We start from the raw sequence: 288,358 nt of genomic DNA on the forward strand, positions 1-288,358 counted from the left end.
AATACAAGAAATGCATGCCAGGAATTTTACCTACATGAATTTTAATATGTGAGGAATGCATGTACTTAAAATGCTGTGTACTGTACTGTTTATCATTTGGTTCATCTTAACATCATCAATTTTTCAGGAACTTCCAGCAGATGGCACCAATAAATACTGTCATGGGACTCAATTGGAAATTGGTTGATATATTTCAACATGAACTTAAAAAAAAAAAAGGAAGATAAATAAAACTTTAATTCAACTGATAATAATAATTTGCACCTGTTTGGCATTTTTCAGTTAACAAAGTGCTTTTATATCCTTGTCTCAATTCTGTCTCAAATTATGTCAACATATTGAGAAAATTTTATTATGTACTTTAGATTTTTGTTGACATGTCATTAAGTCACAGTAGCAGGACAATTTATGCCAGTTAATGACTCTATTATTAGTTTATATTTATGATACACACCAATCTTTCAAAGATCAAAATTTTCTTTGGAACGTTTAGGCATGATCCTATACATGAGAACTGAACAGTAACTCAGACTACTAATAATTTAGTGAACTGTTTCCCTGGCTTATTAAACTGTAATGATTCCTTTCATTTATATGGTGTACTGTGAATACAAAGCACTTGCTGAAATGTAGATCCTCTGATTCTTGCAACAGCCATATGATGTGGACCCAACAAATATTACTTTGTGGGTGAAGAGACAGTAGTTGTCTTCCTCTCCTTCTTTCCCATTCCTCATGCCTCTTCCTGGGCCTCACTGCTGCCCTTCCCAGCTTGATTAGCTCAGGCTTAATATGTCATAAATCCAGTGATGCATGAATTGCAATTAACATTAGCTTCACTTAGAAAATTTCAAGGAAATACTTAGAAAGGTTAAAACTCAATATTTAAGGATATGCCACTATTTGGAAAAAAATAGGAAATAAAACATGAGCCAAACAGCCCTTAGCCTATGAGTAATCACTCTTATAACTTAAGATGTGTATTAGCTCAGGCTGCCATAACTAAATACCATAGACTAGGTGGCTTAAACAGCAAAAGTTCATATCTCACAGTCTGGAGGCTGGGAAGTCCAATATCAAGGTGCTCGCTGATTCAGTTTCTTGTTAGAACTGTCTTCCTGTTCTAACTAGGTGGCTTAAACAGCAAAAGTTCATATCTCACAGTCTGGAGGCTGGGAAGTCCAATATCAAGGTGCTGGCTGATTCAGTTTCTTGTTAGAACTGTCTTCCTGGCTTGCAGACAGCCACCTTCTCACTGTGTGTTCACATGGCCTTTTCTCAGTCCATGTGCTTGGAGAGGGAGAGGAAGAGGGAGAGGGAGGGGGAGAGGGAGGGGGAGAGGGAGGGGGAGGGAGGGGGAGGGGAAGGGGAAAGGGAGAGGGAGCTCTCTCAGGTTTCCTTTTATAAGTCACAAGGGCACTAATCTCATCATGAAGGCCCCACCCTCGTGAACTCACTTAACCTTATTTACTTCCCAAAGGCCACATCTCCAAATACAATCCCATTGGGGGTTAGGGCTTCAACATATGAATTTGGGGCTGATACAAACATTCACTCTATAACAAGATGTTACTGACTTTAAGACTGACAGTTGCTGATTTGGAATCAACAGATTTTCCCCCATCATTTTCCCTTGTCCCTTTAATACTCAGTTGCTTTCTTCCCAGTGAGCATGTTTTGCAGAGGATGCCTCTGATTGTTTTGGAAATGGACCATTTTCCCTTTCACACGATAACAAGCCAAGAGCCTAAAGACACCTGACAGAAAACACAGCCCCCAGGGGAGCACTATCTGTTCAGTACTTTGAAGTCACACAATTAATACATAGTGCATACCCAAGATCTGGAGTATTGCTGAGTATTTATTGATTTAAGTATAAAGCACATACTCAAGGCAAGGCTCATCACAGTTCAGCAAATTGTCTCACTGGTGTTACAAATTCCAGGAGAACTAAACCGCTCACTCAGGAAGACTTTACGGTGCCATAAATGAGGTAGAACCAGCTGTTTATCATGTTGCGTAATCTTACACACCCTCTCCGCCTTGTTATTCAAAGCAATTTGGAGCCAGACAGACCTCGGTTCAAATCCTAACTCTGAAACTTAGTCCTTATGTGGCTTTTATAAACTCTTTGAGTCCCACTTTCTACAAATGTAAAATGGAGGTAATTATCTACCTCATGGACATTCGAAAGATGAGATGAGCTAGCACATGCCAAGTGTTCAGCAGAATGCCTAGCCAAGTAGCAAAGGTTTAATAAATATTTCAAGTTGTTTTACACTATTTTCCTTTTTCTCCTTCAATATTGAGTTTCCTCTATGTCCCAGATATTATATGCCAAGTATAAGTGGTGAACAAAGCAGATGTCCCCTTTCCCAACAGAGTTTAAAGGCTAATGGGAAAGAGAGACACTAAAGATGTAAAACAAGTGTCAATTACAAATTGTGATTAGGATGCTGAGAGGAAAGAACCTGGTGCCCTGGGAGAAGAGCACAGAGGCCAACTGAGGTCAAGCAGACAAAGAAGCTTTTCTGAGCAGGAGCCAGTGAAGCCTAAAAGACTAGGAGGAACCACCTGGAAGAAAGGGAGGGAGCAGTCTGGGGGAAGGTTCTGAAATGGGAAAAAGCTTGACATGCTCAAGTATCTGAAAGATGGGCAGTGTGGATGCAGCATATGAAGGAGGGAGGAGATGGCTGAGAGTGAAGAGTGAGGCCAGGGACAGAAGCAGGAAAGCCTTGTGGTGTAAGAGTGAGGGAGAAGACGGTGAGGAGGGAAGGGAAGGATAGCTGAGATTTACCGGGCACTTGCTATGTGCCAGCACAGTTCCAAGAGTTTTACATTTATGAACTTACAAAAACCTGTAGACAGGGGGTCTGCTATTATGGGCCATGGAAAGGAGTTTGCTTTTATTTTGAGTGCAATGAGAAACCACTGAGAGATTTTAAGCGGGAGAGATACGATCAGTTTTAAATTTTGCAAAGCCCCTGCTGCTGTGTTGAGGAAGGATCAGAGATGTGCAAGGGTAGAAACAAGTCATTACATATCCAGCCACCCTTTTGCTCTTCCCCCATAACTCGACAAATTCTTGTACATAAAGTGCTTTCCAATGAATGTATAAATTTATTATGGGAAGTTTATTGCAAGTGCAGCAGGAGAGACAAGCAGAAGTAAAAATGTAACAACTGCAACATATGATTGTTTTATACCTTGTATACAGCCTTGTGGGTGAAAAGTTTCTATTGAGATAAGAAGTCACGTTTTGAGAGGGTAAAAAAAGGATGATGCTGATTCTTTGGTCTCCTAAGAATGGGACCTTACAGAATAGTAATCAGGTTTACATAAAGAGGGTCAATTGCACTTCTTTTGCAAGTCAGAAAAGATTTTTTTAAATGAGTCAAAGCTGGCCGTATAAGGTGCCTACAATGGCATGAGAATCAGCCTAGTGACATGTACAGTACTTCCGGGATCTAATGTACAGCATGGTGCCTATGGTTGACAATATTGTATTATATACTTGAAAGTTGCTCTGAGGATAGATCTTAAATGTTTTCACCACACCCACACAAAATGGTAATTATGTGAAGTGAGGGAGGTGTTAACTAACCTTATTGTGGTAATCATTTTGCAATATATATACGTGTATCAAGTTATCACTGTTGTACACCTTAAATATACACAATGTTATATGTCAATTATATCTCAATAAAGCTGGAAAATAAAATAAATTTTTTAAATAGATAAATAATAAAAAGAAAAAAAAAAGTGTGGTACTTCCCCAAGTGTGTCAATGCCACCGCTGATGGATGGGGCTATCAGGGTGCTGACCAACTTGCTGAGTCTTAGCAGAAGTGCTCCTTCATCAGGAGAAATATTAACTTTAATATCTAACACTGGTTCCTTACACATGCATATTCCAATTTAAAGAATTTAATGGGCATGTCTGAGTTAAAACCAAGGACTGACTACATTGAGATTTCATGGTTTACTTTCCTCCCTCCATGCTTGATTTAGCAAATTAGTGACCTTAGAATTGAGAGTATGTCTGCCATCTCTTTTCTACCTTACGTAGTGAATTAATTTTTTAAGGCTTAAATAAAAGTTCAAAAGGAATGGTTTTGAAGTTGATTTCTTTGAAGATATGTGAGAATTTGAAGACTCCTTTCTTCTAGATTGTGTTTAAACCTCTTAGTACGGCAGGACCTGGGTCTCTGGTTCTAGCAATCTTCGCAAGGCTCAGGTGATTTTACTGTGTCTAGTGTTTCGATTTGTAATCTTTTACGGTGAGATATAGTACTGGGGGAGACAAGTTAGACCACAGAAAGATCACCATGAGTTTAAAGCCTGTTTATTTCCATCTGTTAGAGAATCAGATTTTGCTTTTGTTGTATATAGAGTTAGAGCCAGGCTTATTGTTCTGAGAGGAGGAGGATGTCATTTCTCTGCTGACTGCAGTAATTGTTCAGGAATGTATTGATATGGTTTTCTATAGCTGAATTTATAAGTGTTTTGCTTGTAAATGGCAGAGGTGTACAAGGGCATCTTTGCCTAGACAGGCCTTTGCACCCATGGGAAATCTCTGCTTTTCTTTCTCTCCTGGTCCCTGAGTTGTGCACAAACTCCTTTCCCCCTTCCTTTACCATTTCTTAAGCCCTGTGATCCAATGTCCTGGGATTTATCAGTCAGGATTTAGTTACAGATAACAGAACACTCTTTCACTGGTTTTAGCAGAAAGGGATTTACTATAAAAAATTAGGTTCTTATAGAACTTCTGGAAGGGCTGGAGGGGCAGGGTCTAGGCTAAGCCCCCCAGGGATGAGCTCTAGTTCAGAGCTGACTTGGCCAAGGAATTGCTGTAAAGCAAGAGGAGAAAAAGTTAAGCTCTTGGTCAAAGCTTTTCCCATGAATTTGTCATTGATTAAATATATGGATCAACATCATTGCTTTATTATGGTAACGTTGGGGAGAAAACTGACCTATCTCTTAGGTAGTACAACATGGTCCATAGACCTGTAGCATCAGATCCCTGGGAGCTTGCCACAAATGCAAAATCTTGGGCCTCCACCCCCATCCCTACTGAGTTAGAAGCTCTGGGGTAGCCCAAGAATCTTGCTTAACAAGTCCTCCAGGTGATTCTGATGCAAGGGTGACCCACTGTCCTGGTTTCCCTGGGACTACTGAAAGGATTTTTGGGACACAGGACTTGTATTGCTAAAACTTGAAGAGCCCTGGGCAAGCCAGGACAAACTGGTCACCTCAGATGCAGCTCAGATTTGGGAACTACATCTTAGGCCATCTATGGAGCCACCTGTAGGCAGGGAATGGGGAGGGTGTTTGTGAGTCATAGATATGAGGCACAATATTACTGAAGCAACGTGACAGCGAAATTCTGCTCTCTCAAAATAACTTCAGTTGAAACAGCAAAACGTTCATTTGTCACTCCTCTTCAGACACAATTGAAGAAAGAAGGTGTCAAAATTCTGAGCTGAATGATTTCCGAGGGTGAGATCTGACAAACTGAGAACGTGTGTGTTGCAGATAAGTTTTCTCAAGTCATACACTCAGCTATATACATTCCTTTTCCTATAACTGAGCTTAATTTTCATCTCAGGTCCCCATTCTGCCTGATGGCAGACTGTAATCCTTGCCTTTCTGAAGAAAACTTAGTCAAATCAGAGTTTTCTCATTCAAAGCAGGTGGTTTTTTTGCAGTCAGTTCATGGTTTTCCCCACCACCCCCCATTCTCTGGATTAGGTATAAATTACGGGGAGCATTCAAAGAGCCACAGTGTTGAAGGAGGGGGAGGCATCTGCCCCTGCTGGCATCTATAGAGATGTACCTCATCCCTGCAGGAAATTTCTAGGACATCTGGGTTCTCCATGTGGTCTCTGGTGGTTGGTCCAGGAAGTTCACCCTGCATCCCTCTCATCTCAATCTCAAAGCATCTTCAGGCCTGTGGGCCTCTCTCGGCTGTTCCTCCCCTCATCACCCAGTCCAAAGGATGCTTATCTCATCTGGGGTGAGAAAATTTGCTCTTGTATAACCCTATTCTCGATATTTACGGTTTCAACTTTACACCCTGAGCTCTTCAGGAATGTGGCAGAGATTGCTATTTGCAACGTTATATTCATTCTCCCTTTCTACTTCCCTAACACAGTATTGATTTTATTTAGATCAGTTTTGTGCCCTACAAAAGATTATATTTTCTAGGCTCCCTTGCAGCTAAGCATGGCCATGTGACTAAATTATGGCAAATGAAATGTAAGTCTAAGTGTTGTGTGGGACTTCTAAAATGGCCATGTAAGTGAGTTGACTCAATGGGAAGGGATACTCTTTGCCTTTCGCTAGTTCCTATTTCTTCAGATGTGGATATAATGGTTGGAGCTCTAGCAACCATCTTGTACCAGGAGGTAATCTTGCAACTGCAAGGAACAAGGACTAGGAGGGAACTGAAATATAGAGAAAGTCTGAGGATCTGATGACAATACCAGCTTTACACTACCAGACTGTTTTCATAAGAAAGAAATAAACTTCTATATTTACTATATTTACGCCTTTTCCATTTTTGTTTTTATTTTTCTGTTTTCTGTTTCATGCAGCTTAACTAACTCTAACAGTTGATCTGGGGCTTGTCAGTTTGCCCCTTCGATGAGTGGCACAGATCACCAACCTCATGAATAACTGCAGCTCCTCTGTGTTGACGAATGTAGCAAATATTCTATTCCTTCTTAAAGAAGTAATGGTGATTCAACCATGGTTAACTAAATTCAGTTTCCTGAAATAGATATGTATCACAGGGCATGTCTATCATTCTTAATTTTATTTTTCTGCAAGGTTGTGATGAATTTGGTTACCTAAGTTGATGGAATGGATGTTGATATAGCTCTGGAATCTAGAGAAATAGAATTAATTCCAATAAATATTCAGTTTGTATTAGAACATAGTAAAATAAAAGTAAAGATATTTATGTTTCATCTCCAAGATTATATTCCCCCTTTGGAGGTCTACTCCCCTTCTTTTTTTAGATATTTATACGACCTAACTTCAAGTTTTACAGTATCAATTTACATGAATTAACTTGATTCTTTGATCATGCACCAGCAGCACGACCATGTAGACAAGGAGGCCGTGTGACATTTTTTCAGGACAGTCTTGATTTTTGTTTAATTATTTTATACTCCACCCCATTCCACAAAGAATACAACACCACTCACAAGAGCATACACAATACTACCAATAAAATTCAAATACAGAATCGGGACCAAGGAAAATCAAGATCAGAACAAAGAAAACTTAAACATATAAAACCCAGGAATCTGAGCCAGCAATTGTCCCATTTGTCTTTGAGCTTCCGGAAAGCCAAAGCAAAAGAGAAGGCACAGTAAGTCACATAATTCTCATTATTAGAGAAAAGGAAGCAGACAACTTCCTCAGGAGGTGCATATTTTGTCCTGGAACCAAATTCTCAGAGAAATTTATCTTTTTATTTATTTATTTATTTATTGACTGTGTTGGGTCTTCATTGCTGCGCGCGGGCTTTCTCTAGTTGTGGCGAGCAGGGGTTACTCTTCATTGCAGCGTGAGAGCTTCTCATTTTGGTGGCTTCTCTTGTTGTGGAGCACAGGTTCTAGGCATTCAGGCTTCAGTACTTGTGGCATGTGGGCTTCAGTAGTTGTGGCTTGAGGGCTCTAGAGCACAGGCTCAGTAGTTGTGGCGCGCGGGCTTAGTTGCTCTGCGGCATGTGGGATCTTCCCAGACCAGGGCTCGAACCCGTGTCCCCTGCATCGGCAGGTTGATTCTTAACCACTGCGCCACCAGGGAAGCCCTGAGAAATTTATCTTCTGGGACTTTATAAGGGGCCCCAAGTTGCATGGTGGACAAAATCCTCAACAATATTCACAAAGTAGCAAATTGTTTGTGACTCATTTTGTTTTACTTTAAAACAAAGCTGAGGAAATAACAGTTAAAATTCTGTGAATGACCTCTCAAATTGATATTCTAGGGAACAATGTTCTGAGAATATTAGTATGAGTGTAACTTTAAAAAAAATGTGTTCCACGCTCAAATAAGTTTAGGAACCACTGAGTTAATCAAAGTCAAGCAGATTTCTTTGTTGCAGGATTTCTCACAAGCTTTGAGGTGTAGATGTGCATTGTGGTTCTCAAAAAAAAAAAAAAAGGACTACACAGTGCAGTGGCTCTTATTTTACCACGGAAGCTTTTCTTCTGAGATTCACCTAAGAATAATCCCCAAGTTCTGTGACACATAGTTTGGAAAGGATGAGCCATGGTAAACTGATAGAGATACAATGATGCGAGGGTAGGGCAGCTGCTTTTGTGATTAAGAGCATGTGCATTGGTGTTGGGTAGATTTGGGTACAGATCCTGTCTCTGATACCTACTGGTTGCATGACTTTGAAAAAGTTACCCAAACTCACTGAGTTTTAGTTTCCCATTTATAAAATGAAGTGCATTAATTAGAGATATGTTTGGCTACAGGAACAAAAAAATCTGTCAGAGTTACTGGGGATTTATTTTTCTGATATAAAAAGTCCAGGATTGGTCCATCCAAGAGCCAATGAAGCTATTAATGAATGTTGTCTTGCTCCAGGTTCACTCTGTCTTTCTGGTTTGACATCCTTAGCATGAAGGCCTCTGTCTTCATGCTTATTGCCTCATGGTTGCAAAATGGCTGCTGTACCCTCATTCTCAAACCAGCATTTCAGTCACGAAAGAGGAAAGGGATGTAAATTACTTTTGAGTAGCCATTCCACAGGGTCAGCCATAGGGAAATAATAAGAGACTCTCCATCAAAGAATTATTTTGAGAATTAAATGAGATAATGAGTATAGAGTGCTTACATAGTGCCTGGAACTAGTTAGTGCTCAAAAAACATCAGTTATTAATATTAATATATAACTTTGGATTCAGTGTGATACAACTCTAGCAATTAGAGTTCTGAGAAGACTGAAGAACACATTCTTCAGCCAGTGACCAGGGACCATCTCTTTTCTCAGTGGGGCTTAATTAGAAGCAAAAGATCAGACTGACACTATCTCTTCTTATAAGGCTCTGGAATACTGGCAGGTAGAGATGCTGTCTGAGAGCAGGTACTCTAGGAACTAGACAAGCAGGAGGAAAGCTGGCATCCTATTGTACAAACAAGGAACCTACCAGGACTCTCCTTGAGAGGAGACCCATCCATCTTTAAATAGAGGCACGCTATGGGGTTCCTAGGTCAGAATTTGATTAGGAAGCAATTTTGATGACAAAGCTTGGTCAAGTCCAATAAATATCTATAGCACAGTACGTAGTCAGGATGATTTGGGGACGTCTCAGTTCTAAATGTTCTGTCCCATTGTCAGACCATGGATATAATGATGAATCCTAACTTTTGGGTCACAAAATAAAGTAACTGTATATAGAGATAACATTTTGAAATATTAACTAACAAATACGTATTGAGCATTTACCATGAATCCAATATTGTCTCATGGTCATGGGGAACTGATTAACACTTTTTGGAGCCATTTTGGGAAATATTGGGATAAATATAGTACATATTAGGAGAAATTCATTGGCAATTAGAGGGAAAAGAAAGAAAAGTATTACAAAAATAGCTTAACTTGGGGCTAAACATTGTCATAGGTAATGAAATTCAGGCTAGTATGGTGATGAGGAGGAAGAGGGTGATGACATTGATCATAGCTGAGGCTTAATGAGCACCTATTATGTGCCAGACACTATTCTAAGCGCTTTGCAGACCATATGTCATCAATTCTAAATATGCAATTTTTCTCATATTTTTAACATCAATGGCTCACTTGGAGTTTCCAGCACCAGCATTTCATCTTCACATCAAATGTATGATGTGGATTTGCACTATTATTATTCTCATCCCATGGAGGCAGAAACAGGCTTAGCATGATAGCGACATAACTGGTAACTGGGGAGCTGGGATTTGAATAGACATCCATCCTCCTCCTGAGCCCAAGCCCTTAGACCGTACTCTATGACATAAAATATATACTTTTATGTGCATAGCTTTCATAAGACAATTTTAACCTCTTTCTCTTAAAAAATACAAATCAGGGATTTATTTCTCATGAAATGAACATTGCTCCTCTGAGAGACACAGTCTGGACTAAATAACCCATGTTCCCTTCATCTACGTGATTTTTCTTCATCGTAGTACCTAATAACTATAGCCTTTAAAAAGGGGGAGGGAAAGCAATGCAACGATGAGTCATCCCCTGTGCTAGGCTGGCTCCTCATTCTTCGGTGCTGAGAGGAAAAAGATCTGACCCAGAATCACCAACATGTTTGACTCTCAGATCAAAAAAAAAAAAAAAAAAAAAAGACAAAAGGATGGGAGAGGAAAGATGTGACAGCAATATAAGCAGAAGAGTCAAAAGGAGTAGCTGGTCAGGAGGAGAAACTTAGTTGGGGGAGAGGCTGAGCTCTGTTTGGCGAACTTTATTCTCTCCTGCCCTCTCTCACCAGCTTAGATTTCAACATTGTCTGGAGGGTTTATCAGGTGGTACCATCAGAAAGATTCTCTTTCCTGCTCTGATCATTTCTGCTCCCTAATTTCCTCTCAGGAGAAGCTAAATCTCCTTCAAAATGAACATAATACTTCATTAACATAAAAAATTGAGCATTAACATAAAAAAAATTTGAAGACAATAATAAATCACCGACTGTAATCACTTCCCTCAGCTCCTGTCACCAAAGAAGAAAATGTCTAGAAGATCATTGGTCTAGGAATAAGGTGATCAACTTGTCCTGGGCTGCCTGGGACTATCATGGTTCTAGCATTGAAAGTCCCACATCCTGGAATCCTTCAGTGTCACCCAATCCAGGAATTACACTTGGATTCTAATCCTGATTCTGTTGTTGATTAGCTGTGAAAATTTGGGACAAAGCTTTGCTGAGCATAGTTTTCTATGAAACTAAAATGAGGGGAAGGGACCGCCCTGGTGGCACAGTGGTTAAGAATCCGCCTGCCAATGCAGGGGACACAGGTTCAATCCTTGGTCTGGGAAGATCCCACATGCTGCAGAGCAACTAAGCCCGTGCACCACAACTACTGAGCCTGTGCTCTAGAGCCTGCGAGGCACAACTACTGAGCCCGCATGCCACAACTACTGAAGTCCGTGCTCTGCAACAAGAGAAGCCACCGCAATGAGAAGCCCACACACTGCAATGAAGAGTATCCCCCGCTCGCCACAACTAGAGAAAGCCAGTGCGAAACGAAGAACCAATGCAGCCAAAAAAAAAAAGAAAAAACAGACTGTCAGATTAGATTGAATTTGATTAAATAAGTGAATTTTAATATTAAGTGTGAAAAGGTATAAAACTAGACTTTGGTTTTTTTCTCTAAGTTTTCTTTGAAATGTTAATTTGCTTTTAATAACAGATTGTGAAGTTTCTTTACCAGTGACTTTCTGCACTTGCCTTTGAAATCGTTTACTGTCACTTTGGTTAAGTGAATAAATATTTTTAAAAAAATGAGGGGAAGGGCTTATCTTTGCAGATTATCTCCCAAGGTGAGCTTATCCAGTTTAAATGCCATGTATTGCCAACACAATATTGTGATCTATAACAATAAATACATATTTGATCTTCATCCCCATTCCTGGCCCAGAGCTCCATAAAACCCTCAAAATTTCCTAAGTGATGAGAGCAATAAAGCTGTCTTTTTTTATGATAATGAGATGACTTGGACCACTCCTAAGGATGGGAGCTGGTTGCCAGAGGAACCAACCACGTGATTAGAGGGAGGGGCTTTCAGTCTCACCCCTAGATCTACTGTGAAGGGAGAGGGGCTGGAGATTGAGTTCACTCACCAATGGCCAATGATTTTAATCAATCATGCCCGTGTGATGAAGCTTCCATAAAAACCCAAAGGATGGGGTTCAGAGAGCTTCTGGGTAGGTGAACACATGGAGGTTTGGGGGGAGCAGCAAGCTTGGAAAGGGCGTGGAAACTCCAAGCCCTTTCCCCTTACCTTGCCCTATGCGTCTCTTCAATCTGGCTGTTCCTGAATTATATATATCCTTTTATAATAAACCAGTAATCCAGTGACTAAAATGTTTCTCTGAGTTCTGTGAGCTGTTCTAGCAAATTAATTGAACCCAAGGAGGGGGTGTTGGTAACCTCTGATCTACAGCAGATCTGTTAAAAGCACAGGTGACAACCTGGACTTGTGGTTGGCCTCTGAAGTGGTGAAGACACTATCTCCAAGTAGATAGTGTCAGAATTGAGTTGAATTGTAGGACACCCGGCTGGCGTGGGAGAATTGCTTGGTGGTGTGAAAAAAAAACCCCACACGTTGGAGCCAATTACTCCAAAATTTGTATCTCTAGGCCTGACCAAGCTCTCCTACCCACAAGCCACAGACCTGAACATCCAGCTGCCTTTCTGACAATATCAACTCGATGTCTAATAAGCATTGAACACTTCAGTCCCCAAACAAACTCTTCATTTCTCTCCCAAACATGTTCTTCCCTCTATCTTCTCTTTCTCAGTAAATGATACCATCAACCAGTCAATTGCCCTAACCCCAAATCTAAGAATCATCTTTGATTTCCTCACTTGTTCTCTGGCCCAATTCTAGGCCCAAAATCAAATTTTGAGGGCTTAACCTCTAAAGTGGATCCAAATCCATCTACTTCTCAAATCAGTAACCAGAGGGACCTTTAAAAAATAACACACACACACACCCCACCAGTTCCTTGCTACAGCCCATGAGGCTTTGCCAAACCAGCCTCGGCCTTGCTGTCCCATCTCACCTCCCTCCCTCAGCTCAAGCCACCTGGCCTTTCCCAATCCTCAACCACACTCAGAGCCTTTGCACTTGTCCTTGGCTTTGCCTGGACTCCTCTTTGCCCTGATCTCCATGCAGCTGGCTCCCTCTTGTCACTCTGATATCAGATCAAACGTTCCGTCAGTAGAGAGGCCCGCTCTGACCACGCATCCTGTACTGGGACAGATTCTGCCTGGGGAGTGAGAGCTGGGTTGGAGCCCTTTGGACTCCTGCTCAAGAGGACAGCTTGGGAGGGTGATGGGCTGCAACAGAGGGAGTCTATGGAGTGGACCCCTGGAACCAGAGGCAGAGTGGGGAACGGCAGCCACCCAGCCCCCAGCCCAGGAGTGGCAGTTAGAGAGGCCCAGCAAGGGAGTTTATGAGGACACAGAAAAGTTCTCAGGCAAAAACAACAACAAGGAAACAAATAAGAATTTACAGTGTCAGAAGACCCTGACAACTAAAGCAAGCTTTTAACTGTCAAGTAAGAACTCTCGATTCCTTTCCCCTTATTATTTGGCAAATTCTGGAATAGGGGAGTGAGCAGGGAAGTGATGTGAGCTGATCAGAACCCCTCCCCTACAGCAGGTTGGCCACTTCCTGCAGGCCCTAGCAAGGGGGAAGGTAAGGAGAAATCTCTGAGTGCAGGCTGACTTGTTGATACCTTTGTAGGACTTGCCATTCTGATTTCTGAATTGAGATCAAGTTTACAATCTTCAGTGACTATAGGGCTTTCTCTTACCTAAGAGCGCTCAGAAAAGTCTTAGGACTGCTGGAAGTGGCAGGAGAAAACCTTCCCATTTAGGATACATTTTAAAGGAATGCCATATTGTAATCATGTCCCAGGAGCTGTGCTACCCACTGTGCTGCTTACAATGACAAGCAGCCCAGCCTGGAGCTGAGCCTGGGTCTGTCTGTCTCCCAGGCCCTTGACCTGAGGCTGTTAAATGTGATCAAGCCTTCAATAGTAAATGTAGGGTTACCAGAGTTTCACCCACTCTATCTGCTTTGTCCAGAGGCATTCCCATGTTTTAACCTTGAGGCAAAATGAAACGCAGAGGACTATGTACCCGGTGAAGGAACAAGATAAAATCCCAGAAAAACAATTAAATGAAGTGGAGATAGGCAACCTTCCATAAAAAGAATTCAGAATAATGAGAGTGAAGATGATCCAGGACCTCGGAAAAAGAATGGAGGCAAAGATCGAGAAGATGCAAGAAATGTTTAATAAAGATCTAGAAGAATTAAAGAACAAACACCTAGAAGAATTAAAGAACAAACAGAGATGAACAATACAATAACTGAAATGAAAAATACACTAGAAGGAATACACTAGAAGGAATCAGTAGCAGAATAACTGAGGCAGAAGAACGGATAAGTGAGCTGGAAGACAGAATGGTGGAATTCACTGCAACAGAACAGACTAAAGAAAAAAGAATGAAAAGAAATGAAGACAGCCTAAGAGACCTCTGGGTTAAACATTAAACACACCAACATTCGCATTATAGGAGTCCCAGAAGGAGAAGAGAGAGAGAAAGGACTGGAGAAAATATTTGAAGAGATTAGAGTCGAAAACTTCCCTAACATGGGAAAGGAAATAGACACCCAAGTCCAGGAAGTGCAGAGAGTCCCGGCAGGACAAACCCAAGGAGAAACATACCAAGACACATAGTAATCAAATTGACAATTAAAGACAAATAAAAATTATTAAAAGCAACAAGGAAAAAATGACAAATAACATACACGGGAACTCCCATAAGGTTAACAGCAGATTTCTGCTGTTTTCTCAGCAGAAACTCTACAAGCCAGAAGGGAGTGGCATGATATATTTAAAGTGATGAAAGGGAAGAACCTATAACCAAGATTACTCAACCCAGAAAGGATCTCATTCAGATTCGATAGAGCAATCAAAAGCTTTACAGACAAACAAAATCTAAGAGAATGCAGCATCACCAAACCAGCTCTACAACAAATGCTAAAGGAACTTCTCTAAGTGGGAAACACAAGAGAAGAAAAGGACCTACAAAAGCAAACCCCAAACAATTAAGAAAATGGGAATAGGAACATACATATCAATAATCACCTTAAATGTGAATGGATTAAATGCTCCAACCAAAAGACACAGGCTCGCTGAATGGATACAAAAACAAGACCCGTATATATGCTGTCTACAAGAGACCCACTTCAGACCTAGGGACAAATACAGACTGAAAGTGAGGGGATGGAAAAAGATATTCCATGCAAATGGAAATCAAAAGAAAGCTGGAATAGCAATACTCATTTCAGATAAAATAGACTTTAAACTAAAGAATGTTACAAGAGACAAGGAAGGACACTACATAATGATCAAGGGATCAATCCAAGAAGAAGACATAACAATTATAAATATATACGCATACAACATAGGAGCACCTCAATACGTAAGGCAAATGCTAACAGGTATAAAAGAGGAAATCGACAGTAACAGAGTAATAGCGGGGGACTTTAACTCCCCACATACACCAATGGACAGATTATCCAGACAGAAAATTAATAAGAAAATATAAGCTTAAATGACACAATATACCAGATAGATTTAATTGATATTTATAGGACATTCCATCTGAAAACAGCAGATTACACTTTCTTCCCGAGTGCACATGGAACATTTTCCAGAATAGATCACATCTTGGGTCACAAATCAAGCCTCAGTAAATTTAAGAAAATTGAAATCATATCAAGCATCTTTTCTGACCACAGCGCTATGAGATCAGAAATGAATTACAGGGGAAAAAACGTAAAAAACACAAACACATGGAGGCTAAACAATACATTACTGAATAACCAAGAGATCACTGAAGAAATCAAAGAGGAAATAAAAAAATACCTAGAGACAAATGACAATGAAAATACGATGATCCAAAACCTATGGGATGCAGCAAAACAGTTCTCAGAGGGAAGTTTATAGCAATACAATCCTACCTCAAGAAACAAGAAAAATCTCAAATAAACAATCTAACCTTACACCTAAAGGAACTAGAGAAAGAAGAACAAACAAAACCCAAAGTTAGTAGAAGGAAAGAAATCATAAAGATCATAGCAGAAATAAATGAAATAGAAACAAAACAATAGCAAAGATCAATAAAACTAAAAGTGGGTTCTTTGAGAAGATAAACAAAATTGATAAACCTTTAGCCAGACTCATCAAGAAAAAGAGGGAGAGGACTCAAATCAATAAAATTAGAAATGAAAAAGTAGAAGTTACAATGGACTCTGCCGACATACAAAGCATCATAAGAGACTACTACAAGCAACTCTATGCCAATAAAATGTACAACCTGGAAGATATGGAAAAATTATTAGAAAGGTATAACCTTCCAAGACTGAACCAGGAAGAAATAGAAAACATGAACAGAGCAATCACAAGTAATGAAATTGAAACTGTGATTAAAAATCTTCCAACAAACAAAAGTCCAGGACCAGATGGCTTCACAGGTGAATTCTATCAAACATTTAGAGAAGAGCTAACACCCATCCTTCTCAAACTCTTCCAAAAAACTGCGGAGGAAGGAACACTCCCAAACACATTCTACGAGGCTACCATCACCCTGATACCCAAACCAGACAAAGATAACAGACAAAGACACTACAAAAAAAGAAAATTACAGACCAATATCACTGATGAATATAGATGCAAAAATCCTCAACAAAATACTAGCAAGCAGAATCCAACAACATATTAAAAGGATCATACACCATGACCAAGTGGGATTTATCCCAGGAATGCAAGGATTCTTCAGTATATGTAAATCAATCAATGGGATACACCATTTTAACTGAAGAATAAAAACCATATAATCATCTCAATAGATGCAGAAAATCTTTTGACAAAATTCAACACCCAGTTATGATAAAGACTCTCCAAAAAGTGGGCATAGAGGGAACCTACCTCAACATAATACAGGCCATATACGACAAACCCACAGCAAACATCATTCTCAATGGTGAAAAACTGAAAGCATTTCCTCTAAGATCAGCAATGAGACAAGGATGTCCACTCTTGCCACTATTATTCAACATAGTTTTGGAAGTCCTAGCCACAGCAGTCAGACAAGAAAAAGAAATAAAAGGAATACAAATTGGAAAAGAAGTAAAACTGTCAGTGATTGCAGATGACATGATACTATACATAGATAATCCTAAAAATACCACCAGAAAACTACTAAAGCTAAGCAGTGAATCTGGTAAAGCTGCAGGATACAAAATTAATGTACAGAAATCTCTTGCATTCCTATACACTAACAACGAAAGATCAGAAAGAGATATTAAGGAAACAATCCCATTCACCATTGGAACAAAAAGAATAAAATACCTAGGAATAAACCAACTGAAGGAGGTAAAAGACCTGTATTCAGAAAACTATAAGACACTGATGAAAGAAATCAAAGCTGACACAAACAGATTGAGAGATATACCATGTTGTTGGTTTGGAAGAATCAATATTGTGAAAATGAGTATACTACCCAAAGCAATCTACAGATTCAGTGCAATCCCTATCAAATTACCAATGGCATTTTTTACAGAACTAGAACAAAAGGTCTTAAAATTTGTATGGAGACACAAAAGATCCCGAATAGTCAAAGCAATCTTGAGGGAAAACAATGGAGCTGGAGCAATCAGACTCCCTGACTTCAGACTATACTACAAAGCTACAGTAATCAAGACAATATGGTACTGGCACAAAAACAGAAACATAGATCAATGGAACAAGATAGAAAGCCCAGAGATAAACCCACGCACCTATGGTCAACTAATCTATGACAAAGGAGGCAAGGATACACAATGGAGAAAAGACAGTCTCTTCAATAAGTGGTGCTGGGAAAACTGGACAGCTACATGTAAAAGAATGAAATTAGAACACTCCCTAACACCATACACAAAAATAAACTCACAATGGATTAAAGACCTAAATGTAACGCCAAACACCATAAAACTCTTTGAGGAAAACATAGGAAGAACACTATTTGACATAAACCACAGCAAGATCTTTTTTGACCCACCTCCTAGAGTAATGGAAGTAAAAACAAAAATAAACAAATGGGAACTAATGAAACTTAAAAGCTTTTGCACAGCAAAGGAAACCATAAACCAGACGAAAAGACAACCCTCAGAATGGGAGAAAATATTTGCAAACGAATCAATGGACAAAGGATTAATCTCCAAAATGTATAAACAGCCCATGTAGCTCAATATTAAAAAAACAAACAACCCAATCCAAAAATGGGCAGAAGATCTAAACAGACATTTCTCCAAAAAGACACACAGATGGCCAAGAGGCACATGAAAAGCTTCTCAACATCACTAATTATTAGAGAAAATCAAGTAAAAACTGCAATGAAGTATCACCTCACACCGGTTAGAATAGGCATCATCAGAAAATCTACAAACAATAAATGCTGGAGAGGGTGTGGAGAAAAGGGAACCCTCTTGCACTGTTGGTGGGAATGTAAATTGATATAGCCGCTATGGAGAACAGTGTGCAGGTTCCTTAAAAAACTAAAAATAGAATTACCATATGACCCAGCAATCCCACTACTGGGCATATACCCAGAGAAAACCATAATTCCAAAAGACACATGCACCCCAATATTAATTGCAGCACTATTTACAATAGCCAGGTTGTGGAAGCAACCTAAATGCCCATCGACAGACAAATGTATAAAAAAGATTTGGTACATATATAGAATGGAATATTAGCCATAAAAAGGAACGAAATTGGGTCATTTGTAGAGATGTGGATGGACCTAGAGACTGTCATACAGAGTGAAGTAAGTCAGAAAGAGAAAAACTAATATGTATATTAACGCATATATGTGGAATCTAGAAAAATGGTACAGATGAACCGGTTTGCAGGGCAGAAATAGAGACACAGATGTAGAGAACAAACGTATGGACACCAAGGGGGGAAAGCAGTGGTGGTGGTGGTGGTGGTGGTGTGATGAACTGGGAGATTGGGATTGACATATATATGCTAATACGTATAAAATCGATAACTAATAAGTACCTGCTGTATAAAAAAATAAAATTCAAAAAAAAAGCCTTGATTTTGCTCAAGAAGTAGTAGGTGAACTGTCCCTATTCTTCTTTTAGAGTTCTCAAAGGTGTTTTAGAAGGATCTTTTCTTTTAAAGGATTAATTTCCTGTGCTCGTTCAAATATGAATATACATATTTAGTTGAATCTTTCCTGGTTGTGACAGCCAGGGAGAAAGCTGGGATGTCTTAAGGACAGAACCAAACAGGTCTGCACAGGATCTGCAGGGGTGTTGCCAGCTTCGTCCAGTATGCTGGAATGGGGCATTCTGTCTTCCTAGAGAACAGCATCGCATATTTGATGCCAGCGGCTGGACATTATTAGTGCCAAGGAAAACTGTGGAAACCCCAAATCCATGGCTGTACCACTCCTCACACGGGACTCCTTTACATCTAAAATCATGTCTCACTTGCTAGTTACCAATCTGGGGACGACTACCCTCTGGAGAACTTACCAATGAAAGCTCAGACAAGTTTAAAGGGACAGCATAAAGTTTCCAGAACCCAAAACTAAGCAAGCTTTCTTCCTCTGCATTATCCTGGGTCAGTTCTTCTGCCCAGAGTAAAGCACAGGCTCCTTAGGAAGATTTCTTGAAGATGGTTGCTGTCTTCATCTCATGATGCCCAAGGTACATTTTGTATTGGATAAGAAGTACTTATCTTGGGCTTCCCTGGTGGCGCAGTGGTTGAGAATCTGCCTGCCAGTGCAGGGGACACGGGTTCGAGCCCTGGTCTGGGAAGATCCCACATGCTGCGGAGCAACTAGGCCCATGAGCCACAACTACTGAGCCTGCGCATCTGGAGCCTGTGCTCCGTAATGAGAGGCCACGACGCACCACGCATCATGAAGAGTGGCCCCCGCTTGCCACAACTAGAGAAAGCCCTCGCACAGAAACGAAGACCCAACACAGCCAAAAATAAAAAAAAATAAAAAAGAAGTATTTACTTGGGAAAAAGGTACATTTATGGTGCATGAGAAGAAACAAAGTACTTAAGTAAGGAGCCAGCTCTCTGGTACATTTACCTTTAAGAGCTGAATTTTATATGTCAGGCCTTGCCCATGTCCTAGAATTTTCAGGGCTGGATGACAGTTCAACAATAATAAACAACCTTGTGTTTATCCTCATATGCTGGGCACTGTGCTAAGAGCTTTACATGTATCAATACATCCTTACTAAATCCTCCTGCTATCACTGAGACAGGCTGGGACCTGAAACATGGGACCTGGGACCATTTGCTGCAGTGCTTGCACCTGAACAAACATCTGCTGGAGCAACAAAATACAGAGAAACTATAAGGGACTAAAAATAACTGCGGTGCATGCTCAGTTGGGACAAATTATGAACAACAAGATACAAAAAGACCAAAGACTTGACTGCCACTTCTGAGGAGCTGGGAGCAAAAGCAGGGGACTGTGTATGCACCCTGCACACAGCACCACCAAGGAGGGCGTGGGCAGACCACCTAAGCTGCCTCTCCTGCCGACCAACCAATCAGCCCCCATCCTCACCCCATTTAAGGGACGAGCTCGCGCCCCCCCCCCACCGCCCCCACTTCAGGGAGGAAGCAGGGGAACCTGCTACTTGTTCTGGCTCCACCCTGCTGACGCAGGAGCCCCAGTAAAGCCTTGCCTGAATTTCTTGTCTGGTCTCTTGTCAATTTCTATTGTTTAAGGAGGCCAAGAACCCTGGTCAGTAACACCATGAGATACTCTTAGCTTCATTTTATAAACAGGCAAACAGGAACATGAAGAGCTTAAATGACTTACCCAAGGCCATAAACCTAGTCAGCGGTGAAAACAGGATCCAAACCCAGGGAGTCTGATTTAAGACCCTCTCAGAGAGTTTTGGAGACACTAATTCTGTGATCTGCTAAGGCACTGGTTCTAAATCCTAAATGCGCATTTGAACCCTCTTGGGAGTTTTGAAACGTCTTAATATACAGGTTGCACCCTAGACCAATTAAATCAGAATCTCTGGGGGAGGGAACAGGCCTGAATAGTCGTTAAAGCTTCCCAGGTGATTCCAATGTGCAGCCATGTTGCCAACCGTCAGTGCTAAGCAATCATAATTCTTTTCCACCTGCTAATTGTTTTTTTCCACTAGAAACTAATTCTATTCCATTTCATCCCTTTCTATAAGTCACAATGCTGCCCTTTCTCCTGGGGGACCCAGCTAGCCCAGGCCTTCATCTTCCTATTCTAGAACAAAGAGGAAGGAGGGATTACTATGATAGATCTATAATACTTAGGTTTGCAATACGTTTTAGAAAGACCCCCAAATTTACTAGTATTACCTTCAGAGGAATTTTAATATTGTGGCACAACCAAAAGATGGCTACTGCCTTTGCTGCTGTTAAGAAAAAAGTTTAAAAGAAACAATGATGAAATTTCACAGATTTGTATCCAGGGTGCTGTCATTGATCCTGGCATTAACACGGACAACTTGGTGGTGCTGAGACACCAGTGCTATAAAAAGAGCTGTGAAGTCACTTGCCATCCATCATGACAGGAAGAAGATTAACACATTCTAGGTACTTACTCATGGTGCAGTGGCCAGAGCAGGGGTTTTCCCAGACAGGCAGACATAGGTTCAAATCCCAGCTCTGCCCTTTAGTAGCTGCATAGCCTTTGACCTTCTAGTCTCCATTCCTTTTATCTGTAAAGGGGGGCTAACAAGGCTCATGTGGCGGGACAGCTTTATTGATTACAAGTCGTGTGTGTGACACACCAAGCACTGTACCTGGCACAGGGCCGTGATTATTATTACGTGGCACACAGTATGTTATCTACATGTGTTATCTCACTTAATCCTCACAACACACTCTCAGAAAGATGCTATTATTTCCCCTGAGAGGCTCCACCATTTGCCCCAGGGCACAAAGCTGTTAGATGCCAGGTTAGGATTTGTCTCCTGCACCTGAAGCCTGTCTTCTCTGCTTTTCCTGGCTGGCTGGCTGCAGCCCCTTGTTTCAGAGGCCATCCCATGGTTGATTTACCTATTAGAACAGAGGGAGACTTTCTCTGGATAATAAAATTTAAAAAGCGAACAAATTCAGCCACCTCCCTGGCACACGGCGATGTTATGAAAACGGCTATTTGGATCAGAAAGGGCAATATTATTTACCCCTTTTCCTTTTAACATGAAGTCCTACCTGGAGAAGGTCTAGTTAAGAAATTAAAACTGCAATGCTCGCTCTGGCAATACGTGCCCAGACTTAGCTCTCTGCTGGGTTGCAATCTGGGTGATCCATTGTCTGATAATGTCAGGACCGTTTCACTGTTCCATATTCCCAAGAGAATTAAGTATACATCCCTTCTGATGCTGGCTTTTATGGTCTTCCATCAGGGATGGTTTTAAGGAACAATTTGAAGTAATTTAAGGAGAATTAAATATTGCTGAAGTAGTTTAGGAACTTACAGCAAGGCAGGTTGGTAAACATGGCCCAGCTGAGAGAGCCACCCACCCTGTCAAAAAACCCAAACAAGTTTTTTCACTTCGTCTTATACTATCTTACCAAGAACTCTGTTGATCAAAAAAAAAAAAAAAAACTTAGGAATCACATTGGTTTGTCCCTTCTCTTCATTTCCTACAACCATGAGCAAATCTTAATGTTTCTATTTCCAAAATGTACTCAGCACCCATCCACTTCTACCCATCTTCACAACCATTATTCTGTTCTTTATATCTCTCCCCAGGGCTGCTGCAGTGGCCTCCTAAATGGTCCCTGCTTCCATTCCTGCCTCCCTCCAATCCATTCTCCTGTTAACATTATTTTTCAGCATTCATCACCACCTTAAATTATCGTAATAATTTCTTTCTTTATGTCGTTATTGTCTGTTTTCTCCACTAGAACACCAGCTCCACGAGGGCAGGGTACAAGTCTATTTTATTCCTCACCATATCCCACGTTCTGACACATTAAACTTCTTGGTAAATATGTATGGAGTAAGTGAAAGGGGAAGTGAATATAGAATGTTAACCATTAAATCATGTTTGTAGTTTGCCTACACATAAAATTCTCCTGAGATTGACTTTCCAGAATGTGGAATGGGGTAAAAGGACCTTCTATATTTTGATGACTCCTAAAAAGAACATGAAAACAATATATTGGGAACACAGTTTGGAGCAGGGGTTGCAAACACAAATGTCTCAGGGCTCCAGCAGGTAACAAATGGGAAGGCTGCCGTGTGCCGGCCACAGTGAGTGGTGGGGGCCCTCATGAGCTGGAGACCCCCAACTTCAGCTAACACAACCTTATCAGCTCTGGCTTACTGTATGTGAGTGATGACAAGGGCCCAAGGATGAAAGATCTTCCAAGTTTTCAAAAGAAGATAAAGTTTGTATATTAATTCGAATTAGGTTTGGCTGTGAGTAATGACCTGAAAAACAGCTTAAATGAGGTAGAAGTATATTTCTCTCTCACAAAAAGAGGTCTGGGGTGTATGGTCCTGGGCTCATGGAGACTCAGTGGAATCAGGGATCCGGGCTTCTTCTAACTTGTTGCTCAGCGTGGCATGTCTTCCATTCCCAAGGTTACCTCATGATCCTGGGGACTGCTGTGACTCCAGCCATTACCTCCTCATTCCAGGAAGCAGGAGGGAAAAAGGGGAAGAAAGGGCCTGATCATTCTTTTATAAGGAGACTTCCTGGAATCTTCCAAGCGTCATTCATTTCATTGGCCAGAACTTAATAATGTAGCTACTCCTAACTTTAAAGGAAGCTAGAAAGTATAATCTTTATTCTAAATGGGCAGGAGGAAGAGGAGAATAGATACTGGAGTTCTAAACCAGGCGTCTCTGCCAGAGCTGACTTTTCTGTGACATTCTCAAGCTTTAACACCGTTAACAGCCAAACAAAGCACACCTGCCATCTGGTTCAGCAGGGCTGACAGTTTTGTGAACCCTACTTAGGGGAGCAAATAAGGATGGGATACATTTCTGTGGCATGTGAGGCAGCCAGTGAGCAGGGCTGGTGAGGGTCGTAAACAGCAGGGCTTAGACAGGGAGTGGAAGCCGCAGCGTGTTCAGATGGCCTGGGAGGTGGGGGTCGGGTGGGATCACTGGGGGCGGGGGGTGACAGCCGGGAAAGGATGAGGAGGTACAGCCCTTCACTTGGGCACCCAGAGAGGGCTCGGGTGTTGGCAGAAGTGGCTGCCCTGGCTTCCGTCTCTTAGCAGCTCTTCTGAGGGGGGCAATTTCAATCTCCTCTGAATCCTAAAGTCTCTCCTCTTTCTGACCTTCACGGAAGATGCCTCTCACACTAGGTCAGGGTCACCATCTCTGGAGGGAGAAGGGAGCCTGGCCAAACCCAAATGCCCCAGGAGCTCACCAGCCCTCTCTTGTCACTGTTGTCACCCTCTTAGATTCGTGCCCAGCTTAATCTCAGCTCCGTGGCAATTCCCCTCCAAATGAATCTCCCAGCCACGCCAGACCTTCCTGCTGGGAAAGGCCTCATATTATACAGTAGAAAAAGCACTGGATGTGCCAGCAAACTTCCCTCACTTGAATCCCTGCTCCGCCACTTACTGGATGCGTGGACCATAAATACTTTTTAAACTGTAAATGGGGGCTAATTGTGTTCCCCTTACCTATTTCACAAGGCTTTTTGGAGGATTCACTTAAAAGCCCTTTGTTTGAAAGAAACAAAAAATCTAACCAGCTCTACACACAAATTTAACATTCCAGTAAAGATTCTCTGTAACTGTCCGTGTGTTTGAAATTGATGACTTTACTGACACAAACTTTGCAATAGAAAGTGTTATGCTAATAGGACGGTAAGAATCGCTTCCTGTATCATACACACATGAAAAAGTTGCCAGATGAATTTCCAGTAACACGGTTTAACTTCTGGTCTTGGTGAAATCCAGATTGTTCTGGAGAGGGGAGGATCATATATGCCCTTCATTCTCCTCTCCTCCAGAAGTGAGAAACTGTTTCTATATAAGACAGAGACACCCTCTCAAGTTGATAAATTCCAAACAAGGAGCTGCAGTTAAGTGATGCAAAAACAAAGTTGCAAAGAGGAACGAGGTTAGCTAGTGACTGGTGAAGAAACACTCTGCACAAAAACACAGTGCAGGTGCCCTGGGACAGCAAGCCCTTGGACTTGCAGGATCAATGCCAAACTTTGGCAGTGGGTGGCTCCTGCTGAATCATACCAGAGGGGTCATGGAAGTCACAGGTTTTGCTTTATTATTATATTTAAAAGTTTCGGAACATGAAGTTCCCTAAAAGCCCTTTCTCAAAGAATCACAAAATGACAAAGGTTTGGGAAAGTGTAGTTTTGTGCACAGTAAAGGCCTGGACAGTGATTAGGAGAATGCCCATATCTGGAGTTTAGGACAGAAACCTATCCTGGCTATAAAATTAAAATTACACTGCAGAGCAATTCACACCATACACTATACCCCAGCGTCTAAGCCAGGCCCCTAGTTATTAAGTTCACCGTCAAATTCAGGATATACAACCGTGACTGGCCAGACTCCAGATCTCTCAGCACCTGCACGGTGCCTGACACAGGGTTGGCATTTAATGTTTACTGAATAAATACACAATCCATGGAAGGAAGGAAGGAAGGAAGGAGGGAAGGAAGGAAGGGACGGACATTGCCCACTTGTGTTTGAGGAATAACAGAGTTGGCAGGTAAAGAGGCCAAGTATCTGAATTTTTAAACTTCTCCGGACTATGATAGATAAATACACACCATCAGACTACCTATTTCTGCTAAACATGGAGTTTATTGGTATCATTCGGTACAACTTTAGTCCTACCTTTCCTAATTCCAGGCATGTTGACAGTCCTTGAAAAATCACGCTACATTACTTCGGAGGAAAATACTTCCACCTTAACATGTTTAAAGAAATGCTAGAAAATTTTATTCCTACCAATTTTGTTTTTTTTACTGCCTCAGCTACAGATTTCTAACACAGTGCATGTGGATCTAATGTCCATGTGAACGCACACCAACTAGTTACTGACTTTTTAAAGCAATTCCTTTGCAGATACCAAATGACACAGTCCTGGGCTGTGCAGAGAGGCCAAAGGGAAGCCAACATGTTCCAGATTTTCTCCCTCTTGTGAGCCTGGTCTTTGATTAACAACTGCAAATGGCCTTATTGGTGAGAAAAAACACTCAAGAACACAAGCAAAGGGAAGTGGAAAGCTGGAAAAATGCAATGTCTGCTGAACCCTGAGGGCTCCGAGGTGACCACTACCGTGATACTATGGTTCAGAGGCTGACGTGGACCCTGGCCTGGGGGGATGCTGAAAGCAGATGAGAGAGAAATGGGTGTGACTGTATTACAGAGGCCCTCCCTGGGACATACCATGGGTGTTGGTGGGGTTAGTTTGTGTGAAATTGGATCTGAATCCACCTCATCCTGAGCTAAGGAAACAAGGGTAACAGAGAGTTTTCCTGTTTCTTGATTCCTCATACATGTGGGTTTAGAGTTGGGTGAAAGCCAACGTTTAAGTGAACACAGTAAGCTTTGAGATGGTGGTATTTCAAAAAGGAAGAATGAAAGAATAAGCTTGCCTGAAACAGTGCGCACGACCATGGCCAGGAGAGCTCAGAACCGACTGTGCCTCTTTCAGCCAGGAACCTACCCCTTCTACTTTTCTGTTTCCTAAACTGGCCCGTGCTTTTGCTCGCCACTTTTCCATCAGACCACACTGCAGCAGTTGCAAGGGGCAAACTGAACATACATTTGCAGTTTATTACCCTATGGGAGTACTCTGCCAATACATTTACGTGATAAATAGGAGGCTGAGAACGTCCCAACAGGCTAAGACAGTCTCCCAAGGCACTCAGCAGCGTTCCCACACAGCAAGGGCTACCCACGTCTTCAAGGTTCCGTGATGGGGTCCAGGATGTGAAGGGCACCAAAGAAGTCCCTCTGCCCTTCAACTGGCTGAACACTCTGCTAGTTGACGCAGTTCTTTGTGATTCTTCGACTTCTGTCCACCTGTCGGATGCTGTCTGCGACGTTAATGGTGACTTCTTTTCCAGACGTCCGCTTAGTGTCTCTTTTAGCCTGTTAAAAAGTTTAAACACAGTGAATTGAGTTACTAGGAAATATCCAAAGGTCATGACATTTGCATTAACCTCTTGAAATTGTTACACACACACACACACACACACACACAGATGCAGGAAGAACGACCCACAAGGACACATGCACATATACTCCTTTTCATAGGCTGCTCTGTTGAATCTCTAATACCAACCTAGAGCAGAGCTTGGCATAGAAATGCTCGGTAAAGCACCGTTGAATGAATGGATGAATGAATTGGCAAAGGTCCATCAAAGGGCAATGTGATTCCATATATATGAGTCAGTATACGGTATTTGTTTTTCTCTTTCTGACGTACTTAACTCTGTATGACAGACTCTAGGTCCATCCACCTCACTACAAATAACTCAATTTCGTTTCTTTTTATGGCTAAGTAATATTCCATTGTATATATGTGCCACATCTTCTTTATCAGGAATAAAGAGGTAGACATAGAAAACGGACTTGAGGACATGGGGTGGGAGGGCGAAGCTGCGGTGAAGTGAGAGTAGCATCGACATATATACACTATGGAATGCAGAATAGATAGCTAGTGGGAAGCAGCCACATAGCACAGGGAGATCAGCTTGGTGCTTTGTGACCACCTAGAGGGGTGGGAGAGGGAGGGTGGGAGGGAGGCTCAAGAGGGAGGGGATATGGGGACATGTGTATGCATACGGTTGGTTCGCTTTGTTGTGCAACAGAAACTAACACAGTATTGTGAAGCAATTATACTCCAATAAAAATCTATTTTAAAAAAGGGCAATGTGAGAGGTTTCACAGCTGGCTTTGGTAGAGCAGCTAAGGGTTTGAGCTTTGGAGTCAGACAGACTTTGGTTTGAACACTGACTATATAATTTCACTGTGGGCAAGTTTTTTCTAACCTCTCTAACCCTTAGATGAGTTTCCTCATCCATAAGATGGAGGATAATAATAGTACCTAACGCATAATGTTATTATAAGGATTACTTAAGGTAATGAATGTAAGGTACTTAGCACAATGCCTGTCATTAACTAAAAATGAGGGGAAAAAAAGACTTGACAAGTATAATAAGTAAAAAGCAGGATATATTATCCATTTCTTTTTTTCAATTTTTTTACTGAATGAAAGATTCTTTAAATTCCATGGTGCCTTGCAATTTTCAGAAGTTTCACATACATGATTTCATGTAATCCCATAATAACCCATTTTTCCCCCAATCTTATATTGCCCCTCCCTCCTTACCTCTCCCCACTGGTAACCGCTAGTTTGTTCTCTGAATCTGTAGATTATCCACTTATAAGTGAGGAAAGTCCAGAATCTATATTAAATACTAAAGTATTGACTAAATTGCAGGTTCTTCAAGCATATGTGCACAATTCTCCCTTTCCCCCTCAAGAGAAGACAGCTGGACCACTGGGGGGTCATTCTGTGCCCGTTCCATTCAGTGATGTGTGCTTGGAGTGAGCCCGAGACTGGCCTCACGAGTTGTCTCCGTCGGGGATGGACAGAGATGTGTGCCCCCAACCCCACTCCAGGAAGGCCCTCTGCCCAGCTGCAGGGGGTGCAGCAGGCAAATAGCCTCCAACTGTCCCTTCAGGGCGGCCTCAGCTACAGAGAAACCCCTCACCCAGGGCCTTCCCTTCCTAGGTGGCCCAATGCAGGGGTATAAACGCCTGGCCATCTGACCCAAAGCAGGACAGCTCTGACCTGCCATTTAACTTCAGAGCTTCCCATGGGGTGGGGTCAGCCGCGGCTGTGAGCGGGCCTGCATTGTGGCTCCACTTCTCCCTCTGCCCGCTCCTGCTTCTGGCCCTCCCTCCCGCAGTGTTGACAGGGCACTTCCCAAAGAACATCTCATATAATGACATCTCAGAGTCAGCCTCCTGGAAAACAGTCAGTCTCAGATCTGCGGGAGCATCTCCCACAGCGTGAGCATCTCCCCATTCTGGATATGAGTCTAGTGTTGATAGATGCAGATTTTTCATACAACGTGGTCCCTGCACATAAGCCAAGTATCAATACTTCATCTGCAGTGCATCCCAAGAAATGGTGGTCTATCACACCACTGGAGAAAAATAAATTGCTCTGTTGTATTTGTTAGCAAATGATATGCAGGTTTTTAACAGGGCACATGTATCCTGTGTAGTAGCCGCTGCTGATGCCCCTTTCAGATTCCGTGTACTTGGCTGGTGCATCCAACCCTCAGCTGCTTTGTGTTTTGGCCGCTAATCACTCAGAGCTGCACCCTTCTTTTGAGACTTGCCCTCATCTGATCAGAGTCACCTCATCCAGAAATACCAAAGAGGTTATACCCTAATTTCCAGAGACAGCCTAAAGCCAATGCCTGATTATTGGGAATATAAAAGCTGGTCCTTTTGCCTCAAGGGGGTATAAATCTATGATGCCATTCATGCTCTGGAGTTCCCTTTGGGATCAGGCTGAGGCTACACTACAGCTGTTCAGTTGAGCTCACATATTTGCTGAACTCTGCCCTACCCTGTTTCCCACTACCTTAAGGGTTTCTTTCACCTGAGACTATGCTTTCACTCACTTACTTGCACAAGAATCCTCATCGCAGGCTCTGCTTCCAGGGACCCTGACCTAAGATAATACTCTATGGGTAATTTGAGGGATGTTTAAGGATCATTTTGACTATATGCAACTTTAGCCTTCTCCATTGATTTCATGAGATACGATTTCATTGCTTTCCTCTTCAAGTTCCCAGTGCCTAGCACAGTCTGAGACCTAAGAGGCCCTCCATTTAACTTTGGTTGAATAAATGGATGAATGAACGAATAAACACCATGCATTTCTTTTTTTTTTTTTTTTTTTTTTTTTTTTGCGGTACGCGGGCCTCTCACTGCTGTGGCCTCTCCCGTTGCGGAGCACAGGCTCCGGACGCGCAGGCTCAGCGGCCATGGCTCACGGGCGCAGCCGCTCCGCGGCATGTGGGATCTTCCCGGACTGGGGCACGAACCCGTGTCCCCTGCATCGGCAGGCGGACTCTCAACCACTGCGCCACCAGGGAAGCCCTAGGGACTCTTTTTAAGAGAAGGTCAGATTTCAAATGTAAAATTAAATGGAGCTCTGAGGCTTGAGGTTATTAGCTTCATGGTAAATCTGCCTCTGCCTTCCAGTGAAAACACACAAGGCCTATTGTTTTAAACTATCCTGTTTCCCAATCCACATACCATGTCTGGAACACCAAAGCTCTCAAAAATTTTACATTCTATTGCTTCCGAAAGCCCACCTCTTCTATAAAATCTTTTCTACTGAACAGCAGAAACAGTGATATTTCTTTAATTCCAGTTTCTCTAAAATTTAATTCCATATTTTCCTCCACTTATCACCCTACAACACATACTTATCCCATTTGTTTTAAGTCCATTTTAGAAAATGACATATAGTCATGAGCAGCCCATGATGCACAATTAGGTATAAAGTTGGCTTTGCATATCAAAGGACATTAGTTATTATCTTTATCATTACATTTGAGGCAGAAGCCCTTTTCTAGGTGCAAAAAGATTTAGGGAAATACAATTTCTAGTATTTGACTTAATATAGCTGATTGGCTAGAAAAAGGGACAAAATATTAAATATTAAAGATGACCAGATGGAAGGTAGTGAAGCCACTAAAAACAAAACCAGGGCTTCCCTGATGGCGCAGTGGTTGAGAGTCCGCCTGCCGATGCAGGGGACACGGGTTCGTGCCCTGGTCTGGGAAGATCCCACATGCCGCGGAGCGGCTGGGCCTGTGAGCCATGGCCGCTGAGCCTGCGCGTCCAGAGTCTGTGCTCCGCAACGGGAGAGGCCACAACAGTGAGAGGCCCGCGTACTGAAAAAAAAAAAAAAAAAAAAAATCAGAAGTCAATGCTGTCTAAGGACTTAGTCTTAACGCTCAGCTCCTCCAGGCCTGAACCGGCACTCGGGCCTAGCAGTGACTTTTATGGGTTTATTTCCTCCTAAAAGCAGAGAACTCACAAAGTCCCACAACCAATTTTGTTTCCAAAAGAAAACGGTGGCAATTATGAGGCTAATTCCACCTGATTTCCATTTCGGGTGTTATTGCCTAAAAGCTTCGAGGACTGGGACATGGAATAGAGACACAGAGGCCTTATTTGAAATGAGCCAAGTTGAGGGCAGCATTCCCCTCAAACCAGTGGGCAGTAAGAGAGCTTTCCAGAATGGAAATGTAAACTTTCTAAACTGCATAACTGCTTTTCTTTAGAGTTATTGGCAAAATTTCACAAAAAGTTATTAAAGATTCTACACAGAAAGTGCTCTGCTCTAAGTTTCAGTCTGCCTTCATAAGCTTAAAAATTCAAGCAAACATTCAATAGTTGGATGATTCTTAATTTTTCAGCCTGTTTAAGAATCAAAGGCTACAAAATAGTCATTCCCAGAACAGCCACAGAATATGTATGGTTTGCATCTCAAGTATAGTGGGGCAATCTCTTAAATCTGTGTAGCAAAAGCCTGACAATGGAGATGTTCAGAGGACAAGCTTCGGGGCCAGGCAGACCCGGATTTGGCACGAGGCTTTGCCATTAGTTAGCTGCATGAGACATTGCTTTAACCTCTGAATCTCAGTTTCCTTATCCAAAAGCGGGGATAATGCCTACTTCTTAGTGGGTTTTTTTGTTTGTTTGTTTTGGGGGGGGAGAGAATTAAGCATGTCACTTAGCATTAACAGGGTGATCAACTTCTTCTGGCTTGCCCAAGACTGTCCCGTTTTCAAACGGAAAGTCCCACATTCCAGGAACCACCTCAGGCCCCTGCAAACCAGGACAGTTAGTCGCCCCAATTATATAGCTTTTGACATTAATTCTATTCGCAAAATAATGTCAGTCAAACATACCAAATTTAAATCAAAAACTTTCTTGTTCTACTGAAACCATGACTATTGCTACGACTACTTCTAAATACCAATAATAGTAATAACTCTACAAGATCCACATTTGGATAAAGAACAAACTGGAGTTCTGTATTCTAATGATGGGCACAGAAGGTTCCAAGCCATAAACAAATCCACTTTCAAATAATTACACTGTATTTAATTTGGCAAATTAAGCAATCAGAACAACAATGCATTGACTTGAAAACGTTTTATAAAAGAGAAACTTCCGAGTCTGAGACCTCAGAGAGGCGCCCACCCTTTTTAAAGCAGCATGATTATCTAGGAGGTTGGTAGTTGCTGAAATCTAGTCACAGCTTGGAAACCTCAGATTTGAAGCCCAAATGAGAGGGACAAAGATGAATGTGAAAGAGAACCACAATGCCAGATAGTTTCTCTAGAAGTTCCAAGAAAGAAGTTGCTTTGCCCTCCTCTGAGAAAAGAGCTATATAGATACGTGGAACAATTACACCATTTGTACCTCTGGGACTATGGCATTTTGTATGACATAGATATTTTCCCCTCTGATGTGGTTTTTAGCCAGCCAAACCTTTTAATTTAACAGCCAACCCTCTTTATTCAATGACAGGAAAAGAAAACGTGTCCCTATTGCAATTACTGGCTTAAAAAAAATCTTATACTTCCCAACTCAATGCTGAGAGAAGCCTATTTAGTACCTTTTCCTTTTGCAGCTGTCTGCTAATTTCACTTCTAAAATTCTTGTTTTGGGCTTCCCTGGTGGCGCAGTGGTTGAGAGTCCACCTGCCGATGCAGGGGACACGGGTTCGTGCCCCGGTCCGGGAAGATCCCACATGCCGCGGAGCGGCTGGGCCCGTGAGCCATGGCCGCTGAGCCTGTGCGTCCGGAGCCTGTGCTCCGCAACGGGAGAGGCCACAACAGTGAGAGGCCCGCGTACTGCAAATAAAATAAAATAAAATAAAATAAAATGCTTGTTTTGTGAGTTTTATCACCATTAATTTTTGTTAATGGGCCACACTCTTGTTTCTCACCTGGTTTTACAGCTTTTCTATTCTTCCCTTGCCTCATTTTAACTTCCGCAGGTTTAGAATCATAGATTTTAGTCCTCTTGATACTGCCTCTTTAATTAAAAGTCATTTATTAGCTGTCATTTCTCAAAGGTAACCAGATTGACTGTGATAACTTCCTGGCAGATGGACGTGTTTCTCTTGGGGTTTAGAAGTCAACCACCCAGCTCATTCTCGTGGAAGGAGGCCCGGACCCAAGAGGGCAGCTAAGTCAGCTCACCTTTTCTCATTTTCTCCCAAATGGAAAGAGCAATGTTCTCTGCTTTAATTTGACTGCACAAATATACCTAACACACGGCTGCACCAGCCTTTTCACAGTTCCTTTTACACAATGAAGAAAAAAGGCTTACTGAGTTCATGATTTATCAGACACCAATTTTCTGCATAACTAGTATTTTTTAATTATAGAAATGATACATAATTATGGTAAAAGAAATCCAAAGAGTAGAGAAAAAGCACAGTGAGAAGTAACACTTGTTCCCATGCTCTGGCCACACTGTGTTTTCACCAGAGGTAATCACAGCCAGTCATTTCCTAGGGAGTGTTGCAGGGATTTTCTAAGCAGACACAGTACGGGGCCGCCTTATTCTCTCTCCCGGTATTCTGTACTTTCTTCTTGGCCTTTAACCAGACTTTGGATTATATATTTATTTGCTTGTTTACTTGCTTATTTCTACATCTTCATCAGATTAAAACTTCAAGGAGGGAGGGACCCAGTCTGTTGCGTTCACCACAGTGCCCTCAGCATCTAACTTAGTGCTCATCACATAATAGACCTCTGACAAATAATTTGATGAAGAACATGTGTGTGAAGATTCATCTTCAGAAAGAAAGAGAAAAAAATCCTGGGGAATAGAACCTGTCTGCATTGCCCTGCCTAAACGTTCTAGAACTTTCCTAGGATTTCAATCATGCTCGTGATTGATTGTTCCTTGCACCATCCCTGAGACACGGCCAGGAATGTAGTTGTGTTCACTCTTCCCGAGGAGGCAACTGAAGTCACTCAGTCTAAAGCAATTTGCTTGAGGCCAATGTCAACAGAGGTGGTGAGTTGAACTAAAGATTGTGGGAGGCTGGACGTGGGCTGTGGGCCTCACACCCAGCCTCCCACAACTGCCAGTGCTCACACTAAATTCTCCACCATTTTGCTTCAGGAAATGAGAAGGAAGATCATGAGGTTTAGAGGCAGACAGACCTGGGATTGAACTCCAGCACAGCCAAGTCACTACTCCCTCTGCCACGCTGGCCAAACACTTCATCTTCCCGAGCCGGTTTTCCCAGCTGGGGAGTGATGCTACTTACCACTCAGAGCTGTGAGGGTTAAAGAGGATGCCATCTATATAGGGTGTCTGGCTCACAGCAGACACTCTTGACAATGTTAGTTCCTTCCTCTCTGCCTTCCTAAAAGATTAAAGCCTGAGCCTTGTCAGCTGCAACTCGAGACATTTTTCTTCTTTTCAGTCAAGTCCCATTAAAAGGAGACACACAATAACAGACTCCGAGCTGTCCCCAAATTCCATGAATTTATTTGCTGCTGCTTTATTGGTATTAATGAGAGGTCATTCAGGAAACATCTGATCTTAGCAACTCCACCAAGGGCCAGGATGCTAGCCTCCAGAGGCAGGGATCAGACTATGCCTCAGGCAAAACCGTCAAGAACTTCCCAAACCTCAAGCAAATCCTGTGCAGACCACAGCCACTTGTACTAATTCAGGCTAACTCAGTCTAGGGGTTTTTATTTATCAGGTATCGGATGCCAAAGGGAGTTGTTGCTTCCCAACTTAAACCTCAGATAGATCAAATACTAGGAAGGCAGTAGAACCTGCTTTAGAAGAGCAGTTGGGCTCCAACAGAACAGTCATCAATCTGCATTGCCCTGCCTAAACATTCTAGAACTTTCCTAGGATTTCAATCATGCTCGTGATTGATTGTTCCTTGCACCATCCCTGAGACATGGCCAGGAATGTAGTTGTGTTCACTTTTCCCGAGGAGGCAACTGAAGTCACTTAGGCTAAAGCAATTTGCTTGAGGCCAGTGTCAACAGAGGTGCTGAGTTGAACTAAAGATGGTGGGAGGCTGGACGTGGGAAGGGGGTGAGTGGGGAGTGGAGCCGTGGGAAATTTTTCTAATCTTTTTTTTTTGGCTGCGTCCAGTCTTAGTTGTGGCACGCAGGAATCTTCATTGAGGCCTGTAGGATCTTTCGCTGTGACACATGGGCTCTTCGCTGCAGTGCACGGGCTTCTCTCTAGTTGTGGCGCCCGGGCTCCAGGGTGCGTGGGCTCAATAGTCTGTGGCACTCAGGCACTCTAGTTGAGGTGCGAGCTCAGTAGTTGTGGCGTGCGGGCTTAGTTGCCCCGGGGCATGTGGGATCTTAGTTCCCTGACCAGGGATCGAACCCGCAGGTGGATTCTTAACCACTGGACCACCAGGGAAGTCCCAGTTTTTCTAATCTTAATGAAGTCCTAGGCCGACCTCATTCAAGCAACAATCAGTGAGTACACACTAGGTGCATACCCCTGAAGCAGGCTCAGGGGGCAAGGGAAGAATACAAAGAAGAAGAAGGTCTCTGCCCTGAGAGTCTTCTAATCGAATTGGTTTTTCTGCAGACCCTCAGGTGAATACTGAGTTTTGCAATTCTTCGTCTACATAAGGTAACAGCTGATATATAGATGCATTGTGGAAATCACCACACACCACACACACACACACACACACACACACACACACACACATCCCTATGCTGCTACATTGCTTCCTTTTCCCAGGCTTAAACTAGAATATGCACCAAAGTGTCCTTCTAAGAGGTTTCCCTCTCTGGTTGTCCTCAATGGTTTCTTTTTTTCACTCTCCTTTTAACGTCATGTTTTTGTTCCTCTAGGAGAGACTCATATTTACTTTCCAAACTCTCCTCACGGATCTCGTATTACCACCAACCAGGAGAAATTCTGGGCTGGTCCCATCCTCCTTTCTGGATTAGGCCTCCCTCTTTGGTCACATCCACGTCTCTGAGGCTTCACCTACCTTTCCTGGACCGCACCAAGACTTGCTGACAGACACTGGAGGGGGGGCGGGGGAGGGGTGGGCAGGAAGCGCAGAAGGATGAGGCTACTTAGCTGAGAATCAGTCCAGGCATCAGCTAATCTCTTTGGCAAGGTCCGGACACTTTGCCAAGAATAATAAAGCAACTAAAAGAGATGCAACTTCTGAAGACGTGAAGGCTCACTGGGAGGCCAGCCACAGACTCAGAGCTTCGTCTGCCCCGAGCTACATCCACCACCCACTTTTCTACCTTAGCTGAATACTCGAGGCTATACCTCTGGAGGAGAAATACAAGAGTCCTAAGCCTGAAGAAACGGCACATTCACGTTGGAGAGTAAATGTCTGGAGGCAGCCCAGAGTTCCTGAGGAATTAATTAGCAGGAGAGAACAAGCAGCTACAGAGCTTCCCCTTGCTTGTTTGTTGAGCTCAGGGAAGGCGGGGGGGGGGGGGGGGGGGGGGGGGGGGGGGGGGGGGGGGGGGGAGACATTCGATGATTTATCAGGTGCTGTACAGTCAGAAAGGTCCCAAGTGACTGGAGCAAATCAAGGTTTACTAGAGAAAGAGCGCCCCACTGAGGCAGTTCAAATTTGTGAGACATCATTTTTGCCACAATCTTTCTGCCAGTTAGCACCTATCAACGCTGGGCATGAGACAGGGGCCAGAGGAAATTGAAAGAAGATGTAGTTTGTTTGATGAGACAGAGAGTGGAGAAGGGCTCCGAACGCTGCTGCTCCCAGCTGCTCCCAGGCATCAGCAAAGCCAGTTGCCCCTCGTGGCCCTTTGGAAAGTGCTCTGAACTGTGGACCACATCTATGTTAAATCGAGTAGCTTCTATCCCCTTCCAGGGGCCTTCTCTTTCCTTCGCAGCACCATTTCAAATCTATCTTCATTTATTCTGTATTATCTGCCTCCCCAGGCTCAGCGCCATTAAAATTGGCAGCTGCTGGCTTTGCAGGAGCAAAGGGTGTGTACTGAGAAGACTGCAGAAAACAGGGAGACTAAGCACGGTGGAACCAGATGACAGCATCAAAAAGGACAGACAGAGACATCTGGATTCCGAGGAAGTAGCACCACATTGCTCAACTCCAAAGGCAGCACCTGCATTGCAGGCTGTGACTGCCCTGTGCACACAGTGCAAGGGAGTGGTAGAAGCTGCTTCCTGAAGTTGCACAACAGAGGCCTGAATAGAAGACCCTACAGGGTCCCCGTGGTTTCACTGAGCACCTACTATGCACAACATCCTGAGCTGGGCACATGTTCCAGAACCTGGGAGAGTTCAAGGCACATCCCGCTGCTATATCACGTGCCCCTTCGTCCCAACCCTAGTCCACCACTTTCACCTGGCTAGCCCTCCCCCTTCCTTCTCCTGCTCTCAGATATGGCTTCTCTTCCCCCAGAAAGCTTTCTCTGACATCCAGGTTGGGTTTATTCATTCAATCCCTTGACAGACTTTTGTTGCTCCCCTGCTAAGTGCCAGGCGCTGTACTGAGCACACAAGAGATGCCCCTCCTGGGGGTTCCCTCAGCATCACATGACCCCCTGTATAACAGCACTTACCACACTGTGTTATAATAGTGTATCCACTGCTATGTCTCTTCTACTAGACTGTGAACTCCTTGAGACCAAGGACTCTATTTTATTAAATCGCGCCTTTCTAGAACATCAAAAAAGAAAAAAAAAATTGGCAACTGCTTCAGAGCAAAGGGCATGTGTGCCTGTTCCACTCTTGGATCCTTGGCATCAGAACAGTGCCTGGCACCCAGATGGCACTCAGTGGACGAACATTAGATGAAGGAATCCAAAGAGTGCTTATAGGACCTGATGAGGAAATCTTCCAGGCCCAGTGACTGGACAAACTTGGTCTATAAATCTGAACGGGGGCTTCCCTGGTGGCGCGGTGGTTGAGAGTCCGCCTGCCGATGCAGGGGACACGGGTTCGTGCCCCGGTCCGGGAGGATCCCACATGCCGCGGAGCGGCTGGGCCCGTGAGCCATGGCCGCTGAGCCTGCGCATTCGGAGCCTGTGCTCCGCAATGGGAGAGGCCACAACAGTGAGAGGCCCGCATACCGCAAAAAAAAAAAAAAAAAAAAAATCGGAACGGGAACACTGTGTAGACACGTGCATGAGGATGCATGCTTTATGAACGGGTTCTTCTGGAGAAGGAAAGCTTTTAAAAAAGTGCCCAAGAACCATCAGCCAGTGGCCCGATGATGTCCAGGGGAACGCGGTGAGGTGCTAATAGTTCATCCTGGGGGGAGCAAAGGCGGACCAGAAGAGGTGAGCCAGACGCTGCCTGAGCCAGGCACAGAAAACGCAGGAAGCTCTAGCCTGGAGTATGAAACAAGCTAGGAAGAGACAGTATGTCAAAGGCCCTGGACGGAATAGGAAGAAAATTATTTTCCTTAGGCAGATTCTAGGCAGCTGAGATCTGTGTTGGTACGAGATAGCTCTGCTGACAGAAGCTTCAATCAGAGGTTGACTTGTCTTGTAAGCTGACACCTTAAGTAGAAACCTTTGCCTTTGAGGAAGTTAGGATGCCTGGTGGCTGGTGAGGTCTCAGGACAGGAAGACCCCTGATGCATTTCAGCAATTGTCTGAATGCTTAAAACTGAAGCTATCCGCTCCCTGATCTTATTTTGGAAATACTTACAACACAGCATTGTTCACTGAATCGTGAAAACAAAATTTCACATTTGGTTTTGTGACCAGCTTATCAGTGTGGCATCTGCCCCCTGGTGCTGTGTTGGTGAGGTGCGTGGTCCTCACTCCCCTGCGACACAGTTTTCACTGTGGCTGGAGTCCGAGGCGGGCTGGCTCCACCCGGCCCCATTTTAACTACCACACAAGCTCCCAGAGTGCACGCCTGTGTGGTGTGCAGAGAGCTTTCCTGAGCCGCCTGAGTCTCCATTCTTATCTGTGAACTGGAGACAACAATATCACACTGTAGAGTCATTGTGAGGATCAAGTGAGATAATACAAGGAAGTGCTTAGCACCCCCGGCGGCACCTAGAAGGCTGCTCTCACGGGCCTAAGAAAGACAGGACTAAGCACGACTTACTGGCCTTAAATTCTTATGGTCCGTAACTGGAACTTATCTGCTGCCCGTCAGCATGTAAAGTGGTATAACCACTTTGGAAAACTGTGTCAGTATCTATTAAAGCCAAATATATCCCCATCCTATGAGCCAGGAATTCTACTCCTGGGTATATATATATATTCCCCAGAGAAGTGAATGTCCACCTAAGGGTACAAGAATGTTAACAGCTATATTGTTCACAATAGCCCCAAACTGGAAACAACCCAAATGTCCTTCAAGTAGAAGGGTTAAATTGTGGTATATTCATTTAATGAAATATACATAGCAATGAAAATGAGGAAATTTTTGCAACTCACAACAACATGCATGATTCTCACTAGCATAATGTTGAACAAAAGAAGCCGGACACAAAAGAGCAAATACTGTATGATGCCATCTATAAAAGTCAAAAATAAACAAAAGTGATCTGTGATGCTAGATGTCAGGACAGTGGTTATATTGTTGGGGTGTGGACAGTGACTGGCACATCCCAGTCACCGTGGTGAGGGGCACACAGGGGATTTCTGGAGTAGTGATACTGTTCTGTGTCTCCATATGGAAGATGGCTACACAGGTGTGTCACCTTATTAAAATTCATTGGACTTATGACAGGCTTGTACATTTTTCTATATATATGTTATAAGTGGTAGATTGCACTATTGCCCCTAATCCTTTGCTGTCTCTCTACTGGGGACAGAGCACACTGCCTTGTCCTACTGATGTTGGGTTTGGCCAATAGGGGGTTAGATGGTATGGTGTGAGCAGAGACATGAAATGCGTTTGCCCTCTTGGGCTATCTGCCATAGCCATGATAATATACCTCAGAGAGCTGCTGCTCTTTTAGCCTGATTCACAGAATAAAATACACAGAACAGACTGAGCTAGACCTGGAGCCTGGAGCCTGAAGTCAGGCCTAGCCATTCAAATTGTGGCTGATTGTGAGGAGAAAAAGATGGTTGTTTTAAGCCACTGAATGTTGATTTGCTTTGTCATGCAGCATTATTGTGGCATTAGCTGACTAATACATTATTCTCTGACAAAAAAAGTACTTTAAGATCTCTACGCTCCACTTTTCTAATAGTCACCTGTTTCAATTTAAAGTTACCAACACTCATCTCTAGCACTTATATGACCTATTCATGTCATCAATCAAGTGCATCTCAGTTTCCTTGTCTTTGAAATGGGATGACGCTTACTTTACATGCTCTTGGGAGGATTCAATGAGCCACTAGAACTAAAAGCACTTTGTAAATTGCAGAACACAACTTGAAAGTGATGGATGACGGAAGTGAGGTTGGAAAGCAAGCATGTGACAGGCAAAGCCACTTCCTCCCATTCATGGAACATCTTGGCTCGAAAGGTGAGGGCACAGTGTGGGGAGGAGGTTAGGGTACAAAAGTCAGGGCCTGCCCTAGAGCAATGACCAAGCTTCTGAGCATAGTTCTGTGGGGCCCAGACTGCCTTGGGAGATGGCAATGATGCTTGGGCCTCTAGAAGGCCAGCTTATGCACAGACAAAGCAGGCAATACAGGACACCAGGAAGGCCACTGCTGCCCTCAGATCTACCCCCCACCCATGACCTCCTACATGTCTGAAGAGCCACCATCAGTGTTTCCTTTAATTGGCTTGTGGTGCTGGGTGCCTTACTGCCTTTCTCACAGCACCTCTCAGTTCACAAAGAACAGGCCCATCTGTTCTCTCATCTTGGTACTATTTCCATTGTGTGGATAAAGAACCTGAGACTCTGGGAGACTGAGTGATTCCTGCAAAGCTACTTACTTAATTGAATTTGCAACAGGTTTTCTGACCAAAGATTAGAAAGGGAACTCACTGATGTGGGCAAGAATTCCACCATTAGATAACCCAGCTGGATCCTCGAAAACAGACGGCGCTGGCCTGAGGGACAGGACCAGTAAGTTTTGACAGGGGAGAGGGGAAAAATGGATTTGGAGTATTGGGTAAGTAGTGGACTTTGAAGGTGGGAGCTAGAGGGGATGGGGAAGATGAGGGAGGAACGGCAGACGGCTGCGCTGGTCTGCTAAGGAGCGGTCGGGACAGCAGGAGAGAAAAGAAAGAATCAGACAGGATGCCAGGTAGGTCCAGGGACTCCGTAGCCCTGCCTCATCTCCAACAGCAATAGTGTGGGGTGATGCTGTCACCACATTCTGCAACAAGAACCCCCCTTGCAGACCCTCCCACTGCCCACCTGGTTGGAGGGTGTGAGGTAGAACACCAGGCTTGTCTCCCACCACGCTGGTCTTCTTCCCTGCCAACCCCTGCGATGGCCGACTGCCTGGCCTGAGACTAGTTCCCGTAGCCAGTAGAGACCTCACTATCAAGATGCTGAGAGCTGCGACAGCAAAGGAGGTCCTTGAACAAAGCTGTATTTAAACAAACACACACTTCCTTTAGAGCGCTAATAACAAGGACCCATTTCCGCTGATTCAACAAAACACAGCAACCCTCAAGGCAGGGGGTGGGAGGGGGAGCCTTGCTATTTTCTTTGCAACAATTTTCACACGGGTGGGTGGAGAATTTCCTTTGGCAAGGTGAGCTGTCACCGCTCCTTCCCTGGGTGCTGTCTCAGCTTGGCTCTGCCCTGAAGCAACCTTCTCCCCCTGTCTCCGGTCCCAAGTCTGTTCTGTGGCTGCGACCTACCTCTGTGGTCCGGAGGCCATTCTGTTTCTGGGTCAGGGGGCCTGAGCTGAGGCCCTGGGGATTTGGGCACTGGGTCCCACAGCTCATCTTCTTCTCTGGGTTGGATATTCCACTTGGGGCTGTCGATCGGGGCACACTGTTGGAGGACATGCCATCTTCCAGCCCACCTGGGGGAGGGAAGCAGAGGATGCGACTAGAGTCTTGCACATAGCAGTTACTGAAAACAATCTCCAAGAGTGTGGAAAAAAAGACAGCCAAAAACAAGAAAAAAAAGTCAAGCAGAAATCCCACCATGCAGAGCTACCATTTTCTATAAGAACATGTGTGGTGTTTTTTTTTTTTTTACAAAAATGAGACTTTAAAATAATTTTGTAACCTGAAATTTCTACTTAATACATCAATGACATTTTTCTATACCCTTAAATATTCTGTCATATTATTTTTCACATACTTACTCTGTCATTGTATGGATGTGTCACCATTTATTTAATTAAACCCCTCTAATTGGATATCTGTTTTCACTTTTTCATATCAAATGTTACTATGATGAAACTCCTTGGGGTTAAAGCTTTATTCTTAATTACTTCCTTAGGATAAATTCCTAGAGGTGGGTTACTGGTTTGAAGTTTATATATCGTTTTTTACATAATTCCACCTCAAGGTATTGGACTGAGCATGTGTTCCTTCCATGAAATGCCAAGAAATGATAGAATGAAGTTTAAATATAGCCTAATTGAAAAGCAAGAGGAGGGAATTCCCTGGCAGTCCAGTGGTTAGGACTCTGCATTTACAATGCCAAGGGCATGGGTTCAACCCCTGGTCTGGTCAAGGAACTGAGATCCCACAAGCCACGTGGCATGGCCAAAAAAAAAACAAAAACAAGCAAGAGGAGGACTACAGAGAGAAATTCATGGATAAAGAGTATCTGATTGAAAAGATAAAACGCGGTCCAGGGAGCGTGAGGGCGAGTGCCAAGTGGGAGACGAGAAGCCAGTAGAGGCTCTGTCATGGCCACAGGGAGGCCAAGGGCAGCCAGGTAGGTCAGTCATTCTATTTCTCCACCAGCTGAGGCCAGACGGCAATGATGGAGCAGTCTGTGAGGGTAGGACATTGTGATATAAAAAGAAATACATATTTGGTCTTTGTCCCCAGTTCCTGGCATAGAGTTCCTAAAACTCTTGCCATTTCCTGAGTAACAGGGGTGACAGCAGCATATTTTGTTACAACATTTGGTATTTGCTCGCACTTCGTGACACAGAGCTCCCAAATTCCTTGGAATTTCATGAGTGATAGGACACAGAGGAGCCCTATTTGTTATAACAAGGCAGCTCCTGGTGGGCCCTAGATAGCTTCAGATGGGGGCTGGTTGCCAGGAAGACCTAACCTTGATTAGGAGCTTGGAACTTTCAGCCCCACCTCCTAACCTCTGGGGAGGGGAGAGGGGCTGCAGATTGAGTTAGTAACTGACGATGCCTCACGAAGAAACCTCCATAAAAATCCCTAAGTGACAACGTTTGGGGGAGCTTCCAGGTTGGTGAAAGCATATATGTGCTGGGAAGGTGGCACACGCCAACTCCATGAAGTCAGAAGCTTGTCAGAAGCTCCTGCACTTGGAACTCTTTTGGAGGTCTTGTACCTCTTTATCTGGCTGTTCATTTGTATCAGTTATAATATCTTTTACAATAATCTGGTATACATAAGTAAAGTGTTCCTGAGTTCTGTGAGTCATTCTAGCATATTACTGAACCTGAGGAGGGGGTATGAGAACCCTGATTTATAGCCAGCTGGTCGAAGTACAGGTGGCAGCCTGGGACTTGCAACTGGTGTCTGAAGTGGAGGAGAGGCAGTCTTGGGGGACTGGGCCCTTAACCTGTGGGTCTGTGCTAACCCCAGAGAGTGTCAGAATTGAATTGAGTAGTAGGACACCCAGTTGGTGTCTGGAGAGTTGGAGAATTGGTTGATTTGGGGGATAAAAACCCACACATTTGGTGTCAGAAGTATAGTTGAGTAGAAACAGCACAGAGAGGGCCTTGGCTCAGAGAGAAGGGCAGTGCTCTCAGGGGCTAGTGACACCTGAGAGAAAGAGAAAAGTCATGCCAAGAAGGCTTGCTGTCTGAAAACAGTACCAGTAGAGTAAGCCAATAGTTGTTTCCATCCTTGCCTTCCAAGCTGGCTTCTTAAAGAGATGCAGCTGATGTTGTAACAGGAAATTTCAGTGACAGAAATTAGTACAAAAATAAGAATATACAAACAGTTGGAGAAGGTCAACACCAAAAAAGAGAGACAACAGACTCTATAATGGAGACCTCAAAGGAAATGGAATTAATACAGAATGTAGCACAGAATTTTAAGTAAGTGTATTTAATCTGCTCAGAAAAATAAGGGAAGATAATATGAGGACAAGAGTGACCAAAAAGGTTCAATCAGAAATATTTGGAATAATAGTTTCGGCTTTTTAAAAATTTATTTAGTTTTGGCTGTGTTGGGTCTTCGTTGCTGCGCGTGGGCTTTCTCTAGCTGCGGGGAGCGGGGGCTACTCTTCATTGTGGTGTGTGGGCTTCTCATTGCGGTGGCTTCTCTTGTTGCAGAGCACGGGCTCTAGGTGCGCAGGCTTCAGTAGTTGTGGCTCACGGGCTCTAGAGCACAGGCTCAGTAGTTGTGGCGCACGGGCTTAGTTGCTCCGCAGCATGTGGGATCTTCCCGGACCAGGGATTGAACCCGTGTCCCCTGTATCGGCAGGCAGATTCTTAACCACTGCGCCACCAGGGAAGCCCCTGAAATAATAGTTTTAACTGTTGAAATGAAGTTTAAAAACTCAATAGAGAAGCTGAATAGCAGGACAGGCACAGTTAAAGAGCAATTTGGTGAACTGGAAGAGCAAGCCAAGGAACTCTCCTGGAAGGGGTAAGTGAACGTATGAAAAACACATTAAGAAACACAGAATAGGGCTTCCCTGGTGGCGCAGTGGTTGAGAGTCTGCCTGCCGATGCAGGGGACACGGATTCGTGCACCGGTCTGGGAGGATCCCACATGCCACAGAGCGGCTGGGCCCGTAAGCCATGGCCTCTGAGCCTGCGCGTCCAGAGCCTGTGCTCCGCGACGGGAAAGGCCACAACAGTGAGAGGCCTGCGTACCTCAAAAAAAAAAAAAAAAAAAAAGAAAGAAACACAGGATAGAAATCCAGAAATTACAACCTTAATCTAAGAGGAGTTCCAGAAAGAAGGAACAGAAAAAAATTGAGCAGAAGCAATTTGAGCAGAAGAAATAATACTAAGTATTTCTCAGAACTGAAGAAAGACATGAAAGCCCAAATTGAAATAGCCTACCAAGGGAATGTAAATTGGTGCGGCCATTATGAAAAATCGTACAGCGGTTCCTCAAAAAACTAAAAATAGAGTTGCCATGTGATCCAGCAATCCCAATCTTGGGTATATACCCAGACAAAACTATAATTCAAAAATATACATGCACTCATGTTCACAGTGGCACTATTTATAATAGCCAAGACATGGAAACAACCTAAACGTCCATCGACAGATGAATAAAGAAGATGTGACATATATATATACAGTGGGATGTCACTCAGCCATAAAAAAAGAATGAAATAATGGCAACATGGATGGACCTAGAGATTATCATACTTAGTGAAGTCAGAAAGAGAAAGACAAATATCGTACGATATCACTTATATGTGAAATCTAAAATACCCCACAAGTGACCATATCTATGAAACAGAAACCGACTCACAGACATAGAGAACAGTCATGTGGTTGCCAAGGGGGAGGAGAGGTGTGGGAGGGAAGGATTGGGAGTTTGGGATTAGCAGATGCAAACTAGTATATATAGAATGGATAAACAACAAGGTCCTACTCTATAGCACAGGGAACTATATTAAACATCCTGTGATAAACCATAATGGAAACGAATATGAAAAAGAATAGATATGTATAACTGAGTCATTTTGCTGTACAGCAGAAATTAACACAACATTGTAAATCAACTATACTTCAATAAAATTTTAAAAATGTATATGAAATAGCCTACCAAGCACTTGGCAGGACAAATAAAAAGAAAAACGCAACCCAGAGAGATCTTAGTGAAATTTCAGAATGTCATTGATAACAAAAGTTTCAGAAGAGGGAAAAAAATCAAGAATGAGATTGACATCAGGCTTTTCATCAGCAACTAACAGATGTAAGGGAAGTATGCAACAATGTCTTCAAGATTTCAAAAGATATACACATTTTAAAGTCTTTTGCAATTCACTGCCAGATTTATCTCTATAAGTCTTTCTCCAATCACCCTATTGCCCTTCTGCTAACAGTATATGAAATGGCAATGTTCCCAAAACCCTCACAAACACTGAACGTTTTCTTGCTTCTTATCTTTGCCAATTTAAGAGGCAAAATAAATTATCTCATCGCTTTGGTTTATACTTCTTAATTTACTAGAGATATTTACGTGCCTGTTGGCTAATTGCGTGTATGTGTTTTATAATTGTCAAGTCATTTGCCTATCTTACTTTTGGGGTGATAGCCTAGGTTTGCTTTCAACGAAACTTAAAGAAAACAAACAAAATCCTTTCCCAGAGTGTTGAGAAATTATTTGCCATGAGGCAGGCACAGTGTATCTGATATACTAAGGGAGGAAGGAGCAGAACTAATGAGGCAGCAGTCCCAACGCAGCTGAGGGGGTAATGATCCAAAGGACACACATGTCCACGTGTCACCCACCTGCTCTGCAAAGTGCAGGCTCTCGACCATGGCCATGGGATAGAAGTCAGAATTCAAAGCATTGTAAGTCACAATAGAAGATGCCTGGTCCAAAGTTTCCTGACTGGCATGCACTGTGATTAAGTTCCAGATGTGCAGAGAAATGGATTCCTTCAGCTGGGCTCGCCCCAAATCTTTGTGCCCCTCTTCCTCCACCAGCTGGAAGCCTGCCCCCCTTCTCTTCCCATCCTCCCACCATCCTGTATCAAGAGTGCCTCAAATGCATGTGCATAGACACCCCAGTACACATACTCAATCTCCATCCCCACTGCTCCTGCAAACAGCTGTCCCTTGGCCTAGGGGAGTGCAAACCCAGAGAATGAATCAGGTGAAGAGGCCCATGAAGACCCTGGAAGCAGGTTTGGTGTGATTTGGGCTGGTAATTCCAGGGTCCTGGCACCCACAGAAGAGTCTAAAACAGAGCTTTGGGACTTCCCTAGTGGTCCAGTGGTTAGGACTCAGCGCTTTCACTGCTGTGGGCCCCGGTTCAGTCGCTGCTCTGGGAACTAAGACCCCACAAGCCATGCAGCATGGCATGCATAGATAGATAGATAGATAGATAGATAGATAGATAGATAGATAGATAAATATAAATAAAATACAGCTTCTCATTTTGGTCCAGGCAAACTGTTGTTACTGGTCTGCTGTGGGATAAGTATAAAAACTGAACACAAGCATTTGGAAATATCTATGGCCATCTGACACTGGAACACCCAAGATTGAACTTGTCTGATCGAAGAGGGTATAAGACCAGTACCAGTGCTGTAAAACTCACATGGTGAGTCACAAGTGCTGTGAGCTGTGTATTAATCACGCTCATAGGATCACATATTTGTCTGCGATGGACTGGGGGAAAAAAGGCAACTGGTCCTGAAGGAGGGATGGAGGCTTTTGTAGGTATGATCCCTTGGCCCCTGGATAATCTGCCCCGTATGGAAGGGGGTGGTGGGCAGAAAGGGGGTCTCTAAAGCACAAGACCAAGGCAGGTACCTTGCTTACCTAAGTGTAGGGTGCTTCCTGCCCTTGGGGCTGCTGAGTGGAATTCAACATTGGCCAGTATTGCCTTGACTGTTTACCGCAAGGGGCCATATGGATGTTACCATTTTCTCTGTGGGTCATAACTTGGTACCTGGATTGAGGGCAGGTAAGAGGCCCTCCTGAGCCATCCACTGAATGCACCATGGTGCTTCCAGCTTGCGTCCAGATGACCCCCACTTTGTCCCACCCTAAGACACTTCAAGATACAAACCTGACCCCAGTCCTCCCCTTGCCCATGGCCAGGCCCCTAAGGGGGTTAGAGGACATGGAACACAGCTCCCTTCCCCCTTCCCCCACAAGGTAACCCAGCTGTTGACCCAGGAGGAAGGTGGCAAGGCAGGAAGAGGAGGCTGAGGGCACCAGGGGCCAAGAGCAGACAGTGGAGAACACATCGAGGGAAGCAGAGAGGCGACAGGAAGTGGGACCAGGCATGATTTAGAGCTCCAAGCCCCTGGCACACGTGCCATCGTTCCATAGTATTTCACATACAAAACACAAATTCAAAGACAAAATTATTAAGAATTTCAAGATGGCGACTGCAGAGCATTAAACCCTAAGCACAGGCCCCTTCTGAACCCGGCAGGCCCTGTGGGGCTGCACTGGTTGCACACCCACGAAGCCAGTCCTGACAACACTTAAAAGAGATCAAGGCAGAGCTGCTGCGGCTGAAGTACAAATAAGCAGTCCTTCCCTCTAAGCAGCCCAGTTATTCCCTGGGCATCTCTACTGAGCCCCAGGGCTTCTAGAAACACCGCTGGAAAGTCACTCATTTGGTCTAGTGTTTTCAGTTTTCATTGGTAACTGAACAAAAGTTAGAACGCTGTTTCATTTTGTTTTTAATATTAATTTTTATTGGAGTATAGCTGTTTTACAATGTTGTGTTAGTTTCTGCTGTACAGCAAAGTGAATCAACCACACGTATACATATATCCCCTTTTTTGGACTTCCTTCCCATTTAGGTCACCACAGAGCACTGAGTAGAGTTCCCTGTGCTGTACAGTAGGTTCTCATTAGTTACCTATTTTATACACAGTAGTGTATATATGTCAATCCCCATCTCCCAATTCATCCCACCCTCCCTCCCCACCTTGGTATCCATACATTTGTCCTCTACGCCTGTGTCTCTATTTCTGCTTGGCAAATAAAGAACTTTGGTTTCTTAATCCCCAATCTAGGGACTTCGTCATTGATTAAATGGGAAGAACAATGCCTACTTCACGGGCTGTTTTAAGGATTAAACAAGACAATATATATTAAGGTTCTAACGTGTTTGGCACATACATTGTACTTATTATTACTTATGGTCCAACACCAGCTGCCTTGTCTCCTCATGGCATCTCGCTCCATTAGCCATATTAGTTACATTCTTGATTTATGAGTCACACAAACAGGCCCTGTGAAGTGCTAAAAGACTGGCCCACTGAGGCTGATACACAAGCAGGAAAGCTCTGACCATAAGCAGGGAGACAGGGCCAGGCTTGGGGCTGGCACTGCCAGCGAGCAGGCTCATCTGCTCAGTGTGGTCAAGGGTTCGCTGCAGGGGGTCAGGAATATGGGGTCATTTACTGTTACTTCTGCCTGCAATAAATCAGCTGGTTTTGCTGCATGGATTTAATTTGACTTGTATTTTCTAGTTCCAAAAATAATAAACTCAATATTAGAAAACCTGTAAACTACAGAAGCGCACAAAGGAAAAATAATTTTTACCTCACCATGCAGAGATAACAAGGAGGCGATGTCCTTCTGACAGATGCTACTGGTGCCCCCGCCAAGGTTCACTCACCCGACCCCTGCACGCATCCCCCGGCTGTGGTGGATGCTGGTGGCTGATAGCTCATGCCTGCCCTCTTCTCCTAAGGCTTGTCCTTGGCCAAAGGAGGCCCCCTCACGGGCAGAGGCTTGGCTGACTATGTCAGGTACAGCCCATGGCTGATAAGTGTCTAAAAGTGTGTAGGTGGGATAGGTGGGGGAGAGGTGTGTGTACAACAGCCCAGCCCCCTTGCCCCTGAGCAGGACAATTTCTACAAAGCAACTTTTCTCCAGAGCAACTCAGGGGATCAGGCCAGGGCTAGACTGATCCTGAAACTGCATCTTTGCCCAGCTCCCGCCCCTGGCCCATCCTGCTTCCCTTGTTCCCTCCCTCACACGGTTCTCCTCCAAGGAGCATCTCTAGGAGTCACTCACATAAAATCCCCATGTCGGGCTCTGCTTCTAGAGAACCAAACCTAAGACAGCATATATACCCTGCGTGCTGGATATGTTCCGTCTGCCCCTCTACACTCACCCTCCCCTCCCCTTCACCCTGCTCCAGGTCCCAGAACACTGACTTGAAAGCACCATATTAACAGGCTCCCTTGCCCACTGGCTTCTAGTTGGGTTTGCCAATGGGCGTCGCTAGCTACTGAGGTGGAGGCTCTTCAGCAGCATTCTGAGGTCGGGTCTTTATTTTTGTAGCTCCCTCCCGGCAGGGTTTCCACCGGTGCACCGTGTCCTCTATACACTCCTCCACCAGAAAAGGGCAGAGAACCAAGAAAATCCAGGGAGGTTGTGCCATTAGGAGGTTCCTGAAGACTTCAAGGAGAGCTCATAGGAGTGGTGGGAAGAGAGAACAGATGGTAAGTTGCTGAGTAGGGGGGTACAGATGCTGTATCAGTCAGAGTACATAGCTGCAAGCAACAAAAATTGACACCGGTGAATTAAAGTAGAAAAGTGACTCATGTGAATGATCTGAGGTGCTCAAAGAACATCTGGAAGGGCTAGAGGTTGAGACACAGAGGCTATCAATCAAGGAACAATGTCCCAAATCCTTCTGTGGACCTTGTCCCACCAACCCCTGGACCCTGGCAACTCACCTCAGGATTGCTGCCACACTTAATACTGAAACACTGTTGTTGCTTTTCTGAAATTCAAGTTTAATTGGGTGTCCTGAATTTTATCTGGCAACTCTACTGGGTGCCAAGTGCCCCAGACTGGGGGGACATTGTTGTGACAGTTGCATTGTACTAGACACCGATCTCCATCTGCATCTCTACTCCACACCACCCCTCTCATGCCTAGTGCGTGGAGGAGCGACCCTTATTTTATAGGAGAGAAAAACCGAAGTTTAACTCAGGTTACGTATATTTCCAAAGTTTGTGGTCTTAGTAAGTATTCACATTTCCTTTGAGGAAAAACTCCCAAGCAGGCAGTTCTCAAATTTTAGTGTGCATGAGAGCCACCTGAAGTGTCTTTTAAAATACAGATCCTTACATCTAATCCCCAGAACTCCTGATTCAGTAGGGGCCCAGGAACATGCATTTTAACAAGTTCTTTCCATCCTTCCTCACCTCCAGTGATTCTGAAGCAGGGAATTCTAAAGACTACACTTTTAGGCTCCTGACATAGAGATCAACACTCCTACTGGTTTTGAAGGTTGCCTGAAAAATGTCCATCTCTATTTCTCTCCACAGTGGTAGTAAATTGAGGGACATTTGTGTGCCCCTAGGGTATGTCTTTTTTGGACACCCTTCACAAAATGTTCATTCCACCCAGAAGACAAGCCAAATCACTGACTTTGCCAAAAGATGGCAAACAGCTGTGTCCAAAGCTTGATGACAAATTGCAGCCAAGGACTTCTTGCCAGTTTCTTGCTATTTTGGAAATGGAGCTGGGAGAGGGGCAGAACATAGAAGTTAAGGATGATAGCCAGAAGCCATGTCGGGAGCAGGACAAGGGGCAATTCCTCCTTAGCCCTCAGTGAAGGTGATCACAGATTTCAAAGTCACTGAAACCACCTGCAAGTCATTCCCTCAGTGATCAAAATCCAAAGTATAAGTCATTAGCAGTCTGTTTGGGAAGAATCTCCTACTGTCACATCAGATAAAATTCTGGCTCATCAAACACTATCTGGGCTCAGGCTCAGAACACATAGGTGATGGTAATTCTGTGTGAACTGAGTTATAAATTAAATAAACTGCAACTACCCAGCCACTTACCGAGAATCTGTTTCCTCATTTTTCAAAATGAACTAGAATAGGAAGGTGCCTGTCATTTCTTCAATCTGATGGGTAATTTTTGAACATACATAATGTGTAAGAGGCTTATACGAAACTTTTTGTATGGCTAGTATAAGAAAACCCTTAAAAATGGTGAGCAACCCTTACATTTACTGTCAATTGATTTTGGGCAAGGGTGCAATTCAATGGGGAAAGAACTTTTTTTTCAAGTGTGTAGGATAACTGAATATCTACACGCAAAAGATTGAAATTGGAACCCCACCTCGCAATATATACAAAAGTTAACCCAAAGTGGATCAAAGAATTGCCAAACGTAATTGCTTAAACTATTAAACACTTAAAAGAAAACATAGGCATAAATTTTCACGGCCTTGGATTACACAGTGGTTGCTTAAAAATGACCCCAAGAGCACAAGCAACAAGAACAAAAAGTAGACAAATTGCAGATCATCAAAATCTTAAAACTTTTGTACTCCAGAGGACACCATGAGTAAAGTGAGATGACAGTTCACAGAACAGGAGAACAATTTTTGAAATTATGTATCTGGTAAGGGATTCTTACTCCCCAAAACCCATACAACTCAACAATAAAAAGACAAATAACCCAATTAAAACATAGGCAAAGGAGGTGAACAGACATTTCTCCAAAAAAGATATGCAAATAGTTAATAAGCACATGAAAATATGTTCAACAGCACTAGCTATCTGGAAGATACAAATCAAAATCACAATGAGGTATCACTTCACAACCACTGGAATGGCTACAAAAAAGACAATAAGTATTCACGAAGACGTGGAGAAGTTGGAACCCTCATACACTGCTGGTGGGAATGTAAAATGGTGCAGTCACTTTAGAAATCAGCCTGGCAGATCCTTCAAGGATTAGACATAGATATCATACGACCCTGAAATGCCACTCCTAAGTATATACCCAAGAGAAATGAAAACATACGTCCACGCAAAGACGTGCACATGAATGTTCATAGCAGCATTATTCATAACAGACAAAAAGTTGAAATACCCTAAATACCCACCAATTGATGGATGGATAAATAAAATAGGTATATACCTACAGCAGACTATTATTTGGCAGCAAACAAAATGAAATACTGATACATGCTGCAACATTGGTAAACCTTGAAAACATTATACTAAGTGAAAGAAGCCAGTTACAGAAGGCCACATATGGTATGATTCCATTTACATGAAACGTTCAGAAAGAGGCAAATCTATAGACAGAAACGTAAATTAGTGGTTGCCTGGAGCTGGGGTGGTTGGGTGGCGGGGATGAGGAGTGACTGTTAATAGACACAGGATTTCTTTTTAAGGTGATGAAAATGACCTAAAATTGTGGGGATGGTTTCAGAGCTCTGAGACTATACGAAAAACCACATAATCGTACACTTGAAATAGGTCAATTGTATGGTACATGAATTACAGCTCAATGAAGCTGTAATTTAAAAAATGGTGAGCAACACATTTTGGAATGTTATACTGTTTAGAGAGAATGAAGCACATTTGGATTTGAACAGCAATAGTCAGGGAGAGGGCTTCCCTGGTGGCGCAGTGGTTGAGAGTCCGCCTGCCGATGCAGGGGACACGGGTTCGTGCCCCGGTCCGGGAAGATCCCACATGCCGCGGAGCGGCTGGGGCCATGAGCCATGGCTGCTGAGCCTGTGCGTCCGGAGCCTGTGCTCCACAACGGGAGAGGCCACAACAGTGAGAGGCCTACATACCGCAAAAAAAAAAAAAAAAAAAAAAAGGCAGGGAGAGGGATTGACCAGTGATTTCAAGTCTATACGGACACCTGCAGTACTAGCCTCACAGTCCCCAAAGGTCATGGGGTCCTGACTAGGAGGGCACTGGAGATGAATCACCAGCCTGTCACATCTGCCCCTGGCCGTGGGGCTTGGTGGTGGAAATGGTTCCGCCACCGTGGTACCCAGCAGCGTGCAAGAAAGATGCCTGCTGACAGCAACAGCTGGAATGGAAAGGACCACGAGAAGGAAGGAAAGTCCCATCTGTCCTTGGTGAAATCAGGCCTGAATTCTTCTCTCCCCAAAGAGACACCCAGGAGACAGCAAACAAGCTAGAGAACTGGGAGGCAGCCCAAAAGGAAAACTCAAAACCTCATTTTTCTTCTCCCTACTGATGCCCTTACAACCTGTCAGTCTTACCCTTCCCTCTCTCTTTGATCCCTCAGTGGCACCTCCCTTCCTTGCGGCTTCCACCTCTGCTCTGAGATCATTACAGAGCAGATTCTCCAGGGTGGGTGAGGGCCATATCTCTGCGTTAATTACCATGCAGCTGTCTCAACTCTGTAATGAAAATTCAGTTCTCCCGCCCATCAAAGATATTACTTTTCTCTTCTGACTTACCTCACTCTGTATGACAGACTCTAGGTCCGTGTATGTATGGCTGATTCACTTTGTTATAAAGCAGAAACTAACACACCATTGTAAAGCAATTATACTCCAATAAAGATGTTAAAAAAAAAAAAAAGATCTTGTTTCTAAGGTAGGCAATACTGCTATGTCCATAACAATACCTTATGCTTTTCTGAAGCCTTCCCCCCAAATTGCTCAAAACACGTCTCTGATGTCCTTCCCTGTCCTCTTTGTCTTTCCTTGAATAACTCTTTTTTTTTTTTTTTTTTGGTGGCTATAAGTTTACAGGTTATTTTTGTTTGTATTAAAGAAATATTTTTTAATTGAAGTATAGTTGAAGTACAATATTATAAAAGTTACAGGTATATTGAATCTTAGACTTTAAAAATGTCTACCTTGTGTTTTAGTTTGCTAGGGCTGCCACAACACAGTACCACAGGCTGCGTGGTTTAAACAACAGAAATTTATTTTCTCACAGCTCTGGAGGCTAGAAGTCCTAGATCAAGGTGTCAACAAGGCTGGTTTCTTCTTTTTTTTTTTTAACATCTTTATTGGAGTATATGCTTCACAATGTTGTGTCAGTTTCTGCTTTATAACAAAGTGAATCAGCTATACATATACATATATACCCATATCCCCTCCCTCTTGTGTCTGCCTCCCACCCTTCCTATCCTACCCCTCTAGGTGGTCACAAAGCACTGAGCTGATCTCCCTGTGCTATGCGGCTGCTTCCCACTAGCTATCTATTTTACATTTAGAAGTGTATATATGTCCATGCCGCTCTCTCACTTCGTCCCAGCTTCCCCTTCCCCCTCCTCACGTCCTCAATTCCGTTTTCTACATCTGCGTCTTTATTCCTATCCTGCCCCTAGGTTCTTCAGAACCTTTTTTTTTTTTTCCAGATTCCATATATATGTGTTAGCATATGGTATTTGTTTTTCTCTTTCTGACTTACTCCGTATGACAGACGCTAGGTCCATCCACCTCACTACAAATAACTCAATTTCGTTCCTTTTTAAGGGCTGGTTTCTTCTTAGCTCTCTCTCCTCGGCTTGTAGATGGCTGTCTTCTCCCTGTGTCACCCCTTTGTCTATCTGTATCCTAATCACCGATTCTTAGAAGGACACCAGTCATACTGGATTAGGACCCATCCAAATGACCTAATTTTAACTTAATTACTTCTTTAAAAGGTCTATCTCCAAATCTAATCACATTCTGAGGGTACTGGTTGTTACATCAATATCCCAATTTTGAGGGGACACAGTTCAGCCTGTAACACCTTGCTTTTCCTTTTATAAAATAATGTTTCTATTTTGCTGATATAAGAAATAGGTGTTTCATGTAGAAAACTTGACTATATTGGTAAGAAAAATATAAGAAAATGAAAATTATTCATAATCCCACCAACCAGGGATAGCTGTTAGTTGACGTTTTCCCTACTATGTCCTCAAACATTTTTCACTGCATTGACACACATCATTTTTAAGAAATGAGATTATACCCTAAGCCTGTTCCATTTTCCCCCTTATCTATCACACCATTTCTACTCAGGCTCATTCCTCCTTCATCTGCTTCTTCCTCTTCATAGATCACTTATTCTTCTATCATCCGTCTCTCAATTATCCCAACATTTGAAAAATATTTATTCAGTGCCTACTATGTGCCAGGCGCTATGCTGGGTGCTGGGCTTATACCTGTGACTGATAGTCCAGTAGGGCTGCAGTTTCTCAGCTCAATCCTCCCCCCACCCACCTTCCTTTTCCTCCTGCCTCTCCCGGTCTCTTCTAAGTCCCCGAGTTCCACACCAGAAAGGATCCCGAGGATGGAGGGAAAGATTGAATTCTCATTGATGGGAGAAGGAAGACAAGAATTTGAACTGGTGTTGACACAATTCTCTGTGAGAGATGGAGGGTGAGGCAAGGCAGAGGACGCTTAGAAGACAATAAATCAGATCCATCATGTATCTGACTCTGCCTTCCTCATCCACGTGGCCCAGTCTGGAGCCCACCTTCTTACTCAGGCTGAAACTTCCTCTCCAAGGAACTGTTCAGCTGAGCAACCACAGGCACCTTGACAAGCGGTGTCCTTCCCATGGAACACTCTCTCAGGGAGATGCACCGATGCCTCAGGATAAGGTCCCACGACTCGGGTGGGAGGAGGACACTCCTCCAGTGGCTGGGGCAGTCCTTGGCCACAGCCCTGCCCCTCGAGATCCCATTTCTTGGTAAGTAAGCTTGAATGGGGAGGCTTACTTTGATCTTTTTTTCTTAGCTCATTTCCTTATGTGTCCAGACAGGCATCCTGCTTGTGGCCTGGCTTCTTTCCACAAAGTCTGCAGATCTAATCAGTCAGGGATTTAAAAACACCTGGGGGGCTTACACCTCACACTGCTCCAAAAGTGGCTGGCTCCATGTGAGTCTTCATGGCCTGCCCTAGACTCTTGCTTAGTCAGTGAAACTTGTCCTCAGGGAAAAAGTCTTCCAATGCAATTCTCTTTTTGCCTTGGTTCAATCACTTTTGGGGTGGTTAGCCCTTTAAGGAAGTGGCAGCTGGTTTCCTGTTTTTTGTTTTAAACTCCTTGACATTTTCTAAGTTTAGTACAACCAGCTTCTTCAGCAGGCTCTTTCCAGGCCAGCTGTAGCTGGTACTAAATTGTTCTCTTAGGTGGACATTAGAAATTTCGTGGTAAAGCCTTATTAGATGTAAGAAGTATATTTGGGTCAATCAGAATTAGGAGATTTAGGTCAATTGAATTGAAATTTTAATCTTGAACATTTAAAATCATCCAAAGAAATCTATCAGTCCTCTAGCATCTCTGAGTGCCTCCCCTGTGCCTACTAGCACTGGGCTGTCCTTAGGGGATATAAAAGACTTGCCTGCCTGGATCTTTCCTGCTTCTGTAATTTAATTGGAAATTTAATAGCTTATTTAAGAATTACTGGAAAATAAAGCCATGCAAACTTTAAATAACAAGGTATCATTTCTTACCCATCAGAGTGGCAAAAGTTAAGAAGTCTGATAATATTAAATGTTGAAAGGGTGTCAGTGAATGAGTTCTCTCATATATTTATTACTGGTGGGAGGGCAAACGGAACTATATATTTTGGAGGACAATTGGTAGAATCTACGCAAGTGTAAAATGTGTGCACATCATGACTCAGCAATTTCAGTCGTCAGTATCTACTGTAGAAAACCACTTACCAGAGGCCTGTCAAGGATGTTCTTTACACCCCCATAACAGTGAAAAATGGAATCAACGTAGCCATTCATCAGTTGGATAATTACTAAATTAACTGTGTTTTATCTATACTGTGGAATTCTATACAATAATTTAAAAGTATACAGATTTATGCAGATAGAAGTCCAGTATATAATAATGAATGGAATAAAGCAAGTAGAGGATAAATATGTACAAATGACAGCTTTTGCGTAGGAAAGAAAAAACTATATTACATACTATGTTATTGTTATTTTTTTGCATAATGATACATACACACATATAGATGTGTATAAATATATCTATCTATATGTATATATGTGTGTGTGTGTGTGTGTGGTGTATATACACCCAACAAACTGATAACAATGTTTGTCTCTAGGGAAAAGACAGGGGACCAAGATCAGAGGGTGGTTATGGGGACTTATCTATTACAGTTCTACTTTTTAAATATATTACTTGTGAAATAAAAATGATTTTTAAAAAAACAGAGCTAGGTCATATTCTGTCTTTTCTCCTTGGTAACGGCTTTGGACCCACCCAGAATATTTGGCTATTTGGCTATCTGTTTATTTATTGGCTGTGCTGCTCAGCTTGCAGGATCTCAGTTCCCCCACCAGGGCCTGAACCTGGGCCACGGCAGTGAAAGCATCGAATCCTAACCACTAGACCACCAGGGAGCTCCCAGAATATTTGGCTATTTAATTTTTAGTTGTTAGATTACATTTAATCATCAAATATGCTATCAAAAATGGTAATCAAATATAACGACGCCCAAGAACAAGGACGATACACCAGAATTACTGCATTGCTATTAGCCTATTCTATAAAGGCAGTTCAACCACTTAAAAATCAAGGGGTGAGGGACTTCCCTGGTGGTCCAGTGTTTAAGAATCCACCTTCTAATGCAGGGGATGCGGGTTCAGTCCCTGGTTGGGGAACTAAGATCCTACATGCTGCGGGGCAATTAAGCCCACGCTCTAAAGCCGGCGAGCGGCAACAAAGTTCCCACGTGCCACAACTAAGACCTGACGCAGCCAAATAAATAAATTTTTAAAAATATTAAATAAATAAAATCAAGGGATGAGATGTCTGACTCTCTGTGGGGCAGTCAGACAGTTCACTGAGGCACCCTAACAGTAAATGTGGATAGAGCAAATTATAGTTGTTGGTAAGAACCTGGGGATTACTCATGTGACTGAGTTCAGATGTGGTTAGTCCTCACAGGAGAGAGGATTCTTGAGCAGTGTTTAAAAGGAAAGACTGGGCGGTTTGGGCATGAAGGGTAATAGAAGAAATGAAACGAAATTCACATTTGTGGGCTCCCGATAAGTGCCAGCCCCATGCTCAGAGCTAAAGATATAAAGATAGGGCTTCCCTGGTGGCGCAGTGGTTGGGAGTCCGCCTGCCGATGCAGGGGACGCAGGTTCGTGCCCCGGTCCGGGAAGATCCCACATGCCGCGGAGCGGCTGGGCCCGTGAGCCATGGCTGCTGAGCCTGCACGTCCGGAGCCTGTGCTCCGCAACGGGAGAGGACACAACAGTGAGAGGCCTGCGTACCGCAAAAAAAAAAAAAAAGATATAAAGATGGAAAGACTCCTGAAATAACTGATAGCTCTTAAGAGCATAGGTCTGGAATTTGATTCCCAACTCTACTGTCACACCAAGCTTCAGAGGACGTGTTATGATCCTCCCCCCATACTTTTTTTTTTTCCAGAAGAGGAAACTGAAGTTCAAGGAGGTTAAGTAACCTGCTTGAGGTCAATACCAGGCTTCTACCCAATGTCAGTCAGACTCTAGAACCTTTGCTTTCACATGCATTTGTGTTTACTCACATCATTAAAAAAAATCTACAACGAATCATATTCTCCCTTTTCAGGGCTAGGCAATAACAAGGAGATGTATGGTGCCATCGAAATAAATGAAAGGCTTTTGGTTTGTTGTTTTATAGATAATCCACAGCTCAGAGAGGTCTTACTCCTCCAGGGTGGAGCAGGTCTTTGGAATACTTCAGAATCCAAGTAACTTGCCAGCAGCATCAAGGTCACAGTGAAGCACAGACAGCCGGGAGATGAGTACATTTAATGAAACTACATTTGTGCATTTTCTACCCGTCGGACCCCTGATACTGTCCTCCTGCCAGGTGCTCAGCCCGCTGGTCCCCCATGGAAAATTCAGCGTCTATTCCCTAACACTCATTTTCTACACTCAGCACCTCCCGTTTCAGGGATGCAGCCAGTTGGCCTTGGACAATATCTATTCCAGGTGGGAACATGACTACTTGCTTGGGGATGGAAAATAATTCCAGGGACGCTCACAAAGCCAGGGGGTTTCCGGCATCTGGTGATCCAAGCAAGAGGACAGAGAGAAGCAGCCAAACGAGGAGGAGAAGGGCTGGTGGCCTGTGGACTCCATTCCTCCCAGGCAGCCAGAACAATCTCTTAGAACCACGAATCTAATCCTGGCCGATCCCTCCACTGACTTCTCACCGCCTTCAGGCGAAAGACCCCAATCCCGACACGCCCACAAGGCTCTTGGTGGGTTCTCCTGCCTCCTTGGGCTTCACAGGTTCATGTCTGCTACGCTCCTGCCCTGTTGTGTGCAAAAGGTGCCTCACCCCCTACACACGCTCCCCTTCTACTCACAATGCTCTTCCCTCGGCCTGGCTGATTCTGTCTCAACCTGAGCGTCACTTCCTCGGGGGGCCTTCCCAGACTCCTCCCTCACACTGACTTGGGTTCCCCTGTTTCCCTCCCAAAGCACCCTGTACGTCTTTGAAGCATTCATCACTGTTGGGATTTTTTGTTCCAGACCTGCCTGCCCCACTAGTGTGGTTGCTCCACCAAGCCAAGGACCATGCCTGCCTTGTTCATGACCAGATCTGGCATGCATTAGGCATTCGAGAAGTGTCTGTTGGAAGAGTGGCGAACCACTGAGCAGGTTGCCAGAGCTCGTATCATCACTCAGGAAGAGGCTGCCATAGAGACCTCTGTGTATTCAGTGTTTTCTCCCTTGATGTACCGAACAGCCGGAATTCCAAAGGAAGCAAGTGCAAACGTGCAACATGCCAGCAGTTCCAATGACTGTGGAGGTGTCAGGGAGTAGAGGAAAGAGCTCACATAAACAGTATCATCAGCCCCCAGGAGAGACGTGTCAGATGCCGCCAGCCACTCACCCCACACTCCTCTTCAGGTTACTGTGACTCCCAGGGGCTCCCAAGGCTGCCGTCTTTCCAGGATTTGGGGCTGCGTGCAAACCCGAAGGCAGTACTGTAGGTCTCCCCAGATTCCATTTGCCCTTTGGGGGCTCGTGCTGCAGGAAGGAGGGATGGCTTCCCCTTATCATGAATGTCACAGCCCTCTGGCAAAAGCAGTTCTCCCACAACGTCACCCCAGTAAGGTCACCCTGTACCCACCTACAGGAAGGGCTGGTGACCAGACTGGGCAATGCTGCCTGGGGGCTGGTGACGGTACAGGCAAGAGGTGAGTCACACAGGCCCTTCCTTTCCCCTCTCTACAGATGGCTGCCTCACTGCTGGGAAGGGGAGTTTTGATGGTGGGGCCTGGGAAAGGTGCCAAGGGCCTGACCCCTGGGCCTTTTGAGTCCAGGCAGGAAGGTCTACAGGGCCAGCTTTGTACAGAAGAAGAAGAACCCCCCAGCCTCCAAAGTGCTCCCTCTTTTCCACCAATACTTGAAATTCCTTACCCAGGGGACAGTATCTTTTATACTATGATTAGTGCTAAGGTTTAAATTTTAGTTCCAGGAGAGAGAGCATGGTAACTTAAATTCACCTCTCTCCACCTCTCCTAATCTTTTAAAAGCAGAGAGGACTCTTGCATGCTAGAATGATCTCATGGCTTGCTTCTGAGTTGAAGAATCCAGGTAATTAATGGGTAGAAAGGAAATCAAAGAACAAGGAGACATTAAGTTGATTTACTTATTAGGGTCTAGGTGGAGAAGGAGCAAGAAACAGAAAAGCCATGTCAGGGACAGAAAGAGGAAGGAGAGAGATTTACGGAGAAGGGAGCCACTGCCTGGTTTGTAAAAAATGTCTGGGTCAGAGGATTTCAAAGAGGTTTTGTTGGGCTTCCCTGGTGGCGTAGTGGTTGAGAGTCCGCCTGCCGATGCAGGGGACACGGGTTCGTGCCCCGGTCCGGGAGGATCCCACATGCCGCAGAGCGGCTGGGCCCGTGAGCCATGGCCGCTGAGCCTGCGCGTCCGGAGCCTGTGCTCCGCAACGGGAGAGGCCACAACAATAAGAGGCCCGCATACCCCCCGCCAAAAAAAAAGAGGTTTTGTTGTGCATCAAAAGTAAACTCCTTCCAAAATCCTGCCATTTGTGACAACATGGATGAACCTGGAGGGCATTTTGCTTAGTGAAATAAGCCAGACAGAGAAAGACAAATACTGCATGGTATCACTTATATGCGGAATCTTAACAATAATAACAAAAAGTTAAACTCATGGAAATAGAGAGTAGAAAAGTGGTTACCAGGGGCTGAAGATGGGGGAAATAGGGAGAGGTTGGTAAAAGGGTACAAACTTTCAGCTATAAGATGAATAAGGTCTGAGGATCTAATGTATAACATGGTGACTGTTATAATCACCATATAATACTATATGGGCGGGTGATAGTATTATAGTGGGTGATAATACCATATTGTATAATTGAAATTTGCTGAGAGTAGAACTTAAGTGATGGGTATGTGTTAATTAATTCGATGGGGGAAAATTCTTTCACAATGTACGCATGTATCAAGTCATGTTGTACACTTTTAATATCTTACAGAGTTATTTGTCAATTAAACCTCGACAAAGCTGAAAAAAATTTTAAAAGCTCCTTCTTTTGGGATACTTTTCTTGTAAGATAGAGCAGGACTTGAATTGCTTGTTTTCCCTTCATTCCATATCTCTGAATCTGCCTCCATTTTGAGACTGAACTTCTTGGGGCCCTAAGTGGCTGTGAGCTGAATGACTTAAGTTCATAGTCATTCAGCAAGCGTCACTGGTGGCCTGCTGGCTGTACGTCCAGGACACGCGTGCTACAGTGGGGCAGCATTGGAGCCAGGCAGGCCTGGGTTCAAATCTCAGCTCTGCCCCTTACAAGCTGTGTGGCCTTTCCAAAGTGACTTAACAATAACGTTCACCTCTTTTTCCTTTTTTGGCCTACCAAGTATCAAACTCTCTGCTATAACTATTTCCATTTACAGACTAGGACACTGCCTCGGAGAAGCCACGAAATTTGCTCAAAGACGAACAGCCTGCCAATGGCAGAACCAAGACTCAATACTCAGATCTGTGTGACTCCAAAGACATCTTGTTCCCATCTTCTGTTTCTGTCATTGCCCCACTACTTAGCATCACTAAGCCTCAATTTCCTTGGGTAAAGGATGAGAATTATGATATCTGCATCAAAGATTGGTGATCAAAGGGAAAAAGGGTAGGCGAGCCTGGCTCTGGGCCTGGCACACAATCAGGGTTGATTCCTCAACTTCCCACCCCCAGGCACAACAAGAGCTGATATCAGATCTTTTCTTAAGAATAAAGGGATGTGGGGGTACTAGGTGGGTGAAAGAAAATGGAGAAAAGAGATGGGGAAAAAGAGTATTATCAAAGATCAACTGTGGCAATTCTACAACTTTGTCCCAGAACCAGTCAGGGCACAGCAACTCCTAAAGGGTGTAGGACCCAGAGACTACAGGGCCCCAGGGAGCCCATCAAGAGGTCAGAAGGTTGAGCTAATGCAGGAGCCCCAGATTACAGAGCTGGCTGGTACATTAGGGTCTCTTTACTATATGTTATCAGAGGGCTGATATGTGACACATGTGACAGGGATAAAAGATAAAACACAGTATCCACAAGCCCTCACTGGGCCTCACCTTCTTTAGAAGGACAGATCATTTGGTGCGTGGCCAGCTATGGGCCTTTGTTGTGCTGAAGAGAAATGCACAGAGCCAGAGAAAACAGGCCATGGACCAGCAGTTCATGAATATTTAGTGCACTTTTCCGACGTGCCAGGCTCTGCTCTAGGGCTGGGATGCAGCAGTGAAGGAGGGAGAGAGTCAGTCCTTGCCCTTTGGTGGAGATATTCAGGATGCAGGCAAGAAAGATGTCCAAGAGGTACTGTTGGTGGCAAAGTACAAAAATAGGCCAAAGGGAGGCAGAGGCCAAATCATGGGTGGTCATAGGTACCTTGTCAAGGAGTTTGGACAGTGTCCTGTGGGCAATGGCAGCCTGAGAACAGTGTGGAGGATCCAGTTGAAGGGCTTGAGCCTGGAGGCAGGGAGTCCAACAAGGAGGGCCTTGCCTTTGGGGCTCTGCCCCCTTCTGGAGACTCCCTTAGCCCTCTGAATGCATTTTTAAGGTGATTATCTTCCCAGCTGGAGTCACCAAATTGGAAACCACTCTCAGAAGGCCGCGACTGGTAATTATGCCACTTCAGAAAGATGCCTTTTGCCGAAATACACACCTGACAAGTGCAACTGAACATTTAGAAAGAAAGGGGCAGAAAAGGAAAACAATAGTAAATTAATTAGGATAATCAACTGTAACCACAGTCTAGATGAAAAGGTTTTCAGTAACAATTTCAAAAGGACACAGCCAGAATGGACAGGATTAAGCTTCACAAGCCATTTTCTACAGCTCACTGTGAACGTTTAAGTAGTTGGTGAGATCTAAAATCCCTCTGTAGCAGTCACATAAGACAGATACCGTGAGATTTCTATCAGAAGCAGAAATAAAAACTCCAGTGGGGCTGCTTTGATTTTGTATTTCTAAAATGCACTAATTGGCCCTTATATCCCCAGTTCCTGTCTCTGATCTTTCCCTGGATAGTTTTAAAAGCAGGTTTAAGCTTAATTTTTTCTTCTTTGAAGTCAGGTTCAAGCTTCCCACCCTCAACAAGTTCCTGCAAGGTTCCAGGAGTAGGTGCAGTTGGCTTTGCTGTAAATCATATTACCGTTCTCGATATTTACAGAAGGAGGTGGCTCTTCCAATGGAAGGGTTTGGCCCACGTTATCTGTAAAGTCAGTAACCTGCTTGTGTGACCTGATTCCATCCCAAATGCACGGATTCCATTTTGAAACAGGTTCTGCTGAGTTTGGTATAATAGAACCAAGGGATGTGAAGCCTGAGAAAAATCAAAATCCCTTCTAGGGATTTTCTTCATTGTAAAACAATAGCAAAACGGATTTTTCTCCAAGTTTCCCGAAGTATCTGGATCAGACCTCAGGAACATACCAGAAGGTAGGTAGCCCTGTGGGAAAACTTCATGAGCCCAAGGCCATGCAGGGACTTAGACAGATGCAGTCCTGGGACTGGCATACTCAGGCCACTACTGACCCCTGGCTCTGCTGTTGCTGTCCAAAAAAATCAGCACATGGCGGCTGACACTTCACTGAGAAGATGGCTACTCTAAAAATCCTTTCCAGGGTGGAGCCTGTGCAGGGTGGCAGGGCGCCAAGGCCTGAGCCGTGGGACCCGATCGAAGGCGGCGCCGAGGCTGCTGGGGCCCAGCGGGCCGCCCTAGCCGCTGCCACGGGCATCAAATTTTTAGAAGTTATCAAACCTTTCTGTGCAGTTCTAACCAGAAATTCAGAAACCTGGAAGGAAAATCCAGTTTAGAGAGAAGGTACTATAGACTGCTATAATCTTCTTACTATGTTGTCAGATGCCACTATTTGGAATCATGTCATCAGATTCTGCAGATCCTTTCTTCTGGATGAGAGTTATTCTTGCATCCAACAGAGGAATTTTAATGGAACTGGGTATCTCCCCAATTGTAACATCTGGTTTGATTATGCAGTTGTTAGCAGAAGCCAAAATCACTGACGTTGGAGATACACACAATGATAGAGCCCTATTCCATGGAGCCCAGACACATGAGCATCAACACAATTAAAGAGCACTTTCCAAATTTGAGAAAAAAACAAAAAAAAATCTTTTCCCCGCTCTGTTGTAATATATTCCTCTCTCAGAGACTACATCCATCTTCACCTTCAATTTCAACTTCATCTTCAACTGAGTTAAACTTCAATTTAACTCACATCCGATATCCAACCCTCTGCTGCTATCAGTTCACCTCAACCAGTACCTGCTGAACCCAATACATGCCAGACACTTCACCAGACTCTGGTGCCTCACAGAGACACAGTTACAGTCTTCACCCAACAGGTACTCACACTGAGTGAGAAAGTCAGATATACAAATCACTGCAGTCCTTATATATCAAGTCATCCTCGTGCTCCAGTCTCAGAATGACATCAGACTGAAGGAAACCACGTTCAACACTCCTAAATTATTAGAAAATAATCTAAATCCTTTACTTGCTTTCCTTAGAGATAAACAAAAGGAGTTCCAGTCATAATCCACTGCAACACTTTATAATATCCCTAGATCCATACTGAATTAGTAATCTGGAAAACCAAATTATGGGCATAGTGGAAATAGGAGGAAAAGTTCAATGACATGGAAGATGATGGATTAAAGAGGATGAGACTGGAGGAAGGAAACTTGGTTAGGCCTATTACACTCTCTGGAGCCAGGAGGGGATGAAGACTTCAACTCAAACAGTGGGGTGGGGAGTGGGTTGAACAGGATGGATTCAAAAGATAGTTAGGGGAAACGAGAGGGTGAGATTCAGGAGGAGATGCCCACGGTCCTGCAGAACGAGCTGCAGTCCAACTTTTCTACATGGAAGTCCCTCAGGTCACGTTAGACTTGGCGTATGCAAAGGGAGCTCACCATATTACCTTCAATCCAGTTCCCTTCCTGACTCTCTCATGTATGTCAGTTATGCCATGAATTTTCTATTCTAGCCTCTGGTCTTAAAAGCTTGTTATTACCTTTCTCTTTTTCTTCTTCCCTACAATCAAGTCTGAAACTAAGCTTTGTCATTTCTTTCTTTTATGCATCTTCCCCAATAGCTCTTTACTCTCCTTTTGCTCCCATTGGAGAGGTCCGGCTCACCTCTCCTCTAGATTACTGCAATAGTTGGCAGCTGGCCTCCTTGATTCCAGTCTCTCTCCACTGTCCAGAACATCTAAATCATGACAGAAAGACGAATCTTCCCAAAGCCTGGCTTTCCTCCTCATACCATATTGCCGCCCTGAATCAGATCCAAACACCTCTGCCCCGCTCTAAAGAGCTCCATTGTGTGGGCTCACTGTCATTACACAGCTTGGTTCTAACTACATACCTTACCCTCCAGGTAGGCTGGCGCCCTCATATTCCCCAGAAGTGCCAGGCTCACGCCCACCTCGGTAACACTGCTCGGTAACACTGCTCAGGGTGATCTCTTCCCTGCAGGGCTCTCCTTCCCTCCTTCACCTTTCCAACCTGGTGAGGGACGACACGGACCAGTGCTTGCTCAACAACATCCACACCTGTCATCAACATCCCCCAGGTCAGCACTAAATGGTTCCTTGTTTATTCCAAGTGCCAAGGTATTCTCTCCCTAGTTAGGATGTTCATCCCCTAGGGAACAAAGTCTGTCACTTTGCCCAGCTACTTCTGCTAACCTAAGAAGAAAAAAGATCTCAAGGGAGCTTTGGCATTTTAGTTTTTGCTCTCATTTTAAGAAAAAAACACTATGCTTTTCTTAAATAAAGCATGGGAAATATAACAATAATTTTGGAACAAATTTGCACACAATTTGTTCTCTAATTCATTTTTAATTATTAAATTACATATTTTATTTAAAATGAAACTATAACATAGGTTTAAGTCTTATAACCTCTTAGAAAACATGAATATCACCATCTCTACAAACTATAGTGGATATAGTCCATTTTTTTTCCTTCATCAGAATTTTTAATGGTCCCAAAAAGAATCAGAAGGGAGTTTCTATTTATAGAGAGCTATTACATGTCAGGTACTGACTAGTTGCTTTCTTTTAAGCCTTCCTACTATACTGAGACAGGTACAAAGGCATTTTTTTCTTTAAAATTGACTTTTATTTAAAAGATATGCTTAAAAATAGCACTTGGGTATGAAGTTGAAGAAATGCAGTTTAAAGTCTAATGGAAATTAAAAGTACTTCAATTGCCACATTTTAAAAAAATTAATTAATTTCTTTCTTTTTGGCTGCATTGGGTCTTTGTTGCTGCGTGCAGGCTCTCTCCAGTTGCGGTGAGCAGGGGCCACTCCCCGCCGCGGTGCACAGGCCTCTCACTGCAGTGGCCTCTCCTGCTGTGGAGCATGGGCCTCAGTAGTTGTGGCACGCAGGCTCAGTAGTTGTGGCGCATGGGCTTAGCTGCTCCGCGGCATGTGGGATCTTCCCAGACCAGGGCTCGAACCCGTGTCCCCTGCATTGGCAGGCAGACTCCCAACCACTGCATCACCAGGGAAGCCCCAATTGCCACATTTTGACTTTCAAAGAAAATAATGAAACATTGTTTTAGAAAGTTGCCTAACAAAATAAAGATGTGAGATTTCACAAGAAATTTTAAGAAAAAAATTTTCTAAGCATGAATAAATTAAGATATAGAAAAATATAAGTGTTCATCACAGTTGAATACATTGTGGCATATTATCAAGCAAATATCAAACAAAGTGTTTATACATTTCATGTATTGAATGGTTGAGGCAGGGGAGGGTGTGTCAAATGAGGGGACTCTATAAAGAGTATAACTGGAGGAACATGCAGGCAATATTTCCTTTCCATCAGAGGTTCCTTTAAACTCCCTGCACCTTCCCAGAACCCATGCTCCCCACACCGTGCAGTCCAGTTTGCTTAAGCATAAAATTATCAGTCCTTTCTCATTTTAAAATGATATATTCTTCATTAGAGATTCTCCCCCTGATCTCCATAGTAATCCCACAGCCCCTTTGATAGAACCTAAGATTCTAAACCACTGCAGTCAGCTTGTCCCCCAGGGCTACAGTATCTTTTTCCCAGTAACCTCACCCTCCCACCTTCTGACTGGGTCATCTGAGTTGGAGCATGTGACCAAGGGCAAAGCCAATCAACACTCTGCATTCTCAGGGACCATGGGATTGGCTCAGGGGTATCACATAACCCAAGCCAGAAACTCTCAGGACCTCTGCAGGAGCTAATGGAGGAAGCTCTCTTTCCCACTAGACTTGAATCTGGGAGCTTTGAGGTGGGGCTGTGGCAGTGCAAGGGAAGACCCTTTCTGAGAATGGAGCCCACACAGAATAAGGGGCTTGAGAGACGGAGAGGAAGACATGGGGTCCCTGACATCATGTAAGCCTTGAACCCAGTCTCACCGCAAGGCAGTCCTACACCTGGCCTTTCTGTTACCTGAGCCAATTCCCATCCCTTTTTTGCTTACAGTTTTCTCTTGGTGGATATTGATCTGTTTGTTTATTACTTGCCACCAAAAGAATCCTAACTGACTCACGGTGTAGATCTTCAATAGCACTCATCCAAGTTCTGTTCTGAGTTGACTGGACATCAACTCACAAAAGATGCTCTCAAGTTCGCGCTTAAGCTGGGACCGGCACTGGAGTTCAGACATGTCAGGACCAACTGGTGGGAGCTAGCAGCATATTTGCATTAGCCTCCCCAAAATAACTCACCCTAAGGGAAGAGGAGCCAGGCCCAGCAGGCCTCACCCAGTATGGAGAAGAGCCAAGCCTCAAGGTCGGAGGGGAGGAGCAATTTTAAAGAGGATCAGCCTTTAGCCCTGAGATCTGTCTTCTGTCCACAACCTGACCCAAGGGAGCATAAGCAAAAACTCAGAAAGCTGCTTGTCAAAACTTTGTCTAAGTCATAGGGCACAAACAACACCACTGGGGGACCCCGCTAAGATTACAGCATAACACAGAAATGGGAGAGAAGTCTTCTTTCCTACTTGATAATATAACTCTGCTCATTCTGGACATCCCGGGCCTAAAGCAGGGTTTCTCAGCCTCAGCGCTATTGACATTTGGGGATGGATAATTCTTCGCTGGGGTGACTGTCCTGAGCATTGCAGGAGGTTTGGCAGCACCCTGGCCTCTACCCACTAGATGCCTACAGCACCACCCCCGAGTTGTGACAACCCAAAATATCTCCAGACCTTGCCAAATGTCCCCTAGGGGGCAAAACTGCCTAATTGAGAACCTCTTCTTTAGAGTCTTAGTGGTTGTGGCCATAACTAAGAGGGGACTTCAGTGCCCACTGGAAGTGGCGGTGATGCCCAGTTGCAAAAATAAAGGTACTTGGAAGATACGCCAGTGCCCGGGATATGGGTGTGGGGAGTGAGGACAGCAAATGAGGGGGCAGTTTCTAAAACAGAAAGTAAAAAAAAAATCCCCAAAAGCAAAAACAGGACCCCAGGCTAGCAGAACAGCAGCTGGCCAGTCCCACCTTGGGGACACCCTGAAATACTTTGGGAGACTGCAAAGGGCTAGGGGACCGAGAGAACAAGTAAGCAGTGGTGAGAAACAGTGAAACAGGCTTTTTGTTTTTCCTGTGAGCTCCTCTGTACCCAGAGGCCAGTGAGACCTGAGGATCTTTGGATTAAACCTGGAAAATCCCATAACTTTGAACCATACCAAATAGTTTTGGCTCAAGATTACCCACTACTATTCTCTCGGTCACAAGTCAATTTACCCACAACCAAAGGGGAATAAACACCAGACTCTATTTCTGGGGTGTGGACATTCCGGTATGTGCACTGGCAGAGAGAACGCAAGAAGGTGTTTCCTAGGCAAATTTAATCAAGAGTCTCCAGGGCAGCAGGAAGATTAGCTTGGGTGAAGAGGAGGCATTGAGACAGAAAACAATCCCTGGGCAATGGAAGTGGAGCTTGGTGACAAGAAGCAAGGCCCCTTGGAATTTTCAAAAGGAACCAGATTCAATGACTCACCACATTTTCCTTGGCCTCTTATGTCTGATGCTGAGGTGCTATAGAGTCATGGGAACTGGCTTTACTGTCAGACAGAGCTGGAGTCCAAGCCCTTCAACATCACCTATTTGTTAAATGATCTTGAGCAAGTTACTTCTCTAAGTGTCAGTTTCCTCATCTAATAACGCAGCTAGAGCAGGCCTGACACTAGGGCAGGTGCCTTACGACATGCTAGCTGACTTTCCCCAAAGGGAAGCAGGAGGTGACTCCTGGACATTCCTTCAGTGGACAGTGATCACTGGGTGCTGTTACTTGATGGACGCTGTGGGGGAATCACAGGCCAATGAGGCTTGGTCCCTGCCCTGAAGGGGCTTGACATCTCATTCTTCAATCCCACTGAACAAACATTTAAATTATGTGCAAGTATAGAGCTGGGCATGTGGGCTACAGTGAGTGCTAACACAAGACCCTGGCAACAAGCAGAGGAAAGAAAAGAGGACTCATATAAAAAGGAAATGGAGGGTGGGCCCCACACTCCAGGCATGTAGTAAGTGGGGAAGGAGACAAAGTAGTGAACCCAAGCTTCCCACAAGTGTCCACTCCCATGGTGCCTTGTATTTCAAGTTCAAAGCCGTTTACACACTTGTGACTATTTTATTAATGACTTGGCTACTGTTTGTCTCCAGTGTTAGAGAATACGCCCCATGAGGACAGGGACTGTGTCTAACTTGCTCTACACTATACTCTTAGCACCAGCACTTAGAAGATACTAAGAAATAGTGTACATCTAGATATGATACTATGCATAGAAAATCCTTAAAAAGCCCCTGGAAAACTACTACAGCTCATCAATGAATTCAGTAAAGTTGCAGAATACAAAATTAATACACAAAAATCTGTTGCTATACACTAACAATGAACTATCAGAAAGAGAAATTAAGGAAACAATCCCATTCACCATCACATCAAAAAGAATAAAATACCTAGAAATAAACCTACCTAAGAAGGTAAAAGACCTGTACTCAAAAAACTATAAGACAATGATGAAAGAAATTGAAAATGACACAAACAAATGGAAAGATACACCATGTTCTTGGATTAGAAGAATTAATATTGTTAAAATAACCATACTACCCCAGGCAATCTACAGATTCAATACAATCCCTATCAAAGTACCAATAGCATTTTTAACAGAACTAGAACAAATAATTTTAAAATTTGAATGGAAACACAAAACATGAATAGCCAAAACAATCTTGAGAAAGAACAAACCTGGAAGAATCACACTCCCAGACCTCAAACTATACTACAAAGCTACAGTAATCAAAACACTATGGTACTTAAAACTCCTAGAAGAGAACATAGGCAAAACATTCTTTGACATAAATCATACCAATGTTTTCTTAGGTCAGTCTCCCAAAGCAATAGAAATAAAAGCAAAAATAAACAAATGGGACCTAATCAAACGTATAAGCTTTTGCATAGCGAAGGAAGCCAAAAACAAAAGGAAAAGACAACCTATGGACTGGGAGAAAAGATTTGCAAACAATGCGACCAACAAGGGCTTAATTTCTAAAACATACAAACAATTCATACAACTCAATAACAAAAGAACCCAAATAACCCAATCGAAAAATGGGCAGAGGGGCTTCCCTCGTGGTGCAGTGGTTAAGAATCCGTCTGCCAATGCAGGGGACACGGGTTTGACCCTTGGTCCGGGAAGATCCAACATGCCCCGGAGCAACTAAGCCCATGTGCCAGAACTACTGAGCCTGCAGTCTAGAGCCCGTGAGCCACGACTACTGAGCCCATGCACCTAGAGGCTGTGCTCCACAACAAGAGAAGCCACCACAATGAGAAGCCTGCGTACCGCAACAAAGAGTAGCCCCCGCTCACTGCAACTAGAGAAAGCCCACAGGCAGCAACAAAGACCCAATGCAGCCAAAAATAAATAAATAAATGGGGAAATAAAAGAAAAGAAAAATGGGAAGAAGACCTAAATAGACATTTCTCCAAAGAAGATGGCCATCTCCAAAGATGGCCGATTGGCACATGAAAATATGCTCATCATTGGTAATTATTAGAGAAATGCAAATCAAAACTACAATGAGGTACCACCTCACGTGGGTCAGAATGGCCATCATTAAAAAGTCTACAAATAACAAATGTTGGAGAAAAGGGAAGCCTCTTACACTTTGGTGGGAATGTAAATTAGTGCATCTATGATGGAAAACAGTATGGAGGTTCCTCAAAAAATTAAAAACAGAGTTGCCAGATGATCCAGCAATCCTGGTCCTGGGCATATACCCAGACAAAACTATAATTTGAAAAGATACATTCACCCCTATGTTCATAGCAGCACTATTTACAATAGCCAAGACATGGAAACAACTTAAATGTTCACTGACAGATGAATGGCTAAAAAAGATGCAGTATGGTAATCCCCTGGAGGTCCAGTGGTTAGGGCTCCATGCTTCCACTGCAGGGGCCACGGGTTCGATCCCTGGTTAGGGACCTAAGATCCCACAAGACACATAGTGCAGCCAGAAAAAATAAAAAGAAGAAGATGGGGCATGCATATATTATATATATATATATATATATATATATATATATATATATACACATACACACACACACACACAATGGAACATTAGCCATAAAAATTGAAATAATGCCATTTGCAGTAATATGGGTGGATATAGAGATTATCATACTTAGTGAAGTAAGTCAGAAAGAGAAAGGCAAATACCATATGATATCACCTATATGTGGAATCTAAAATATGACACAAATGAACATATCTATGAAACAGAAACAGACTCAAAGACATAGAGGACAAACTTGTGCTTGCCAAGGGGGAGGGGTGGTGGGGAAGGGAAGAACTGGGAGCTTGGGACTAGCAGATAGATGCAAACTAGTATGTATAGGATGGATAAACAACAAGGCCCTACTGTATAGCACAGGGAACTATATTCAATATCCTGTGACAAAAAATAATGGAAAAGACTATGAAAAAGAATATATATATATATATATATAACTGAATCACTTTGCTGTACAGCAGAAATTAACACAACATTGTAAATCAACTATACTCCAATAAAAATTTTTTTAAGAAGTATGGTACTGGCACAAAAACAGTCACACAGATCAATGGAACAGGACAGAGAGCCCAGAAATAAACCCACACACTTATGGTCAATTAATCTCTGACAAAGGAGGCAAGAATATACAATGGAGAAAAGACAGTCTCTTCAATAAGTGGTGCTGCGAAAACTGGACAGCTACATGTAAAAGTATGAAATTATTATAGAACATTCCCTAACACCATATACAAAAACAGTCTCAAAATGGATTAAAGACCTAAATATAAGACCCGAAACCATAAAACTCCTAGAGAAAAACATAGGCAGAACACTGACATAAATCATAGCAATATTTTTCTGGATCTGTCTCCTAAAGCAAAGGAAATAAAAGCAAAATAAACAAATGGGACCTTATTAACCTTAAAAGCTTTTGCAAAGCAAAGGAAATCATCGACAGAATGAAAAGACAACCTATTGAATGGGAGAAAATATTTGCAAATGATATGACCCATAAGGGGTTAATATCCAAAATGTATAAACAGCTTACACAATTCAACATCAAAAAACCAAAGTCCTCAACTGAAAAATGGACAGAAGACCTGAACAGACATTTTTCCAAAGAGGAAATGCAGATGGTCAACAGGCATATGAAAAGATGGTCGACATCACTAATCGACAGGGAAATGCAAATCCAAACCACAAAGAGGTATCACTTCACACTTGACAGAATGGCTATCACCAAAAAGAACACAAATAACAAATGTTGGCAAGGAGGTGGAGAAAAGGAAACCATCGTACACTGCTGGTGGGAATGTAAATTGGTGTAGCCACTGTGGAAAACAGTATGGAGGTTTCTCAAAAAACTAAAAATAGGACTTCCCTGATGGCGTAGTGGTTAAGAATCTGCCTGCCAATGCAGGGGACACGGGTTCAAGCCCTGGTCTGGGAATATCCCACATGCCACGGAGGAACGAACCCCGTGAGCCACAACTACTGAGCCCACGTGCCTAGAGCCTGTGCTCCGCAACAAGAGAAGCCACCGCAATGAGAAGCCTGTGCACCACGACGAAGAGTAGCCCCCGCTCGCGGCAACTAGAGAAAAGCCTGCATGCAGCAACAACGACCCAATGCAGCCAAAAATAAAATAAATAATTTTCTTAAACCACCAAAAAAAATTAAAAATAAAAATAGAACTATGATATGACCCAGCAATTCCACTCCTGGGTATATATCTGAAAAAAACAAAAACACTAATTTGAAAAGATACATGCACCCCAATGTTCATAGCTGCATTTACAACTGCCAAGATATGGAAGCAACCTAAGTGTCCATCAACAGATGAATGGATAAAGATGTGGTATATATATACAATGCAATACTACTCAGCCACAAAAAAGAATGAAATCTTTCCATGTGCAGCAACATGAATGGACTTGGAGGGCATCATGCTAGGTGAAATAAATCAGAGGAGAGAGAAAGACAAATAACATATGATATCACTTATATGTGGAATCTAAAGAATACAACAAGCTAGTAAATATAACAAAAAAGAAACAGACACAGAGATATAGAAAACAAACTAGCGGTTATCAGTGGGGAGAAGAAAGTGGGGAGAGGTAATAAATATAAGGGATTAAGAGGTACTGTTATATATAAAATAAGCTACAAAGACATACTGTTCAATACAGGGAATATAGCCAATATTTTATAATAACTATAAATGGAGTGTAACCTTTAAAAATTGTGAATCACTATGTTGTATACCTGGAACATATAATATTGTACATCAACTATACTTCAATTAAAACCAAAAGGAAATAGTGTACATCTTGAATTCCAAACAGCACATTTTTGTTTCTGATATTAGAGTATATTTTTAAACTGATGCCACACTTTATCCTCTCAGTGTTTTCCCCTCTTAAAAGCTGTTAAGCTGATCTCACAACCTGCAGAGTTCTTAGAATTGCAGAAAGGTGTTTCCTAGCTAACTGAACAATGCAAGCAGGGAGCGGTAAACTGCTCCAATCTCCTCTCCTCCCTTCAGAGGTGAGGGATGGGTTTCCATTCCAGTTCTAGTGCCCCCCAAAATTCAGCGATTGAGATGCTCCACCATTCAACCATTTCTAAGAGAGACATTGTTTCCCACAGGTGTATTTGGGAAGGAGAAACAAACACACACAAATTTAAGGCAGGTGCACCTAATAAAATAGACCTCTAGGTAAGCACATATGGTACCTTTGGAATTGCAATACCAAGCTATTGCTTGGAGGTTAAGATGTGCTCCATGGAAACGCAGCTGACCTTCAAGAACAGAGTCCCGGCACTGGAAGGATGCACACCTGGCTCTTGGTAAAAGGCACACTGGTTTCTGTTTTCCCAGATCACGTATGAGGCAGTAATGCAGGCCAGCTGGGTCGAGAAGCCCTGGCATAAACTAAAGTATAATGCTTTATTGGGGGAAAAGGTAGTCTCTTAAGTAAATGATGCTGGGAAAACTGGATATCCACATGCAAAAGAATGAAACTGGACCCGTCTTATACCACTCACAAAAATTCGAAATGGATTAAAGCCTTCAGTGTAAGACCTAAAATTGTAAAACTCCTAGAAGAAAATACAGAAGGAAAGCTCCTTGACACGCGTCTTAGTGAGGGTTTTTTGCATTTGACAGCAAAAGCACAAGCAGTCAAAGCAAAAATAAAGAAGTGAGACTACATCAAGCTAAAATTCTTCTGCACAGTGACGGAAACCATCAGCAGAGTGAAAAGGCAACCTACAGAATGAGAGAAGATATTTGCAAATCACGTATCTGACAAGGGGTTAATATCTAAAATATGTAAGGAATTCACATAACTCAATAGAAAAAACAAACAACCCAATTTGAAAACGGGCAGAAGATCTAAATAGACATTTTTCCAAAAAAGATATACAAGTGGCCAACAGGTAAATGAAAAGGTGCTCAATGTCACTAATTATCAGGGAAATGCAAATCAAAACCACAATGAGATATCACCTCATACCTGTTAGAATGGCCATTATTTAAGAAAAAGAGAGAAATAAGTGTTGGCGAGGATGGAGAAAAAGGGAACACACGTGCACTGTTGGTGGGAATATAAATTGGTACAGCCATTATGGAAAACAGTATGGACGTTCCTCAAAAAAATTAAAACTAGAACTTCCATATTATCTAACAATTCCACTTATGGGTATATTTGAAGGAAATTAAATCACTATCTTCAAGAGATATCTGCACCCCCTGTACATTGAAGCATTATTCACAATAGCCAAGATATGGAATTGGTGGATGAACGGATAAAGAAAATATAGTACGTACATATACATACATAATGGAATATTATCCAGCCATAGAAAGAAAATATTCCTACCATTTGTGACAACATGTATGAGTCTTGAGGGCGTTATGCTAAAGGAAATAAGTCAGACAGAGAAAGACAAATACTGTATGATCTCATTTACATGAGGAATCTTTAAAAAACTGAACTCATAGAAACAGAGAGTAGATGGGTGGTTGTCATGGGTGGGCGTGGGGAGTGAATGTGGTCAAACTTCCAGTTTTAAGATGAATAAGTTCTGAGGATTTAATGTACTGACACATCTTAATGACTATAGTTAACAATACTGGATTATATACTTGAGAGTTGCTAACAGAGCAGACCATAAACGTTCTCACCACAAAAAAAAAAAAGGTAACTATACGACGTGATGGATGTGTTAACTTACCTTATTGTGGTAATCACTTTGCAATATTCATATATCAAATCATCATGTTGTACACCTTAAACTTACATGCTATATGTAAAGTTTATGTTATATGTCACTTATATCTCAATAAAGCTGGAAAAAAATAAAGTATGCTTCATTAGTACCATGGAGGTTAAACCCTTATGTTCAAAAGTACCCTTCGGATGTGGATTTTTTCACAAATGCATTAGAAAGGATTAGTATACTTACTATAGTTAAACTTATTACATTTATTAGTATACTTACTCAGTACAATGAGTTGAATTGTATCCCCCCCCAAAATTCATATATTCAAGTCCTAATCCCCAGGACCTCAGAATGTGACCTTATTTGGAGGTTGTTGTAGATGTAATTAGTTAACTTACTTAAGATGAGGTAATTGTCCTAATCCATGATAACTGATGTCCTTATAAAAAGGAGAAATTTGGATACAAACACACATAGGGAGAAACCATATAAAGGCAGAAGTGAAGCTGATGCTTCTACAAGCCAAGGAACCCTAAAGATTGCCAGCAAACTACCAGGAGCTGAGAGGCATGGAACAGGTTCCCCCTCACAGCCCATAGAAGGAACCACCCTGCCGACACCGTGATCTTGGACTTCTAGCCCCCAGAATAGGGAGAGAATACATTCCTGTTGTTTTAAGCCATCCCATCTGTGGTACGTGGTTGCAGCAGCCCTAGAAAACTAACACACTTAGTATCAAAGAGAAAGGACTAGCAGAAATCAGAGCTGGTGACAGGTGACTGGATCCTTTCTCGAATGGCCCTGCTTGGGGGAGGAAAGATACACAGTATCAACAGACTCCAGTTTACAAACTCCCCAGATCACTCACTGAGGTGTCTTTGGTCACAAGTTTCATCATTTAACTTTGAGGCCCGGGACAGAGCCCCACGTGTTACTCTCAAGCACCAGTGTCTTTTTTTTTTTTTTCCCTAGGAAGGAATTAAGCTCACACAGGAACAAGGAAAGGTATTTATAAACTTCAGATTTTGATAAATTAAGTGTACATGTTACAACTTTAGGATAACCAGTAGAATAGAAAAGAGATTGCGAAAATTCCAAACTAGAATGGGGGAAAACATCAGAAAGGAGAAAAACAACAACAATCCAGAAGCTGAAAACAGAGGGAAAAAAATAGAAAAGTTGGGAGAAGAAAATCTGAAGAATTTCCTTGGTCCATTTCTCAGCAGAAGTAGGAGGCCCTATGCTCCCCTGAGAGGAAGGGGCCAGTGATGGGAACAGGGGTCTGCAGGGCGGTGAAGGTTTGGAGGGTCAATGAAAGGAATGAGAGACGAGGCCAATCAAGATTGAGTTAAATGGTCGACTTGCAGTAATCAGGGCCTGGCTGAGGATTAAAATCACGGTTTTGCAGGACAGCCAATTAGCTATAAAAGACCAAATCAGGCAGAAAGTTGCTTGGTGAGTACAGAACAGAGCACAAAGAATGAGAAGCTTCTGAGGCTATTCCAGCCAGGCTTTGGAGTGGTGAAGCCCAGGACAGGAAGATTGCTCTACTCTCTGTCATGACACTTGTGCCCTCCCTTTACAGAGGGCTGGATAAAAAACTGAGACATTCTTATGACACAGATCCTGCTTTGATCAGACTCCAAAGGTAGCCCTACGTCAGGCAAGTTATAAATCAACAAAGTAAATGACAGCCCTCTGTGCTCTAGTCCAGATAGGTCTCCCGAGCCTGCCCCCACCATGGCCTTCTGTTGTCTGCAGTCGAATAGTCACCAATTCTCTTTGGATGAGTCACCGCTTCTGGTTGCCCCTCTCATCTACGTTAAGTTGATTCTCCTTGGCTTCAAGTTCAGAGGTGACTTCTTACTGTGTTTTTGTCCATCAACCCCACATATACTTACATTTTGAAGCCTCTGGGCCTGTATGAGAGGAGCAAAGGGTAGCAGAAGGCAGCATGGACTGGAGGACATACAGACTGAATTCCACAGTCACCAGCTGTGTGACTAAACCTCTGTGAGCCAGCATTTTCTCACTTGTAAATTAGGGCTTGAATGTTGACAGGTTAAATGAGATACTTTATAAAGCACCTACTTTACTGTCTGACACACAAAAGACACTCAATGAATGGCAGATCTCAAGGTTTCGAGCACAACTCTGACTGGGGACATGGTGTGGCAGGCAGAAATAATGCCACTCCACACACAACACAAATGTCTGCTCCTAACCCCCAGAACCTGTGACTGTATTAGGTTACATGGCAAAGAGGAATTAAGGTTGCAGATGTAATTAAGGTTGCTAATTCCAATTAAGGTTGCTATTTTAAGCTGACTTTAAAATAGATTATCCTGGATTATCCAGTGTAATCACAAGAGTCCTTAAAAGTAGAAGAGGGAGGCAGAAGAATAAGACTCAAAGGGTGACCTGGCTACAAAAGGAAGGCATGGAGAGATGCGATTTCGCTCGTTGGCTTTGTGGAGGAAGAGGCCATAAACCAAGAAGTGTGAGCAGCCTCTAGAAGCCAGACAGAGCAAGGAAATGAATTCTCCCCTAGAGCATCCAGAAAGGAAAGCAGCCCTGCTGACACCTTAGCCCAGTGAGACCGCATCAGGCTTCAAGCCTACAGACTGGAAGGTAATAAATCGTGTTGGTTAAGCCACTACATTTGTGGTAATTTGTTACAACAGCAACAGGAAACTAATATTACCTGGCATCATGGAAGTTTTCCCCTCCTGCTTTCAGGGACCACACATTGGAATTCGGTTAGTACCTAACAGTGCTCTGCAAACTTAGGTATTCCAACGACACAACCATGACTTCTATGCCTGGGACCAACTTGGGTAATTATACACCTAGGTTAGTGGGGCAGTATGCAGCAGGGGTGATAGGGCTTGGTAGGTGCAGTACTCACCCCAAGCTCTGTGTTGGAAAAGTACTGACCACTGCTAGTGATTCTGTGGCAGCTGTACTGAAGCCTAAATGGTCCACCTACTGCAGGGACCTCCTGACACCTGGGGCAGGGTGGCTCTCCCACTGATCCCTATTTTCTAGTTTACTTCTCTCCGGACCCTGTAGTGAGTCACGAGGAAGGACAGAAGATCTTGAAGGATGCTGAAGTTGGAAGCCTCTTCCTTGAACTGCTACTGTGGTGAGGTTGACGCCCTGCATCTAAAATATCTTGGAAGCAGACCCTGTGCCAGCCAGGCCTGGATTCTGCCAAGATGTTTTGGAGGTTAGCATTCAAACCCCCGTTCCAGAGGCCGTATCTTCCCCGTGGCCAAGCGCATGAGCCCTGGTGCAGGCAGCCTGGAAGACCCGGATTCAGGTTCCCATGCAGTCAGCTCCCTAAGGACCGATGACGACTAGTAACAACGAGCCACTGGCACTTCTGGGTTCTGAACACGGTGCGGTTGCTTCCTCTGCCTTGCGCTCCACTGTCTTCCGTTCTCCATCTTGGAACTGTGTTCCTCCCACTAGCCCACTCTGTCCTACCTTTGCCCTTATCTCTTAGCTATAAATCTGCTCCTTTCTCTCGCTTGTTCTTCACAGCTCCCCAATTCCGCATCCCCCTCTCTTATCATTCTCTCCTGGGCTGCCAGGAATCCCAGGACCTGGCCTGGGCCTCGCATTCTCTCTGGCCAAGAGCAACAACTCAGGGCTCCAGCAGTGGGTACAGCCACCCCTCCTTGATCAGGAACTGGGAATTCTAGTCCTCATTACACATGCCTAAGCCCTGAGACCCTAAGGCCACCATGACCCTCGACTACCCCCATCCACCTCAGTACCATTTCCAGCACATCAGCCCATAACTGATGCTCACAGAGTTGTAATGACTCCACAGTGACTGGCTCAAATCCATTTTGGAACAAGAGAGAGCTTAACTGAATGCACTCTGCCAGGAACTAGCTGTCTGCCTTTAGAGAAGCCATCTCCACTCACAGCTGGCAAATGAGGAGGTTGGACCAGACCTAGGGAATGTCTGAGGCGCCTGTTCTGCTAAAAGTCTGTGACTCTTGGTAGAGCTCATTGTGCTTCTGTCCAGCACAGTGACCCTGTAATTGGTAGTTTTATTTGTGAAGAACAATTACCCAAAAGCTGGAAGAGATGATAAATGTCATCTCTGCTAGGAACACTTCCTAACAAGGTCACCTAAAGGTCTTCAGGCTCCATGGACCCTGACAGTCTAATACCATGGTTCTTAACCAAGATGACGTTACCCGCTAAAGACATCTGGAGACGTTTCCGTTGTCAGCTGGGGGGCAGCTACTGGCATCTAGTGGGTAGAGGTCAGGGATGCTGCTAAACGTCCTACAATACACCGGACAGCCTCCCACAAGGAAGAATTTTCCAGGCCCAAAATGTCAATAGTGTTGAGGTTGAGAAACCCTGTTCTAGAGTATGCAACTTTGTTCGCACATTTGGTCATGACCCAAATATTTTATAATTCTGGGAACTGATAATGTGTTTCTTTTCACTTGCTAGAGAGGATAACCCCAAAGACAATTTTTTTTTCTTTTTTGCTCCATAGGATATAACGAGTTTTATATTTAATTTAGTAACTTTATTTCAGCTTCCTTCTTTCCACCGCCTATTAAAAAGAAAAAAAGTGTCTCATATTTTTTTCTGAACTATATTTTGTTTTTAAATTAAACTTTTTATTTGTGTAGATTCACATACAGTTGTAAGAAATAATGCAGAGAGCTCTGTGTGTCCTTTACCAGTTTCACACAGAACTATATACAGGATCCCACCCAGGGTGCTGACATGGGTACAATCCATCCATCTTACTCAGATTTCCCCAGCTGTTCTTGTATTCACTTGTGCATCTGTATTTAGTCTCATCCAGTTTCACACATATGTAGGTTCATGTAGCCATCACCACAGTCAAGATACAGAACAGTTTCATCACCACAAGGATCCCTGTTGCCCTTTTAATAACCACACCCGCATATTCTCTTTTGACCTGGCTTTATCATCCTGCTGTGACCCTTATTAATGAGTTAAAGAGTGACACCTGCTCACTATTTGTATGAGAATTAAGGTTTTAACATTTTGAGAAATACACTTTGACATATTCCTTTGCCAGTACAAAATCACCCTACTAAGTAGCAGCTCCAGGCTGAGCTCTGATGACAGTGGTAGACCAGATGGTTCCTAATTTCTCCACCATTGAGTATACTAATGGAAACCATCACTCTATGTGCCAGGAACACAGAATGACCATAAGAAAGCTACTTCTCTTCTCTGTGATTCAGTTTCTTCTTCTGAAAAATGGGAACAACAATAGCTCCTATTTCAAAAAGTTCATGGAGAATTCAACAAGTTAATACATACAAAGCGCTTGGAATATTGTGTGGCACATAATAAATTCTCAATAAATTTCAGTTACGGTATGTTCTCTCATTTAATACCCACAACTACCCTACTAGGTAAGTGCTCTTATTATCCCAGGACAACAGATAAGAAAACCAGGGCTCAGAAAGTTCAAGTAACTTTCCCAGAGTCTTAATCTAGTAAGAGAGAAAGTCAGGATTAGAACTCTGGACTCCGTGACTCCAAGTATCACCTTTGCCCTACTCACTGTGTGGGAATATTAGGCAGCTGTACGCAGAGTAAAAACCAGAAACTCAGGTTCCAGAGGGACACAGGTTGTTGAGGAGGTGGGGAATTTTGCATGGGATAGGTGGCTATCAAAAGAAACTGAAATTCTCAGATCCAAATATCCCCACCATCTTATTTCTAGAGTTTGAGGACTATCCATCTGAACAACAGAAACCCAAAGGAAAACCTTTGTAAAATGAGTAAAAGAATATTTTGTCTAAACTTTCTTCCCACACAAGGCTTGGAAACACATGGGGAAAAGAAACCAGTACTTATCAGCTCAAACTCATTCAAGCCTAGCAAAGGGACAGTAGTCAGGAGAAAGGGAGGACAGGGTCCCAGAGCCGCCATGCTCAAAAAGCAAAAGTTTTTGATCCACAGTTCTTCCTTTGAAATACTGATTGACAATGAGGCATAATGAAAAACTTCCTGGATCATGACTTAAGCAAGATAAAACCCCAGCCAATTGGTAGCCTAGGAATTGAAAGCCCACAGTCGGAAAAGACTGGAAGGAAACCAATCATAGGCAGAGATTGAACCATCCTCACCAGCCCCTCCCATCTCAACTTCTTTGGAGCTGAGACAGCACAGGGCAGAGGTTCCCAATGCTGGGTCACAGGGATGAGACCCCCAGTGTGCTGCACGATGAGAAAAATGAGTAACTGAAGAGGGTAAAACAGTCTGCCACATTCTGACCAGCTCTGTCCTGTATAATTGCATGAAGTGGGGAAGCCTCCTTCAGCAGTGGTTCCCATATTTTTAAAATGATCTGAAAAAATTGGGGGAATCATGGCCAGACTGCTAGCTGCCATCTAATGTTAATCCTTTGCTTTTGCCTTAGTAACAGAATCTTGGTTTTTAGCTTGGCATGTTGCCACTCAGCTAAAAGACTTTTCCCAGCTTCCCTTGCAGCTAGATGTGGCCATGTGACTAAGTTCTGGCCAATAAGATATAAGTGATATAGGATACTACCAGGAAGTTTCCTTAAAGGAAGGAGGCAGGTCCTTCTCCTTTCTCTTCCCCATCTTTTTTTTTTTTTTTGCAGTACGCAGGCCTCTCACCTCTATGGCCTCTCCTGCCGCGGGGCACAGGCTCCGGAGGTGCAGGCCCAGTGGCCATGGCTCACGGGCCCAGCCACTCCGCGGCATGTGGGATCCTCCCGGACTGGGGCACAAACCTGTGTCCCCTGCATCGGCAGGCAGACTCCCAACCACTGCGCCACCAGGGAATCCTCTCTTCCCCTATCTTGATATCTGGAATGTGAATGTTATGCCTGGACCGTAAGTTTAAAGGCCACCTGGGCATGGCGAGGCAGTAAGCTCATGGCAGAGCAGTGAGCTAGAGGAAGCCTGGGTTCCTGAGGACTTAAGAGCTGCCATACTGGCCCTGGAGGGAAATAAACATTCATCTTGTTTTAAATCACTACTTTTCAGGTTTCTTCTTCACAATTAAACCTAAGCCTAATTGATGCAGGAAACAAAACAGGGCTTTGGACTTTTTACTTTGCTAAATAAAGCTTGAAAAAATCAAACTACTATATACCATCACACTAAGAAATATCAGAATAAAGAACTGTCTTTTCAATTGACTAATTTTTTCATTCACTCAATAAACAGTGAACATTTACTCTGTGGCAGACACTGTACTAGGGGCTAAGGATACAGCAGTGACCATATGAAGAAGACATGGCCCCTACCCTTGCAGGGCTAACACTTCAGTGACACTGAAAATCTCACTAAACTGGCTCTGTTTCTCGTTTTGCTGCAAGCCAATGATAACTTGGTCAGGACTGATACTGGTCCATACGCCATATTTGGGAACCACTGCCCAGGTGGGTTATGGTAAAGTCTGCAAATTCAAGTACATATTAAGCATTGCCTATAGCCTGAAAAAATGCTATGTCTCACATGTTAACTACTGTTTTCCAAATGTAGGTGAACTCAAAAAAGGAAATTCATTTAAAAGCATTACTGAATTCATAATAGCTTTTTGTCAATTGGGGGGGGCAATTTTTCTCAATTTTAAAAAAATTAATTAATTAATTTTATTTATTTATTTTTATTATTTTTGGCCGCATTGGGTCTTCATTGCTGCATGCGGGCTTTCTCTTGTTGTGGTGAGCAGGGGCTACTCTTCGTTGCGGTGCACGGGCTTCTCATTGCGGTGGCTTCTCTTGTTGCAGAGCATGGGCTCTAGGTGTGCGGGCTTCAGTAGTTGTGGCACACAGGCTCGACAGTTGTGGCTCGTGGGCTCTAGAGCACAGGCTCAGTAGTTGTGGCACATGGGCTTAGTTGCTCCGCGGCATGTGAGATCTTCCCGGACCAGGGCTCGAACCTGTGTCCCCTGCATTGGCTGGCGGATTCTTAACCACAGCGCCGCCAGGGAAGTCCCCAGACAATTATTTTAAAGGCAGTCTAGAAAAGTCTGCTGGAACTATACACTGTCCCATGCAGATGCAGAAGCAGACAAGGACAGGGGCAGGGGTTAGAACAGGGGCAGAAGCAGAGCAGAAGTCCAAAGAGAGTAAGGACAGCAAAAATGGATTTAAAGGAAAGCCTAGTCGTTTACACTTAAACGAATCCTGGAGTAACAATTCCAAGATAAAGCAGCTGCAGCAAAGTTGAGGCAGAACCCAAACTGGGGTGCTACATAATGACAATCTGACAGTGTTCAAGAAAAGTTAAGACATATACATGAAACTTCCAGATAACAAATGGTGTAGAGAACAAATTCCTGTTTCAGGGAAAATCACCTTCCATTTCTCAAAGCACATTTCATTTCTAAGAACACTAAGTTACATAACAGTATTCATCTGTGTTAGTTTCTGGGGGCTGCCGTTAACAAAGTACCACAAACTGGGTGGCTTAAAATAACAGAAATTTATTTTCTCACAGTTCTGGAGGCTGGAAGTCTGAAATGACGATGTTGGCAGAGTTGGTTCTTTCTGGAGGCGCTGAGAGAGAGAGTCTGTTCTATGCCTTTCTCCGGCTTCTGGTGGCTGTTGGAAATTCTTGGCGTTCCTTGGTTGGTAAATGCATCAGTCCAACCTCTGCCTCTGTCTTCACATGGTGTTCTCTTTGTGTCTGTGTCCAAATTTCCTTCTTATAAAGACATTAGTCATTGGATTAGGGTTTACCTTAATCCAGTATAACATCATCTTAACTTGACTACACCTGCAAAGACTCTATGACCCCCCCCCCCATAAGATCAAATTCAGAGGTTAGGGTCAGTGGGCGGGGAGGGGGGCGGGCAGCGGTTAGGACTTGAACATATCTTTCCGGGAGACACAATTCTATCCACTACCTCATCCGATACAAAACCGCCAGAACCATCAAATCCCTTTTCTCTACTATAACCAAGGTTTTATTTTTTTTTTAAGCAGGCTCATTGAACTCCAATTTTTAAATGGAAAGTTTTATAACTGCAATTGCAGTTAGCTCTATTCTACTCCCAAGTCCCACTAAAACAAATGTAAGGGATTTTTTTAATGGAATAAACCCACAAGGACAAAGAGAAGAGGAGAGAAAACATAATACAAAATTTTGGAAGCTGGAAAGGACATGAGCATGTGGTTACTGGCTTAGCCGTCTAAGAAAGATGAATCCTAAACAGAAGATGGGAAAGCTGAGAAGCATGAACATGGTTCATATCCTTTAATTAGAGACAGGAATTAGAGACAATGGAGACTTTTGGAAGTGGGAGAGAAGGAATTTGTGGGAAATCAGCTTAAGAAGCAGTTAGAATCCCAGGTGCTCTCCCCAACATAGTAGATCTGAATGACTGACCCTCCTCCACCCTGAAGGAGGTTGTAGTGTTATTTTCTGGTGAAAATTTCTGGACTGAGGATCACTTAGAACAATGGTGGTCAGGGCCATTAAACTGAAAATAGGGCGCATAAGACACCAGACTTCTTCCCCAACTCAAACAGGCAGATACCCTCCATGCAGGAAATTGGAAGAATCTGCCCAGTGGAATCTGATCACTCCCTCCTTTCAAAAAGGCCTAAAAATACAAACATCAAGAGTTCCTCAATGGAATGACCCAGCCAGATACTCCACAGTGAAAAGGACAGACTTCAAGCCCCAACTTTGTGCATGGAGCTTCCAAAATCTTAGTGGTCTCTCCTTATATATGAGCAAACAGCCAAGGGCTGAAAACTTCCAAATGAACAACAGGCAGAGAAACAAACAAGGGAAAAATAAACGGGAAGAAACGAAGACTGTAGGGGAAACAACCTAATTAAAATCATCACCAAAAAGCTACTGCATGTAAAAACTGAGAATGGATGCGACAAAAAAGGAACATTCAGAAAACCGAGAGGTTTTAGAAATTAAAAGTAAGGTAGGAAAAATGAAAATTCCACAGAAAAGTAGGAAGATAATGTTGAGGAAGTCTCCCAAAAAGTAGAGCAAAAAACCAAAGAGAATCTTCTAATTTCATTCTTTCACATGTAGCTGTCCAGTTTTCCCGGCACCACTTATTGAAGAGACTGTCTTTTCTCCATTGTATATTTTTACCTCCTTTGTCATAAATTAATTGACCATAAGTGCGTGGGTTTATTTCTGGGCTTCCTATCCTGTTCCATTGATCTATGCGTCTGTTTTTGTCCTCTAACACCATAAACAAAATAGACTCAAAATGGATTAAAGACCTAAATGTAAGACCGGATACTATAAAACTCCTAGAGAAAAACATAGGCAGAACATTCTTTGACATAAATAGCAGCAATATTTTTTTGGGTCCGTCTCCTAAAGTAAAGGAAATAAAAGCAAAAGTAAACAAACGGGACCTAATTAAACTTAAACGCTTTTGCACAGCAAAGGAAACCACTGACAAAAAGAAAAGACAGCCTACTAAAGGGGAGAAAATTTTTGCATATGATATGACTGAGAGGGATTACTTTCCAAAATACACAAACAGGTCATACAGCTCAATATAAAAAACACCCGGTTAAAAATGGGCAGAAGACCTGAAAGGATATTTTTCCAAAGAGGAAATGTGATGGTAAACAGGCATATGAAAAGATTCTCAGCATCATTAATCATCAGGGAAATATAAATTAAAACCACAATGAGATATCTCTTCTACACCTGTCAGAATGCCTATCATCAAAAATAACACAAATGACAAACGTTGGCAACGATCTGGGGAAAAGGAAACCACCGTACACTGTTGGTGGGAATGTCAATTGGTGCAGCCACTGTGGAAAACTGTATGGAGGTTTCTCAAAAAACTAAAAATAGACCTACCATATGACCCAGCAATTCCACTCCTGGGTATATATCTGAAAAAAACAAAAACACTAGTTCAAAAAGATACATGCACCCCAACTTTCATAGCAGCACTATTTACAATAGCTAAGACACAGAAGCAACCTAAGTGTCCATCGACAGATGAATGGATAAAGAAGCTGTGTTTTATATATATATATATATATATATATATATATATATATATATATATATACAATGGAATGCTACTCAGCCGTAAAAAAGAATGAAATTTTGCCATTTGCAGCAACAGGAATAGACTTGGAGGGCATCATTCTGAGTGAAATAAGTCAGACAGAGAAAGACAAATATTGTATGATATCACTTATATGTGGAATCTAAAAATTACAACTAGCTAGTAAATATAACAGAAAAGAAACAGACTCACAGATATAGAGAACAAACTAGTAGTTACCACTGGGGGTGGAATATCAGGTTGGGGGAATGGGAGGTACAAACTACTGGATGTAAGATAGGCTGCAAGGATGTATTGTGCAACATGGGTAATTTAGTCAATATTTTGTAATGACTGTATCCTTTAAAAATGGTATAAGAAATTTAAAAAACCCAATGGAAAAATAAAACAAAACAGAAAAACCCCAAAGAGATGTAAACTAGGAAAGAAAAGATAAGAAAAATAGAGGACCAGTCTACAAGAAAAAAATAACTTGAGAAAATGTTTCCATAACTGAAAGCTCTTAGGTTCCAGATTTTTTAAAAAGTCTTGCAGGAGGGAGGAAAGAGTATGCAGGGGGATGTGGGCAGGGTGGGGAGCGTAGGGATGGGGGAGGACGCCAAATTTCATACAAATGATCACAAATCAGAATGACATCAGATTTCTCAACAGCAACTTCGGAACCTAAGGAATGTGATTTCCATCCTAGACTTTTATATCCAGCCAAGCTATCAATTAAATAGAGAAGGCATAAAGAGATGTTTGAAATGCAAGGTCTCAAAAAACATTACCTCCCTGTAAATCAACTATACTTCAATAAAAATAAATCAATTAATTAAAAAACAAAAAGTTACCTCCCACACAGGAAGGTACTTGAAGATGTTTTGGGCCAAAATAAAAGAACCAACCAAGAAAGAAGACACAGGACCCAGGAATTCAACACAAAAGAGAGGCCAAGGGGATCCTCAGATTAATGGCGAAGGCAGATTCTGAACCAAGAGCTGTGCCACTCGCCTGGAGAGCAGCTAGCCCAGGACTGCAGCAGGTCAGAAAGCTCCAAGGGCAATTTCTTCAAAAAGAAAAAAACTGAAAGAATTCCTAATGTGCTTGAACATGTTGAAAGGAGATCTGCACAACCGGAGGACAGTTTAATGTGAATTAGTGATGAGTTCAAATTAAAAAAAAAAAAATTCTTAGTGCAGAAAAAAAAAAAAAATTCTGTGAAAGGAAAAGTAATCACAGTATATTACATGGTTCAGCTGTAAACAGTGTTAACAAAATGTACCAGTAGAAACAGTGAACACTGATCTAACCAAACTATGTACAACTATATCGGGAGTGGTGCAGGTGGGGGTGAAAGAGAGAAATCCTCACCTTCCATGTGGATAATTAACAGATCAGGCCTTAAACTGAAACATCAAGACAAGATCTGCATATTATTTAGAGACAAGTAAATACCAAGAGAATCAGCTGAAAGAGGTGAAAATAATGTCCCCTTGGGAATTGAAAAACTAGGAAGTTGTAACAGGGGGTTGTTGATTTTCATAACAAGCCTTACAGAAATGATTGACTCTGAACTATGCGCATGGATAACTGAAAAATATTTTTAAAACGTAATTGGATCAAGTTACTCTCCTGGTCATAACAATTCCAAGGCTTCTCACTGCTGTTCGGGTGACATCTCAGATCCTTATTACGGCGGACAGGGTTCTGTGTGATCCAGCCCTGCCTACTCCTCTCACTCACTGCTCTGAAGATGCTCCAACTGCGCTGCACTGGCTGGAGGCCTGACACAGGCCTTTGCACATGCTGTTCCTTTCGCTAAAAACGTTCCCATGTCAACCCAAACCTGGTGAATCCCAAGCCCTCTTCAGTTTTTGTTTTTGTTTTTTTTTAAAGGGCGTATGTGGTTTTGTTTTTAAAGAAGATGTTGGGGGTAGGCGTTTATTAATTAATTAATTTATTTTTGCTGTGTTGGGTCTTCATTTCTGCGTGAGGGCTTTCTCCAGTTGTGGCAAGCAGGGGCCACTCTTCATGGCGGTGCGCGGGCCCCTCACTATCGCGGTCTCTGTTGTTGCGGAGCACAGGCTCCAGACGCGCAGGCTCAGCGGCCATGGCCCACGGGCCCAGTTGCTCCGCGGCACGTGGGATTCTCCCAGACCAGGGCTCGAACCCGTGTCCCCTGCACTAGCAGGCAGACTCTCAACCACTGCCCCACCAGGGAAGCCCCCTCTTCAGTTTTTAACACAAACATCGATATCTCAGAGGAGTCTTAGCCGACCCTTAGATTGGGTTACATTTCTGAGTTTTATTTTCCCATAGTACCTGGCTTCTCCTGTAGCACTTACAATGCTTGTAATTCATTAGCTGTGTGAATCAGTTAATCTACCTCTTCTTCTACCTGTGTTTTCCAATACAACAGCCACTAGCTACAATGAGCTATGTAAATTTAAATTGACATTAAAGAATATAAAAAATTCAGCTGCACTAGCCCCATTCCAAATGACCCATAGCTGTCGCTAATGTATCGGACAATGCAGACATAGAACCTTCCATCATCACAGGAAGTTCTACTGGACAGAGTTGCTCTGACTGTAAACTCCACAAGGGCTCTTCATAGATCTATCCTGAGTGCTTAGGACCATGTCTTGCACTTCGTCAGGGCTCCCTAAATAACTGCTGAATAAATTAATTCATTCATTTTTTAGGGTAAAAAGTAGGGACACTTCGATGACTAGGAGGATGTCAATAATTGGTTCGCCTTAGTCTCAAGCCCTTCAGTAATGTCTATTTCTATATCATCCCAATAGCAAAACCTGCACCAAAGAAAATTAAAACTTAGGTAACAAAATAAATAAATATTTATGACATCATTTGAGGCATAATTGTGGAGTCAAGGGATTCATAGGGGCAAAAGGATTACATTTCATCCAGAACTAGATTCTCAATTTGTCTTATGAACCAACCATTCGAATTAACCTGTAAGACATGTATTTTCAAAGTCCATTTGGATGTAAGCATCCTAATGTATCTGTGACTGTAGTAAGCTAAGTCACTTTGGGCATTGTGGAGTATAAATCCACTTTAGATGCTGTATTCAGCATTACACACACAGAAAGAGATTAAATAGATATGATTTTCTCTTAAGAGGATTATTACCAGGCTTTCAAAGGTGCCCAAGCACCTCATTAATGGTTAATGTGTTTATTGGGTTTGAACAAATTCAACAAACCAGAGACACATTCAAATATATTTATCTGAATAAACCACTCTGGAGATTTTAAAACTAAAATTGGATCTTTCTGGATAACAATAAATCACTAGCTCCCTCTCCCCAACCTGCTGGCAATGGGAGAACCTGCTTGCCAAGTGTCCTGCCCATATTCCAAAACATGGAATCTGTTTTCAGGTGCTCCCCTGCGACAACATCTTCATTTCAAGCCCTGATTCAAGGAGGTCCCTGGCAACAAAGAAAGTATCCCTGAGGCCTGAAAAAAGCAGTCTGGGAAAGCAGGGCTCTCTCTTCAGTGATGAATATGTAGTTTCTACCTCCTTTTTTATCTGCCTCCCTCGCCTCTTGTTCTCTCACTCTCTGAACAAAAACAACCACGGGGTAGCCCTGAGCGTTTCAGGAGCAGAGACTGGTGGAAACAAGTGCTTCTGTAATTACAGAAGCAAGTGGATTCTAAGAACCAAGCATGACACGGAGTGGCAGAAGTTTAAATTCTGGGTCCCTAAAGGCACTTGTGAAAAGATGACCTCCTCTCCCAAGATATATCTGTGTCCTGTACCCACAATGTGTGTCGTTTCAGGGAAAAAACAATGGCGGCCCTACTCGGACAACAGTTAGATCTAGCACCTCTGAAGCTGAAATTGTATAACCTAGAGGAGGGAAGGGCACGGGGAGGAGCACAGGGGAACAAAGGCACAGCCGTCATGAACGATGGCTGGCGTTTACCGAGCACTACTGAGAGCTGAGTCTTTGACATATATTACAGCACTCGATCCTCCCCATGACATTCTGGGGGTGCGCTGTATCATTTTTCTTAAGTGGCATAAAGAAAGTAAGTGCTGTGTGGCCTCATCTGCAAAGTGGGTGTAATCTGACCTCGCAGGGTTGCTACAAACATCCAGTGAGTTTTGTTATGTGGTTAGAGCAGTATCTGGCCCAAAGTAAGTAAAATACACACGTATTTGTTATACAAAAACAAGTAGGGACTTCCCTGGCAGACCAGCGGTTAGGACTCTGTGCTTCCACTGATGGGAGCCCGGGTTCGATCCCTGGTTGGGGAACTAAGATCCCGCAAGCCGCAAAGCACGGCCAAAACAAAAAAAGTAAATCCCTATTTTACAGATCACAGATTTTAAAAATGCTTTCTAGTTTGGGTCCTGTGGCTGACAAGCTGTGGGACTTCAGGCAAGGCCCTTAAGCTCGCAGGTCTTGATTATCTCATAAAGACCTCAGGACTTGTGCTTAACGATTACGTGGATCCCTTTCAGCTCTAAGCTTTTTCTGATGAGTACAATTTTTTTTTTAACATCTTTATTGGAGTATAATTGCTTTACAATGGTGTGTTAGTTTCTTCTTTATAACAAAGTGAATCAGTTATACATATACATATGTTCCCATATCTCTTCCCTCTTGCGTCTCCCTCCCTCCCACCCTCCCTATCCCACCCCTCCAGGCGGTCACAAAGCACCGTACAATTTCTTTGTAACTTTTCCTTCACCTTACTCCCCTGTCCTCATGATCTAGTGGTCTTAACAGATGCGGAGATGGGGAGTATGGAAAGGCACGGGGACGTTTTGGGTTGTCTTGATGATGAGAACCATACTGCAATTTGGTGGCAGGGTTAATGGTTATGACTGCACGCAGCAGCCCCACCCCAAACGCCAATGGCTTCCCTATGGAAAACCCAACCAACCTCAGAATGTTGGTAGAAATCTTGATGCAATTCATAGAAAAGCAAAGGGAAGTTTTTCTGTCAAAGCAATGGAACCACATGGCCGTGCAGCCACTCAGCCATATGGCAAAGTGGCTGGCCAGCCATGCAGCTGTGCAAATTGTGGCCGGCTAGCTATGCTTCCATATACTCATGCAGCTAAACAACTGCACAGCCATGCGATTATGCAGTTACGTGGTCATGTAGCAAAGCAGTCATGAGGTCACTGCAGCACACAGTTATGTGACCGTACAACCACACAGCTAAATGCCCGTGGAGCCGTGCCCGAAACCCCACTGTGTTACAGCCAAGCAACAGCCCAACATCTTCTTCGAATGCAAGAGAGAATAACAAACTGGTGTTTGCCTATCTTGTCAATCTCAGAAAACATTAATGGAGCTCCTATTTCTCAGACAATGAGCAGGACAAAATTTCTGCCCCCAGGAAGCCCTCATTCCTGCAGAAGGACGGACCTGTGCACATGCACCCAAGGCTGACCAGAGAGCAGTGGAAATAATGATTAGAAGAAAAAGAAGAAAAATAGGGAAGTAGGGAAACAGAGATTGGTTCTACCTGGGGAGAACCTAGGGCGGTTAGGAGGTTTTGCAGAGAGCGTGGCTTTGGAGTTGGATTTGTGCGATGAGCAAATGTGAAGGTAAAATGTTCCATCTGAGCAAGCAAGACTAAAGACATAAAGAAGAAAGGAAAGGGCAGGCCTAGGAAGCAGTGAGGGTCAAGAGTGTGGAGATGGTAGGGATAGAAGGTTCAAGCCAGAGGCCCAAGGGCCTAGAAGGCCGTGCTGAAAATTTTCATCATTTGTCCAGTGGGAAACAGGGCTCATGAAACATTTGGGGGTCTGAGTGACAGGATCACATCCATGCTCCAGAAAGATCCTGGCAGGAGTGTGAGGAATGACTGAAGAAAGGAAAGGTCAGAAGTAAACGAGAGGCTCAGACCCTCCATGGGAGTAATCCCAGCCCTGCTCGCACTGCCCCGGGAACGAAGTCCACACTCCTGCCCGTCACCCACAAGGTGCTACTACATATTCCATCCCTACACATATCCTCTCCTACTATCCCCCTCTCTCAGTTCCCTCCAATCACTGTGGCCTCATTCTGTGCCTCCATCACATCAAGCTCATTCCAGCCTCAGGGGCTTTGCACTTGCTGGTGGCTGTCCAGGAGCACGCTGGCCCCTAATGTTCACAAGGCCAGCTCTGCTTTTCACTCACAGTCTAACTCACGTACCACTTCCTCAAAGAGGCCTACTCCGACCACACAATCTGTTAGCCTTCACCCTATCCCAAGCTCCATCTATTTCATTACCTTGGTTTTTTTCATGGTGCTTACAAATATCTGAAATTACTTTGGTGATTTACTTCTCTGCCCATCACCATTACACCCAACCTGAATGTAAGCTCCAAAAGCAGAGCCTTGTCTGTCTCGTTCACTGCTACAATATCTAAAACAGTGCCTCCTACCGCCCAAGTGGGTGCTGAAGAATATTCGTGGAAAGGAAGGAAGGAAGGGAGAAAAGAAGGTTGTTCACTGGCTGAGAAATCTAAAAACTTCAGCTGAGCCTGTGGTTAAGGGAGAGACAAGTATGGGGCAACGAGAGAGGAGGGGGATGCCTGCCTCACCATCAGGATGCCCCACATGCAGGAAGGTCGATGGGAGGCTGTTCAAAGGTGAGCATTAAGGAGGCCCTGAGCTAAGGCACTCGTCCTGGGGCCTGAAGACAGCTATTCATTCCAAGAGACATTTCAGACACAGTCTGTGGGATTTAGTGCCACATCAGATGTGCAGAAAAAGAGAGAGAATGATGGGAGTAAAACGAAAATAACTTTGAAGACTTGCACCCAATCAGAGGATGACTGTGGTAAACTGAGAGGGAATGTACAGTAGGAGGGGCAGGTGTGTGGAAGAAGAGGTGAACTTGGTTTTGGGAAAACTGAATTTGAGGCACCTGGTTGGCAGCAGCCAGAGGTCTTTCGAGCAGTTGGAAATGTGATGATTCCCCAGCAGTGAGCATGCTGAATGAGGAAAGGGAGCCAGGACAGGGCATGAAGAGCCACATACCCACGGGAGTGGTGTGAGGGGAAACCAGGAAAGAGGAGCCCGAAAGGGAGAATGAGGCAGAGAAGATGCAATCAGAGGTAGAAGGGAAACTCACCAGTGGCGGGGGCGGGAAAACTCAGGGAGAAGGTTGATTTCCAAAGTGGGGAGGAGGGTGTGGGCAGAGGAGATTAGCCAGACCAAGACAGCGCTGAAAGCTGCAGAGAGGCCAAGGGCAATGAGCGCTGACTCTGCATTTACAATATCGCTCTTTGGGAGAAGAGCTTCAGTGGATTCGTAGGCACAGAAATCTCCTGTAACGCCATCTACTGTGGGTGCAGGAACCTGGACCCATCTGCGTCACCCCTGTGAGACTTGGGGAAAAAGGGAACTGATGAAAATGCTAATTCGCACGAGGCTTGCTGCACCATAGTGCTCAAGTCCTTTGTTTCTGACCCAGGAGTTTCATGTCTTAACCAGCTTCCAAGACACTGTCACAGGCCAACTTGTCAGGTAAAATCTCAGACCCTTAATAGTTCTTAAAACTGCCATGCTCTTCTAAGAACCCTGCTGTTCTTTCATCAAGGGATGGTGTCTAATTCCCTCCCTTTGAATCTGGGCAGGTTTGTGACTCACTTGTAAGCAAATGAAGGCAGGAGAAATGATACCACGTGACTTCCAAGGCTAGGTCACGAGAGGTAATACAGCTTCTGCCTTTTCAGCTGGGACATGTGCTGGAGCTCGGAGTAGTTATGTAAACAGTCTGACTGCTCCGAGGTCACCATGCTGTGAGGAAGCCTAAACTAGCTCATGCAGAAAGACCATATGGAGAAGCCGTGGGACCGTACTCATAAGGAAAGATGCCCAGCCAGCCCCAGCTGCTCCACCTGAGAGCAAAAACCCAACAATTTCATTCACCAAATAACTTTAGGGACTTTTTGCTCTTCAAAATATCTCAGTCATCCTCAAAGGATGAAGATTCCCAACTACTGAATATGGTCAAAAGAAGAGGCCTAGAGATGTAAACAGATTGTATACACCTAGGAAAAAGGCAATTTGCCCATAATCATATGAAAAGACAGTGACCTCACTCACAGTGATGCACATTAAAACTAACTGACAGGGCTTCCCTGGTGGCGCAGTGGTTGAGAGTTCGCCTGCCGATGCAGGGGACACGGGTTCGTGCCCCGGTCCAGGAAGATGCCACATGCTGCGGAGCAGCTGGGCCCATGAGCCATGGCCGCTGAGCCTGCGCATCCGGAGCCTATGCTGCGTGGTGGGAGGGGCCACAGCAGTGAGAGGCCCGCATACCACAAAAATAAATAAATAAATAAGAAAAGCCCTACAAGTGAACATTTTGAATTGATAATATCAATACAAATATATCATCTCTTTAAAAAAGAAAATAACTCCTAGCTCTGTCCTCTGAAAAGGTCTATAAACAACAACCAACCCAATAGCAATGAGCACCCCAGGTGCCCAGGCTGTAGTCTCTAAATATCATATTTCAATTAAAGGAACCAGGACTCCTTAGAGAAATGGTTAATTCCAAGTCTAGCACAGGAAAAATACAACGAGTCTAGAAAAAACATCATACCAGAAAGCAAGGACTATCAAAGACTACTGGAGTTGTGTAAAAAGGAATCAAACCAAGGGCCTCACATTAGTCAAAAATGGAACAGTTTAGGCACACACAAATAATAATAAGTGCAATGAATTAAAACTTATCAAATAGAGGGGAGACCTTCAAGATGGCAGAGGAGTAAGACGTGGAGATCACCTTCCTCCCCACAAATACATCAAAAATACATCTACATGTAGAACAACTCCTACAGACCACCTACTGAACACTGGCAGAAGACCTCAGACTTCTCAAAAGGCAAGAAAATCCCGCAAGAAAATCCCCACGTACCTGGGTAGGGCAAAAGAAAAAGAAAAAACAAAGACAAAAGAATAGGGACGGGACCTGCACCTCTGGGAGGGAGCTGTAAAGGAGGTAAGGTTTCCACACACTAGGAAGCCCCTAGTGTGGAGGGGCTGGTGGAGATGGGGGATGGGAAGGGGGGAAGCTTTGGAGCCACAGAGGAGAGCGCAGCAACAGGGTTGCAGAGGGCAAAGCAGAGAGATTCCCGCACAGAGGATCGGTGCCAACCAGCACTCACCAGCCTGAGAGGCTTGTCTGCTCACCTGCCAGGGCAGGTGGGGGCTGGGAGCTGAGGCTCAGGTTTCAGAGGTCAGATCCCAGGGAGAGGAGTGGGGTTGGCTGCATGAACACAGCCTGAAGGGGACTAGTGTGCCACAGCTAGCCAGGAGGGAGTCCAGGAAAAGCTCTGGACCTGCCTAAGAGGCAAGAGACCATTGCTTCAGGGTGCTCGAGGAGAGGGGATTCCTTCCCTGTCTGCCCACAGAAGGCAGAGCACCGCCTAAACGAGCTCCAGAGATGGGCACGAGCCATGGCTATCAGCTCGGACACCAGAGATGGGCATGAAATGCTAACACTGCTGCTGCAGCCACCAAGAATCCTGTGTGCAAGCACAGGTCACTTATCCACACACTGCCCCCCCGCCCCCATGCTGGGAGCCTGTGGAGCCCACCACTGCCAGGGTCCCATGGTCCAGGGACAACTTCCCCAACAGAACACACGGCGCGCCTCAGGTTATTGCAACCGTCACCCTGGCCTCTGCTGCCGCAGGCTCGCCCCGCATTCCGTAGCCCTCCCTTCCCACAGCCTAAATGAGCCACAGGCCCCTAATCAGCGGCTCCTTTAACCCCGTCCTGTCTGAGGGAAGAACAGATGCCCTCCGGCGACCTACACGCAGAGGCGGGGCCAAAACCAAAGCTGAACCCCAGGAGCTGTGCGAACAAAGAAGAGAAAGGGAAATCTCTCCCAGCAGCCTCAGGAGCAGCGGATTAAATCCCCACAATCAACTTGCTGTACCTGCATGTGTGGAATACCTGAATAGACAACGAATCATCCCAAAATTGAGGTGGTGGACTTTGGGAGCAACTGTAGACTTGGGGTTTGCTGTCTGCGACTGACTTGTTTCTTATTTTTATGTTTATTTTAGTATAGTTTTTAGCGCTTGTTATCATTGGTGGATTTGTTTATTGGTTTAGTTGCTCTCTTTTTTTTCTTTTTCTTTTACATTTTTTATTTTAATAATTTTTAAATTTTAATTATTTTATTTTATAAATTTTTTTTTCTCCCTTTTCTTCTGAGCCATGTGACTGACAGGGTCTTGGTGCTCTGGTTGGTGTCAGGCCTGAGCCTCTGAGGTGGGACAGCTGAGCTCAGGACACTGGACCACCAGAGACCTCCCAGCCCCAGGCAACATCAATCAGCGAGAGCTCTCCCAGAGATCTCCATCTCAACACTAAGACCCAGCTTCACCCAACAGCCACCAAGCTTCAGTGCTGGAAGCTCCATGCCAAACAACTAGCAAGACATGAACACAACCCCACCTGTTAGCAGAGAGGCTGCCTAAAATCATAAGTTCACAGACACCCCAAAACACACCACCGGACGCAGCCCTATCCACTAGAAGGACAAGATCCAGCCCCACCCACCAGAACACAGGCACCAGTCCCCTCCACCAGGAAGCCTACACAAGTAGACACCAAAAACAAAGGGAACTACAAACCTGCAGCCTGTGAAAAGGAGACCCCAAACACAGTAAGTTAAGAAAAATGGGAAGACAGAGAGATATGCAGCAGATGAAGGAGCAAGGTAAAAACCCACCAGACCAAACAAATGAAGAGGAAACAGGCAGTCCACCTGAAAGAATTCAGAGTAATGATAGCAAAGATGATCCAAAATCTTGGAAACAGAATGGAGAAAATACAAGAAATGTTTAACAAGAACCTAGAAGAACTAAAGAGCAAACAAACAATGATGAACAACACGATAAATGAAATTAAAAATTCTCTAGGGGGAATCAATAGCAGAATAACTGAGGCAGAAGAATGGGTAAGTGACCTGGAAGGTAAAATAGTGGAAATAACTACTGCAGAGCAGAATAAAGAAAAAAGAATGAAAAGAATTGAGGACAGTCTCAGAGACCTCTGGGACAACATTAAACACACCAACATTCGAATTATAGGGGTCCTAGAAGAAGAAGAGAAAAAGAAAGGGTCTGAGAAAATATTTGAAGAGATTATAGTTGAAAACTTCCCTAACACGGGAAAGGAAATAGTCAATCAAGTCCAGGAAGCGCAGAGAGTCCCATACAGGATAAATCCAAGGAGAAACACATTAAGACACATATTAATCAAACTATCAAAAATTAAAAACAAAGAAAAAATATCAAAAGCAGCAAGGGAAAAGCAACAAATAACATACAAGGGAATCCCCAAAGGGTTAACAGCTGATCTTCCACCAGAAACTCTACAAGCCAGAAGGGAGTGGCACGACATATTTAAAGTGATGAAAGGGAAGAACCTACAACCAAGATTACTCTACCCAGTAAGGATCTCATTCAGATTCAATGGAGAAATTAAAACCTTTACAGACAAGGAAAAGTGAGAATTCAGCACCACCAAACCAGCTTTACAACAAATGCTAAAGGAATTTCTCTAGGCAGGAAACACAAGAGAAGGAAAGAACCTACAAAAACAAATCCAAAACAATTAAGAAAATGGTAATAGGAAGATATATACAGATAATTACCTTAAATGTAAATGGATTAAATGCTCCAACCAAAAGACATAGACTGGCTGAATGGATACAAAAAGAAGACCCATATGTATGCTGTCTACAAGAGACCCACTTCAGACCTAGGGACACATACAGACTGAAAGTGAGGGGATGGAAAAAGATATTCTATGCAAATGGAAATCAAAAGAAAGCTACAGTAGCAATACTCATATCAGACAAAATAGGCTTTAAAAAAAAGACTGTTACAAGAGACAAAGAAGGACACTACATAATGTTCAAGGGATCAATCCAAGAAGAAGATGTAACACTTGTAAATATTTATGCACCCAACATAGGAGCACCTCAAAACATAAGGCAAATGCTAACATCCATGAAAGGGGAAATCGACAGTAGCACAATAATAGTAGGGGACTTTAACACCCCACTTTCACCAATGGACAGATCATCCAAAATGAAAATAAATAAGGAAACAAAAGCTTTAAATGATACATTAAACAAGACGGACTAATTGATATTTATAGGCCATCCCATCCAAACACAACAGAATACACCTTCTTCTCAAGTGCTCATGGAACATTCTCCAGGACAGATCATATCTTGGGTCACAAATCAAGCCCTGGTAAATTTAAGAAACTTTAAATCATATCAGGTATCTTTTCCGACCACAATGCTATGAGACTAGATATCAATTACAGGAAAAAATCTCTAAAAAATACAAACACATGGAGGCTAAACAACACACTATTAAATAACCAAGAGATCACTGAAGAAATCAAAGAGGAAGTCAAAATATACCTAGAGACAAATGACAATGAAAACACAATGGCCCAAAACCTATGGGACACAGCAAAAGCAGTTCTAAGAGGGAAGTTTATAGCAATACAATCCTACCTCAAGAAACATCTCAAATAAACAACCTAACTTTACACCTAAAGCAATTAGAGAAGGAAGAACAAAAAAAAAATACACCGAAGTTAGCAGAAGGAAAGAAATCATAAAGATCAGATCAGAAATAACTGAAAAAGAAATGAAGAAAACAATAGCAAAGATCAATAAAACTAAAAGCTGGTTCTTTGAGAAGGTAAAAAACTGATAAACCACTAGCCAGACTCATCAAGAAAAAAAGGGAGAAGACTCAAATCAACAGAATTAGAAATGAAAAAGGAGAAGTAACAAGTGACACTGTAGAAATACAAGGAATCATGAGGGATTACTACAAGCAACTATATGCCAATAAAATGGGCGACCTGGAAGAAATGGACAAATTCTTAGAAAAGCACAACCTTCCAAGACTGAACCAGGAAGAAATAGAAAATATAAACAGACCAATTACAAGCACTAAAATTGAAACTGTGATTAAAAATCTTCCAACAGGGCTTCCCTGGTGGCACAGTGGTTGAGAGTCCACCTGCCAATGCAGGGGACATGGGTTTGTGCCCCGGTCCGGGAAGATCCCACATGCCGCAGAGTGGCTAGGCCCGTGAGCCATGGCCACTGAGCCTGCGCATCCAGAGCCTGTGCTCCGCAACGAGAGAGACCGCAACAGTGAGAGGCCCGCGTACCACAAAAAAAAAAAAAAAAAAAAAAAATCTTCCAACAAAAAAAGCCCAGGACCAGGTGGCTTCACAGGCAAATTCTATGAAACATTTAGAGAAGAGCTAACACCTAGCCTTCTCAAACTCTTCCAAAATATAGCAGAGGGGGAACACTCCCAAACTTATTCTACGAGACCACCATCACTCTGATACCAAAACCAGACAAAGCTGTCACAAAGAGAGAAAACTACAGGCCAATATCACTGATGAACATAGATGCAAAAATCCTCAACAAAATACTAGCAAACAGGGCTTCCCTGGTGGCACAGTGGTTGAGAGCCCGCCTGCCGATGCAGGGGACACGGGTTCGTGCCCCGGTCTGGGAAGATCCCACATGCCGCGGAGCGGCTGGGCTCATAAGCCATGGCTGCTGAGCCTGAGCGCCCAGAGCCTGTGCTCCACAATGGGAGAGGCCACAACAGTGAGAGGCCCGCGTACCGCAAAAAAAAAAAAAAAAAAAATTACGAGCAAACAGAATCCAACAGCACATTAAAAGGATCATACACCATGATAAAGTAGGATTTATCCCAGGAATGCAAGGATTCTTCAATGTATGCAAATCAATCAACGTGATATACCATATTAACAAATTGAAGGAGAAAAACCATATGATCACCTCAATAGATGCGGAGAAAGCTTTTGACAAAATTCAACACCAATTTATGATAAAAACCCTGCAGAAAGTAGGCATAGAGGGAACTTTCCTCAACATAATAAAGGCCATATATGACAAACCCACAGCCAACATTCCTCAATGATGAAAAACTGAAACCATTTCCACTAAGATCAGGAACAAGACAAGGTTGCCCACTCTCACCACTCTTATTCAACATAGTTTTGGAAGTTTTAGCCACAGCAATCAGAGAAGAAAAAGAAATAAAAGGAGTCCAAATTGGAAATGAGGTAAAGCTGTCACTGTTTGCAGATGACATGATACTATACATAGAGAATCCTAAAGATGCTACCAGAAAACTACTAGAGCTAATCAATGAATTTGGTAGAGTAGCAGGATACAAAATTAATACACAGAAATCTCTTGTATTCCTATACACTAATGATGAAACTTCTGAAAGTGAAATTAAGAAAACACTCCCATTTACCACTGCAGCAAAAAGAATAAAATATCTAGGAATAAACCTACCTAAGGAGACAAAAGACCTGTATGCAGAAAATTATAAGACACTGATGAAAGAAATTAAAGATGATACAAATAGATGGAGAGATATACCATGTTCTCGGATTGGAAGAATCAACATTGTGAAAATGACTCTACTACCCAAAGCAATCTACAGATTCAATGCAATCCCTATCAAACTACCACTGGCATTTTTCACAGAACTAGAACAAAAAATTTCACAATTTGTATGGTAACATAAAAGACCCTGAAGAGCCAAAGCAATCTTGAGAACGAAAAACGGAGCTGGAGGAATCAGGCTCCCTGACTTCAGACTATACTACAAAGCTACAGTAATCAAGACAGTATGGTATTGGCACAAACACAGAAAGATAGATCAATGGAACAGGATAGAAAGCCCAGGGATAAACCCATGCACATATGGTCACCTTATCTTTGATAAAGGAGGCAAGAACATACAGTGGAGAAAAGACAGCCTCTTCAATAAGTGGTGCTGGGAAAACTGGACAGCTACATGTAAAAGAATGAAATTAGAACACTCCCTAACATCATACACAAAAATAAACTCAAAATGGATTAAAGACCTAAATGTAAGGCCAGACACCATCAAACTCTTAGAGGAAAACATAGGCAGAACACTCTATGACATAAATCACAGCAAGATCCTTTTTGACCCACCTCCTAGAGAAATGGAAATCAAAACAAAAATAAACAAATAGGACCTAATGAAACTTAAAAGCTTTTGCACAACAAAGGAAACCATAAACAAGACGAAAAGACAACCCTCAGAATGGGAGAAAGTATTTGCAAATGAAGCAACTGACAAAGGATTAATCTCCAAAACATACAAGCAACTCATGCAGCTCAATATCAAAAAAACAAACAGCCACTCATTTATGTATCTCTTCCTATGGCTGCTTTGGTGCTAAAAACAGCAAAGTTGAGTAGTTGCAACAGAGGTCAGTGGCCCACGTAGCCTGAAATATTTACCATCCGGGCCTTGAGAGCTTGTTAGAAATGCAGAATCTTGGCTCCACCACAGACAGAGGGAATGCCTCTCAGTGTTGACCTAAAGAAGCTGTTAAAGATGCAGGAGTTCCGGCCCCACCCATCTACCATATTTGAAGCCCCAGGTTTGGGGTGCAGGCTTTATTTTAGGTTCCCCAAGAGAACCTGATGTGCAGCTCTTGGGCAAGGTACCTCACCTCCCTGACTTCCCCCAATCTGTAAAATGGGGGTAACGAATTAGATACTGAATACGCAAGTCCTGGCACATGCTGGGCACTCAGTTAACAGAAGCCACGCTCACGAGGCAGTGGCTATGTTCCTTAGTGTTGGCACACACATCACTTATCTCCCCAGCAAGCAAATCTGAACCTGACTGCTAAGAAGACAGTCCTTGAAAAGTGACTCTCGGACGTAACAATTTATGGACGCCTCGTTGTCAAACACAACTGTTGTTTATGGAGGTGTTTAAACCTGAATCGTCCCTCCTGTGAAGGGCGCTGGCCATCACCACTTCCCTTGTAACTGCTGCTGTGCTGTGCCCTGTTGTTATGGCGACCAGTTTCCCAAACAGCCCTGCTATTTTCTACAAATCCTTTTGGTTTCCCCGTGCCCTAAAGTCCACCAGACCTGGAGACAATAGCAGGGTGATTTTTTTTAAACTTTCATAGGAAATACTGTCAACTCTTTAAATTAGACAATTGGCTGTCTGCTGCTTCTCCAGCAGAAGCCCCCAGCCCGGGCATCAGAGCGACCCTGCACAGTGAACCTGCACAAATGCTCCCACTAATTGGAAACAGGTACCACAGAGGATCAGCTGGCACATCAGTTTCTGGCTGGCATTAACTTTGCAAGAAAATGAAGCGGAAAACAAGGAAACGTTCACCACGCGTCGCATGTACACAGCACAGAGTCTGATGTCAAAAGACCATTTAAAAAGATTTCAGTTTGGGCTATTACTGCAGTATTTCTGAGATTAGTTCAATATTGGCACATGTAACTTTTTCAGCAAATATTCACCTTTATGAATTCACTTGACACATGGGAAAGCTAAAAACACACAATTATTATTATTATATATTATTATTACAGCAAAACCTTAATACTAGTAATTATGTTGTCTTGGTTTCTGGCAGACCTACGCCTCTCCCCTCTCTACTTCCTTTTCTCCTTTCCCCTGACTCCTGCTACTCTTCTCTCCTCTGACATGGTCTTCGGATGAAAGGTACATGCACCTGCCTGCAGCCTACCCAATATCTGTTCTCCCCGTTTTTTCTTTGCAAAAGGACCCATTACTTTTAGGGGGTCATGAGCGCAGCTAAAAGTCTTGATTTCCTAGGCTCTTGAGGCCTGTGATAGCCATGTGACACGGTTCTGGCCAGTGTGACATGCAAGCAAAGTTTACTGGATTCTGGGAAAGCTATTGTTTTACAGATTAAAAAGAAAACTTAGGTGGAATGCTTGTTTCTACCTTTCCCCCTTCTTCCTATCTAAAATAAGATGCCACAGCAACTTGCAACTATGAGGATGAAATCCACACAACAAGGATGGCAAAACAATAAGCTCAAAGAGCCTGGGTCCTTGATAGCGGCCTTGAGCAGCGTGGCTACCAATCTCCAGACTTTTTGTTAAGTGCAGAAAAAATACGGAACCACCTGTGATGGCCTCATCTATTGTTACAACAAGGAGCAACCTCATCAGTGGGCCTAGAATCCAAACAGGCAGATCTGAGGACAGAGGATGGCTAAAGATGTTTTAAAATGCTGAGGTGGCAAGAAGGATATACAATAGGTGATTGGAGGAAAAGATGGGAGAATTCACAGAAAGTCTTCCATTTTTTTAGCATTCAGAGGGCAAGAACAGAATAATATCGGGAGTATTACATGGGGACTAAGACAGCACATTAATAAGGAACTAACAGAACTGCCGAGAACTGGTAAGGACACTGAGGTTCTAGGCATGAATCACTACTGGATGCAATGGCCAACACTCACGACTTTCAACAGCAATGCCAAGCAATTCAGAAACAGAGGAGGGGTGGCCCCGGGTTCGCAATTGGCGAGACTGAAGAGGCGGGGGATCCTGGGTGCCAGGATGGGCAGCACTGAAACACTATGCCCTTATTCTGCTTTATTACCTTTAAGGAAGAGGAACCAGTGAAGAAGATAATGGAAAAGAAATACCACAATGCTGGTCTTAGTAAATGTGAGATATAAGCAGCCATGTCGAAGGAACATCATCAGCGACAGCAACAGTGGGGATCCAGGGGAGGATCTGCAGGAAGAGCTCGCGCAAGAGGTGGGGACCAGCACAGTGGTTATGGGAAAGTATCCAGGTGAGGTGGTCATCAAAATAGCTGCAAACCATACTAAATTGTTCCATTTGCAACTTAGCCCCAACAGGTGGTGAAGCAGTATTTTCCAAATTGAAGATTCACTTAAAGGTGGCCCCTGCCACCTGCTGATAGCAGTTCAAACTAAATTTTTTGTATCAAGTCCCCGAACTGGAAGTATGATGTTGGGTCCCTCTGGAGTTTAATTCTGAGTTCTCATTGAAATAAATTTGCTTTCATTGCTTTATTTCTTAATTGCTATGCTTCAGAATCAATTTGTGTTTTATGCCCCGCCCTCCCCAGTATTGTAGAGCAAGTCTTGTGTTAAAAGCCCAGGGTGACCGTGTCATGATATAGTAGGGTCTTACTGGTTTTTTAATAAATCCTTTTGTATAAAAAGAAGAAAGAGGGCTTCCCTGGTGGCGCAGTGGTTGAGAGTCTGCCTGCTGGTGCAGGGGACGTGGGTTCGTGCCCCGGTCCGGGAAGATCCCATGTGCCGCGGAGCGGCTGGGCCTGTGAGCCATGGCCGCTGAGCCTGCACGTCCGGAGCCTGTGCTCCTCAACAGGAGAGGCCACAACAGTGAGAGGCCCGCGTACCGCAAAAAACAAACAAACAAACAAAAAGAAGAAAGAAACACTATGCCCTTCATATTTGTGAGTACATGAATTCTGCAATGACTCCCATCTTACAATGTGGAAACTGAAACCCAGAAAAGCTAAGAAACTTGCTCAAGGTCACACAGCTGGTAAATGTCTGTTGTTCACGTCTAATTCCTTAACCACTGAACTATACTATCTCCACGCAAAATAACAAGGAAGTTGTTGATGTTGATGATGATGATGATGATGAAGAGAAAAGTTAGGACATGGTCACATGAGAAGGAGATTGTAAACAGAGGTCAGATCTGGCTGAGTGGTCCCTCCCGTAGGTGTGGCTGTCTGACAGCTGTGGGTGCAGTGGCTTGGAGGAAAAGGTCTAGAGGCTCTGGGTTGGACTTCCAGGCTGAAGGGCATCTAGCTAGGAGCCGCTGACTCAGCCTTGCCCAAATGCCCATTAAAATGCCTATGAAGACAGAAAAAAACCAAGACTCACAACATTACCCAAAGTAAGGACTAATGGACAACCTAATCCTGGAATCTGGGAAAAATTGGCACTATTCGTAAAGCAGATAGAGCTAGATTAAGGAAAATCTACGCAGGCTTCTGGCTTTGCTTCATTACACAGAAGCCACATGGCAAGATGTAGGCAGACACTCCATATCTATTCTGTCTGACACAGAGACCCAGAGCTGCAGTGTATGGAGTTGTAGCAACCCCAACGCTGGGCAGCCAACCTGCACGACCTCATGGGCATTTGTGACTCAGACAGAGAGCTGGTACACGTACACACGCACACACACACACACACGCACACACACACACACACACACCCCATGTTTCTACACCCATAAAGCCACTCTAAACCCCAGCAAACAGCTAGGCAGAATATAAAACAGCATCCTCAGCCCGAGCCAATTGTGGGGGATGGAAGGGAGGTGAAAGGGGGAGGTGGAGGGGTTACACACAATGGACTCACACTACACACTAGCCTAGTATATAACTTACCTGAATTCAACTACGTTTGCTTAGTACTGAAAGAAAACAGGGAGAAAAATCCCTTCGCTGATCCACGGTCTTTGGCCCCTGCTCTTCCCGCATTCAAACTAGACTTTGGCTGCCACGACCTCTAAATATTTTCCTCAACACAAAGAAACAAAAAAGTTATTTTTCTTGGCCTTTGAGCTTCCAAGCAATTTGAGGGATATTTTTCCCATGCCCCCTCAAACTTTAAACATAAACCCTACAGAAGATACAATGTGCACCATATACACCTAGATGCAGGACCTTAAGGACAAAACCTAAATGTTACAGAGGCGTTATTTCCTTCTGTGTGCTTCTCTGCACTTTCTAGATTTTCTTGAGGAGCACCCATTTCATTTGAAACCAGAAAAAAATCTCACTCTGCCCAAAGACTATTCCATCTTTAACAAGCCCATCAGGTTGAGTGGGATGCAGGTGATTTTCTGAGCAGCCCCGGCAGCCCTACTTGGGGACACTCAGCACAGGCAGGGGGTGTCATTGGTGTCACAGAGCTGCACGTGTCTCTTCAAAGACTCCTGTCCTCATCCTTGAGAACGCTGGCAGGAGGCTCCCACTCCAAGTGGCTCATATTTTCAAAAAAGCCAAACCAGATGGGGTGGAGGAGGGCCCTAAATTTGTGCTTAGTTGTTAGTACTGCCCTGCATTTAGAAACTAGAGAACTGGATTCTGAGCTGGGTGCTTCCACTTCCTGGATGGGTGACCCCGCTCAATCTCTTTTATTACTAGTATTGTTATTTTTTAAATTTTATCGTAGTTGATTTACAGTGTTGTGTTTAAACCGCTCAATCTCTTAATCTCACTGAACCTCGTTTCCTCATCTGGTAGATGGTGATAGCAATGATTTCTGAGGTTATTTTAGAGAGTTATGTAAGCTAACATCCCAAGAGAAAAATTCTCACCTATAGGAGATGCTCAATAAATGCTATTTGAATATAAATGACAAGGAAAGAGACCCAATCTCTGAAGGAAGTGTGAGGTAGTGACCACAGAAATCCTCTCTCTTATTATTTCCAAATGTTCAGTGTCTGTGCTCATAAATACATGTTTATTAGTCTTCTGTAGCTGCTGTAACAAAGTACCACAAACCAGTTGGCTTAACAGAAGTGTATCGTCTCACAGTTCCGGAGGCTAGAAGTCTGAGATCAAGGTGCTGGTGGGGTTGGTTCCTTCTGAGGGCTGTGAGGGAGAATCTGTTTCATGCCTCTCCTGTAGCTTCTGCTGCTTAACTGGCCATCTTTGGCCTTCCTTGGCCGTTCAATCTCTGCGTTCATCTTCACATGGCATTGTCCCTGAGTGTCTGTCTGTGTGTTCACATTTCCCTTTTCATATGGACACCAGTCACATTAGATTAGAGCCCACTGTAGTGACCTCATTTTAACTTGATTACCTCTGTAAGTACCCTATCTCCAAAAAACGTCACATTCTAGAAAAGAACATAGGCAAAACGTTCTCTGACATAAATCATACCAGTGCTTTCTTAGGTCAGTCTCCCAAGGCAACAGAAATAAAAACAAAAATAAACAAATGGTCCTTATCAAACTTATAAGCTTTTGCTTATATAAAATGAAAGGTTTTGCATAAACAAAATGAAAAAACAACCTATGGACTGGGAAAAAATATTTGCAAACAATGAGACCCGCAAGGGCATAATTTCCAAAATATACAAAGAGCTTATACAACTCAATAACAAAAAAGCAAACAACCCAATAAAAAAAATGGGCAAAAGACCTAACTAGACATTTCTCCAAAGAAGACGTACAGATGGCCAATAGACATGTGAAAAGGTGCTCATCATCACTAATTATTAGAGAAATGCAAATCAAAACCACCAGTGATGTACCTACCACCTCACACCCGTCAGAACGGCCATCATTAAAAAGTCTACAAATAACAAACGCTGGAGAGGTTATGGAGAAAAGGGAACCCTCTTGCACTGTTGGTGGGAATGTAAATTGGTGCAGCCTCTATGGAGAACAGTATGGAGGTTCCTTAGAAAACTAAAAATAGAGTTGCCATATGATCCAGCAATCTCACTCCTGGGCATATATTCAAAAACTCTAATTTGAAAAGATACATGCACCCCCATGTTCATAGCAGCACTATTTACAATAGCCAAGACATGGAAACAACCTAAATGTCCATCAACAGACGAATAAAGAGAGAAGGTGTGGCACATATATACAATGGAATACTACTCAGCTGTAAAAAAGAGTGAAATAATGCCACTTGCAGCAACATGGATGAACCTAGAGATTATCATACCAAGTGAAGTAAGTCAGAAGGAGAACGGCAAATACCATATGATATCACTTATATGTGGAATCTAAAATGTGACACAGATTAATTTATTTACAAAACTGAAACAGACTCATAGACATAGAAAAGAAACTTATGGTTACCAAAGGGGAAAGAAGGTGGGGGAAGGATAAATTAGGAGTTTGAGATTAGCAGATACAAACTACTATATATAAAATAAACAACAAGGTCCTACTGTATAGCACAGGGAACTATATTCAATATCTTGTAATAAACCACAATGGAAAAGAATATGAAAAATAATATGCATATATATGTATAACTGAATCACTTTGCTATATACCAGAAACTAATACATTGCTATATAACATTGTAAATTGAATTCAATAAAAATAAAACAAAAACCAAAAAATGTCACATTCTGGAGGTTAGGACTTCGACATATACACTTGGTGGGACACAGTTTAGCCCACAGCAACATTCTGAAAGAGCTTTATCTCCGGCGAGAAGGAGGCAGTTGGGCGGGGGGCAGAGTGGGAGGGGAGCACGTGAGGAAGTGAACTCTGCTGGTGGCTGAGCTGGAAGGGGCTGGACCACAATGTGGCTCAGGGTTCACCCACCCAGTCCCCTCTACAGATGGAAGCAAAGGTGGCATGGGGACCAGCCAGAGAGCCTCTGTAAGAGTCCTAGCAGGGTCAAACAGTCTTCTGAGAGGGGCTAGAGGCCATGGGCCTGACACAGAAGGGCTCCTGGGATGAAAGCCCAGACACCATGGGTAAGGAACAACAGGCTCAGACTCCCAGCTTCACTCAAGGACAGAATGGTCTTATCTGCGGGAAGGGGCTGAGGGTCACAGGTGCACAGATCCCAGGGTGAAGGCAGGACCTCCAGGGGTTGGGGGACTGCTGAGTGCAAGAAAAGACTCCCTGCTGATTGAGAGGGGACTCTCTTCCTCGCATTGGGGCCCAAGCCTGGAGCCTTAAATTCATTTCTGATCAGAGCCAGAATAGCTTTATCTAGTGTCCAATGAAGACACGGTTCACTGGACTAATGTCCAAGACAAAATCATCTAAGATAGGACTCAGGAAAGAGGGTACAAGACAGACAGACAAAACTCACTTGCCTAGCTGGATCATTCATCCACCTAGGTACTTTTACAGTCATTCAACATACATGTGGTAGGTACCAGGCATGCAAATGCCAATCACGCAGTCCGCAACCTGGCAGAGCTCACAGGCTACCCCGAGACACAGACGGGAACAAGCCCGGCAGTGCAGTATGACCCCTGCTCTCACTGGGCTGGACAAAGCACCTGGAGAGCCTGGGGCAGGACGGGTGACTACTCAAGAGACCAGGGCCATGAGAGGTGAGACTTCCTAGATGTTGATGAACTGCCCGGGTTTGCTGCCACCTGTTTCTTGAAGTGATTTTTGCAAAACCACCCTTATAACAAAGGGGCTTGTGTTTGGCAAAAGGGGTGTAGAGAGGTGGGGATGTTTTCTTACTATACAACCCATCAGATAGACAAGAACCTGAAAAGGACGAGCAGATGGAACTTTTGAGGAAAGAAAACATTATCTCTGGGCACTGCAGGAAGAACGAAATGGACACAGAAGTTTTAGGAGATGTATTCATTCAAGAGAGATTGCTTGAGGTCCTACTATAGCCAGGCCCAGCATTAGGCACAGGACTACAATGGCCAGTGGAAAGACACCTTACCTAACTAACGGAGCAAGTCATTCCCACGGGGGAAGACCTTAGTCAGTAATTGTTAGAATATCTTGTCATAACCTATAATGGAAAAGAATCTGAAAATTATATATATATATATATATATATATATATATATATATATATATAAAATCACTTTGCTGTACACTTAAAACTAACACAACATTGTAAATTAATAAATTAACTATACTTCAATTTAAAAAATTGTTTGAAAATATAACCAAGTGGTAACAGGTATATAGAGAGAGCTGGGGGAAGCAGGGAGGCTCATCCACCAGGAAGCCCCTGGTGGGTTCTGCATAGGTGCCTTCACTCAAGGAGGGAATCAGGGTAACCGGCTGTGCAAGTCTGCAGGAGCAGTCCTGCTTCCTTCTGCAGGGAAGCCTCCTGCAGGGGTCTGTACACACTGGCCCCTCCCCAGGCAAAATGAACTACTCAGTCCTCTGCACTCCCCCAGCACCCTTCCTTCATGCTGTTCCAGTGTGCATCATGCTGACCTGAAGTGTGTCCACCTGTGTCCCCTGTACTATTAAGTTCTTCAGGTCGAGGAACATATCTCACTCATCTTTGTGCCAGCGGTATATTGAATAAACAAATGAGCAAATAAATGTCCTTTATCTTTAGACTTCCAACAGAGGGCAACGAAGACCTAGACTATTGTCTTCATGGCACTACCCAAATGAGTCAAGGTCAGTAAGTTTAAACATGAAACTGAAACCAACACGATTAGTTTTAACAAGAAGAATTGTAAAAATCCCAAATTTGGGATATGGAAATCAATAGTACAAATGTAGGATTCATTAGGGAAAAAAATTCACTCATTCCACAAACATTTATTGAGTGTCACCTATATTCTAGACACTGTTCCAGGTGCTGGGTATGTAGAGTGAAAACCAGACGATGTCACTGATGTCATAGAACTTAAATGTGACCAGAAAGAAAGATCTAAGGGTTTTAACTAATTGCAAGCTTCATGTGAGTCATCAAGGTAATATGGCAACAACAACAGCAGGAAAACAAACAAATCCTAACCTGGTTTTACCTGCATCGGGAAAGGGTCAGTGTCCACATCATAACAGACCTCATATTTCCTTCTGCTCTTCAGCTGACGTCAGCAGCATAGGTCCCTTGTATCAAGAGGGACTTTGACAAACCAAACGGTGCCTTTGTAGAAATATGGTCAGTCCCACAGAAGTCTGAGAAATGACTGAAGGAATTGCATGTGTTTGGCCTGGCGGACCAACAGTGAGAGAAAATACAACAGCAATCTTCAAATGTTGAAGGAACGATCTATGTGAGACCAGGTGGAAATTACAAGGCAGCAGGAAGAGTTTCTTGCAAGGGAAACTGCTCCACAAAGGTATGGGTAGACCTCCATCCCTAGGGAAGAGATATCCCTTCCTCAGAGATGCTGCGGAAGAAAACTGTGCTGAGACCAGACTAGACTGCCAAGAGACCACACTAGACTTTGAGTTCCGTCCACTGTCAAATCAAGAATTCTATAGTTGATCCCCCCATTCATCAGGAGGGCAGGATTTAGGAGTGCGGGCTTTGGATTCAGAAAAAGCTGGATTCGAGTCTTGGATCGGGAAAAGTTACTGCACACTCTAAGCCTCATTCCCTCACTTGCAAAAGAAGGATAGCATAGTTCTACCTCATCCCCCCTCGTGAGGATTAAGAGAGATGATTTACATAAAGTGCCACTAAGTATAGTGCCTGGCCCTTGGTAAGATATCAATAAATGTTAGCTAATGGTAATACTAAGTGCTCTTCATTTCACCTGACATATTTCAATTGATTTAGATAAATCATTTTGCTGTGAGTCTAATTCTGCAATCTTCCATCTTGCATTCACTAAAGCACTTATTATAGCAATTTAAAACTATAAAGTAGAAGCATTTTAGAGAAATTTGAAATGTTTTATTCTCTAGAGACATTAGAAAAATACTAACAGTAGAAAAGGGGAGGGACCTGCCAATGCAGGGGACACAGGTTTGACCCCTGGTCTGGGAAGATCCCACATGCTGTGGAGCAACTAAGCCTGTACGCCACAACTACTGAGCCCACGTGCCACAACTACTGAAGCCCACGCACCTAGAGCCCGTGCTCCACAACAAGAGAAGCCACCGCAAGGAGAAGCCCACGCACCACAACGAAGAGTAGCCCCCGCTTGCAACTAGAGAAAGCCCGCGCGCATCAACAAAGACCCAACCCAATGAAGCCAAAAAGAAAAAATCTATAGACTATCTAAAATAGTCTATGTCCTATACTAGGTTTAAAAAAAAAAGAAAGAAAAGGGGATCTTTAAGGATGTAATTTAAGGGACTCGTGATTAAACTGAGGTGAAGCTAGGAAGTTATTCACGTATGGAATGGCTGAGCTAGGCTGGGGCAGAGCAACCTCAGAGACCCCCTTTCTCCATAGGAGACCTCCATCAGACCACAGAGGTAAAAATCAATCCAGTAAACTGATGTTATGAGAACTAAATCACACCAGACCAATTTAATTTCCTCCTGTGACAGAGAGACAGGCTTCGATGACACAGAGAAGCAATGGATATCAGATACTGCGGCTTCAGTTAGGTCTTTAATTCCAGCCTACATAATAGCTAAATCTAAAAATCGAATTCTGCTGGGAAGTGGAGGTGATCCCCAAACACAGAGATCAAAGGCTCAGGATCATGTAAGGATCCTGTAAGTAAGGAGAAGAAGGAAAGAAACTCTCTCCTTTGTGGAACTGGCAGAAAAACATGCCTCCTTCCTGCGGTTAAATGCAGAATTCATTCAACAAATACTGAACACCTGTCATGTGACGTGACCTCAATCTGGACTGGACTAAGAGAAATAGAAATGAGGTTTACAAGCAGATGTGCTTAAATAGGGCTTTTTGGTAGATATGGGTGTGGAGTTGAGGTTGAGGGGTGGTGGCGCTACAGAAGAAATGGCATCTTTGAGCTGGGCCAGGGGTTTCAATGGGGTAGGGCAAAGCTGGGGGCACTTGTTAAAGAAAAGCTGTGGGCTCAGAAAGACACTTGGAGGAATCTAGGTTAAACTCATTCAAGTGGGAAAACATCGGCAGCAAGGGATGCAAGGCAGAGCAAAGGGGGAGGGAATCTAGGAAGAGCTGACAGGGGAGGGGAGGGTTAAACGGAGAGCCTACGCATTCAAGAAAATCCCAGCTGGGGGCTCCACAGTGTAACTGGCTAAGCACAAGATATAAAGATGCATTAGTCCACTCCCTGCCCTCAGAGCTCCTGAGGTTGGGAGGGCTAGAAGAAAAGTGGCTTCAATTTGCTACTAAAGGAGAGTGACCAGGGGCCCAGTCTTGAGGACTGAGGAAGCTGGGGGTAAGAACTGTGAAAGGACTGGGAGGCTGTGCAGTGCAGACAGGGCAACTTAACTGAATCCCATCTGCCTTCAACAGATGACCTTCAGAGAGCCTCTCCAGCTCTAGAGTTCTAGTCATGAAGGCCTTAGTGATGATTTTACAACCTGAATTTCCCTAAATCCAGCTTTTCCTTTTGTCCCCCCATCAGAAAAGAGTTGATGGAAACAGGAAAAAGTGGCATTCTGGCTTCTCATCACCACACAGTCACTGCGGGCCAGTGGGTGCCCCCCAGAAGACTGGAACTGAATTCACAGGTGGTGCACTGGCAGCAGGTGGGTGAGGCTGGGGGAGCAGGAGGGAAGAAAAAAATAAAGGATGCTGGCTAATCTCGCAGGGTGGCTGAAACCCAGGAGAACGGTCGCTTTCTCCAATGACCCACTCTGACCAAAGATGACAAGTTGCTAGTCTGGAAAATCCACAAGAATCAAGAAGACATTTTTTCTAAAGGCTCTAAAGGGAATGCCAGTGGATTTCCAGGGACAGCTTGAGTCCATCTTGATCTTCAGAAATGTTCCTCTCCTCTGAGGCTGATGGAAATTTCTAGGGAATTGAAATGATCCTGCCCATCTAAGTGTCTTGCCAATTTCAGGGCACTGTTCTGAGACTGGAGCCGAACCCTTCCTGTGAATGACTCAGGTCTTCAGGACCACTTGCCTGGCAGGGCTGTCCCATGTTTGGTAGGGTACCACGAATGAGCATGCTTGTCCCGGACCCCACCTGTTGCGGGAACCAGATCTCATGATGCATGATGGGACATGACTCAGGATGGCAGAGTAATAAATGAATAAGCATTGGAAACAAATAAATATGTACATATTTAGTCATCCCATAATAACTCTCTCACACTCATACACATGTACACACATACACTATATACTTCCAGTCACCAAGGCAACCATTCCCTGAAGCTGTACTTTGTTCTTTTCCATGTTAGATGTTTTTAACCTTATTTCCTTGGAGTGCAGCTCTGGTCTTTTTGAGTGTCTCCTGAGAGGTACCATACCTCCTCAGGAAATGTTGTTACATCTAACATTTACCAGGTCTATTTTGAAGGCTCATGTCTTATCCTCATTCTGACACTGAATTCAGCCAACACCATTTGAAAGCCCACTGAAAGCAGCAGCAATACGAAATAACCATTTTGATTGCTACTGTGAGTCAGAAAAATTAGAGACAAATGAAGTATTATGCCTTGCACAATTTTCACTGACGGTTCTCGCTTAAAAAAAAAAAATCACAAAGTTCATGTGAAAAAGGACCCAGCTTGGTCCTAAAAGATGGAGACAGAGTCTCAGGATTAAAGTGACAGCTCTTATTCAGGAGGCAGGAATTTAGGACTACTGATGTGTTAGGAGTAGTTGACATTTCTCTCCTCCTCCTTATAATATATGCTATTCTTCAAATTAACCTCATTTTCTATTTTACATTTCAATATTTAAAAATGCCAGCAACATAAAGGGAAATAGTTAAAACATTCTTATACAAATATTGATCTGGCTTCTGACAACATCCATGTAATAAGCAGTGAGGTTTTTTCCATTTAACGTCACTAACAAGTTTATGATTAAAGGTCAGTCTGTGGCAACAGTCTGTTTTCATCTCTACGTTACAATTATTACTGTCTGCTTTAAAAGAAAAAACAAAATGTGATTTGTGACAGGTCCAGAAGGTTCTTTGCATATCCTTCTATCAGATTTCTGCCAGAATGGTAAGAGTAATTTATAGTCGTAATCCGCTTTCATGCCCTGCCTCATATAAAGCATCGAGGCACCGTGGGGTAGAGAGGAAGTCCTTGCTATGAAACAACTGCCTGAAAAGTAAGCTGAAGTGCAGAACTAGTGATGGGGCGGCCGTTGTTTATTTTGCCCTGAACTAGGATTCTGGTTTTCAAAACTCGAGACACGGGAGAAAAGGGGGAAGCCACGAGGAAGAAACCACCCAGGTAATCTGGACCAGTCTATAAATCAAGGGAGAGAGTGCCCAGGCGGCCAGAGGAGGAAACGGGCCAAAATCCAGCGGAGGCGAGTCCAAGCGGGCGAGAAGCCTGGGTGGGCGGCGGGATAGGTGTGCGAGCCGCGCGGGCTGTCCTCCCACCCAACCCGGCCCCGGCCAATGAGCAGGCACGGGCGGAGGCCAAGAGGTGCGGGGTTTCCGCGAGGCCCAGGGGATTAGCTCAGCCTTTTGTAGGGGTCTCTGGTTGGCCCTGCTCCCTGGGCCTGGGTCGGTCAGTCTGTCAGCAGACAGGTGCTGTCTGTTTCCCGCCTCCCCGCTCCTCCCCCGGCCCCAACACCACCAACACCATTCCGCACAGAATTCTCTGGGGGACTGGGCTGCCCCGGCGCCCCGCGTCCCTCCCGCTTCCCCCTCCCGTGCCCAGCCTCCCAGCGCTGGGGGTCTGCGGGAGCCAGGCGCACTCACCTGCGTGCAGGCCGCCCGCCTCGGGGCCGCTGTCCGGGGTGGCGTTGCTGGGCGACGCGTCCGAGTCGGTGTAGGTGAGCCATGTGGACTCCGTCTCGCGAGTCCAGCTCTCGTAGTAGCGGGGCTCGATGGCATCCGCCCGGCTTCCGCCGCAGCCCATCCTCCTGCGCTGCTGGCGCGCCCAGCGGCCGCTCGGTTCGCGGTTCTAGGGCGGCTCAGCCCCGGCGGCGCAGCCCCGGCCGGCGAGGAAGAGGCGGCGGCGGCGGCGGCGGCGGGGTCGGCATCGCGTCCCTCGACCCGCCTGCCCGCCCGCGCCGCAGCCAGGCGCCCAACTCCCGCGGCGCCAGTCGCCCCCTCCGCCGCGCCGGCTCCCAGCGCGCCCCTCCTCTCCTCCTCCTCCAAGGCCCTCCCCTTCCCCACCTCTCCTCCCCCACCTCCCCTCGCCCTTGCTGCCCTACCCCCAACCCCGTGCCAAGTCAAACGCTTCCCCGCATGCTCCCTCGGTGCGCCCCAGCCGGACGTGGGACGCAAGAGCGGCGGCCTGAGAATAGGAGGAGGGCGGTATGGGAGTGGGTGGATTCCGCGAGGGGTTCAGCCTCGCCGGCTAGGGTTACTCCTTTATTTTTCCGTCTCTCCCAACCTCCCTCCCTCCCTCCCTCCCTTCCTTCCTTTCTTCCTTCCACCTTCGTTCCATTCATCCATCCTGGGGGCTTTGGAAGGTACCCCAAGCTTTCTGGCCACTTGTTCAAAACCAGTGGAGCTGGTGACAGCCCAGAAACAGGGGAGAAACTATTGCTACGAAGAATTAAGGAGCAGTCAGACCCCCTGCCTGTCCTAGTTGGTCTGAGGAGCAGAGAGTAGGGCCTATAATTTCTGAGAGAGCTGGGCTGGACTCTCTGTCACTAACACCCTTTCCAGTTCTGTGACTTCGAACTTTGTTCTCAGGAATCGCAGGGCAGCCGGAACACTCTCTCTGGATGGGGCTGGAAGGTGTGGCAGGCTTCCCTCCAAACCCACTGAGAGCCTTGATATTCCAGGTGCACACTCAGCTCTGCGTGCTCCATGTGCGCACACTTAGAGCTCAGACTTGGGTAAGCCAAAGAATTTGCCTGTCCCAAAGGAGCCAGGACACGTGGTAAAAGAAGGAAACTGCCTTAAAGAGACAGCTAAGAAAGAAGGGTTGAAAGAATAAATCCTCAATGACGAGGCTCTGTCAGAATGCCATAGTGTTGAGTAAGTATTGTTTTCATTCATTCAAGATTATATATACACTTTTAATTGAAATATATTTGATGTACAATACTGTGTTAGTTTCAGGTGTACTACATAGTATTTGACATTAGTATCCATTATGAAATGATCACCATGATAATTCTAGTAACATCTGTCCCCGTAAAGTTATTACAATATTATTGACCATATTCCTTATTCTGTATATTACATCCTCGTGGCTTATTTATTATATAACTGAAAGTTTGTACCTCTTTATCCCCTTCACCTATCTCACCCACCTTCCCACCTTCCTCCCCTCTGGCAACCATTCTTTTGTTCTCTGTACCTATGAGTCTGTTTTCAGCTTGTTTTGTTTGTTTGGTTTGGTTTTTAGATTCCATATGTAAGTGATATCATACAGTATTTGTCTTTCTCTGTCTGACTTATTTCACTTATCACAATACTCTCTAGATCCATCCAGGTTGTTGCAAATGGCAAGGTTTCATTTCTTTTTTAATGGCTGAGTAATATTCCATTGTCTATATACCACATCTTCTTTACCCATTTATCTGTTGATGGACACTTACGTTGCTTCCATATCTTGGGTATTGTAAATAATGCTGCAACGAACACCGGGGTGCATATATCTTTTCAAATGAGTAGTTTTGTTTTCTTCTGGTAAATAACCAGAAGTAAAATTGCTGGATTATATAGTAGTTCTACTTTTAATTTTTTGAGGAAACTCCATACTGTTTTCCATAGTGGCTATACCAACTTACATTCCCACCAACAGTTCCTGAGGGTTCCCTTTTCTCCACATCCTCACCAACACTTGTTATTTGTTGTCTTTCTGATGATAGCTATTCTGGCAGATATGAGGTGGTATCATTGTGGGTTTGATTTGCATTTCCCTGATGATTAGTGACGTTGCGCATCTTTTCATATGCCTGTTGGCCATCTGTTTGCCTTCTTTGGAAAAATGTCTATTCAGATCCTCTGCCTATTTTTAAATTTTTCAATTTTTTTTGATGTTAAGTTGTATGAGTCCTCTGCATATCGTGGATATTGGAATTGTTTGCAAATGTCTTCTCCTGTTCAGTAGATTGCCTTTTTATTTTGTTGGTAGTTTCCTTTGCTGTGCAAAAGCTTTTTAATTTCATGTAGTCCCATTTGTTTATTTTTGCTTTTTTTTCCCTTGCTGAGGAGACAGATCCAAAAAAATATTGCTAAGACCAATGTCAAAGAGCATACTGCCTATGTTTTCTTCTAGGAGTTTTATGGTTTCGGGTCTTACATTTAAGTCTTTAATTCATTTCGAGTTTAGTTTTGTATATGGTTTGAGAAAGTAGTCCAGTTTCATTCTTTTGCATCCAGCTGTCCAGTTTTCCCAACACTATTTATTGAAGAAACTGTCTTTTCCCCATTTTCTGTTCCTGGCTTCTTTGTCATAGATTAATTGACCATATAAGCATGGGTTTATTTCTGGGCTCTCTAGTCTGTTCCACTGATCTATGGGTCTGCTTTGTGTCAGTACCATACGGTTTTGATTACTGTAGCTTTGTAGTATAGTTTGAAATCAGGGAGCATGATACTTCCAGCTTTGTTCTTTCTCAAGATTGTTTTGGCTATTGGGGTCTTTTGTGTTTCCATACAAATTTTAGAATTATTTGTTCTAGCTCTGTGAAAAATGCCATTGGTATTTTGATAGGGATTGCATTGAATCTGTAGATTGCCTTGCAGAGTACGGTCATTTTAACAATACTAATTCTTTCAAACCATGAGTGCAGTATATCTTTCCATTTATTTGTGTCATCTTCAATTTCTTTCATCAATGTCTAGTTTTCCAAGTCTTCTACCTCTTTGATTAGAATCATTCCTAAGTATTTTGTTCTTTTTGATACAATTGTAAATGGGATTATTTTCCTTATTTCTCTTTCTGAAAGTTCATTTTTAGTGAATAGAAGTACAACAGATTTCTGTATATTAATTTTGTATCCTGCAACTTTACTGAATTCATTTATTAGTTCTAATAGTTTTTTGGTGGGGTCTTTAGGATTTTCTATATATATTATCATACCATCTGCAAACAGTGACAATTTTACTTCTTCCTTTCCAATTTGGATTCCTTTTATTTCTTTTTCTTATCTGATTGCTGTGGCTAGGACTTCCACTGCTGTGTTGAATAAAAGTGGTGAGAATGGGCATCCTTGTCTTGTTCCTGATCTTAGAGGAAACGCTTTCAACTTTTCACCACTGAGTATGATACTAGCTGTGGGTTTGTCATATATGGCCTTTATTATGTTGAGGTATGTTCCCTCATTCAACATATATTTACTAAATACCTATTATGGCAAAACACTGCTAGTAGATATAATACCCATCTAATACATTTTGTTTATTACCAATCGTATATATACTGTAATGTGTACTGTTATTATATCTTATAAAGTATACAGAATATAGGTATAGTATTCATTATATCCTATATAATGGATAGAATGTAGACTAGGTTACATGGTCTATAGCACTCAGTATGTAGCATCTAGTAGGTAGGCTAAGTCCAGGGCATTCCTGGCACATAGTAGGAATGAGTAATGTGGACTAAAGAAGATCTAGTTTAGCACAGAGCTGTTAGACGTCCCTCCGGCAGGTACTAATCAGGATCCATAATGCAGAAGTGAGCAAAGACTCACTGAGCCAAGATCAGGGGCTCCTCCTCCTCACGCTGAGCCCAGAGCCTGCCAAACCCCAGGGCCCAGGCTGGCCATTCCTCTGCAGGCTTTGCTTCTCCTTTTAAGACGCCCCAGCAGGTCTTCTCAACCTTGTTTCAGCTGCCAGAGCATTGTGAGCAAAGGAAATGAGATGAGCATGAGAGGAGTTGCAGGAGTAGTCTGGGCCAGCCCAGGCATGGAAAGGACTATAGAAAGGGATTTAGACTTCATCCTAAAAGCAATGGGAAACACTGGTAAGCTTGAAGCCACGCACTGCCAGCATCAGATCTGCTTTAGTGAACTGTCACTCTGGAGGTAGGTGGAGAACGGGTGGCAGAGAGGCCAGACTGGGTCCTGGGAGAGCATTAGGAGGCTCGCAGAGAGAGATGATGATGTGGGAGGATGCGAAGAGTTGGGTGGATAGCATTGCCAGTTACTGAGAAGAGGAATCCTAGAGGCAAACTAGTATTGTTATCTGCATGGAGAGGTCTGGAAATGGCAGGTAGATGAGGAATACTGTTTTGGTTGAATTTGCAATGCCTCTGAGACATGAGTTCACATAGGTAAAGCACTTAGCTTAGTTGCCAGAATATAGTACAAGTGGCTTTATAAGTGCTAGTTCTCCTTATCACATGGCTCTAAGTCTACAACTCAGGAGAGAGGTCTCAGCTAGAAACTTAATTTAGGAGATATCAGCATATGAAATATACCTGAATAGCTTGGCCAAATAGCTTGGCCTTCCCTGTTCTTGTTTTCTAGTGTTCAACCTCCCCAGCTCCTGCCTCCCGCCCCCAACCCCTTGCAGCTCAATCTCTCCTGTCCCCTGTCTTGCTCCCTTTCTTATGAGGAGCAACTTACCTCTGTCCCAGCATCTGACTCCTCGTTTGATATTTCAACCACAGCTTAACACTTTCTTCAGGCGTATCAAAGACTTGAAGGGCGAAGATATTGTCCACATTCAGCTTTGAAAGATCCTCCATTACCAGGCAGTGGAGGATCATAAATAACAATCATTTTTTCTTGTCACATATTCAGATTCTAAATAAGGTATCTAACATATGTACCAATTGGGAATAGGGCCAATTGACATTTTGCCAGTGACCGGAGACAGGAATGGAAAACTGCGTAAACCGGCATCATGTTTCTGATCGATTCCAGCGATGTTTCAGTGCCCATGTGGATTAACACCCCAGGAAGGTACTCTGCCAACCCAGCTTCCTGAGGCTCTGGGAGGAGGCTAAGCTGGAGTGGTGAGTGTGAAAAGAGGCGGGAATGGGGATCATCAGAGTCAGATTAGGGAGCAGGTGCAGTGAAATTGTGATCTCGTTGACTTTGAGCTGCCCAGGTGACATGTGTAGGAAGATGTCAAGTTGGCAGCTAGATAAATACAAAGCTGGAGTCCAGAAGAGAGGTCCAGGCTGGGACCATAGGAGTCAGTGAGATCCTAGGGAGGTAGCATGGGAAGACAAGTCTGGTAGTGAGCACGGAGGATGTTCAACATTTGGAGGGTGAGTGAAGGGAAAGAGCCAGCAAAGGCCATAGAGGGGAAATCGTAGAGGAGCGTGGCACGTCAACGATCTTGAGAGAGGAGAGAGTTCTGACTGTGCATCTACAAAAGGCAGATCGCATCACACGGAGACCGAGAAGCGGACCGTGGGATCTAACATCAGGGAGGTCAAGTTCAGTGGAATGTTGGCAGTGGATGCCAAATTGAAGTGGGTTCAAGAGTAAAGGAGAGGCGAGGGATGAGACAGCAATGTAGCAGCTGGAGGGAAAGTCCACATTAGAATTCTTTTTTTAATTGAAGAAACTAGAGCGTGTTTAGGGCTAGAGGAGGAGGTGAGGATACTGAAACCTGGGGGTAGGAGGGGGAGAGCCACAGAAGTGCGATGGGATTGCCCCCGTGGGAGGAGGGCACCTCTATCTGCACTATTGTAACAGGAGTGCAGGAGGAGGGCTGGGAGGATTTCAGATTTGGAACTAGGATGTTGAGGGTTCTCCAAAGGGATGGGGTTTATCTTCTCTGTGAAGTAAGAAGCAAGGTTAGCCACTGAGAGTGGGTGGAGGAGGATTTCAGAGACTGAGAAAAATAGAGAAGGATTCCATCATTATTACAGAGACTGGAAGACTGAGCTGTAGGTTTTGGGGGGCAGTCCTCAGCCCAGTTGAGGCTGCTGACTGTGGAGATTCCTCAGCAGAGTTCAGCTACCCGGGTGCAAGTTCCAGATGAGTGAGGGTTCAGCCAAGCCTGGGAAGAGGTAATGTGCAAAGACAGAGGGACCAGGAAGTGACTGAAATAGTGGCACATGGAACCCACTGTGTGGGAGGGAGCTGATGGGGGAGGAGGACGAGGTGAGGCTCCATGGCGGCCAAGAAGCTTCTACTGTAGGGCCCTTAGGTAGCCGGTTGGGAGAAGAGGGGGTTGATGGTAGAGACAGCAGCAGCAGGACTTTGAAACCTCATGTAGAAGGACCCCTAAAAAGTGCTGAGATCAGACAACTGCCCATTCAAAACCTGTGGACAGGCTAAGGGGCCTGAGTAAAAGTATAAATGGAAACCCTCATACCATATATCTACTTTTTAAAGGTTTATAAACCAAGTTAGCACACTTAGGAAAAATATGTTCTATCCTCTTATCTCGACAAGTTATCTTCATAACGACCTGAAAGGCCAGGTTCTAAAGTAGAATTTTCGGAGTCTTTGAAGTTCTGCGCCGAACATGGCAGAGCAGGCCAAGCTGACCCAGTCTGTGACTCCTCTCCCTGCCCCCAAGTCAGTCCTGCTCTGCAAGAGTCCTTGTGGACACACGTCGCTGTAAACCCACAAGTCCACGTTCCATCTACACTCTCCTCCTACAGATCGCTGCCTTTGGCCACCCGCTGGCTGAGGAGTCTGTGGCTGGGGGATGCAATCTGCCCTCAAGGGGCTTGCTTCCAATGCAGGCTCTGGAAGTAGGGTCAGGGCCTTTGGGGCAGGGAATTGCAAGGTCCCGGATACCCAGAAGGGAGGTTAGAAGGAGCTGGGGCCCAGACTCCAGGTGGAGGCAGCCCATGGCCCCTGGATTCCTGGCCCCTAGAGAAAACCAGAGTAGGGCCTCTAGAACAGGGGCCTGGAGCAGGGCTCCCTCTTGCCAGGTACTGTCCACTGATGTGAATGGAATTGCAAACACTTCCAGAAAACAGGAGATAGTTGTAAAGTTCTCGGATTAAGTGTGGTCACCGATTGCACACACATTTCTGAACATCTACCATGTATATTTTAAGCTTCTCAAGGACAAGGATGTTGTCTCATTTAGCTTGGAATCCTTAAGAAAGATTAATTCAATGCCTTCATGTAGTCAATGCTCATCAAATATTTGCTTAATGAATGAATGACAAGAGGCAGTATGAGGATGTGGTTAAGAATATATATTCTAGAGCCCAACTGTCTGAGTGTGGAGCTTGACGCTGCCACTTACCAACTGGATAGCCTTGGACAAGTTACTATCACCTATGCCTCAGTTTTCTCATCTGTAAATGGGGATAATGAATTGTGTGAGTAGGTGTAAAGGCTTGGAAGAGTGCCTGGCACATAGAAAGCACTCATCAATGTTACCTATCACTGCACTTTGGGGGAAAGGAGAAACAATGGCATCTCTCTCCCTTACAGAGGAAATGTCCGAAATTATGTGTTTTCACGTGAGATAATGTCTGTGAATTTGCTTAGCACACAGCAAAAGTTTGGTAAATGGTAGCCTTTTTTTCTTTTCCTTCCTTCACTTTATGATGTTACTACTATCAACCTTCCTAAAAACAAAATTTCTTACCACCATCCCTACCAAATCATTATCGCAGAGGAACAGTCTATTTTTTTCATGGAATCTCTTCTGGCTATTATGTAGTGCCATAAATTCAGAGAAATTTTGAACCCAGAAAAACCTAGAGATCAGCTGATCCAGTCCTTCGATTTTACCAACTAGGAAATCATAGCTCAGAAAGGTTTGTGGAATCACCCAGAGTCACAGAAGAAGGTGCTGTCTCTGGTAGAGCTGAAGTTTCAATAGGGGCTTGGAGCCTCTGCTTGGCTCTGTGCTCCTTTAATTACGACTCTCTAGCTGGTACTGAATTTTCTCCCAAAACTTTCAGAATAAGTGTAATAAATTAAATGTAATATATAAAGTGTAATAAATTATGTTAAACCATCTGTTCAGAATCTAGAACTCGACTGGCATGGATTAGTCATCTTTTTCCATCAAGTTGAAAAACAAACAAAAGAATGAATTATTTTAAAGTGGGGATGGCTGCAACTTTGGAAAGCCTTAGCCAAAGTCATCCAGGGCAATGAAGTCGATTATGCCTTTCAAAACTATTGCTGAATGCAGTATCTCACACCTGTCAGAATGGCCATCGTCAAAAAATCTACAAACAATAAATGCTGGAGAGGGTGTGGAGAAAAGGGAACCCTCATACACTGTTGGTGGGAATGTAAATTGATACAGCCACTATGGAGAACAGTATGGAGGTTCCTTAAAAAACTAAAAATAGAACTACCATACGACCCAGCAATCCCACTACTGGGCATATACCCTGAGAAAACCGTAATTCAAAGAGTCATGTACCACAATGTTCATTGCAGCTCTATTTACAATAGCTAGGACTTGGAAGCAACCTAAGTGTCCATTGACAGATGAATGGATAAAGAAGATGTGGCAATATATACAATGGAATATTACTCAGCCATAAAAAGAAATGAAATTGAGTTATTTGTAGTGAGGTAGATGGACCTAGAGTCTGTCATACAGAGTGAAGTAAGTCAGAAAGAGAAAAACAAATACCGTATGCTAACACATATATATGGAATCTAAAATAATTGTCATGAAGAACCTAGGGGCAGGACAGGAATAAAGACGCAGACCTACTAGAGAATGGACTTGAGGACACAGGGACGGGGAAGAGGAAGCTGGGACGAAGTGAGAGAGTGGCATGGACATATATACACTACCAAATGTAAAATAGATAGCTAGTGGGAAGCAGTCGCATAGCACAGGGAGATCAGCTCGGTGCTTTGTGACCAGCTAGAAGGGTGGGATAGGGAGGGTGGGAGGGAGGGAGACGCAAGAGGGAAGAGATATGGGGATATATGTATATGTATAACTGATTCACTTTGTTATAAAGCAGAAACTAACACACCATTGTAAAGCAATTATACTCCAATAAAGATGTTAAAAAAAAATAAAACAGGGATACAAGCTAATATTAAAAATATAAATGTAGACTTAGATTATAGAAGATGGGAAAATATATAATAATAATTAATAATGTATTTAAGTCCTTCATTTAAAGAGAAGGCTTTTCAGATTGGATTAACAAACAAATAATATTGGACTACATACTTTTATGAAATACTCACTAATGCCAGGTGTACAGAAAGTTTTTTTAAAAATAAGTATTAGCCACGATATGCCAGATAGATAATGGTCAATATATTAAAATTTAAAAAATACCTGAATATGTGGCAAAAAACATTGTATGGCGTACAGGCTTTTTTTTTTTTTTTTTTTTTTTTAAGGAGGAGACAGTACAAAATAAAACTTACACACCTTAAAAAAAAAAAAACTATTGCTGAGTAGTATTTGTTACGTGATGGGATTCTCAAAATAACATATCTGAGACTTTAACACCCCTTGTGGTGGGTACCACCCCTGACTCATTTCTATGGAAACTGGAGCACTGGGCTTGGCTCTGCCCAAACTTTGGTGAGCCAGGGAAAGGAGACCTTGGGTGAGGCGGTCAGGGTTCAGAACAGAAGCTCCACAGGACCCCAAACCTGCCATCAGGATCAGTCATCTGAAAATGAGTAAAGATAGATTCACCGCCTTATAAGTTTCAATTTTCCAAGTGAAAAAAAGTAATACAGAGGAAGAGCAATAGCAGCAATAGTTCTGGCCTCCAGGGCGGACCCCAGGTAAGTCTCTTTAGGCCTGAATGCCAGCCCTCAGCAAGGACTCCACTGCTCCAGATTCAGCAGAGCAAACCAGAACTGCAGCCCCTACCCTCCCTCTGGAGGACGTTAAAGCAGCTTCCACTGAGCACCCCTCCTAGTCCCCAGTCTTGGCTAGCTGACAGGTCCTCATTATTCTACAAACTGTAATTTTTGTCGTGAAGGAAGAGCTTGAGGTTAGCGCCCCAAACGACAAAATCTGATACCATTCTCTGCATCTGGGTAAAAAAAGTCAGCAAGTGCCAGTTGACGTGGGCCCATTCATGCATCTCTCGCCTTTGAAGAATGACTCCATGCCCCGGGGGAAATGTACGATGCACCTGGACTTCAGGTGATGCAGACAGATGGGGTAAACGTGACAACCAGGGTGGAAACAGGAAAGGGAAACTGAAATATCAATATTAAAATGGCAAAAGGGGAAATGGGTTTTTGACTTGGTTGAGGAGGTTAGAAAATGTGAAAAAGGGAATTTTGGAAAACAAAAGTAATTAAATATGATACCACAAAACATTTATATAGGAAATGAAATTTAAATGTGAAATGAAACACTAAATTCTCCCTCCACTCATCTTTAAACCAAATAATTCTCATGAGAAGAGAGGTCTGCTCCTTTGGGTTAATTCTAAAGAAATTCAGCAAGTTCTTTCAGTAACTTCAAAATCTGTCTCAGTGCCTGAATCAGTGTCCCGTGGCACTTTATCATACCCCGAATAAAAACCCGGGACAAAGCAGTTGCGGGTATTTCCGAGTTTCTGATTTCATTATGCTTCCTTTCTGTGTAGCACTGCTCATTAGTAAGATGTAAGGAATAACCAATTTGTTCTTTCACAAAGGAATATGAGCCACATTCTACTGGAAATGGCCTGGAGAGGAAAATCTGGTGATGATGAGGTGGACGGGTGAGTTTTTTAATTGTCAGAACAAATTCAAATTGTAGATTGTGATAGTTGGAAAAGAGGGGTACTGAATTAGAGGTGAGAATAGATCCAGAAAGGCATAGTCACACAGAACTACTTCCAAAGAGAATTCTGAAAACCCAGAGAAGGTCTTGATAAAATACCCACATAGCATTACATATTCTTAAGAACCTTTAGAGTCATCATGATCTATGTCTTCTAACATTGTACTGGCTGAATTAATAATATCGTCCTCTGCACTTCCGGGGCTTGCATTTCTAAGGCAAAGCTCAAAGATGTGAAACAGAATGTTCTCCTCACCTCTGACCGTGGCCTGGAAAATGGAGGCAACTTGTTTCTTGGGGCTCTTGAAGGTTCTCAGAAATGTTCACGTAGCACAGAGTAGGCTAGATAATTGAGATTCTTTCTCTGAAAGAAAAGAAAGCACTTTCAGACCATTTTTGTTTGCTGTTTGCTTAATCATATCACAGTTAACCTGGACTTCTGATCACTAAAGAGAGGTGGTGTGTCTTATTCATTTCCCTTTGCAAAGAGTTGCTTGCCTCTACAGGCAGAGCAAATAAAAATGAGTCCCAGGCAAGTGAAAAAATTGATTTTCATACTTATTACACTTCTCCTTCAGGCGAGGCAGACCGTTAACTAGACCTAAGTATAAAGTTAGATCACACCACAGCAGAGCTCAGGGCAGCAGATGGCAACTTTTATTCATCATTTCCCAGGTGAGGGGAAAAGGACCACAGTCATTTACACTGTCAATGCCATTTCGGTGGTGGCTGTTGTGGTTGATGCCTTCATCAGATAAGGAATAGACCTAGAAGAGACGGGGTGAGACCCTGGAAAGTCAGGCCATCTCTCAATCCTGTCCCCATAAAATTAATGTAGAAATGAGGCTCAGTTTGCTTTCTGCTAGTCTTCAGTCGGCAGAAAAGTAATTGCCTTACCCTAAATGAAAAACATGACTTCCTGATTATAGTAAATAGGGGAAGGAAAAAAAAGAGCAGGACAGACAATCAGGTCTTTCATTTGTAATAATCCAGTGAAAGCACTGCCTCGGCAGAGAGCTGGCAGCTCAGGAGCTGATGAAAAGAAGCCGAGAGAGCCCATGGGGCATTTTGAAGGCAGAATTTGTCCAGATGCATGAAGCTCCCGGTGCGCTGTCCGTTAGGGAGGTTCACCTGACTCTGCCTGTGCTGGGGGGTAGGTAAACCAAGGATTTAGAATGTTTTGTGCATTTTCCCCCTCAAACAAACCTGTGTTCAAATTTTGGCTCTGACACTTACTAACTGTGAGGCCACAAGCATGTTTCTGTGCCTTGGTCTCATTTATGACATGGAAATAAGCATGGTACCTGCCTCACAGTGTTGTTGGCAAGAGGGCACGGTGCTTGGAAAGTTCTGAACACAAGTCCTAACACATAGCAAGTCTTCAAAAGATGGCAGCTATGATTTTAATCCTTAAAAATGTTTTATTCTTGTCACTGTTCCTCCTTGACTGACTGTGACAGCCGGGTCTTCTTTCTGTCCAGTTTTTGACATTGCTGGGCTGCCTGGACCTGCTCTCTCACAGTGTCCTTAAAGCCCTGGCATCCTCAGAGCAAGACAAAGAGTGGGGACAAGCTAAGTTAACCCCCAGTGGGACTCCGAAAGTACAGAGGCCCCTCTCCCTTTCTTGGTGTCTCCACTTCTGGCCAGACAGGCAGAGAGCTCATAGACAGGTACCAGTTTCTGCCCAGAGGCAGCTGCCTTTTGCACCCAGAGGTGACCATGGAAACTGACCGGGCCTACTGGCTGGTGTCCATCCCCACAAGAACACCTTTCTGATAGACGGTGGATCAGATGGCCCTTGGCTGCACACAGACGGCTTCCAGGCTGGAACAGGTATACTCGGGGGAACAGCAGTCCTTCACCCAGCTCCTGTGACTAATGATAGCCAACATTTACAGAGAACTTATATGTCCTAGTCTTTGTATAATAAGCACTTTGAACATGGATTAGCTCATTTACTCTTCACAGCAATGTTAAGAGGTAGGTGCCATTAAAAGCCCCATTGTCACGATGAGAACACTGAGACCTAGGGGGGCTAAGTGTCTTATCCAATGTCAACCATAACACCAAAGCCAAGAGTTAAACCCAGGTCTTTATGACCAAAGTCCATGCACTCATTGATCACAAGGCTGATCTCCCACTTGAGAGCTGTTCACCTGGGCTGGCGACCTGCAAACATCTAAGTAGCTGCGTATGTCATGGCTCCAGGGTGGAGAGCCTGCAAGGTCTTCTCCAAGGGCAACCCCACTGCGGGAAAGCTACGTGTGTTCTCCTACTGTTCACAGGAGAAAAATGAAGATTAAAAAGGCCGTGGGAGAAATTTTCCAGTTCCAAGCAGTGTCTATGCTGTGAGTAATCCTATCTAGGATTGAGAAAAATAGAACAGTTACTGGAAATAGGGTGAAAAATACTCCTTCCACAGTTTAGAACTCCCTCATAAACAACCATGAGACCAAATCCAGGAACAAGCCACAAATATGAGAGCGACAATTTGATTTTGTTTATTATCTGTGTTGCATAGGGTGTGATCCTGGCAGCGCTGGGGAGAAATAAGCTAGCAAAACATTACGTGTGGGCTGGTAGAATGTTTGAATTATCTGCATTAATTGATTTTACCTCCTGCTAGATTCTTTCATAAGGCTGAATGAATTGATGTGAATTTCAGGTTCTCAGCTACCAGCAAGCAACTCACTTCCGAATCTCAGAGAATTGCTGCTATCACACAGGCCAGAGAGCAGGTGTTTTCACTCTTAAAGCATCTCAAATAAGAATAGAACTTCAGGATTTTTTTAGGTGCGTTTACTAATAAGCCCCATACAGAAAGAACAGTGTATTTCTTTTGGTCCCTCCAGCATGTATGCAGATATTTTAGGGGGGAAAGGCAGGGCCTGGAGTGATTACAGAGTTTTTGAAAAGCAGGTGATTGTGGTGGGGAACAGTGTAAAGCTAAATTGTTCAAATATATCTAAATCTATCTAGACATAGGCTTGGGTGGCTCTATTTGCTTGAGAGGCTGAGAAGCCTCTTGGGAGGACGATTTGGGGAAAGCAAGCTGGCTCAAAGAGCAAGGTCTTTGCTATCAGAAAGAGGGATGGTTCCTACTGCGTCCCAGTGCTGTTATTAAAAGTCACCTCTTGCCCTCCTCATGCCCCTGGTCTCCCAAACTCCCCTCCTCTGTGAACTTGTGTCCAAATCCTATAGAAAGGAGGAGGCTGTAAGCAAAACTAGACAATAGTTTCACTCAAAAGATGTTTGCTGTTAGGGCATAGAGTTCCCTCCCTTGCACTCAACCAACCAGATGAAACATATACAAAAATAAGAGAGATATGTGCTTTGGCACCTCTAGGGCTCCAATGTCCTGGCAGGAGACTTGGTACCCAGAAGAAGTAGATGCACCCAGAGAAATAACAGGTGCCCAGTAGAAAAACCATGGTGTCTGCTGTAGACCATGGTAAGAAGTTTGGATTTTGTTTTAAGAGCAATGCAAAGTATTTTTATCAGAAGAGAGAATAACCTTTGGTTTTTAAAAGATCACCTGTGTGGAGGACAGATTTTAGACAGCCAAGAGAAAAAGTAGGGAGACCAGTTTGGACATTTTTGCAAGAGTCAAGGCAAGAGATGACAGTCGCTTATAGACTAACGTGGTAGCAATGAGGATGGAGAAAATGGATCAATTTGAGACACATTACGGAGGAAGAGTCAAGAAAGCTGGCTGATGCTTTGGATGTCGGGATAAGGAAGAGGGAGAAAACAAGAACGACTCTGATTTCTGCTTGCATATTTGGGTAGATGTGGGAGACTATAACAGGAAAGAAACTTTGTATTCTATTACAAGTTAATCACTAAAGGGATGTTGCCTATGAACTTAAATTATACTTAATAGCCCATCTCTAGGAACCCTGCCTCCCAGATAATGAGCATTAAGCTAAAATACCTTTGTTTAGCTCACAGGAAACACTCTGGCCAGTCCTACCAGGAATGGCTGCATGAAGGAAGAAATTAATACATCCCCTCCGGAGTCTGGCTGGAACCAGGACTTTACTCCCTCCCCTTTTAGTGTGAAAGAAGCCTGAATTCTAACTCGGGGAAGATGGTTCTTTGGGATATTAGTCTACCATCTTCTTGGTCTGCTGGCTTTCCAAATAAAGTCGCTATTCCTTGCCCCAACAGCTCATCTCTCAATTTATTGGCCTGTCATGCAATGAGCAGTATGAGCTTGAACTTGGTAACAAGACTTGATGAGGAATAAATTTAGAGAAAAATATCAGGAATTCTGCTTTGCAAATCAACAAAATTATCAATGTAAAAGGAGACATTAGGGACTTCCCTGGTGGTCCAATGGTTAAGGCTCCATGCTCCCAATGCAGGGGACCTGGGTTCGATCCCTGGTCGGGGAACTAGATCCTACATGCTGCAAAACTAAAATATCCCACATGCTGCAACTAAAGATCCCGCACGCTGCAACTAAGACCCGAGCAGCCAAATAAATAAATATTTAAAAATAAATAAATAAAAATAAAAGGAGACATGACAACTGACATCACAGAAAAACAAAGGATCATATGAATAACTATATATCAACAAACTGGATGATCTAGAAGAATTGGAAAAATTCTTAGAACTATACAACCTACCAAAACTGAGGAAGAAATAGAAAATCTGAATAGACCAATTACTAGTAAATAGATTGAATCAGTAATCAAAAATCTCCCAGTGAAGGAGTTCCATTTTGGCTCCTTTGAACTTAAACATGCTTGGGAGATAAATAGGCAACTGGATAGAGAAGATGGCAAGTCAAAGGAAGGTGGGTGTCGGAGCCAAGAACAAAAGTGAGAGATTCCCTGAGTGTAGAAGGGAGAAGAGAGGATGCCCTGGGATCAAACCTTGAAGAAACCACTCTGTAGAGGATGGGTAGAGGAAAAGGAACTTGAGAAGAAAGTTGAGAAGAGGAGGGCAGAGAGGGGGAGGAAAACCAAACAGGTGTGGTGTCCCAGAAGCCGAGAGAAGAAAACCTGCAGCACACGGCAAGTGATACTCAAATATTTCTTCTCTGGATATCTCCATGTGGCAATGACCAGCTTGGGGTTGCTGAAGTGAAAGTTCGTGTCTGAGGACCTTCAGTTTCTGGACTAAATCTCTCTCATCTCTCTGGGCGGGAAGCGCCTCATCTTCCACGGAGCCCTCACTGGGCAGTGGCGGCAGCTGGCTGGGCTCCTTTAGTTGGCAGTGGTGGTTCATGATGTGGTGTAACCGTGGCTCTGTAAACTGAGTTGTTTGGTTATCATGATCTACAAGATATATTCTCCCGGAAACTGTACTCTGGACTTCCCAACCGAGTGGCAGTGGTCCAAGTTCATCACAGTTCACGCTGTTGAGGTCTCTGGGTATCCTGGGGTCGTGCTGTGTGCTAACTCCAGTCTGCGTGTGCAGGAAGTAAGAGAGTATTCAGGGGTTTTTGTTTTTTGTTTTTTGTTTCTTGCGGTACGCAGGCCTCTCACTGCTGAGGCCTCTCCCGTTGCGGAGCACAGGCTCCGGACGCGCAGGCTCAGCGGCCATGGCTCACGGGCCCAGCCGCTCCGCGGCATGTGGGATCTTCCCAGACCGGGGCACGAACCCGCGTCCCCTGCATCGGCAGATGTACTCTCAACCACTGCGCCACCTGGGAAGCCCTGTTTGTGGATTTTTCGATGATGGCTATTCTGACTGGTGTGAGGTGATACCTCATTGTAGTTTGTTTGCATTTCTCTAATGATTAGTGATGTTGAGCATCTTTTCTTGTCTTTGTTGGCAATCTGTGTATCTTCTTTGGAGAAATGTCTATTTAGGTCTTCTGCCCATTTTTGGATTGGGTTGTTTGTTTTTTTGATATAGAGATGCATGAGCTGCTTGTATATTTTAGAGATTAATCCTTTCTTAGTTGCTTTGTTTTCAAATATTTTCTCCCATTCTGAGGGTTGTCTTTTCGTCTTGTTTACGGTTCCCTTTGCTGTGCAAAAGCTTTTAAGTTTCATTAGGTCCCATTTGTTTATTTTTGTTTTTATTTCCATTTCTCTAGGAGGTGGGTCAAAAAGGATCTTGCTGTGATTTATGTCAGAGTGTTCTTCCTATGCTTTCCTCTAAGAGTTTTATAGTGTCTGGCATTACATTTAGGTCTTCAGTCCATTTTGAGTTTATTTTTGTGTATGGTGTTAGGGAGTGTTCTAATATCATTCTTTTACATGTAGCTGTACAGTTTTCCCAGTACCAATTATTGAAGAGGCGGTATTTCCTCCATTGTATACTGTTGCCTCCTTTATCAAAGATAAGGTGACTGTATGTGTGTGGGTTTATCCCTGGGCTTCTATCCTGTTCAGTTGATCTATATTTCTGTTTTTCTGCTGGTACCATACTGCCTTGATTACTTACTGTAGTTTTGTAATATAGTCTGAAGTCCAGGAGCCTGATTCCTCCAGCTCCATTTTTCTTTCTCAAGATTGCTTTGGCTATTCAGGGTCCTCTGTGTTTCCATACAAATTGTGAAATTTTTTGTTCTAGTTCTGTGAAAAATGCCATTGGTAGTTTGATAGGGATTGCATTGAATCTGTAGATTGCTTTGGGTAGTAGATTCATTTTCACAATGTTGATTCTTCCAGTCCAAGAACGTGGTATATCTCTCCATCTGTTTGTATCATCTTTAATTTTGTTCATCAGCATCTTATAGTTTTCTGCTTACAGGTCTTTTGTCTCCTTAGGTAGATTTATTCCTAGGTATTTTTTTATTTTTGTTGCAATGGTAAATGGGAGTGTTCCTTAATTTCTCCTTCAGATTTTTCGTCATTAGTGTACAGGAATGCAAGAGATTTCTGTGCATTAATTTTGTATCCTGCTACTCTACCAAATTCATTGATTAGCTCCAGTAGTTTTCTGGTAGCATCTTTAGGATTCTTTATGTATAGTATCATGTCATCTGCAAACAGTGACAGCTTTACATCTTCGTTTCCAATTTGGATTCCTTTTATTTCTTTTTCTTCTCTGATTGCTGTGGCTAAAACTTCCAAAATTATGTTGAATAATAGTGGTGAGAGTGGACAACCTTGTCTTCTTCCTGATCTTAGAGGAAATGGTTTCAGTTTTTCACCACTGAGAACAATGTTGGCTCTGGGTTTGTCATATATGGCCTTTATTATGTTGAGGTAGGTTCCCTCTGTGCCCACTTTCTGGAGAGTTTTTGTCATAAATGGATGTTGAATTTTGTCAAAAGCTTTTTCTGCATCTATTGAGATTATCATATGGTTTTTATCCTTCATTTTCTTAATATGGTGTATCAAATTGATTGATTTGCATATATTGAAGAATCCTTGCATTCCTGGGATAAACCCCACTTGATCATGGTGTATGATACTTTAAATGTGCTGTTGGATTCTGTTTGCTAGTATTTTGTTAAGGATTTTTGCATCTATGTTCATCAGAAATATTGACCTGTAGTTTTCTTTTCTTGTAGTATCTTTGTCTGGTTTTGGTATCAGGGTGATGGTGGCCATGTTCTTGGATTGGAAGAATCAATATTGTGAAAATGACGGTACTACCCAAAGCAATCTACAGATTCAATCAGAACTAGAACAAAAAAATCTTAAAATTTGTATGGAGACACAAAAGACCCCAAATAGCCAAAGCAGTCTTGAGGGCAAAAAATGGAGCTGGAGGAATCAGACTCCCTGACTTCAGACTACACTACAAAGCTACAGTAATCAAGACAATATGGTACTGGCACAACAACAGAAATATAGATCAATGGAACAGGATAGAAAGCCGAGAGATAAACCCACGCACATATGGTCAACTAATCTATGACAAAGGAGGCAATTGAATACAGTGGAGAAAAGACAGTCTCTTCAGTAAGTGGTGCTGGGAAAACTGGACAGCTACATGTAAAAGAATGAAATTAGAACACTCCCTAACACCATACACAAAAGTAAACTCAAAATGGATTAGAGACCTAAATGTGAGACTGGACACTATAAAACTCTTAGTGGAAAACACAGGAAGAACACTCTTTGACATAAATCACAGCAAGATATTTTTTGATCCACCTCCTAGAGTAATGGAAATAAAAACAAAAATAAACAAATGGGACCTAGTGACACTTAAAAGCTTTTACAAAGCAAAGGAAACTACAAGCAAGATGAAAAGACAACCCTCAGAATGGGAGAAAATATTTGCAAATGAATCACTGGACAAAGGATTAATCTCCAAAATATATAAACAGCTCATGCAGCTCAATATTAAAAAAAACAAACAACTCAATCCAAAAATGGGCAGAAGACCTAAATAGAGATTTCTCCAAAGAAAACATACAGAAAGCCAAGAAGCACATGAAAAGCTGCTCAATATCACCAATTATTAGAGAAATGAAAATCAAAACTACAATAAGGTATCACCTCACGCCAGTTAGAATGGGCATCATCAGAAAATCTACAAACAGCAAATGCTGGAGAGGGTGTGGAGAAAAGGGAACCCTCTTGCACTGTTGGTGGGAATGTAAATTGATACAGCCACTATGGAGAACAGGATGGAGGTTCTTTAAAAAACTAAAAGTAGGGGCTTCCCTGATGGCGCAGTGGTTGAGAGTCCGCCTGCCAATGCAGGGGACACAGGTTCGTGCCCCGGTCTGGGAAGATCCCACATGCCGCAGAGCAGCTGGGCCCATGAGCCGTGGCTGCTGAGCCTGCGCATCTGGAGCCTGTGCTCCGCAACGGGAGAGGCCACAACAGTGAGAGGCCGTGTACTGCTAAAAATAAAATAAAATAAAGATAAAAATAAATAAAACACTAAAAGTAGAATTACCATATCACCCAGCAATCCCACTACTGGGCATATACCCAGAGAAAACCATAATTCAAAAAGACACATGCACCCCAATGTTCATTGCAGCACTATTTACAATACGCAGGTCATGGAAGCAACCTAAATGCCCATCAACAGATGAATGGATAAAGAAGATGTGGTACATATATACAATGGAATATTACTCAGCCATAAAAAGGAATGAAATTGGGTCATTTGTAGCGACGTGGATGAATCTAGAGATTGTCATACAGAGTGAAGTTAGTCAGAAAGAGAAAAACAAATATCGTATGGGGCTTCCCTGGTGGCGCAGTAGTTGAGAGTCCGCCTGCCACTGCAGGAGACACGGGTTCATGCCCCGGTCCAGGAAGATCCCACATGCCGCAGAGCGGCTAGGCCCGTGAGCCATGGCTGCTGAGCCTGCACGTCCCGAGCCTGTGCTCCGCAACAGGAGAGGCCACAACAGTGAGAGGCCCGCGTACTGCAAAAACAAAACAAAACAAATATTGTATATTAACGCATATATGTGAAACCTAGAAAAATGGTACAGATGAACCGGTTTGCAGGGCAGAAATTGAGACACAGATGTAGAGAACAAACATATGGAAACCAAGGGGGGGAAAGTGGCGGGTGGGGGGTGTGGTGGTGTGATGAATTGGGAGATTGGGATTGGCATATATACACTAATATGTATAAAATGTATAACTAATAAGAACCTGCTGTATAAAATAATAAATTAATTAAAATTTTAAAAAATTAGAAAAATAAAAGATTCATTAGGAAAAATAAAAATATAAAAGAATCAACAACAATGAATCAACGAGGTAAAACAGAATCCCAAACTAAAAGAGGTAAAAAAAAAAAAAAAAGCCTTGGCTATGGGGGCGGAGTTTAGGTGGGGGGGTGGAACTTTGGCAGGTGCGGGGGGGTGGGGTGGGGGGGTTGGGGGGGGACCTAGGCGGGTGGGGAGTGATGTTTGAGTGTGGGGCGGGGCCTAGGCGGGCAACGTTCAAGCGTGGGGCGGGGCCTCTGCTTAGGACCTGCGCAGAAGGGGGCAGGCAGCACGTGGAAAGGAGGGCCTCCGGAATGTGGGGTTCCCGAGTTTGGAGGTAGGGCCCTGAGTGAGGGTGTTTGGGTGGGGTTTAGGCCCATCTCGTTGGAGGGGGTCTCCGAGTGTAGAGGTGGGGCCCTGGGTGGGGTTTAGGGGCGGGGCTCGGGCTCTGCACGGCAAGAGGGAGGCTCCGAGGGCAGAGGATTAGGCCCAGGAGCCCAACAGGCTTCTCCGTGCCTAAGTGGACAGGGAAAGCACTGGCCTCGTTCCCTTCTGTTTCTTCGTACTCCTCCCCCACCGTCTCCGCCAGGGTCTCCCCCGTCGCCACTGGACCCCTAACCGTGGGTGGGTCCCGCTGGGTACAGGAACTCCTCCCCTCCCCCAGCCGCCCCTCAGGGGTACCGGTCCCGGAGGTCCAGCCTTTACTTTTGCTCCCCCTTCCCTCCCTCCCACTCCCTCAGGACCCGCGCGGCTGGACCTCCTCGGTGGGCTGAGGATCACGCCCGGGATCTCAGCAGGTTCCTGGGGGCCCAAGTGGGCAAGGGAAACCTGGCCACACTCCCTTTTGATCCTCTGTCCTCCCAGTGGTTCCCCAATTTCCCCCTTCGGGCGAGGGATCCCTTCCCCTCCCCCAGCCGCCCTTCAGGGGTGCCAGTCCCGTCCCGCCTCCACTTCTCCCCCTTCACTCCCCCATGCCCCATGTCCTACCCAGTCGCTGGGGGGTTCTTCCTGTCCCCTTAGGTGTCCGTGGTCCCCCACCGGTGCCTGGTAGGTGCCCTAGTTTTGAGGAGACGCGAATTCCGCGTCCTCCTAGTACGCCATCTTGACTGCGCCCCTCCAGAAGTTTTTGAGAGTAAATCCTGAGTTCTCATCACAAGGAAAAATGTTTTTTCTATTTCTTAAATGTTGTATCTATATGAGATGATGGATGTTCACTAAACTCATTGTGATAATCGTTTCATGATGTATGTAAGTCAAATCATTATGCTGTACACCTTAAACGTATACAGTGCTGTGTGTCAATTACATCTCAATAAAATTGGAAGAAAAAAATTCTGAAGAAGTTATTTTTGTCTAGATTTTTAAAATTCCCAACAATCGATTAAATGTTAGAATAAAGGCAGTTTCACTTGCACGCTCTCGAAATTTTACCTTTCATACACTCTTCTCAAGAAGGAGAAAACAAAAACAGGAAAGATGAAGAGTTTGAATTCAGGCCCCAAGAAAAAGATGAAGAGAATCCGTAGGATGAAGGGAAGGGACCTCCCAGGAGACAGTGCTCCACCAGGTCTGAAGGGTGGACTGGAAAAGATCTAAACTGGCAAAGGTCTGAAGGCTCTGGAAGAGATTTCTTCAAGAGGATAGAATTGAGAGCAAAATCTAAACATTTTGAGGGGAGAGTTAAAGAACGACAGTTTGAAGTGAAACTGCTGATAAGTACATAGAAAACTAAACGAAGAAAGTTATTCCTAAGGAAAATGAAAAGTTGTATAAGAAAAAGTAATCTAGACTTACTACATGGCTCCGTTTTCAATATCACCATGTAATCGATAAACACTGATTATCAAACTAAACAGAATTATGATGTAACTATATGGGCAGGGTCCACGTGTGTGCTGTGGGAAGAGAAAAGAATGGAGTTAAAGTCTCGTCTTCTCTAAGGGAAGGTCAGTAGATACTGCTTAAAACTGAGGGATCAAGAAGTAGCAAAATACTAGCATTTTTTGAAAAACCCATTTTTTTTGCTGTGCTGGACTCCTGGTCACACTTCAGTGACTGCAGTGCACAAGATAATGTGGTTGAAGATGATGGGAAGTGGGGGGCCATAATAATTACTAATGTTATAATAGTTTAATGTAGACCGTGTTCATTGGGAATTTAGAAGTGCTTAAAGAATCCCTGAGGTGGGCTGTCGGGAGACTCTTTGCAGGCGGGACCAAGGAGGGGCTGGGAGAAGAACTCACTCTTAAGGAAGAGAGAGTCAGGCATAAGCTGGGTCCAAAGACACTGAGCCCATTTCACATAGAAGAGTTGATCTGGGTACAGCAGAGGCTGATTCTAATTTACCAGGGCCAGTCTCCAATGGCCCTTATTCTAGAGAGTACTGGAAAAACAAAAGAGCAAAAATGCAAACAAAAGTGCCGCTTTGAAGTTTTGTAGCTTAAGAAGCATGGGACAGGCTAAGAGGAAAATGGAAAATCCCTGTGAGGAAATTGGCAATGACACCAATAGCCAGCCAAAGTTGAATGGCTACTATGTGCCCAGCAGGGTGGAGTGTTACGACAGTCCTATCTGGCAGGCACTACTGTTATTATTTTACAGATGAGAAAACCGAGTTCAGAGAGGTTGAATAATTTGTTCAGTATCACACAGCAATAAATTATGGAGCCAAACTCAAACCCAGGACGGCTCGACTTCATAGGCCATATCCTTAAATTTCTTTTCTGATATGATTAAGTAGGTGATTTAATTTCATGCGTTAAAGATTTAGAAGAGTTATTAGAATTATTACGCTGAGAATTCCTTCTCTCACCACTACCACCAGTCACCCAGCTCCCCTCCTCATAGACAACCAATGTCATTAGATGATGTGTGATATTCCCAAGATAGTTTATGGATTTCACTTTGCTATATAAGCAATAGATTATACATACTGTTCTGAACCTCACACTTTTCCCTTGGGAACATGTCCTGTGGACCCGTCCATGGCGGTACGTAAAGAACTTCCTTGCTCTGTTTCCAGCTGCAGGGTTGACTGCTGTGTGGAGGCACCATGGCTCTGTTTACAGTCTGCAGCAATAGACAACCACGTTTCCATTCGTGGAGTAGCCAACCAGCCAATGCACTTTATTCTGAGCAAATTCCACTCCCTCAGGACGGATCTTGAGGCTCTCCCGTGACAGTTAGGCTCCTTTAGCTGCAAGACACATCAGCACTCTCAGGTCGCCTTGACCCGTGGGGATTTATTGTAAAGACACTAGCAAGAAAGGAAACGGAAACAGCTGGAGAAGCAGGAGGCAGAGCAGCCCCGCCCAGCACCCTTGCCCCCTCTGCTGGGAGGTGCGCCAGGAGCTACCCTTCCTCTGCCGCTAAGGCTCCCAGCCCTCGGCATCATTGGGCTCCCTCTGGTGCACCTGGGTCCAGACCTCCACATGGGAGAGGTCAGGGTCTCCAGCGCCTGGCCCCCGGGCAGGCTCGGGGAGCTGCTGGCCAGTCAGCTGCCCCGGGAGCACAGCGCACCCCCTATCCCCCCCAGGTGTAGCCAGGCTGACGGGGTCAAGTGGGAGAGCATGAGTAGCCAGTGCATAAGGATCCATTTCCTCAGAATGAGCTTGGGACCCCTTGCTCAGAGCAAAAGAGACTCCTTGGTGGCACCCCCTGCCTGGGAATCCCAGAAGTGCTCAGGAGGAATTTGCGTGGGCTGCAAGTCCTGTTGAGCGAGTGAGGCCAGAGTCACAGAGTCCCTCTTGAGGTTACCTCATTTTGAGACCCAGGCTGATTCAGTCTATGGGGAAAAAACTGATCACATGGAACCACTTATCAGGCTTTCTAGCTTAAAAAACAATTTGACGAACCTTAACTCACCAAAGTCTCCTGAGGTAGGCATTATCGGTAGCGTTCCCATTTTACAGATAAGAAAACTGAGGCTTAGAGAGGTTGCCCGAGATTGCACAGCCAGTAAACGAGACAGAGCTGAGACTCCAACCCAGGTCTTCTGACTCCAGTTTCCCTCCTTCTGATTCCTCATCAAGACAAGCCTTTTTGTCAGCTCCCCTTCCCTCCTGCTCACCTGCTGAATGTCGACACTCCCACGGTTCTCTCTCAGGCCTTCCATTTCTCCCCTTTCTCCATATGCTTTCAGATTATTCTCATTTACTTCCTTCCCTTGGTCTAATTCCAAAAGCTTGATGGCCCCCGGTTTCTCTCTCCAGCCCAGACCTTTCTCCTGAGTTCCATACCTTTATATCTACTATCCTACCAGACACCCACACGTGGCTGCCCAAGTTACCTCCAGTGCAGTGTTTCTAAAATGAAACTCACTGTCTTTCTCTTTCAATGGCTCCTCCTTCTGTGTTCGCTGTCTCAGGAGCAGTAGCTTCTACTTCTGAAGCATCGACCATGTGCCAGTCACTTTATACTGCCAAGATAGTATCATCCCACTTCACAGGTGAAGAAACCAAGGCTGAAAGGTCTGAGCTTACTTGCACAAACTATAATACGAAGTAGTTGACAGAGCCAGGATGCAAACTGAGCTCTATTCTGCATTGCTCCCACTGGGCTAGGCTGTCAGGTAACTGTAGGGCCACAGCTGTTCACTCTGTTAAACAAGCCAGAAGTCATGGGTCATCTTCCCACCTGCCCCAACCCCAGCTTCTCACCCTCACAGCTGCTCCAGAGCCAAGTCCATCCCCAGTTCTACGTCCTAAATATTTCTCAGGTTGTCATGCCTTCCCTCCATTCCTCCATGACCAATCCACTCCCGTAAGTCAACCCCTAAATGATTTCTCCCCCATTACTGAAATAGCTTGCTAGTTTGTCTAGCTAGTAACTAGTTTGTTTAGCTAGTAACTAGTTTGTCTCTACCAACACCCCCCACTTCAAATCCCGTCTCCCTGAGAATGGGTTTCCTAAAATACACCTGATTATTGCCCCTAAGAGCCTCCAAAGTCTTCCTATTACCTTGAGGATGAAAACCCAACTCCCTGTTCCTGCCACGGCCTGTCCATTCAGGGTCTCTGCAACTGCCCATGGCATCATTAATAGAAATGGCTTTATCTTTTGGAGGTTTCCACTAAGCCAATATGCATACACCCTCATCACACATTGCACTGAACCCAGCCATCTATACTGTATTCCAATGAACTACAGAATAATGCTGCGTGAGAGCCATTTGTATACAAAACAGAGAAAGGCTGAAATGTGCAGGAACTATTGACAAGTCTACAATAATCTATCCTGCTATTATTTGCAATAGTGTGTTTATGTTGTCTTGGGTACCATGTAATTTGGTTTTATGACAGTGTAGCCAATTAGACCCAGGATGGCAGGATGTGAGTGTTGCTGAATGATTTATCCACACCTCAGGGAGAAGTACACTTCATAAACTATCCACAACTGTTCAAGAGAGAGCATGATTTGTGCTCTGCAGGCAAAGCATTCTGTTGTATGCACACTAACATATTAAAGGCTCAGAAAAACCCAGCAATGGAGAAAGTAGAGCAATTTTGTTCTCAGGAATTTTGTTCACAGTTTTCTCTCTGCACATCTATCTAGTAATATCTCCTGAAAGCATTTTCCCTCCACAGATGTTTGGGGGAAGCACTGGAATGGAATGCAGACACCCTCAAGGCTTCTGGAATTTCACCTACTCTGATGTCAGGATGCAAGTGCAGACCTGCCAGTCTCTGCAAGCAACAGCTCTGGTTAACTCCTGCTGGTCCTTCAAGGTTTGGTTCGGGTGTCACTTCCTCCTAGAAGCCATCAGACACACACACACACACATTTGTGACGTGTAATCATACGTGATCCCATAACGCCACTCCCTCATAACACTTCTCTGTATTTTCTATTGGTTGATAGAAAATTCAGCTCAGACTAGAACCTGAGGAGAACATACAGGCTCAGGCATCCTGACTGCAGCAGCCTCTACCTCAACCTCTTGGGTTCAAGTTCAGCAGGAAAGCAGGCTCCCTCAGCGGGCCCACCTCTTCAGTCACGTGTCCACTCACTGTGTGTGTGGGGGGGGGAAATTAGTTCAGGATTGTTAATACCTGTGGCCTGGACCACAGGTGCCACCTCTGAAGTTGAGAGGAAGCAGCCTCTCAGGTATGGGATGGCTTCCAAGAGAAAAGGTGGAGAAGGGAGGATATGAGATGGCCCTGGACTACCAGTGCACAGCCCAGAGCAAACACAGCCAGAGTTCTGTTTACTTACCGATCTCCCCTGGCTGAACTCCGGGAAGGTGGTCCAGGTCTCAACTCCATATCCAGCCCCGGCACCTTACCTGGCATACGTTGTTTGGAAAGAATGATAAAATGGGGACACAAAATGTTCAAAACAAGACCCCTACCTTGAAGGAGTTTATGGTCTAGTCCAAGAGTTAGTATTCGTACAGTAAAAATCAATGAACTGTGACAGGATGACAGGATATAAGTGCCAAATGAGTAATTGGGGTATTGTCAGACAGAGGACAGAGGAAGGGGACCACAGAAACCTGCCGCCAAAGCCCTACTCTCACTAGCCCCCAGGCCTCAGTAGGAGATTCAGGCAAGCTACCCCCGCAGGGGCCTGCATCCAGGTGGCTGGCTTGCCCCTGCAGAACTCCTGGGAATGGGGTTTTCCAACCTCAGTCTTTGAAATTCTTGGCTTTGAAATCTGAAACCCTAGGCCTCTCCTATTGCTAACTCAAGATTCAACCTAAATAAAATTAATGAAAGAGAACAATGGTTTCTAGCACCCCGTATTTAATAATTGTTTAAAACATGTCCCTATGTGAATATGTGTTTAGACACAATAAAGAGAGTGGGCTCTGTTGATCCTTTTATTCCCAGGAAAGGAGGTTCTAAGGTTAATTTATCTAACTAGAAGCTCTTTGTTAAGAGAGGAAAATTCAGTATGGTATGAACAGAAAAACATCTTGATTCTGACCACTGCTTCTTTAAGCAACTGCTGTCAAGTTGTTCTTCCCTCTCCCTGGATAAATTCCAAGAAAAGTCCCATAGATTTTCCAGTCATTCTATTTATTAATGAATAGTCTCCTTTTTCGAGTATTGGAAGTCCAGTTCAGTCTACCTCAAAGCGATAACCCCACATCCAGTTTACAATTCAGGCCTGACTCAGGCTAAGAAACTCAAAATAAAGGAGGAGGAACATGGAGGACTTCTCCCCAGTTCCTCACCTTGCTCAAATCCTCTTCTGATCCCTCCAGACTTGGAGCAGAGAAGGGGGACAGGGAATGCCAGGAGACTGCTTGATCAGCGCGGGTGTCTGGAACCAGTGCCTGGGTATGTCCTGCCCAGACGCTTACTCGTTCCCATGGGGAGCTTCTGCAGATCCCCCGGAGATCCCGCTGTGAGGACGCACTGCACACAGGTGCTGCTCCTCAAGCTGCCCACGTACAATGGCTCCCAGCCCTGGCTTCTGCCACCCACCCCACCCTGAGTCACTCTGCTGGGGTCACCTTGCCTTGCAGATGGTCCTTTGGGGCAGAGTCCCTTTCAAGGCAACTCAGCACAGCTCTCTTCTGAGGGTCCCCCCGCCGCCATGGAAACTCCCTCCTGAGCCCTGCGGTCCTGTGTGCAGCTCACTGCAGCGCACCCCTTTCCTCAGCCCGCCACCCTAGGCCACTCCAACCAGTCTCTGTATCAGTGGCTCAAGTATCAGTCCCTTTGTCCCTCCAACTCTGGAGGGTACCTGTCGAGCTCTCTGTGGGCGTTTCGAAGCCTCTGAGTTTCACTAGGCTTCTTGTGGGGACCGGGGGGTGTGAGGGGAGAAGCACCTGCCCCCCCATTCCTGCACAGCTCTCACTCTGGAGAACTCCTCCCTGCCTGTCTCTTGCTGGGTCCCCCAGCCTCATCTTACTTAGTCTCCAGGCAGGTGATGGGCTAGCGGTTTCCACACTGATCTCATAATCTCTTAGTGAGGCCTAGATATGCAGCATCCTATTTTCTTTTCCTTTGGGGGGTCTCTGCTGAAACTCTGAACCAGCAGGACTAGTTAGTTGCATCTGACACCCTGGTGCAGGATTCACAGCAGGCTTTCAAACACTTCTGCTGCTCCTCGCTAGCACCCCAAGAGATGGACAGGCCAAGCTCGTCATGAACATCCTCGCGTGTTACAGATGAGGAAAGTGGAAATGTGAGTTACACAGCTACAAGCAGAGGGAGCGGGAGGCTGAACCCAGCTCCTGTGACTCAATCTGCATGCTCTCTCCATGGCAAGAGGCCAGCGTGTGGGGCTGGAAGGATCCCCCAGTGGCCACCTGGGGGCAGCCCACAGCCCAGGCAGGGGGGGACTATGGAGGCCCTCTCCTCACTCATCACCTCCAGCCACGTCGGCCTTCTGACCTTTCTCCAGACACACCAAGTTCTTTCTCCTGCTAGGGCTCCTGTATTAGCTTCCTAGGGCTACCGGAGCAAAGTACCACAAACTGGATGCTAAAACAACCGAAATGTATTCTCATGGCTCTGGAGGCTAGAAGTCAGAAATTAGGTGCTGGCAGGATTGGTTTGTTCTGATGCTCTGAGGCTGAACCTGTTGCGTGCCTCCCTCCTCTCCAGTGATGGCCAGAAATCCTTGGTGTTCCTTGGTTTGTAGATGCATCACTCAAATCTCTGCTCCGTTACTTTCTTCCCCCACACCCTCATGCAAGCCCACACTTAAGACAGATGGAAATCTGATGAATGTACAAAGGCCTCTAAAAATCTCTCTAGGCCCCCAATCTGATGATCTGCCGGCTCCATGATGTCTGTTTTGAAACACTGAATTACAATTCAGGCCCATCTTTCTCTGCCTGACCCTTAATTGAGGGTGGTAACCCGGTCAGAGAAGGGCGATGTCCCTGCCTTCGCCTAGCGGGAGCGATGGCTCATGTGACGGAGAGAGAGGCGTGTTTTCTCTCTACATTAAGTAAACACCAACAAGAGTTAGGTGATCTTCCTACCCCCTGCACTGCCTTGTTCAGAGGAAGGATTTGACTTAACCAAATACAAAACCTGACAGGTGTTTCTCCCAAATGAAATCAGTGGGGAGGAGCTGAAGTGACTTTTCTTTTTATTTAAAGAAATGTAATATTTAAAGAGAGAGTTCTATTGCCCCTCCTTGGGGAAGGGAGCCCTTAATTTTCCCATCAACTCTGACACGTGTGAATCACAGCCCTTTCCTTCCTATAAAAGCATCATGATTCCTCACCAGCCCTGCTAGCTGTGGGCTGCGCTTTATTCTTCTGACAGGGCAGGCTTTCCCACAGAGAAGAACGCTGGGAACACACCACTCCCAGCTGCGTGTTATTACGAGCCAGGCCCCTGTTTACTTCTCAGAGATCGCGGATGGACCAGGATAACCTTAACGCCCGTTTGAGCTTGTGACGTATTCAGAGGGCTCTGCAGAAGGGCTATGCTCCCATCTTCATACGAACCAGGTCACCTGGGATGAGAAAGCAAACTGCATTTTTTTATTTCAAATTTTGTGCGTGAAGAAAAACAGGATTAGTTCTTGAATTAACTTTACTGAAGTATACATTATATACAATTAACTACACCCATTTTATGTATACAGGTTGTTTTGATAAATGGATACACCTGTGCAACCTCCATCCTAATCAAGACGTAGAACATCTCCACCATTCCCCAAAGTTCCCACGTGCCCATCTGCAGTCAGTCTCAGCCACTTCCACCCCAGGAAACCACGGAGCTGCTTTCTATCACCATAGATTAGTTGGCTTCTTATAGAATTGCATCTAAGTGGAATCACGTAGTATATACTCTTTTGTGTCTGGCTTCTCTAGCTCAGTATAATGTTTTTGAGACTCACTAAGGGTTTTGCATGTATCAACCATTTATTTATTCTAATGGCTGAGTAGTGTTCCACAGTATGGACAGATCACAATTGTCTTATCTACACACCTGTTGATAGGTGTTTGGGTTCTTTCCACGTTTGGCTATCGTGAATAAAACTGCTATGAACATGAATGTACAAGTCATTCTGTGGAAATATGCACTCATTTCTCTCACACACCTACTTAGAAGTGGATCAAACTGCTTTTCTAAAATTCATCAAATGTGATGAAGCAGACCATGATGAGGAATTTGGGGGAAATCTGAACATTGTAAGTGATTTATAAAAGAAATTATAATAGTGTAATACAGTGAAAATCCAAATAATGTGGGCTCCTGTAGGATGGGTGATATGGCAGCAGGTACGAGAGTCCTGGAGTCCAGGAATTTAACAGTCCCTTGTTTTTCTCCAGGCTGCATGAGCTTGGACAAGTCCCTTACTCTCAGGAACCATCACAAAATGAATATCTGATCCTTCTCTAAGCTTTAAGATCATCTATTGGAAAATGCTGGATCCTTTGAGAGAACTTTAGCTATAAAAAGCCAAGGTGGCGTACACTGTACTTACAAATATGGACTTAATGCAGGAGGTCAGGCACAGAACAGACACATGGTGGGTACTATTGCGAAAATATAACTAAAAACAAAATCTTCTCCCAACCCAGAAATTCTCTCCACAAAGTAGTGGAGAACAAAATCCGTTTTGTTATTGAACAAGCATTAAACCAGAAGCTGATGCACGGCACAGGCAATCCACCACGGATTACAGAGGCAGACAGAAATCTCACCCTTTTAGAGAGCCACACAGATACAACCCATGACATACATGTTCTCAGGATAAACCATCACTGGTCCTCAAGTCAGAGGACTTGACAGCACCATTGGTCATACTCAGTTCATCCTAACTTTACGTGGTAATTGGGGTGACCAGTTAGTTAGCTAACTGACTTTATCCAGAGGAAAAACAAACTTCTCCTCCTTCCTGACAGGAGGTTGTTTTGCAATTTAGAGGGGGGGGCGCCTGGCCTCCCACCTAAGCTGGAAGACAGGGGCCATCTCCCTTGGTGTTTGCGTTTCAAAGAGGTGCCCGAGGAAGCCATCCCTGGGTCATAAAAGGGACAAAATGCCCATCTAGTCTTTAAAAGGATTTATATCTCTCTCAAAGAAGGAAGAAAGTACTTACAATGACAAGCTTTCTGAAGGAAAGGGAAATCTCTTCCTTTATTTTCAACAGGGAAGATGGAACCCCTTGTTTTTCATTTGCTTTTGTCCTGACAGTACACAGTCAATGTTCCTTAGTCATGCATCTCCCAATCTGGGGCCTCAGGGTTTGGAGTGAGCCACCCCAAGGCTTCTACCCCTGCAACCCGACCCACACAACAGCCTCCGTGCTTAGTGTTCTCTTCCGATCTCACCTTTTCCATCTCTAACTCATTTTTATTCATGAGCTCTCTTCTCCTAAGAAACCACCCTCCTTTTTCCTCCCACTGCTAGCCCAAGGGTCCCTGCAATCCTTCTGAAGCCCCAGAAAAATCCCTGATCGGCCCCTCACCTCCGGAGGCCCCCGGGGGTCAAGGGGGACATAAGCGTCGTAGGGACCCAGGGGCCAGGCACTGTTTCGGTTCCATGAGTCAATCTCTGTGCTGGTCGCAGAGAAGCTCACTAGCTCCAAACCCGGCCATGACCTGCACACCCTCTTTCCTGAGCTGACTCCCCTATTGTTCTGTCTGAAAAGAGACATCTGTGAGCTGCCTGATCCAATTATGGCAGTTGCTTTCTCTCTAAAATGCCACCAATTTCTAAATGGTTTTAACTGAAATTGGGTGGCTTCCCTTTCTAATTAACTCAAGTGGCCTCTTCGCTGACGGTGACGGCTAAAATTACACCCCACTTCACTCTGAAAGGACTGTCCAAATCTGGGGAATGTGCAAGGTGACCTTTTTATCACCCCTTGTTTATCTGGGCTTGGTTGTGGGGAAGAGAAGGAAGGACACTGCTGGGCAGATGTGTAGTTTTACCCCCTTGGCTGCGAGGGCTGCACTGTGACCTACATGCGTAGTTCCATGCATTTCTGGCCCGCAGAGACTAGCCGACTCGGTGGGTGCAGAGCCAGAGAGTTTGTGTTTGATGGTGTGTGACACTGCGGGAAGAGGAAGACGGTTGATACTGTCATTATTTAAAATCACTTCCACCCACTGGGCTGAGTCACTAGAACGTCACTGCCTGGGATTTTGCATCAGTCTCAAAAATATACCTCTGCAGAGCTTTCCACGCTCAGAAGCATGCCCGTTCCCTCATTCAGGCCCCCTCAAAAGGAAGCCGCGTGGATCTCACGCACAGCTACTCCCTGTCAAGTGCCTCAACTCTCCCTCTGCATCTTCCTGACGACAGTGATGCTGCATGTCTGTGCACACTTGACGTGCCAACCTGAGCTCTGAGGGAGGTGGTGCTATCCCCCTACTCCCACACGCAAGAAAACGAAGATTCCAGGAGCCAGAGAGCAGCCGGGGCTGGAATCCGGGTTCCCTGCCTCCTGGTCTGATCCTGAACCAATAAGAGAGGTAAAGGGAACTTTGGGTCTGAAAACATGGACCCTCCGCGCAACACACACACACACACAAAACAGACCTGCAATGGCCAAATGAAAAGAAACAAAAATCCACTTCGCTGAAAGGATTGAACACTTGACATTTAGTTTCAGATTTCAAAACAAATGAGACCATTTCCTGTTTTTCTTTCTACCCCCACAGTATGATAAATATTCTCTCCCTCCAAGCCCAGAACAAGAGCCTTCCTATAAAGGCTTGGCTGGTTTCCAGGATACTTGTGACTATTCACAAGGAAAAGAAGGATTTCCCAGCAGTAAGTTCTAGTGGTTCAAAGAAAGCAAGCTTGGGGAGAGCCCTGTGTGACTTTGGGCAGTTGACCATGACTCTGTCTCTGGTTACCTACAGTTATTATTATCCCAGGGTTGTTATGAGGATTAAATGAGATAATGAATGTAAAGCACTTAGTACAGACACTTATTAAACCTTCTATAAGTGTTGATGATAATGATATTATAAATTTTCAATAATTATCTCATGCTACATATCTGACAGATACTAGATACTGTGAATAACGGCTCTGGTCTTACTTTTTCTGAGCACCTTCTATAATGACAGCCCTTTAAGATATCCTTTGTAAAAGATATTTAAGCATGTATCTTAAACTCTACTTCCAATAACGCTACCAAAACAAATCTCCTACAATGCAAACATTTATGTTTGTCCTATGGGTAACTGGAGCCCCCTACTGTCAGGGGAGCCCTAACTACCTGGTTTTGGGTTTTTTTCCCATTCAATTCTCAGTGAAACTCCTAGGAACCTTCTAGGAGTCCTGGAAAGGCTCAGGAGGATTGGTTAACCATGACAACACATCCCACACTGCTAAGACCATGAGAAAACCAGCCCTCTCCATAGTAACAGGGCATGCTCTCCAAGAGTGCGGTTAAGTTGGGATTTCTTGATGCTTCTTGAGTACTCTAGAGCTTCCCCCCCAGATAGAAGCCTCCATCCTCCTCATCTCCTCCCAAAGAGCTGAGCCCCCTCTTGCTGCCCTTCTGTACCTGAGGTGTCTTGGGGGCTCTTTGCTGCATGGATACCAACCAGAACTACCCGTGGCAGACACCTCATTGTCCCCACTCTGCCCTGCTCTGAGGAAGGGATGGAGCCTGGGAGCCTCCCTCCACCTCCTACCCTTTAGAACAGCCGTCCCCAACCTTTTTGGCACCAGGGACCAGTTTCGTGAAAGACAATTTTTCTACGGACTGGGGCGGTGGGGGGGGGGGATGGTTTGGGGATGATTCAAGCGCATTACATTTATTGTGCACTTTATTTCTATTATTATTACATTTCAATATATAATGAAATAATTATACAACTCACCATAATGCAGGAATCAGCGGGAGCCCTGAGCTCGTCTGTACTTGCCACTCACTGATAGGGTTTTGATATGAGTCTGCAAGCAATTGATTTATTACGGTCTCTATGCAGTCAAGCCTCTCTGCTAATGATAATCTGTATTTGCAGCCGCTCCCCAGTGCCAGCATCACTGCTTCAGCTCCACCTCAGATCATCAGGCATTAGATTCTCATAAGGAGTTTGCAACCTAGATCCCTCGCATGTGCAGTTCACAGTGGGGTTCTCGTACCTATGAGAATCTAAATGCCAGGACTTCCCTGGTGGCGCAGTGGATAAGATTCCACATTCCCAATGCAGGGGACCCGGGTTTGATCCCTGGTCAGGGAACTAGATCCCACATGCATGCCACAACTAAGGGTTCACATGCCACAACTAAGGAGCCCGCGAGCTGCAACTAAGGAGCCTGCCTGCCACAACTAAGACCCGGCTCAACCAAATAAATAATGTTTAAGAAAAAAAAGAATCTAATGCCGCTGATGGGGAGCGGCTGTAAATACAGTTAAAGCTTTCCTCAATCGCCCACTGCTCACCTCCTGCTGTGCGGCCCTATTTCTATCAGGCCACCGAGCAGCACCGGTCTGTGGTCTGGGGCTTGGGGACCCGTGCTTTAGAAAGTGAGGTCTAAAATCGGCAGTGGAGGGATCCAGTCACGTGACATTGGCAAGGGCTGGAGTAGAGACGTGCCATCTGCACAAAATTCAGACCAGCACTCCCACTGCTGATGAGTGGCTACTCAAATGAAATGTCCAGGTCCACCTGTTTGGTCATCTGAGAACTATAATAATAACATAACAACAGACAGACAGACGTATACAGCACTCTGTGCCAGGCGTGGTTCCAAGCACATTACGTGTATTAAGTCCTCCGTCTTCTCCTCAGGCCCCAGGATGGGGAGAGTGTGAATTCCTTCCAGGTCCTGGGGTAAGGAGGCACGGCAGGTAAAAGGAGGAAGGAAATGAGCGAGCTTTCTCTTTTCTGGAACATCTGCGGACTTGGAACCCCTCCCTACCTGCTCTGAGATGTTCTGGCTTGACAGCAATTCAGCCGATCTTGTACTTCAGAAATGCAGCATCTCCACGTATTTTCCCCCTGCAATGCCTGGTGCCCGTCCCAGCACCATCACCAGACCACCAGGTGGCCCCGAGGTTGCGCTTGCCTTCTCTGAGTCTCAGTTTCCCAGGTCATCGTCAGCGCCCTAACCTAAGCAGCTACCTCCATGTCCTCCGGCCTCAGAAGAATGAAAGACCCTCTATCCACAAGGGAAGGTCCAAAATGGACCCCTGAGCTGCAAAGTAGATAATATTTTGAGTCCTTTCAACATTGCCCAAGGAAAAAAAACAAACAAACCCATGAGTTTTTTCCAGAGTCAGAATTTTTTCTTTTGCTTTGTATCTCCTACAGCTAACAGTGACCAACACACAGTTGCCACTCAGCAAATGTCTACCCTGGAAATGAATGAATGATATATTTGTCCCACTGAGCACACTCGGAACTCCATTCAAGACTACCAGGGTTCAGTGCGTAGTTGATGAGGAGCTGGTGGTGGGCATTTCTAACCAGAACACAGTACCAATACGTGAGGGCAGAGATTGTGGAAAAGAAATACGTTGAGATTGTGGAATTATAAGATCCCTTGTTCACCTGCCAAAAACAGTTTGAGGGCAGACGTGTTGATGATGAGGGCAGAAACAGGCTGTCCTTTAGAAGCCCTGTCATTTCAAGGATTTCCCACCAGGTCAAAATTTCAGAGAGATTCCTTAAGGGGTCAATAAATGGATGCTGGGAGAAGAAATGAAGCTCTCTCTAGCTGCTCTCAGTGCTGTCAAACCTACAGGATTCCCCAGAATGAGCCCCCAGCTGACACCAACATGCCCAAGAGAAAGACCCACGGAGATAAAATGCGAAGGGAGAGATGAACAGGTTGAGAGCTAAATCTGCTCCTGTGAAAGGTGGAGAGAAAAGTTACCCAAAGGGAAACTCATGGAGATCGTGGAGACGCCTTATGAACGCATAGAGGGTTGAGGGCACTGAAGAGGCCAAGCAGAGAGGTGCGCTTTTAAAATAACCGATAACTGTATGTCGTTTTGATTAAATATTATTATTTTACCGCGTTTTTTCAAATGCAAATTTCGGTTTCCTGTGTTTTGCAACAGCAAAAAAATATTCACTGTCATATATTCAATGTTACTGTAGCCTTTGAGGAAGAGGAAATGTACCAGAAGCTGAGTTCAGATGAATCCAAAGAAAATCCCATTGCCCAGCATCTGTGGCAATGCCTTTTGAATTTTCAAGATTTTCCGGAAATCCATACACATCGGGTGCTTGACGGGCAGGCAGTTAGCTTTAAAAGCAGGCTTCTGCTTCGCTGTCTACCATAGATAGCATCAAATAAGCCAAGAGGCAGGTTGGGACCCCCTACAATCAATTCTACTGGACACAGCATTAGCCAGTCGGGCTTCTGGAAGGGCATCAATGAAAAGGCATTTTTCTAAGCTCCCCTGGTCCAAAGCAGGGCCTTCCCCAGTCTGGCTCCCCACTAGCTCTGGGAACTGCTCTCCTTCTAGTTTGCCCGTTACTCATTCCATTCCAGCCACACTGACATAAACTGTATTTATCCATGCCCAGCGATCTCCTGCCTCAGGGATATTTGCACTTGCTGTTCCCTCTGCTGGGATGCTCCCACCCCATGTATCTGTATGGCTCCCTCCTTCATCTCCCTTGTTCAAATCTCTCACTTTCTCAGGAACCCTGATATCCCATTTATAACTACACCCTTCCCCCCACATCTCCAGCTTTCTGTCTCCATTGCACTTGTCATCTTCTTACATTCTCTGTTTTACTTGATTTGTTGGTTGTCTGTCTTCCCCTTCTAGAAAGTAAAGTCCTTAAGGGCAGGGATTTCTTTCTGCTTTGTACACTGCTATAACCCTAGCACCTAGATCCTGGCACACAGTAGGCTCTGAAAATATTTCTTAAATGGATGAAGCAAATGAAGAGTACTTATTGGATTTGAAAGTGACTTTACCTTTTTCACAGATCACAAAGGGGCAAAGCTTAAAAAAATTTAAATGTTATTTGTGATTTTTTACCCATGTCCTTCTTGAAATATTAATATTATGAATGTTTACCACAAGCTTCTCTAAAAAGGCTACAGTTTTAAAAATGGATACAAGGTTTAAAATAGTAAATGATACTGTTTTCTTTCCTTCTTCTTCTATCTGCCTCATCCTCTCCACCATCACCATCACCTTCCCCCACCCCACCCCTGCCCTCCACTACAACATATACATCCTCTTGGATGTTTCCCCACTTAAGCATCTAGACTATTTTGTAAATTGAAAAATACCATGATGGAAGGAGAAAAAAAAAAGAGTCTGTTTTTAGTTTTAAAAGCCTAGGCCCTGAGAAAATTCAGAGCACAGAAAAATCATGAGTATGGGCCAGATATTTATACCCTCAGACTAGAAAAAGATTGTCCAGGCTACTGGGGGCAGAGACTAGGAGGACAACAGGAATGAGGGGGGAAATGGAGAGGTCAGCAGAGCCCGAGACAAGGGGCCCTTATACATGAAACGGTCTCTGGCTGAGGAGCTAAGTCAACATCCTCAGCCTCCATCCACCCTTTTGGTTGCAAGCAACATATCTGTCTAAAGATAGCTTAACAGTGAAGACACTTAGTCATCTTATATGAAGTGGTTTTTTTTCTGCCTGCGCCGCATGACATGTGGGGTCTTAGTTCCCTGACTAGGGATCGAACCCGCATCCCCTGCAGTGGAAGTGCAGAGTCTTAACCACTGGACTGCCGAGGAAGTACCTGAAGTCTTAAGAAAGAATTCTTAAGGTTGGTTTGGCAGCTTAATGTCATCAAGGACCCAGGCTCGCTCTTCTGCTATCTCAGAGGATTGGGGTTTTTCTTAGGATTGTCAACTCGTGGAGGCAATATGGCTGCCATGGCTCCAGGCATTACATCCTCATATAACTGCATCCAAAGAAGAATGAAAGGAGATGGGAGAGAAGAGTTCTTCTTGTGCATATTTCTTTAGCAGGGAGGAAAATCTTTCCTAGACACTTTTCAGCAGTCTTCTCTTTACATTTTATTGATGAGGACTGGGTCACCTACCCTCCCCAAGCTGCAGTGGAGGCTGGGAATGTCTGGCATATTCAGTCTCCATTGTAGGAGGTGAGTTCTTCCAACAGGGTATGAAGGGAAAAGGAATTTGAACAACTCTATGGAGAGACAACCAACAATGTAAGCCACAACCTCCCTGATACCAGGTTGTCTGTCATCCACTAGCCATCCTCCACCCCACCATTAGACAGGGGGCACCTGTCTGTGTCCAAGACTTGGTCCTTTTCTCACTTACACTTTAATGTCCCAGGACAGGCATAAAGCCTCTTCAAGGAGAGGAGGTCCCTAGACACTTGTCAAGGTGATGGAATTGGAGGAGGGAAATGTTCCACATTTGTATCTGGAGGCTAATGGGAGTACTTGCTCAGGATTCAACTCCTTGCTACCCCTCCAAGCCAGGACACAAAGGCCTCCCCAGCCCAGATCACACTAGAACATGGAAGGCTCTTAGCCACTTCAGGCCCTGCTATCAGAATGATCACTAGCAAAATACCATGAGAAGAGTGAATCCAAAATTGAATGCTTTTATTTTGCAACTGGTAGTTTATACCTTTTAATCTCCCTCACCTATTTCTCCTCCCCCCTCCCTCCTCCCCTCTGGCAACCACCTGTTTTCTGTATCTATGACTCTGTTTACATTTTGTTTTTTTTGTTTTGTTTTGTTTTGCGGTACGCGGGCCTCTCACTGTTGTGGCCTCTCCCGTTGCGAAGCACAGGCTCCGGACGCGCAGGCTCAGCGGCCACAGCTCACGGGCCTAGCCGCTCCGCGGCATGTGGGATCTTCCCAGACCGGGGCACGAACCCATGTCCCCTGCATCGGCAGGTGGACTCTTAACCACTGTGCCACCAGGGAAGCCCTTGTTATGTTTTTTGATTCGTTTCGTTTTTTAGATTCCACATGTAAGTGAAATCATACAGTATTTATTTTTCTCTGTCTGACTTATTTCAGTTAGGTCCATCCACCTTATCACAAATGGCAACACTGCATTCTTCTTATGGCGGAGGTGAGGCCAACAACTTGTGGTCTAACAAGCCCTCTGAGTGATTCTGATGCACAACCAAGTGTGAGAACCACTGAAGGAAGGGTTGGGCAGAAAATGGAGGAAAGCAGTGCAAGAAAAGAGAAGAAATGATAGTTTCTGGAGGAAGAAGTGGTCAACGGTGACAAATGCAATGGAGTCAAGCAGAGCAGAAACTACATCTGATGAAACAGGATGCTCTCAATGACTTTGCCAGGAATAGTTTTTCCATGGATGGGAAAACTGAGGGTTTATCTGGAATTTAAAAAAAAGGGGGGCAGTAAAAGGAAAAGGAGAGATCAATAGTAGCTGTAGAGGGACACAGAGTCAAGGGAGAGTTTTTAGGATGAAAGAACAGAATTATGCTTATATAATACCAAGGGGAAAAATAAACAAGAAAGAAGCAAACATTACAGGAGCAAAGTGCCAGATGCCTGTGACTGGACAGTAAGATCAAGCAGAGTGTTACATGTAGCGGGAGCAGGGAAATACTGGTTGGAACAGGACATACCTTTCCAGAAATGGGCAGAGAGAAGGCAGAGAGAAGTCCGGAGGTGTTGGAAAAGCGACGGTGTTTAGCGCTTGGCATGATGCCTCGCACCCAGCACGCTCTCAGGACTAACAAGTCCAATCACTTCAAATTACAGTTAAGTCCCCTACATACGAACCTTCAAGCTGCGACTTTCAAAGATGCGAACGTGTGTTCACATGTCCAGTCACGAAAGTTAGTTCACGTGTCTGACGTACACTGTCACGTGTGTGCATCCTCTACAAGTGGTTGTGCTTTTGTGTACTTTATTGTACAGTACTGTAGAGAATACAGTAGTACAGTACCTATTTCAAGCCCAGGATGTCCAGAAGCAAGTGTAAAAGCAACAGTGATGTAGCTGGTACTTTTCAAGGTATTGTTCTGTAAGAGTAAAAATGTTATCTCTATTTTTTGTTTGTTTTTTATGTATTATTTGTGTGAAAAGCATTAAAAACCTATTACAGTACAGTACTATACAGCCGATTGTGTTAGCTGGGTACCTAGGCTAACTTTGTTGGACTTATGAACAAACTGGACTTATGAACATGCTTTGGAACAGAACTCGTTTGTATGTAGGGCTTACTGTAAACCCGGTTTGACCGCTCAGTGGCTGTGTGGCCTTAGGCAAAGCAACTGACCTCTGAGTCTCAGTTTCTCCCATCTGTGAAAGAAGAGACCAGATCTTAAGCAGAGATCAAAGGGGCAGGAGTTGGGAAGGGGCCTTGAAAAATAGGAAGATTTGGGGCTTCCCTGGTGGCGCAGTGGTTGAGAGTCCACCTGCCGATGCAGGGGACACGGGTTCGTTCCCCAGTCCGGGAAGATCCCACGTGCCGCGGAGCAGCTAGGCCCGTGAACCATGGCCGCTGAGCCTGCGCGTCTGGAGCCTTTGCTCTGCAACGGGAGAGGCCACAACAGTGAGAGGCCCGTGTACCGCAAAAAAAAAAGAAAAGAAAAATAGGAAGATTTGGAACAATTCCTATGAGGAATGGGAGACAGAGACCAGTAAAAAAAAGCATGTACAAAACATGGGAAAGGGTACATACCAGGTTGTAAAACCAGAGTGGTTGTAAAACTTAAAAATAATGTTCCAGCTCTGGACTGAGATTCTAGTCCTTATTTTGGTTCAACTTCTGTACATATCTAACAACAAATAACCCCAAGCCCAGGACTGTGTGGTTACTGGGTAAGGAAGAGCTGCTTATAATGGATTAATTTTATGTATCATCTTGACTGGACCACTGGGTGCCCAGATAGTTGGTCAAACATTATTCTGAGTGTTTCTCTGAGGGTGTATTTGGGTGAGATTAATACTTAAATGGGTGGACCTGAATAAAGCAGACTGCTCTCCCTAATGTGGATGGGCCTCATCCAATCAGCTGAAGGCCTGAATAACACAAAAGGCTCACCTCCTACAAGTAAGAGAGAATTCTCCTGCCTCACGGCCTTTGAGCTGGGACATCAGCTCTTCCTCATTCTACAGCAGCTAATGGCCTTCGTACTCAAACTAGGACATCAGCTCTGGAGATCTGGGACTTTCCACCCTCCATAACTGTGTGAGCCAATTCATTATAATAAATCTCTTCACAGAGTATCTATGTGAGTATCCTATTGGTTCTGTTTCTCTGGAGAATCCCAACTACTCCATTGCCTCACTGCATGATTTTACCATTCATCCGCCTCAGCTTCAGAGAGGATCTGAAATGGCCGCTTAGCATCATGAAGTTTCAGGCAAGTAAGCCTTTCAACTTGCAAACTGCAGTCCTTACAGAAGAATAAAGCAGGTTCATTGGAAAGGGGTGCTGAAACGGAGAAAAAAGGAAGACGAAATAAAAAACAGAAGAATCGGGCTTCCCTAGTGGCGCAGTGGTTGAGAATCTGCCTGCTAATGCAGGGGACACGGGTTCGAGCCCTGGTCTGGGAGGATCCCACATGCCACGGAGCAACTAGGCCCGTGAGCCACAGCTACTGAGCCTGCGCGTCTGGAGCCTGTGCTCTGCAACAAGAGAGGCCGTGATAGTGAGAGGCCGGCGCACCGCAATGAAGAGCGGCCCCCGCTTGCCACAACTAGAGAAAGCCCTCGCACAGAAACGAAGACCCAACACAGCAAAAAAATAATAATAATTAACTCCTAAAAAAAACAAAACATAAGAATCACCAAGGTGAAACAGTCAAAAGGGATCCAGAATGTTAAAAGATTGTGACCAAACAAAATAAGGCATGAAAGACAAGCAAAGGCATCAAAGAAGGAAAAAAAAAAAAGGAAAAAAGAAGTCTAATAAACGTTACTGTGGCCTTACAATTTCAATGTGGGATTTGAGGAGTTGTGGGAGACTGACTGAACAGGAGAGTTAACTTTCCCAGACAGGAGGAACTGAAGCTGTGTGCCCGAGTGTAAAGATAAGACCTTTCCAAATCATTTATTTCAGAAAAGAAATTCTGACACGAGGGGCAAGCAGCCCATTAAAATCTGTAAAGCTTTGTGGAAAACTTGACACTTCCTTTCAACTTGAGTACTTAATTAGACAGGCCCCATTCCAGAACTAACACTAGCACTTCTCAAGCAATCAATTCATATATCCCAATGGTCACACCTCTCCAAAGTTACAGTACTGCTCCTGAAAGAATGTCAGGAATTCGATAACAGCTGAGCCAAATGAATACCTTAACTGACTTAAGAGGCAGAGGGCAAGAGAGAAGTGAGAGTAGCAACAATCTATATGATAGATTTATCTAATAAATTAATGAGCGGTGATCATAGCTTCTTGTCTCCCAGCAAAAGGCCGTAACAGCTTGAAGCAAAAGGACAACTTTCCCCCGTCATGAATGTGGAAATGAGCCATACAGACATACTGGGGAAATGAGAAGAAAACCAGAGGGCCTTCCACTCCCCTCAAGACCCCTGTTGCCATCTATTGGCTACTGTCAAAGGGCTGCGGAGTGTGCTCCTTATGTATCAAACAGGATTTAAACTGCCAACTAACTTTATAAACATGTGATGACTAGGAGTTTGAAGAAATCAGGGCAGCTGTGAGAGACGTTAGTCATAAAGTTTACAAATTACTAAATTCTGCCTGGATCTTCGTGGACTTTTGCAGGAGAGCACCGAGTCTCTTTGCAGAGCACTCTTAAAGAGTGACGGGGTGGACAGCTTTGGGGTGCACACTCTGGCATACTTGCTGGCATAGAATGTTCTCAATAAATGCACGCACTGGATGAACCCAGTGCTGACGATGACTGCCAAACCCCATGTAAGAAATGGAGGTCACAAACACATGCGTAAGAACACTGCTGGGAGGTTCTTGAAAAATATAATTCAGAGCCCACAGCGGGTTCCCTCTGTTATTAGAACCAAATCTAAGTTCTCCACCATGGTCTGTAAGACCCTTCCTGGCTTAAAATGGTGGAATGACCCTCACTCGCTAAGCTATTGGTCAGAAGCTGCACTGACCTTCTGCTACTCAAACCCTCTGAGCTAGTTCCCTGTAGAGGCCTTTGCACCTGCTGTTTCTTCAGCCTGGGATAGTCTTTCCCTAGCTCTTCGGGTGCCTGGCGTCTTCTAGGGCAGGTCACCACCCCATCCAAAGCAGCTCTCCTCACCCCCTCCCAGCCCAGGTCACTATCACCTCACAAGGTCAGAGGTGAGAGATCATACTTGTTTATGATGGGTTTATTGCCTTTCCACCAGAGCAGGTCAGAGCAGGTCAGCTCCAGGCGGGGAGGGTCCTTCTCATTCAACCTCTTTGCCCCAGCCATGTATTCACACCTAATAAACATTCTGCCTTCAAGGAACTTGTAATGTGTGCCCTCAGTGAATGGTTGCCGAGTGAATGAATGAACTAAGGATGATCTTATCTAGAGGAGTTGTCAGTGACTTATATACTAAGCCAAGAGAGAGAGATCATCAGATCAGTCAAGTCTCACACAGTCTACCTTCTCCTCAGAGACTGCTAGGAAGGAGTGCTGACTGTGGTCCTGACAACCGGTGATATCAGAGTTCCCTGAAACAGATGTGCGACAGCCCCGGAAATGGAGGTGGGGTCTGCTGCCTCTGCAGCTAAGTGCAACTGAGATGATGAGTGGAACAAAGGAAAGCACAAAAAATAAAGACACTGACCTCAGAATAAATAGCAAGAGTACTGAAAGGAATAAAAACCTGAAGTGCAAAACTCCACATCTTTCATTAAGCGGAATTCAAAGTAAGTTTTTTAAACTACATTGATATAAACACATGAGCAGACAATTCAAAGAATTTGTAGAAAATTTAAGAAATCTTGGCAGGTTTTTTAAATTGAGAAATAATACCTATATCATAAAATGCACCTTTTTAAAATGTATAATTCAGTGGGTTTTGGTATATTCACAAAGCTATGCAACCATCACCATTATCTAATCCAAAAAAGAAACCCAAACAAAGAAACCCTATACCCAATAGCAGACAGTCCCAAACCCCTCCCTAACCCTAAACCCTAACCCCTCCCTCTCCCTCGTCCTTGCCAACCATCAATCTTTCTGTACCTTTGGCTTTGCCTATTCCTGACATTTCATATAAATGGAATCATAAAATATATGACCTTTTGTGTCTGCCTTCTTTCATTTAGGATAATGTTTTCAAGTTTCATCCATGTTATGGCTTTTTGTTCCTTTTTATGGCTGAGTAATATTCCATTGGGTGGATATACCACTATTTGTTTATCCACTCATCCATCATAAGTTGAGGGACACTTGGGTTGTGTCCACTTTCTGGCTGTTATAAATAATGCTGCTATGGACCTTCGTGTACAGGTTTTTGTGAGGATGTATATTTTCAGTGCTCTGGGGATTGTACCTTGGAGTAGAATTGCCAGTCACATGATCCTGGTGGGTTTTTAATGGGGGAATTTGCTTCAAAATAGATGTAGCAGGCTTCCCTGGTGGCGCAGTGGTTAAGAATCCACCTGCCAATGCAAAGGACACGGGTTCAAGCCCTTATCTGGGAAGATCCCACGTGCCACGGAGCAACTAAGCCCATGCACCACAACTACTGAGCCTGCGCTCTAGAGCTCACAAGGCACAACTACTGAGCCCGCGTGCCACAACTACTGAAGCCTGTGCGCCTAGAGCCCGTGCTCGGCAACAAGAGAAGCCACAATGAGAAGCCCACGCACTGCGACGAAGAGTAGCCCCCGTGTACCACAACTAGAGAAAGCCCGCACGCAGCAACAAAGACCCAAGACAGCCAAAAATAAATAAATAAAATAAAATAAAATTTAAAAAACATAAAAAAGGAGCAATGTACTTTAAAAATAAATAGACGTAGCTAAAGAGAAACTGATTTCAATTCATATTAGAAGAAACAAAAAGGAAACAAACATCAAATACTATTTTTTTTAAAAAAAGGATAATACTAACAATAAAAAGAGCAGTTAACATGTTGCCATGCGCCCTCCTCTGTGCCATGTATCTCGCTAGGAAACTGGTACATACCATGAGGTTTAATCCTCACAATAATCCTACAGTGTTATAATTATCTCTCTCCTACAGATGAAGAAATGGGTTCAGACCCCAGGATGTCAGGCTCCCCAAGATCACGCAAGAAGGGAGCACAGATCTGAACGTGGCAGGTGTGTCTGGCTCCGAGGGGCCAGCAGAGACAGCAGACCACTGGAACATTCCTCACCAGCACCCATGGTCTAAATTCCCCATCAAAGAGACTCGGGTCAAATTAAAAAAACAAACATTAAACAATATTCTGCTTTTGGAAAACACGTAGAGAAGCTAAATTAAGAAGAAGGAAAACATCCAATTTGCACAAAGGGACATTATTCTGTGGGTTTGTGAGCTCTTCAGGTCTGTGAGCGGTGAGTGGACATTCCTCTGGCAGTGGTGCTCAGGTGGACTGAGGGTGAGCAGGGCTGGGGACAAGGCCAGTTAGGAGGCTGTCAAAGCAGGCTGGGGAAAGGGAGGGCTGGGAGTGGAGGAGGAAGAGAAACTTCGAGAATGCTGGAGTGCCTGGATGCAAAGGATGAGAGAGACAAGGAGCAGAGAGCAGAGGTGTGCGCACGAGGCTGGGGCAGGGAGGAGCTTGGCTCTGGGTGTCACCCCTACCTCCTGCGGCCAGCGGTCCTGCCACTGGGCTCAAGAATGAGTCAAGATCCTTGCCAACACATCACTGATGAAAACCACCCACGTACAGGGTGCCCTCCCGTTCGTACACAACTTGCCTCTTTCCAAGGCTGCTCTGTAAAGTGCTAGACTTCTCGCTGGAGACCTGAACTGTTCACTATTTTATGAACCTCTTAAATTCCTAAAAGAGTCAATAGAGACAGAAAGTGTCATTCAAGAACATGTACTGATCGTCCCCTTGAAGTCTCCCTGCAGAGTGTGGCATGGTGACTGCCCTGAACACAATGAACGCTAAGAGAGCACTGACTGACAGAAGAAATTACATTCCCATTAGCGCCACACAGCTGTGTTTTCAATTCCGCTGATTCAATATTTCCCATCAGAAACAGCTTGTGGTGTTTCAATATTGCAACTGGTTTACCCTCGTGCACATAAAGGCACAAAGTATATGTAGTTGTCTTTTGTGATCAAAGAGAAAGCTGTCTGTGCAGCAATCTGAGGCCCATCAACAATGATTCAGAAAGCAATCCTTTCCTCGCCTGGGAAATTAAATCTGGCAATCAAAGTGAAAAGAAGCTAGGCTGGCTCTGCCAGTTAAGAAACAAAGAGAGCCAAAGGATATGCGGCATACTGGAAACTCAAGGGCAGAACAGTTCATTACTCCAATGTGTCCAACCAGACACGCGCTGTCCAGTGTGGTAACCACTAAGCCACCTGTAGCTATCCACGTTAATCAATGTTAAGTAAGATTAAAAATGCAACCCCTTACTCACACCGGCCACATTTCAAGTGATCTATGGCCACGTGTGACAGAGGCTACACGGGGCGGCAGAGATACAGACTATCCATCACCATAGAAAAATCTGACAGTGCTGAGCCAGACCAGCCATGTGGTCAGATCTGAAAAAAACATGGCTCTATTCTGCACCCACTGACTGATATTATAGGTTGACTTTTCTGGACAGATATCCTTAAGTATGTTTTCAGACTCTGGATTTGACAGATCAGTAAAATACTTTTTCTCATTTGGGGTCGCCAAGTTAACATTTTGTCAAGTAAGGCTGCCACCAGATTACTAGCCTGTAAGGCCCATCACGGCACACATTGTGCCTTTTTACTGCCCAGCATCATATCCCCTGTACCTAAAACAATGCCTGGTTCATAGTATGTGCTCAATAATTATTTGCTAGATAAGTGATTATACATGCACACATAGACATACTTATTTTTTTCACTTTATTTTTGGTGAAAACTTTGTCACTGACTGGCACCAGTCACCTGAAAGGTGTTTGGGTTCTACAAACACACACACACACACACAAGGCTGGATTAAGTTAATAAACACTTATAACAAAATATTACAAATCACAATGGGCTTCTCTAAATTGTATATTTCATAACCAACCATGGGTGGAGTGAGGGGAAGAAACTGTTTGCTTTTCAAAGGCACCAGAGTGCCCTCTTGTGGTAAAAGAAAGTACCTGTGTGGTCACAATTTTTATTTTAAAAAACAAGTTACTTTACATTTCTAGTAACACGTTAAAACCTGTATTGACCTGTAATTACTCTGAGAATCAGCCCAAATATGTATGCCAATAGTTAACTGTAAAATCTGGCAAGTTGCGTTTGTGAAAAAGATAATTAAGAATGATTTATCGGGCTTCCCTGGTGGCGCAGTGGGTGAGAGTCCGCTTCCGATGCAGGGGACGCGGGTTCGTGCCCCGGTCCGGGAGGATCCCACATGCCGCGGAGCGGCTGGGCCCGTGAGCCATGGCCGCTGAGCCTGCGCGTCTGGAGCCTGTGCTCCACAACGGGAGAGGCCACAACAGTGAGAGGCCCGCGTACCGCAAAAAAAAAAAAAAAAAAAAAGAATGATTTATCACAGAACTATCCAACGGGGTCATCCACATACCTAGGAAACAGTGTCATGAGCACTGCTCTTTGGATTTGACATTCTGGAGTTTCTGTTTATCCTCTGGTTTTAAAAAAAACCCTACTTTCAAGTTCAAGGCAGTGTTGTACATACAGTTTATTCCTCTTTTGGTCTAACATGAACAATAATCTTTGCCACATCCAACTGATTTTCCACTTTTATATTAATATCCTTTTTCTGTTGTTTCCTCATACAAACCATTCTTTAAAACTCTGTGTTGGACAAAGGATTAATCTCCAAAATATATAAACAGCTCATGCAGCTCAATATCAAAAAAAGAAACAACCCAATCAAAAAATGGGCATAAGACCTAAATAGACATTTCTCCAAAGAAGACATACAGAGGGCCAAGAAGCACATGAAAAGCTGCTCAACATCACTAATTATTAGAGAAATGAAAATCTAAACTACAATGAGGTATCACCTCACACCAGTTAGAATGGGCATCATCAGAAAATCTACAAACAACAAATGCTGGAGAGGGTGTGGAGAAAAGGGAACCCTCTTGCACTGTTGGTGGGAATGTAAATTGATACAGACACTATGGAGAACAGTACAGAGGTTCCTTAAAAAACTAAAAATAGAATTACCATTTGACCCAGCAATCCCACTACTGGGCATATACCCAGAGAAAACCATAATTCCAAAAGACACATGCATCCCAATGTTCATTGCAGCACTATTTACAATAGCCAGGTCATGGAAACAATCTAAATGCCCATCGACAGACGAACGGATAAAGGTGTGGTGCATATATACAATGGAATATTACTCAGCCATAAAAAGGAACGAAATTGGGTCATTTGTAGACGTGGATGGACCTAGAGACTGTTATACAGAGTGAAGTAAGTCAGAAACAGAAAAACAAATACCATATATTAACACATATATGTGGAATCTAGAAAAACGGTACAGATGAACCGGTTTGCAAGGCAGAAATAGAGACACAGATGTAGGCAACAAACGTATGTACACCAAGGAGGGGAAGCGGGGGGAGGGGTGGGGGTGGTGGGATGAACTGGGAGATTGGGATTGACATGTATACACTAATATGCATAAAACAGATAATAAAAACCTGAAGAAAAAAAAAAACCTCTGTGTTATGGTTGTGCTTTTACACTTTATAGGCAGTGATAAATCACACCCAAAGTGGGTTTTCAATTAAAAGATAAAAATGTGACTTCGATCATTTTAGATGGCTTTTGCAAATTTCAACTTGATATTCTATGGCCTTGCAGGGGTAAAGGACACCTACATTGGTCAGTTCCAGCCAAGGCAGAACTTTCTGGTTCTCCTGATCAATGATGTAGGATGCTTCTTTCAGTGACAGGGTAGGAAAAACTGACTTATCCATGATGATCCTATTAAGTGTGGTCCGTGTGAAATAGAGAAGAATCACTATCTGAATAAGACATCAAGATGCTCACAAATTCTGTCAGCAACCCCATATGGGGGCGGGAGGCAGGAAGAAGGATCTTTAAAAGGCAGTCTCAGATTGCAATTGGCTGACACTAGCATCTGAGCCTCCTGGGTGTTTGTTCTTATACAGTATTCCTCAGATGTACTCAAGAATGTAAACCACAGCTCTATACAGTTTAGCAATGAATTTGCATTTTTCTTAAATTCTGCAAGTAAAGAACTACTGTGGATATAATCAATTTCAATACTGAGCAGGAAATGTCAGGAAATGTCCTGTTTGTGTTTGCTGACTGCCTTTTGCTTCAAGCAAACACAAACAGGACTTGTAAACTTTTTTCATCTCCCATTATTTTGACCATTCTTGGTATGAAGCGTGTTGTCCTGTTTCTCCTCAGTTTCATTTTCTTCTCTAGCTAAACAATCCCAGGGGGTATTCTCTACTGCTAATCACTTCCATGGTTTTATTCTGTTTCCTTTTTCTCTCACAAGTCATTGGGCCCGGATCTAAGAATATTCTAAGGATAATCCGCCAGTAAATAAAATAGTTCTGATGTGTCATATTACTTTTTAAAAAAGCTAGAATTACATTCATATATTAATCTAAAGCTATTTATGCTAGAAAAATAAAAACCATAAATAAGTTTATATTACAGAAATGGGTAAATTTCAATTTAGAGACAAGAACTAAATTAGGAAAGTTTTCAACACGTTTCCTCTAGAACATAATACTATTACAGACTTTCTAGGACAAACCATCTCTTACTGATGTTAACAGGAAACAATAACCACATTTTTTTCTAAAGGTCAGCAAGGCTTTCATTATAAGCTGTTTCATAATATTTGTGTATATGGTTTTTAACCTTGTGCATGTTACCTTAATTTCGTCTTTTTTTTTTTTTAAAGAGGCAGCCAAGAATGAAGGAGAATAAGCTCATATCTATATCAATTTCTTTTATTTCCAACACTTGGGACTATTTAATTTTAAAGTGAGAGCAAGGAAAAGTTCACGTCTGCCGAGTGTTCGTTACATACAAAGTATTACTTTAAAGGTACTACTTGATATGTGCTCATTCAAAAAGCTGCATGGAGTGTGCTCTACCCAGAACACACGGTGGTGCCTGTTTAAGAGCAACTCCAGCATGTAGGAAAATCTTCTAGGTTGAATAACGTAGCCTACAGAAACTAGCACGGAATACCTGGACACATCGTCACCGCTCACTAACAAAATGTTCTGGGACAAACAGTGACACAATTCGGTATCTGATGACCCACACCCCATGCCTTTTCTACATCACTGTCTGTCTTGGACTAAGGTTAAGGAATATGTTTGCCTCACTTGTTCAGCGCCTAGTAAAGATGGGAGGGACGACAGGAAGGAAAGAGCCCAGCAATCAGAAATCTTAGGTTCAAATTCTGACTCCAACTCAAAATTTGTGAGTTTTAATGAAGAAATCACTTAAACTTCTTTGACCCTAAGCCTCTCCTAGTACCACGGGGACTGCTGGTCCTCCCAGCACCAACACCATGGGGGAGGGAGGAGGTAATGGGTGTGAGAGCACCAGCGGAATGGTCTCTGTCAGACACTCGATAAATGTTTAATGACTCTCAGAGTTACCTGAGCTCCATCCTAGAGGAGAATCAGCAGACTCCAGAGCAAACAAAGCAAGGCAAGCAACAGGAGCAGGCCCTCCCAGAAATGACAGCTGCCATCAACACGGACTGCAGCTCGGAGACTCTCAAACTGCTTTAACGCTGCGCTACAGACACAGACTGTATTCCTTACCCCACCACACACACACACACACGCACACACACACGCGCACACACACACATCACTACTTCTTTCTAACCTTCAGACTCCACAATGACTCACGCCTTGAAATTCCCAGGTTAAACACAAGTGGAAAAGGAGCTACTGGCCCTCTTCTAGGACCGTCCGCCCATGAATCAAGCTCTCCTCGTGCACCACTCCAAGCACTGGATGGGCCGCTGGATACTCAACCCGACAGACTATGAGGTGGGCACTCTACCTACCCCATTCTACCAAGGAGGGCGCGAGCGCTGAGACCACAGGGCTAACTGGTAGCAGAGCTGGGGTCTGGCTGCAGAGCTACTCACGCAGCTGCTCTGTGTCCCAGAGAGAAATGATAATCAAAGTCCCATAGTTCCAAACATATGCTGGAATTTTAAACCTGACACAATCCCCACCTACTCCTATCACAATAATACTAAAGACTAAGGAAAACCTTCCAGTCATCGTGTGGGCCTAACAATCTTTTAATCATCAAAACACATCCCCCCATGATAGAGATTATACCCATTTTACAAACACTAAGACTCAAAGAACACTTGCAAAAGAAGACAAAACCAGAATTTGTTGACATCAAAACCAAAACTTTTCAGCTTCCTCTTATCCAAAGAAAAACTGAAAATAAAACTGCATTCCAATCATGTCTTGAACTGAGAATTCTGACAATAACTTGGCAGTTATGTCAAAACTTTAAATATATATACCCTATGACCTACCAACCCTACTTCCAGGATCTTTCTTACAGAAATACTACTACGGATAAACAAAGACAAGGATGTTTACCGCATCAGCGGTTGCAAGAGCAAAACCAAAAACAAGGTGAATATCCATCCAGTTAGCTACACTGTGACACAAATACATGATAGAAAACCACTGTAGCCAGTTAAAAGAATGAGGTAGCTCTAGACGCACTGACAAGATACCCTGGCTATACTAGTAAGCAAAAAAAGCAAGTGACAGAATATGTGTGATATGATCCTATTTTTATTTAAAAATAAACTGTGTGGATATATATGTTGTAGAGATACAGGAGAAGGCCTGAAAAACTATGTAACTTCCTTGAGAAGAAAAAACTTAGGGGCTAAGAGGGCTCGTCTCTCATGTTTTACTTCATAGAAGTCTGGATTTGTTTGAAGTTAACAATTACTTTTGACATAACAGTATACAATTTTGAAATAAAACGGATTTGAGAGGCTAATTTTCTAGATGGAATACGGTAGTTTAGAAATGCCCTTAAAACGTAAATTTCTTTCTCCCATTTACAAGCCTGGGAGGGCACAGGAAGGGGAGCACTGCCACAAAATCTTCTTCTAAAAGCTCACTCCGGATGCTAACCTAAGTCTCATTTCAGAGGTTTGTAAGGTTAGCAATGCCTCTTTTCAGACTACATCAGATGTCATCTTGACATCAATGTCATCAATGTCAAGATGAAGGCAAAATTAACAATCTTAAAAAGGAAACATGTAAAATACTTAGACAAAACAAATGACTAAAACTGCAGAGTTCTACTATACTTTATTCAAAAATTGGCCCTACTTCCTAATTGAGAGACCTGAAAGTCTAGTGTCCAAATGTAAATACCCACCATGTGTTCAAAAATAATCTTCAAGCTTGAACCGTAATCTATGGAAGTTACACACACCACAATCCACCTTTGCACAGGTAATTTTATTCTCTCCTGTGGGTGCCAAGTGCTCACAGATTGTAATTTGAAACATTCAGAAAGCACATACCTGAATATTGTCACATTTCTTTACATCACGATTCAATAACTATTAAACAATTATGTCTACTAAATACAGTGAACAAAACGGTATAACTGTTTACACCATTCCCTTGTACACAAGGCTTCTGTCACAACAGCAACAAATGGAATTAATGCATACCACAATATCGATGAAGTAAGACCTTCTTTTTAAATAAACTATTCTGTTTATAAATAAACTCTGATTTTTTTTTTTTTAGTACACATTTACAGACCTGATCAATAAAAAGAAACAAGACATATAGTCTCCTTTTAAAAGCAAAATGTTGACAAATGGACCACTACGAGAGAACGCGAATAGGAAAGGGGGTGAGAAGCAAGCAAGGGGTAAGAGAGAGTTAAAAGTACAGCCATACTACAACCTATGTCTGTTAGCAAACACCGACACCGACATGAGGGCAAGGCTATCTGGGGGGCTCATTTTACTTGAATTCCAGCAAGTTGCAATCGATCTTGTAGTACACATAGGGGTAATATTCCTGTTGACTCAGGTTTAAGCCTGGAATATCCATAGGAGCCTATTGAAAAATCAGATGATTATTCAACTAAGTACTTAAAGAAATTAAACAAGAAAAAAAGTATTACCATTCATAGGCATACCTTGGAGATATTGCAGGTTCTGTTCCAGACCACCACAGAAAAGCGAGTGGTTTCCCAGTGCATATAAAAGTTATGTTTACACTATACTACAGTCTATTAAGTGTGCAACAGCATTATGTCTTGAAAAACAATGTACATACACCTTAATTCAAAAATACTTTATTGCTAAAAAATGCAAACCATCATCTGACAATGCAGGGTTGCCACAAACCTTCAATTTGTAAATTGAAAAGTGCATTATCTGTAAATTTCAATAAAGTGAAGCACAGCAAAACAAGGTATGCCTGTACCTTCTTAATGAACATCTACTCTGGGCTAAGTTTATACATTTTTGCTAATCTAATCTGAGTTTGGCATTGCTAACTCCGTTTTGCAAATGAGAAAACAATCTCTGAAAGGCTGACTTGAGACCTCCCTGGTGGTCCAGTGGTAAAGAATCCACCTTACAGTGCAGAGGATGCGGGTTCGATCCTCGAACTAAGGATCCCACGTGCCACGGAGCAACTAAGCCTGTGTGTCACAACTACTGAGCTCACGGGCCCTGGAGCCTTCGTGCCACAACTAGAGAAGAGAAAATCCGCGTGCCACAACGAAAGATCCTGCATGCCTCAAGGAAGATCCCGCATGCCAGAACTAAGACCTGACGCGGCCAAAAATAAAATTTTAAAAATAAATAAATAATAAATAAATCTTTAAAAATAAATAAATAAAGGCTGACTTGCCCTAGGAAACAGAGTGAGTAGTAAAGCCAGATTGAAGCACTCTCTGCCCTCAAAGCCTGTGTGTGTTTAACCATCACCCCACCATCCTTTCTTATGCATACTGTATAAAATTACTTCTTTAATCTCAGGCTTGGTGTACTGAGTTTAGGAGACACATGGCTTATAAAATGCTGGATAAAAATAAACCAAGTGTGATTTTTACAGATACCACTTATTACATATGCATGTTGTAAGAATTTACTGGTAGGAAATTATGTATCGAACAGTTAGACTTCACATATCATCAACTCTACAAAATGCAGAGTCATTTCCTGCATTTTCTTCTATCAAGAAACCCTGATTTTTTTCATGGGTTCTAACTAATGCACATGTGAAATACTGCCGTCCTAAACTAAAGAGAAAAAAAATCAGCAAGATATTGGAAATCAAAAACATAAAAGCCTATTACAATTTTAAACAACAGCAACAACGAAAAGCACACATACTATTTGTATCTTTCTGTTTAAAAAGAACACATAAACACATACCATTTTAGAGAAATGATAGTTCCCTTTAAAATGCTCATCTATTGACTCCACTACTTCTACCAAATAAAGTTACAATGACTACTTATTTTCTTGCTCTCTGCAATTTATAACTTTTGTAATAACTAGTATCACTGGTTGTGTGTGTATTTCTGCAGCTATAAACATAGGATCTGTGAGAGGCCTGCGTACAGCCAAAAAAAAAACCAAAACACAAAAAACATTGGATCTACAGCAAGATAACAACTGGCTTTTAGAAATACCAAGAAGCAACTAGTAAAATGGGGTAAACAAGGTAAATTATTTGCTAAGCTATCAGGTAAATTAATTACTAACAAATTGAGAATCTTAAAGCAACTTTCAAAAGGTTAAATAACCTCTTATCTTCTTCCAATAATTTTTTCTGAAATTCATCCAGTTCCTCTTCTACCAGGTTGTCTAATAAATACTTACATCAATAATAGCTGCTGCACTGCTATCTAGATGTTTATACAATTCATATAATACTTCTCTTAGTTTCTTCATTGTTTTCTTATTGGGCTGAAGGAGCATTGCTTGGAAGTTCACTGGCAAGCCATACCTTATAAATAAGCAGAAATACAGGATGTAACACAAGCAAACATATGCAGAGATTTTCTTTTTAAAGCAAATACTCTCATACTCTTCTTTAATCACAGTTAATGGGGAAAGGGTACCTCACTTTAATGACCATGTTTCCAAGTTCAACTAATATACACAGAAACTCAAACCTTCTCTGGTCCTCAATGTCCATTAGAAATCTTTCTTTAGGATGAGAGCCAACTGTCTACTAGGAATTACTTTTAATTACTCTTCAATTTTTAAGGTAATCTATGAATACCCTCAGCAGACAGTGGTAATATGTAAACTTAGTACAGTGTCTCTAGGTATCTGCAGGGAATTGGCTCCAGGACCCCTATGGATACCAAAATCCACGGATGCTCAAGTCCCTTAAATAAAATGGTGTAGTGTTTGCATATAACCTACACATATCCTCCAGTATACTTTAAAATCATCTCTAGATTACCTATAATACAATGTAAATGCTATGTAATTAGTTGTAAGTAAAATGCAAATGCTATGTAAATCGTTGCTAGTGCTCAGTAAATTCAAGTTTTGCCTTTTGGAACTTTCTGGAGTTTCTTTTTCGAATATTTTCAACCCACGGTTGGTTGAATCCATGGATTCGGAACCCAAGAACATGGAGGGCTTTCATGATAATAAACAACATGAGATTACTACCCATATCTACTATGAAAATTCAAAGAAATTTACGAATAATGAGCACGACTGCAGATAAACATTTTGATGTATTTCTAATATGAGCAACATGTACAGAGGATCACAAGATGATTGAGATTTTAAGTACCTCAAGATAAAAAAATATTTTAGGTTAATTGAAATGAGGACTTCAAATAAGGCATCGTTAGGTATACTGCGTACCAAACTACATATAAAATATTTGAATGATCTTCTTTTAAACAAACACTGGCTAATATTTCATAATCTACATTTAACTTAAGTACATAATAAGAAAAGAATCAGAGAGCACAGCAGCGTGATCCCTTTCTTCAAACCCGGTATTAAGGGACAAGACCAACATGCACGTAATAAGCAGTATGACACTGACAATCTCTCCCTCACGACTGGCCCTTTGGTTTCTCCAAATCAATTTCCTATTAGTAGACTGTGTGTTTTAATAAAGAGGTCCAATGTAAAGGGATCTATAAATTCTTTAGTTCCAAGTTTCTCAATTAACTTCCTTTACCTCAAAACAGACTCAACAAAAACCCTCAACGCTTTTACATGAATCCACGCAATAAACGCCTCACTGAAATTCACTTTCAGCCACCGTACAAGTGGTCCCTAGAGAAAGAGAGAAAAAAAAAAAAATCACCAAAAATTTGTCCTGAAAATGGCAGTTAGAAATTAGATAAATCAAGTATTTTTAAAGGAGCAACTATCCAGTAAGAATCTTTAGGAGCATTAAATCACATTATAATTCACTTTAAAAATGTTTCATTATTCTCATTATCTTGGATACTTTACCTTAAATTAGATGAAAAGATTAAGCCACTACTCTGTAACCTCAGTAGATACAAAAATCCATTGAATCTATTCACTACACAGAAAAAGGTATATATATATATATATATATATATATAATTATTATTATTATTATTTTCTTTCTGTTTTTTGGCCGCACCACGTGGCTTATAGGATCTTAGTTCCCTGACCAGGGATCGAACCCATGCCCCTTGCAGTGGAAGTGCAGAGTCCTAACCACTGGAGCACCAGGGAAATCCCAAAAAGGCCTATGTTTTAATGAAAGTCATTTAAAGTGACACAGAATATAGAAGTGTCCTTCTACAGGTTTGAAAACCAAAATATAAAAATCTAAATTTACTATCCAATACTCTTAAACATCTTATACATTTAAAATAGAATTCAATTACACACAACTTCTCAGGAATAACGAAAAATAGCTATGTAGTAAGTCATTTAATATCCCTAGGTGTTAGTTTTCTCATCTGTAAAATCAGGGGGTTGATCTAGATCCCTAAAACCTGTTCATCATGTTCTAAATTTTTAATGGTTCTATTATGTAGTATATATTCTTTCTGAATTTAGTTATTCAGTACTTCTAAATAAAAACACTTCTTTAAAGAAACAAATGACAACTTATTACCACCTCTGCATACTTAAAAGACACACATGATCAGTTCAGCTAATAGTTATTTAGATAACATTATTAGGCTCATTTGGATGTAACAATCAATTTACGAAAAAAGGATAATACAACAAGGTGAAAGTCTTTGGTTAAAATATCCGTTCTTTAAAAGTGATCTGGAACTCCCCAACAAGTTGGTCTTATTTGACATTACTTGGTTAGGGTTAGTTTTCTCCCAACTGAGATGCAATAGTTTATAAAGTACTTGGAAATAACTTTAAATGGAATGTGCTTTTATTTCCTCTTGCATTACAAGAGAAATACATTTTCACTCATCATGTTTCCCCTTCCAAACAAGCTTTAGTCTTCACAACAATCCTGCACTTGAGATGGCAAGAAAGTCAACGCCATCTTTCACTCACAATTCCATCCCTGTTCTCCACTGTGCCTAGAACATACTAACTCACCAATGGTTTAAATACAAATTCCTCCAATAAAAGACTGCATGCAGCATTAAAAAAATCTGCCTCAAAAAATGAAATTTCTTACTGAAGAGAGAGAACTACTACTTAAACTAAAATAACCCCTCACTATATGGGTATTAATTAAAACACTGCATTTAAAATTAATTTCTGATATGGACTTAAGGGGGGTTAATTTTAAGATAATATATTTTAAGATAAGGATCCACAGATCTCAGGTTGCTTAGAGAAAACTTTTGATTATTTAGTAGAAAAAAAAGCTAGAATCAAATGTCTCAAACGCAAAATCAGAAAAGTTTTGTTTTCTTTTAAATTAAAGAAAAGCAGTACCACTTTTTCTTCTGCTTAACACTGATAGTATTACTAAGTATTAAAAACGCATACAAATTGCTTTTTCTTGTCGGTAGAAAGCCTGTTCATTTCTTCTTTGTCTGCTTTCATCTCCTCTTCATTATACTGGAAGTCACGAACGATGAATCTAAATTGGGGGGGAAAAAAAACCAAAATTGTCCACACCATGTATAGGTGATCTAACAAATTAAAAAATAAAAAATAATAATCTTACTTGTTTTCCCTGGCTTTGTGTCTGAAGTCATCAACTGCCTTCCTAAACAAGGTGACATTACACAGGTAACTGTCTTGGTCCTCTGAGAGAACACTAGAGAGAGAAAGACCAAGTCCACTTAAAGCTTTATATTTATTGCTCACGTTCATATTGAGGGCAGAATTCAGAAACAGGGGCAGGAAGAGGAGGAACACAGTAGGGTACGGCAGCCCTTCCCAAACCACTTCAGTGCTTTTCATCTGTACTGCCTCCACACTGAAGACACTCAGTGTTTATGATGTTTTTATTTACGGTGCCTTAACAGCCCCCTAGTGCATTCCTTCCTAAGCAACAAAATTAAACATTAAATCAAGTAAAGCATCCAAACTCAAGAATCATGCTTTTCAATCTCTATCAGCACTAGGCCAGCTGAGGAAAAATCGTCCAGCACCTGGCTGGTTTCCAGAATCTCCTTACTTCCTTGCAAAGCACCCTCTTCTCTTCTGGTGACTGAATTCTCTCTTCCTCTCTCCAGCCCAGCCCTGACCCATGAGTCCCGGCCCACCCCTTTTAACTTGTGCCCTCTCAAAACTATTATCCTGCGTTCTTGTTCCCAGTGCCCATCAGATCTAAAGCAAGGTAGCTACAAAGTGGACAGAACTTGATAAAAGACCTTTAATGATCCTCAGGTTTGCCACAACTGACAGTAATGTGCAAACTGACTGGGATCAAAACAAAGCCGAGGGACTTCTCTGGTGGCCCAGTGGTTAAGAATCCACCTGCCAATGCAGGGGACATGGGTTCGATCCCTGGTCCGGGAAGATCCCACATGCCGTGGAGCAACTAAGCCCGTGCGCCACAACTACTGAGCCTGCACGCCTAGAGCCCGTGCTCCGCAACAAGAATGAGAAGCCCACGTACCGCAACGAAGAGTAGCCCCCGTTCGCCGCAACTAGAGAAAGCCCACACACAGCAATGAAGACCCAATGCAGCCAAAAATAAATAAATAAATTTGTTAAGAAAAAAAAAACAAAGCCAATTCCAACTTGACAGGCTATCTCAGATCCTAACAATATTCCACCACTATCACATTCACCTTTTAAACTTATCTTAACCTTAACTGATCTTTTTAACTTTAGTACTTTACTGTTTTGAAGGTCCATGCAAATAAAGGGGTGGGGACCAGAGATGTGGACAACGTCAAATAGCAGGTTCCGTGACAGTGAAAAAGATGGAAAGAAGGCTCAGGTTCAAGGGTTGTGTTACAGTTTAAGATGCCAGACATAAAGCCTTTCTAGAGGTTGAAGGTGAGGCCAAGGGAAAAGCTACAGAAATCAAGTGGAGATGACAGTCTGTGAGCTCCAGGCTGGGTCTCCAAACTCACTCTCTTCGCTTAGTTCTACTTCTGTGTAGAAACAGTAACACTAGCTCCTCACACACACAACCAGGCCGAGAGGAAACGAAAGGTCAATGCTTTTCGGCTGCTTCACGGCATTTTCAGTCTCCCATGGGCGTGGCAGTGCTTCTGGAGCCTACTAGCTCTTCCTGCTGCTTCTGACTTCTTACCTCTCTCCTAAGACTCGGTCCTGCCATCTGCTCTGCTCCCCAGTCAACCTACCCACTTCATTGCCAAGGCATCTTTCCTGCTTTTCTTTGTAAAAGTTATCTTTGCAACCCTTGCTCCAAAACACAAAAGAAACTTTTCTTTGAACAATGGCTAGTGTCGTTTTTTTCTAGGCCTTCCTCGCTAGGATCCTCTGATTCATCTGGAACTCTAGCTCCCTGAACAAAAGCTTCTGTGAAGCACCAATCAGTTTGTGGTGCTGTTTTTCCAACAACAGAGAAAAGGCCGAAGTCAACCAGTGACGTAACCCAACCGGATTATCTTAACAAGCAAAAGTAGACAGACAAAAAGCTAAGTGGTAATTCTGAAAGTACAAGTGACAATCACCTCTTTCTGAACAGTTTTTCCAACAGAAAGAAGCAGAACAGCAGCTCAGCCTCTCAGCTTCTTTGGCCTTTAACTCTGACTTGGCATTTATACGCATCCCTGCACTTAACCACCCAATGATGGCAATATTTCACATGGTCCAATCTTTCAAGATTTATGTAGAATATTTTGCAAATAGCTAGATTTTGTGTGTTTTTTAGGTGAAATTATTTCTTTCAGGTTTAAAGATGGTTTTTTTTCAATCCATTCTTCTTCCTCAAAAGTCCACTTTCATCTTCACTGCTTCCAAGAGTAACCACTCAGGTATTGTGCCAAAAAGCAACAAGTGACAGTACTACTACTTGTAATTCACTTTAAAATAAAGCACTTAGAACAATGACCAGCACATAGTAATCACTCAAAAATGTTAGTTATTATGATAAGTGAAAAATCCAACGTCAAGTCATAGAGAACTTTCCTAAACAGAAGTACAAAATTCCAGACTAACCCACTAAAACCTGTCTGCCCCACGTGAACTAAGCATCCTCTTCAGGTGCTGGCTGAGCTACTGCATTGTTCTCAATGACTAAATTTAAATAACTTTTCAAGTCAATGATTCCAAAAGTCTTTAGACTGATAAATAGGTGAACAGATGTTTTCACTGAGTGAGGAAGGGCTGGGGACTCTCAGGTGGTCAGTGAGCACTCAGGGGTCATTCAGAAGACAGGTATTGCCTATACTGAACTGTTGGCATCTGAAATTTGTTTCCTTTTAACTACTAAAGTGATTTTTCAAAAGATGTAAGTCTGAAGTAATATTTCTAAAGTCCTTCTTTCCGAATAAACCTGGGCCTACACACCACTCCCCTGGACTAGGCTCACACACCACAGGGTGGGAGGACATTCTGTGTGCACTGGGTCCTTACTCTCCTCCTCTCCCTGCCCCCAAACGTAAAGACAACCTCTGTGACTTTTACGGTCTCCAGAGCACAAAGGTCTAAGAAGGTGTCATCTGTCAGGATAAACAGCTTCGGAGGAAAACCAGCATTAAGACACAACCTCAATCTTCAGTTTACCACGTGAAGGGCCAGTGTGAATGGAAAGTATTCCCCCCAAATGGGAAAAAAATTCACAATGAGCACAGGTTTGTGGTTTCATTCTCAAAAAATCAACATTTGTGAAACTACAATAATCATATTACCCTCTACTTTATTATCTTATAAAAGAACCTCATAATGTGTACAGGGAAGGTGTGATGCTCATTTTACAAAGATAACGAGGCCCAGAGAAGTTAAAAGACTTACCGCAGGTCACATAGCAAGTTGGTAGCAGAACCAGCAATAGAACTCAGATCCCTGGGTCCAGGACTCTTTCCATTATACTAAGCTACCTCCCATATGACACAATGAAACTGGAAAAGAAAATATTTCATGGGCCTGGCCTTACTAACACCACTTCTTTACTACCGCCTAGACCTTTCTTTCACCATGCTGACGGTATATATATATACACACTGAGGGATATATATGTATATACAAAACAATTCTTTGCGCGTGCATGTACACTGTACTTAATATTTTCTTGAAGAATATCTTGTGTAGAATGGCAGAATGCAGGAAAAAATGACATGCTATGTAGTGTCAAGAGTGCAGGACTTGGAGTTAAAAGACCTGAGTTTTAGTCCTAACTTTGCCACTGCACACTTATACAGCCATATACACTTCAGGCAATGACTTAACTCTTCTGCATTTGTATTTCTTCATCTATGAGAAAAAGTATAACTGCCAAAACTACTTCATGGAATTGCTGTACATATCAAATTAGACAGTGAATATTAATCCATAAGTTTAAAATTGCTTAATAAAAGTTTGTTTTTTTTTTAAAGGAAAGTACAGATTCAGTAGAATCTATGCTTACTGGAAAGTGATGGTAAATATTTGCAGATCAACAGAGTACTACCCTAGTAGCCATTTTGGTACACTTCCTTTGCAAGATAAATGAGGAAATATAGACACACAGTAGGTATACAATAAATATTGAAGGAAGAATTCTGAGAGGGTAGCACAGCAGAAAAAGTACCACACCAGAGATCTGGGTTCTAGTTACAGCTCTGTCACTAATGAGATGTGTGACTCTGGGCAAACCACGTCACCTCTGTGGCCTCAAACTTCTACATCTATAAACATGAGTGGGTTGATCAGACTGTACAAAGGCCCTTCCAGGTCTACAGTAGCTAGAGTTAATATAGCTCACTGATTTTTAAGGTGAAAATGATGGCCCCAAAACTGTAAAATTTACCACAAAGGAAAGATAAAGATATCTCCTATTCCAACATCCAAACTACCAAAGGAATTCTACGAAGAAACAGGCTTTACAAAGACTACTACTTACTTGCTAGACCTTGGAACTACCATTTCAGCTAACGTTTCATACTGCTTAATCCAGTCATTGTGGTTTAACCTGCAGAAAAGATACAATTAAGTTACCGGAAGAGAAAAACAAGTCCTACCTTCCTGCCGAGCCCAGAAAGAGAAAAAACTATGAGACAAATAGGAAATCCAACTATAACAGGTATACCTCAAATCTATTTAACAACAACAACAACAAAATCAAGTTTTGTACAAAGAATGAATTTCAAATACACTGAGTGGTAAAGCAGGAAATACAGCTCACCATCTCTTACATCCAGTAACTATTGCAAAAGAGGCACATTCTAGAGCTAAGTTTGGAAAGGAAGCAAAGCAAAATACAGAATCTAAATTACTTTCAAACTTTAGGGTTGATATACATTATTACCTCACCAAAAAAAGAAAAAAACGAAAGAAAGAGAGAGAAAAGCCATGCTGAAATCACTAACATTTCTATTCAGTGACTATTATGAACAGCTGGGTAAAACCACATTTACCAAAAGCACAGAGTACCAGAAAGCGCTGAGTAAACAAAGAGACAGTAAACCAAGCTGCCACAGATCACTGTGCAACAACCTTTCTAGAGACCACTGGCTTTTGTGGTCTGGCGAGAGATGATTATATATGCAGTACAAAATAAAGAATTGTAGTATCTATAGCCAGGATAGTGAATAATCCATTATACAAGGTATCCTAGGTCCTATCCGAGGTGTCAAGTACAGTGCACAGAAAACTATGAAAACTTCTGGTCTTAAACACAAATTTTAAATAAAGGTTGCATGAGACAAATCTTTTATCTGGGCAAAGGTTATTTTCCTGTATAAGTATAAAAACACAAAGACAGAGAAATTTTTTAGAAATAGTGTTCCAGTATTCTGCAGTAAGGGGTAAAAAGCAGAAGTAAGGCAATACTGTAGCCACTGAAATTCAATGGAGGTCCTTTCCCACCCCTTTCCAGTAGGCATCATTTTCTAATATTCCCAGTTTCCTAACCAGACAAAAATGCAGAGCACAGCAAAGAAAGATTTCATGAATAATGCTCTGAAGAGTCCCCAAATCTCCCATCCCAGTTTGGATCCCCTGAAGATTCCCTGATAATGAGATTTTAGTGTAAGTCAGAAGTGAAACCATTAACAGTGTTTCTTTCCCTCTCTCCCTCTCCCTCTCCCTCTCTTTCTCTTTCTCTCTCTCTTTTTCTCTCTCTCTCTTTCTCTCTCTCTCTCTCTCTCTCTCTCTCACACACACACACACAGACACACACACAGTTCTAAACTTCCAAAGGTTTCATTTTACCAAGATTACCAAATACTAATTAAAACAGAAGGCCTAATCTAAAGGAGATTTCAAAGGATAGTCGAACCCAGCAAACTACACCCATAACCTGTACACCTGTTTTTGTAAATAAATTTCTACTGACACACAGCCATGTTCATTCATGTACATACTGTGTGTGACCGTTTTCAGCTACAACCACAAAGTTGAAGTGGCAGAACTGAGTAGTTGTATCAGAGACCATATGCCTTGCAAAGAGTAAAATACTTACTATCTGGCCCTTTGCAGAAAAAGTATGCCAAGCTTTTATCTAATCCATCCTTTGCTTCTTAGAGGGCTTAATTCATCCTAACCAGTCATCAAATATTTTTCAGAAAAAGAAATAGCTCCCTGTTTTGAAAAATCTAAGAACAATATTTCTTTTAAGTCCAATAATTTAGCATTATTTAATTTTTTAATGGGCCAGCTGTACTAAGCAAATGTTGATCTGGAATATCAATTTGTAATTGACAGCTCTATTACCAGGTTATGAACTAAATTCTACTGTATGTGCCATATGAGTACATGTTGGTTGACAGAGCAAATGACAAGGTGATACTCCCTTTACACTTGGGTTTATGGAAAACTTCAAATTACAATATCAGACACTAATATTTTTCTTGTATTTTAACAGGTAAAAACCTTCTGTAATAAAAAGACATACTTGGGAACCACGACCAGTAATGTGACGAGATACTCTGAGTCAAGAACAAAGTCATCCTTCTTCACAATTTCTGCTAGACTTCTAGTTAGCAAACTTCCTCTGAGGAATAAGAAAAAAATCATTAGGCTGATAATTATGTGCTTCCAGAACACAAGTAAAGAAACAGCAGGCTAATTATAGTCACATATACTATATATACATCTCAAGAGAGGGATGAGCCTGAGTTAACATTTTATTTTATAAGAAGTCAAAATTTAGCTGAATATTTCCCACATCCAAACCCGAAGAAATGTAAACATTTTATCAGAACTTGCCTCTAGTGTCTCCCTTTGTGTTTGCTTTATTATAACTCAGCTCTTCTCTTGATTACATATATAGTATCTTAACTGAGAAAGTGTTATTCATTAGGTATCAATTAAAGTCTACCTCATCATAATTATGAAATCATATCATCTAAGCACAACCTTTAATTTTCCTCCCTCTTCCTGGGTATCAATTTTGGTTAGTTAACCCAATAATCAACTCTTTTAACACAGTCTTCATTTGGTCTCCTAGTACATTTCACAGTGAAAATGACTTGCCCTGTTTGCACCACTGACAGTATCCAACCAACTTTCTCTCTGGGATATGAATGCATAACTGGAAGAGTTAAGTGCTTAAAGCTATACTTGTAGTAGTCATACTACAGTGATATTAACCAAAACAGAAGTGGTCTATTTTAAGAAAACCTAATATGTAAAAAATCAAAACTTGGAAAACAGAAAAAGAATGAGTGTTACATTACAAAAGGATTCTTCTATAGAATTCTTTTAAGCAGCAGATAATTGCTATGTAATTAAACTATCATTTGATTTAAAACAATTAACTTTAGATAATTTTCAGTGAAAAACCAGATGGATAAAGGGATAAACCAGGACCCAACTCACAAGTATTATGTATGAAACAAGTATAATAAATCAGCCTCACATCTGTTTTGACTAGCCTGAATTAGTGAGCTTTTCTCCATGAAGTGAAAAAAACACCATTTTGATTATAGAAACAGCACAAAGTGGAACTTACTAACCCCTAACAATAGTTCATTCAGTGTATGCTAGAATGCGTCCCCAATTCTTTTTTTTTTTTTTGGCTGTGCCGTGAGGCACGCGGAATCTTAGTTCCCCGACCAGGATTGAACCTGCACCCCCTGCAGTGGAAGCACAGATTCTTAACTACTGGACCTCCAGGGAAGTCCCTCCCAATTTTTAATTATTTACATATACTTGACATGCTTACGCATTCTTTCGTTCCAAATTCTGAAGATTCCCTTTCAGGTTGTTATATGCGGATGCTCGAGATTTCAGGTCATTGTCAATCTGAGTCACTCCCTTTAAAGAGAAAAAGAGAAAAAGGGAAAATTTTCCTAAACCTGCCTCTACTAATACAATCAAAGTAGCTGTGCTTAAACTTTAAAAAACAAAACACCACTAGTTCCTGATGTAAAAATATTCTATTATTTTAAAAGCATGCCTTTAAAGGTCATTAAAAAACAAACCTACTTCATTTTTAATAACTATGGTAATTTTCATATAATCTTTTCTATTAAGGATAATGTTTTAGTCTACATGTATTTTAATTATTGTTACTGTATTACTTCTTAAACCACGTAAATGGAATCTAGGCCACTGGTTACAGAGATAACTAATTAAAAGGCTTTAAAATACAAGTTTCAAGGATTAACTTCCAAAGGAACTAAATCACATAGAGTTTTGCTGTTCACAACACCACTACTCTTCAACAAAATATTTTTGCAATAAAATTAAAATTATGTTTGAATTTATTTATAAATGTTACACAAGCTGATTTTTCAAAAAGATGAGTAAAACTACTAACAACTTAGGGAGAAAACACAAAGCAGTAGATTTAACGTTTGAGGAACTAATTTCAACTCAGCTCTACCATCACCAGCTGTGTGGCACTGGGGTAAACTACTTCACCTCTCTGAGCCTCTTTCCTCAACTATAATAGTATCAGGAAGAAGACGACTAAATCCTTGATAAGGATCAAAAGAAAACAAGGCTCACAGTAAGAGCACCACTTTATATTATCTGACTACTCATTTTCATTAAATTATATGATGACTTGAGTTAAAATCCTTGATACGCTATTCATTTACATTTAACCATAGAGCACAACGTACAAATAAAGCCAGTAGGAGCCAAGGAAGTCTGTCCAGATGATTTAAACCATACTTTTCATCCTAGCCAGGTCATAGAAATGTTGTCACACAATTAATAGGTCCTTGTCTACTGCCTCATTATAGTTTCAGGTGAGACTTTTACATTTTTCTCTCAAGCTCAAGGACTTTGAAACATAAAAGGAGCTCTTAATTCAGTGAATTCATGGATGGGCTTTAACACCTGTGGGCTCCCTGAAACTGTACATAAAATCATGTGGTACAAGAATACGGGCAATTTTTCTGGGTAGAGAATCAATACTGAACATCAGAAGGGAAGGTGTCAGAGAACCCATAAAGTTTAATCTGAATCAGTACTGTACACAAACATACTTAAGTTACCATTATCATACATCTGAATGATTCATAAATCTCTAATCTATTCCAACTTCCTGTTCTGTGTGATCTCAATTATGCTTCAAATTTATATAAATAACTATAAAATTTTAAAGTTACTTTTCTTATTCAAACATTGTTGATGCAACATTTAACTTAACTACCTAAATAAACTACACAATTTGGATAATGTACACATGAAAGTGTTATCCTTTTTTGACACCTTTTTTTTTAGTAAAACTGCAGTAAGTCACATATAATTAAGCTGCCCTGTCAAAACCTAAATTAGAGTATTTAATAGCTAAATACTTATAAAATAAATAAAGCCACTATAAATCAATGTGTCCTACCTGTATCATTTTTTATCTTACCTTGGCAATTATTTCAGAAATATTTTTCAGGGACTGCTTGATTGGATATTTAGCCATGTCCCATTGAAACCTTGTTATATAAGTAACCAAGTCAACTGAAATAAGGGAAGAAATTAATTACTGAGGAGAAGCAATAGAATTTTTTATAGTTTGCTACACAGTAATAGGTTTCAGTGCTGAAACTGGCATTAAGAAAATCAGTAAAGATGTCATCATTTGTGAAGAGTCCTGGTTAAGTAAATGTGGAACTGTATTAAGTAACATGGATTAATCAAAATTTTTACCTTGTAATCTGATTGGATCTCTTCTCCTTACTCAAAATTTAATATATATTAAAATGTTCCTTTCTAATCTGATGACTTAATAAATGGAATATGTACATACCCATGATATGCCTCATATGTAGAAGAAAGAGACACAAAAAGATTAAGAATCTACTTCAGGGGACTCCCTGGTGGCACAGTGGTTAAGAATCCACCTGCCAATGCAGGGGACACGGGTTCGAGCCCTGGTCCAGGAAGATCCCACATGCCGTGGAGCCTGTGCTCTAGAGCCCGCGTGCCACAACTACTGAGCCCGCGCGCCTAGAGCCCGTGCTCTGCAACCAGAGAACCCACAGCAATGAGAAGCCCACACACCGCAATGAAGAGTTGCCCCCGCTTGCCGCAACTAGAGAAAGCCCACGCGCAGCAACAAAGACCCAACACAGCCAAAAATAAATAAAATAAAATAATTTTAAAAATAATACATTAAAAAAAAACCCTACTTCAAACTGTCTGCTCAATAAGTAGAATCTGACAAAAGTATGTTCTTTCTTTGCAACTTACCCAAACAAACTGAAAATGAACTGTCTGTTAAAACCCTGTGATGACTGTTTCTAGGAGTCTATATTTCAGTAATCTTCAAAACATGGACCTTTGCACTTTCAAATGCCAAGAATAAGAAATGCAGAGCTTCCCTGGTGGCACAGCGGTTGAGAGTCCGCCTGACGATGCAGGGGACGTGGGTTCGTGCCCCGGTCCGGGAAGATCCCACATGCCGCGGAGCGGCTGGGCCCATGAGCCATGGCCGCTGAGCCTGCGCGTCCGGAGCCTGTGCTCCGCAACGGGAGAGACCACAACAGTGAGAGGCCCGCGTACCGCAAAAAAAAAAAAAAAAAAGAAAAGAAAAGAAATGCGGAGCCAAAGAGACACTCAACCACTAATTCCCTGGAAGTGTGGTAGTCAAGATGACTTTACTCCTCAAGTCTGATGGGACCAAGGTCAGGGAAACCAAATGTCAATTATGCTTAACTGGCAAAAGTAATTCATACCAAAATATCTTCTCTCCTCAACTTCTCCCTACGTAATACCAGCGAGTCAACAACATAGATGGTATCTCCAAAAGCAGTTTTGGATGCAATTCCCCCTAGACTGTCATCCCCCATTCGGCCTCGCAGACTGACCGCCCTAGTTCATCAGGTACCTAGAGACCAGTGAAGGCACCTAAGTTGTTAACACACCTAACTTTCGTCCTGCCCCCAGCCGCACGTTAACAGACACAGTAAGCAGCTCAGGATCGCTATTATTAGCAAAGAGTAAAAATAAACTACTAAAAATTTTTTTTTTTTACTGATTAGTACTTCTGAGCATCTATTATTTGCAAGGAGAAGAAATGAGATTAGAGGGACACTGGATTTAAAATATAGTGACTGCTAAGAGTTTAGCCAAATCTCCATACTGCTGCCTCAGCATCCATTTCTGTGTGGCCAAGTGGCCTACAGGGGCCTAGAAGTTATACTAGATAACAGCCTGCAATCACAAGCAGATGTAAGCTCCTGATATGATTTCCCTGATATGACCCTACGAAAAGCGCTCTCTGCTGCTGCCCAGGGCCTCCCCTGCTAGTGTACCCTTTAGATAAGACCCCCTCGAAGTTAACCGAAACCCTCCTTTTTGGTTTGAATCGACCAACCTGGACTTGGCTTGGGAACCCCAAAGCACTCCACTCACGGACCCTAATAAAGGCATGTGCCCCAGGTCCCGCCGCTCTCCCTCTGCCGGCACCCTGTCTTGACCTCCCTGCCTTGCCCCCCTCCTCCAGGACCTGTGAGTAATAAACTTCTCTATTTCTCTTTCCCTTGTGGTTTTTTGTTGAACCATGGCTCACCAACCCATGACACCCCAGGGCTTTACTTAACAAACGTTAATTTAACCAAGTCACATCAGTGACCTTTATTTATCACAGTAGGCAATATAGGACAGAAAGAAAGGAAAGGGTTGTTTCTTATTATAATGACATATCACTAAAGATCAGCCTAATTAAAAATGAAGCAAGTGCTAAAGTGATATTTCAGGAGAAAACAACAAATGCAAGTATAAATGACAACAATGTGGTTGAAACCATCTTTATAAAGCCATTATTACATAGAGCAAACTCTACGTAAATACTAGTTTCTAGCTATGGAGAGGTCGGTGGTAGACTATTTCTATGGGTACTAAAGAAATGTCACATTCAAATCTGAAGGGAGGAGGCATTACTCTGCAATAAAATTAATAATTTTTATTGTAAGGATTTAGCAGTTGGATGCTATTAAATACAAAAAGCTAGAGAAAACAAGTATTCAACTGGAACAATGCTGAGAGACATAACTTGGAAACACAGTTGTTAATGGGAGTTGACAAATAGATTCTGGAAAGAACTAAGGTAAATCTTTATAATATTGCTTTTGGAAGGACCCATATCATAAACTATATTATATATTATGTAGGATTGTCTTATGAGAGGTTGTGTTTCAGAGGAAAGAATGTAACTGGCAATATCACCAAATTCAGTAGTAATCATTCTATTTTAATGGCTTTCTATTGTATTTAATATCCTTACCTATAAACCTTTTTTAAGTCGTTCACTTTATAGAAATCAATTGCAAATCATGAAACATTAGCTTACCTCCATTGGCCAACAAATTCTCCTGAACTTTATCTTTACTATCCTCCAATACGTCAGCCATATACTGAGCCACTTTCTTAACCACCCTTGGGAGAAAAAAAAAAAAAAAATCAACAATCACTTTCAGGAAAACAACCTAAATTCCATACTATACAATGAACACATTACATAAAGACACGAATTTGACTCTATCTGTATAATATAGAACAAATGGGTCCTAACTTCTAAAATAATGTTTTAAGGACAAAAAGCACCAAGATCTTATTACATGTGTCAAACTCAACTGAGTAACTGTAGTTTTAAGGAGACCACATGCAATATGTTTACCAAGTCTGAAAAGAAAGTAGTGGAAAGCTAGCGAGAATAAGCTGAAAAACTGGGCAACAGATCTCACTGCACTGCAAAAACAAAGGGGGAAAGCAGGAGCTTTCATTCACCAGTTATGTGCTTCCCCTTAGGACAAAAGGGATCCCACAGGCAATAGAATACAAGCAACGGTAACAATGAAGAATGTGGTCCTACACTACTTATTCATTAACTATTTATTGAGCATCTACTATTTAAGAGAAACAATCTAAAGGGGAAACCATGGTGCCCAAGCTACTGAGGCACCTGCATATCACCTTCTCGATCCCTTCACTTTATAAATAAAGACACCCCCAGGTATGAAGAGAGTAAGTGACTTAGCCCCAAAACTCACAAAACCAGTTCCCAGCAGAGCTGTGACTAAAAACGTGGTGTCTTGACTCTGGAGTCTGGTGTTCTTTCCCCCATTCCTTGTCTGCCTCTGGGCCGTGGGTGGGATACAAAAGTATACGCCAAAAATCTAGCTTCCCATTGCTTAAAATCAAAATGGAAAGATACCAAAAAAGACGGATGACTAAATACAAAGCCATCTGTGGTGAGCGCCAGCTGAGATGACCAGGCTAGAGACAGAAACGCATAAAGGAAAAAGACTTCACTTCCAGCTACTGTAATCAAAAAAGCATAACGGATCAGGAGCAGGGCAATGAAGGACAGGAATGGTTTTGAAAGGCTGATTAGGTGGGAAGAATGTATATTCTTGCCACAGGGCATCATGAGTCAAGATCCAGAGAGATAAGAAAAGCAACGAATGATGAGGGGTCCAGACTGCCGGGAGCGTCGTGCTCAGGAGAAAGGAGGTTGTGCTAGGACGGCCGGCTGGGGCCAGACTGCAGGTAGATTGCCTCTGATGTCAGCCTTTAGGGAGAGGTGTATGGTCAAAACAGGACTTCGGACAATTTCTCCAATGACTTTGTGCTCAACAACAGGGAGTGTAAACTGGAAGACAAATTAAGAAACTCCTGCAACGTGAACCAATAAGGGCCAGAAAAAAGCAACAGAAGGACAAAATGTGAATGACAATCCTATGCGGAATGACCTCAAACCTAAGAAAGTGGAACAAATTCAGAAAAAAATGATGTAAGCCGTAAGTCTTCAACATGTTTAACTTGGGATTTGTCCATACACTTGGCTGTGTCTCCAAAATTCACCCATTCCTTCACAGAAGACAAACCATTATTCCTATATAAGTTGACGAGCATCTTGTAAACAGAACCATCTGCTATGAACATTCCAAAATGTGCATGTTCACAACACTGTAAATCAACTATACTTCAATTTTTTAAAAAAAAATGTGCATGTTTACCACAGAAATGGTTCAGAGTGTAGAACTGCCTGGTGTCAAATTTATCAACTTAACATCGCATAACTCAGACCTTGACAATCTCCCTATGCATCTCTACAGGGGTATCCATGACACATGGTCACCTTAAAAAAAACAAACAAACAAAAAAAAAAACTGCTCTAATGATTAGATTACTGAACAAGTATAAACTATAATTTACTCCACCACAATGTTCAGAGTTTAAAAACTGGAACACTCAGTCATTAAGCTAGCATCTGTCAATTCTACCTAAGTCTAACAACCATACGATTTTTAAATTCCTCTTATCTTTCAGGAAGACTGATACAAAGACTAGATTGCGTAACAGTGCAGAAAAGAATAGCTGACAAACTGTATAGGCAACTTGCAATGCTTCTGACCAAATGAACTGCATTTGCCCTAAATACTTACTTCCCTAAAAAATGTGCGCAAACCTTAAACTATACTCAGGACATCCCACTGATGATTTAAAGAAAGATCTAGAGAGCTATTGAGGTGATTAATAAGGATCCAAGTAAGTGTTAATAATTATATTCTCAGGAACCTCCCTTCTCACTGTCCTCTTCGTTGTCATGACCTAACATTGCAATGAGGCTGGTGGGACTGCAGAAAGGAAAATCACCCCGGGGGGGCAACCACGAAAAGTTTACTTAATTAAAAACCTATAATCAAGAAACCAAGAGACAAAAAACTGACTGATGGTAAGAACTGAGACTATCATCAAAAATTATTTTCACATTTGCTCTACTGAATGCATGGAATTATTAACCCTAAAAGCAGTTTGTTACTTTTGCTTTCATCCTCTCTTTTCCATTTTTATTGCCTAGTGCCTGCCCTTAGCTGATGTTTTCAATATCTCTTGCGTAATCTACTGTAAAACTAGCCCCCAACTGGCCTTTTGCCTCATGAGTACATCTTTAGGTCTATTTATTTACTTACCACATATTGTCATGTCAAAAGATCTCTCTGCAACACCTCAGCCTCTACTACCAGAGTACTGCATTATGGTGGTTCTATCAATTCAGAAAAGCATAACAGCATAAACAAGAAAACCCTTCTGCACAGATTTTGAGATTAAGTTCCCCTCTATTCAGGTCTGTTCCCTTAAAGCTTTAATCAGAGGTACATTTCTAAGATTCTCCAAAATTCTGGTTTTTTACAAATTATACCTATTTACCTAAGCCCTAAGTATTTAGAAAGCTCTGTACGTCAAGAGTCAAAGGGATTGTAGACTGAGTCTGTCAATTAATCAAAATTCAGAAAGTTATTAAGGATCCCATACCCATCTTCAGCTAAAATACACAGTAACTGAATTTCAAGTGACTAAACCTGTAGCCTAGAAAAATCTTTTAATGTAACTGAATTTTGAAGACAAAATCATCACCAAATAAATCTTCAAATAAATGGTGTAACAGCCTATGTTCATGAATCAAAGACTTAATATGTCAGGATGGCAATACTGCCCCAATTATCTACAGATTCTACATAATCCCCATCAAAATTCCAGCTGACTTCTAGCAGATATTTGACATGGTATTCCTAAAATTCAAATGGAAATGAAAGGAACCAAACAGCCAAAATAATCTTGAAAAAGACAAAGTTAAGTTGGAGAGCTCACACTTCCTAATTTCAAAACTTACTACAAAGCTGCAGTAAAGAGGGCAATGTGGTACTGGCATAAGGACAGGAATATGGAATACAAATGAGAGTCCAGAAATAAACCCTTACATTTATGTTCCATGGATTTTTGCAAGGGTGTCAGGACAGTTCAATGGAGAGAGAATAGTCTTTTCAACAAATGGACAACTGGATATCCACATGCAAAAGAATGAAGATGGACTTCTCCCTACCACTGTATACAAAATTCACTCAAAATGGATCAAAGACCTAAATGTAAAAACTAAAACTATAAAACTCTTAGAGAAAATACAGACATAAAACTGTGTGACCTTGGATTAGGCAATGTTTTCTTCCATACAACATCAAAAACACAAGCAACAACAAAAAAGAGATAAATTGGACATTAAAATTAAATGTTTTGTGCTTCAAAACACACTATCTAGAAAGTGAAGACGACCGACAGAATGGAGAAAATATTTGCAAGTCATATCTGATAAGAGTTGTATCTAGAATATATAAAGAACTCTTACAAGTCAATAATCAAATGACCAATAAGCCAATTAAAAAACAGGCAAAGGATCCAAACAGACATTTCCCCAAAGAAGAAACACAAATGGCTAACAAACACATGAAAAGATGCTAAACACATTATTAGCCATCAGGGAAATGCAAATCAAAAACACAATGAAATTCTCTTTAATATCCACTAGGGTGGCTATAATCAAAAAGATGGATAGTAACAAGTATTGTCAACAATGTGGAGAAACTAGAACCTTCGTACACTGCTGGTGAGACCGTAAAATGGGACAACCACTTTGGAAAACAGTCTGGCAGTTCTTCAAAATGTTAAAAGTACAGTCACATTGACCGAGCAATTCCACTCCTAGGTACATACCCAAGAGAAATGAAAACACATGAGCTCACGAATACTTGTACACAAATATTCATGGTAGCATTATTCATATGAGCCAAAAAATGGAAACAACCTTAATATCCATCAACTGATGAATGGATTAACAAAATGCAGTATATCCTCACAACGTAATATTATTTGGTAACAAAAAGAAATTAAATGTTGATACATGCTACAACACAGATGAACCTTGAAAACATTACACTAAGGAAAAGAAGCCAGTCACAAGAGACCACATATTGTATGATTCCATTTATATGAAATGTCCACAAAAAGCAAATGTGTAGTGTCAGAAAGTAGGTTAGTGGGCAGTGGGGGTTAGGGAGTAACTACTAACGGAAACAGGATGTTTATGATAGTGGCAGGGGGATGAAAATGTACTAAAATTGATTGTGCTGATGGCTGCATAACTCTGTGAATATATGAAAAATCACTGAATTGTACACTTGAAGTAGGTGAACTGCCTAGCATGTAAATTATATCTCAATAAAAATATTAAGAGCAGTCACCATTTTCACACGTCAAACAGCTGTATTTTATTGCACGTTAATTATATCTTCATAAAGTTGATTTACAAAGAAAAAAAGTCATTGTTTTCTAAAACCATTCCAATAAGCAGAATACACATGTGATAATAAACCCAATGCCCCCGTAGCCTAATGGCGACTCTCATTTTGCTCTAGCCTATGCATATAAATACATTACCCTTCTACAAATGCATCCAGTTTAGCCAGTTCATCCGACAAACCAACCAAGACGTCCAGTGTGCCAACCTAGAAGGGAAAAACAACATTTCATTACTGAGATTTCATCCTGTTTTTTTTTTTAAACAAGGTAATACAACATCTTGATTTGAAGGGTCTGCAAATCTTAAGTTCTCCTTATTTCATAATATGCAAGTGTGGTTAAAAAATGTTTGCTAGACACTGCAAAGCTATTTATATGTACAAGATAATCCTCTAATTCATGGGCACAGCCACCACTTAGATGTGAAGATTCCACAATAGCAGGCCTGTGCCTCTGCTGGTCCTGCCCAGTGGCAGTGGATCATTTGAAGTCATGGTTTACAAGAGCAGCTCTTAAGCAGGGGTCCAGGGTTGTGCATCAGAGCATCTGTAACTGAAATTGTGGTGTTTCTTTTTAAAGGAAACTTTATGATTATTATTATTTTTGGCCGCATCGCATGGCACACAGGATTTTAGTTCCCTGACCAGGGACTGAACCAGTGCCCCTGCAGTGAAAGCACGCAGTCCTAACCACTGGACCACCAGGGAATTCCCTGTAATTGAATTTGTACTCAACGCTGTGTATGTGTAAATGAGCGTGTTTTGGAAGAAATGTCCACAGTCTATATCAGTGTATCAAAGGAATTCGTAAGTCCCAAAATACTAAGAACCAGTGGTATTTCTTAAATGAGTGTTGTATGTAACTGCCTCATTTGGTTAACCAGAAAAATATAAGTATCATGATCTTTTCCATTCTTTACAGAAGTTCAGTCAACCGATTACTGGCAGCCTGCTTCACTTAGAGGCTGCTACATTACTGATGTTTAATAAATGTTAAATAGATAAACTAGGTTAAATAACTAGGATAGATTTGCCAAGTATAATTAAAGAGGTGAAATGGTAAAACATTTACAACATCAGTGAGTATTACACAAATTTAATAACAGAAAAATGGATTCACTCTGATATATAAGAATACACAGTCCCAAGATTTTTCACTTCTAAAAATCATATTTAAGTAATACATCGAGTATTTTCATAAGATTTCTCATTAAAATTTAAATTACAATTTAGAACAGCACAAAAGTTTAGGAAAAATGTTATTTTGTTTTGGTAGTTTCCTTCAAGACATCTCAATTTCCTTATTATCTAAAATTTGAAGATCAGAAAGAACAGGATAAGTTTTAAATTATGCCAATCCCTAGAGATGAGAGAGTTTTCTTTTGAAGGAACCTGGATATCTCATTTCTACCAAAAGGTAAGCAGAGACAACTGTCCTCTCCTTCATGATGAACGATTTTGCACAGCACAGTTTTACCTTTAAGTCAGGAATGTTGAACTTTGAAGTAACTGCAAGATTGTTGTTCTTCGTAGTTGCCGCATGCAATTTCTCCCATGTTTGCTGACATGTTTTCTCCCCAGGAGCTGATATAAGCCAGAACTCAGTCATGTTGGTTACCAGATATTTCTTCCAAAATCAAGAGAGACTCTGAAATGTAAAACAAAACAAACTAAAAGTACATTCAATATCACTTGTTTCTAAATTATTTCAGAGTGATAAGCATAGCCTGTTGCAAAACTATCAATAATTCAACACTGGCATACAATCCTAAGCAAAGTCAAATCTACTTACCTGGATGTAAATCCATATAAATGGTAAATGGTGATTTATTTATGATACTAGGAAAAAGAGATGATAAAGACCTAATACATGAAGTACATAATTTTTTTAAATTACAAAACATCCTAAAATGGGAATTAGTCAAGAAATGAGACTACCCAAAATATCAGCCACCAACAGTTTCATTCCACAAAAGAAGGTGGGAGAGTCACAAATTTATAGGTTTATCTTAAATTTTTAAAACATAAAACCAAAATAGGAAGTAAAAAAACATGCATAACTCTTACCTTTGAAAAAGAATTGAATCAATGCATTTGAACAGTAGCCACCAAATAAATTTGCCACATCTGGCTTAGCAAATCCTACAAGGTCAGCCAAATTGGTGGTTAATTTTCATCCATATTCAATCTAAGGGAATCTCCTCAATCTCTAGCGTATACTTAGTGGCCATCAAACGTTTACAAATTTGCAAAAAAAAAAACAAAACTTGACAATCAACCTTGTAAATCAGTCTCTTATTTAAAATATGACTTGGGGCAGGGAGGGATGCATAATACAACACGATTGGATCTGAATTAAGAGGCTGTGAATCTCCCTTTCCAGAGTTCCATTAAGACAAAACCAACCCTCTTCCACAATCTTTCTCCCTCTCCCCTTTTCCCTCTCTCCCTGACACACACACACACACACACACACGCACACGCATACACATGCACACACACATGCACACATGCGCACAGAGAAAAAGAAAGTCCAAAACCAAATCTACTCAGAATCTAAGTAGGTAAAAAACACAAACACAGAACTCATAATATAATAGTGTCATTATTTCTACTTTAATATGCTTTCATTAGAACCACCATAAACTTTCTACTACCACTGCTTGTTTAACCTTTCCTGAAATTTGGAGTCTTAGGCAGAAAATAACGATCTTACAAAGTTGTCCTGATAATCAATCAAAGAATGAATATGAAAGAACTTTGTAAATTTAAATTTCCTTTAAAATGTAAAGTATCATAGTTAATCGCAATGGACTTTCATAATTTCAAAAGACAACTGAAATTAAAGTAATCCTACCGGGCTTCCCTGGTGGCGCAGTGGTTAAGAATCCGCCTGCCAATGCAGGAGACACGGGTTCGAGCCCTGGTCCGGGAATATCTAACATGCCGTGGAGCAACTAAACCCGTGGGCCACAACTACTGGGCCTGCACTCTAGAGCCCGCAAGCCACAGCTACTGAGCCCACGTGCCACAATTACTGAAGCCCGTACTCCTAGAGCCCACGCTCCGCAACAAGAGAAGCCACTGCAATGAGAAGCCTGTGCACCACAACGAAGAACAGCCCCCGCTGGCCACGACAAGAGAAAAGCCCATGCGTGGCATTGAAGACCCAACGCGCGTAGCACTGAAGACCCAATGCAAATAAATAAATTTCTTAAAAAATGTTTAAAAATAAATAAAGTAACCTACCAGGTCATTACACAATTGAAGGTGACCTGAACATATATGCCATTCAATATTCTTATTTTTTTCTAACTTCCATTTCAAGAGTATCTACCACATACTAGGTACTGCTCTAAACGTTTTATACATTATTATTTCAATTAATCTTCCTAACACCTCTACGAGATACATATCATCCTCCCCACTTATAGATTTTTTTAAATAAATTTGTTTATTTATTTATTTTTGGCTGTGTTGGGTCTTCATTGCTGCACACGGGCTTTCTCTAGTTGCAGCGAGCGGGCTTCTCGTTGCAGTGGCTTCTCGTTGCAGAGCACGAGCTCTAGGCGCGTGGGCTTCAGTAGCTGTGGCACACGGTCTCAGTAGCTGTGGTGCACGGGCTTCGTTGCTCCGCGGCATATGGGATCTTCCCGGACCAGGGCTCGAACCCCTGTCCCCTGTATTGGCAGGCGGATTCTTAACCACTGCACCACCAGGGAAGTCCCCCGCTTACAGATTTAAAAACCCACTCAGAAAGGTTAAACTGGTGAAAATAAAGATGGTGGTATTAAATGAATCTCAAGAATTGTACTCTAAGATGATTTTTTCCAACATTCCTAAAAAGGCTGCACTAAGAGCTGCACTCTCTCAAATGGCCAACAAACTAAACACAGATTAATAGTGATGGTAAGCCCAGACAAAGCACTCAGCCTGGCCAGAAAAACAGTATCTGATGACCTGCAGATCACCTCCTCTCCCCGCAAAATGGCAGGTGACAGAATCAATTGTTAATGTCTTCCTCATGATACTGTTAAATTATATCTAAACTGCATCTTCTTCAAAGACTGTAACCATATGAGCTATTACAGTAGATGTCACTATCATACCACTTAAGAGTTCTAGAAAATCTTTTTCAGCCAGCAGGTTTCCAAAGGATTTCAAGAAATATAGAAAGAGGACCATATTTCCTCATTTATAAATACCTGCCTGACTCTACAGAGCTTTCATCAGGATCAAATGAAATAATGTCATGGTAATTCTAAACAAAACTAGAGTCCCATCCTGCCTCTAAAGGCTGCTCCCAGTGTCCCACGTAGGAAATATCTTGTTTACTTACTACCTTGTAAATGCCACTATTATGCATTTATCACACTATTCTGCCTCATTTTTTTCACAACATCTTTTCCTCCCCACCTGACTGAGAAACCCTGAAGGGCCAGAATCATACCTTCTTTTCTGATGCTCTAAAAACCCAGCATATACAATTCCTGCCAACAGCAGGGATTTTATGAATAAATAAGAGACTTTATGAATAAGTCCTTGCTCGTTTTATGAATAAATGAAATATAATTATAACAATGACTCTGAACCAATCAAAAAGTCTGATCAGAGAAAAAAAATAAGGGCCAAGAAAAATATTTAAATGTTTTTTAAAGCTTTTTTTTTTTTAAATTTAGTCTTTCAGAAAACAAATCCTAACCTTAGAGTAGTATATAAATTAAAAATCAGTAAAGCTGCAGATTACTAAGCCTTTGTCTTTCATTATTTTACAGGTGAATATAGAAATATAAAAGAGAGGGATTGAGAAAGAACCTGTTGGTACTTCAGGCAAAGCCATGGCCTCAATTCTTCTATCCTCTGGTCAAAGCAAACTATATAAGAGGAGTCTGATGCGAAAGACAAGCGACTTAAGTATCTAAGGATAAATGTAAGAACTGCCTATGAGAAGAGCATCAATAAGACTTCTGCAAAATCCCTGTTTTTTGGTCCACTGTTATCCTGTCACTTAAACAAGTCACATAAAAAAATTCTTTTTGAAACTTAAGTACAATTTACGCTCAGTTCCAAAAAAACCCTATCTTTGCAGATGAACATATTTGTCGGGGGGAGGTCAAAAAGTGAAATCCCTGTTGCTAAACACATTTCCCCTTCTGAGCCACACAGACAGTCAAGACTGGTGTCCACTGGTTATCATCTCACCCAAGGTCTGGACACCTCCACTTCTGCTGACTGCTTCAACTGACTTGTTTTTATGCCTAATTATTTCCCTTTGTTTCATCTTGTATATTGGAAGTCAGGCATAAATATAGGCAAATCATATGTTAAGCAAAAGAGAAAATGATTTAAAAGGCATTCCTCAAGACTCAGATCAAGGTTTAAGTCCCTCTGTTATATGTGTGTACACAGTTGCTCTCTTGATGATCTTATTTGTACTCAAGGCAATTCCAGTCTAGATGCTGAACACTATTCTACATTGTATCTCCAGCCTAGGCTACTCTGCTGCATCTAGAGCTGTACCCAACAAGTCTCCACAGCTGACTACAAGACATCTCCATCTGGATGTCTCCAAAAAAACCCAACATTTCTAGTCAAACTCCTAATGGCTTCCCCAAAACCTGGTCCTACTCCAGTGTTCCCTGAGTTAGCATAGTTAGTACCCCTGCAACATTAGACAACTATCAATAGAATTGTCAAATGTCATCAAGAGAGCAGCCAACACTTATTGTGCACTTCCTATCTACCAGCACCAGTCAAAACACATTACAAGGATTAACTCATTTGGTATATCTCATGGATAGTGGTTACAAATGAAGAAACCAAGGCACAGAAAATGCGTCATACATTATATGAAATATATAGTACAATATGTATCATGTCATATATCATATAAGTGCATATATTACATGCTAAGGATGAATGTATTATATGCTCTCACAGCACCTTTTAAGTATTTCCCTGAGCAACACTCTTTATTGATGTCTTTCTACCAAATAAACTGTGCATTAGGGTAGGTGGAAACCATGATAGCTTTTGCTCACAACCGTACTCTCAGTACCTGGTACAGAGGCTGGTATGTAGAACCTTAAGAAGTATTTGTTGGGCTTCCCTGGTGGCGCAGTGGTTGAGAGTCCACCTGCCGATGCAGGGGACACGGGTTCGTGCCCCGGTCCGGGAAGATCCCACGTGCCAAGGAGCAGCTGGGCCCGTGGGCCATGGCTGCTGAGCCTGCACGTCCGGAGCCTGAGCTCCACAATGGGAGAGGCCACGGCAGTGAGAGGCCCACGTACCGCAAAAAAAAAAAAAAAAAAGTATTTGTTGAATATTCTTGAATGAATAAGTAACTGTGAAGAGTAAGTAAGATAATAAAGTTAAAATACCTGGCTTATAATTGGTTCGCTCCCTTCACTTCCTCCATATTTTTTAAAGTCAATTTCATTGAAATATAATTTATATACAATAAAATGCACCCATTACAAGAGTACAGTTTGATGAGTTTTTGACAAACATACACACCTGGTTAACCACCACCAAAATCAAGATTAAGAACATTTCTGTCTTCCCAAAGCCTTCCCTCACACCAAGGCCCAGTCAATCCCTACCCTACTGCTGGCCCTGGGCAGGTGCCAATCTGCTTTCTGTCACACTATAGATTCATTTGGCCCGATGTAGAATTTCATTGTAAATGGAAGTGCACACTGCGTACTCTTTTGTATCTGGCTTCTTTTGCTCAGCATGTCTGTGATATTTGTCTATGGCCTGTGTATCAGTAGCAGTTCATTCTGTTTTATTGCTTAGTGTTCCGTGACATGAATGTACAATGGTTGCTTACCCATTCACCTGCTGATAGACATTTGGACGATTACTGGTTTGGGGCCATTAACAACAAAGGTGCTATGAATATTCCTCTACAAAGCTTTTGTGAAAATACCATTCATTTCTCTTGGATAACCATCTAGAAGTGGAATTTCTGAGTTGAATGATTAGCATATATTTAACTTTATAAGAAGCCACCAAACTGTTTTCCAAAGTAGATGTAATATTTTATATTCTCATTAGCAAGATACACAGTTCCAGTTGTTTCACATGCCCACCAACACTTAGTGCTGTCAGCCTTTTTATTTTCAGCCATTCCAGGGGGTTGCAGGGGTATCTCACATTTCCACAATGACTACAAAGTTCAGGATCTTTTCATGTTCTTATCAACCATTTGTATATCTTCTTTTGTGAAGTTTCTATTCAAACCTTTTGTGAAATTTCTATTCAAATATTGTGCCTAATTTTTTAAAAAGCTGCATTCTTACTGAGTTGTAGGAATTTTTTGTGTGATCCTGATACAATTTGAGAGGGGTGTGTGTGTGTGTGTGTGTGTGTGTGTGTGTATTTCCTACGTATTTTCTCGTGTCTTGCCCTTTCTTAATGGTGTTTTTGAGTAGAAGTTTTCAATTCTGATGTCCAGTTTACTGACTTTTTCTTTTATAATATATGAGTTCTGACATAAGAAAAATCTGCCTACCCCAGAGTCACAAGGATTTATCCTGTTTGGAGTTCAGAGAGATTCTTCAATCTGTGTTTATAGTTTTCAACATTCACCCATTATTTTCTTCAAATTTCTTTCCTGCTTCTCTTTCCCTTTTTTTGAGACAAAAATGGCATGTATATTAAACCACCTGATATTGTCCCACAGGTCACTGAGCTTCCATTCACTTTTTTAAATTGTTTTCCTCTCTGGGCTTCAGTTTGGATACTTTCCTGCTACATCTTCTAGCTGGCTGACTTTCTCTTTAAAGTAATCTATTTGTCTCATGAAGTGAATTTTTCACTTTAGATGTATTTTTTACCCTTATAAGTTCCATCTTTTAAAACTTCTCTTTCCTCATTATGTTCATGTTTTCTGTTAAATCACTGAGCATATTTACAATTCACAACATTAAACTGTTGATCACTCGATTTTGTTTTCTTCCTTTTAAGAATGTTGTGCTTTGTTCTGGCAGTTACCTTACCTGAGCTTTAGCATGCTTCATTTCAAGGCTTGTTTTTATACTTTGTCGGGCTAAGTCTAAAGCTTTACTCTAGGGCTAATGTAGCCTTTCTACTAAGATCTGACCATCTGGGGATTCCATGGGATGCCCCAGGGATTCATTAAGGTATTCATACGCCTTCCGGCCCCATGAGCTCTGGCAACTGTCTAAAGTTCTCTAGTCATTCTTTGCCGGGCCTCCTACAGAGAGACTCCTTTACAGATGGTGGGTTTTCTGTCTAGCTCCCTCCTGTCAGCCTATCCAACCCGCGAATTCTAGCCAGATAAGCCTTCCCCAACTCCAAGCCTCCTCAACTCAGCAAGACCAACATGCTCTGCTTGGTCTCCTCTAAACCATGGTCCAGAGAGTGACTCCAGGCAGAAAGCCAGAGGGATTATAGAGCTCATTTCATTTGTTTCCTGTCTCTTGGTTCCTGTATTACCTCTGTTGTCCAATAACTGGAAGCAGTTTTTTCATATATTTTATCCAACTTTCTAGTTGTTTATGGTGGGAAAACAAGTATGGTACCAGTTATTCCACAGTGACCAGAAGCTGAAGTCTCCTCTTGTTTTGCTGTATGTATTGTTCCTGAGTTTTTGGTTTTGCTAGGGATTCGACCACAACCTCCCAGTCCCTCAGCCCCATGCTTTAACATTTAATAGAAAACAGGATTAACAACAATGAACATGAGAAATATAACAAGTCTAGGCTGAAAGACTGTAATAATACTATTTGTGGGAAGAATGGAGCACTGCTTTGGCAGTAAAGTGGAGAAATGTTCATTTCCGTTTAAAAAAAAGGACAGATGTAGCTTGAATAAATGTCCCACACATATGTGTCATTAATTTTGCAAATGTATAGCATGCTCTAATGATTGATAAAATATAAATTCATTAAAAAGCATTAATAAAGATATAATAACTTGCCATCATTAATATTTCCTCAATCTAAAATAATTACATATCACAGGATAACCCAAAAAAGTTCTGTAACTTTTTTAAAAAGGGACAATTTCTAGAAGGCAGTTTGTCAATGTTAATCAATAGCCATAAAAACGTTGACACAGCTTTAAGAAAGAAGACTATATATAGGTATAAACATTAAAGTGTTAAAAAAAACATTAAAGATTATCTCTTGGGAGTGGATTATGAATGTTCATTTTCATTCTTTCTGCGTATTCCTGTTTCCTAATTTTTTATTAATGAATTACTACATGTAAATGCCAGAAAAACCCCACACACTTCATTAAAAAAAAAAAAAGTGGGGCAATATCCTCACACTTGAAAACACTGAAAAGTTTAGAGACCGTTAAATGGCATGGCAACAAAGAACCCTGGATATAAATACAAAAGATAAAGGCAAAGCTGGTTAGTAGTAGCTGTGTCTGAAGTATGAGATCAAGGTTGGTAAACAGCCTTTTTATCTCACTGGGAATTTCAGTCAGGAAGAACCTAAATGCCAACTTCAGGAAGCATAGTGTAACGGCCACAGCACTGAACTGAGAATATGAAGACTTGGAATCTAATCCCAATTCTGCATATCACTGTCTGTGTAAATTTCATTTTACACCTCATTTTCACCTCTAGGTGATAGGAGGCTGAATTACTTACAAAAACTTATGTCCCTAGTCCTGCTTCTGCTCAGAAATAAAATTCAAATCTCCCATTCTTCACAGTCATCACTACTAATGTCCTTTGTCTGAGTTTTTCTGCCTTATCTTCACAATGTTCTGACCTTCCTTTATCCATCTTTACCTCAGGCCTGCCTGTTGTCTCTTTCTTACTTGCCTCTGCTCAACAGTCCATTTTGCAGAAAGCAACCTCTTTCCTATTTCAACCAACTCAAAATTCTCTTAACAAAAAGATTTCCGCAACCAAGTCCAACCATGCACCAAATCCATTCATATAATCCCAAACTATTTCTCCCTCAACCCGCATGTCCACTGAAATCCATGTAATAGACTGCATTAAAGCAGACATCTGTCTTACGTTTTTTTCCACCCAAATATCTGTTTGACTGTAACTGCTTTCAAGTTAGGGTCATATCATTCATCAAATGTTTTAGGTGCTTAAATTCCCAGAACTGTGGTAAGCTCCCAGAACTGTGGTAAGAAGCAACACAAAATGTACTCCCTGTCTTGAAGGAGCTTATACTTGTGTGTGTGGGTGTGTATGTGTGTGTAGGTCTCTACAAGTAGGTAGGTCTGTGTGTGCAGGGAAAGGTAGGAGGAAAACAATGCAGATGACAAGATAAAAAAAAAAAAATCAAGGCGGAATACACTGGAGGCACAAGAGAAACACTAGTCAAATTTTTAAAACACTTCTATCTTGTCTGACTGCAATAAGTATTTTTTTTGTTTTTAAAGCAGTAACAACTCTTTTTCAAAATGGAAGGAAGGAAAAGAGAGAAGAAAGGAAATCCTGGGTCCAAATCTCTGAGACTGTTTATTTCATTACTGTATCACCCACTTATGAGAATTTAAAGGCGGTGGATTATTTTCCTACAGCATGGATTTGAATGTAAAATAAAAAGAGTAAAGTAGTAACTATCACAACAACACAAAAGGTGGGGATAATAAACCCAAACAGCTACTAGCATTTCTTTTGTAAATGAAGGTATCAGCCTGACCCAGGATAGGGGCAACCACAGAAAACAGTACAGCACCCCTATAAGTGCTCCAATACTTAAGTCCTTTTAATGCTTTCAAGGAACCAATATTTTAGTCTCTGAAATGCAACCACCTTTCATAGTAAATTAAATTTCTCAATAAAGGCTGAACGTGGCCTAAATGCAAAACAACTTCCTTTTTCAGTCCTTGAAAATACCAAGTCGTTTACTAAAGTGACTTATTTCAACAGGCACAAGAAGGCATACCTCAGATATCAGTGAAATATCACATAGCCTTCCAACTGTGACACATCAACTTTTAACAGAATTGATCAGTGCAAAACATTTACCACAATCCATTCATCTTAAAAAGTTGCTACATCCTTCCCCTAGAAATTTTTAACACCATACAAATAAAGAGTAAGAATAACTGTTTCCTCTCTGAATGTTAAAATTCTAGCCTTCAAAACAGAAGCACCTTAACTGGGATTGTGGGAGGGACTTGCTCACAATAAAACTTGTTTTAAAAGTTCCCAACAACAATGGGGGATTTTACCTTCCAAGAGACTTTGTCATTCATACAGAAGGAAATTTTTAAATTATCAGGATACACACCTTCTTTAAAAAAATCTTAACTTTTGTGTTGTTTTGTTTTCAACTGAAACAGTACCTATAAATGCTCTATAATCCTTTTACGAATTACCTGAATTTCATGCCATAAATATACTGAAATATGAAAGACAATTTAATCTTTAATGTATTTTATAACCAACTGCCATCTTTTTATTTTACAGTTGGCTAGAAATAAATGTGTAAGAACCAAGCCTTACTTAGGCATAGATGCTGATCATAAAACCTGAAACCAGCTAGAAAGGTAACAACTCATAACACAATGTTAAAAATCTCTTGCAATTTCTGCTAAAGCAAGCTGAATCGATAGGCAAGGAGGGCACTGTACCCCCATTACTAAAGGAACCATCAGAACCTTCTGAGGGCCCAGAGACTTTTCTCTCTGCCACAGGCAACTCAACACTGACCCAGGGTGCAAACAATTCCTTCCATGCCAGGCAGCTCCCTGATTCTACACTCATGGTTCCCAAAACGTTACTTCCCTTCTCTTTCAGGCTGTTATTTTATAACAGTGACTGGACCACAGCACCATGTTTTCCACTAGAAGGTGCTGATATCTCTAAGATAATGTATTCTAGCCTGAAATTCAACAAGCCAAAGATCTAAAACAAGCTTGTCGCCCCCAATTCATCACTCAGGTAAGCTTGAGATCCTGTTTCCTGGTAATGACAACCACTTATTGAATATGTGCTATGTGATTAGCACTTCAATATGCTAAGCAATTTTGTAGTTGATTCCTTCAAAGAAGATGGTATCACCAACCCCACTTGCAGATGAGAGAACAGTTAATGAAATTTCTTGCCCAAGGCCACAGAGCTAGTGACTACATACATTTCACTTGCTAGTTTATTAAAACACTGCTCTTAACCTCTATATCCCCAACATCTAGTAGAGGGCCTGTCACTAACAAGTACTCAATATGTGTCCAATAAATAAAGGATGGCACCATATGGGGTGTTTCACAACCAAATGGTACCTCTCTCCACCAGGAGGAGTTTGGAAATGTCTGGGAGCATTTTAGGTTGTCCCAACGTGGGGGCCACTACCACCATTTAGCGGATGGGGACCAAACAAGGGACAGTCCTGTCCAAAATGCCAAAAGCACCCACTGAGAAACCCTGAACTATAGGCTGGTTCACAAAGAAAACCTTTCATAGTAAAGTCAATCCACATGTTAACCAGCTTAATTTATAAAAAACTTGCTATTTATGGATAGTTTGCTTAAAATATCTTAAAAGATACATCAATCTCTTTCTATAAAACACCATTTTTGCATTTACCTGCATTTTATTTTCAAGTACAGAGCTAAGGCTCCATCTTCTATCCTATCATGTGACCAAAGCACATCTCCTCCACTGTCCACAGGGCTCCTCTTGGAACTCTATAAATGTATAGCAGATTTGCTACACATTTGGAACAGGATTTTGCTTCATTATCAAGAATACAGTTTGAATTTTCTAGTTCCAAGGTTCACTCTTGTCAGAGGGAAATTTTAGACTGCCCTGCTTCACTGCCTGAGCTATCTTTCCAAGGCCACCATACTAATGGTTTCTACTATGTCTTCAAAACTTCAGTGAAATGTGAACCGAACATGAATTCGTTTATAACTAAAATGGTATAAAATTCCACATCCAAAGGGTGAAAAAGGTTTACTCCAGCACATAGATCAGAATATGTACAAGAATAAAATTTAACTAGGAGGTATTTGGTCAGAACTGCAGCAACGCCTAAGCAGGCTCAAGTGCAAAAGGAAGACTGACCGCTTGGGGACTGGAGCACAAGAAGATCCTTTGGCAAAGGTTTATTTTGGCATACCAGCTTTGCTCTTTAGCCAATGCAACTATGTCGCAAGCTGTGGAAATAATTACAGAATCAAAATTTTGAAGCCCAAACGTTTCTTTTTAGGTAGAGAAAACTAATGTAAATAAGGCTCTTAAGACTAATATGCCAAAAAATAAAAATGATCATTTCCTGCCCAGTCCTAAAAGCAGTATTACTCTAACCACCTAGCTCTCAGCATTTACTTTAGTCAGATCCCGAGTACTGTTTCTTTAGATTTTATCTAGTCCCTGCAAGATACACCAAAAGAGTCTGAGACACAAACCCGAGGCTCCGTCTTCAGCACAATTTGAGACTTGCTTGTTGCCAAAGAACCGTGATTGACAAGCTGAGTACCTTTTGCCCACCTTATTGCTCATTATCTCCTCCAGCTGAACTGTAAACTGAACCGCTTCACCCAAGCCAACAGAAAAGCAGTTTTTAAAGCACTGACCACCGCTGCCAAATCCCTTTGAAGCTGTCCTACTCAAAAAAGTTCACCAAAAGTGCTGAATCAAAGATTACAGTGCACTACGAAAAACTCACCCTTCTCTCTAGATGTGATTGTGGTTAAGTACTGTGCAGGTAATCAGCAATCAGAAGATGATGGAAGTTATGCTAGACTTAAACACATCACTTGATGTCCATTTCTAGGTCCAAGGGTCTAGATAGGTCCCTAACTATACAATGAATGGCATTTTCATCTACTTTCTCTCAAAGACCTGTGAGAACAAAATAAACAGGAAAGGTAATTCCTGTGACTACTGTTCAATAAAAGATGTTCCAGAGTAGATGACAGTACCAAAGGATAAGTTTGGAAGGCCAAAACAGATCTTTGCAAAGGAGTCTCCCCTCAACCCCCAAAGGATCCAGTCTCCCCTGTGTACTTCAGGACTGCTTTGGGGGTAGCTATAACTACCCTCAGTGAAGGGTGCAAACAGAATCTAACCAAACTTTCCTTCCCCTTACTCCTGTTTCTCAGGTGATTCAATTTGCCCGTGTGATTCTCCCCTCAAGCTCCTTTTCAGGGGGTTCTTGCCTACCCTTCCCCCATTCTAATAAAAAATGGTTTGAGTTCTCTGGATTCTCGTTCTTTCCCCTGCCCACAAGGACCCTGCGTCCTCTCTGAGGGGCTCCTAGACCCTTTAAACTGCCACCCCCATAGCAAGCGCGTACACCCAGTGGAGGCTCTCGCGGTCGCTGTGACCTCACACACACCACCCCGTATCCTCATCTGGGCCACTCAGTCACCTTTCATCCCCCTCAATCAAGCGGACGAGCATTCACTGGGGTCCTCACCCCAATCCAAGGAGAAATGTCCCAGACCGGAATTTTTATTTCTGCCTCTGCCACTGAGTACCCCCTGGGCCCTTTCTCTTTTTCCCTCCTTCCTCTTCCCTAGAGACAGAACCTAGGCCCAAGGCGGCGACGAACCCGCGCCGAGAAACCAGACACAGCCGCCCAACCGGCTCCAACGCCTCAGCCTCGGCCCCCGCGCCCGCCCCCATCCCTCCCCGGCCGCGACCGCAGCGCAAGCTTCGGCCTGGCGGGGGCTCCCCGTCCGGTGTAGCCATCGCTCACTGACCCAGGGAAGTGTCAAACGAGGAAGTGGCAGCAGTAACAGGTACAGAGGTGTACAGCCCGGCAGACGTTAACGGCTCAGCGCTCCATCCCTACCCGACCTAATCTCCGGCCTCACAGCTTCCTCGACCCCAGAGCCCACGAAGCAAGTCACGTGCCAGCCGGAGCGGTCAGCTGACCGCGGCGCCCGCCGCTCCGCCTACGCGCACGCCACTGCGCAGCCGCCGCGGCCGAGCCCTCGGAAGAGGGGCGGGGCGGGGCGGGGCGGGTCTGGGAGGCTCCCGGGGGATCCAAGGAGACCCGGGAGTCGCGGCTGGCGGCCGCTGTTCCGCGATTGGGTAGGGTTCCTGCTTCTCCCTGTGTCCGGCCCGAGTCTCGTGCGCCACTTGTGAATTTCACGGCCACCATCCCTAAGGTTATCCCACTTCTTCAGGTTTCTGTAGTTTGGAGTTTGTCTCCAGCCCCTACACAGGCTTCTCCACTCGGGGTTTTCTTCGGACAGCCCGGTTTTCTGAGTAATACCCTTAATAGTTCACTTCGGCCGCTGATTCACCTTTTCCTTCCAGTCCACTTCAGGTTAATTCCATAAATGTTCATGGAGCATTTACTGTGCGATAGTCACTGTGCGAATTTTCTTAGGATTATCTGCTGGCGTGAATCACTCCTTGCAGGAGAGAGCCTGTTATCTAGTTCAGGGGTATGTGAGGCGTGTAATAAACATCATAAATAGTTAGCACCACATTAGATAGTGGGAAACCAAGGAAGGTTACGCAGCAAAGGCATGGACAGGAGAAATCATGTCCTTTGGGGGAAAAAAAGGTAGCAAGCCGCTCTTTTGAGCCCTGCATATTTCATTGGCTGGGGAAGGTAGGTGGTATTATTCTAATTTAGAACATAGTTTTAGAAATGGTAAAGAACTTTGTGATTTTCTAATTCAGTACTTTTATATTTACAAATGGGGAAGGTGAAGAGCCAGAGGTCACAGAGCTGTTTAGCACAAGAGAATAGACATATCTGGTTTTAAATCCTGGCTCCACTGCTGACCAGCTGTGTGACCTCAGGCCTATAAACTTCAGCTTCTTCACCTGTAAAATGGTGGTAATAATACATCCCTTATAGGGATGTTGTGAAGATTAAATGACATGTACATTTGGCATAGTGCCTGGCACATATGAAACACCCAGTAAATGGTTGCCATTATTACTATATATTATAGGACCCAGGTTTTCAGACCTATCTTATGCCTTTTCTGCTGTTGTGTCCCTGCAGAAATTCACCACAGAATTTCTTAGAGCCTTAGTAATACATTGGACAAAAAGTAACAACCAACCAACCTATCCCCAACCTAATGCTTTTCACCAGTTTTGGGTGATGTGCAGGCAATTCCAACAACCAGTTCTGTAACACAACTTTGGAAACTTGTCAGGAATTCCAAGGGCTTTATCTGGCATCACAAAAGGTGGGCCTAAAGGCAATGTTTTGTTAGATCTGTACTGTCCAATACAACTTTCTTCAGTGGTGGAAATGGTATTCCGTGCTGTCCAAATCGTATCTACTAGACTTACATGGCTCTTGAGCAGTTGATGTGTGGCTAGTGTGACTGAAGGACTGAATTTTTAAATTTATTTCACTTTAATTAATAAAAATTTAAATACCCAGAGGAGGCTAGTGACAACTGCTTTGGGCAGTGCAATATTAGGGTCTGCATTTAAAACCTTTTGGTTTCTTTATGTTTGCATATGGCCCTGAAGCAGAATTCTCATGTCCATTTCTTAATTTTTGAACTCGAGTACATCTACTTCTGATGTCCAGACACTTTCCAATGTTTTAAACACCATGTTATACTTGAGAGGCAGTATAATGTAGTGCTTGATAAATGTTAGCTCTAATTATCATTAGACCTAGCATATCTCATTTAAAAATCTAGCAAACATGTTTAGAATAAGCAGGGCAGGATTGCTTTCTAATGGCTTCTAATAGTAGGGGAACGTATTTTACAAAGAGTGCGAAGCGTGCTTTTTGATACAATGCAGAGGAGCATCCTAGGTATCTAAGTATGTGTAACAGGGATGACACACCTTTTCCTCCATTTCCAAGTATCTAAATATTCCCCATCTGGAAGCACCTTCTAAGGCTTAAAGCACTGAAAGAATGCATAGAGAAGATATTTTTTTCCTCATAATTTTGTCAAGGGAAAAAGACAAATGTTTTAATGAAACAAAGTGGGGAAAGTATTTGAAACTACTAGGACAATAGGAATCAAAATCATTTTTCACCCCCCTATAATATTAAAAATATCTTGAAAGTTGGTACTGATATTCCTCTTAGAAAAGGAAATGTCCTTATTTAGGAAAATACTTTGATAAACTAGAGGGCTGGAAGATAAACTGAGAGCTTGGGTAAATGGAGACAAAGACACAAAAGACATAAGTAAGCTAGTTTCCAATAGAGATTGGAAAGGAACAGAAATGGGGTGGGGGCGGTGTTGGAATGTGAGGAAGGCATAAGGTGTAGAGAGCAGAGAAAGAAGAAAGCAACACAATAAAGAACTTGCAAAAACACGACTGTTTAGAACCCCGTTTGAGATCCCTTCAATTGCTATGATGTAAATCCATTGCCATCTGCCCAGACGTTTAATGAACTCAAATGCTTTAATGAGCTTTTTTCTTGGTAGAAATTTATGGTATCTGGGTGACATTATATAAAGATCTCAGACAAATTAATCAGAACAATACTAAGACCCCAACATGCAAATGAACAAAAAGCACAAAAAATTGAGAAAAAAAGAAATACCACTGGCTAAAACATATAGGGAAATGTACACTCTTACTAGTGCTCAAAAATATAAATAAGATAGCAAATATAAATATTTATCAAAGTAAGTAAATAATATATAAAATAAATATGAATAAGAACCTGTATTAGCAAAGATAGAAATATGTACATAATAGCCAGTGCTGGTGATGGTGTGATAAGACAGTCTCTTGCACTGCTAGTGGAAATGTAAACTGGTACAACTTTTTTTTTTTTTTTTTTTGCGGTATGTGGGCCTCTCACTGTTGTGGCCTCTCCCATTGCGGAGCACAGGCTCCGGACGCGCAGGCTCAACGGCCATGGCTCACGGGCTTAGCCGCTCTGCGGCATGTGGGATCTTCCCGGACCAGGGCACAAACCCATGTCCCCTGCATCGGCAGGCGGACTCTCAACCACTGCGCCACCAGGGAAGCCCGGTACAACTTTTATGGTCAGCAATTTGACAGTATGGATGAGAAGCCTTAAAAATGCTTATTCCATTTTGATCCATATTAGGATGGAAATAATGGAAAAGGCAGGAAAATATTTATGCAAAATATATTCATTACAATATAATGTCTGTTTTCATCATCAACAACATTAAAGATTTAGTTGAAAAACTAAGCCCCAATGAAGATGAAGCATTGAAAATGATTTGATGTATATATCTGGAATTTTTAGAGGATAATGTTCAGGGTTAATGAATAGGATACACTGGGGAATTCCCTGGTGCTCCAGTGGTTAAGACTCCATGCTTTCACTGCTGAGGGCCTGGGTTTAATCCCTGGTCAGGGAACTAAGATCCCACGAGCCATGTGGCACAGCCAAAAAAAAAAGAGTAGGATACAGTAGGCCAGTGGGTCTCAGCTAGAGGACATTTGGCGATGTCTGGAGACGTTTTTGCTTGTCACAACCTGTGGGGGGGGAGATGCTACTGGTATCTACTGAAATCAGGGTAGAAATCAAGGACGCTGCTAAACATCCTACAATGCACAGGACAGCTCCACAACAGAGAATTATCTGATCCCAAAAGTCAGTAGTGCTGAGGCTGAGAACCCTAGTACTAGACCCACAGGTTCTCAGAGTCCCAGATTCTTGATGAACAACATAGTATATAATACTCTCAGTTTTTTATCTGTGAAACTGAGACAATATTAACCTCTGTTTTAAGAATTATGTGGAATCATGTAATAAGTTATGGTCACACTGCTGCTTTGAGATGTCAGCTAGGCTCACTCACTAGCTAGGAGCTTGGCTCCTGTATGCCAGCCTCTCAGTGAATTCCTAACTTGTCACAATCACAAATTTCTAGGTATCATGTCCCTTGCTTGGGAAGAATAGAAACAGAAAATTTTTTTTCTATACATGCCAAATATTTACAGAATCACAGCTTTTTAAAACATGTTTTCATTTATTTCTGTTATAACAATAAATACATATTAATTATTTAATAATTAGGTAGCATAGATAAGCAAAAAGACAAAAAACATCACCCATAATTAGGTAGCATAGATAAGCAAAAAGACAAAAAACATCACCCATTATTCTATGACTCAAGATCACTAGGGTACATCCTTCGAGAATATTTCTATTCAGTTGCATGCACATATGCCACCTGTGCCACAGGCTCAGGGCAGCAGGTGGAGAGGGTCTGTGTCTAACCTTCCCCAGAGCAGGAGTCAAGGACATCTGTCCTCCTGGTGCCCCAGTTACCTGCCGATGACCAGGGTCACCACTAATGCCTCCCCATCCATGAAGCCATTCTGAACCCCAGAATCACACAGGACAACAATAACAACAGCTGGACTTCAAAAGCACTTAGCTTTGCGCCCAACAGTCTTCTGTGCTTTGCATATAATAGCTCATTTAATCCTCACAACAATGCTTTGAGACATGTATTACTATTATCCCCATTTTACATATGAGAAAACTGGGGCAAAGGGTGATTATAATTTGACCAGTTAGGAAGCAGCATATCAGAGTTCTGAACCCAGGAAGTATGGTTCCTGGGTCCATGCTCTTAACCTTGTAGCATAAAGCCCCTCTTTGCACTGTTTCTTTCTTTTTTTTTTTTTTTTGCAGTATGCGGGCCTTGCACTGTTGTGGCCTCTCCCATTGCGGAGCACAGGTTCCTGACGCGCAGGCTCAGCGGCCATGGCTCACGGGCCCAGCCGCTCCGCGGCATGTGGGATCTTCCCGGACCGGGGCACGAACCCGTGTCCCCTGCATCGGCAGGCGGACTCTCAACCACTGCGCCACCAGGGAAGCCCTGCACTGTTTCTTAACCACACTCTTTTTATACTCTGAATTCTCATGGCACTTTTATGGTATTTAGCTAATTTCACTTACATTTTATCAACTTTACCAAGACCACCTTTAGCTCAGAGAGTCTTGAGTGTGCAGTGTACATAGTAAGCGTTCAAGAGATGATAACGAAATAGATTTCACAACTAAAGGAAAGGCCAGATTTTCAAACATTTTATGTCAGAGGGGAAGGGAAGAGGTTATCTGACTAATTAAACCTATCAGCTCCTTTCTTCTGTTCCCTGTATTCTTGGTCTCTGAATTAATAGAAATTATCATCTTTGTCATTATCTCCTTGGAAATGTTATGAAAACTTCTTGGGAGCAGGAAATGGTTATAGAAGTAGGAAGATAAAATATTTTTTAAAGTAGTTCTGCCCTGTCACCTTCATTTCAAGATTTTGCTCCCTTTACTACTACCTTCTAATTTTCTCAACCCAGCTCTAAATGACACAGTGGGAAAGATTTTGAACAACTACTGTTCTGTACTGAGAAGTAGTTGCCTATGGACTAAATCTATTTAATTTTCATCTTATTTACAAGTAATAGCACAGGAAGTTATTATTCAGTAGTTATAATGAACCAATCAGTTAAGGTTGAAAAAAGGCAAAAAACATGCCCCCATGCAGTGGTTAAGAATCCGCCTGCCAATGCAGGGGACACGGGTTCGAGCCCTGGTCCAGAAAGATCCCACATGCAGCGAAGCAACTAAGCCCATGCGCCACAACTACTGAGCCTGCACTCTACAGCCTGCAAGCCACAGCTACTGAGCCCATCTGCCACAACTACTGAAGCCCGTGCTCCTAGAGCCCACGCTCCGCAACAAGAAAAACCACTGCAATGAGAAGCCCGCACACCACAACGAAGAGTAGCCCCTGCTAAATGCAACTAGAGAAAGCCTGTGTGCAGCAACAAAGACCCAGTGCAGCCAAAAAAATAAATAAAGTAAATAAATAAATTTATTTTTAAAATGGATGTATTTAATAATTATAAATATTTTATCATTATTCTATTTATTGTTATACCTAGTTCCTCAATTTACATCTTTAAAAATAGTTAATAATACATACGGCAACTGATTTACTGAGGGGAGAGTATGTTTAAAAAATTATCAACAGAAATAATGAACACATTTTCAGGCCAGGCTAACTTGTCGGGTAAAATCTCAAACCCTTCCAGTTCCTGATGTGCTGGTGACAAGGATGGAATATATCAGAGAGATAGTTTTCTGGAAGAGAAAGCATGAGCACCTCATAAGTCAATTAATGGAATTTGCAAGAAGTCCATGGAAATTGATAGTAAGCCAAATTGTATGGTTCCTGGGAATCAGTTTTAGGCTAGATAGTATGGTCTGCCGAGCAATAAATGGTCCTCTGCTTTATTGGCTGTTAATGAGGAAAACTGGAGAGATGGTTGCAGTCCACATAGTCTCAAAGACTCCAAACAGGGCCATGGTTACTACGCTACTCTCTTCCCACCATTCTGGCAGTCGGCCTCAGGTCTGCCCCTTATAATGACTGGTACTAATACTTGTCCAGGGTAGGCAGAAGGTCCCACAGCCTGTCAAACAACAGTTATAGAGATCATAAGTATAATGACCACTTGGTTGAGCACACTGGTCACCAAGTCTCCCTTCAGTGGCCCATGGGCCAAAGTGGGGACATCATAAGTCACTGTAAGTTTATAAAATGCCTTGTCTCTCGTGCATGACCCTTAGAGATGAAAGGTCTGGGTGAGAGGAGGAAATGATTGGGGAAAGGAGATACTGGAAAAGGACGCACTGAATTTGGGATGATGGAAGGAGAACAACAACCCACCACCTGGGCAAGTAACACCTTAGACCTCAACATGTCATCCAGTGTCGGGGAGCAAGGACCTTAAGAACCTTTGCCCTTTGCAGTTGTCCCTGGAGCCTTCCTCAGGAAGGAAAACATCTTAGCGTGATTCTCCTAAACTGTTGCAAACACCGTGATTTAACTCACTTCTGGGTCTGCCATCCCCTGCCAGATGGCTCTGAGCACGGTTTGAGGTTTGATCACCCTTCCCCTTAAGCTAACCAAGACGTCTATCTGAAATAACAAGGGAGGCCCCAGCTCCTGCACCTCACACACAAAACCCTGTCCATACCTCTGGATGTCTTCCCCACCCCCATTCCTACAGCCATTGCTCAGTCATTCCTTGGGGTGGAAAAATGCCACCCACGTGGTGACACTGACAAACAGGAGAGTTTAGTCTGACTGCGCTAGGCAGCTCCTCCATAAACAAGGACTAGACTTGATTATTCAAAGCAACCTGAGAACCCCAAGATTTAACAGCTGATGGAGAGGCCATGTTGGTGATACTGCCAACCTGTGTCCACTGAACAGTGTAGGTCTGACTTGAGTGGCGCCGACAATTGTAACACTTTCTTTCCAGGGCTACCATGTGCATTCCCAATAATTCCCATGTATTCTTGCATGGAAGCCAAGCATTATCTTGACTTACTTATTCCCCCAAACATGGTGACTTGCACCTTATAGGTGATCATAAGAGACCTTCAAGTATTTAAGGAAATGCCACTAATAGATCACATAGCTCTTAAATAACTGTGAGCCCCAAATGAAGCATCCTTTGATCACCTGGAAGAGCTTCCCAAAGAGATAACAGACTCATCATTTATGCACAATCTGTGGCTAGTTATTGCTCCAGTGGAAGCCATCTAATTAGAAAAAAGAGTACAAAATCTGTCCCTAACTTTAGCTACAGTGATCAATAACATCACCTTGGCCCTGGAAGGCATTCAGGCCAGCCTCAAATTACTGGTCAGGGATATTATAGATGGTAGAATTGCTTTAAACTTCTTCCTCATGGGCCACAGCAGAGTCTATAGGATTGCTTATAGGATTGCTAATAAATCTTGCTGTGTCTGCATTAATGCCTTGGGCCAAGGGGAAAGATCAATAGAGAAACTTAAGGAGAGAGCCCCATGACTTTTCTTAAGTTAGACCCTGGTAGTTTATGGGGATTTATTCAGTAGGTTGGTTCTAAGACCCTGGGAGGCATAGCTGAGGTCATCGCTGCAGGATGGCCTACTCCTGTTGCTAAATTCCTGATCATAGTGGCCTTAATAAGATGATGTATGAGACAAATTGAACAGATTTGATCCTAGCCTCTGTCAGTTAAATTAATCAGAGTAGCCAGTGGAGTGGCATATTTATGGGGAAATTCACCAGAAACAACAGGTGGATATTGCTGAGAGGCAATGCTTCATGGGTTTCTTGCATTTCCGCTATTGTTCTGGATTCTTTTTCCAAGGATGTTTGTATAACAAACAGTGTTGGAAGGTAGAAATAGTACCTCCCTCTAGAGCGAAGGTCAAGTAAGCATTTTTTTAAAACAAATGTTTATTTTAGAATAGTTTTAGATTTACGGAAAGGTTGTGTAGATAGCAGAGAATTCCCATAAGCCCTAAATTCAGTTTCCACTATTATCATTATCTTATATTAGTATGGTACATTTGTCTAGGTAAGCTTTTATGCTGTTTAGTCTGAAAGATGTGGGTTCCCTAAGCTCAGGATCCTCTCCTGTGATGCAACCCACTGTATGTCCAGGCATCCAGCTCGGTCTGTCCACATCACTCAACACTGTGGGACTCAGGGGCAAGGGGAGCTGACGTAAATTTGAGTATGCTCATGCTGCCTACACTGTGGGGAGTAATAAAGTCCCTTTTCTCTGACCCAAGAGATTTTTGTCTTATATCAACATCCATTAAAATATGGCAGGCTACCTTGTTAGCTTGCAAGCGGGGTAAAATCCCAAACCCCTCACATTTTTGACAATCCCCCTCTCCCTCCACCAACTCAACTCCTTGAAGACATGGAACAAGTTCCTGTTTGATAAATATATATTGAACTGGACGAAAATGAGCTAATGGTTTATTTTAACAATGGTGTAGGATAAATTTGAGGTCAGAGGTCAGGCTGGTATCTGCATAGAACTTGGTCAAATCAGTCAGTCTTTGCCTATTAACTGAAGGACAATGGAAGACACTCTACCGGCCCATGGGAGTAAAGCAATCCTAAGGGTAAGGGGGAGAGAAAGCGGACCGTTGGGAGAATTGGACAGGTAAGAGCTAAGGAGTGAGAGAAGCATAGGCCAATTGATGACACCTGGTGTCTGGAGAAGTCAGGAGCCACCCTCAGGTATTGCTGTCATGGGGTCATGAGGATGCATGAGGAGGGCCGTAATGCTCAGTAAGCCACCTCAGTAGAGCACCATGGCAGGCAGCCCCAGCAGACGTCCAGTGAGGCCTATGAGCCTTTGGAAGGACCTTGATCTTTTTTTTCAAATTATTTATTTATTTTTATTGGAGTATAGTTGATTTACGATGTTGAGTTAGTTTCAGGTGTACATAAAAGTGATTCAGTTATACATACTAATATATTTTTTTCGGATTCTTTTCCCTTATAGGTTATCATAAAATATTGAGTATAGTTCCCTGTGCTATACAGTAGGTCCTTGTTGGTTATCTATTTTATATATAGTAGTGTGTATATGTTAATCCTAACCTCCTAATTTATTGCCCCCCCTTTCCCCTTTGGTAACCGTAAGTTTGTTTTCTATGTCTGTCACTCTATTTCTCTTTTGTATATAAGTTCATTTGTATCCTTTTTTTTTTTTTTTTTTAGATTCCACATATAAGTGGTATCATATGGTATTTGTCTTTCTCTGTCTGATTTACTTCACTTAGTATGATAATCTCTAGGTCCATCCAACCTAGAGATTTGCAACAATCTCTAGGTTGTTGCAAATGGCATTATTTCATTCTTTTTTATGGCTGAGTAATATTCCATTGTATAAATATATCACATCTTTGGGACTTCCCTGGTGGTCCAGTGGTGAAGACTCCACACTTCCACTGCAGGGGGCACAGGTTCAATCCCTGGTTGGGGAACTAAGATCCCGTATGCCGTGTAGCGTGGCCAAAAATAAAAAAATCACATCTTCTTTATCCATTCATCTGTCAATGGACATTTAGGTTGCTTCCATGTCTTGGCTCTTGGTCTGGAGTTCAGCAGTAGGATTTCAGTCCTGAACTGTATAGCTCCCAAAGGCATGAATGATATGGGACCTGGATTCCAAAATAGGAATCCTCAGACCGGGTGGGGATGGACCTTGAAAAGTACCATTAATATTATAATGTCAGTTTATTGGGGTGGGAGGCACAATGCTTTTAATACAAATTGACATCTGACAAAATATTCTTTTTTTTTTTTTTTTAAACATCTTTATTGGGGTATAACTGCTTTAAAATGGTGTGTTAGTTTCTGCTTTATAACAAAGTGAATCAGTTATACATATACATATGTTCCCATATGTCTTCCCTCTTGCGTCTCCCTCCCTCACACTCTCCCTATCCCACCCCTCCAGGCTGTCACAAAGCACCGAGCTAATATCCCTGTGCCTTGCGGCTGCTTCCCCCTAGCTATCTACCTTACTACGTTTGTTAGTGCGTATATGTCCATGACTCTCTCTCGCTTTGTCACAGCTTACCCTTCCCCCTCCCCATATCCTCAAGTCCGTTCTCCAGTAGGTCTGCGTCTTTATTCCTGTCTTACCCCTAGGTTCTTCATGACATTTTTTTTCCCCTTAAATTCCATATATATGTGTTAGCATACGGTATTTGTCTTTTTCTTTCTGACTTACTTCACTCTGTATGACAGACTCTAGGTCTATCCATCTCATTACAAATAGCTCAATTTCATTTCTTTTTAAGGCTGAGTAATATTCCATTGTATATATGTGCCACATCTTCTTTATCCATTCATCCGATGATGGGCGCTTAGGTTGTTTCCATCTCTGGGCTATTGTAAATAGAGCTGCAATGAACATTTTGGTACATGACTCTTTTTGAATTTTGGTTTTCTCAGGGTATATGCCCAGTAGTGGGATTGCCGGGTTGACAAAATATTCTTGACATAACTGATCCTCTGGGGGCCATGAAAGTTCTGTCACTATCAGGAGTGAACGTGGGCTGGATAACGGAAGGAGTGTTGTAAAGCACAATCTTAGAGGGACTGGATATTAGGCAGGGACTCGATGGAACGATGAAGTTGGACCAGGCTCTGCCACTTGCTTCTGTGTATGATTCTGGGTTTTCTCATCTATAAACCCCAATGGGCTTATTAGGAGGATTAAATGAGATAATGCATTTAAGCAAGTACCTAGCACTCAGTGACTCCCCTACAATGATCATTATCATTTATGAATAGAATTGGAACATAAGGAAGGGGATTGAGTCTCAAAAAGGCTGTAGCCAAGTTACTGGAACAGTAACCAGTTAGGCACAGGGTGGTGGTCATGAATCTCAGCATGGGGAGCTGGAGGGCCTCGCATCGTTCCCTACGCATTGGTCTCATAGAAGAGAACAGAGCCTTGAGACTCCAGAAAAAACCTGCCTCAGAAGCTGAACACAAGCAGTGCCTAAAGAAGCAAATGAATGATCATAACCTATTTTCTATACACACACACACTTAAAACTTTTAAAACTTCACTTTTAAAAGTTAAAGTATCAAAAAGAAAGGTTAAAGTATCACTAACACCAGTTTGAACCAAAACAATCCCTGACATGAATAACACCCCAAAAGCATCAGTTTACTTACACGGCACCTAGCTGTAGCTAATACTGTATAAATGCATATGAGGTGATCTTTCAGGTTAAAAAAAAAATCCTATAAAATTAAATCCAGTTTATATAATACCACCAAATCCACCATGGCATACTAAAAAAAATTTTTTTTTCCTAGCTCTACTACCTGCATAATCCTGGAAAAAATATCAAATTCCTAACCTGTTAAATGAGATTAATTTTAGCACCTCATAAGTTTTGAGGTTTGAGATAATGAAAGGGAGAGTGCTTTGAAATCAGACTTGCTATATCATTTTTGTTATGATTATGATCATTATATACATTTTCCAACTAGGTTTTACAAGTATCCAATCCAATGGTGTATCAATGCTAGTGTTTTCATTGAGAAAATAAGATACATATATGCACACATACACACCCCAAGCAAAGGGAGCGATTACACCTCAGAAGTAAACGGGTGAATTAACAGAGGGAGATAAATACTAATGGGATATAAATGGAAATGACATCGGCAACATGAAAGCAAGCATGAGTGAAGCTGCTGGATGGCATTTAGACTCTTTCTTTACTTTAGACAGTTAGATAAGTGCTGTGGCAAACTAAGGTTTTTTTTCAATAAAAATACATTTTGCAATCAAGGAGGAAATAGTAGTCTCTCCCTACACCTGTAAGTTCGCTGGATACAATAAACTATAAAGAAATCTAGGGTGGAAAAATTGGTGTTAGGGAAGGATAAACATGAGCCAATGTTTTCCATTCATTATTAAAAAGCAACCTGATAATTTTATGTGATTGTATTCTAAAATAAACAAATATCTTCAAACTTGGAAACCCTGTTTAACTGTTAAGACATAATTCACCTTTTCTTCATCAGTCAGCAAGTTTAGGCCCAGAAGGGAAACTTTACACAAGTTCCCTTTATACATATGGTTCTTTGATATGAACTATAGATCCTAGCAACCACTTTACAAATATCAGAAGGTAAACTGCTAGTTCTTTAATTTGATAATTCGTTAAATGATTTTTTTTAAATTTTACCCACCGGGGAGGGGGAAGGGTGAGCTGTGACAAAGCGAGAGAGAGGCATGGACATATATACACTACCAAACGTAAGGTAGATAGCTAGTGGGAAGCAGCCGCATAGCACAGAGAGATCAGCTCGGTTCTTTGTGACCGCCTGGAGGGGTGGGATAGGGAGGGTGGGAGGGAGGGAGACGCAAGAGGGAAGAGATATGGGAACATATGTACATGTATAACTGATTCGCTTTGTTATAAAGCAGAAACTAACACACCATTGTAAAGCAATTATACCCCAATAAAGATGTTAAAAAAAAAAAATTTTACCCACCTACCTCAACCACGGCCTAGAGCTACACTCCCTAACACCATCGGAGCTTGTCCTGGAGCCCCCTGAGGTTCTCATGAAAAATGCAAATAACTGGGGCCCATGAAAAACACTCACTCTGAATTCTGGGAGTTGTGGCCTGGGTATCAGCACTTTAATAGAACCTCACTAAATTTGATCAGTCACTGCACTAGAACCTGTTAGCAGTCCTTCTTCTGAACCTCTACGGCATGACGATGTTATTTATTTAGCATTTAGGGTGTATTAGTATGTATTCATTTATCCAACAAATATTTTTAGGTTCCTAGTGTGTGCCCAACACCATACTAAGTAAACACTGCCTTTTAATCCCAGAGGCTGACAACATACCCTCCATTCAAGAGTTGCCCACCCAGCCTCCATTTCCTACTTCTTCCTTTCTAAGAGAATCCAGTTTTGTTTAGGGACCCATTCATATAGCCAAATATATCAGAGGAAATTGTGAAAAATGGGTCTGATGCCTCTGAAGGCAATGCCATTTCACTCGCCAATGACTGCATCATGTACTTGCATGTGACCTAATGCTGGCCAGTGAGGCATGAGGAGAAGTCGGCTGGGGGCTTCTGTGAGGTTTCCTCACTCTTAGGAGAAAGTGACAGGAAAAGGTGGTCTCTCTTTTCCTCCAAATAGTTACATGTACTTCTGTTGTGATATCTAGAGCTGCTACAGCCATTTGTTACTTCCCTGAAGAAGAAGCCTCCACTGGGGATGGGGATAGCAGGGAAAAGAAATGGAAAAAACCTGGGCCCTTAATAAATTTGTTGAGCCACTAATCAACCAGTTGCAATGTTCACTCTGCCTCAGGACTTCCAATGTATTGTTAACACCAGTTTGAGTCTGTGTTTCCGTACTCACAGCCAAAACATCCTCACTGATGTTCAGTAAATGTCAGTTCACGATGATGTTGACAATGATGTGAAAAAACAAAATGGTAGACTTGCCGTATTCCAAGGTGGTGCCACCAGCCATGGCTGAGACTTATCTGTGAATAAAAATAAGGGTGCAAGTCCTACAATCTTTTTGGGGGGGGGGGCATGCAGGATCTTAGTTCCCTGACCAGGGATTGAACCCACGCCCTCTGCAGTGGAAGTGCAGTGCAGTGCAGTGGAAGGGCAGTGGAAGTGGAACTACTGGACCACCAAGGAAGTTAAGACCTACAATCTTTACTCCACAGAGCTACCCTCTTTCTCCTAAGCCCCGATGGTCTCCTTATGTGCCATCCGGAAGCAGGAAGGTCAGGAGAAGGTGAGTGACCCCCACAAATGTCTGGCGGCCGTCACTGTCCGTTCCCTTTTTTGACCACCCCGAATTTCCTGGTGTCAGTCTGTCTTCTCTCTTTGTTTACCTGACACTCGCTTATCATGTCAACTTTCTTCTTGCCTGACCAACCTGTCCTCCCTCTCCTTCAATGCCTCCCTCCCTCCTCTACCCGAAAGGATGAGTCTTTCCAAAGAATGAATTCTTCAAACTCTGTTTCTTCCATTCAACTAGAGTTTAAGCCATTTGCTCATCCCACATTTGCAATTGCTTAGTGGACAGTTTCACCTAGATGTTCCACTCTAATCAAAAGCAGTGTGTTCAAAGCCAGACCTACCAATTCACATCTGAAAACCATCTTCTTTTTCTGGAAATGATACTATAATTTTATCAAGGTGAAGACCTTGAGATCCTCTTTGATTTTCTCCATATTCCTTGCGATTTTCACCCAGTTCCAAGTCCTAACAAGTCCTCTTGCATAATTTCTCTCGCACACACTGCCTTCCTTTCTGTTCTTACAGCCACTATCCTGGTTCCGACTCTGACTTTATCACTTTAAACCTGGAACACTGCAATATCTCTAAAATACACTCCTATCTGTGCTCTCTCCCTGCCCTGCCCCCAACACTTCCTACACATCCCTGAACAGATCCGTAGTCAGAAACCTTCACTGAGTTTCCACTGCCTTTAAATTCGTACCCAAACTCCCTAGCCTAGCAAGGCTCCAAAATTAGACTCAAAGTTATCCTTTCAGGCAGAGTTTCAAATATGCCTCTCTACAAATTCTTCAACTCAAAAAAGCTAGTTTGCAGCTCATTACCCACATACTCCTTATAGCTGCCTTCCTTGAGCCTTGGGTTTGTTAGACAGCTCTTTCCCTCCTCCCTGTCTACATCTACCAAAACTAAACCCTTCTTCCAAGGCCCGATTAAGAGTCTGAATGTGTCCTGATCACCTCATATGGAAGTTATTCATAAAAGTAATAACAATGATTTAAAACAATAGCTACCATTCATTTGTGCTTACTCTATCCCGGCCACTGTAAAATCCCATTCTTGTAAAATGTGGTTGATAAAAACTACCTAATGGAGTTACCATAAGGAGCCAGTGAGTCAATGTACATATGGGGCTGAGCCCAGACCCTGAGATATGTGGAAGATGCCCAATAAGAATTGGCTGAATTTTCACTAATTATGCCATTGAAATGCCACTGTGGGGTTTTGCTCCCAGTCAAAAGGCCATGTCTTGGTCACTCAAAAGAGAATGAGCTCCAAGGAAATGGCTAAGATGCAACATTGCGATCAGGGAAGGACAGGCTCAGTTCTGGTTCCTCACAGTATCCCAGCATGCCTTTCTGAGCCTTAGGCAAACAAAAATGTCTTTGTTGCAAGTTGCATATATTGGCTGGCAATATGCTTGTTCTTTACATTTCTATTATGTGTGTGTGTCTTACATATCCCTTCACTTCCTTGTTCTGGGCACCAAAATGCAGAACTCAGACAGCATTAGGAAAGAAAGAACTTTCCGACGCGACCAGAGGTACAAAATCATGTGGGACACTAAAGAGAGAAAGCTCTTTTCCGGTGAGCAGAAGCTCTTCATCTCCTTTAAAATAAACAACAAAATTTCCCCCTCATGGTGAATTTGTTCTTGCTGCTTCTCAAACCAAAACGCAATTTAAGAGACAGTTACAACAGAGGAATGTTAAATACGTGGCTTTCAGGCTAAATCTGTGACAATCCTTACATTCCAACGCTGGGAAATTAGCAATGTAAATCTCTCTTTGAAACCTACTGTGGATTTACTCCTCAGCACTTGCCCAAAAAAACCCCAAGTTGCATTCAATTACACTAAGGTTAGGACATAAGTATGATTTACATAAGTATCTGTTATAATTTACATAAGTATCTGTTAATAAGTAAATATTTCACTGAGACGGAAAGTGTAGTTAGAACTCAGACCTACTTAAAATGGTTCTTCTAGTCCAAGGAAAGGCTAACCTGGTGCTTTGAAAAGTATGGCATCATACATTTATGAATGACACAGGATTTAAAATTCCTAGAGATGGAGTCATGTCCCCCAACCCTACCCCCCCACCACCACCCTGCCTGTCCCAGCAGGGGGCTGGATTATAACCCCCAGGGAATGCAATCTCCGTTTCTCAGGGAATTCCAGTATAAATTAGCTTGGCAAGGACAGACAAGCTTTCCTGGAAAGTCACAGCATTTTCTTCTATCCCAGCATTTTTATATAGGCAAGACCCCCTACTTATGTTTTATCCCCAGATCACCTGGGATGCTTGTTAAAAGTACAGATCCCCATGCTCAATCCAAGGCCTGGGAATCTGTATTTTTAACAAACACCCACGTTTTGGTTGACTCATCCCTCAATCCAAAATCACTTGCAGCAAGAAGGCTGTTGTCATTTGTTTGTTTGTTTGTTTGTCGTGGTAACAGATCCTCTGGTTTTCTCTTTTTGAAGCCTGTCCTTCCAGGGTGCTGAAGACTGCCAACCCCCAGCTCTGTCCTCTGCAGCAGATCTTTCTCTTCTCTTTTGCTCATCACTATTCACTTTTTCTGTTGTACCATTTCTTCACTGGGGGATGAAGCTCATCTGATGAGTGTTAAGGGAAATCTGTAACCATCACTCACATGAGCTTTTATCTGTGACTTTCAATACCTTAATTCCTTTTTTTTTCTTCTTCCATGGGCCCCTCTTCAGAATAGTGGTTTTAAATGCATAAAATAAAATAAGGAAAGGAAATCAATCATATTGAAATACCATTCTTAAAATATGTTTTAAAATGTGAAATAGTAATACATACATGTCCTTCTTTATTAATACATTAGGAAACAAGATCTAGAGGCAGGTCTAGTAGTTTTCTTAATTTCAAAGTATGATGAGTATAAATGATGTTTTGAAATAGTCACAGCAACTGTAATATTATATGAAAATATCTGTGATTTTTATTGGTGACAAAGTCTTAGGTACTGCTAAGTTTTGTTCTGTACATTCATAATTAAAATTTTGGTTAGATGAGAGTGAAAGTAAAAATACAATGTTTTCCTCATCCAAGTTCACGGGCTCGCTGAATTCAAGGTCCTTGGGCTGTGGGTCCAGGTTAAAAAATCTTGCCTTAATCAAATGGCTTGATTAATCATAGCAATTCCAGTCACTGCAGCTGGCCAGTGCAAACTCTTCCTATGCAAACAGGATGTGATGTGAATTTTTTAGCCATAAGTCTCTACCTGTATTGCCTGGCAGTTAGTAAGTGATTAGAAATTTTTTGGAAGCTTCTCTACCTTGGGTGTTTATCTGTGCTGTGTCCCCATCCAGTTCCATCTATTCCAATGATGCCCCCAGGCCTTCCTGCTCCCATCCCATCCTCCTCTGGAATCTTCAGCTGCTGGTCCAGGCCCCCTTTTCTCCTCTCTATCAGGCTTGATGCTCCATCTTGTGCCTGTTCCACTCCCTCCCCTTCAGCTTCTGCTTTTCACTGTGTCCCCTACAAATCCCCCATCCCCTCTGGGAGCTAACCTGGCTGTGTTCCCCAGTCTGTCAACAGGTGCTTACAAACTCTTCAAGGCTCTAGTCCCATGAGGGACACAGAAAAATACCATTTCTCTGGCCCCACTGATCAGCCAGGTTTGGAAATAATTTTTTTCACTCTGTGGTCCCAGGCATCAGTGACAGACACTTCGGCAAGTCATTTGGCTGCAGCCTCACCGGATACCAAAGCACTGACCTGACCCACTTCTCTAGTTGAGTGCCAAGCCTGCAACACACATCCATATAAAAAGAGGCACTTCATATCCTTGAGAGAGAGATTATTATCCATGTTTTACAAAGGAGGACACTTAGATACGAGAGGCTCAATAACATGTCTAAAATCAAACATCGAGTCCGTAGTGGATCCAGGATTTTAACTGCTGTTGTCTGATGCTCATCTGTAAACAGTAGGTGGTCAAAAAAGGATGATTGTAATAATAATAATAATAATAAATAATGATCATTATTATTATTATTACAGAGTTGGTGGTTTTACATTTGTATTCCCTGGAAGCAGATTCTGAGACAAGGAATATCCATAGGAAAATGATGCATTAGGGAGTGCTCCCAGGAAAAACCCTAGGAGAATTAGGAAGTGGGGCCGGAAAGAAATGAGGACCAAGTAAGGGAGTGACATGAAGCAGAGGTGATTTGGAGAGGGGCTGGGTGACATCTCACAGTTGTCCCATCAGAGGAAAGGGATGGGACCATTTATATGCCCATATCTGTCAGTCATTGATTAAGGGCTGCTCTTGGGGGTTGTAGAGGGGGGAAAATCACCAGGGAAATCTGGCTGTCTTAGAAGCACAGGTAAAGTGGGCTATGGCAGAGAAATTGTGGCCGGTGGTGGAAACCACTCCCAGAGCCACACTGACAGCATCTGCCAGGGTGATCTTGAAAATGGAGCAGCGTCATAAAAGGAAACAATATACAGCTCTGAATTTGCTATGTTTTTTTCCATACAGATACCCAGCATACCCTCAGCTTCCCCTCAGAACCATGTGCAACCTTAGAGGCAACACTGAAGATTCTAAGTAAAGGCTTGTTGGTTGACTGAAATCATTTTATTATTTCAGCACCGTAGGAATTTAGGTGGTGGCTAGCCTCCAAGCCCCCTTCCTGCTGGGTCTCTAACAGCAAGACTTCCTCTCATTTTCCATGTTTTTGTTATTCTTCTGGGGAGGGGGTTGCTTTTGTATATATGATTCAGCTCTTCAGAGGGAACCCATGACAGTCATGTGAGATGTGTTTAATTTTGTACAGTTTAACTGTATATTAGTAACAGGGTTTAGTGGATGACTCTGCTTTTCCAACAAAACTGGAAAGGAAAAATCATTCCAGATTTGTTTTTCCAGGAGAATTTAAAATTGGGAGACATAAATGACTATTCTCTTTTTAAGTATCCATGTTGTCATGAAGTAATAGCAAAGAGTGGGCTTTTTCCCCAAAATGTATGAATAAGTGACTCTTGTGTTTTTCAGTCTCAGATGAGATTGATGCTGTTAGGCCTGTACTCTAGTCTTATGGTATTCTTCAATTAGTTTGCAGCTGGAATGAACTTTTGTCAATGCTGTTATTTGAGGCAGAGTTGGGTGTGAGGAACGTGACCCCGATGACATGGTTGACACAGAGACGTGCTGCCCAGGTTCCCCTCAAGGAAGGATGTGCTGCCCAGCCGTGGGACTGTGGTCCAGCAAACGACATCCAGCTGTCAGCTCCTTCAAGGTGAGCCTCAGCTGCCTCATCCCAGGTCCTGCCCTTCCCAAGACAGCCTGAATCCAATGACTGCAGAAAGTAGGGATAGAAAGGCATAACCATTTTGGCCTAACGGGGGAAACCCTGACAAGCGGGACTGCTCCAGATTTTCCTGTTGGGTTGCCAAAGATTTTGCTGCACCGACGTCATAGTTAACTTCTTCCTCAACGCAATCCTGCTTCCTCTCGCATCCTTCTACGGGAGTGGATCTCTAATAACATCTTGCACCACAAACTTCCAGAGACTCTAACCTGCAGCAGTGGTTGCAGGACTGGTCTCAGAAAGCAGGCAATAAAGTGAGGGTTTGGAAGTGGATCACACAACATCTGGCTAGCCATGAGGATCCCACAGCTGGTAGCAAATAGAGTCCAGATGCCAGTAGCACAGTGGCCACTGAACTGTTAAATCTTCTATGGGGAGTGATCTGGGCGTGTGTACCAGTAAGAGCAAATACACTAGCAGATACAGTGTATCAGGTATCTGCAACTCTGAAGGAAAAGGTAGATGTAAGGATGACAAGATTGAGTAGCTATGGCTAAGTACCACTGATGTGCTACAGACCAATAAGAAGCAGCTGGGGGCGAAAGCCAAGTATGAAACCAGGTGTGAAAGCCAGGAGGCTCATAGGATATACAAAGATGCTCCTTTGGCCCTGCAATAGCAGGACATAAAAAAGGTTTGGACTTGCCCAGCCAAGATACTGAACTTCATAAAAAATCAAGGCAGCTTTGTGTCAAGGTCAGGGCCTAGGTTAGAAAAATCTTTAATCCTCAGAGATGGAATGAAGACATCTTGGTGGATGTCCCCAGTTATTTCCACATCACAGGCTCTGAACTTCCTAAGCCATCAGCCACCCTCAGACTGGCATGCAAGATGGACACTGCAGATACTTCCAACGGCACACGAGGGCAGTTCTCGCCTTGTACAGTGGAACAGGATGGTAAAAATGACCATGCACCCCGGGACCAGGTAAAGCAATCTTAGTAATCAGTGGGGAAAATTACAATTGCTCTGTGACTTTAAAAAAGTTTTGTCAAAATATTAAAAACAGTTTTACTATAGGGAAATGAAAAACAGTTGTGCAACTAATATTTGTTAGTACACTGTAACTTAAAATATTAGAAACACTGAAAATTAAAGTGGTTGATTTCTATCTAAGTACACTTAGCAAGAACAGTTTGGGCAGGGGCTCCCCTGGTGGCGCAGTGGCTAAGATTCCGCACTCCCAATGCAGGGGGCCCTGGTTCGATCCCTGGTCAGGGAACTAGATCCCACATGCATGCCGCAACTAAGAGTTCGCATGCCACAACTAAGGAGCCTGTGAGCCTTAGATGTGCAACCAAATAAATAAATAAAAAGAATTGTTTGGACAGTGCTTATCTTCGTCTTGTTATGCTATTTTTCATATGGAGAGAGCATCTTTTCTATGCCTCTAAGGAGAATTGTATACCTTACTAAGTCTGGATCAGCTTCCAGCATTTAATCCTTTGTACTTTCAATGTCGTGAAAAATTTCCAAGAGTTGCTCCAACGTGAGATTTTTGCCAGGTCCACCTCCTCTGGAACATCTTCATCTTTTTGCTACAACACTTTCTCAGTTACGTCGCTAAGTCTGCCTTCACTGAGTTCCTCTGCTGCCCATGTAGGGTCTCCCAAAGGGCGGCCATGTCCAAGTTCCCACAGTCAGCTGCTTTTTCTACTACTTTATTCCATTCAAATTTCACTTCCAGGTTGTTATCACTTTTTGGATTTTTTGCTGCACTTTCATCTTTGTTGGCCAATTCCTCTTTCTAATATTCATTCTTATAAACTGTGACATGGGTTTATTCATAGAGAAAGAGGCAACACAACTAGACGCTTGGCTGTGTGTGAGCTGAACAAAGATGTGCCGTGACCAATCACCAACCGACTTTGAAAGAAGTGATGTGATTGGTTACTGATCATGACAGGATCTTCTATTTACATAGTGACTTGTGAACTAAAGAGCTAGCAGTGAGGTTTGTACCCTATGCAGTTATGCATGGTTAATACAAGGTTGTAGCTGAAATTTGAACCACACTGTTAGGGGACTGGTGTGATTTAACTAAATAATAGTAACTGAAGTTTGTGCATATTGGAACCGTGCAAAGCCAGGACTAAATGTTCTTTCAACACTTACCAAGACTGATCTAGCTACTGCTACTCTCCAATGTCCAATTTGTCTGCAACAGAGGCGATACCAGCCCCCGATGTGACACCGTTCCTCACTGAGACCAATCGGCCCTTGATGGCAAGTTTGCCCCTTCCATTTTGGAAGGGTGAGCAGTTTGCTCCCATGTGTTTTGGGTAGAAGCTTTCTTTTCCTGCCTGTAGAGCCTCATCCAGCACCACTCTCTGAGGACTTAGAGGATGTGGCTCAGCAGCACCAGATCCCATATAACATTGTGTCAGACCAGGGGGTCGACTAAACAGGAAAGGACGTGTGGAGATGGACCATGACCATGGATTCCACGGATCACACTGCCCAGAAACTGCCAGCCTTATGGGCTTGGAACCACCTGCTGAAGACAGGCCTGAAGTGCCAACTCAGAGACTTTTCTCTGTGAGGATGTGGCCTCCGGAGTACAGCGTGCGCATTGAAACTAAGTCTTTAGATGGCTTTGTGTCCCCACTAGGAAGAATAAAGAAGCCCGTATGACTTCACTTACTATTATTGTCAATGACCACTTCTGAGGGATTTTGTGTTTCCTGTCCCCACACTCCTGAGCTTTGTAGGCTTAGAAGTCCTTGACCTCAAAGAGGACTCGCTTTTGCCAGGGGACCCAGCAGGAGTGCATCAAATTATAAGCCTCAGTGGCTGCCCAAGCACTTCGGGCTTCTTGTGTTCAGGGACCAGCAGGCAAGAAGAGAAGTCACCATTTTGGCAGAGGTAATTGACCCTGGTCATCAGGAGGGGATAAGGTTATTATTACACAATGGGCAGGAGAAATAGGTATAGAACTCAGGTGATCTCCTTGGGTATATCTTGGCATTCCTTTGCCCAATTATGACTGTAAATGGACAGGTACTAGAGCCTGGCCTGAGAAGGGGATAGTGACCAAGGCTCAGGCCCCTCAGTGACAAGAGTCTTGGTCAAGCCAACAGGTAAGACTCCAAGGCCAGAGGAGGTGGTAGCCAAAGGAGAGGAGGATCTAGAAATAGATAGTGAAGGAGGGAAATTTATGTGGGTCAGTTGTAGGTGGAGACCAACGCCAGAGATGGGGGCAGAATTTGTCCCTCAAAAAGTATATCTTAAGAAGAGAGGCCACCAGAATCCCGGAGAAGCTACGTTCTCAATGCCCTTGGAGAATGAATCCACGCGGCACAAGGGGTGGACTATAGCAGACATGACGATACACAGCCCAGGACCACCCTTTGAGAAAGGATGGACATGCTGCCCAGCTGCAGGGAGGGGGTCCACAAATAGCCTCTAGCTGTCAGGGTCGGTACAGCCACAGAGAGTCTCTTCACCTGAGTTCACACCTTTCTCTGGTGACCTAGTAAGGCAGGCCGTATAAAGACCAGCCCTATCAACCTGACGTGGAACACTGATGGGCAATACGCACTTCAGGGCTCCCGACACGGTTGAAGGCTTTGTGGCACTACATCAGATTTCAACTCCTTCTGCCCAATCTGCTTCCTCCCTTATGTTCTGATACCTGATAAATATCTTATACCCCAAATCCCATCTCAGTGTCTATTTCTAGAGAACCCGACCTCCAACAATATGTGTTCACATCCTGAGACTTTGCTGAGCTAAACCTCTGTGTAGTCACCATATTTCAATTTTATTTTGGAAATAATTTTAAAACTTTTCATCCTGTGGCGGTGAAGATGTTATCATTGCAAGAAAGCTGATAGTCCTCTAAATATAAGAACTCCAGTAACCCAGATTGCAAACATCACTATACTAAGTTGTGAAAGATAATGCTGTATATTTGTACAATGTGTCACAATTTACAAAGCACTTTTATATTTATGGGGTTACTCGTTCCAAACAGCTATTCCATGCACTAGGAAGATATTTGAATTCTCTCGTTAGAGAAAAGAAGTTAAGATGGACTGCAAAATATCTAGGCATAAATCCCAGAGAAAATTTCCCCCTTGTGCTCAAGGAGAAAATACAAAGTTATAAATACAAGACTTTTAATAGGGAAAAATTGCAATAGTGAAAAGTTGGAACAGCCTAATGCCCCTCAGTAGGGGATAAATAAAATGTGGTATAATAATAGATTTCAATAGCATACAGCTAGTTAAAACAGATGCAATATAATGTAAAGTTTATAAAATATACCAAATCTCAATATAAATCTCTAAATATAATATCGAGTCACTGAATAGAAAGTTTCAGAATATATATACTGTGATATCACTTAGGTAAATTTTAAAATATTGAAATATAATTGACATACAATATTATGTTAGTTTCAGGTATACTACATAATGATTTAACATTTGCATACATTATGAACTGATCACCACAATAAGTCTAGTAACCATCTGTCCCCATACAAAGTTATTACAATATTATTGACCATATTCCTTATGCTGTAAATTATATCCCTGTGACTTATTATATAGCTGAAGGTCTGTACCTCTTAAACTCTTTTACCAATTTCGCCCACCCCCTGACTCCCCCCCCTTCCGGCAACCACTCTTTTGTTCTCTGTATCTGTGAGTCTGTTTTTTATTTTTGGTTTTTGGTTTTTAAAGGCAGACTGCCATGTGCAGCGCCTCATTTGGATGTGTCTGGAGTCTTGGAAGCTTGACTACCCTACGTTCTCCTACAAATGGACCTTGAGAGCTTGTTTGGAGGTTCTAGTAGGGGAGCACAGCTACTGGTATATCCTTGACCGAAGAACAGTCCTCCTCTATCGGGGAAGGTCGTCCTCTTTGACCGAGCGCGCAGCTTCAGGAGGGACGCACATGGAGCGGTGAGGGAGGAAGGGGACACCCGCCTAGCCAGTCAGATCACCCGAATCAATGCTGGTGATCAATGGGGTGACAGATGTCACAGCCAGATCGCCCTCACATCCTATGAGTCTGTTTCAGTTTTGGGGTTTGTTTTTTTTTTTGTCTTGTTTTTTAGATTCCACGTATAAATGTATCTCTCTCTGCCTGACTTGTTTCACTAACCATAATATTCTCTAGATCCATCCATGTTGTTGCAAATGGCAAGATTTCAATTTTTTTATGGCTGAGTAACTTTACATACTTCTTTACCCATTCATACATCTATAGACACTTAGGTTGCTTCTGTATCTTGGCTATCATACATAGTGCTGCAATGGGGCTTCCCTGGTGGTGCAGTGGTTAAGAATACACCTGCCAATTCAGGGGACATGGGTTCGAGCCCTGGTCCGGGAAGATCCCACATGCTGCGGAGCAACTAAGCTTGTGCACCGCAACTACTGGAGCCTGTGGGCCTAGAGCCTGCGAGCCACAACTACTGAGCCTGTGCTCCTAGAGCCTGTGCTCCACAACAAGAGGAGCCACTGCAATGAGAAGCCTGCTCAACGCAACGAAGACCCAACACAGCCAAAATAAATAAATACATTTATTAAAAAAATACTAATAATGCTGCAATAAACATTGGAGGGCATACATCTTTTTGAATTAGTGTTTTTGTTTTCTTCAGGTAAGTACCCAGAAGTGATATTGCTGGATCGTATAGTAGTTCTATTTTAAATTTTTTGAGGGACCTCCATACTGTTTTCTATAGTAGCTGCGCCAATTTACGTTCCCACCAACAGTGCACAGGAACTCCCTTTTCTCTACATCCTCACCAGCATTTGTTATTTGTTGTCTTTTTTTTTTTAATATTTACTTATTTATTAATTTATTTATTTTGGCTGTGCCGGGTCTTAGTTATGGCACGCGGGATCTGTACTCACAGCATGAGAACTCTTAGTTGTGGCATGTGGGATCTAGTTCCTGATCAGGGATGGAACCCGGGCCCCCTGCATTGGGAGTTCAGAGTCCTACCCACCGGACCACCAGGGAAGTCCCTGTTGTCTTTTTGATGATAGTCATTCAGACAGGTATGACGTGATAGCACGCTGGATTCTGATTTGCACTTCCCTGATGATTAGTGATGTTGAGCATCTTTTCATGTGTCTGTGGCCATCTATATGTCTTCATGGGAAAAATGTCTATTCAGAACCTCTGCTCATCTTTTAAATGGGTTGTTTGTTTTGTTGATGTTGAGTTGTATGAGTTTTTGTATATTTTGGATATTAATCCCTTATCAGATATATCATTTGCAAATATCTCTTCCATTCAAGAGGCTGCCTTTTCACTTTGTTGATAGTTTCCTCCACTGTGCAAAAGCTTTTTAGTCTGATGTAGTCCCATTTCTTTAGTTTTGCTTTTGTTTCCCTTGCCTGAAGAGACAGATCCAAAAAAATATTGCCAAGACAAATTGTCAAAGAGCATACTGCCTATATTTACTGTTAGGAATTTTGTGGTTTCAGGACTTATAATTAAGTCTTTAATCCATTTTGAGTTTATTTTTGTATATGGTGTGAGAAAGTAGTCCAGTTTGACTCTTTTGCATGTAGTCGTCCAGTTTTCCCAACACCGTTTATTGAAAAGACTGTCTTTTCCCCATTGTATATTCTTGCCTCCTTTGTCATAGATTAATTGACCATACAAGTGTGGGTTTATTTCTGGGCTCTCTATTCTGTTCCATTGATCTGTCTTTGTGCCAGTACCATACTGTTTTGATTACTGTAGCTTTGGGATATAGTTTGAAATCAGGGCGTGTGATACCTCCAGCTTGGTTCTTTCTCAAGATTGTTTTGGCTATTTGGGGTCTTTTGTGTTCCCATAAATATTTTAGAATTATTTGTTCTAGTTCTGTAAAAATTGCCATTGGTATTTTGGTAGGAATTGTATTGAATCTATAGATTGCCTTGGATAGTATGGTCATCTTAACAATATTAATTCTCTCAATCCATGAGCATGTATATATTTCCAACTCTTTCTGTCATCTTCAATTTCTTTCATCAATGTCTTGTAGTTTTTTAAGTACAGGTCATTTACCTCATTGGTTGGATTTGTTCCTAGGTATTTTATTCTTTTTGATGCAATTATAAATGGGATAATTTTCTTAATTTCTCTTTCTGATAGATTTCTATATATTAATTTTAGATCCCATAATTAAAATAACATAAAAACTATACTAAATATTTATACTTATATAGAACTTCTAAAGCATTTTAAACAGACTGATTAGTTACACCCTACAGTCCCTGCAACGATTTGGGTGAGAGTAAAAGCAGGGAAGATCCCTTGCTTTGTAGAAATTTTTCTTGGATTTAAGATATTTTAAGACTGTATTGGGAGCTGGCAAATAAAGATCCCATTGAATCATGGTCGGTAAGTACGCACAGCCTGATTTTTTAGCTTCCAGCTCTTTGCAGAGACCCGTGATCTTCATTTCCCTTTCTCCAGGGCTAACCCATTCTTCCCACGCTCAGATTTCTGATTCTGGAATACAACATGTGCTCTGTGAAAGTCTGGGGGAAAGGAATGCCCCTCACAGCCCTACCCTCCTAGCTCCTCTGCGCCTCCCCATCCTCATCACAGTGAGGTTTAGTCCTGAGGTTAAGCCCAGTGGCAGTGAGCACTGGGGCTCAGCCTGCCTCTCGGCACCTGGGGCAGGGATGCTCTGTCTGCCACCCCAGGACGGTATGAAGTGAACAGCTTAGTGGAAATCCACAGAATCTTTCTTATTGAACGGAGTTTAGTCAGAAAGGGAGGTCCACTGAAAACCAACCTGGTGAGGGAGGCTCGCGCAGGTTCGTGGCTCTCCATAGCGCCTGACACCTGAGTTACTGCATATATTCCTCCTTCCCTGTTCAGTGTGGGCAGAGTGCTGAGCTCAGGGAGGAGGAAGAAGGTACAAGAACCTCATCTTTTCCAGTTTGGGAAGGAAAGGAAAGACAGTCTCAATGCCTCCTTAGGCATAAACTGCTGAGGCATGCTGCACTGTGGGAGTATCCAGAATCCATCCCAAACTCTCTAAGATTTGGCTTGATCTGATTTATCATTCCCAAATTCCACTTAACAGTATGTATTTCTTGATAATTTTATTAATTTTTTCACCCCTATCCTAACCGGAGTGCTTTTGAATTGCTTCTCTTCTCATAGGTTTAAACTATCAAGGCATCTAAGATCATCCCAGCTGTTAGAGTTTGCAGCCCAGGGAACAAAGAGAACAAAGGAATATTATGTCAAAATATTTTACATATTGAATTTTTTAAGCAATTATTTGAAGCTTTTGAGACACTAATGTATTCTTTACACCCAAAGAGGTCACAGAGAGCAGAAAAGATTTTTTTATTATTGAGAATAAAGATCAACTCTATCTTACAAGACTGGGACATCTGAGAATTAAGTGAGACAGGGTTTGCAAAGCCCTTGGTAGATGGCCTGGCTCTCAGCAGGTGTTTAATAAACTCAGTTGCCATTTTGTTTTGTGTGGGCCATATTAACTCTTCAGTCCAGTTTAGAAAGATTCCCGCTCTCTTTAAAACAGTCCTTCTCACAGGTTATGTGCAAATAAATGACCTGGGGGTTTTGTTAAATTGCAGATTCAGACCCAGTGGGTCTGGGGAGAGGAATGACAGTTCAAATTTCCAACCAGCTCTCAGGTGTTGCTGATGCTGCTGGAATGAGATCCACACTTGGGGTATCAAGGTTCTGCCTCATGGATTGAAATTATCATGCCTACTCATTTCTACTCCTACAGTTGTGAGTATGTTGCTTTATCCCATGAATCTTCACCTGTTCACCCCCAATCACCTATTCAGATCCTACATAACTTTCAAAGTGTAGTTTAAGCCGCATTTTTTTATGAAAGCTTCTTCCCCAATTTTTGCATTTCTAAAGGATTAATGTCATCTGATACCCTGAATCAAATTTAGTTGAATCTTTTTTATTGATATTAATACTGGTGAGAGATTGGTTAGTTCACCTAAAAAGTTGGTTAAAGTGGGAATAACATAATTTAAACATACCTACTTTAAATGTTTAATAAAAACCTTTAAATGCACATTTGTTGCCCAATTTTTTGATGTGAGGCCTAGTCCTTTTGTTCAAGTAGGTCTCCTTTGAGATGTGTTCTGCTTCTTTCTTACACAAACCGTCCCTATTCATATTGTTTAATTCATTTTTTCTGAAACTTTCACAGATATCCTGGCCACCCAATCTGGCCACATTTTTTAAAAATTTTTTTGGTATAAATTTATTTATTTATTTTTGGCTGTGTTGCATCTTCGTTGCTGCACATGGGCTTTCTCTAGTTGTGGCGAACGGTGGCTTCTCTTGTTGCAGAGCATGGGCTCTAGGCGCATGGGCTTCAGTAGCTGTGGCTCGCAGGCTCTAGAGCTCAGGCTCAGTAGTTGTGGTGCACGGGCTTAGTTGCTCCGCGGCATGTGGGATCTTCCCGGACCAGGGCTCGAACCTGTGTCCCCTCCATTGGCAGACGGATTCTTAACCACTGCGCCCCAGGGAAGCCCCTTGACCACATTTTTAAAATGACTTACCTTAGTTCATTTAACGTGTTTTCCACAGACACTGCAACTCTTTCTTTTTGCCCTCAAATTTCATTGGTTTCATAATTTTTAAATTGAATTAGGTAGTTAGAAGGACAAGCACAAAGACAGGTCTGGAAACAAACACAACCAACTGTTGGTAAGTGTACAGTTCACCTGTGGGAGGAGAAGTTGAGGGATGGGGCCAGGGGCAGGCAGAATAATGGCTCCCAAAGATGTTCATGTCCTAGTCCAGAAACCTGTGAATATTACCCTATATGGCAAAAAGGATTTTGCAGGTGTGATTAAGGTAAGGACTTTTATTTATTTTTCAATTAAAAAGAAAATTTTACTTATTTATTTTTGGCTGCGTTGGGTCTTCGTTGCTGCACCTGGGCTTTCTCTAGTTGCGGCGAGCGGGGGCTACTCTTCTTTGCGGTGCGCGGGCTTCTCATTGCGGTGGCTTCTCTTGTTGTGGAGGACGGGCTCTAGGCATGCAGGCTTCAGTAGTTGTGGCACTCGGGCTCAGTAGTTGTGGCTTGCAGGCTCTAGAGCACAGGCTCAGTACTTGTGGTGCATGGGCTTAGTTGCTCTGCGGCATGTGGAATCTTCCCAGACCAGCGCTCGAACCTGTGTCCCCTGCATTGGCAGGCGGATTCTTAACTACTGTGCCACCAGGGAAGCACTTTTAGGGTTAACTTTAATCCTAAAAGTTAAGGATTAACTTTAATCCTAAAAGTTAAGGATTTTTAGATGAGGGATTATCTGGATGAACTCAACATAATCACAAGTGTCCTTACAAGAGAGACAAGAGAATCAGAGTCAGTAGTATATGTGACTATTGAAGCAAGAGGTCAGTGTGATGTGAACAAGGGGCCATGAATCAAGGAATACAGACAGCTTCTAGAAGCTGAAAAAGGCAAGAGAACAGATTCTCTCCTCAGAGCCTCCAGCAGGAACCAGCCTGGCCAATACCTTGACCTTGGCCCAGTGAGACTAATTTTGGACTTCTGACATCCAGAGCTGTAAGATAATAAATGTGTTGTTTTAAGCCATACGTTTGTGGTAATTTATTGCATTGGCCATAGGGAACTAACACAGGGCGCAAGTGTACTGCTCTGAAGAGGTACTCAGAGTGCTGTGGGCAGAGTGGTACTGAGGGGATGTGTTGGCTTCTCTGGCAGGTGCAGTAAGTAAAGAGTAATCAAAAGCATTTCTACTGACATGAAAAGCTGCTCAACATCACTAATTATTAGAGAAATGCAAATCAAAACTACAATGAGGTATCACCTCACACCAGTCAGAATGGCCATGATTAAAAAGTCTACAAATAACAAATGCTGGAGAGGGTGTGGAGAAAAGGGAACCTTCCTACACCGTTGGTGGGAATGTAAGTTGGTGCAGCCACTATGGAAAACAGTATGGAGGTTCCTCAAAAAACTAAAAACAGAGTTGCTGTATGATCCAGCAATCCTACTCCTGGGCATATATCCAGACAAAACTGTAATTAAAAGAGAAACATTCACCCCTATGTTCATAGCAGCACTATTCACAATATCCAAGACATGGAAACAACCTAAATGTCCATCAACAGATGAGTGGATAAGGATGTGGTACATATATACAATGGAATATTACTCAGCCATAAAAAAGAATGAAATAATGCCATTTGCAGCAACATGGATGGACCTAGGGATTATCATACTAAGTGAAGTAAGTCAGAAAGAGAAAGACAAATACCATATAATGTCACTTACATGTGGAATCTAAAATATGACACAAATGAACCTATCTATGAGACAGAAACAGACTCACAGACATATAGAATAGACTTGTGGTTGCCAAGGGGGGTTGGGGGAGGAATGGATTGGGAGTTTGGGGTTAGCAGATGCAAACTAGTATACATAGAATGGATAAACAACAAGGTCCTACTCTATAGCACAGGGAACTATACTTACTATCCTGTGATAAACCCTAATGGAAAAGAAGATTAAAAAGAATGTATAAATATGTATAACTGAACCACTTTGCTGTACAGCAGAAGTTAACACAACATTGTATATCAACTATACTTCAATTTAAAAAACCACTTCTATTGTAATTAATTTGGAATTGTATTTTGTTCACTAAATCTTTCATATGTCTTACCAGATGAATGGTGAGTTTTTTGAGGGCATCAACATGTTCTTTTGCTGGCTTTGCCTCTTGAGAGATAGCATTTTAAGTCAGCAGCTAATCACTTTAGTTATTTATAATTTAAAAATTGTCTGTGTGGCGTTTTTGTGGCTTAATGTTTAGACTAGTATACTTAAGATTTTTTTTCCTGTCAAAAATATCGTATCCTCAGAAAAAAAAAAATTGTATCCTCTACTGTGCTAAAAACCTGTAATCTAGGAGACGGGAGATGAAGAAAACATAGCAAAGGTTTTGGAGTCTTAGCCTGTTTTCTGCTATTGCCAACACTGTGGACTTGGACCTGTTAAGGAACCTCTCTTACCTTAGTTTCTTCTTACGTAAAATGGTGATTATAATACTTTCCACCTAACAGTCTTGTTGGGAGGAATGAATAAAGTACAAAAAAATGCTTGGTCCATAGATACACAACAGTGGTAGTGATTCTTACCACTGTATTGTTGCTAGAGATAATACTCTAGGAATGTGTGAAGGAGTGAAAGGACACTGAGAGCAGCAGTGCAGATCAGCAGACCTTTTATATTCTAAAGCCAGAAGGACTCTCCAAGACCACCTAGAATAGGGGTTGACAAACTATGGCTCACAGGCCAAAACAGCCTGCTTCCTGTTTTCATAAGTAGAGTTTTATTGGAATACAGCCACGCCCATTCATTTATCTATCATCCATGGCTGCTTTTGCACTACAACGTCAGAGTCCAGTAGTTGTGACAGAGACTTTACGACCTGCAGAGTTTAAAATACTTACTTTCTGGCCTTTTACAGAAAAGGTTCAACAACCTTGATCTAGAACACCTCATTTACAGATAAGGAAAGAGGGCTAAATGACTTTGTCCCCAGTCACATTGCTAGCTAGAGACAGAATCAGGACTCAAATGTAGATGCCTTGACCCCCAGTTCAAAGCCTGAATGAGGGAGAGAAAATGACAGTTCTCTGAATCCAGCCCAGAATGGGGTCCTTCGGCGGAGTTTGGCTCTGATCTAGGCTTCTAGGGAAAAAACTGACAAGCGCCTCTCCAGACACTCCCAGGCTGGTTCACACCTCCACATCCTGATATGTGCAACTTATAGAACCACCCTGTGAGAAATGCTAACAGGAGTCCTTCAAGTAGAAAGGAAAAGATACTAGACAGTAACCTGAAGTCATACGAAGAAATAAAGAGCACCGGGCTTCCCTGGTGGCGCAGTGGTTGGGAGTCCGCCTGCCGATGCAGGGGACACAGGTTCGTGCCCCGGTCCGGGAAGATCCCACATGCCGCAGAGTGGCTGGGCCCGTGAGCCATGGCCGCTGAGCCTGCGCGTCCGGAGGCTGTGCTCCGCAATGGGAGAGGCCACAACAGTGAGAGGCCCGCGTACCACACAAAAAAAAAAGAAAGAAAGAAAGAAAGAAAGAGCACCAGTAAATATAACTACATAGGTAAATACAAAGCCAGTATTATCAAATTTTTCACTTGTAACTCATTTTCCCCCATATGACTTAAGATACAAATGCAAAAACAGTAAGCATAGATCTAGGTTAACGGGCACATAATGTATAAAGATTTAATTTGTGATGACAATAACAACATGAAAAGGGGATGGAGTTGTACAGAAGCGGGGTTTTCGTATACTATTGAAGCCAAAGTGGTATTCATTCAAAATAGATTGTTATGTATACACACTACTTATGGCACAGGGAACTGTGCTCAGTATTTTGTAATAACCTATAATGGAAAAGAATCTGAAAAAGAAAGATGAAGCATCTTCCTGAGACAGCAGAAGTCCTGGGATTCATTCTGATTGGACTGGTGATGGGTCCTGGGGGATTTGGGGCCCTGATGTCCAGTCCTGTTCTGGAGTCTGGGTCAGAGCCCCACCTTTAGGGTGGCCACCCTAAAGGAAGGAGAGTGCTAATACCTGTAGAAGGGGGCCTCTCCACCCTGTCCTCATGTAGGATGCCAGGTGGTGAGAACGCAACCAAGGTCCACACATTCTTCACTCAGATGTTCCCGAGGTGGGATATTGGTCAAGAAGGGAGTCAGAGTCCTAGATGTTAGACGTAGCTGCATCCTCAGGGAGCCTCTAGTCCAACCCCCTTCATTGTGCAACTCAAGAAACTGAATCCAGAGAAATGAATGACTCCCACAGGGTTACAACTTCTTTGTAGCACTGTGCCGTGGAGAGTCCAGGTATTCTGACCCCTTATACAGACCGCTCCACTAAGTAACACTAGCAGAAGGGGTTAATTAGTAGAACTTTCTGAATACCTTAGGACAAAATCTTTCTCAGAAATGGACAAAGATCATAACTTATACTTCCTCTACCTCCCCATATACCCAATAAGATGTTGAAATAGATATATGTGTGTGTAAATATATATAGATTATATGTACATGTATGCGTATAGATATAGGTGTATATGTAATTGTATGTATATAAATGGTGAGAGAGAGAGAGATTGATCGCATTTTAGACTCATGCCTGTGCAGAAACACTTTAAAAAGCTTTTGGTTTTTTCCTTTAAAACGTATAGAGTTACAGGATAATTATTGTTCAGCACCAGGGAGAAGGAATTGATTGTCTCAATGTCCCCCCATAGTTTATGTCAGTTTTATTGATTTTTCTAAAGCTCATTTCCAAACATCTAAGTAAATATATGACATAACTATTCCTCTTAAGTCACTACTGTTGCTGCTGGGTCGGGAAGCCAGTGCCTCACATCTGTCCCCCTTCCCACATGCATCAGTAAACCGCCAAATGAGCAGCAGTGTTGTGTGCTCTGCTGGAACATCTGGCGAGCCTGGCTGTTTGGCTGCAGTCACACATGTAGCCGGGTGCTGCGTTCCATCCGAGGCTAATCTCAGTGCAGCGCGTTTGACTCTATAGACCGGGACAGAGCAAAAGGCCCTGCACCAAGGACATGAACATGGAAATCTCACACTTGAGACAGACGGGTGTTTGTTCTTGTGATTTAAGAGACACCAAATGAATCTAATCCAACAATCAAACACTGGTACTAGGCTCAATGTACGGCTTTTTTTTTTTTCTTCCAGGATAATCCAACACGCAACAGATCCCACCAAAAATTAGCCTAGTTAAGACCCCCTTCTATAAGTTGGCTGCTCACTGTGGTCACGAGTCTTGACTGCAGTTTTTAGGTGTGGTTCACAAGATAGGTATCTAAAGGGGTTCTTTGACTTACAGCTTTGTAAATGTCTGTAATAAAATGAGCTTGGGACAGTCACTTTGGAAGACAGTCTGGCAGTTTCTAACAAACTAAACATACTCTTACCACACGATCCAGCAGTTGCACTCCCTGGTATTTACCAAAGACTTGAAAAGTTATGTCCACACAAAAACCTGCACATGGATGTTTACAGCAGCTCTATTCGTAACTGCCAAAACTTGGAAGCAATCAAGATGTCTTTCAGTAGGTGACTGGATAAATAAACTGTGGTCCATCCAGACAACAGAATATTATTTAGCACTGAAGAAATGAGCTATCAAACCACGAAAAGATACGGAGGAATATTAAATGCATATTACTAAGTGAAAGAAGCCAATCTGAAAAGGCTATATAGTGTATGTTTCCAACTGTATGACATGATGAGAAAGGCAAAATTATGGAAACAGTAAAAAGATCAGTTGACTGGTTGACCAGGGTTGCAGGGGTAGGTAGGAAGGGATGAATAGGTGAAGCACAGAGGATTCTTAGAGTGGCAAAAATATACTGTGTTATACTAAAACAATGGATATATGTCATTATACATATGTACAACACCAAGAATGAACCCTAAGATAAACTATGGGCTTTGGGTGATTATGATGTGTCCATGTAGGTTCATCAATTGCAACAGATGTACCACTCTGGTGAGGGATGTTGATGATGGAGAAGATTATGCATGTGTAGGGACAGGAGGTATATGAGAAATCTCTGTAGCGCCTCTCAATTTTTCTGTGAACCTAAACCTGCTCTCAAAAAAAAATAAAGTCTTAGTAATATAAATAAACAAATAAAATTAACTCTATCCAATAGCCACCAGTTAATTTAAGCTACTTAAATTTATTCATTCATTCTAAAAATATTTGCTGAGGGCTTCCTAGATTCTAGGCACTGAACTCCTGACTTAAGGGCAGGAAGCAACTCTACAAATAATACGCAGCATTTTCTGATACCAACTCATCCTTCCTCTGTAGTGAATCAGCAAAAACCCTTAGACACGCTCATCCAGAAGTGTCTCTGTGTGGTTCATCTCAGCTCCTTTTCTCCGGTTGTCCAGGAAACCTTTTCTGCCTCACTCTATTCAAGAGTTTGCACTGTTGGTGGTCGTTAATCCCATCCACAATGTCTCTCCATTTGTACATACACAAAGCAAATTCTCTAAGTTCAGCCATCTCTTTGTCAATAATATTCATGCATCTTGGCTATGGCAGGAATCCACATAATATTGGAATTTAAGAAATTCCTACATTTTCAACATATAAGTTTTACAGTTTAGCCTGAAGCCATGTGTCCCGTCACCCCCTTTGCCTGGAAATGCAGCTCTCATGGTGCATCAGAACTTCAGTAGAGTATTGAGAGCAGTTTCCCAATCACTCACTCTGTGAAGGAGGTAAAAAGCCTCCAAGATGAGAACAAATTCCAGGTACTTTAATTACTTGGAAGAGTTTCCTCTATTGCTCAGAAGTTCTTGAACTCTATGATACTTCCTGTTCAACACCAGCTTCCGGTGAAGTTGGCATTCCTCTTGACTCCCCCAAACTGCCATGATCCTCTTCCATAGTAACCACTTGAAGTAGTTGCTCATATTAAATACTTTGTTTAGTGCACTAAACCGGAAGCAGGATGTCAATGTGTCTCATTGTGAGCTTCTCATGAGACTTTTCAGGACCTTATGCTGACCTCCCTGCTGCCTTGATCTGTTCATCTGGGCAGACTGGTCACATTCAGCCCAAGCCCACTTGCCATAGGTCTATAATGGACCTTTTCTTTTCCTTTCTACATTCTTTAAAAATTTATTTATTTATTTATTTATTATTTTTGGCTGCATTGGATCTTCGTTGCTGCGTGTGGGCTTTCTCTAGTTGCGGTGAGTGGGGGCTACTCTTTGTTGTGGTGCGTGGGCTTCTCATTGCGGTGGCTTCTCTTGTTGCGGAGCACGGGCTCTAGGTGCGTGGGGGGCTCAGTAGTTGTGGCTTGCGGGCTCTAGAGTGCAGGCTCAGTATTTGTGGCGCATGGGCTTAGTTGCTCCGCGGCACGTGGGATCTTCCTGGACCAGGGCTCGAACCCATGTCCCCTGCACTGGCAGGTGGATTCTTAACCACTGCACCACCAGGGAAGTCCTCCCTTCTACGTTTTAAAGAAAACGTTTTATTTTCAAAAGTCACACTTAAGGTCAAGGGTATTATCTTGAAAATTGCATGAAGTTGACAGTTTTGGATGGCAGATTTGGGCAATCTGACCCAAGTGCTTTTAAGTCTCTGCTCTAGTAAATTATCTGAAGGCTGCTTCTTCTGAAATTCGCTCTTCATCATTACTAGGACTTGATCAGGTCACCTTGCCAAAATTGCTAGTTTATTTATTTAAAGAAGAAAACTGTTCAAACTCTTTATCCATTTGAAACCACTCTTCTCTGTTCTGGAGCCCCAGTCTCAAGATCACCTAGGCCACCAAACTTAGTGTCCATTAGTGGAGGAATGGATGAGTAAAGTGGGTGGACTGCACACTGTGGAATTTTGTGCAGCAGATCAAAACAACAAATGTGATGAATGGACAACAACAAGCTTAGCTCTGTAAAACATAGCACTGGATGAGAAAAAAATTAGCAAGAAAAAATAAAATTTATAGCACATACACACAAAGCAATATACTTTATTTTATAAGATAAAGGTATATTTAAGGAAATATATGAAACACGAAAGTGGGTACTTAGCGTGGGGATTTGGGGTAGGGGATGAAGGGGAAAAATAAAACAAGAGAAGCTTTGCTGAAAATGTGATCATGAGGTAGCATGAACTGAGGAGTAAGATGAATTCTTTTGAGGCCTCAAAAGAGGCGCAAATAAATACTAATTCAGAAACATAATCCTGTAGATTAATGCTTCCCAACAAGGTTCTGTGGAACTTGAACATTCTGAAAGATGTTAATGGGTATTTCCCCAAAGCAGATTCCACAGTCAAGCACATCTGGTCTCTTCACTTTAAGTGTTCTCAGAGCATATAATAAATAGTCTAATGTAAGATGGTATGCGCAGCATTTCCCAAACATCTTTGGTCTTGAACTGCTCTTTGCCAAATGCCATTTTGCAAAGCACAGAGCTCTGAACATTGACGACAGTTACTTTCTTCTCTCAGGACATCCTTCATAATCCATCCCTACCTGTGCTCCAGGTCTCAACTCTTCCATGAAGCCCCTCTGCAGCCCACAATAATCTCTATTCTGATCTTATTGCTGCAACTCTCTGGCCTTTGGACAAAGGCCAATAAGCAATAAGATCAGAATACTTTACTGTTGCTGCAAAATGCTTATTACTACAGCAGTCAGATCAGATACAGCAGGCAAACTTTACTGATGCTTCTGCACAGACTGCTTTCTCATGGACGGGTGTGACATTTTATTTTATCTATATCTAGATATTGGTTAAGTTGAATAAATTACATGAACGTTCCTTTCAGCCAATCATTTCACAGCATCTATTCAAATCCGGTTAATCTTTACAGTCTGCCTCTCTTCCTGAGAGGTGAAGGTGGATGAGTCATATTTACAAAGCATCCCAACAGTCACAGAAAAAAAGCTTTCTTCACAAAGTTTTGATGCTTTACAGGCAAGCACTCTGTCTTGAAGGATAAGAAGAATCTTGCAGGCAAAGAGTAGGAGATGATCATGACGTATTGGTAAATGTGTAAAACCGGCACTCCAGGAAGGGGAAAAGCACTGATGTGAAGCATTTGCTAATTTCCATGGTGTAAATTCTCCTGCTGCAGCAGAATTCAAGGTACCAACGTGATGTCACTGAACAGAGTTGGGACTAGATGTGCATGAGCTAGTAAGAGCCAGATCCAGCCAGCACACCACTGGAGGCACCAGATGAAAGCAATAGCACAGGCAAAGGCATGGAGTCTGGAAATGTCTAGTGATTAGTTGGCTATGGTGTGGAGTGTGAGACAGTAAAATCGAGCAGGACCCTGTGAGGTCTTCCTGAGGACAGACCCTCCCCCAACCCCCCACCCACTCTTCCCCATCTACCTCCTGTTTGTAGAAAAGCTTTAGCCTCCCAGGCCTTCCCTGAGTTCCAAAAAGAAAAATTTAATCAGAGAAGTAAAAAAAAATACAGAAACAAAAGAAAACGGTCAAGCAAGACAAAATAATAATAGTTTAGCCATAAAATAGTCAAGGACCTTTAGCTCCTTTTCAAGCGCTGTAGATAATATCCTGAGCCATATCCTTGAGTTGTTCGGCAAATTCTAAACTCCCCACCAGGTGGAAGAAGTTAACTGCATGCTGACCACCAGTGCGAGACCCCAGACTGGTTGGAAGTAGAAGGTTGATGATTGCGATTCCTGAAACATCACCCTGTTACTTCACCATCAACCAGAGAACTGTGCACGAGCTGATCACACACCCTGTGACCCTCTCCCTCACACTGTCTTTTAAAACCTTTCCCTGAAATCCACTGGGGAGTTTGGGTCATTTGAACATGAGCTGCCTATTTTCCTGCTTGGCCCTGCAATAAACACTGTACTTCCCTTCACCGCGACCCCAGTGTCAGTAGATTGGCTTTTCTGCGCATCAGGTGAGTGGACCCAAGTTTGGTTCGGTAAAAATAAGGGCTGGAATATAGATGGAAATGGAGAAGCTTGCACAATCTAAACCAGGTAATTCCCAAAGAGAAGACAGGTGTAGCCTGGGATAGGAAAAACAGATCATGAAAGAAGAATTTGGAAAACAGTTTAGGAAGAGATTGCAAATAGCATTGAAAACTTTTGCAATTTTCTCTTTTATACAGTTGATAGTGATCTAAACCGTCCAGATTTTAGAAGAATAACTCTAGTGGCAGTATGGAGGAATTACTGCAGGACAGGGAGACTGGGAGTAAGGCAATTGGTTGACAAAATTTCAAAATAATCTTGAAAAGAGATCTAAACTGCCAATGCTTGGCATCTTTGAGCCACAACGCAGCCATTTCAGTACTACTCATGTATATTCTACCTGAAGGGGTTCTTTAACTCAGGTCTCTGGAAAACAACAAAAGGAAATAAAATAATTTTTAAAACTACTAAATATAAACTATACAATATAGTTCATAGCTTAATCAAACGCAACTGTGTGTATATATTTTTACATACTATGAATTCTTTTATGAATACCCTGCTCTTCCACAGCAGGGAATACACTGTAGTTTATCTGCTTTTGCTTATCTTCTTATGGCTAATTCTTATTGCCTCTTCCTGAGTACCACACTGGTCCCATTAAGCTCTCAAATTTGTTCTATATTTGCTTGATGTTCAATTATACAAGAGCTCACCCCCTTTAACTACAGCAAAGTTTGTTTCTGCAGCTGCAGCGCCCCTGCTGCTTGTTATGCTGAGCCAGGTTTCCTTGGCATTAGTGCTGGAGCTGAACTCAACACCTACCCTGGAGATGTCACACTTTCTCAGGCCTCCTGGACTAAGCCACATGGCCCGGGAGCTGATGGCCCTGGGTCTATGTCAGCTGACTGGTTGGAAGGCTCCCTGATGAGTTCTAGTTCCCTTGTCAATAGTGGTCCATGAGATGGTGACGTAACTGCAGCGTCTGTGCTTTTGCCACAGGCTATTATGATTGTTTTCTAGGCACAAATATTTACCCCCATGGGTGGTCCTGTGATCTATAAAGGGAGGTGTGAGTGTGACAATGTCTGCAGAATCTCATACCAACTGTCTCTGTCTCTCTTGAGCTCTTATTCTTTCCTGTTCCTCCTATATTTGGCATCAGAACGAAGCATTTGTTACCAGGGCTGGGACCACCATTGCCCAGCTCCTTTAACTCTTGTACCACCAGCAGGTGGGGACAGCAGCAGCGGCAGGAGAGCACGGGAGGTGAGGGAGGGGTGGGAAAGTCCGCTGCTGCTTCTCATACCTGCTCAACCGAATCCTTGGAGCCAAGAAGGCAATCTGCTCACTTCCTCCCAAACATGCTGGTATTAATGCCGACACACGTCTCCAGCCACACTGGAATGTGCTGGTTGAGAGTGTGGGCCCTAGAGTCCCACTACCTGATTCAAACCTTGCTCTATCACCTGCCAACAGGATAACCTCAGTAGGCTTGCCAGATTTAGCAAGAACAAACAAATGCAAACAGGACACCTAATTTAACTTGTCAGGTAAATGATGAATAACTTTCAGTATAGGTATGTCCCATGCAATATATATACTAACCTATTTTTTGTTATTTATCAAATTTAACTGTATTTTATCTGGCAACCCTAGACTTCAGGCAAGTTACTTAACTTCTCTGTGCTCAAATTCTCTTACCCGGAACTTGAGAATAATGGAACTGTCCACCAGAAAGCATTGTCTTGAGGATTAAATGAGATAATATATGTAAAATGTTAGGAACCTGCTTGTTGGCACACACTAATAAATGTTATGTGGCTGGGACTTCCCTGGTGGCGCAGTGGTTAAGAATCCACCTGCCAATACAGGGGACACGGGTTCAAGCCCTGGTCCGGGAAGATCCCACATGCCGCGGAGCAACTAAGCCCGTGCGCCACAACTACTGAGCCTGCGCTCTAGAGCCCGTGAGGCCACAACTACTGAGCCCGCGTGCCACAACTACTGAAGACTGCATGCCTAGAGCCCGTGCTCTGCAACCAGAGAAGCCACCACAAGGAGAAGCCCGCACACCACAACGAAGAGTAGCCCCTGGTCGCCGCGACTAGAGAAAGCCCGCGTGCAGCAGTGAAGACACAACACAGCCCCCAAAATAAATAAATTTATTAAAAAAAATGTTATGTGGCTATTAGTCAATATATTGTGATGGAGTGCATGGACTTGGGAGCCATACAGACCAAGTTCAAGGTGAACTTGGGCAAGTTATATAACTTCTTTGTGTCTCAGTCTTATCTACAGAATGGGGATAATTATGGTTCTTACCTTACGTTGTTGAGAGGGGTAAATAAGACAATACATGGCAATCATTTAGCACAATTCCTGGCTCACAGCAAATATAACAAATAGTAGTCTCTGTAATAAATAGTCATAAGAACACCCTCCCCCGTCAATCCGTGAGCCCTCTTTGCTGTGCAGTGTCTCCATCCTATTCCAGTGGGCACTGATTTCTCTTCCTCTGAATTTCTGTAGTCCTTGCTGATTTTACCCCAAACAGAACCCTCAACTATACCCTGCCTTGCACTGTTTGCTAACTATTCCATTTATGGATGCCGTATTTCATTGGTCAGATCCTGGAAGCCTTTTCTTCCAGCCCCTCCCTTGGGTTCTGGGCACCATTTTTAGTACATATCTGTTTTTTGTTTATTTTTGTTGTTGTTTTTGTTTTTGTTTTAGCCGCACCGCATGACATGCAGGATCTTGATTCCCTGACCAGGGATCAACCCCGTGCCCCCTGCAGTGGAAGCTTGGAGTCTTAACCACTGGACCACCAGGGAAATCCCCAGTATATATCTGTTGACTGATTAACTTTTTAGTGCCATCGTCATGGATGTGAGGCCCAAGAGGAAGAGTCATATCTGCATTATCCAATGACCTACTTCCTAAAATCGACAGGCAGAGAGGGGAAGTCCTGTTTAAAATGTCAGTGTACTTTCCCCGCCCACGGAACCCTGGAGAAGGATGCAAAGTGGCAGGGCTGCCATTGTCCTGAGCATGCTCAAGCAAGGGGCTGAGGTGCTTACCTTCTCTGAGTGTCTGTCTAGGTCTCTGGATCCTTCTCTCAAATCCTGCAGATGGGGCTTGAGACATGAAGATGTTCAGCACGTGGTTACTGAATAAATCAACCATTATGCATTGGAAACATAGCTCTAGACCTTAGCAAGGTACAAAGTCAGGAGTTTTCCGTACATCCCAAACAGGATAACAATAGTAAACCCTGTATACCAGTGATTCTCAGCTTTGACTGAATATTATAATCACCTGGGGAGATTTAAAAGCTGCCAAGGTTCTGGCTTAGTTGATCTGGATGGGGTGGGGCTGGATGTCTGGAGTTTTAAAAGCTCCCCAAGTGATTCTAATGCACAGCTGTGGCCAAGAAACTCTGCTTATACTGCTTTAAATGGAAACTAATGACTTGCCTGATACGTGATTTTTGCAAAGTACATAATATTTCTAAATTGCCTACAGGTTGACACCTAAACACATACTTTTTTTTTTTGCTTCTGGACAGTAGATAAAACAACTCTAAAATGACTTGATGTTCTTCCAAATTACTGTATAATTAGTTATCACTGAACGAAGTTCTTGTAAAGCTTTGCCAGTAGCCTATTCCTATATCCTGTTTGGCGAGCAAACTGGGAGCCAATTTTCCATTGTGGGGTAAACTCTGGTTTGTGGGAACTGATTACTAAAATCACCTGGTGGCCCATGAAGGCAGGAGCAGGGATCACGAAACTACAGACTGTTAGAGCTGGAGGGGACGTGGGAACAGAGCTTTCCTAACTTCAATGTGCACAAAAATCAACTGGGGTCTTGTTAATGCCCAGATGCTGACTCAGTGGGGGGACCTGGGATCTGCGGTGCTAACAAGCCCTCAGCTGGTCCCAGGACCACATTTTGATAGCAAGACCTTGGAGTAAATCTGCCTTACAGAGCTTTTAAAAATTTCCAGTGCCTAAGTCCCACCCCAGATCTAGTGAATTAGAGTCCTAGGGTTGGGGTGTGGGGCTGAGCATCAGCATTTTTTCAAAGTTCCCTAACTGATTCTTTCTTTCTTTCTTCTTTTTTTTTTTTTGATGTCCCTGAATTTTTTTTAAGTGTTTTTTTAAATTGAAGAATAGTTGATTTACAATGTTGTGTTAGTTTCAGGAATACAGCAAAGTGATTCAGTTATACATACATATATATCTTTTTTTTTCAGATTCTTTTACCTTATAGGTTATTACAATATATTGAGTATTTTTCCCTCCCCAACTGATTCGACATGCAGTTAAGGGGAGCACGATACCTGACTCCAAAATATTCCGCTTTGGCATGTGGATTATTTTGAGCTGAAGGGATTCAAGACCAAGCTGACTCAAGAAAAACTTTTATCTCTCCCTTAACTACCTAAAAGTATTCAGACAGGAGTCCTGGCTCAGAGAGAGCTATTACCAGAGATAACTTTTATCTAAATGACTGACCGAGCTGTATGGCAGGCAAACATCTAATTACCAAATACCTGCTCTTCTTATCATCCTGTGAATTCATCCTCCTCCCCTTTGAAGCCACAGGCCCCTATCCCATTCCTTAGCTCAAGATGGCATACAAACCTCAACTGTCCGGCTTGTCTTTGGGTCTCACACTCTTATAGGGCTCCCCTACATATGTAATTACATTTGTTTTTCTCCTATTAACCTATCGTATGTCAATTTAATTAATATAGACCAGCCAAGAGAACCTAGAGGGGTAGAGGAAAATTTTTCCTCCCTACAGCAGCCAAGACTGAGAACCACCCATCTGGCAGCTGAGGAAACTGAGGTCCAGAGAGATGGAGTGAAAGAGGCAGCTGAAAGTCCCACCTTTTAAAACAGCACCCAGGATTCTGCCTATAAAAACCTTCTTCCTCAATTCTACAGAGACAGGAAGTAGATTAGTGGTTGCCAGCGGCGAGAGAGAGAAGGGAAATGAGGGGTGACTGCTAATGGACACAAGGTTTCTTTTGGGGGTGATAAAAATGTTATAAAGTTGTATAGTAGTGATGGTCGCACAACTCTGTAAATATACGAAATGCCACTGGGTGGTACACTCTAAAGCGTGAATTTTATGGTATGTGAATTATATCTCAATAAAGCTATATAAAATTTTTCTAAATTTCTGCTTCTCCTCACCCTATCGTTTTCCTTCATCTGATTAAAGAGATTCTAAGAGCAGTTGATGGGGGTGGGGGAAGGAGAGGGTGCACAGATGTTTATAAATCGACTCCTGATTGGTTGCCAGCTAACTCAGGGGTGTTTCCAGTTGTGCTTCCTTATCCCTTAAAAGCCACCTTCCTTCCCATATTCCATTAACTGCCATAGTTTCATGGCATCCTGGGGTCTCCGTTCTGTACGGGCTTTCAGTTGCAGGGTGAAATTTGGGGTTAAGTCATAAATGGTTCAATCACTGTTAGGTCACCTGCATCTCAAAGGCGACCCCCTACACTTAGGGACAGAAGATTTTTCTCCTATGCAAATTGGGACTATAATAAAATAATTTCCTTGAGATGGCTTTTCTCTTCAGAGACAAGGAAATAGGAAGTGAAACTTTTTTCCGTAGAACCCATCACTATCATCGTAATATATTTAAGGTTCACACATATTTATATTTCAGAAGATTAAGTAGATGTCAATAATAAATAGGTTTAAGGTGATAAACGCTCAGCAACCTGTAGGTAATTGGCAGGCAAAAGTGTTTAAAAGGATATATCCGGGCTTCCCTGGTGGCGCAGTGGTTAAGAGTCCGCCTGCCGATGCAGGGGAAACAGGTTCGTGCCCCGGTCCGGGAAGATCCCACATGCCGCGGAGCGGCTGGGCCCGTGAGCCATGGCCGCTGATCCTGTGCGTCCGGAGCCTGTGCTCCGCAATGGGAGAGGCCACAATAGTGAGAGGCCCGCGTACCGCAAAAAAAAAAAAAAGAATGAATTATATTGACTTGGAAAGACTTTCATGTTGGTTGTTGCTGAATGAGATCTAGAGAGGTGAATATAATTTCATTTTAAAAATATCATGAACATTTTCCAGTACAAATATGTAAATATATCTATATCAGATTTTATGAGCACTGAGAAATAAGTGATAACACAAAGCTGTTAACATTGATTTGTGGGGAAATAGGGAGGGGATAAACTTGATTCTTATATCCAAAATGAAGCAAGAGTCATAATGGAACTTTTTGAAAATAGATGTTATTTTTTTAAATGGTAGCTTACAAAAAATCTTTACTTTTTTTTTTGGCCATGCCATGGCATGTGGGATCTTAGCTCCCCGACCAGGGATCGAACCCATGCCCACCCCCCAACAGTGGAAGTGCGGAGCCTTAACCACTGGACCACCAGGAGAGTCCCAAAAGGCACTTTTTTCCTGCATTGGAAAGTCACATTTGTGTTTGGGTAAAGGATCTACATAATTAGATTCATTACTGCTCCTGGAGTTTTTAGAGTTACTCACTGCTATTTACATTTATATTTGAGAAAATCAGATCTTCTGTGATTATACATGGTTTTCTCTCCCACGTCTCATGATCACATTCCTTGGGGCTAGTGGAAGAGGATTAATCCAAACCATGAGGTGCTCTTGAGACACTGCCAGCTCCTAATGTTGGCCCTAGCACCAGGCCCTGATATACCCTTTTTATTTTTTAGGAGAATCCTCAATTTGTGAAAGACTAGATGGGAAGCGGGACACCTCCTGCCACTATAGAAGCTGGAGGGTGGACATGTGACCCAAATCAGCCAATCAGATGCTTATTTCAGGATGACATCTCAAAGGACTGACACAATAGTGCAGGGACATTATTCAATATGGCAGCAGCAGGGTTGAGAGTCCACTGGGTGGTGAAAATAGGTTTTGGTATCTGCAGCAGCAACCCAGCACTTCAGGTTTTTCCTGTGGTGTGGCCTCAGCATGTTTTTCCTGCCGCTCGGCTCTCGTGGCTATTTCCTGAGCCTGATTCTCTAGCCCTCCAGTTGATTTTGTGAACACAATATTCTTCCAGTACATTCCAGTAAAGAAGTTATCGAGAGTCTGTTTCTGTAGTAGACACTGTGATGGGCTCTCTAATTTCCCTTTCAAGTCTGAAGGATTTATTTTGTCAGCTGTTGAGTGGGTTGCTGGCAGGCCGTGCTCAGCTGTCAGCCTGCCTCAGAACTGCCTCAGCTGAAGAGAGTCTCATAACCCAAGGTCACACCCCTTTCACTGGGGCAGTCTGAATCCAGAGATTGGTCAACATAGGGCAGAAAGACCTGGCCCCTCGTCCCAACTCAAGTGGGATTGCCAGATAAAATACACAATGCTCAGATAATTTCAGATAAACCATGAATAATTTTTTCAGTATAAGTATGTTGCAAGTACTGTAGGAGCCACACTTATATTAAAAAAATATATTCACTGTTTATCTGAAATTCAAGTTTAACTAGCCATCCTCTATTATTATATGCTAAATATGGCAACACTAAACTCAGGGCAAGTCTGAAGGACCATCCCAGCCTCAGAGCACTCTGTGGGGTTGGCTGAGGATTACACTGAGACTGCATTTCAGCCCAGCTCCTCCCCCTGCCCCCTCCTGCTTCCATCTCTTCTCTTCCTTAGGTGGTGATCCCAAGACCACTTCCTGATACAGCTGCTGCAAGATGATCTCTGTCTCAGAGTCTCCCCTCAGGCAACCCAAGCTGTCACAGTTTCTATTCCTTGCAGTAGGGTCACCAACTGTCCTGTTTGCCCAGGACTGAGGGAGGTCCTGAGATGAGTTGATCACCCTAGGTTTGGAATTCTAACAGATATAACTGTCAATAGCTTGGGCGACCAGAAAGTGTCACTGCTCCTTCCCCTTTGAGGTGCCTAACAGTCTATGGGCCTGGGCTTTTGCCTTATTGTCTGAGCCCAGTGCTCCCATGCCCTGTCAGGACCAAACGTTTGTTCTGAATCCAAGCCTGTTCCACCGAGGCCCTGAGGTCCTGCATGAGATCATATCCTGTGCTGCTAGAACCCGAAGCTGTTACTTCCTGACTTGGGCAATTGTCTGGCAGCTAGGCTTTCCTTGCTCTAACTGCAGGATTGGTCCATCCATCCCCTGCCACACCACTATTACATGCCTCCAACTACACTTGAGATTTCTATTATTAATAGCTCAGACGTTCAGACTTCCCTGGTGGGGCACTGGTTAAGAATCTGCCTGCTAATGCAGGGGACAAGGGTTAAATCCCTGGTCCGGGAAGATCCCACATGCCACGGATCAGCTAAGCCCATGTGCCACAACTACTGAGCCTGCACGCCTAGAGCCCATGAGCCACAACTACTGAGCCTGCGTGCTGCAACTACTGAAGCCTGCACGTCTAGAGCCTGTGCTCCACAACTAGAGAAGCCACCACAATGAGGATCCCACACAACGCAAGGAAGAGAAGTCCCCGCTCACCACAACTAGAGAAAGCCTGTGTGCAGCAAGGAAGACCCAATGCAGCCAATAAATAAATAAATCTTAAAAAAAAATAGCTCAGATGTTTTCTCCAGGGCCAGTCTCTCTCTTTCCAGAGCTGACTTTTTCCTCTCTTTTGATAGCCCATGTTTCTGAAGCCATATGCCTAAGCATCCCTCTCTATTGATCGGAAACCTAAGAGCAAGCTGAAAAAGCATATAGATTCATGTTGTTTCCAATAATATTAATTGAACATTCCCTCTATGCCACACTGTACCAGGAACTTCATTCATTCATTCACTCATTTGAAAAATGTAATGATTACCAGCTATGTGGCCGGTACTATGCAAATGACATTAGGGATATAACAGTAAACAGGAAGATGAGGTATCTGCTCTGGGGCTTCCTTTCTAGCGTGGGATGCAGTCAATAAGCAAGTGCAGCCAGTACTATCCCAGCCTTGCTCCCTGGGATCCCTTACAGTATTTCTGGGTGCCTCTGCCCTGGCTCCTGTGTGCATTCGCTGTGATGGTCACGCCTGCCACTCTCCAGCAGCCTGCTCTTGGGCAACTGGAGGGAGTTAAAAGTGATTGGGAGTTGACCCCTCCCCTAGTCACCCTTAGCCAATGACTGATTGGAGCAGGAATGCGAACATGCTGCTCATTTGCTTCAAGGTGGGATAAGCTCAGAGGCAGGATTTGCACTGCAGAACTCCCCTATAGGACCAGGTTGAGGCTGGGACTGTCCCTTATTTGAAATTTTTGGGACTTTACCTTATGGAATCTCACCTTTATTTGCCTTCTTCCCCATCCCCGTTCTGCTTCCCCCACACCCTTACTCATTTCCCCTGGGAGAATTTCCTAAATCACTGCACTTGAATCCTCTTCTCAGGATCTATTCCAAGTGAGCCTGATCTAAGAAAGCAAGTAAGTAAATAAGTAATGATAAGCTGTGATCAGTCTATGAGGAAAGGAGTACTGTTATAGAGAAAAATGGAGGGACTTATTCTAGACAAGAAGACAGGACAGGCCACCCAAAGAGGGGACATTTCAGCCAAGAAGGAACCAGATACATGAAAAACCAGGGAACGTGTATTTCAGGCAGAGGGAAGGGCAAGAACAAAGTTCTTAAGGCGTGAATGAACTTGGCACTGACCACATTCTAGGAATTGTCCAAAGACTAGTGGGGATGGATGGCAAGGAGCAAGGGGGACAGGGCACAGGAAGGCAGAGGCCAACTCACATGCTGCCTTGTAGGCCATGATAAGGACTTTGGAGTTTACTGTAAGTGAGATGGATACCGCTGGAGAGTCTTCAGCTGCGGTGTGATACATCTGATTACCTTTTAACTTTTTTTTTTTGTGGCTTGTGGGATCTTAGTCCCAACCAGGGATGGAACCCGTGCCCCCTACCCTGGAAGCATGGAGTCCTAACCACTGGACTGCCAGGGAATTAACCCGAATAACATTTTAAAACAATTGCTCTGGCTATCTGGTATAGATGATGGGTGGAAGTCAGAAAAGCAGTTGGGAGACTATAGCAACAGTCCAGTACTCAAATGAGAGCTGGTGTCGACTGGGACTAAGGAGGAGGTAGAAGTGGAGACAGAAAGGGTATATTTTGGAGGCAGAATTCTTTAAGATTTTTTTTTTTGACATGGACCAATTTTAAAGTCTTTATTGAATTTGTTACAATATTGCTTCTGCTTTATGTTTTGGTTTTTTGGCCTCGAGGCATGTGGGATCTTAGCTTCCCGACCAGGGATCGAACCCACACCCCCTGCATTGGAAGGCAAAGTCTTAACCACTGGACCACCAGGGAAGTCCTTTGGAAGCAGAATTGACAGGGCCTGTTGATGGGTATTAGCAAGAAGGATTAGTTAAGAACAACCCTCAGGTTTCTGTCTTAATAATTGAGTGAATGGTGATGTCTTTCATTAAGATACGGATCACTGGGAAAGAATCAGGATGTGGGGACAGAGAATCCCACACATGATCTAATTCTCGCAAAAGCCCTTTAACCAATGTGGAAACTGAGGCAGGGAGAAGTAGCTGTCTCCAGTTTACAGCTAGTACATAGTAGTGGAGGACTTGAAACCCTGATCTGAACACTGGCCATGGCAACTCTGGGCTGTCACAGCAGGCCACCAGAGTCTTATTTGCATAGGAGGCCCTCTGTCCCCAGAGAGTAAGACTACAGGAGGGCTCATGCTAGATGCTGAGGTTACGAGATGCAGGAGGGACTCCCCTCGTGGTCTAGTGGTTAAGATGCCGCGCTCCCAATGCAGGGGGCCTGGATTCCATCCCTGGTCAGGGAACTAGATCCCACACGCTGCAACTGAAAATCACACACATGGCAACAAAGGTCCCACATGCCGCAACTAAGACCCAGCACAGCCATATAAATAAATACATACATAAATAAATATATATTTTTTAAAAATAAAAGAGATGGGGGAGATGAATCTACCCTAATGCCTCAAAAGACTGATCAGGGAGCTCACCTGGAAAGGTTTTTTAACTCCTATCAAAGGATTGGATGAAAGAGCATCCGATAAAATCACCTATTATTTGGGACAGAAAAGTGATGCCTCTTCCCAGTGTCAGGGGCAGCTATGGGGCTGGAGGGGTTGCAGGCAGGCCTGGCCGGGATTCCAGTGGACCTCTCCTCGGCCATCAGCTTTAGCATTACAAGGTCCTTCCTCGCCCCACCCCATGCAGCTCTCGCTCCAGCCAGGATCAGCTCCCTACTGCTTTCTGAAGGCAGCAAGCTCCTTCATGCCTTTGTCAAATGGATCACTGGTCCCTCTATGGGGTGCTGGGAATGCGGTTCCTTCCCAACCCTATACCTGGTGGTAACACCTCCTTCACCTCTAGGATTTAGCTCTAAGGTTAGCTTCCTTGTGAAGTTGTCTCCACTTCCCCAGGCTGTGTTAGTCACCTGTCTGTATTCCCGCAGTGTCCTGTCGAGGCCTGTGCTGTGGATTTAACTATCCGCATTTTGCAGGCAGGGAAAATCTGAGCCTATTTAACAACTGCACAGAGGGGAGAGGGGTGGGGCTGGAGGTGGGCACTAGAAAATTCTGTATCACTTGAGCCACATGGGGAAAGAGAGTTTCCAGATGACCCCACCAGGCCTGGCTGGGCGAGGATGGGGATCCAGGAATGATGGCAGAGAAAGTGGAATTAGGGAAGGCCTGTTGGAGAGGCTGTGACATGGGTTATTTTATGCTCTTTCTAAAACCTTTTCCCACAGCGGTCCACAAACTGAAATTATTCCTTGTTGTGTCTTTTCTCTGGAACTTCTAAGAGGACTGTGGACGTGAGCACTTCACTTTGTCTGCCTTACTCAGGAAGACCCTAAGTGTGGCTCTTCACCAAAGTGACCCCAATTCATCCTGTCTGCACACAGCACTGTGCAAAGTAAATTAAAAAGAACTATCCCCTGCTTTATATGTCGTGAGTTCTTGCCAATATTTGCATTGATAGAATCTCCCATTTATGCAGCACCTTGCAATTCACAAGCTGCCAAATTGTTTCATTTCAATTTCCACAAGAAGTCAGGGTAATTCTGCTGTAAACTCATGTTACACGTGAGGAAATTGAGGCTCCCATAGTTCAGGTACCCCAACAGGAGGTCACAGAGCCAGGACTAGAACCCAGGTGCCACCAATTGTAAGTCCAGGACTTACCTAAAGAATGACTAACATATGCTCCCTGGGCTTCCCTGGTGGCACAGTGGTTGAGAATCTGCCTGCCAATGCAGGGGACACGGGTTTGAGACCTGGTCTGGGAGGATCCCACATGCCACGTAGCAACTGGGCCCGTGAGCCATAACTACTGAGCCTGCGCGTCTGGAGCCTGTGCTCCGCAACAAGAGAGGCCGCGATAGTGAGAGGCCGCGCACCGCGATGAAGAGTGGCCCACGCTCGCCGCAACTAGAGAAAGCCCTCGCACAGAAACGAAGACCCAACACAGCCAAAAATAAATTACTTAATTAATTAATAAAAATTTTAAAAAAACATATGCTCCCTGAGGAAAGGTCTTGCTTCCACTCTTCCAAAAGCCTGAGAAAATTCTAACTGCTTGACCTTCAGAACTCAGGAAGACCTTTTTGACTGTGGTTTGTGTCCTGGCCAAAAAAAGCATTATTACAGGGCTTTGTGATGACAGGGGCAGTTTGCAGCAGGCCCTAACCAAACCAGGAAGAGCTCCATCATAGGTTGATAAATAACCCTGCTTCCATAAAAAAGAGATGATTCCAGAGAAAATAAACACTCAGCAAATTGCTCCTTGTAGTAGGAATGTTCCAGTGTGTGGGTATAATAAGGAGCATTTCATAAGGAAGGAAGAGAATGCTGTTGGGGGATAGGAATAGGAGATATTGTGAAAAAGAACTGAGAAGAAATACCAAAGAGCAAAAAACGGGATTGAACCATTGGCAAAAAGAAAAGGATGTAGAATGTGGTCCAATAGAAAGGCCTTGAAATGTCAAAGATAAACATTTATTTAACAATCTGAAAGTAAAAATGAAAGAAATGTGAGGTTCTGCATTGAATCAATATGTACTGAATCCCACAGGGTGATTGTGCCATGACAAGAGAGAAAATGACAAGAGAGAAAAAAGACCATTATAGTTATATTTACTGAGTTCTTTGTTATATGTCAGGTGCTGGCCTAAGCCTTTAAAGATATAACCTCATTTTAAAAAGATATGATCCCATTTAAGGGCACAATGACCCTTTAATTTTGCAATTGTACAGATGAGAAGCTAAGGCACAGACAATTTATCTACCTTACCCAAAGTCACTTAGCTGGTTGATGCTGAAGGTAGGATATGAACGTGAGGCTCCTGAGCTGATGCTCTTAACTCTATGCCCTATCATTTGGTATAGGTGGCCTGCCTTGACAACTCAAGGTTTACCAGGTTAGTATTCAGATTAATCTTTAAATCCAATGAATTCTACAAATTGATCCTAGCAAATGTGTGTGGGGAGAGGGGGTGGAGGGGGTGGAGAGAACTCTCTGGAGAAGGAAGTGATAAAACACAACTTAAACTAGGTTAAGCTAAAAGGGAGATTTTTGGCAGCCAACTGAGATGGCTCCCAGAATGAAGGATGAATTTGACAACTAAGCTGTGGGGCTCAGGAAACAGAGAGTCTCTGAGATTTTAGGTCCTGGAATCAAGGATTTGAAAGGTCTCAGGACTCTTCACCTTTCACCCTGTTTCTCTCCTTGGGTTGATATCATTTCTCCCATTGCAGGAAGTTTCCTTTATGGGGTTGAGGTTGGCCTCTTGTAGCCCTGTGCTCCCAGCCTAGCAAGAAACTCCACAAGTGGAGAAGAAAAAGCCCTCTTCTTTACCTCTTGTTCCCACGGTAAAAAAAGTTCCCAGGGAAGAACCACGATTGGCCCAGCTTGGGTCATGCATTCAACCCTGGGCCAATCACTGTGGCCTAGGGGCAGGGTTCTATGATTGTCAGCTCCCACCCACTAGGGTCAGATGGGGCTTTGGTGGAGCTTTTCTCAGAAGAAGGGAGCTGCTATTCTGGAGAGTTAAAACAATAAATGTCCATGTGAAATTGGACTACTGCTAAGAAAATTACAAACATCAGAAGAGATGCAAAAACAGCCAAGATCAAACAATTTGATAGCAAGGATAAAATACTCAATAAACTTTGGAAACACTATATAATGAAAGCAGGATTTAGGTATGACGAGCAGAGATTTATCTAACAAAGTAGAGGGTCTAAAAAGCAATTTAAGAGATGAATTAAGATGCCAGCTCTGAGGAATTCCCTGGTGGCACAGTGGTTAAGAATCTGCCTGTCAATGCAGGGGACACGGGTTTGAGCCCTGGTTCAGGAAGATCCCACATGCTGCAGAGCAACTAAGCCCATGCACCACAACTACTGAGCCTGCACGCCACAACTACTGAGGCTGCATGCCACAACTACTGAAGCCCACGCACCTAGAGCCCGTGCTCCACAAGAGAAGCCACCGCAATGAGAAGCCTGCGCACCGCAATGAACAGTAGCCCCCACTCACCGCAACTAGAGAAAGCCCGTGTGCAGCAACAAAGACCCAGCGCAGCCAAAAATAAAATGAATAAATAAATAAAAGCAATCATTAAAAAAAAAAGGGAACAATTCTTTTCTAAAAAATTTATTTTATTTATTTATTTTTGATTGTGTTGGGTCTTCATTGCTGCACGTGGGCTTTCTCTAGCTGAGGCGAGCAGGGGCTACTCTTTGTTGCAGTGCGCGGGCTTCTCGTTGCGGTGGCTTCTCTTGTTGTGGAGCACGGGCTCTAGGCACGAGGGCTTCAGTAGTTGTGGCACATGGTCTCAGTAGTTGTGGCTCGTGGGTTCTAGAGCGCAGGCTCAGTAGTTGTGGGCTCAGCACATGGGCTTAGCTGCTCTGTGGCATGTGGGATCTTCCCGGACCAGAGCTCGAACCCGTGTCCCCTGCACTGGCAGGCAGATTCTTAACCACTGCGCCACCAGGGAAGCCCGGGAACAGCCCTTAAAAAAAAAAAAAAGAAAAAGATGCCAGTTCTGAAACCTTGAAATAGTTCTATTATTAAGGTAAATGCATTCTGGGAAAGTTGACTAATGCAGGATCATGCTCCTAGTTTGTGCCCACTAAATTATTAATTCATTTTGATGACAGGTTTTATTTGAAATTATTGCCTGCAACACTTACATATTTATAACATATTTTTAGCAGAATAATTTGCATATGTAAAGTTATGCATAAGTGCAACCAATAGCAGTTTATTACAGAGTCACTGGGCTTATATTTACTCACTCATGTATGCATTTATTCATTCATCTGCTAGTGACTAATTGAGTGGATACTTTATTTCAAGGACCCTGTTGGGCACACCTGGTTCCTGTCTTCAAGGTGCTTAGAGTACAGGGGAGGAGACAGAGCTGTAGGTAAATTGTGCCTGGATAGGTGTAGAGTGGACACTGGTGCACTGGCAGGTCCCCCCTTCAAGACTGAGACACTTTGCTCCCATGTATAGGGAGTGTATTAATGTTAAAGGCTCATAGATGAGTCCACCCTTGGGAATTGCCCTTGACTGTTGGGAGCTGCTTCCTCCAAGGTTATGTCCTCTAAGGCTGGGGCAGTCCACATCCCATGACTGGGCAATGACTGGTCATTGAGAGGGTACAATGGCCAGCCTCTTTGCCACCACTGGAGCTGGCACTGAAGGGTTGCCCCAGCCCTCAGGTCCTGGTGGGATCAGCTGAGGCCTCTGCTGCAATTGCATCACAGTGCAACTCCTTACTTTGCCCAGTCTTGCTTTGCTCACTTCCCTATAGGCATTGTTCCTGAGAACACTCTGTAAAAAACTCTACGTGCAGGTCTCCATTTCTGATCTCTTTTACAGGGAATCCACCTAAGACAAGGTGTAACTTAGAAAACTCTAATCAGGAAAAGTCATGTTCACAAAGTTGCCAGAGCCTGCTTTCCAGTTAGAAGACACCAGTCACCTTGGAGCAAGTCTTTGTTTGGAGAAGAATCACCTGGATGGTTTCTCCACTTTGTGTAAATGTAGGAGAGAAGGTACCCTTTGCTCTGGAGAAAGAAAGTTATAGAATATTCTTTGTAGCATGAGAAAACCTGGCCCTCTCAAGTGTCATGGTGTATAGGGCCGGTTTGCTGGGGAGAAAGGATATTTTGCATAGGAGACCAGGAGCCTCCTGGGAAGGGAGGCATAGAGAATTGGACCCTCTCCCTTGTGAGGTTCAATGTTATTATAACCTCTCTGATAAATGGGATGGTCCCTACTGAGGTCCCCTGGTGAGAGAGGAGGAAAAGGCTTCAGCGAGGAACTTACCAGGAGCAAAGGGGGAGTCCCTGGGAAGCCCCTCATGTCCCAGCCAGCCTGGTGGGGAGGGTAGGCTTTGAGAGAAAGAGAGAACACAAGATTGTAAGTTAAAGAGCCAGAGAAACATTTTAACTGAGGACAACACTGAAGGAATGAAGTCATCTTTTCTCAGAGGACTGCTTGGCCAATGAGGAATATTAACTTGCAAGACCATCATCTCAAACACCGTTTTACAAAGCCAACTTTCACTAGCAACCCTGTAGGGTAGTAACAGAATCAGCCACATGGAAAATAGGGGCATACCAGGACACTGATGAGGATTTCCTGTTGCCTTTCTCAAATGTGGGTGACCGGAGTTCCCAGTAACTGGCTAAGGGAGGCTGTGAGCAATTTAAAACTCAGGAGAGACGTGATTGTATTGGTACTTTAATCTGGTGAAAGGGACCGTGCAGGGCACAAAAAATTCCCAAACATTATGAGTTGTACTTTAAGGAGGAATGACTACTGTCAGGGAGGAAGCCTTCCCAGAGGTGAGCTAAGCGAGGTATTGCAGGCTGAGTGAGAGTCCGAAGGGAGATGATGAGATGCGGGCATTGGTCAGAAGAGCATCTGAGACTTCCCAGGACAAAAGCACCAAGGAGAGAAGGCACACTGTCTCCTGTAAACAACCTGCGTAGATCTGGAGCCCAGGAGGCACTGAAGGAGGAACTGCAGGTTGGGTGAGACAGTCAAAGGCCCTAGAAGCCAGGATAAGACATTGAAACTTGCCCAGGTTACCAAATCTTGTCGAGAAGAGCTGGAATTCCTGATTTTTATCAGACAGACCCAGAGTTTTTTCAGTTGGCAATTATTCCAAATTAAAAAAAAAAAAAACAACCATTGTGGGAGCTAAAACAAAACATCCTTAGAGGAGGCCACGGGCCTTTAGTTTGTAACTTCTGCTAAACTGAAGGCAGCTTTTAGACAGAAAATTGGAGAGATCAGACTGGCATATTAGAAGTTCACTCTTGGCAGTATGATTAGAGAGAGTAAGAGACTTGACAGGAAGACTGGTTAACCCAACAACAAATATTTTGAGACTTCTGTGTATGGCGAGAGCTAGAGTCACAACAGTGGGTTGTGGACCTGAGCTTGGTGTGGGAGACAAATCTCAGCAGCAAATACACAAATGTGTAATTAGGCACAGTTACAAATGTGTGATTATTGCAGGGAAGAAAAGGGGAGGGCCTAAATCGTGGGGAAATATGGAGGAGAACACATCAAAGAGATATTTGGAAAGTTTGGTAACAACTTTAGACAGGGAAAAGAGAAAAAGGGAGTTTCAAGGTCTTACTTGGGTGAGTGGGTAGATGCTATTTTAGAAAGAAGCATAAAAACGATCACGGGGAACTTTGCCACTACTGAGAGTTCTATAAACAGAGTAAGTATGGTTTAGACAGACGGGGCAAAAGAATGAGAGCTAAGACCTATATTTTAATTTTTATCCTGAGGCTTCCAAAATGTCATATTTGCTTCTTTCTGAAGATAATACCTGCCCTGCTTATCTCACAAAGCACTTGGATTAGTCAGGGTTCTCCAGAGAAACAAAACCAGTAAGAGTATAGAGAGAGAGAGAGGAGAGATTCATTGATTTAGTTAGTATAAGGAACTGGCTCATTCAATTATGGAGGCTGACCAGTCCTCAGATCTGCAGTCGGCAAGCTGAGGACCCAGGACAGCGGATGGTGTATTTCTAGTCCCAAAGCCAGCAGGTTCAAAGCCCAAGAAGAGGTGATGTTCAAGTCCAAATGCAGGGGAAAAACTGGCGTTCCATGTCCAAGGCAGTCAGGGAGAGGAGTTCCCTCTTAGTTGAGGGAGAGTCAGCCTTTTTGTTCTATTCAGGCCTTCAAGTGTTAATTTCATCCAGAGACACCCCCACAGAAGCACCCAGAATAACGTTTGACTACATGTCTAGGCACCCTCTGACCTAGTCAAGTTGACACATAAATTAACCGTCACAGAACCTTTGAGTATAAAATGAAATAATTGAAAAGAAACTACCTTAGGTAAGTCAAGGGCCATACATATATAATGTAGTAAGTAGAGAAAAAATTCATTGTCTATAATGTATATGTTGCATATTCTGTTTGCCCCTCCTGCCCTATGCCTGGCAGGCTGGTCTCCGTCTACTGTAGTATCTGGACTCCCTGACGCTCTGGTTTCTGGTTGGGAGGTACAGCAATAGGTTGAGAGTAAGAGGAAAGAAAGACTGGGTGCGCAGGGCATTTATTTCCCCATTCCCTCTTTGTCCCACTTGTGACTTAGCCCACGCTGGCATCTCCTCTTCCTTTGACTGCAGCTTCCTCCCCTACCCCATCAGGCCTAGGGGTGCTAACAGCTTCTCTCCGCTTGAATCTCTGGGTGCTTCTCCATCCCTTATGGGGCTCTTACCCCTGCCAAAGAGCAAGCATCTAGGTGCTGTATTGATAATGTTAACATTAAATTCATATCTAAGCTCTCAGAGGAAATTCTTGTCAATTCTATTTCTAATCTCAAATCAATTTCTTGCCATCTTTTTTCATTTAACTTAATAATGACGGCTTTAACATGAGCATGTGTTTGACCCTCAAGAAACTGTCATATGTACAGGGAAGAGTGAGCTGCCCACTGAAGGGAATGCATGATGCTTAGGGATGGAGGGAGAGCTGTTTCTGGATCCAGGTGATATTCAAAGACAGCAAAGCAACTGAGAACTGTACTCATTTGAATAATCAGAACTTCTTCAACTACTGGGTCACTTCTTCCTTGGGGTAGGGGCTGAGTACAGGCCCTACCTCAAAGAAGTGCCTTTCCTTCCTTGATGGTGACATTCTTGGGCTGCTCCAGCCATAGCATGTGGTCAGGGTCTCAGCCGGCTCCTTTAGGGCCTTGAGGACCACCTTGCGCATGCGCGCCTGATCCCGAGGACAGGCAGATGCGTGCGGGAGGTGGCAGGAGGTGTGACAAGCCTGAGCTACCGAGGCGCCCACTGGCCAGGAGAACAGCCTGTGACAGATCGATAGATCCGTCTGTGACACCAAGTATGGCACCAGGAACTGCAGCTCTGCGCCGAAGGGTGCTGTCTTCTTGCCCTGTTTCTTGCCACCTTCACTGCCAGTGCCCTAGCTCATGCCACCATCCTCTCCCCACTGGGTGACTGCAGTGGCCTCCTAACTGGACTTGATGCTCCTGTGCTGGGTATTTCCCTTGGTCTTCGGGATACCCTTCTAAGCTCTTCTCTATGATATGGGGTTGGGATAATGCAAACGAAATCTCCCCACCTCCCAGCTAGCTGGCTTCCTGTTAGGTTCTGCAATGTGAGGCATTAAAAGGAGAAAGAAAAGTGGAGGGAAAGGAGAAGGGACTTCTTTCCTGTTTTTCACTTCCTGCTTTTCGGCATTGCTCCAGTAGCACCATATAACTGGCCCCAGCTCCCAGAGACTTTGAGTGCTCCCAGCATGCCCCAGCTGCCAACAGTCAACAGTCAGGCCCCACTCCCTCACCTATGGAGCTGTTGCCCCAGCAGGGCGGGCGGGGAGGTTCCCTTGGTGGAAGCCCGATAGCCAGCACTTCCTCCTCAGAGGTCTGAGCAGGGCAAGCCTTCCTTCAGAGATCCAAGCACCAGCCCCCTGGGCCCCTCTGCCAAGCTCCTAGTACAGGTAATACCACCTGTTCTCCAGCCTTAGGAGGCAGGAGTTTCTTCTTGCAAGTATTAATCCCTGGGTTACTACCTTCTTCCTTTTTTTCTTTTCCTTCTCCTCTTTCAGCCTTCTAATGCCTGTGAAAGCAATTCTTTATAGTAAAGCCCCTCTATTTGAAGTAACTTGTTTGATTTCTGTTTCTGGCTGGTCGCTGGCTGACACCCCTTCTTATCTATTTTCCACTTAGCAGCCAGTTATCTTTTGAAAATGTGCTTCAGAATGCATCACACCCCTGCTGTACTAGTCAAGATGCTTGCTTCCAAACCACAGAAACCAGCACTGGTTGACATTTAAACAGAAGAAGAATTTACTGAAAGTGACTGTGGAACTCAGAGCATCAAGAACAAGGCTTGCACAGTGAAGCTCCTGGAACGGTTTGTTGAGGATGTGGCCCCTGATTCCTTTTCACAGGACACTTACGGGCATCCAGGTGCCAGTAGACATTGGCCACCATATGCTGGACTCTGCTGCCCTTGCACACTCACCCCCATGCACTCCTGACTGTACCACTGTCACCTTAATAATTTCTAATTGACCTTGCATCTTTGAGACATGCCCTCACGCTTCAAAGTCCCAGGTAGGAGCATCAGCTGGCCTTGTGTATGCCACAGAAGAGGAGAGAAAATACTTTCTCTTGCCTTCGATTTCTATAAGCCTTGGAACTAGGACCCTGCCTCCCATTAGTTTTGTGATTCCCCAAAATAAGAAGGGCTTTTGAATGCTGGCCAGCCAGTGACAAATGTCTGCCATACTGCCTAAAACCCTTCAATAGCTTCCCCTATCTCTTAGAGTAAAATCCCCAAATCTGGCTTTCACGCCATCAAACTTTCTGACCTCACCTCATGTCACTCTCCTTTGCTTCATGTACCAGTCCCATGGAGTTTCTGTCTGTCCCTTGAACATGCCACACTCATTCTGACCCCAAGGAATCACTGTTCCCTCAGCCTGGAAGACCCTTTCCTGCTCTTCTCAAGGAACTTCCTTCTCACTTCCGAGTCTCAGCTCAAATATCTCTTCCTCAGTGAAACCTTCCTAAAAGAGCCTCCACCGCACACATCTTTCCTTTGTAGCGTTTGTTTGTACCTGATATTTTCTTGTGTGTTTATCTGCCTCCTCTCTCCTTGTCTGTCAGTTGCTGCAGTATCCCAGCACCTGGGAGAGCATCTGGCTCAGAGCAGGTGCTGAATGTTTGTTGAATGGATGGATGGACGGATGGCCCAATTTTGTTTATTATAGGATTCTACCTGATTAAAAAAAAAGCAAAACAATTTTGTGATGGAAGAAACAGCAAATAGGATTACATGAAAGCTTTTTAAAATAATTAACTTTTTGACATTTCTTATGGAAGTTTTACTAAGGAGTTAGGGCTCTGAGGTGAGCCCTAAGGAGGCTGTTTTGATCTTCTGGAGAAGCTGTAGGTTTCCTTCTAATGGCTGCCAGCTGGGAGTCCTCCATTTTGTGAATTAAAGCAGAAGGTAAAGTTTAGGTAAGGAAAACCACAAAGCACACCACATCTTACTGAGTATGAAAGAAGCCATATAGTATAATTGTTATAGTCTTGGGTGTAAGATAGACCTGAGTTTTACTCTCACGTCTGATTCCTATTAGCTGTGTGTTTGCTGGCTCTGCCACTTCTAGCTGTGTGACCTTGGCCAAGTCACTGAACTTCTCTTTGCTTCAACCCTATATCATAGGGTTGTTGTGAGGATTGAAATGGGTCAATATATACAAACCACTTAGAAGAGTGTCTGGCATTTAGTTAGCTTTGATAAAGCATACTATAAGCATAAGCTGTTATTATAGCTAGAATCGTGTTTGTCTGTGATAAAAGAAATTTTAACAAGATAGAAGTTTATTTATCTTTCATATAAGTCAGAGATAGGCAGCCCAGGGTGGGTACAGCAGTTCTGTGGTCATCAGAGAACAAAGTTCCTTCTTTCTCCACCACCATCTAATACATGCCTTATATCTTCAAAGTCCAAGATGGCTATTGAAGCTCCTGTCACCACATCTGCATTTCAGGCATCAGGAAGAAGGAATGGAGAAGGACCTTATGGCAGAGTCAATACTCTTTACAGAATCTTCCCCAAAGGCCCACATAGTACTCCATTTGCATCTCATTGACCAGAATGTAGGCACATGATCACACCTAGCTGCAAGGGGCACTGGGAAGTGCAGCTTTTTCCCTGGATGCATTACCACCCCAAATAAAGTTGGCATTGTGTTACTAAAGAAAGGGAAAATGGATATTGCACCTTGTGCAAATTACTTAACTTCTCCAAATTTTAGTTTTGTCATTTGTAAAATGGGAACAATGGTTCATACCTCATACAACTCTCTGGAAGTTTATATGAAATAAAGTCTAAAAACTACTAGCACAGTGCCCAACGCATACTAAATAAAGATTAGCTGTTATGAGAAGGAAAAAAATATATCTCTGAATACTTTTAAAAATAAGCTAGATAAAACCAAATGGCACAAAAAGAAGAAAAAAATACCCCTGCCAAAAAAGTACTGATTAACTTCAGAAAGAAACCTACTCCACCTGCAGGTTTCTTCCACCTTTTCATGGCTTTGGCCCTCTTTATCTCAACTGATTCTCAGCTGACAAAGTTCCAGTTTTAAATATCGCACCACGCTGCTTTGCTACTAACAAAGGGCCACTGTGTCTGGGTGGGGACATCCCAAACTCACTCTCCTAAATCTTTCTGGTTTCACCCACCGTCCAACTTCTGTCCATCTGCGTCCAGTATTCTAGACCAGTGGATTGCGAACCTGGCTGATCCTAAAAATCATTCACTTGCAGAGTTCTGTAAAAATACAGACTCTCGGTCCCCACCCCAGCAATCAATCCAAAAAACTTCTATATATCTGCCTCACCTGTGTCAAACTGACCCTGGGTTTTTTGGACTAAATGACTCAGCAACTTGAACATTTACATAATACAAATGAATGTAGTTTGAAACATAAACATGGTTTGAATGCTACTAGGAGCCAGGCACTGTTCTAAGCACTTTGCAGGGACTAACTCATGTAGGTACTATTATTCCCCTTTATACAATCAGGAAACAGTCACAGAGAGGATAAGCAACTCGCTCAAGGTCACACAGCTAATAAATGGGGGAACTGGGAGTGGGGATTCAAGCCCAGGCACTCTGGCTTCTGAGAGTCTGTGCACTTAACCTTTATCCTCCACCACCCTCCCATCTCCCAGGTTCGTATTAAACAGTCATGGCACTTCAATACATATTATTTAAAAATTTGAACAGACTTCCTCCTAGCATCTATCAGTAAATTGCAAGAAATTCTAATTCATGATCATTTAACCTCCCAAGCACGTGGGTCACAGATAAGCCTGATATAACAGTATTTCAAGGCAGCCCTCCATCAAAAATGGTGTTGACAGGGCTTCCCTGGTGGCGCAGTGGTTAAGAATCTGCCTGCCAATGCAGGGGACACAGGTTCCAGCCCTGGTCCGGGAAGATCCCACATGCTGTGGAGCAGCTGAGCCTGTGCGCCACAACTACTGAGCCTGCACTCTAGGGCCTGCAAGCCACAACTACTGAAGCCCATGCACCTAGAGCCCGTGCTCCACAACAAGAGAAACTACCACAATGAGAAACCCGCGCACTGCAACAAAGAGTAGCCCCTGCTCGCCACAACTAGAGAAAGCCCATGCACAGCAACAAAGACCCAACACAGCCAAAAATAAATAAATAAAAAATTTTAAAAAATGGCCTTGACAATGTTCACTGCAGCTCTATTTACAATAGCCAGGACATGGAAGCAAGCTAAGTGTCCATTGACAGATGAATGGATAAAGAAGATGTGGCACATATATACAATGGAATATTACTCAGCCATAAAAAGAAACGAAATTGAGTTATTTGTAGTAAGGTGGATGGACCTAGAGGCTGTCATACAGAGTGAAGTAAGTCAGAAAGAGGAAAACAAATACCCATGCTAACACGTATATATGGAATCTAAAAAAAAAAAGTTCTGAAGAACCTAGGGGCAGGACAGGAATAAAGACACAGATGTAGAGAATGGACTTGAGGATACAGGGAGGGGGAAGGGTAAGCTGGGACGAAGTGAAAGAGTGGCATGGACAAATATACACTACCAAACGTAAAATAGCTAGCTAGTGGGAAGCAGCTGCATAGCACAGGGAGATCAGCTCAGTGCTTTGTGTCCACCTAGAGGGGTGGTACAGCGAGGGTGGGAGGGAGATGCAAGAGGGAGGGGATATGGGGATAGATGTATACATATAGCTGATTCACTTTGTTATACAGCAGAAACTAACACACCATTGTAAAGCAATTATACTCCAATAAAGATGTTTTTTTAAAAAATGGTGTTGAAACTGTATTTTTATATGGTATATGTTCACTATGACCGATACTCTTTATGTGAAGAAATATATCCACACACATATATATACACATACTGCATATGACTATAGAAAGTCTGGGAGAAAACACAGCCAGGTGTGACAGTTAATTCTGCGTGGTAACATCACTCTTTAATTTATCTGAAATAAGCATTTGAATTTTATTTAATAGAAAAATTGTGAAAATTTACATATTTTGAAGCAAAAGCAATGGAAGACAATGACTATATCCCGTCTGTTTTCTCAGAGAGTCTTACGAGCTCTTCATTTTAACATTCCTCCTATAAGACCCTTTAAAAGGAAATCTGATGGAAGTATGGGATTGCAGGTGTGTTTGCATGGTGGCGGAGCTATTGGTTTCAGAGTCTAGCAGATACAGGTTTAAATCCCAGCTGTAAAGCTTCCTGGCGGAGACACAGATATAAGACAGGTCACCGATTGGTCCATCCTCACTCAGGCATCTGTGTAAAGGTCCAGGGGCCGAGGCATTTCGCAGAGCTGAGCACATATATACAGTGGGTGATATAAGGTAGCAGCTGTGCTGAGCAAGCGGCTGTCACCATCAGAACATAACTCAGAATTGTTAAATGCCAATCACAAACCCAGCACCTTTTTTGGCTCATAATAAAGATTGTAAATAAATTACTACTTAGAGTTGAGAATCCACTTTTGTGAAGAGATCCGAGGAAAGGGAAAGGTCAGGCTGCCCTCGGGAATCCAGCTGAAGTTGGTTTAAGGTATTGTTTCTAGTTCAATGCATGTATGTTACGTGGGACAGGCAATCCCTCTAAGCCTTGGCCTACCAGCTTCTGAACTTTCTGTTTTCCAAAACACAGATTTCTGTGTGGTCATACCCTGTTGTTCCTTTCTGCTGCCTCTGTGGTCGGCTGCTTCCATCGTACCCCTGGCCGTGCCCACCTCTTGTGCATCGCTGGAGACTCCTAAGCCCTTCCCTCCTCACTCTGCTTGCATCTGGCTGCCTTCCCTCCAGCACTGCTAAACCTGCTGTCTCAGAGGTTAGGGTGACATCCTTATTGCCATATCCAGGGTTCAACCTAATCTTTCTGGACCTTCTTGATTCATTGTCACTCTCGCCATGGGTCCAGGTACCTTCCTTTCAGTCTACAAACATGCCCCAATCTCCAGTAGCCTTAAAAAATAATAAGAAAATGGGGCTTCCCTGGTGGCACAGTGGTTGAGAGTCCGCCTGCCGAAGCAGGGGACACAGGCTCGTGCCCCAGTCCAGGAAGATCCCACATGCCGCGGAGCGGCTGGGCCCGTGAGCCATGGCCCCTGATCCTGCGCGTCTGGAACCTGTGCTCCGCAACAGGAGAGGCCACAACAGTGAGAGGCCCGCGTACCGCAAAAAAAAAATATTACTAAAAATCTTCCAGATACATGTTAATTATTTTTTTAAAACATATTTATTTATTTATTTGGCTGCACCGGGTCTTAGTTGTGGCATGTGGGATATTTTAGTTGTGGCATGCGGGATCTTTTAGTTGTGGCATGCGGGATCTAGTTCCTTGACCAGAGATCGAACCCTGGCCCCCTGCATTGGGAACATGGATGGAGTCTTAGCCACTGGACCATCAGGGAAGTCCCAACTATTTGCTTTTATGCTAGAAAAATGAGAAAGAAAAACTGTGTTTTCAAAACCTTAGGAGAAATTCAGAACATTCTCTGCAGGCTGATATAGATTCCCACAGGCACCGTTTATTATCTACTTGTGGGCATCTCCTTTGCAAGCTGACTATTACTTTCAAGGACAGAACCCAAAGAATGTCTGCATTTTTGGTATCTTTGTGATCATTGCTTTTGCCTCTGACATTAGTAATTATTAAGAGAGATTCAGGGCTTTCCTGGTGGCGCAGGGGTTGAGAGTCTGCCTGCCGATGCAGGGGACGCGGGTTCGTGCCCCGGTCTGGGAGGATCCCACATGCCGCGGAGCGGCTGGGCCCGTGAGCCATGGCCGCTGGGCCTGCGCATCCGGAGCCTGTGCTCCGCGGCGGGAGAGGCCACAGCGGTGAGAGGCCCGCGTACCGCAAAAAAAAAAAAAAAAAAAAGAGAGATTCACCATTCCTAGAACCAGTTATTGCCTAAAAAGTAAGAGGCACTGAGCAGTAGTACCAATAATTAAGTTTTAAAGAATCAGAATCTTCTTCTTTCTTTTTAAATAGATAATGTATTCATATAGTCCAACATTCAAAAGATCAAAGAGTGTACAATAAAAATTTTTCTTCTGCTTTGTCCTTTAAGAGATCTTCTGTTTATACAAAAGAATACGTACACATATGCATTTTTTCCTACTGCCTGCTTTTTTCTAGATCCCACTATACACCCTATCTTGCACCTAGCTTTTTTCACCTAACAATCTATTTTCACCTAAAAATCAATACATAAAGAAAATTTCTCACTTTATTTGTTACATTATATAGATATACTACAATTTATTTAACCACTTCCCTACTCATGGACATATAGGTTGCTTCCAATATTTTGAAATTCAAACAGTGTTGTAAGGAATAACCTTACTTACATCATTTTGCACATGTGCCAGAATATCTGTAGCATAAATTCCTAGAAGTGGATTAGCTGAGCCAAAGGGTATGTTCACTTGTGATTTTGTTAGCTATGGCCAATGTTCTTTCTAGGGAGGTTGTTGTAGCAATTTGCCCTCCCACCAGCTTCCTTGCGTCGCCACCAACAGTGTCAGCTGACTTTCTAGGCTTTGCCAATTTGGAAGGTGACGAATAACATCTCCATGGATTCAAGCTTGCATTTTTCTTATCATGAGTATGGTTGCACTTTTTTTTTTTTTAAGTCCTCAGTGCTATTTATACATTCCTCTCTCTCCATATAAAATAATGATAACAACAACAATAATGATAGCAAACACTTATGGAGTGGCTTACATCTCCCACGTATATTACAGACATCTCATTCATGCCTCTCAGCAGTTCTGTGTTGTAGGGACTGTTACGATCCCCAAATTACAAATGGGGAGACTGAGGCTTGGAGAGTGGAAGGGGCTGGCCCCAGAGTCTCATAGCAGCAAGCAGCAGGGCCAGGGCTTGAACCCAGGCTTCTCTGACCACAAAGCCCCTGTTCTTAAACACAAGGCAGCTTCACCTACTACCCAACAAACACAACAAAAGTAGAGACCTTGGGGCACTGACTCTCAGATTACCTCCCTGAGATTCCAAAGAAGTCAGAGATGAGGCACTGACTGGAGCCTCCCGGAAATGCAGCCACGAGAGCTGAGTAAGTGGGCAACTGCATGGACACTAGTTCACAAATAGCAACCTCAGGCCTACAGGTAAGGAAGAAGTGAAGTTCATCCAGTCAGCAAATACTTACTGAACATCTACTGTGTGCCTGGCAGTGTTCCAGGCACTCAGACACAGCAGCGAACAAAACAAACCAGGTCCCTGTTCTTATAAAACTTACGTCAGACAATAAATAAACAAGGAAAAAAAAAAGGATAGTAATAAGTACTATGCGGTGAGTTAAAATCGTGTGATTTGGTAAAGAGGGGCTATCTTGGATTGGTCAGTTGGCGAAGGCTTCTCTAAAGGAAGTGCCAGTTACACTGAGAAATAACTGGTATGGGGAAGAGCATTTCAGACAGAGGAACAGCCAGTGCAAAGGTGCCAGGTTGGGAGCAAGCTGGTGTATCTGCAGACGGGAGAGCCTAGAGGCAGGGGGAGGCGAGGCTCTGGCAGAGGCGGGGGTGACAGGTGTGACCAGATCTCACCTCAGGGCTCTCTGGATCAGGAAAGAAAACTTGGGTTATACTGTGTCCACTGGGAAGCTATGAGAGGTTTAAACTGGTGGGTGGGTGGGGGCTGGGGAGAGGAGGGTGTGTATGCGTGTGACATAATCTGATTTAATTGTTTTTGAAAACAATCACTCTGGCTGCTAGGAGGAGAGCAGATTATGGTGTGGCGAGATAGTAAGGATGGAGACCAGTTGGAGGCTATTGAGGGAGCTTGGACCAGAGATCACAAAGCCTTAGACCACATTAGTACTACTCAAACTTATTTTTTTTAAAAAATGGTTAAGATGGTACATTTATTTTATTTTAATTAATTTTGGGGGGCACACCGTGCAGCTTGTGGGATCTTAGTTCCCAGGCCAGGGATTGAACCAGGGGCCACATCAGTGAAAGCGTTGAGCCCTAACCACCGGACCGCCAAGGAAGTCCCAGTACCACTCAAATTTTAGAAGGCATCAGAATTCTCTGGAGGGTCCCATCCTCAGAGTTTCTGATTCCGGAGAAGGCGCCAAGATTTTTGCATTTCTAACAAGCTCCCAGGTGACACTGATGCTGCTGGTCTGCCAATGGCACATTGAGTGGCATTGGACTAGACTGGAGATGGAAGAAGTGGATAGATTTCAATATATTTTGGAAGCAGAGTCAACAGGATTTACTGATGGATTGATTGCGTCTGGGGGACAAGTGAAAGAGAAGAATCAAGATGACTTGGGGTTTTGGTTAAGCAACGGAGGAAACAATTACAGGCATATACTGAGAGTAGAAAATAGAAGGAGGGGCAGATGGAAGGGGAGAAAAACAAGAGTTCTGTTTTCGGCATGTGAAGTTTGAGAGGCCTGTGAGGCATCCAAACGTTTCCACCGGGTGGTGAGTTCTGGTGTTGGAGCGAAAGGTGAGGACTGGGGAGACCTCAGCATAAAGATGAAATTTAAAGTGATGGGACTGGATGAGATGGGCCAGGGAGAGATCGGACTTGGGGAAGAGAAGGAGCAGGGAACTTAGCTCTGGGCATCCAACACCTAGAGATCAGGAAAAGCAGAGGGATCAGTGGGCAGGAGGACAACCCAGAGACTTAACGTCGTTCACGCCAGGGGCAGAAAGCCTTTTAGGATTAACGGAATGTTCAGCAATGGGGCTGGAAGCAAGGTGTGGTACGAGAGATCCAGAGAACAGAGGAGAGCACCCTCTGGGCAAAGAAAAGAACCAGCAAAAGTGACTGAGGAACTTCAGAATCTGTAGCTCTTTGTATCCTCAGATGGATCCTCGAGAGCTGTGATTAACAATCAACTCAAAGCTAAAGGCCCCATGCTTTTATTTTTGGGAAAGTAGAGAAGTGAAGAAACGTCAGATATATTACAGCTGTCTTTCCAGCCAGCCTCCTGTCCTGGAGGGGTGGTGCCTTGAGGAGGGAAAGAAACGGACTGAGTTCCGGGAACTGGGCCTGGAAAGGAGAATATAAGTAGGAAGATGTCTTGGGATTCAAATATGACCATAGATGGCTTCTCAAACAGACAGGCTGTACCATTCTGGAAACTTCTCTACTTCCGCCTCAAAGAAACAAGCATCCCTTCTCCCATCCGAGAGCGGTTCTTCAGCCAGTGTTTGTGAGCCCTGGCTCCAGTGGCTGCCTCCTCCCTCGTCTGTATTTTGATGGCTTCCTCTAGCCTGGCTCCTTCCCCTCAGACTACAATAATGCCACTCCAACCTAAAAGAAAGCTCTGTTCCTCCACCCTTCCTCCCCTGCAGCTACTGCTTTCATTGCTTTTACCCCAAACTTCCTACACCAATGCTCATGCTTCCTCACTTTCTTTCTCGTCTGCACCCACTGGAATTTGGCTTGGGTCCCTGCCACTGTCTCCAAAGCCATGGCCACGTCCTAGTCATCCAACCTAGGGCCTGCTCCCCCAGGACCTTACCTCAGGCCATCTCCCTGCTGCATTCGCACAATGGCCACACACTCCTTCCGGAAACTCTGGCATCCTCCTCTCGCCAGCCCACACAGTGCTCTCCCTTCCCTCAGTGTGGCCTCGGGGGGCCACTACTGTGCGTTCTGTAACTGGTGGTCTCATCTCCTTCCCTGCCCTCTCCCGGACGATCTCCTCCAGACCCTTCCACCATCGCCTGGCTGTGATCTGATGACTGATGACAACTTACACCGGTATTTCCAGCTGCCCATGTGAGATTTTCTTCAGGCATGTCAAAGATGTCCAAAACAAAACCTAGATCCACAGTTTGCGCTTAATAAATGGATATTAAGTACATGTTTACTGAACGAACTGTTTTCTCCTTGCCCACTCCTGCCTCCTACATGTTAAAGAGAAAACAATAAACAACAAACCAAACACAGATACGTCTTCCTCTTCTGTCTGGACTAGTGGAATCACCTCACACCCTCCTCTCTCATACATCTAATTGCTCACAGGATCTTGATTCTATCTCCAAAATGTTTCTGGGATCATTCCTCTTTTCTCCTTTCCGTTCCTACTATGTTGCAATTATCCTCTTCCCAGCTGCCTAACAGTAGCCTAACTCAGTGGTTCTCAAAGCTGGCTACACATTAGACTCACCTGGGAGATTTTGAAAATCCTCACACCTAGCCTCCACCCCAGATTAATTCAATCGGAATGTCTGAAGGTGAAGCTGGAGCACTGGTATTTCTAAAAAGCTCTACAGATAATCATAACATGCGGTCAGATAAGAGAACCACAGACAGTTTCCTTCGCCAGTATCCAGTATTTCCCTCCCTACCACCACCCCCCAATCAGATCTGATCTTAACATTCTTCTGCTGTAAAACTTCAGATGACTTCCTATGTCTTACAGCAGGATTCTTAACTTGGAATCCAGTTTTAAAGGATCTGTAAACCCCATTAAATTATATGCAAAATCTCGTATGTATGGAGGAGACTCCTCCGTTCTCAAAGGACTGTGATTCAAGAAAGGTAAAGGACTATTAGCTGGGTAGTAGTTAATAGTGATTCAACACTTACTGTGTGCCAGGCGCTGTGCTAAGCACTTTACATATACCAGCTTGTTAACATTCAAAACTAACCCGTCAGTATGAGCATTACCCCCATTTTACAGATGATGGTTAAGTAACATGCCCAAGTCAACAAACCCTTGGAGTCTGGACTTACTTGCAACCGGAGCTACTCTTTACCACCTCCCTGGTTTGCAGGACCAACCCACACCCTTTAGTGGAGCAAAAAAGGCCTCCTCTATCTGCCTAATTAGAGGCACCCCTTGTCCCCCAGCAGGCTCCAGCCGCCCACTCCTCTCCACTCTCTCGCCCATGCCTCTGTCCCCCTTCAGGCTGTAACCACTCCCTGGAGTGTCCTCCCTGCACTTCCCTGCCATGTAGAATCCTAGTTACACTTCAGGGCACAGTACAAGTGTCCCCTGCAATTCTCTGAAACCCTCTCTCCTCTCTGACACTTTCCTAGAAGACACTGATTATGGTGCTTTCAGCATCGGATGATAGATAGTGGTGTTCACGTCTCTCCCCTGCCAGGCAGTTCTTTGGGGGAAAGGACTGCTTCTTGTCCACCTGCAGCTCCCCAACAACTTGCAGTGCCCTGGCCCACGGGGGGGGGGGCTCAATGAACATTTGCTGAAAAGTAACACAATTTAAGTGTCCTTTCTACTTACTAGGGAGTACCCAGGTTCTAAATACAGGGAGTAGGCCTTTGTCTTGTGAGAATGACGTTGGGGAGGTTCTTATGTTGCCAGGATGTCCCTACCGATCTCATCGGGTTATTGTTAAGATTAGATGAAATAATTCTTTAGAAGCACTTGCATTGTTAAACACACTATGAAAAAGAAGGCCTGATTATTAACTAATTCTCTGCTCACGTCCAGGGGCTAACGGACCATTATGAATGCCAGGAAATACAGATTTAACAGCCACCAGCTATATGCCTTAAAAAAAATGTCTGTCATCACATTGGCATCTCCTGCTCCGAAAAAAACAATTTCCTCATTGCTGTGGCATTCTGCACAGCTGAAAGAGCCACACCAGTAATGCCCGATTGAATTAATACTTACTATAAATTAGTTTTATAAAACATGTCTCAAGTGTCTTGAGAGGTTCAAACAAAATTGCTTTTTACAGGGGTGAGAGAAAAAGGCATCAGAAGTGCGGTTCTGCATATGTGGACTATTATGAAGCTTCCTGATTTTGGTGGTATCCTACCGAGGGAACCCTAAAATAGAGCACTTGGGAATGAATGAGATAAAATTGGTCTTTTAATGAAAATTATCAAATTGTGTCAAATTCATGAGGTTTGATCCTAATTTTGAATGTTCTCATACTTTCTAAGCACTCTTAAAGGTTACCCTAGCTTGCCCCACTTGCTAATGAAAGACTGGGATATTTCATTTGTGGGGAGTGATTTCCAAGCCCAATTCTACAGGCTGGTGGCAGAGAAAATTGTTAAACTGATGTTAGCATAATATACCAAGCATAATAAAGTGTGAGTCATTTGGCAACTCACCAAAAAAAGAAAGAAAGAAAGAAGAAAGAAAATTAAAAATTTTAAAGTCTACAAGGAAAGGATGAAAGGAGACCTCACCTGAGTCCCCATCAATGGACAGCTATATCTAAAAACTTTATACTGTGTCTATAAGTCTGTGCTCACATGCATGTACTCAAAGCAGAATATTAAAAGAAAGCCTCAAACTGTAGGCAAGGATCGGAAAGACCCTACCAACTCCTGACCTCATCTAATTCTCCTTAGACAAGAGTATGATGAATGTAATAGTTAAGAGTTCTGGCTTGGATGAACCGGTTTGCAGGGCAGAAATAGAGACACAGATGTAGAGAACAAACGTATGGACACCAAGGGGGGAAAGCGGGGGAAGGGGTGGTGGTGGTGGGATGAACTGGGAGATTGGGCTTGACATGTATACACTGATGTATATAAAATTAATGACTAATAAGGACCTGCTGTATAAAAAAATTAAATTAAATAAAATTCAAAAATTCAAAAAAATAAAATTAAAAAGATCATTATTACTGGAAATAATAAATTTTTAAAAAATAAATTTATTTATTTATCTTTGGCTGTGTTGGGTCTTCATTGCTACATGCGGGCTTTCTCTAGTTGTGGCGAGCAGGGGCTTCTCTTGTTGTGGAACACGGGCTCTAGGCATGCGAGCTTCAGTAGTTGTGGCACGTGGGCTCAGTAGTTGTGGCTTGTGGGCTCTAGAACGCAAGCTCAGTAGTTGTGGTGCACAGGCTTAGTTGCTCCGTGGCATGTGGGATCTATCCCGGGCCAGGGCTCGAACCTGTGTCCCCTGCATTGGCAGGCAGATTCTTAACCACTGCACCACCAGGGAAGCCCTCCACTTCTACTTCTGATGGCAGTAGAGATCTCTATTTGTCCTGTAGTAACCATTCTCCCTTTCTTCCCTGAATTTTTAATGGACATGTGGCCAAGGTGAAGACTACATTTCCTAGCGTCCTTTGCAATAAGGTATAGCTATGTGACCACATTCTGGCCAATGGACTGGGAACATAACTTCCAAGTCATCCCCTTAATAGGGGCAGGTTTCCCCTCCATTTACTTTCTTCCTCTGTTGAAATACAGAAGTAACATTGCTCCTTGCTCCATCTTTGACATGGAGGAATAGGGTACCCCCTCTGATAAGGCAGAGCAACATGAAAGAGGCCTGGTCCCCAACAAGGTTGAGCTACCTTATCAGCCCCAGCCAGCTCAGGATGAGACTGACATGAGAGAGAATTAAACGTCTCTCTTGTCTAAGTCATTGTTACTTTGGGCCTTGTAGTAGCAAAATTGATATCCTACTAGAGTAACTGTGATTAAAAAGCAAGTTACTTGGGGCTTCCCTGATGGCGCAGTGGTTAGGAATCCACCTGCCGGTGCAGGGGACACGGGTTCGAGCCCTGGTCCGGGAAGATTCCACATGCTGCGGAGCAACTAAGCCCGTGCACCACAACTGCTGAGCTTGTGCTCTAGAGCCCGCGAGCCACAACTACTGAGCCCGTGCGCCACAACTACTGAAGCCCACGTGCCTAGAGCCCATGCTCTGCAACAAACGAGGCCACCACAACGAGAGGGCTGCATGCACTGCAGCAAAGAGCAGCCCCTGCTCCCTGCAACTAGAGAATGCCCGCGGGCAGCAACGAAGACCCAATGCAGCCAATAAATAAATAAATAAATAAAATAAGTTTTTTTAAAAAAGCAAGTTACTTAACCTCTATGGACTTCAGTTTTCTCATCTGTAAAATATGGAAAATACAATGACAATAAGAAAAACAATAATAAAAATACCTTCCTCATAGGGATAGGGCATGTCAATTGATTAGATGAGTTTCTGGCTCATGGTGAGTACTCATAAGTGTTAGCTATTATTACTAAAGTAAAATTATCGAATGCCTATTATATGCACGGCATGATCGTAGCCTCTGGTAGTTGTAAGTTCATCCTCTATACAGCCTTCCTCTTCTCATTGGTATATGAATATCTTTGTTCAACTACTAAACACTATTATAATTATATTTGGTGTGTATCAATTGTATCCCCTGAGTATCGCATGGTATATTTTTTTAAACAGCTATCCTGTGTAGATTTCAGAGTATGACTTTCATTAGTTAAGATCCAGAAGAAGCTTAAAGTTAATCATGAAGGGTGGTATGTATAGCCTCCAGGGAATTCAGTGATAGGCAGCTTTGAGATTCCATTAAAATCAGGATTTATGTTTATAATAGGAAGCTGAGAGGTCACACGGATAAGCTCAATATATTCAGAGCTGATTTCCTCTCCCAGGCCCTCCCCAAACTCAATCCTCCTCCTTTATTATTACAATCCACCTTACCCACCAAAAAGAACTCAGCCCTAAGCACTGAAATCAAAAACCTGTATGTGTCCCCAAGCCCTCGGGGCTGAGCTGCTTCTGGTGTGTGAAGTGATGCAATGCTCCTCCCAAAGGCACTCATGTTTGCAACCTGCAAAGAACTTTCTGGAAGGAAACAGTGAGACCTAGGGCCTCTCTTTATAATATAAAAGTTAATATAATATCCTGGCTGGACTTGGGCGGAGGTTGGCTGGCGGGAAAGAACAGAAGTGTCCCCCAGGGGGCTCAGGGTCAGAGTGGGGTTCTGTTCTGGAGAGCTGACTCTGGGAGCAGTACCAGAGCTGGTGCCCTGTGGTCCAGCCACTTGACTCCATGGGTGAGCCCAGGGAAAATGGCTAAGAGTGTGAGTCCTCTTGGCTGTGGAGCGGTCACATCTAAGCATCACACAGGGCATCGCCCTCCTCAGCCTGAGACTGGGAGCCTCAGCGATGCCTCATTTTCTACTGTGTTCAGGGTCTGGCCTAGACTGCTGTGGCTGGCTGGCATTCGTGCCTCAGTTACTGCAGTAGGTCCAGGGATGGATGGAGCCTCCTGAGGAGATGAGGCCTCCCCACTAGATGACTTTCTGCTTGGGGCCCTTATACCTTTAGCCACTGCAGAGGAGAAGGGCTTATCAGTAGACATAATGGTAACCAGGACTGACTCCTTAAGACCCAATGAGCTCCCCTGGGGTTTTGTAAACGTATTCTAAGAAGGACCCCCAAAAAGGAAAGGAAATAAAAGGAGGAAGGGAAGAATGTATCAGCATATTTGCCTGAATGCACATTTTTAAATATCTCTGGAAGGATACATAAGAAACTAGAAACAGTGGTTACCCTTTGCAGGTCCGGGTGGGAATTGAGCAGATGGGAGAGAAGTGAGAGGAACACTCTTCACTGTCTTCCTATCCTGTCTTGAATTTTGAAGCATCTGTGAAACTGAAGTCAAAAAATAAAATAGAATAAATTAAAATAATAGTAAAGTAAAACGATGTCTTCAGATAATGTAGGGAGGCTGAGCAAGGATGCCTAGAGAAGAGAAAGGAGGGGGGAAGCAGCTACAGACCCCATTCCCATTGCAAGTCTGGGGTTCCCACAGCTTTGTCACAAGAAGGGGGTGTGGGAGGACCGGCTGTCTTTCACCTCTGCAGAGCCAAAAAGAGAGGTGACCTCATTTTGGACCTCGAGCTAGTAAAATAGCTACAATTATTATCTTGTCTCTGCTGCCTCTGAAATGGCCCTTGCGTCTGGGCTTTCTTCATCTCTCACCTTGGTTTCTCTGACAACCTTCCAGCTGGCTTCCTTGTGCCAAGCTTCTAATCCCTCAAATCCAACCACCAATCTTTAAATTTTTTTGCGGAGATGAAAACCTGATTGTGCCCCTCCAGGAGCCCTCCGTGGTTAACGTCCTCCCGCAGTTGCCCATGGAGCACATGATAACACCTAAATTCCTTCTATATTCTTGCAGGATCTTGCCACTCTCCCACTCACCCTGCTCTACCCACACATGGCTGCTTGTGGATTTCTGGATGGCCCATCATGTCATGCTTTGTGGCTTTCCATATGCCGTCCCTTCCCCCTGAAGTCCCTCTTTGTGTTTTGTCGCCCTAGAAAACTCCATTCTTCCGTCAGGATTTGGTTGAAATGTCATCCTGTCTCTGTGACCCCTCTTCTTGCCCCCAATCCTGACCCCGGTCACCCCAGAACACATTGAACACATGACTATTAACATTTACTTTAATCTATTTGAATTATTTCTACATTTTTATCAGACTCTCAGCCTCCTGAGAGCAGGAGTTATGCCTTATTCTTCTTTGTATTTCCAGTAGATGGAAGAAACTGGGGTTATAAATGGATGAAAGTTTTGTTCTGAATTAAATCCTCAGGATTGGCCACAGAGAACAACTGTTAAGGTACCCTGAGGTTAAGCTTGCCTTCCAGAATTCTGTAAAGTTGGCTCTGTCCCTGTCTAAATGATGAAGCTTAAACACTGCAGTTGGCTCTGTCCCTGACTAAACAATGATTGGAGTTTAAACTCTAACCAAATAAATCCTTAGCTCACTTCTTTTTTTAATGCTTAAGTATTGAAGGAGATGTGGCCTTATATCAAGGAACAAGGTGGTTTTATGTACTGTGTGAATGCTCTGAAAGTCAGGACATGTCTCATTCCTTAGTAACAGCACAGTGATACTGTAGTAACAGGTAGGGTCCAATAGCAACCATGTGCGGACAGATTCACTTTGGCGGAACTCCAAGGAGTAGACTAGTGGTGTTTTCAGTTCCAGCTTGGACAGCCAAGTGTGGTTCTCACATGGTACTCCTCTCTGTAGCGTAGTTATGGTGACTGTCAATGGAATTATAAACTGCTGAGATGAAACCCCACAGAACTTTTTATATACTTTTTTTTTGGTGATTTTTTTAAATGGTACTAAAATATACATAACAAAATTTATCATTTTAACCATTTAAAAGGTATAGTTCAATGGCGTTAAGTACATTTGCAATGTTGTGTAACCACTATCCATTTCCAGAACTTGTTCATCACCCCAAACAGAAACTCTGTCCTCATTGAACTTTCCATTCATCTCCCCCTCCAGCTCCCAATAACCTTCATTCTACTTTCTGTCTCTATGAATTGGCCGATGCTAGGTACCTCATACAGGTAGAATCATATAATATTTGTCCTTTTGTGTTTGACTTATTTCACTTAGCATAATGTTTCCAATGTTCATCCATGTTTTAGCATGTGTCAGAACTTCATTCCTTTTTATGGCTGAATAATATTCCATCATATGGGTATACCACAATTTGTTCATCCATTCATGCATTGATAGACATTGTTTCCACGTTTTAGCTATTGTGAATAATGCTGCTATGAAAATGGTGTACAAGTATTTGAGTCCTTGCTGTCAATTCTTTGGGGTATATACCTAGAAGTGCAATTGCTGTACAATATGGTAATTCTATGTTTACCTTTTTGAGGAGCTGCCAAACTATTTCCCACAGCAGCTGCACCAGTTTACATTCCCACAAACAATGCACAAGTGTTCTTTCTTTCTTTCTTTTTTTTTTTTTGCGGTACGCGGGCCTCTCACTGTTGTGGCCTCTCCTGTTGCGGAGCACAGGCTCTGGACGCGCAGGCTCAGCGGCCATGGCTCACGGGCCCAGCCGCTCTGCAGCATGTGGGATCTTCCTGGACCGGGACACGAACCCATGTCCCCTGCATTGGCAGGCAGACTCTCAACCACTGCGCCACCGGGGAAGCCCAAGTGTTCTTTCTTTATATCCTTGCCAAGGCTTGTTATTTCCCTTTTTTTTTTTTTTTTTGGTTATAGCCATCCTAATGGGTTTGGTAGTTTTGATTTGCATTTCCCTAATGACGATTGATGCTGAGCACCTTTTCATGTGCTCATTGGCTCCTTGCATATCTTTTTTGAAGAAATATCTATTCAAATCCTTTGCTCATTTTTTTAATTGGGTGTTTATTTTTTTCTTGTTGAGTTGTAGGAGTCCCTTATACATTCTGGATATTAATCCCTTTCAGATATATGATTTGCAAATATCTTTGCAAAATTTTAAGATTTCATCCAAAAGAAAGTAGTAATGTTATACTTAGTAGCCATCAAAGTGGTGATGCCCAGGCTTTCCAATGCTAAAATGAAAGCTCTGTTACCAGCCGGGCAATACATTTCCCTCCTGTCAGCACCTCAGAAATGGGGGCAAGCAACCAACAGCAACAGGTGGTGAGAATGAGAGCTCAGCAAGGTCAGGGTGGGAGGGGAAGGATGACCAGAGCTGGAGTCTTGTTTTAGGAACTCAGAGGGTCAAGGGAACAACCTGGGTTCTCCCTCTCTGTGCCCCCTGCTGCCATGGATGTTGACTGGGAAGTCTCTTCTGACTCCTTCTAGAGCCTAGTCAGAAACATCCCTTACTGAATTTGCCACCTGGAGGCACCCCCCTCCCCTGCCTCACCTCCCCACCTTATTCCCCAGTCAGGAGTCATGCAGTTATTTTAGGCCAAGCTTTCTTTTCACTTTGTTTCTGGGGCCTCATTCATTCAAGGCTGACAATGGAGCTGGTAATGAGACAGCTGAAAGTCCCTGTCTCCCCCAAATAGAGTTGCAGTTAAGAACAAGGGCTCAGGTGTCAGGTGTAGTATCATTTTTTTTTTGGCTGCACTGTGTGGATTGCAGAATCTTAGTTCCCCGACCAGGGATTGAACCCCAGGTCATGGCAGTGAAAGTGCCAAGTCATAACCACTGAAATGCCAGGGAATTCCCAGTAGCAGCATGTTTGAGCTCAGTTTTTGAAGAAACTGGCTGCATTTGAACCCTGGATCCTCTGTTTACGAGCCCTGTGATCTTGGGAAATCACATCTCTGTGCCTCATTTTTTTCATCTGCCAAAGGGGGATAATAATAGGATCTACATCAGAGGGCCAAGGTGAGGATTAAATGACAAAGTTCCTGGAATGTGCTTAGACCAGGGATGGCACATTGTGAGGGCTTAATAAGCATTAATTATTATTATCTTCACTCCCTCCAAGGTTCCTCTTAAGCTCTGGAATTGGCACTTTCCTGTGAGTGACACTAAATGTTGTTCCTCCTGTGAATTTCTGCTCTGCACCTGTCCCGGAGGGCTGACTGCATGTTCTACGAATAGGTGATGATGCTGCCAAAGGGGTCCGGGACTCACCACCGATGACAGTAGAAACTGAGTCACAGTGCCCAGGTACAAAGCGAGAGAAGAGGGTGTCCCAGGGAAGGTGAATCACTCAGCGCCGCCCTCTGCAGAGCATCCACAACACTCTGTGACATTTTCCTTGACCACCAACAATAACATCGTCCTCACCTGGGAACCTGATATAATTTCAGTGTTCTAGCCCAGAGCCAGTTATGGCAGCAGCAACCCAGCCACGAGTAGGTCTGGCATGCCCGGGAAGAGATATTTGAATGGATACCCTGACTCAGCCCAGAATCACTATGGCAGAGCAGCTAAGAGTGTGGGTACTGGGCTCAGGCGGCCTAGATTCTTACCTGGGCTCTGTTATTCATCAGCTGTGTAACGTGGGCAAGTAGCTTAACCTCTCTGGACCCCAAGTGTTATTATCTGTAAAATGGAGATTAGGGTACTAATCACTTCATGTTCTGTTATGAGGATAAAAAGAGTCAATACATGTACAGGACTTAGAACAGTGTCTGGTGTATAGTAAGCACTCTCTTAAAAATGTATGTGATGCTCTGAATTCATCAACCACTAAATGCACAGTAATGGAAGAAAAATGGAACTATCAAAGAGAGACAGATGGAGGGGGTGACCCCAGATCCACCAAGCAGCATGTCTGGCTGTGCGGTGAGGGAGAATATAGCGTGGTGCCACTGGCACTCAGTGGAGAGGTTGGCCCTCACTATTACAGGGAGACACCTGCACAGCTGGGTATGGGGAGGAAGCCGAGGTTAGGAAGGATAGAGAAGCCTCACAGGGGCTCTTTAGGGGCTAGGTATTGGGAGGTACCCCCGATGGGGCATTCATTCCATTCAAAACATCTTGGAAGAAGACCAGTTTATATTTGCATATGACTTAAGCAACATCAACTTCATTGTTTCCACCAGCCTTTAGCTGGGAGATGACATTAACACAAATTCAGAAACTCTTCCCTGGCTCTCCACACCTCTGCCACTTCCAAACTGGGTTAGCATGAGGCAGTGGCCAAGGGTGCTGCCTTTTATGCTCCTCAACAGGCGCACGGGGTCTGCTCTTCTTGCCTCCACTTGGTGTCCCAGGAACACCTCCGCTTGGCCCCATGCTTTCCAGCTACTGGACTGCCACTTCTCAGGTCTCAGACCCCTTCTGGTTTTGACACTTTGGCAATGACTGCCTTCCTGGCTCAACTGGCATCTCCTGGCACCCACCTTTGTTAAATCTATCGGCCTGAAGCAGCAGTACACCCTGATGCTGCAAAGCTCAGGGCTTGAGAATCAGGTGAGAGTTCAAAGTTGCTTTCAGTTCCTACTGGCCATGTGAGTTTCTACTGGCCACGTGGCAAACGACTCCATTTCTCAGAGCCTTAGTTTCCCCATCAGCAAAATGGGAATCACCGGCACCTTCCAGCACTGTGGTGAGGTTTACAGGAAATAAAGAAGTGTTTAGTGCATACCTGGCAGAGTGAGTGCTGGATAAATGCGAGCTCTTCTTAGCAGGCCTTGGATGGCACATCTAGGCCCTGTTTTTTTTGTTGTTGTTGTTTTACTCTATTTTTTTTTTTTTTTTTTGCGGTACGCGGACCTCTCACTGTTGTGGCCTCTCCCGTTGCGGAGCACAGGCTCCGGACGCGCAGGTTCAGCGGCCATGGCTCACGGGCCCAGCCGCTCCGCGGCATGTGGGATCTCCCCAGACCGGGGCACGCACCCGCGTCCCCTGCATCGGCAGGCGGACTCTCAACCACTGCACCACCAGGGAAGCCCTGCAGCTGCTCTTTTGAATCCCCACTCCTCCTCCTTCCTTTCTGCCAGGCACCAGGTTTTAGGATTAGGGTAATTACTAAGGTGTTGACAACTGGGTGGGGCACAGGTACATTTGGAATTACAAATCAGTTTGTGACAGACTACTTCAGCAATGAAGATTGTGGGGAGCCATTGGCCCCAGGCAACTAATTGCTGCTGTCTTGGGAAGTAATTTGAGTTGGGGCCCCAAACACTGGGCTCTGTTTCTGGCAGCGGAAGTGCGCTGACCTGGGCAAGAACTCTAAAGGAACCCACCCACAGGAAGGGGCGGATCCGGTCCCTTTCTGTTCTCCACGTTCCAGCTGGATTACTTGCGAGGGCTGGGGACAACTGAGCCAGAAGCCGGAGGTACTAGGATTTGTTTTTTGGCACCAGGGGAACCAGACCTTAACTGACTGTTGTACCCACTCTTGCAGGGCAAAACAAAACAAAATCCACCACCACCAACCCAGGTGTCTTTGGCCCACACTGAGCACGGCTACTCTGACGAGGGATGCTGGTATTTGGTGACCTTTGACAGCACTGGAATGAGCTCTACTTGTCTCCCAGGCAGAAACAAAATAGAGCTTGGGTCCTCTAGCCCAAAGGGAAACAGTGTGTATCTCTTTGAGGTCAACCTCCTCCCTTTTT

General features: G+C 43.1%; 2 protein-coding genes across 6 annotated transcripts; both read right to left on the minus strand.

The window, feature by feature from the left end:
- Window positions 1–20,439: 20,439 nt before the first annotated feature.
- Window positions 20,440–169,563, minus strand: BAALC (BAALC binder of MAP3K1 and KLF4). Of its 2 annotated transcripts, XM_022584654.3 has the most exons (3): window positions 116,835–117,270; window positions 41,624–41,790; window positions 20,440–26,908 (listed from the first exon to the last, which is right to left on the minus strand). In XM_022584654.3, exons 1-3 carry the CDS (start codon window positions 116,992–116,994, stop codon window positions 26,798–26,800), a joined length of 438 nt encoding a protein of 145 aa, XP_022440362.1. In that variant the 5' UTR covers window positions 116,995–117,270; the 3' UTR covers window positions 20,440–26,797. The 2 variants fall into 2 exon arrangements, with proteins under 2 accessions (XP_022440362.1, XP_089754964.1); XM_089898838.1 differs by lacking the exons at window positions 20,440–26,908; window positions 41,624–41,790 and adding an exon at window positions 58,116–85,339 and having other exon boundaries at window positions 116,835–169,563.
- Window positions 169,564–169,677: 114 nt separating this feature from the next.
- On the minus strand, window positions 169,678–207,130 carry ATP6V1C1 (ATPase H+ transporting V1 subunit C1). 4 transcript variants are annotated; one of them, XM_022584657.2, is made up of 14 exons: window positions 206,961–207,128; window positions 194,367–194,441; window positions 193,777–193,947; window positions 192,439–192,506; window positions 187,514–187,599; window positions 184,586–184,680; window positions 182,939–183,030; window positions 181,667–181,765; window positions 179,675–179,743; window positions 175,376–175,468; window positions 175,195–175,288; window positions 173,426–173,523; window positions 172,093–172,219; window positions 169,678–170,311 (listed from the first exon to the last, which is right to left on the minus strand). In XM_022584657.2, exons 3-14 carry the CDS (start codon window positions 193,906–193,908, stop codon window positions 170,216–170,218), a joined length of 1,149 nt encoding a protein of 382 aa, XP_022440365.1. In that variant the 5' UTR covers window positions 193,909–193,947; window positions 194,367–194,441; window positions 206,961–207,128; the 3' UTR covers window positions 169,678–170,215. The 4 variants fall into 4 exon arrangements, with proteins under 4 accessions (XP_022440365.1, XP_022440364.1, XP_022440366.1 ...); XM_022584656.3 differs by lacking the exon at window positions 194,367–194,441; XM_022584658.3 differs by lacking the exons at window positions 194,367–194,441; window positions 206,961–207,128 and adding an exon at window positions 205,922–206,097.
- Window positions 207,131–288,358: the final 81,228 nt, after the last annotated feature.

This window comes from Delphinapterus leucas, chromosome 17 (assembly GCF_059928025.1).
Source record: "Delphinapterus leucas isolate spDelLeu-1000000601 "Yukka" chromosome 17, BTC_Dleu_Yukka2, whole genome shotgun sequence".
Classification (NCBI taxonomy): domain Eukaryota; kingdom Metazoa; phylum Chordata; class Mammalia; order Artiodactyla; family Monodontidae; genus Delphinapterus; species Delphinapterus leucas.

Bases quoted from the DNA above. Each gene is read 5' to 3' on its own strand.
- BAALC (XM_022584654.3), bottom strand. From the start codon at position 116,994: ATGGGCTGCGGCGGAAGCCGGGCGGATGCCATCGAGCCCCGCTACTAC. The intron at 41,791-116,834 runs GTGAGTGCGCCT...TCCCTCCCCCAG, and splicing joins GGCGGGCGGCCTGCACGCAG to GTGGGCTGGAAGATGGCATG. The intron at 26,909-41,623 runs GTAGGTCGCAGC...ACTTTTTAACAG, and splicing joins ATGGCCTCCGGACCACAGAG to GCTAAAAGAGACACTAAGCG.
- ATP6V1C1 (XM_022584656.3), bottom strand. From the start codon at position 193,908: ATGACTGAGTTCTGGCTTATATCAGCTCCTGGGGAGAAAACATGTCAG. The intron at 192,507-193,776 runs GTAAAACTGTGC...TTTCCCTTCTAG, and splicing joins TCAACATTCCTGACTTAAAG to GTTGGCACACTGGACGTCTT. The intron at 172,220-173,425 runs GTAAAGGAAGTT...CTTATTTATAAG, and splicing joins TTTGTTGAGTCTGTTTTGAG to GTATGGCTTGCCAGTGAACT.